The sequence below is a fragment of the Amia ocellicauda genome, chromosome 8 (genome assembly GCF_036373705.1).
Source record: "Amia ocellicauda isolate fAmiCal2 chromosome 8, fAmiCal2.hap1, whole genome shotgun sequence".
Lineage (NCBI taxonomy): Eukaryota > Metazoa > Chordata > Actinopteri > Amiiformes > Amiidae > Amia > Amia ocellicauda.
Window position 1 is genome coordinate 27,325,879 of NC_089857.1, and position 257,560 is coordinate 27,583,438.

Genomic DNA, 257,560 nt, shown 5'->3' on the forward strand with positions numbered 1-257,560 from the left:
ATGGAATTATTTTGGTCCCAAGTATGACTCTAATGTACGGTATATTTTCTTCATACAAATTTCTAAAAGTCAATCCAATAGAGAAGAACACTTTACTGTGATTCATGCTCTTGCAATACATAATAAACGAGTGAATTGCAAATGTTATTTGAACTGCAAGAATATCGTCCCTGGATGCACACCTTGTTAATTTTTAAATAACAAACAAACTGGTTTTGAGAACAAATGCTTCGGACTATCTTGACAGAGGGGTCAGAACAAAGCATGCAGTTCTCAGTGCTTACCATGCTCGCAATATAGGAAAGGACTGTATACAAAGCTACACAAACCAGGTTTCATAAATTCACACAGATTTGCATTACATGTAATTTGAGAGATAAAATGGTGCTTTCTAGTGTCAGAAGGGTCCCTCCTGAGGGGAAAGAGGGGCAGGATGTTCGTAGCAGGGCTGTGATAAAGCCGTTTTTGTATATGTGTGGCTGTACTGTAATTTTGCGCCTGACATATGGGCTAAATTGAGATCTCTAAAGTACATTTGATTTCTAATGCTGCTTGCTAGCATTTATCGGAGCACCTGACTAATATTAACACAATGTGAGGAACTCTTATTTCTGATACAGCTGTGAAGATAGTAAATTAAAAGTGATACCATTGCTGTATTAATACCTCACCTTTGCACCTATTGAACTGCATTTCTTTCCCTATGTGTCTGTGTGAGCAAGGTCATTGTCTCACTGTCTTACTGTGCTATAGTTCAACCCTGATACCCAGAACAGCACCAGTATATGCAGATGCAGGTGTGGGTGAAGGTGTTGACACCCTTCTTTTTAACCCTATTGACTATTGTATTTAGTTTCAAAATAATATTTATGAAATATTAATTATTTAACATGTTTTATTTTCAAAGATTGTTGAACACTTATTCAAGCTAACCAGTAAGAAGGAGGTTCCAGTTCTTCTGTCTGCAACTCCATTGGAAGTTGTTTATCAATACTATCTCAGATGAATGGGTGCTTACCAAATCACCTTTGAGTGGGATAGAAGAGTGGAGAAGTACTGAGTTAGTGTGTCTGTGAAATTTTCAATCTAAAACTGCAAACATAAATTAAATTTTGTAGTAAAAACCAGCACAATCTCCAAAAAGTTTGTTTAAAAAACAAAATATTTATTGTCAGCTGACATTGGAACAGGGGTTGAGTACAAGGGAGCTCCTGTGAAAATATGAATGTGATGCATTTTCCCACACAGCACTTCTTGCTAAGTATCACTACGGCATTGCTATCTTCTCATTCTGGATGCCTCTTTTCATGCCAGCATGCTAAAGGGATCCTTCTTCATTCAGAATCTGTGTGTGAAATCACCTTAGCAAGCCCCTGTAAGAAAGTCAAGAGAGAAAGCAGACAGGACAAACGGTGAGTGTAAAGTTGTCTTTTCCAAACTTGAGTCATCCTTAACATTTTGAAGTCTATATGCTAAACAAAACTATTAAATGTAATACTCATGTAGCTTTATGTAATTAAGATGTTTTTCACTTACTGATTGGATCTCAGAGTTTTTTAAGGTTTTCGGGAATATGATTTACCATACCCTTATTATCTAGTAACTTAAACACCACAAGAAAACAGCAGTTTGGAGGGAAGGACAGGATAGGAACATGAATGAGAAGAGAGCACATATGTTTATGAAATAAGCGGTAGCTACAATCTGGTACTAAATGTATCATTTCACTGTGTGCTTGCAGAGGCTGTACACTCACCTGACTGCAGCACAGGCTCAAACTGGCCGGCCATGCAGATCTCCTCCTGCTTCTGGCGGACGATGCGCTGGATAGCGGGGGGTAGGCCACGAGGGTTACGGGAGAAGATCAGAGAGTACCCGTCCTCACAGGTGCCATCTTCCTTCAGAGAGCGGCAGGCGTAAGTAATGGCATAGTGGTCATAGTCGGTGTCAATAATCCAGTAGTTGTCACCTAAGAAATGAGCAGTTTTGTCAATCTGAACACATGGTGTTAAAGGCTAGACAATCTAAGCATTTTCTGGGGAAGATTGCTGACATTATTTCTTTGAATTTTCGATTGAAGATAAAATATCTGGCAATGAGAAAATAATTTATTTTTTTATGTTATTTTGAAGGGATTCTATGACCTGGTTTTCTTTAACAGAATAAACATTCAAAAATCACATTTATTAAATTACAAAATTATGTTTTTCTGATATCAAATATACATTTTCATTTTATTAGTGCTGTATATCAACTTCTGTATACAGGATAGTATCAAGGTAGGAGTGTACAGAAACCACATTGTTTCAAATAAAATCTGTTTACCACTGCTGTCAGAAATCAGTTTAGGTTTGTGCAATAAATTAACATAACATAACTAAACTGAATTGGGATTGATATTGATAGTAATCTCTTTTACAAACACCCTCAGAATCCCCACTTGCCACAAACTCAGAATGCCACTAATCATTTAAAGAGGACTTCTTTTAAAAGAAAGCATACATTGAATCTGTCTACAGTGTGATTACCCATAAGACCTGCAATCTTTTAAGCTCACTGTAATGGTATGATTCCACTGGAACTATGGAACCTCAAACTTACAGACCGCTAGTTACATCAGATAATGTAATCTCCCAAACTCTTAATCAAAGTGAAACTGAAAAACATAAATGACAATGACTGAAAGAATGGCTTTTTCTTTTTACAGTTATAAAAAGGTTCATAACAATGCTATTGTTTGTGATTTTAATTGTTCTGTTTCTTTTGCATAAGATGCCCCCAGATTGGATACATCTGATTTTAGTTAAATGCTTCTTCTTTCTGCTCTGGTATTGATCTGTGGTTTAAAAGTGAGATTATTCACACTGTGCTATAATGTGTGGTGGCAGTGGAACACTTATTTTGGGGCAATGTAAATCTGGTCATTGTTTCAATATCCCAAATAGTAGACACAAATCAATTTGTAGCCCTATGTTTCTAATAAAAACTTATTGTCATACATTGAATCTGTTTTTTTTTTTAAAATATATATGAAATGCACTTTATTTTAAATAAAAATTATAATATTTAATACAAATATAAAACATGAGAAAAAAATTAAGGCTGCAAATGAAGCTTTTTTATTCAGTCCTAAATTGACCCAAATGTGTATGTTTGGACTCACCTCCGCTGGACAGATAGCTAGCCAGGCCCTGGTAGTTCATGAACATTTTTCCAGGAGTGGTAGGGTCAGGCACACTGTACTGGGCAGCCATGTCAGCACAGACAACCCAGAACCTGAATAAATACCAGAAGGAGAATATTATTTTCAGAATCTATTGTGAAAGTAATTCTAATTGATTTTACATTTTAATACAGTTTAAATAGTTCATGGAGTGTCTTGCATCAGGCCTCATATGTAATGACGCCTTGGCTTTTCTGAACTTTGACATAATTGGACCATGTTAATATAAATAAAATGTTGGAGTAAAAAATATGCTGGCCCAGTAGCATTATGGTATATTTCTTTTCTTTTTAGTTGTGTTGAGGTTTCTATTTGAATGCAGGTAAACAGGTTAATTTACATGGATAAACATGGAAACAAACTTTCCATTGTATTAAACAGTTAGTACAGGCCAGTTTAGGATTTTGAGAGTGCCATGCCAAAGGTACCAACACATCTTAAAAAGGGTATTTTGTAAAATAAATCCTCTTGGCTGAGTTTTGTCTCATGATTTGCACCAAAATGCATTTAGTGCTCAGGTTACAGCTGCAGTAAAATATATATGTGCAGGCCAGTTGATCAAACTAATAGGACAATTAGCCATTCAAAACTCATGGTCTGGTCATCATAATGTGTACAGATGGACAAAGAACACCTTCAAAAGACTAAAATCGCCCCAAAATAACTAATGCATCATAATACATAGTTTACTATAAATTGTATTAATTAATTGGTAGCCATCATTTGAAATAAACAACCTTGTAGGAATCATAAGCTGTACTATGTACCACACTTTGCCATCGTTATGATAGAAGTGATAAGTACTATAAGGAGAATCAAAGTCAGCATAATTATTAAAGATTGTACTGTATACAGAGGGAAAAAGTATATAACAATTATTTACTGCATTGCACTGCAGGCACAACTAAACTAAAACTAAAACACTTCAGTGAAAAAAGCAACCCAGTTCAATATGTCCAAGGTATCAGCCTATATTAATCCTATCCCCTATAAAGTTATCTCTGCCTTTTGTCCAAAGTGAAGCTTGACCATCTAGTTGCCTGTTGAGTATCAGCTCACCCAAAAAGCTTGACCCTGCCTTTGGAGGAAGCTGTCATGACACCCTCATCATCGATCGTGTACTCGGCAGAGATGTTGTCTTGAAGGAAGAGGCCTTCTGGGTCTTTCTTCTGCAGAGCGTACCATTTTCCTGCATACTGTGACACACAGGGAGAGGATGTTATTGCGCTATAACAGGAGCACCACAGTCCAGAGGGTGAGGTTTTTATGTTTTGTAAAGTATAATAGTTAATTCAATAATTGGTCCAGTAAAGTCATTCAGAGCTCAGCTGGAACCAAGAATAGGAAGATCCTGTGGCTCACTAGGAACAAGGCTGCAGGTCCCATGACAATGTTTAGACTATTGTACATAAAGCATATTGTACATTTCCACCACTGCAGGGTGCTTTTTTTTTTTAGCAATTGTAATTGCTAAAATAATTCTGATAATTACACCATTAATGGTTTTATTCTATGGTTTACTTCAGGATAAACATCTTGATAGCAACCTGATTTCTGTATAACATACATACGTACATTAGTGTTTACATATAGAAGAGACCACTTAACATTGATTTCTGAACTTGGAGTGGTCTCTTATTTTTTTTCCAGAGCTGTATAAGTAACTCAGCTGGCACAATTCCCTTGAAGTCTACTTCTCTGCCTTGCGTCTGCTCTTATAATTTTTGGCTTGGTAGAAATGTACAAGGGTAGGGTGTTTTCAATGTAAACCTACCCTCTTTGGATCAAAATCCTGTTTTACTGTGAAGCTGTCCACCACACAGGAGGCAGACCAGCACTCCTCGATGTAGCAGAGAATGACGACCAGAAGGGAAAGCTTGGAGTAGTCCATTTTGCTAAACACAGGGAATGCACAACCAGCATCGCTTTGTCAGAGATGAACACAGGCAGTAAATCACACAGGCAGCAGCTGCCTCAGGGACTGATTCAGTGGCTACAGTTCCCCAAGTTCAAAATGTGTAGCTTCCTAAATATATTCAGATTCTCAATTTTTAGTGGTTGGCTGGCTCAATATTTAGTTTTCTATGTAAGTCAATCTGCTCTGATTATACACTAGAGATGGTGTATAAGAGTGGCCAGAGTGCAGTACTCTGGCCAAAGATATTAATTCATTGTGGTTAGAAGTGTTGTAAAGTAAGCCAGTGTGTTTTATAGATATATGTACTTAAATATCTAGAGCCAATACAAAGCCCCTGCAAATCATAACTAAAGGTTAAAAGGAAATACACTTGTATACACATGGCTTCTCCTCAGTTTAAGGATGAGAATGATCTTTCTCTCTCTCTCTCTCTCTCTCTCTGGAGATAGAGATAAATCTCCATGCTGTCTTTTAAGACAAAAAATATCTGTAGTTCTAATATCTATATTACAATTACTGTTAATTATTGCTCACTTTCTAAGTCCCTACATTTCCTAAAGTGCTCCAAATAATGAAATACAAAGTCTTACCTTTGTGTTGGTTGTGAGGGAAGTTTGAAAATTTCTATAGCTTGATGATTCCCGCACTGAAGCTTTCTCTTATGTTCCTCCGTTTGATTTGAATGCCTCTTTAGCTTGACAGAGCCTTTATATAGTCAAGATACAGACGGGTTTATTGATTATATTCACTTCTTGTAACTAAATAAGGTGCTTAAATCTGCCGCTAATCCAGTTAGAGGAATACCAAAGTAATCTCCCCTTGTGAAACCCACGCTTGCAGTAAAAACCTTTAGAGGTTTATGTAACAGCAAAGAGGCCTACTACAAATAAATAGTTTTGGAAATGCTACAAGGACACAAGGGTCAAATGGATTAGACAAAATATATTTCTAAGCACATGGCACAACATTTATACAAATGTATAACTCTGCACTGCCAGTTACATGAGTGGCTGAGACTATGCAGATATTACGTATCTGAAACAAACTAACAAAAATATTGATAAAATGTTGAGTGCCTTTTTCACATTTTGGTTTATAGATTTAGTGGAATCCACTTCATTTTGAAAATACAAAGCAATTGCAATGTAGACCAATTTTTGTCAAAGAAAGCTTAATGGGCCCAATGTATGTGTATTATTTAAATATGTACCCATATTTATTTATGATAAATTTAGTCCTTCAGGTTTCCATCCAGCCTTTAGCAATTCAGGTGTTTGTTGTAAAATCGAATCCCTTTATAAAGTGACTGATGTTCATAAGTAGTTACTGTTAAACCCCAAGTGATTAGGAAGACGTGTGCACTGACTACACGTTTAATTTGACAAAATGCCTTCCTCTTGTTAAATGGAGTATATTTTATTCTATGGTTGAAAAACAAGACATTTTAAATTACTTTAATTTGTCATTCGTGCTGAAATCTGTAGTATGCAAAATGTTTCTAAGTTTCTAAAGAAATATCTACTAATATCTACTTTTTTCAACAAAAAGCTCTCCCCGAGAAACTTCATTGCTGGTTTACGCTCTATATTTGATGCCTTATGCAACAAGATGAGATGAGTGAAGTATCCCTTTATGTCAGCAAAGCTTCAAGATTTAGACTGTGTGCTTAGACAGGTGCGAACGGTCAAAATGATTTGGTCACGTGGAAAGCTGTTTACAGTCCTGCTAAAAACTGAAATTTTACACACAGAATGACTTGCATGAATTATGAAGTATGAATGACAAGTAAATTTCCCATGCCAATAGAGAAATGACACTGGATGCATTTTACTGGGATTTTATCTGTTATTCCCATGAAACTTATTTTAAGATTTTATAGGGGTTAACATCTCAAAAGAAGAAGATTAAATGAAGAAGTGGAGTCCATGTCAAAACCTGCAAGCTGTTGTCTTACTAATTATTGTACAGCAAACATTAACAGATAGAGATCAATGCAAATACAGGTGGTCAATGCAGACAGGTAAACAACTCAACTGACTGATTTCTATTCCACATCAAATCTCCCCATATCAAAGGAAGCCATAGAAAGGTATTGTAAAGCTGGTATGATGTGGAGAGTTTGTTCAGATGAGAATGAGAAAATATGTTTAAAAATCTTTTGATCTCCAAAGAAGAAATATTACATGGCATGAAATACCTGAAACAAGATTGTCAAATGCCAGTAGTAAAACATAAAGTTGGTCAAATTAAAGTTCTGCACAGGTTTGAATAGGCACAAACAAAAGATTATGTAAAAATGTCAGGAACAATAGACTTCCATTGATGAGCATCATGAAATACCCTTAGAAAGGCCTTTTGCAGATGAAGTTTGTTAATATCATTGTCTCACATATAATACTGTATACAAATGTTTCAAGTGAGTAAATGAGTTAAAAGTCCTGTAAAACATAGACCCTGATATATATATATATATATAATATATATATTGCAAAATTATATATATAACAAACTTTTGTTTAGTCCACAGGTTTAATGTGTAGTTTGTGTAACATTTCCTGTAGTGTATGGTCTCTATATACTATTTAATAATTTCAGTTACTATGGTTCATTATCTCCGTTACTGTAGCTTTTATTTAGCATCATTTCATAATGACAAAATAGTACATCAACATTCACAAACTACATTAGTCTGCTACATTTGTCTGTAGTGTGTTGACCACCTGATTTATTGAAATATGTTTTTTTTTAATGACCAATCAAGATGATTTGATTCCTAATACCTGAAAATATTGAATAAGCAGACTATCTCTATTGCTATTTTTTGCTACACCTTCACATGTCCATTCTAAAACTCTATCAATTTTTTTTTTTTTATTTCATTGTTTTTCTTGACCTGTAATAGTTATTATTTCCTGTGCAACAGGATCTTCAGGACAAGTGACAGACTGGGGCTAAGAACTCAAGCCCGTGAGTTCAGTTTTCCTGTTATTTGTGACACTGTAATCACCACAGTGATTGTGACATGCCGCATGTGTGGACTCAGTCTGCAGCTCTCCCTCAAATCCATCGCCTGTCCTGGACTGCCAAACAAAAGGACAGCTTGCCTATTACTTTCCTGTTAGCCCCTCTTCTTAGGCTCCCTTTTATTTCATGTGGGAAAGTATGTTTTTATAGAAGAAGGAGCCCTGACACTTTTTAATCAGATCCATTTGGTTACTTTTTCTTGTTATTATTGTTATCAGGGTATTGTTTTCTGGATAACTGGTTGTAAGGTCAACCATTTGTTGTTTAGCGAACACTGATGCAGCCTAGAGAAAACCGTAAAGATAGAGGGGTGTGTAAATGAGTAATTGATTTCTAATGGATGGCAGTCCAAAGTATAAACACTGGTCCTTAAGTCAGCAGCTAAAACAAAAAAATATTTACAGTTCTCTCTTTTCTGGATCAGTGATCAACAGACGTATGACTGTAAACCCTGTAAAGACCCTTGTGCAATGCAAATGATTTGTAATATTTTTTTTAGTAGTAGATAGTTTATAGTATATCTCCTTTGTGCCACTTAGTGTATTGAACTGTACAATACTATTAGGATTTTAAAATGTCCCAAAGAATGGATAAAGAGTGATTCTCGGTCAGTCAATGACTCTTGATTCCCTTTTCAGTAATTATTACAATTTTCTGGTTTCTCTTTCTCTAATCAGGTGCTTTAAATACATTTTTGTTTTGTAAAGGTTAGAAGCTTTCATTCTTAACCTTATCATCCACCCTGACTGAAGCCAGTGAAAACTGTTATGTAAAAAATACTCAGCTTTAGCCGAGGCTCTATTTAGGAGTTACTGTTGTGCTACAGGTTCTGAAGAACCATGCAGTGTCACAATGCTAGCATATGGTATTTAAATAGTCAGTGTACTTCAAAGAGTTCAATATTTATTGTCAGTAAGTTGAGGAAAAACAATTTCACCATGCTTCTTACACTAAGGTTATTTATAGTAGACTGTTATGTTGTCCCTTATCCTATTATGTCTAAAAGCTGTTTGGAACAGTGTGGCCAGGTGGTCAAGCCAGTACAGACAGATGATTCATGGGGTTTGCAAGGGTCAGGGTTATTTTCTGCATGTCATGATTAAATCACTGTAATAGATCACTGCGATTCCAGCCCTTTTGAATAGGCCTTAGGGAAAGATTACTGCCATTTCATTTAAACATATGTTGTTGTTATTTTTAACATTATCACTGCTCTTCACAAAATAGAAGCTAGAAATTGTGAGATATAAATTGTAAATGTTTTGAAAATATCAGTGACAATATATCGTTGACAATATATCTCAGGCATATTTGTCCCCAGCTGGGTGATATCATGGTCCACTATAGCAGAGCAGTAGCAGTGTCCTGGACTTCTCTTAGGGCACCTGATCTGTTCTAGGGTAGCTGGGCTGCACCACACACTGTCATGTGGTTCTACAGGCTTTCCCTATCTGAGACTCCCTGAGTTATTCACACTTCAGAGTATATTACGGTCTCTGACACTATGGCACAGTGTGGTCTGTACTTTTCTGTGAGGTAAGCACATCGGTCTGGAATAAAATTCCCTGAATAGTTGAGTGCCTGGCCTCCAGCCCCTGTACTTCCTCCCTCATTGCAGTTTGGGTACACTGTTCCCATACTGATGATTGCTTTTCAAATTGAAAGTGAACTTTCAGAAGGTTGCAGTGAAACCCTGGTTTTCTGAAGAAAGAAAAAGGGGTGTGCTTCTACTTCCCCACCTGAAGGACAGATTGGTTTAGACATAAAGTCTCAGAACCTTCCTCATGTGTGGCAAATATACAGCTCTGGAAAAAATTAAGAGACCACTCCAAGTTCAGAAATCAATGTTAAGTGGTCTCTTAATTTTTTCCAGAGCTGTATATACATGCTGTTTACATAAAATGTCAGTTTACTGAAAGTACAAAGTTAAATCTAAACAGATTTAATCCACACATTTCAACTACTTTGGTTGGAGATGAAGTCAAGTTTTTCATTAACATCAGTTTTACACAATAAATGTATTTTATTTTTAAATGTGTTATTCTAGGTTCTGTTAAAACAAATCTACAAAACATAGTCCCAGTTAATACGAGGTATGTGGAATAATTTGTTGGTTTATACATTTGAACACTATGGCTAGAGATGCTTCTGCTTCTTTAGCATGCCATCTGCATATAAACTGATTTTGTAATTTGCAGAATTTGCACACTTACTCAATTGTCTTCTGCATCGCAGCTGTGGAGGGCTCAGTAAATAAAGTGAACAGTAAAGGGTATAATGAGAATCCTTGTGCTGTACCTCAGAGATGTGTAAAGGCCTGGCTATAATATAAGATCTTAATCCAATTAACAAATGTGCTACCATACCAAACATGTTGATTCCACTGATCTGTAACTGTTATTTATAGTGAAAAAATAGGCTTGTATATGAACAACACAGTCTGTTCAATGTCTGCATACTGGCGATATTTTCTGAGAGATCACTGCAAGATTGTTTTCTGTCATTTTACTGCGCCTAGCTACCTCCAGACTCATTTACTCCTACACTCACCCCAGACCACCCCAGTGTTCCTGTGCCAGAGGACTAGCTGTACCCCCTCTCTGCTCCTCTTCCACATTTCCACCACAATATACCACTCTTTTTTTACACTGCTTGAGTTGCCTACGTTTTGCCTACATTTTGAGTCTTACCTCCATTAAAAAATAGTAGCATAAAACTTATGTAGACTCATATTTATGATGATATGGAAGCCTCTAAAATACTTGTCTCTATGAGGCCACAAGAAGAAGGTGGCCTGTTAAGTTTCCATATTGTCATTTTTTCTGTCAACCTAGTAAAATAATTATTTTGGTTGTATTTTTGGTTTGATTTCTGCTCGAATAATGAAAAGCTGTTCTCGGGGAACAACTGAGCAATTCTCTGAAATGGACCATCATTTATATTATATTTATGGTAAAATCTTGTTGAATACTTGTTTACTTCATATTGTAGAATAAACATTACTTTTTTATTTTAAGATGTTTGTATTATTTATGATAAGCCTACATGATACAGGAACATTCATGTAAAATCTTTTTCATCAATGAGTGAGGTGTTTTTTATTACTAAACTGAATTTCTGTGTGACTGTCTCAGTGATGGGATGTGACAGTTATGTGGGTTATCTCAATCCCCACTGTGCACCACTAGGAGTGCTGTCTAGTGGTGTTCCTTACATTCCTACAGCAATCCAATTCTTATTTACATACCAAAGTATGGGGAAGCATAGAATATATACCACCACTAGAAATATGATTATTTGAAGTATTCTTTTGTTATGGATATCAATAGCACACCAGCTAACTTCACTACTCCTGGGGAGGTGTTTATGGTGGAGGGGGTGGGGGGATATTTAACAAAATACTCTTTTAAACTTTGTTTGTTTGTTTTTGTAGATAAGAAATGCATCACCTTGCCAATCCAATACACCTTGGTAAATGCTGAAGAGTTCACTCACACCCTAATGCTTGTACTTGACTGGTCTTATGAAGAACTCCTTCCAAGACTCCAGGTGCATTACTTAAAGCACTGTAATGTGTCATAGTTTAGCCACTGGCCCATTGATGATCAATATGGCTGCTGCCAACCTTGACATGTGCAGCACTGTACAGCAGCATACAGAGAAGACAAGCACCCAATCAGTATCAGCATTTCACTTGACTGTGCCTCACACCTCAGCCCTCCACTTACTCTCTCCTTTGTGAACACTGCCATCTAGTGAGCATGAATGACCAAAACATCACTGTCACTTGAGTTCATTTGTCTCAGTATACCAGTGACAATTGAGCCATTTGGTCATTTGGTTAACAAAAAACCTTAAACATGAAAAGTAACCTCTATGACATAAATCTTTAATTGCTAATCTCTCCTCAGTCAGCAACTATGTCCTACAAATTCTATTCCGTATATATTGTAATCAATATAGAATATGCAGAATTTACGTGAACAGGTTCTATTTCTAATGCTGTAAAATAATGAGCTATTCAGTCAATATTAATTTGTTCAGGGACTGTAATAACAACAACAACAATGATAAGAAGAATGTTTTTTTTAGAGACTCTGATGTCACAGACACGGATATGGTTAGAATATGCAGCACCTAAATGTCAGAACATTACATAAAAAGAGCAATTTATATCAGTTGCCCAGTAAACACATAACCAGATTCATTCTTCTTTCTGTATCTTGCAGCCACAGCAGAAATGCCAACATGCACTTCTATCAGATCAAGGTTTAGTGGTAGGCCTGCGAGTGATGAGAACGCACCCTAACACCAATGGAAGCTGACATCGTGGGAATGATTGCATTCCACTTACACCTTAAGATGGTTTCAGTACCCAGAGACAAAGTGAATGTGATCACACATACATCTCAGAGGTAATGAAGATGTCACAATGTAGTGGCAACGCATCTTTCTACTAAATATGTATTAATCTAATATAATACATGACTGCAAGCAACCCTAAAGGCAGTATTGTAACCATCCCCAGGGCCAAGTTAAGATAATGGTGGGGCTTTCATTCTGTTTGAGGTGCTATTAAAGCCAATACTATATATCCCTGTGCAGTATTACAAACTCTCTATATCTTTATCTGGGCTTTGTTTGACTCACGGGAGTTAAATCCATCACTTCATTTATTGTATATGTATGAGCTTCTTAATATCCATCTTATCCATCTGACCTTTTGGTTAAGATGGTTATTAGACCTTATTTTAGACTGCACAACTCTATTGGGCTGTACTAAATATAAGGATTATTATTGTATTATCCCACAACACTCATATTTTAACTTCCCAAATTCAGTGTGTATCTGTCTATCTGTCTGTCTATCTATCTATCTATCTATAGCTATCTGTCTGCATATATTTTTCTAACAAACAACTCCTAACACTCTCATGCCTGTATACCTAGTTTGGCCATCAGTGCAGTTGAAGGACTGAAACATGCACATTCTTAGTTTTGTTTACTGGTAGGGTTTTTATTGCTTTGGTATTCTTCAATGATGTGCTGGAATGATTGCTGGTATAAAAAGCAATTATGCTTTTTGCTAGTTAGAAATAAATAATGATAGTATTCAGTATAACAGGAAAGACATTTTTTATAAAGAGTACAGACATGTGGACACATCCTATTAAAAAACAAAAAATCTTCTTCTATATTCTAAGACACAGAGAACAAGGTTCCTATGAAGAGATAGTAACAACACCAAAGAACTTTGAAGTGAAGATGATTTACACACAGTAATTCCATCAGCATACAGGCAAACTCCCATCTGTGCACATCAGCCTCTATGGCAATGTTGACTGTACAAGAGAATACTAAATTAGATTATCCAGCATTTGCTTACACTTTTGCTAATAGGTGCAGACAGGATTTTCCGTGTCTGACTAACCCAGAACATCTGCTGAATGTAAGAGACACTGTATGCAACCCAGCAGCAAATAATTGATTAAAAATAAACTGTTAGCACTAAATTGTGAATTAACGGATGTTAAATTAATTTACCTTGCAGGCAGCCTGTATTATATCTGAACCGGGAGTGTCCAACTCTGTCCTGGAGAGCCCCAATTCAGTTACTTTTATAGGTCTTCTTGTGTAACCAGTTTCTAAAGACATTAGTTGTTGATCAATTAGACAAATTGGATGTTTATGTCAGGACAATTTGCTCCTTGAGACTGGGAGGGTAGTCCGGTATTTGTTGCAAATTATCTGTAAAGTACAGAACCGCCTGATTCAATGGCTCAAAATCTTTTGAAGTTTGAACCCTTACAGTTGAAATTTAAAACATTTGTGCAGAATAAGAAAACATAAGACAAACATGTATTTTTCCCCACTATCTTATCCTGTTTGCCATTTAAACTGTAAAGCTTTACCATCTCAATCAAAATGTGGTTAAGTGGTTTGGGTGTGCAAAATCATAAAGGGAGTAGGGCTACTTTACAGAAAAGAATAGCCTTGAATTTACATGTTTTTATTTCATACTTGTGATTTATTCATGGTTTATAAAATATTCTGTGCTCTTAATTAAATTAAAAAGAATTGTGCGGAATAAAAAAGACAAACCTTTATTTTTCTCCACTGTCTTATCCTGTTGGCTGTTTTAACTGTCAAACTTTATCACAGTGAACATATATGTTCTTAATTACATTCATGCTCAAAACAAATGTGTGTAAAATTTTAAATTGTGTGCTTTCCTCAAGGTTAAGGAGCATCCAGAATTGAACTATATTGATATCCTGAGTACACTTCTAGCATTGTGTAGTAAAATATGATTTTTACAATCCACGTGAGAATGAAAAAAATAAAATGAAATCAGAAGCCAACTATTCTATGTGCTACAATATAATCAGGCTTTTCTAATTTAAGTACAATTCCAATAACTTCACAAAATACTTTTCAATAAAACAATGTAAACAATGTTTTAATTGTAACAATGTAAAGGAAAATAACAATTCTCAATTTATTGCAAACAGAAGAAGTGACTCAAAAAGAAGTTTCAGGCTCTGAAATAATCAGAGAGTAGCTTGGCTAAATAGGGATTAGCAATAAGGAGTGTGATTTTAAGTAAGAACATAAAGAGCTTGCAAGCTGTGCTGGGACAGCTAGGAGAGTGGGCTGTGATAGCAAGCCAAAGTGTGGACCTGCTGTAAGCACATCTTAGTGTGGGTTTGTTATATACACTCTGGAATATAATATGAATTCACTCAACTAGCAGGTAATTTAAAGGAGAAGAAGCCACTATTGTCGCAGGATTGGCCATCAGCTTTGAGACAGGTCACCTGATCAGTTTTGCATGAGGAAATCTGCTCCAGCTAGAGTTCACCTTCAGCACTATTAAGAACATACCTTGCTGATGACAGTAAGATTGGTCTGTGCTTGCTCCTGCTACTGCAGGTGCTGGGTTTTAGAATTGGGTGCCCTGTAACCTTTTGCATTTAATTAGGAATTAGATTTTTCAATATATATATATGTATTTATTTCTGTTAAGAAAGGCAAATCAAAGGTTTTAATAATAATAATAATAATAATAATAATAATAATAATAAACAACTAGAGGACTGGGGCTGAAGATCCTGAATCCAAGATGAGTGTCACTAAGGAAGACGTGGAGAAGTTTCTCGATGGGAACCCACAATTTGCCAAGGGCTACTTTGACAAAAAGCTGAGACCAGGGGCGATCGCCGCTGTTCTGGGGCGCCAGGAGCCCTTGGTGGATTTTGCTTCTTTTAGGGAACTCAGCCAGGTAGAGGAAAGCGAAATTCTGTTTGAGCTCATCAGAGACATGCAGGAGAGCATCAACATGGAGAAAGTGGTCTTCAAGACACTCAAGAGGATCAGCTTCCTCATCCACGCCGACCGCTGCAGTCTCTTCATGTACCGCCAAAGGAATGGAGTAGCAGAACTGGCCACACGGCTGTTTAACGTCAATAAGGACGCCATCATGGAAGATTGTCTCGTATCCCCGGACTGTGAGATTGTCTTCCCTTTGGACATGGGGGTGGTGGGATATGTCGCCCAAACCAAGAAAACCATCAACATCAAGGATGTTAAAGAGGTAGGTTTTCGTGAGTTTTTTCTTTTAATTTTAGTTCAAGGTCTAATTGTATATGTAATCCCATTGGTCTTTACAAATTAGTTTGAGTATAAGGAGAGTTGCTTTGTAAGTGATTTTTTTGTATTGAGAAATGAATTTATGGCTGTGTCACAGGGTATCTTATACTTTGGTACTAAAACTCTGCTAAGAATTAAAAACTCTCTTGAGTGGAAATGATGGTGGATCTCAGTGATGCAAATAACTTATATAGCCATAAATATGTGCATATCTGTAAACTACAGTCATGAAGGTAGGCCAATAATCTAATAGTGAAGAGCTTCTCGTGTTCTAGAACACAAGACCCTATTTTATTCTGTTTTTTTTAACGTATTCTTAATTGAAGTGATGAATTGCCACATTAGATATTTCTAATTGATTGCAACTCATTCAAAGTTTTAAGACTTCATGTTTTGTAAACACGTTTTTCAGATGTTGTTACCTCCAACAGTTTAAGGGCCGCAAACAATTCATTAAGTAAAGTATGATTTCACTTAAGTTTTCAGTAAAGCAATTGGGAGTTGAACAGGAATGAAAACCAGGGGAGGGCATCCAGAAACAGAATGTAGGATGATTTCTTTTCACACTATATGTATTTGTTTTCTTTCATTACTCTTTAAAGAAAACACCCCCTAAACCTTGGAATATAATGAATAATCCTATTCCTGTTCTAATATTTAAATTTATGTTTTATAGATTCACCACCTTACATTGAAATTCATAGTTAGTTTTGATTAAGGGATAAAGACACACCTTTCAAACCTGTGAAGCATCAAACCAGGGTACCTTTAAACTCTGCTCATTATAGTTTTAATCTACTCATCATGCTCAGCACATTCAAGTTCTTATCATTCCCAGATTAAACAGCCAACATGGTGTATGTATGGTAACCATGTGATAAGGGTTTAAAAATTCAGTATACCACCAATACATATGAATATCAGTTATAAGTAGTACAGTACAGTTGTATTTGGATTTTGGTTTTGGCACAGGTAGTTTGGTGTTTTGGTAGTTTTAGTTTTTTTTTTTAACCTTGATAGAATCTGCTGTCGGAGTAGAGTTGAATACTGCATAATGTCATCTTCAAAGCAAACATAAAATAATCTCATACGTGAGTGTGTTACAAATGAAGAAGCAAGGATTAAATGTTACAAACGTCATCACTTCAAAATCTTCAGACAGTGCTAATAGCCAATGTTTCAAATGCAAAATCTACTTTACAGACAATTTGATAACCAGTCCTGCTGAATAAATATAAGAAAATATCAAATCCAGTATTTTTACTTGCCTATACAATGGGATACATATATTGTAAAAAATAATATGAATCATGTTTAGTTATATAAGGCTTAAGTATTAGCAACATTATATTGGTTTTAAAAATATATGGAGTTCATTGCAATCCTATTGGTATAATCCCATTTATATCTGCCATGTCCTCCAACCCTGATATAATATCTGGGATTACAAGTGCTGCTTCAAATTATATTCCAAGTTTCCAATGGGTCTGTACAGGTCATCCATGTGTATTATTTATGAAATTTCTGGATCTTTGTATAATATGTCTGGTTTTGTCAGCATACAAATTCAAGGACCAGCATTGTGATTGGTGTAGATGGTGTGGAAAAAATGTTTCCCTCATGGATGTGGTGGCACAAAAGCGATTGCACAACTTTTTCTGTACAGCAAATGATTATAGTCGATCAACTTCCTGTTATCGTGCAATGTGTTTTTGGGGTGTGGCATGACCTTGTGTACCATTTACCCCTTCCAGAAGAATGGATGACAAAAAAAAGATAAAATCCTGTTTCTTATCTTCTGTGTTTAGTTTAGTATTTTAGAGATTAAACCATTAATCATACATCAAAAGATTTGTTTAATTGTATGATTTACCCATGTGTGTTTGTTTTTGTTTGTTGTTTTGAGATGGCAGCAAGGTGATCCTCTTCCATAGTCTTAAACATTAAAATCAGAGTGAGTTGTACCTCAACCATTTGGTATAAAGCTGGGGTATTAATGGTGAACAGAACCATTTAAGATATTTTACTTTATAAATTATATTTTTCTGAACTGCTGTAATTTTGCCATCCTGAGACATTTAACTACCATTGTACAAGATCATTGTATGACTTTTTAAGAGGTGTTAAATATGATAAATATGGTTCCCAGTTTTGGAAAAAGCATCCTAGTGGGTATTCTCAGATATTTTAATTTATCTAGTTGGATCAGGGTGGTGGAGTGGAACAAATATATATATATATATACACTCACCTAAAGGATTATTAGGAACACCTGTTCAATTTCTCATTAATGAAATTATCTAACCAACCAATCACATGGCAGTTGCTTCAATGCATTTAGGGGTGTGGTCCTGGTCAAGACAATCTCCTGAACTCCAAATGAATGTCTGAATGGGAAAGAAAGGTGATTTAAGCAATTTTGAGCGTGGCATGGTTGTTGGTGCCAGACGGGCCAGTCTGAGTATTTCACAATCTGCTCAGTTACTGGGATTTTCACGCACAACCATTTCTAGGGTTTACAAAGAATGGTGTGAAAAGGGAAAAACATCCAGTATGCGGCAGTCCTGTGGGCGAAAATGCCTTGTTGATGCTAGAGGTCAGAGGAGAATGGGCCGACTGATTCAAGCTGATAGAAGAGCAACTTTGACTGAAATAACCACTCGTTACAACCGAGGTATGCAGCAAAGCATTTGTGAAGCCACAACACGTACAACCTTGAGGCAGATGGGCTACAACAGCAGAAGACCCCACCGGGTACCACTCATCTCCACTACAAATAGGAAAAAGAGGCTACAATTTGCACAAGCTCACCAAAATTGGACAGTTGAAGACTGGAAAAATGTTGCCTGGTCTGATGAGTCTCTAATTTCTGTTGAGACATTCAGATGGTAGAGTCAGAATTTGGCGTAAACAGAATGAGAACATGGATCCATCATGCCTTGTTACCACTGTGCAGGCTGGTGGTGGTGGTGTAATGGTGTGGGGGATGTTTTCTTGGCACACTTTAGGCCCCTTAGTGCCAATTGGGCATCGTTTAAATGCCACGGCCTACCTGAGCATTGTTTCTGACCATGTCCATCCCTTTATGACCACCATGTACCCATCCTCTGATGGCTACTTCCAGCAGGATAATGCACCATGTCACAAAGGTCGAATCATTTCAAATTGGTTTCTTGAACATGACAATGAGTTCACTGTACTAAACTGGCCCCCACAGTCACCAGATCTCAACCCAATAGAGCATCTTTGGGATGTGGTGGAACGGGAGCGTCGTGCCCTGGATGTGCATCCCACAAATCTCCATCAACTGCAAGATGCTATCCTATCAATATGTGCCAACATTTCTAAAGAATGCTTTCAGCGCCTTGTTGAATCAATGCCACGTAGAATTAAGGCAGTTCTGAAGGCGAAAGGGGGTCAAATACAGTATTAGTATGGTGTTCCTAATAATCCTTTAGGTGAGTGTATGTATGTATATATATATATATATATATATATATATATATATATATATATATATATATATATATATATATAATTATTTTTTTCTCTCCTCACTGATTGTCTCTTAGTTATTCCATCTTAAATATCTATAACCTATAACCAGCAAGATCTCCCCACCACCTCATGCAAAAACAGTCATGTTAAATATCATTACTTTTGCCTCAGTTTCCTCATTTGGTGTCAGATACCACATACTGTAGTTTATTTATATTGTAATATGCAGATAAATCTATTTCAAACATCCATAGGGAAATATCTTGCTTGTTTATTCTACAAGTGAACAATGCTGTTGGTGGGTATTTGTTGGGGGTGTCAAGTCCTAGTAGCTATCATAATTCATAAAATGAACAGCAGGTATACAAGGGGGCCCCACCTACAAATACCTAGTATTTGTATAGTTATAGATTGTGCTACTCACCTCAAATATAACTAACCTTTCTCCTCAATGAGAGTAATTATGATATATTAATTATCCCAAAATGATCTCCGGATAAAGCCTCTTTTCTCATAGTGAAAACTATAAGTAAGATACAGAATTGTTCCTTCTGATTTTAGAGATTTAAATTAATTATAAAAATTTGTAACCTTTGAGATTTGTTTTTGAAGACTTTGTTTTTTTTGTATAATGCCTTTTTGGTTACTGCTTCTTGCTTCTGATTTTTGACAGATGAACCTGTAATCCAAAAACACATATACTTAGCAAAAAACGTACTTACCAGTGCTTACTAGTATTTATTTTTTTATTGTATTGAAGCATAATGGTGTTTTTTTACTGTAACACTTCATGCTGCTAGAAAATTGTTTTTTTTTTTATTATTATATTTGTATTATTTGAGACTTGTAATACTAATTTGCATTTAATTACCTGTCTGTCTGTCCATTTTCATTTTAGCATTACACTTTTTTTATTCATATTTTGCTACAGTATTGCAGTACTCTTGAGCTACTCTATTGCATGGTAGTCTTGTTTCCCCAAATCTTGGTCTCTACACCAAGTCATTGTATCAGAAGCTTCACAAGTTACATGAGATATAGAACTTGGTGCTATGACGGCTATGAATACCAGCATCAGTGGACAACCAGTCAGGAAATCCAAATTGACATTCAGAATGTTTTTTATTAGCTTTAATTGGATGTAAAAATCTGAATGTCATTGTTATGCTGCTGTTTTCTTTCTTATGAGAGAGTTGACCACAATCACAGAGCATCGAAAGAATGTAATGTCCCCACCTCTCTAGTCTTGTAGTATGTTCAAGATGAATTTGAAGAGACCACAGAGACCGACTCCTCTGCTCTTGTACTAGAAATTGATGGAATGGTACAAAATCCTGGTCAATCAAGAGAACTGCAGTCCTGAGTGTCTCAGCAGTTAAAGGATGCTGGTCTCCAATCCCTGCTTTGCTATTTCTATTCCACAGCACGATATACAAATAGGTAACTGCCAGTGTATTGGGATAAATGGATAAGCAATCTTAAGTTTATCCCAGGTCTTTTTACAAATATTTTTTTATCTTAGAGAAAGAAAAAAAAAAAGATGATTAACTGTGGAATACAGCATGATTTTGTTAATAATATGCATGCCTACAATTGTATTTTTTTCTGAAATTTCAAATTATTATTTGACAAAATTCAACATGATTGGCATTTGTATAGGAAGTGCACACTTTCGTCCAGCTACTTTGTTATTAATACTGCCATGCATGATAATGCACTAAAATCTATAAAAAAACACATTGCACACCATGCTGAAAAGGATAGTGCACATCTGTCCAAATGGGCAGAGAGCTTCAGCTGTAATTTTCAGAACATTTTTATAACTGAATTCTGTTCCATAGATTATTCCATAACGTGATATATGGCAGCAGTATTCTATGAGGACATTCTTACTTACATGTTGGCATGGAAAGTATACACAGACACATATGTTGACTATTTACAGAAAATATTATAATTTTCTGATGTTTTTTTATTTTTTAGATTCCAATGCAGTGTAATAAAAGTAGGTGTAGAATGGGGATTTGTGCGTAAGTCACTGTTTCTCTTTGTTTTTGAAAACCAGAGCAGCCACTTCAGTTCATTTGTGGATGATTTGACGGAATACAAAACCAACAATATCCTTGCAACACCCATCATGAACGGCAAAGACGTGGTGGCAGTGATCATGGCGTTGAACAAAATTGACGCACCTCACTTCACAGATGAGGATGAGGATGTGAGTACAAAGTCAAATCAGCAACAAGCTGTGGTTTTCAACCACTTTACCAATTATTTATGCATTCTTCTGTGTCCTGTACAGCAAAGGCCTCTAAATGGGGCCTGCTAAATTAAAATAACCACAGGTCAAATAATGGCAATCACTTTAACTGTTGGGCTGGTTGCTTTTTAATGCCAATTCTCAAGCATGCCCCAGAGTGTATTTTTCTGTTAACTGAAAGGGCACCTACAGGAGTCTGACACTACAAAATGAGTAGCCTTCTAAAGACAGGAATTGTCTAATTTCTACATGCTGGATATTCACAATCATAATTACATATTTCTTCTTTGTTGTAGCTTTTTTTGAAATATTTGAATTTTGCTTCTTTAAACCTGAAGATATACCATCTGAGTTACCTGCACAACTGTGAGACACGCAGAGGACAAGTAAGGACTGCAGAACACTTTCCAATTCTAAAACTCTTTATTTAATCTATTGTGGCACAAGGGGATTACTGTCAGATGTGTATACAGACCAAGCAAACTGCTTCGAATCAGCTTAACTCCAATACAACCAAACATTTTTGCACAAATTAAAGTCTAACTTCAAGGTCCCCCATGATTTCATGATCAGAGAAATTGATATCAGGTTATTGGACATATTTGTTCTATTTTTCTAAGTTTTACTTTTCAACATGGAAACATTTAGTGCAGAGGTATAGTACATATACGTTCATATTATACAGTTGTATTGCCTATAAAACCAAACTACTGTATCTGAAAATGTTGATGGTTTGATCACATTTTATATGAAGGGGCATTTATTTTAATATTGTTCACTAATTATTTAGCAGATCGTAACCATTTATGAATGGTTATTATATAGTTATAAATGGTATGTACTAATGATAACACTTGTATTAACTGAGAATTCACAACAAAATAAATCTTTGTACATCTATGCATTACCTGGTTGTCAGTCTAATCCTAATCGTAACCTAATCCATCTGGAGCCAAATAAATAACTTACTGTTCAAAATCTTGAATAAATTAACAACAAAATACATATGCGCATTAACAAATGTAATACCTGATTCTTAAAAATGAAGACACACATTTCATATTCCAAGATGATAATCAGCCTAAATGCTATTTTAGGAATGGCAAACTTTTTTTTATTTTTTATTATTATTGAATGAATTATATATAAGATAATAACACTACAGTAGATTCAACATACTTTTATTAATTAATTAATTTGACAAAAGTTCTATACATTCTAATAGTTTTCATGACCTGATTAATTTACTAATTTGAATTATTTCTTGGAAGGTTTTGTTGTGGTCTGCGAACAAGGTGTTTGAGGAGCTGACCGATATTGAGAGACAGTTTCACAAAGCCTTGTACACAGTGAGAGCGTACCTGAACTGTGACAGATACTCAGTGGGGCTTCTAGACATGACAAAAGAAAAGGTAAGTCACCATGAAGTCATTTGCGGTTTCTCGCTATATAAATGCATCAATACACCTAAGATAGATACACTTATTGTTGTTGTATTTTCCTTTAAACAGATACTGAAGGCATCAACAACCATCCCAAACTCAACACAGGGAAACAATCTCATTGATTGTTATTAATATTGACAAAAAAAAAAAGACCAATTCTATCATTTTAACATTTTTTTAAAAAATTCCACATAGTTTGATGTGATATTATGATACCTTTATTAGACTGGACAATAATACTTGGAATATTCTGCTTCTCCTCTGACTGCACAGTGAAACTGGTAGGCACAATCTCCCTCGCATTTCTTTAGTGCTATCTCATGTAATATGTTACAACCTGGCAATGTCATATTAAGGAATGCATTTTGGTTTGCAACGTACAATGTAATAAAACCATTGCAGAAACACATTGACTACAAAGAGGTGGTTGAATATTGTTTGCATGAATTACAATGTTTTTGTCTTTTTAATGTTGACAAATGTCATTCTGTAATGTTCTCTGAATATATTTAATTCTAATTCCAAATAGATGCACGGTTTAATTGATTCACAAACTGACCATTTTTTGCAGCACTGAGGAAACTTATCCTAACTGTGGTAAAGCCATACATATTCTTCGTTTGATTTCTTTTAATATAAAAATGCAAAGATGTGGTTGCATATGAGTCTTTCGTACAATGTTATTTTTACAAATGTATTCAACATATAAATGTTCTGTTACAATGTTGCTATAACACTATTTTGTTATCTGGGATATAGGGCCAGATTAAATCAAAACTTTGACCCACCCGCTAATAGCAAACTACAAACTTATACATCATAGCGGTTACATTTATGATTAGACGAAAGTGGCATCTTACTAAAAATGCAGCCACAACTGAATATAGTTCTGTAGTTTTCTATTAGCGGGTGGGTCAATGTTTTGATTTAATCTGGCCCATAGTCTAAAAGAAGGGCCTGACAAGGCCTAAAAGGCAATGCTTAAAACAAAGTGTCACCAATATATTTAAGGGGGGCTGCTTGATGACACATTCCAAGCATAATCTCCCAGAGCAATATTTGAGATGTGCACAGTTTTAAAGTGAAACTGATTGCACTTGCAATTATTTTCTGTAATTTCCTCCCAATTAGTATTTGCTCTGTCTTGTGTTTTACAGGAGTTCTTCGATGTATGGCCTGTCCTCATGGGAGAAGTGCCACCTTATACTGGGCCTGTTACGCCAGATGGAAGGGTAGGTGTGCAGCCACTGCATGTTATAGGGTAGGCCTGAGAGGCATTCACTACTGGGGGGATTTCAAGCTTCTCTCTCAGGAGTCTTCTCCTGACCTTATTATTTGCAATACTTTGGTCCAGCTTTACGGAGGGACACTGCTAATATGGAAATATATTTCATGAAATTATTTATGGCATTTGTTTTTTTGTTTTTGTTTTTTTACTTCAGATGAGATTTAAAAAATAATCTGGTAATTGTTTAGACATAGGAAACATAGTTCTGAATACATTTTATTAATATAAATTTTATTTTAATTTATGAATGTTTTAAAGTATTTATGTTTACCAAGAATTAACAATAAATATCATATGATATACCTGGTCTTCCACTAGGCTACAATAATTGGTTTTAACTACTTTTTGTTTTTTCTTTCCATTTTGTTATAGGAAATAATTTTTTACAAAGTCATTGACTACATTCTTCATGGGAAAGAAGACATTAAAGTTATTCCGTAGGTGCCTTTTGAAAAGATTTTTCGTATTCATTCAAAATTATTACAGTTCTTTATAGGGTTTTGAAATAGAACCCTCACCCTAATACAGAGCACTCACTTAGTAAGGTCTGACCATAAGGCTTCAATCTGAATGAGCTGTCCATGAGTGCTATGGCATGTATGTATAAGCCCATGTAATTATGTCTTTGTTCACTTCTTCTCAGGAGTCCACCAGCCGACCATTGGGCTTTAGCTAGTGGTCTGCCAACATATGTAGCTGAAAGTGGTTTTGTAAGTGAATTATTTGTTTTACAAAAAAAAACATTTGATATGGCATGCTTTGTTAGGAATATTTATGTTTTCAAAACAATAATTTGTGCCCGATTACAGAGTAATGTTTGGTGTGTAACATAATTAACCATTTTTATGTTAATCTTATTTAAGATACATTTGCTTGAACTGTGACTAACATGATGTATTTGTAGTAAACTTGACCTTCCTGTGTACTTCCTGTGTACCTTATTAATATGTTAGTACAATTAGCATGCATTTAAGACATTAATACATTTAGTGCATTTGTCATGTATGATGAATGTAGTGCAGCATTTTAGTAATTATAGAACCTGAACTTTACAAAGTTTTTATCTTTAATCACAAATCCATCCGGGCTGGCTGGGGCACACTAAGACATGCAGATTGTGAATATTTTCCCCACTGGTCTTACATATCCTTGACACATCTGCTGTCTTCCAGATTTGCAACATCATGAATGCAGCCTCGGATGAGATGTTCAAGTTTCAGGTAAAGAAATAAACAAACAACCAAAGCCAACATCATTCATTACCTCAAATCTTAGTTGTGTGAGGTCCTATAAATATTTCACATGTATTGAGTATAGGTAGTAGTAGTAGAAGTAGAAGTAATATGAGTCAACATAGTAGAACAGTAGTAGCTGTAGTAGTTATATTCTCTAAAAGTCACCACATATTTCAAAGTCCGGCACCAGCATAAAGTAAAATTTCTAAGAGGCTTTCTGATTTTTATGAACTGCAACATTGAGCTCTTAAAGTAATGATGTGTTTTAAGTGTTTAAATGTATTTTAAGTGTTTAGATGATTTCTGTCTGGGATAGACATTAATTCAGACAGGTTTTCTGCAGAAAGAGCCTCTGGACAGCAGTGGCTGGACGATCAAAAACGTCCTGTCAATGCCCATTGTGAACAAAAAAGAAGAGATAGTTGGAGTTGCCACTTTCTACAACAGAAAAGATGGCAAGCCTTTCGATGAGCAGGACGAGACCATTATGGAGGTACCATTCCCATGAATAAATTACTGCTCTTTCACTTTTGACCTCGTTGGCATCTATAACAACACTAGGAGTTGACCAGCAGGACTGTAGTAAGTGTACTGAGATCTCCATTTAAGAATGTCTAAGGCCCTGTCTACATTACATAACAGATCTTGAGAACCATACTTGCATATGATCTGATTAATCCAGCTCTAAGCGCCACACAGAGGAACAATTGTACATTCAGTTGGGATTATTGCATCCACATGTAGTTCAGTTGCAGTTCCTCACAGCGCAATGCTTCATAGTACAGTATCCCTCCATGCACTTATATTTAATAACACAATATTTGCAGTGCCTATGCACCAAACATAAGCTGCTGTTGTTCCTGATCAAACACATACCTTAATTGACCTCTCACACATAATAAAGGTAGAGAATGCAGTGTTCTAGAGAGCAGTACCTCTGTTGAGATAATTGAGATAACACTGTTTAATCCCTACATTCCCTGTGTGCCTGTCTGTGTAGTCTCTAACACAGTTTCTTGGCTGGTCAGTTCTGAACACTGACACCTATGACAAAATGAACAAGTTGGAAAACCGAAAGGATATCGCTCAGGACATGGTACTCTACCATGTCAAATGTCGCAATGACGAAATTCAGAATATTCTGGTGAGTAACTTTATGTTTGTTTTTGGTGATGGCATATTTGTAGGCTTTTACCTGACCTGAGGTGAGTACTGCTCTGTGTTGAAAAGAGGGACCTGCAAACCTCCCTTTAAGGGATTTGTATTTTCCTGCAGCTGAAGCTTTTATTTTTTAATATTTGGTGGCTTGTGCATTCTTGGCAAAAGCTTTGTTTTCTCAACAGTAGTCAAATGATCATTGCAATACAGTGCAGATTTGAAGGATTAACAGATATGTAATATGTCTCTCTTCAATTGCCTTTGGGAATATACATTGTGAAGTAAAGAGGGTTATTATTACACATGATCTCTGCCCTCTCTCTTCCCTCTAGACAGGGATGTGGTATTATGTGGAGAAATGCATGAGAAACAAATATTTTGAAGGGTTCATACTTCTATTTTGAGTTAGGGGACAATGTGACTGCCTAAGACACCTTTAATGTCTGTTTCCAAGATAACTAACATATTCTATAAAATAAAAGCTGATGGGATGGTTTGTTTAAGTTTAAAGAAATGAATAATGCATTGCAGTGTGCTTCAATATGTAATATATTCTTTTCCCCAGAAAACACGGGAATACTTTGGGAAGGAGCCTGCAGAATGTGAAGAGGAGGAGCTTGGCGAGATTCTGGTAGGAACTATCTCTGGAAGTGGACATGTTATGTAGCACAAATCAAGTCTTGTTTTAGTTTATAGTTAAGGAAACAGATAGTTATGATGGGTTCTAATAGGTGTTTATTTCCTTAGTAAAACATAAAGAACATAAAATTTAAAAATAAAACAAATTTCAGAAAATTTCAGAGATGTGTATTGTGGTACTGAAGTCAGAACATGGATTGATGCATCAATGTGGTATTTGAATTAGAATTTCCAGAATTTGTGGTAGGTTTCTGGTGGCACAGTCTGAAACTATTTTACAGAAGAACTTGCAATGGCAATGCTTCATTTATGTGTCTGCAGAAAAAAGAGCTACCTGGGAAAACCAAATTTGAAATCTACGAGTTCCGGTTCTCAGACTTTGACTGCACAGAACTGGAGCTGGTAAAATGTGGGATTCAGATGTACTATGAGGTTGGGGTGGTCAAAAAATTCCAGATTCCACAAGAGGTAAATGGTTTTATGTGCTATACGATGATGCAATGATATTGTAACTGACAATGAAATATTGTCTAATGTTCTAATCAGTAATTTGTACAGAGTGGTATATATTCATTAGACAGAAAAAATACATTTTGCCCATTTTTAGTGTAATGACAGTATTTATCAATGTCAAAGATATGTCTGCATGCTGAAAAATGTGCATTCCTTTGGTATAATTAACGTTTTCCACCATTACAATTTTAAAAGAGAGTCATGTTTCTTGGCATATAGATCTACCCCTTGATTCCCTTTTAAACTTATGTCAATCTCTTCATTAAATCTCTGCTCCAGGTCTTGGTAAGATTCATGTATTCAGTCAGTAAAGGATACCGGAAGATTACCTACCACAATTGGCGCCATGGCTTCAATGTTGGCCAAACAATGTTCACATTGCTGACGGTAAGACTAACACATGACAATTTGAATTAAAAAATATATTTATAATAATTTAGGCCATAGTCAAGCCAACCCGAGAGTGTAATCAAGGCACCCCACAGAGGACGGACTAGGGGACAGACTTGATTTCAATAAAAATTACTTCTATGATCTTCATGTAAAATCATATGTACAGGTTATATTGCCTGGAGGGGAAGCAACCTTTGCCTTATACTGTGGAACCACAATGATTTATTTAGTTTTTGCTTGTCAGGTGAATTAAAAAAAATGATTTTTTTCTCTGCTAAAGAAAACTGTTTTTCATTCATTAAAATGTGAAATAAGTGAGGAAAGGGTGACCTTCTCTAAATCAAATTGTCTTGTCCAGTACCAATTCACTGTTTTTCAGATTTATTCTGCCTTGTTATTCAGTACGTAACTAAATATTTTGAGAATCAAAGCTACATTTTCTAGACTACAAGTATAGTGATACTAGTAGCTCATAATTTACATAAGTTGACGTCAATACTTAAGAACACTTTAGACTTTATTAATACCAAGGTCATAGACATTTTGTCTACGCCTATCTAACAGTATAAATATAGGTCCCAAAATATAAAATACGAAATAAATATCCCTTTACTTCATGTGTTCTGTTGTGCGCTTGTGTGTCTCTTGTGGCAGACGGGGAAGCTAAAGAGGTATTACACAGATCTGGAGGTACTGGCAATGATTACAGCTGCTTTCCTACATGATATAGACCACAGAGGAACGAATAACCTGTACCAGATGAAGTGAGTATGTCTTTGAAGTTTATTTTCACGCTGACAAGAACATTAGAATACTTACTCATACATCTTCACAGCTTCTGTGTCAGAATGTAGTATCTGACATTCTTGGTTGATGAGTTGTTTAAGATTTTGTGTCTAATTAATTCTTCAGTGTTGCATTACTTTGTATTTTACTGACAGATCACAAAATCCACTGGCTAAGCTCCATGGCTCATCCATTCTAGAGAGGCACCATTTAGAATTTGGCAAGTTTTTGCTCTCGGAAGAGGTCTGTATTATACTATTGTGTTTGCTTTCTTGTCACTCGGCCCTGTGGCCTAGACTTTGTCACATTCATTTTATTTTGTTGGGTATAATAATCTTGATAATCTTGTTGGCCTCTTACATAGTGCAAATATGATCTACAAGCATCTGTTTCACAGTCGTATTTGAATGTTTTCCTTTGACACAATGTTAATTGGTGATTCATTTTGTATAATAAAGTTGTTCATTAAGCTTGCATGCATTTATCAATAATATATATTTCAAGAGTTTGTTGAACACCAATTAAGCCTAGGGAAAACTAGCAATTCCAGTTGATTTAACTGAATTAAGAATTTAAGAATTTGGTGTAAACCTTTGACTGCCACTCCATACAAATCAAGGAGAGAGACCTCCTGATTTAGCTACAAACAGGATACATATTTCAAAATTACTTTATACCTAACAGAAAATCATGAGAGAATCTCTAAAAATGCATTAAGCACTATTCAATTAACCATGCCTGCTTTTTTTTGTACAGTCTTTAAACATTTATCAAAACCTAAACAGAAGACAGATCGATCATGTCATTCATCTCATGGATATCGCCATTATTGCCACAGATTTAGCACTTTATTTCAAGTAAGTACTATCAGTGGTCTAATGGTTATATTATGCTTATCATTATTTTGTGTGATTGTTTTGTTCTAATAGATAATAGTTACTTCATGACAATTAAAATGACTTTTTCTTCAAGAGACAAAAGTATAAACCTGAATTTTGCTTACATTTACATTTTTCTCAAGTGAGAGGCAATAAGCAATTTGATTCTTCCCTGTTAAACCCATGGCATAAATTAGCAATGGGTGAGCAGCAGATGCAATTTTATAGTACATAATATAAAGAAAATAAAGGAAAAAAGCATGACTTCAAAATGTACACAATGAGATATATAACATTTTTGGTATTGTTTGGAACATTTGTAAATAGACTCAGATTCATCTTTACATTGAATTGTCAAATTTCATAATCATTATCATGGATTTTTTTTTATTTACCTCACTAACTGGAAAGCATTTGAGGAAGTGACAGTACAATTCTCAGATAAGAACAACAACACTGGCCGAAACACCAACAGCCTGCTTCTAAAACCACATAATTTTAAATTAATTGAGATAAACACAGATAACCACCTGTAAACTGTAAATTGCAAACCAGTACTTCTGTTTGCCTGCGTCATCTCACTTCTACCCTAATGGTAAAGTTGAGTTTTAAAATTATGATTTACAATGGATGATCAGTGTTGGTCACTGAAAGATGAATGATCGTTTACTTTTGCTTATCGCAACAGAAAGAGGACAATGTTCCAGAAAATCGTCGACTTGTCAAAAACCTATGAAGATGAGAAGAAATGGGTAGATTACCTGTCACTAGAGACAACAAGGAAAGAGATTGTGATGTGAGTGAGAAAGAATCATCTGTAATATGTTCAGTAGATTATGCGTTTTCAGTAACCTAGAGACATTTAATCCTTGGGGATCGTATTACTGAAGAAAACAAAAAATTAAAGATGATGCAGATGCAGTTGCTCACATAAATAAGATTAATAGAAATGTTGATATAACTGTACTGAACTAATTTTCCATTGTTTTAAAGGTTAAATAATGGGCAATACATACTTGACAATGTACAGGAGTGGCATTGTATCCTGTGAGTTTGTTTCCACAGACAGAGCAGAAGTGATATATACCTGACAGTAGTTCTACAGAAACAATTATTTCAAGAATTATAAATTCTTCCAAATTGTAACCTTGAAGACAAAAGTGCAAGGCTTTTATTAAAAATATAAAGCAAAGTACCAATGTCTAAATGTTTTCTATCAGGGTGCCATTTTGAAGAAAAATATTTCTGTTGTGCTGTAGGGCCATGATGATGACTGCATGTGACTTATCTGCTATTACCAAACCTTGGGAAGTACAAAGCAAGGTAAAATAAACATTTCAGTTCTTAAAATAAGAGGTGAACAAAGAGGTGCTTTGTGCAAACTACCTATAAAATTATGTATTGGTTCTGTGTTTACATGGTATGTCAGGAATAATTCAATATCAGAAGCCTATTATATTTTTCTCACCCCCCTACATTTTTTTAATTGTTGTTTTTACAATTATATAATTATAGCAATTAGTATACTCCACATGCCCCCTGACCTTCTGAACTGTTGTTTGCCAGGTGGCTCTGTCTGTAGCAGCTGAGTTCTGGGAGCAAGGTGACTTGGAAAGGACTGTGCTCCAACAGAACCCCATTGTGAGTGCCTGCCAGTGTATTCACATCACACTCACTTCATGAACAGCATCATATCGATCAGCACAGTAGTTTTCAGTCCCTTTCTGTCCCCGCGTTGCTGTAGCTTTATATAGTTGTCAATCTCTGTTTCTATACAGCTAGTTGTGGATTCATTTCTGAAATTAAAGCATATTTTTTTAATTACTCCATCTGCATAGTCCAGTTATGTTGACACACTGTTATCTAAGATTAAATGATTGTATTAGTTTAATCATTGTACTGGGCAAGGGGGTTCATGGCACACATTCTCATTTCCTGAATGTCAGTGATTTCATTGAATTACCAACATGATTAATGTGATCCAGCATATGTGAATTAGCATACCAAAATAATCATGAATTATGCTGGGCATGATATTTCAGGTATACGTCTTTGTGATGCTCTGTAACTGTGTTCGGTGTAATGTTTCATGCATTTCATTATACTCTCTGTTCTTTGGTGATTTCAGCCCATGATGGACAGGAACAAATCAGCTGAACTCCCAAAACTCCAGTGTGGTTTCATTGACTTTGTCTGCGCCTTTGTCTACAAGGTACTGTACTATACTGTATTATACTTGATCCTGTTTTTTTTTTTTTTTTTCTACCACATACTGGTACAGACCAGCACTTCGAGGAGGAGTTCTTAGCTTATATAGTGAATTTGGGAACACAATCTCCTTATGGATCAAAAGGAAAACTTGGACCTTCTGTTACATCTAGCCCATAATAAGGTGATAAAGGACAGCTCTGAGTGACTTCTATGGTTATTCCAGTCACATGGGATTGTGCCAAGTTAGTTTAATACACCAACACAGTTATCCCTTGAGATACACAAATTCAAGTTACACGATTTACGCGTTAACACAAATTATAAATTAACATCCAAACAGGAGAAGCAATTCCAAAATGCATGACATTCTCATATATAGGCGACCACACGTTTGTTCTCAGTCTTTACATAAATCCAAGCACAGGGTGCTGGCAAGAAATTATTCTAGTAAAGCCTTGTAATAAATCTAAAATTAAACAATAAATATGCTTAAATTAATAATATGCTACAATAAATAAATTTGAACAATTTAATGCAAAGAGTAAAGTTGATTAAATAAGTTATAACATTTAGACTACTAAAATATGACGTATCATCACCATGCGTTCTGTCTCTCATAGGCAAAACACCTATAAAAAATAACAAAAATGTATATAAATAAATGCTTGCATCTCTTGGAAATCTTTTATCTGAGTGAAGATTCATCCAGAGCATTTCTCCTCTGCAGGAGTTTTCTCGTTTCCATGAAGCGATCACGCCCATGCTCGATGGCCTGATGAACAACAGGAAGGAGTGGAAAGCCAGGGCTGACGAGTATGATGCCAAAATGAAGGCTATTGAAGAGGAGAAGAAGAAAAAGGAGGAGGCTGCAGCTGCAGCCATGCAAGGTCAGACCCATTCTGTCCATCTTCCTGTTCACCATGTCCCTCACCAGCCACTGCTCAGTCATATCTGGTTCTATCCGGTCTACATTCTCTCTCTATGTATATCCAAACGTTTCCACAAACCTCTTGTTTGTGAATGTGCAATTTAGCCAATGGTCAGACATTGACCTTTCTCAGCCTAACTCATGTCACACTATAATGTAGAGCTTTGTACCCCAATCCTGGTCCTGAGAACCTACTTCAGATTCAGTGGGAATTTTGTATAAATGTAGTTGAAGAACAAGTTATTCTAGACTGACAAGGCCTACATAAATTGTTTCAACTAGTAAACAGTATAGCTTATTGAAATGAGAACCAGAATACATGTTGGCTATATCCAAGACCAAGGCTGTAGACCCCTGATTTAGATTGAAAAATGTGTTCCAAAAGGAAGAGAATTAAACTGAAATGATATTTACATCTACCAGCACATGATTTGAGATGCAATAAGCAACATGCAGATTTTTGGCAACTTTTGTTTTATGGCGTTCTGAAGGTGAGAGAGAGATGGAGAGAGATTAAGAGAATGCACTATTTTTTATAATGGCAGACAATTTTTGTTTCTGAGTGGAAGCATGTGAAAATCTTGTTAACAATTATGCAATACCCTTTACATAACCCAAAATCACACGACTCAGGCACGAAGGTTGTTTTTGTTGCGTCTGATTGTCAACTAAGCAAACTAAAGCACTTTCTAAAGTAAATTTTATTCAGTGACATTGAAAAGCTGTCCAGCCAAACCCTGTTTTTTCTTACCTAGACTTATAATTTAAAGTTGTTGTTTTTTTTCTTATTTTTACCTGTATCAGCTAATGCAAATGCTAAAGGAGCTTCTCAGTCCAAGACCTGCTCTATCAGTTAAGCCCAGGGGCTTCTGGGTGTGCAAGAACTTCCTCAGCCTGAAAGAAAGCCGTTCACTGACTGCCAGCGGGAGACTTTTCTAACCTGAGAAAAGCCAGAAGGTTTTATTCCCCGGACAACACACAGTTCAGATAACAAATGTACTACAAACTAATTTTATACATTATTTTATCTATTGAACACAGAGTGACTATTGCCGGTGATGTTTTTGTTTAGTTTATTTGTCCTTAGGATCTAAGTCCTTGTTTTCTTTTGCTCACCATGAAAACACGGAAATGTATTTCATTAGCTACTGCAAACTCATTGTTTGAAATTAGACCCTCCCCAAAATTAAACAGTTGATAGTGTGGATCATTTGGATCATTAAAAAATTATAACAAGGAATTATTTAATTGAATATTATTTGATTTGGGGGAGTCTTTGTGGTATTCTGTGTGCTTTAAATATGCAATACGAATGCAAATATGTTACTGTACCTGATCTGTGTGGAAATGTTAAGTGTGCACAGTGAGAATAATTACAGAATTGAATTGATGAGGCTGTCCTATGTGTGTGACCTTTTAATACTGATTAATGTCAGTTTTCTATAGCCAGTGAATTAATCTGGTGGTCATAATTGTGGGGACCTCCACTTTACTTTCTATAGAGGTCTAGCTGAAGCACAATTTTTTTTTCAGCAGAGACTCTCATGGCATCACCATGTATTGCGATAATTTCTGAAGTAACATGCCTGTGCTTTTTTGTCTTTGCATTGTTCACTTTCTGACAGGTTTGTTGTATTTTTATAAACCCACTCACTACCAAGATTTGAACTTACACTGATTGTATCCCTTCAGTTGTCAAGGCCATAGGCACCTTAAGCTGCCCTTACAACACACCACTGCTGCACTACACCTAAGATGACATCTTATCAATGTGTACAGTGGACTATTAAATGAGTTAAAAGGAATATGAGGTTGCAAGAAAATGATACTTAATACAGTTGTAGCTACATATGTTGACATAGAAAGCTATAACTGCTTGCTGTGCTGAGCTGAGGGCTATTTTTATAACCCTGAACATCCCCGAGCAAAACAACTTCTGTGCTGTTCTCAAAATAGGTTACAGTTTGACATTTTCCTTCCAGTGTTCAAAAATGTACATTAATTGAGGGACATTTTACAAATAGGGCAAGAACTCTTCTGGTCATTAAATAAATCCAGGGTCTGCTAATGTCTATTCCTTAGTTTTTAGTTTATTGTCTACTAGGCTCTTTATGTACAGTACTGCATGACCTTTCAGCAGATATCTACTAAATGTCTTTTGTCTAACTTGCGTAAAGGTAGAACTTCAGAATCTAAAATATGTACTTTTTGTCATCCCCTTCTATATAGAAGTATCTCAATACAGTGAATAACAGAATTTAATTACTAAACCCTATTTAGGCAGTAGTCACTATTTTGTGCTACAACTAACTCCTTTATTATGCGTGTGTATTGTCTGTAAATATACCGTGTGAGTATGCTTCTAACAACAATTGGCTTTTAAAGTCATTTAAAATAGGCTACTCCAGAAGATTCTTCTGAGCTGTTTCTTATCGTCTTTACTCCAGAAAATTTCACATTCGGGACTGTATTGTCCTTTTTATACATCAACAGGTTGTTTCTCCAGTAGTGGCACACCTGGCATTAGACAAATAAATGCATGTGTAATACTAGTGTTTCTGAAAGGATGTATTTGGATTGTGTATTTACATTTGTACACAGGCCTGCTATGCAAATGTATTACAATTTTGAAACTTTGATATCACACTAAGGGCTAGACCAAATCAAAACATTGACCTACCTGTGAATCGCTAAGTACAAACCTGCCGCGTTTTCATTTATTGACAGAAGACACTTTCTACTACTTATAAAACAAAACGCGATAGAGTACAAGTCTGTAGTTTGCATTTTGTGGGTAGGTCAAATTTTGATTTGGTCTCACACTAAGTTTCTCTCTGTTGCCTTGATACTCCTGGTAAATAACCATTCTGCATGCAAAATAATGACTGTTTTGCATTTGTAGCCTACATGTCTAATGCTAGAACCTTATACTTAACGATTCTGTGATTTCCATCATTATTGCTATTTATTTTTTGAAAGGATTAATTAAACAACAGCACATTCCACACGTCCATGCTGATTCTATCAAATTTATATATATAATCTTTGACATATATTCATATTCATTTATATGCACTGTAAATATACTCAAATTGTATATATGTAATAGACTGATAATGTATAATTTTGTAGAATATATTTTTATTTTTATTATATTTCGCATAATAATAATTCAGTTTCATTGAAATGCAATCTATATTTAATTTAGTACATGTTTGCAACTAAGCTTTCATTTAGGTTTTGCTTTTTTTTTTTATAATTTCTCACTTCAGAAAATTGGTTTCATTTAAGCACTGACATGAAGTTCTCTAGAAATGTGTCTCTTAGTCCCTGCAACATTTACTAGTGTAGGTTTCATTTAAAAGCACATACAGTGAACATTGATCTTTACTGACAAACCAGGTATTCATGTTATGCTGCTTTCATACAAGGATAGAAAACTGATAAGAAGATATTAACTGCTGCAATCATACAGTTATCCTAATGAAACAGTATGCAAATTAAAAACATTTTACATTGAATGAAATCCAAGATCAAACCACCCAACTGTGTGAATTTGGCATACAAAAATGTATTATTTGTAAAAGTACAGTGTATTTGTGTGTGGGGTTTTCAGAGATTGTGCAAACTTATTTTTATTTTATTAAGCTGATCCATTGCATAGGTCTTAAGAGTCTTTCTACGCATGAAAAATTAATTTCCACTTCACTCACAACACTGCTGAATCAAGTAGGACATTGTTACCTAGACTTATTCCTCTTGTGTATTTGTTATGTAAAATGAACATGTCAAAGAAAAATAAAATGAAACACATGGGGAGAAAAAATACTTGCAAGACTATCTGTCCCAGTAGTTTACCTTATTATTGGAAGCAGTGTCTTAAATCAGATGGCTCCTGATGAGAAAGACTGAAAGGTATACATGTGAAAATGCCTGTGTAAATATGTTCCTTTCTTACCTATACATTTCCTCTGACTTCTGCAGCCAGGTAACCAGCTCTGAGAAAGTGAATTGGTGATTCACCTGCTCATAAATCTTCTTAGCCAGCAGAAACAATCAGCACTTTCCAAGCATCTGCGGCTAAATATGTTCATATTTAATCTGCCAAGGTCAACCTCGAAAACCACAGTCTAAGTTTACTCCCATTATCCTGAGGAATCCCAGTATTGAGCTCTATTGCAGCGTCATTTGGAGTAAGTCTTGGAGCAGAGCGTAGTCTGGATTACAGTGGAAACTACTGCACTGCACTTAGACTGTGAAACCCCTGTATTTATTGTAATTTTTTAATCCGACTTATAGGGCTACCCTGGTCGACAGCTTTCAGAAAGGAACTAAACCACTAACCCAATGTTAATGATTATCCAGCTGAGCAGAAGAACATGAAAGCACATATCAATCTTTAGAATTCCTAGTGATTTTATGTAAGTATTGCTCAAAAACGGAGGAGTATTTCCACTGTAAGAGCTCTTTACATGGTATGAACACAAGTTACCTGTTAACAGACTATAATAACAGCAACCCTATAGTATTCTCCCACCCTATCACAACATGCCCTTAATTTGGTAAAAGGGTTGTTCAGCATCAATCAGTTCTTGGCCTGTTCTTTAAAATAATCTGAAAGGACAGTAAATGAGAGCTAACTGTGAGGTAAGATTTCACAGTGCATTCAAGACAATCAGCAGTCCTGAGGTCTAAATTGGCTAAAGCCTGCTGTTTATCCCTGTTTAATAACATTTTGTTGCATTTACTTTAAGACTTGAATAAAATGTATACCGATATAATTCACAATAAAATAAGGAAAGGTGCCCCAGTCTCCTGAGGGACTGAAATATGTGCATTTACAATGTGAAGCCATTCTAGTCACTGCAGCACATCTCGCCAGCCCTCGCACCCGCACGCAGAATGCCCTGTTCACTCAGCACTTTCTTATATTGGACAGTGACCTGAATCCTTGGATTTATAGTAAACCACAAAGGGATTATACCTCCTTCACTTTATTAATCTGGACGCTCTCTATTGCTGAAGGACAGGGGTGACATGTTGTAACACATTACAGTTGTATGATTAAATGCATTACAAGATTAGAGTGACAGTATCCAAACCAATGAGTTTTAAATAATGAATAACATCCAAGACAAAGAAAAAGCTCCTTGAGAAACCTAGGATCTGATTTCATTTGATTCTATTAGCACACAATCCACTGTCAAGATAAAAGGCTCAGATTAAATATCTGCCATTTAAATAAATTCTGTGGTATATGGAAAATGCATTTTTAGTGTGTGTGTGTGTGTGTGTGAGACATTATATATATATATATATATATATATATATAATACACACATGTAGTAAAGTAAGACAAAATGAAAAGGTTAATACTGCCATTCAATATAACAGTGCCTTGAAATGTAAACCACCAAAAATTAAAATTAAACTAGTATTGTTATATAGTATTAATAAATTACATGTTAAACTTCTCTAAACATACATTTAGAAATGTTGTATTATCTATGCTGTCAGCCTATACCATATGCCTCGGGGAGAATGACAAAGTTGACACCCTGCCAGTCTGCTAAGAAATCTGCAGAAGTTTTGTTTTTTTTGGCGTTTGTTTTTTCAGTTTAATATTCCACCCATTATATACACCGATCAGCCATAACATTATGACCAATGACAGGTGAAGTGAATAACACTGATAATCTCTTTATCATGGCACCTGTCAGTGGGTGGGATATATTAGGCAGCAAGTGAACATTTTGTCCTCAAAGTTGATGGGCAAGCATAAGGATCTGAGCGACTTTGACGAGGGCCAAATTGTGATGGCTAGACGACTGGGTCAGAGCATCTCCAAAACTGCAGCTCAGTACCTATCAAAAGTGGTCCAAGGAAGGAAAAGCACTGAACCGGTGACAGGGTCATGGGCGGCCAAGGCTCATTGATGCACGTGGGGAGCGAAGGCTGGCCCGTGTGATCCGATCCAACAGACGAGCTACTGTAGCTCAAATTGCTGAAAAAGTATATGCTGGTTCTGATAGAAAGGTGTCAGAACACACAGTGCATCGCAGTTTGTTGCGTATGGGGCTGCGTAGCCGCAGACCAGTCAGGGTGCCCATGCTGACCCCTGTCCACTGCCGAAAGCGCCTACAATGGGCACGTGAGCATCAGAACTGGACCACGGAGCAATGGAAGAAGGTGGCCTGGTCCACGAGTTCAAGGTGTTGACCTGGCCTCCAAATTCCCCAGATCTCAATCCAATCGAGCATCTGTGGGATGTGCTGGACAAGTCCGATCCATGGAGGTCCCACCTCGCAACTTACAGGACTTAAAGGATCTACTGCTAACGTATTGGTGCCAGATTCCACAGCACACCTTCAGAGGTCTAGTGGAGTCCATGCCTCGACGGGTCAGGGCTGTTTTGGCGGGAAAAGGGGAACCTACACAATATTAGGCAGGTGGTCATAATGTTATGGCTGATCGGTGTATACAAAAACAGAGTTTAATAATATGCTCACATTATTTTTGTATACCTAGTGAGAACAATTGACACAATCCATGAAATTACACAGAATAAACCAAGAAGCTGAGTTGTAATAGGCACTATGAGAATCCTCTATTCAGGAAAAAAAAAAAAAAAAAAGCTCATTGTCCATTTAGGTACACGGACTGGACTGAGCTTTCAGGAACCCGCTTCCCTGAGATTTCACAACATGTGATACTTATACCAACCTGAATATTGGCCACACTGAAGACATCCAGAAACACACAAAGGGATCTGATGGTTATGGCTAAGTTGATGTTAAATTGGCATTCATTTATTAAATTATGCCTACTAACACATTAAATCCTGGTATTCATAAATGATGATGTGCCTCTGTTCCACAGACATACGTCTGAAAAGCACAACAGCTCCCTCTACTGCACACTGTGGAGCAGTTATTGAAGCTAAAACCAAGATTTCTGATGACTACAAAGCATGCCGAGATTGTTCCTCATTTATAAACAAAACAGACCACAATACCAGACTTTGAAGATGATCCAGATCTATGGACTTACTACTAAACCAAATCTCATAGATCAGTTTTATTTTTAAGTCTTATTTTACAAATAAAGAACATTTAAGAAATACAAGCATTTCTACAAAGACAGATGTACAGAGCCAATTTCTTCATTGAAAGAAACATTTCTAAGCACAGTTCATTTCAGGATGGAGTCATCACTGGCTGTTGAAAAAGTAGAAGAAAACAGACTGAATTAAAACTATAAGGTAAGCAAAGATACATTCCTATCTTCCCTCCCAACAGAACACAATTCATATATGGATCCCAAACAAGTGCCCAGAATACAAGATCCTGATTGTTTTCTACCACCAATACAGAACAGAATGGTGACCTATCAATATATAAAAAAAAAAAATCTGAATCCAAAATTACCTTGCATCAAATATATTACAAACATTTAAACATGAAACCATTTATGGTTTCCAAATGGTTTCTGGGAAATATTGCCCTGCTTCATCCAAACTGCAATCATACCAATTACATGTATGCAATCAATCACATAGATAGGCGCCTAACAAAGGTCAGAGTGTGTGCATTTATATGTATAGATCACTGAGCTATGTGGAGAAAAGGAAAAAGTGAGAGATCTCGACGACACTTACCTTCTGCCAGCTGTCTCGCGATGCGCTCTGCCTCTTCACGGGCCACTTTCTCCTCCGCCTCAACCCTCCTCTCCTCCTCTGCAATGGGCTTCAGATAGTCTGAAAGATTGAGCACAAGGCAATTCAAATAGATAAACACTCTGCACATTAGTAGTTATACTGCAATTGCCATACCATTTAAACAATCTACATGCTACTGAAAATCATAGCAAGAGACTGTAGTAGATTAGAAATAGCACATGGGAGGTACTGAACGGCAAGAGGCAATTTAAGGAGAAAGAATGAAAGTCTATGCTGATTCTCAACCTTGGTCCCAGAGTACCCTTGTCTCTTCAATTTTGTGTTCCAGCAGACATCTTTAAATTAGGGCATTTACGAAAACCATGAGCTGGGTGATTTGTTTAGCAACTGACAAATGAAACAGGTTAAATTATGTAAATTTATTTCAGGCTGTGCATCAGCTGGAACAAAAAGTGAAAACTCCCCATGACCAAGGGTGAGAACAACTTCTTTAGGCAACAACTGAACAGAGAGATATACTTTAAGTCCATCAGGGGGTGGTAAATATATGTAATGCACTTTTAATGCAACTACATTTAGAATAGGTTCTCAGTTTTGGTCACTGCAGTGTTTAAAAAGTATTGCATCAATAGACAACCAAGAGTGGCAAAACATTTGAATTCCCAGATAATCTTTAAAAACACATTACACATATTTGGGACTGAAGTCCACTACACACAAGCATATAAGAGGTACAGATAAAACTACACAATTCACTACAATCATTAATTGGGTAATTGAGTACAGTCCAGTTCCAGTTTCATATAAGGCCAGTAAGCATGTCTGTCAAGTAAGCAGGTTGAATATATAAATTGGACATTATTCTTGGAATGTGTTGCAATTTAATAAATAACAGGTAGTGGAACTAAGACTCAATTCGCAAACAACCCACATTTGCACCTGCCATTCCTATACTGTTGGTTCTAATTGTTCTACATCCAGGCTTTCAAAGCAGAGCTGTGAGAAAGCTAATAAGACACTTTTCAGAATTACATAACCAATTTAAGAGGGGGTGGTAGACACTGAACTGTATTCTACTTATGAAAATATACATTTCATTTGAGTGACTGCGTTACAGAAAACGAATGTACTTTGTCATGTTTATAAACTTTTTCTTCACAGTGGAAAAGTCTACCGTGTTTATTGCTCTCACCTCTATCCTTCGTAAAAAATTATAGGTCATGTAGCCTATTTTGTTGCATCACCAATCAGAAAATGTATGCACCAAATTCAGACCAGTCCAAGATTCAAAAGGGTGACAGTGTTGAATATACAATACCAAAAAATAAGACAACTTATGCTGTTCACTAAAAATGGGAATCAAGAGAGCAGAGCTTTCATATCTAAGGTTTCATAATACTGGACTCACCATATCTCTTCTTGCCATAGATCATTCCAACAAGCAAAGCTGACCACCTGGCCGTCTGCAAACAGAAAAGAAACACGAAACTCATTTTATAGTAAATATGTGTTTGTCGTTAGCATCTGGGATTCAAGTTTGATATGATTCTGATTTTTATATTACACTACCTATCAATCTACCTAAATCATATGACCTACAGGTACAAAACAAAAAAGGCAACACTGGATTGCTACAATATGTAACTTTAAACCACAATGATCTCAGCATGTACAACTTACCTTTATATTTATTTAGTGTTGTATTTAAACGCTTTAAATAATCAATTGATTACTTGTACATAAGGTTTGAAGCTAGTTTTCTACGAAAATCGTGAATTAGGATAAATATACAATAAATATATTACACAGCAAGTGACGTATTGAAACACAGAGCTCAATTAGCAAATTGAAATGTGTTCAGTTCTGCAAAGATGCAGTACACTGCAGATGCCAAGCAGTGCAGGCATTAGAGCTCAGTTTTAATAAGGTCATCTCAAAAACTAAAATTTGTTTCTAAAATACATTGCATATTCACAAAAAGTAAAATTCCCTCGAAGTAATAACCTGAGACATTAACAACAACAAAAATAAGACAGGTTATTTCAAATTGACCTTCCTGCTGTATTAAGACAAGTGTATCTGACGCAAAAAAAAATACCTAATCACTTCAAATACAGAGCTCAATAAGAAGCAGTATTAACTCGTATAACAATATTGAAGGGAAACTGATATTGGGTTTAAATCTACTTAACTGACCTTGGTATAACGATCTCTCACTGCAGACTCGGGGCCTACACTACCCCGCAAATGACATTGGCGTAAAGCCCTGCTTAAAGTAAGTACCAATAATTAACGCACATTTAAATCAGAATTAACTTCATTTCTAAAATATAATTAGGTCTGATAAATATCCAAGTGGCAGCATTCACTCTTGAAACCGACCTTAATGAGCGGCGAGACCTGCACTGGAGGAACCATCTTGATGCTTTCCGGCAGCGAACGGTGCGCGAGGATTGTAGGAATGATGGGATTGAAAACGCGCTGACGTAATGACGTCCAAAAGCGTCTGTTTTTAAGCCAATGGCCTCCGAGAATACGTTCCCAGTGAGGAGGGTGCTAAGAGCCATTGAACATGAACGTAAATACGACATGCATATACATACACACAAACACACTAACTTTAAAAAGCATCACATCTCCGCATGTCGATCACATTAACATAGTAATTATTTGTGTTTATGAATATCACTTAAAACTTGCATGTAGCCTAATGTAATAGGCTACCATTTTTGTTAAAATGGTAGAATAAAAATACTATTGACGATGAAGGAGGGCACAGGGCAGTAAAAATAGAAAGTTCCTTATTTTGGAAGATATTTTGTCACTTCTTTCGGCTGACTTTAAATTGAATACTTATATGTTTGGATCTCTGTGATCAATTGGAGGTGGAAAGTATTCCTTACTTTCTAAATACTCAATGGGGTTTAATTATTCCCTAGGTGCTCAAGACACTCCTTGTAATTATTTAAGATAATAAGATATGTAACATTTCCCCTAACTTTGTAATCATTATTTTATATAAAATGTATCTAATGTATGTATGAATAGCACTTGAAACTATATTTGAGGACTGTAATGTATGAATAATATATTATCTAAATAGTGAATGTGTAGGATTACATCTGAAACTTTTTAATGCAGTACAGTATTCAAATGAGAATTTAATACTATGAAACCAAAAGCACAGATATTTTGAACTACACTACTGCAGGTAACCTTAGCTTGAAATAAAGTTGCTTCATTTCTGTTTCAGTCCTTCAGTTAATTGTTGCTATGTTCACTTTCAATAAAACAAAACCAAGAGCCAGAGGCATTTGGTGGTCACACTTCAATACTCTAAGCATCCCGTTTTAGAACATGACTGAACTGACATAATCATTTAATTTAATCCTGACATACATTAGAAACAACTAACAGTGGAATGTTCATGAAGCTTCTGTAATAATAATAATAATAATAATAATAATAATAATAATAATAATAATAATAATAAAAGTAACTATTAATAGATTAAAAATATTTTAAACAAAAAGCATAATTTTAATAATGTGTGTAGATTACCTTCTTCTTGTGCATGTATCAAAGCAATGCATTAACACAAGACAATTCCTCAGGTCACTGTATATAAAACAAGTGTGTGCCAGAAGCATTTCACAGTCACCCAACAATTCTCTGTGCTTCCTGTTTTAGAACATGACTCCCCACTCTTCAGAATGTACCTGGGACCAGGGGCGGTCTGGGACCAAAAAACAGACCAAAAATGCTTCTGCCTATGCCTGGGACTGATTGTATTTACTGTACATTGTAATGCTTTGAAAAGTTTTCTTATGAAAAGGGTAATTCTCCCTGTGTAAGGGTATCTGCTAATAAATAAATACATGCCTTAATAATAATAATAAAAATAACTATTAATAGATTAAAAATATTTTAAACAAAAAGCATACTTTTAAGAAATGTGTGTACATTACATTCTTCTTGTGCATGTATCAAAGCAATGCATTAACACAAGACAATTCCTCAGGTCACTGTATATAAAACAAGTGTGTGCAGGAGCATTTCACAGTCACCCAACAGTTCTCTGTGCTTCCTGTTTTAGAACATGACTCAGCTGACGTCATCACTTCCCTCCAGCCTGACACACACTAGAGAGCGCTGGCACTGAGAGGAATGTTCAAGATGCCTCTGGAACACCCAGTGGGAGGATATAAAAGCTGGGAGCACTGACTGCTGAGGGATAAATACTCAGAGCAGACACTGACAACTGCAATCCCAGAGCAAGAAGAGACCAGACTGTCTGGACATTCACTGAAGATGCTGTGCTCCCGTGTATTCCAGCCTGCCTTCAGCCCATTGATGGATTTCCACTGGCCGGTACGCAGCCTCTGGCCAGAGACCAGACCCTTCCACATTCAGCTGGAACAGGAAATGCTGAAACATATGCAGGAGATGAGGAGCAGCCTGAACATCATGGGACAGCTTCATGAAAGGATCTTTCGGGAGATGGAGGGTGCTGACCAAGGTCCAGCTTCACTGGCTGTCAATCCCGTTTCCTACAAGATAGAGAAGGAGGGAGAGCGCTTTGCTGTGACACTGGACACTAAGGACTTCTCCCCAGAGGAGCTGTCTGTCAAGCAGGTGGGCAGGAAGCTGCGGGTGAGCGGGAAGCAGGAGAAGAGGCAGGAGGATGGGAAAGGCTCCTACTCTTATAAATGCCAGGAGTTCAGACAGGAGTTTGAGCTGCCTGAGGATGTGAAGCCCGACGCCGTGACCTGCTCTCTGTCTGACGGGCAGCTGCAGATACAGGCTGCCAGGGTGGCGCTGCCCAGGGAGGTGGAGAGAGACCTGCCCATCGACAGCAGCCCTGCTGTGAAGACCCCGATGTCCCAGAGCTCAGAGGCAGAGGGCAGCAGTGCAGAGAAACTGAGTGACCAGGAGAGGGCAGGCTCTGCCAAGGCCTGAACTTTTTGTTCTGGGCTTTGAAAACTAAGCATTCAAAATTATACTAATTTTCATGCTGGAATTTAAAAAGCTGAAATAATCATAGATAATGCAAATAATCAGTTTCCTATAAATGTCTCTTCAATATTTTCAATATTATTTTCAAAGGACGGAACTTATCACTGAACATCATTGATATATTGATATTGCCAACAAATGTAATATAAAAATGTTTACTTAAAGATGTTTTGTAATAAAAATTGAATGTTTAATTTATATTGTTTCTCTCTGACTTTCCAGAATTAAAAGACAGTGTTTGTTATATGTACATGTACCAAATAAAAAATATTTTTTGTACAGTTTTGGTGTCATTGATGTTTTTATATGTGCTTTAAAATGAAGAAAAAAATGTACAAAGGCGTTCTATTTATTTTTATTTTTAAATGTGTCTACCTTGTACGAAAGTAATGCATTGACATAAGAAAATGCCTCCAGTCACTGTAAACCAAATACCACAAGTATTCTTTAATTAGTCTTAAACTAATACAGCCCTACAGAACTTCTATTGTTCAAAACTTCATGACGTGGACAGAAGTAGAGTAGTTTCATAAAGGATTTATTTCCAACTTACTCTGAAACATATTACACTTTCAATTCTTTAATTATTATTATTATTATTATTATTATTATTATTATTATTATTATTATTCTTGGCACACGCCCTTATCCAGGGCGACTTACAACATAAGTGCAAAAATACAGAGAAGTACAAGGCATCAATCATTACAAGTTCAACTTAGCTAAAACATAACAATTCAAAATACATTTTACAGATTACAATTTACAATTTACACAAGTACAGTAAGAGACTTCCTACATCCTGGACAGTGAAAGCTAAGTGCTGTCAAGATGTAGGGTTACAGGCGAGGGCTACGGGAAAGGGAGCAAGGAGGAAAACAATCAAGAACGCGAGGAGCATAATAAAGCTGAAGTGCTATCTAGCAGGGATAGAGGACTAATATTACAAGTGCTGTCGGAAGAGATGCGTCTTGAGTAAGCGCCAGAATGAGGTCAAGGACTCTGCTGTTTTGACTTCGGTGGGCAGGTCGTTCCACCACTTAGGGGCCAGGGATGAGAAGGAGCGGCTCTGGAGGAAGGGGAGTGGAGAGGAGGCAGAGTTAGTCTTCTGGCACTGGAGGAGCGCAGTGGTCTGGAGGGGATGTATGGAGAGACGAGTGTCTGAAGGTAGCTTGGTGCAGTGTGGTCGAGACAGCGGTAGGTGAGGGTCAATGTCTTGAACTGAATGTGTGCCGGTATCGGGAGCCAGTGGAGGGAGCGGAGCTGTGGAGTAGCGTGTGTGAATCGGGGCAGAGAGACACCAGACGAGCCGCAGAGTTCTGGATGAGCTGGAGCGGCGGGTAGTAGTTGCAGGCAGGCCGGCCAGGAGGGAGTTGCAGTTGTCCAGGCGGGAGAGGACCAGGGATTGGACGAGTAGCTGAGTCGAGTAGTCAGTGAGGAAGGGACGGATCCGGCGTATGTTGCTCAATACAATACAAAACATTTTGAATATAAATTGTATGTAAGCGTCACATGTTAGATTTAATCTCATTTCGTATTATTTGAATGTTTATTTTCTGTGAAAATGTGCCTTTAATTGTTGGTGAGAGAAAATATGAGGGTTAAGCCTTCAAAACCTTGGCCTTTGATTTGTTTTTGTTTTTCATGATTTCACACTCTTGATTTGTTTGTGTGTGTGAAACATTGAATTTTGAGCAGTATTACAATCATTGTTGTTTCTGTCTGATGGGCAGCTGCAGATACAGGCTGCCAGGGTGGCGCTGCCCAGGGAGGTGGAGAGAGACCTGCCCATCGACAGCAGCCCTGCTGTGAAGACCCCGATGTCCCAGAGCTCACAGGGCCACCAGGAGGGAGCAGCCTCCTCCAGGGACTGAATTTATATATCATAATCTCTCTGAATCATGAGATTTGATATGAAAACAAAACATTTAAAATTATATGAGCTTTAATTATCTTTTCTAAATATGTAACCTTACACAAACAGTGCAATTGAAATTTTACATACACATGTTTTTCTAAGGTAATTTTAATCAATAAAGTTTTAAATGTTTACTAAAGGCATATGCTGTATAAAAATAAATTATTGATAACGTAGTATTTCATATATTTTGCTCTTGTTAAAAAGAGTTGTTTTGTAAGTACTTAAACCAATAAAATATACATTTCCTATATTTTTGTTGTCTGACATTTTAATGTTTAAATAGTTAAACACAGTAATAGTAACCATTTATAGAGCACTGGAAATATTAAAATGAAAACACTGCAAAGTTAATGAAGCACTTCACCAAGATGGTTAAATAAACAGTACTTTAGATTGTCCTGGCATTGAGCTCTGTTACTATATTGACATCCTTTTGTCATTGACATACAGACATGGCCAAAAGTATTGGTACCCTTCCACTTTAAAAAAAAATCACAATTTTCGATAACAACGTAGAAATTGAGAAAAGTATTTGGTATCCACCATTCTTTATTTCACATTCAATAGAACAGAAACTTTGCTTTTGATTTATGAAGTAATATATTACTTTAAATAATAAAACAAATGGCATGGACAAAAATATTGGGACCCTTAACCTTATATTTCGTTGCACAGCCTTTAGAGACAATAACTGCAATCAAGCACTGTCTGAAGCTCTGAATGAGATTTCTACACTTCTCAACTGGTAGTTTGTCCCACTCTTCTTGAGCGAACTGCTCCAGTTCTCTCAGGTTTGATGGGTGCCTTTTCCCATCTGTGGGTTACAGCTCTTTCCACAGATGTTCAATGGGATTATCCTGCTGGAGGACCCATGACATGCGACTGAGACACAGCTTTCTGACACTGGGCTGTACGTTTCGCTCCAGTCTTTTGATTTAACTTTTTTCTGCCATGGAGCCCATTTTCATTCAGACACCAATGGATGGTGCGACTTGAAACTGTTGCACCTTGAGCTTGAACGTTGGCTTGGATCTGTTTTGAGGTTTTCCTTGGTTCTTTCTCCACCATCGTAACAATCCTTCTCTTCATTCTTTGGTCAATTTTCCTCTTGCGGCCACGTCCAGGGATGTTGGCTACAGTCCCATGGGCCTTAAACTTCTTAATAATATTGGCAACAGTGCTCACAGGAACATCAAGCACTTTAGAGATGGTCTTGTAGGACCATGCTTGGCTATTACCTTCTTTCTAATCAGATCAGATAACTCTCTGGTTTTCCTTCTCTTTTCCATGTTCAGTGTGATACATGCAGTGACAAAACAGCAGAGTGAGTACTTTTCTGCATTTAAACTGGCTGAATGAGTGATGACACCTGTGATACTAATTAAAAGAGAATGGTCTGCTTGAGGTGTCACTACAATACAATTATTTCATATAACTTCTAAAGGGTATCAATAATATTGTCCAGACCATTTTAGAATGTCTTTATAGAATAAGCAAGAATTCAGTTATTTCACCTTCAGTCTTTTACCTGTCAACATTACAAATAAATGGGGCACTTTCCTATTCATTTTGTGATATAACAAGAATAATTAAATCAATCACCTGTTACTTTGAAGAGGTACATAATATATATATACACTACCATTCAAAAGCTTGGGGTCACTTATAAATGTCCTTGTATTCCATGAAAACATACATGAAATTAAGTTAGAATAGGAAATATAGCAAAGTTAATAGGAACTATAGTGATTTTTAATTGAAATCGTAATTGTGTCCTTCAAACTTTGCTTTCATCAAAGAATCCTCCATTTGCAGCAATTACAGCCTTGCAGACCTTTGGCATTCTAGTTGTCAATTTGTTGATGTAATCTGAAGAGATATCACCCCATGCTTCCTGAAGCACCTCCCACAATTTGGATCGGCTTGATGGGTACTTCTTATGTACCACATGGCCAAGAAGAAGACGAGCTGCTTGGTCTGCGCCTCACGAACCCCTCAAACTTAGTTTCGTCTGTCCATAACACTTTTTTCCAGTCTTCCTCTGTCCAGTGTCTGTGTTATTTTGCCCATCTTAAGCTTTTCTATTTATTGGCCAGTCTGAGATATGGCTTTGTCTTTGCAACTCTGCCTAGAAGGCCAGCATCCCGGAGTCACCTCTTCACTGTTTATGTTGAGATTGGTGTTTTGCGGGTAGTATTTAATGAAGCTGCCAGTTGAGGATCTGTGAGGTGTCTGTTTCTCAAACTAGACACTCCAATGCATTTGTCCTCTTGCTCAGTTGTGCACCGGGGCCTCCCACTCCTCTTTCTATTCTGGTTAGAGCCAGTTTGCACTGTTCTGAGAAGGGAGAAGTACACAGCGTTGTACGAGATCTTCAGTTTCTTGGCAATTCCTCACATGGAATAGCCTTCATTTCTCAGAACAAGAATAGACTTATGAGTTTCAGAAGAAAGTTCTTTGTTTCTGACCATTTTGAGCCTGTAATTGAACTCACAATTGCTGATGCTCCAGATACTCAACTAGTCTAAAGAAGGCCAGTTTTATTGCTTCTTTAATCAGCACAACTGTTTTCAGCTGTGCTAGCATAATTGCAAAAAGGTTTTCTAATAGCCTTTTAAAATGATAAACTTGGATTAGCAAACACAACGTGCCATTGGAACACAGGACTGATGGTTGCTGATAATGGGCCTCTGTATGTCTATGTAGATATTTGTAATGTGTCAGACACTAACAGGGGTGGATTCAAGTGCGTACTCAACCAGAAGGAAGGCAAAGGCAAAAGTACAAAGAGGACATCCAACAATTGTAGTCAAGAACAGTCCTGAGATAAATTGATTGGGCAGACAGGCAAAACAAGTAGATCCAAAGAGGGGGATCATGAGTAGAAAGTGAGAGGTCAGAAACACTAATGGTCAGGCAATATGGGAATGCTTAGGAGTGACTCTGGTAAGTCAACAAAACTTAGCAGTGACTGAAGCACAAACAGGGGTGCACGGCAGAGTGGAGACAGAGGAGCTGGTAGGGAGAGGTAGAACCAATGAGTGCAGAGGGTTATTGGTACAAGTGCACAGGGAGATGAGGAATGTTAATTGGATGATTGCTAATTTGGAGAGGGAGACTGGGTTTTATTTGGGTGATGAGGATGACCTCAAGTGGTGAACAGGGGAAGTGCAGAGAGCAGGCCGTACAATATTCCATTACAAATCAGCCGTTTCCAGCTACAGTAGTAATTTACAACATTAACAATGTCTACACTGTATTTCTGATCAGTCTGATGTTATTTTAATGGACAAAAAAAAAGCTTTTCTTTCAAAAACAAGGCAATTTCTAAGTGACCTCAAACTTTTGAATGGTAGTGTATATGTATATATATATATATATATATATATATATATATATATATATATATATATATGTAGAAATACATGTCTTAAGTAAACCTTTTGTTACTTTTCTGCAGACCTGTCTTGAATGTTTAATAAAAAAGAGCTTAAATCATAATCACCCAAAACAGAGTATAGATATGTGTAAATTAAATGTCACAGAGAAAACTGGCACAACAGGTTATGATGGATGGCACCAGCTGTGCTCAGCAACAGGATAAAACACGTACTCCAGAACCAACAGTTACAATTGGAATAAAACTTTGTGAAGAGAAGACTTGAAGAGAGACTTGTTGGTTTAATTGTATTTCCATATTTTGCTCTTTGTATTTGTGTGTGTTGGACTGAGCTTCCTTTTATATATATGTCACAAGCTGCAGGTGGTCAGCAAAATGTGAAATACAAATGATTACGCCACCCCGTTTAACAAGGGCGGGGAGCTCGTACCACCCAGATTTAGCCCAGCACAGGCACAGACCTGGATCCCAGAACACCACAAAAGGCACAGGTAAGGTTTGACAATTTATTTTATACAGTAAGTGCTACGAGGTTGTTAGTAAGAAACAAGAATCACAGTTCAGTTGCCTAATTGATAAGTGGTTTCTTTTCCTCAACAGACAGCCGTCTCAGTGGACACTGCACAAAGGAGGGGCAAGGACAGTCTCTTTTGGAGGCAGCACAAAAATGGGAGTTATAGCACATATACTGTATCTTAATTGACTTTATCTTTGCTTCACTAATCTGTAACAATGCATGGGTTACTTACCTTCACCCTGGAGAGCCCGCCTCCCCCATCTGCCGTTCGCCAAGTCTACCATCATCCACCAGGCAATGTCGCTGTCCTCTGGTATCAAAACTGTCATTCTTTAGGATCTTCGCTGCTGTCCCACACTGTCCTCCCCTCTAGCCCAAGTTCTTAACCCGGATTGTGGCAGCTGCACTGGTTGTTCCACGTCGACTGACTGCTCTCTGACTCCAGCTGTTAGCCTACATAGCCCTGCACTGCAGGTGAGGGACGCAGGTGATAACAATTAGTATAGGAATGTGGGTAAGTCCAGGTAGGAATGTCTATCAGGAGCGTGCTCGGCCAAGAAGAAATATAATAATAATAATAATAATAATAATAATAATAATAATAATAATAATAATAATAATAATAATGTAGCATAAGGTACACTTATAAATTTCAGTTAAGGAAGTGAATTTAAGTATCACCTTATCAAGAATCCTAGAATCTTGTAGAACTCAATTTCTGCAATGATTGGACACAGACACCAATTCCAAAGATATAAATTCTCAAATATTATTAAAAACAAAGATAAAATGTAACACGACACTAGTTATACATAAAGGGAAAAACTAATTAAAATTCACTCAAGATCAACAAATCAAAGACAAATCACTTCTGTGACCAAATCAAAGACCATGGAATCGCATATGATAACACACAAATCGTTACACAAAATTACAAACACATTGACAACAATACCGGTTAGTAAGACGAAGGTGAGTCTCTCATTAGTATTGTTACTCGGACATTAAATAACTAATGCAGGTTAGTATTTATGTCAAATAACTTCTCGTTATATATATCAGTCTCATTTACGTTTGGGTGCCGAGAAAGATTCTATCATTTCTTGTAACCACAATTCTCCCTAACTAATTACTGTTCAATGATTAAGGATAGGCAGGGCCACCTATAATCTAGTGTCTATTAACATGTGTCAATTTCAGACTAAACAGTTAAACAGGAATGAGAAGATATTTCTCGGCGTTGACAGATTTTATTTCTAAAATTGTCAAACAAAACAGTTTAATGCAACACACATTTATATTTAAGAAAATACTAAATGATATTACACATTCTAAAGTGTATGACTCACAGAATAACGTTTCTAATTGATTTCTCAAAATGTCATGAATGATAAACTCCAAACTGTTAAACTTATCTGAACTTCATTGCAGAGAGGCCTCTCTGGCTTCGGGCTCAGATAACAGCACACGGCACGAGGTCCGTGTGGTTGGGAACAAAGGCAGTCCGGTTCGGCTTTGTCCAATAACTCCACTTCAGTTGATGCACCTAGAAGTTGGGGTTTCGCGAAACAGAGTCTTTTCCAAACAGATTTTCCACTGGTTTGAAGGCTCCAAGGTTGTGCACAAAATCTTCTTTGCAAGCAGGGTTTCCACCGTAGTTACTTGAAGACAAAGTCTTTGAGGAAAGCAGGGCCCTGTTCGTTTCCAAGGGTCAAGTTTCTTAAGACTCAATAGCTATTTAAATGACTGAACACTTTCGTATTGCAGTCGACTTAGTCAATTGTCCAGCTGTAAAACTCCACTGATCAGGTGGGTAGAGGCGGGCATGCGCAGGTTCTAAAGTTCTTTAACTGAATAAAGTTCTTTAAAGAATTCTTCGTACGGCTCAATCTCCTTCTCCCAGTTTGTCTCTTCTGTTGCCGGCAAAGACTTAATTGGTTTCTGGTTCCGGTTCTGGCAACAGAGCTACAGGTTGAGCTGTGGCAGCGAGTTACTGGTTCAGGTGAGAGATAGAGAGAAAGTTGCCGTGCGCTAGCTTTTATGCCCGTTAGATCAATAGACTATTGGTTCTTGAGTTTGTGAGATTGGATTTTGGTTTCAGCCCCCAGTGTCCTATTGGAGGAGCCTCTATTTATGACTGATGTCAATCCATGCCATCTTTCGGAAATGCCAGTTGGCCTGGGTTCGTAGCTCTGTTTCAGGATTTCGGCTCTCGTCCACTTCAAAGAGTTTTATGACCTCCAGGCCCTATTCCCCAGACATTTCACAGCAGGGATTCCAAGCCATTTGGCCCATTCTTGGTGCCATCCTCCCAAGACTACCACTTTGATATAGAACAGTTCATGTGCCGATGAGCTCAGGAAATTTGATAACTTTGGGGGAGAGGTCTTTTTTAGATCAGAGCTTCAGCTCAGAGCTAAAATGCTCTATCAAAATACCCCCCCCCCCCTTAACGCTACAATAATAATAATAATAATAATAATAATAATAATAATTAAACCCAATCCAATCAACACAGCAATATTACTGCAACCAAGTAATAAGTATGTAATATATAAATTAGGAAAGTAATAAACACATAAAAAGGAATAAAGTGAAAATAACATCAATGAAATACTAATAATGTGATTAGTGTGCCAAGTTGTGGCACCGTCCATGACATTCTCCCCCACCAGACCAGTCATCGTCCCCAACAATCCCCTTACTAATCTAAGATTCACCCCCTTCCCTATAACACAAGTTTAACCCACAAGTTTGGTCACTGTGACCTATGGACTGGTTCTCCATCTCCCTCTGGGCCTACAGGAGAAGGCCTCCATCTCTACCTACCTCTAGGTCTTGGGGTGCCACTGTACTCTTCCATCGGCACAAGAATAAACAGCACTCAGATGCTGGTGGTGACTGACCACCCACCCCTCCAAAGTCTGCAGCACTGCTGGCAGAAAAGCCCCCATGGCCATATCCACCGGGCACAATGCCTATCCACCAAACATCAAAAAGATGTGTGCATTAACTCAGGAAGCTTCTCTGGCAATTTGTCATGCTCGGCCTCACCCAGAGCCCCCAACAAAAATCTGCAGGAACTGCATGATGATTTTAAGTCAGGAAGGACCAAAATCCATAAGGAATGTTTCCATCACCTTGAATCCATGTTGTGAAGAATTCAAGCTGTTCTGGAGGTAAAAGTAGGGTTCCTACCCGGCACCTAATTAAGTGGACACTGAGTGTATATGGATAATTGTTAGGCCTCTATAGTGACAAGAGGTCAATAGCAACAACCTCCTGAGGGTACGAGGTAGCTATATGACCATGGGGGCTCCCTTCTACGGCCACTCCTTTACCCAGGAACACTGAGGGCATTCCACTGTCCAGCACTTTGAATTCTCCCCTATACCATGCCTTCAATATTGCATCACTAACTTCAATTGAATTGGCTGTTGCACTATCAATCACTATCAATCAATGACATTATTAAGACAATTAAAGGAGCTGAATGCGGTGATGATTTCTTATGGTGCATTGCCATTTCACTTTGTCACTCTAGTTTGTCCATTCTCAGTAGATTTTCATTTTCAGAATTTCCTGACACCCTACAGTTACTCCAGTTTCCATTCTGCTATATTAAATAGATAAGCCTTGATAGACATATGTGTATATGATACAGCACCATGTATTGTTTGTAGACAGACTACACAAATAGTAGTTTGGCTTGTGCATCATGCAGGGCTTGAGACTAATGTTTATGAAGACAGAAAGACAGAGAAATGTACCATGTTTGGGGCAGGGCTCTTTAGTTAAAGTTCTGGTTAGAGTCCAAGAATCTGATACACTGTAGTTTTGAGCTCTGGAACTGATGGCTCCCTGTTTTTCTAGGTGACTGAATTCCCTGAGGCCAGGTGCCAGTCCTTCAGCTGCGCCATGAACTGCCTGAGCAAGTTTCCTTGAGTCAGAGCCAGTGCAGCCATCTTTATAGGTGAGGAGATCAGAAAAACCTGGCAGGATATAGGGTCATAATTGAGCTCACAGGGGACATAGTAGCATGAATTTGTATAAATAAGGTGTACTTCACTGTAAGGTGAACTACAGCTCTGGAAAAAATTAAAAGACCACTGCAATTTTTTTTCTTTTTTATCAGCATCTCTATGTGTATGGCAGACATTCCATTCCAGTGTCTGTTGAATTCCAACACAGGCACACCTCATTCTACTGAATGAGGTACTGATTAGGTGATCATCTGAAACAAATCTTATTTAACAAAGTATACAGTGAGGGAAAAAAGTATTTGATCCCCTGCTGATTTTGTACGTTTGCCCACTGACAAAGAAATGATCAGTCTATAATTTTAATGGTAGGTGTATTTTAACAGTGAGAGCCAGAATAACAACAACAAAAAAGTTATAAATTGATTTGCATGTTAATGAGGGAAATAAGTATTTGATCCCCTATCAATCAGCAAGATTTCTGGCTCCCAGGTGTCTTTTATACAGGTAACGAGCAGAGATTAGGAGCACTCTCTTAAAGGGAGTGCTCCTAATCTCAGCTCGTTACCTGTATAAGAGACACCTGTCCACAGAAGCAATCGATCAATCAGATTCCAAACTCTCCACCATGGCCAAGACAAAAGAGCTGTCAAAGGATGTCAGGGACAAGATTGTAGACCCACACAAGGCTGGAATGGGCTACAAGACCATCGCCAAGCAGCTTGGTGAGAAGGTGACAACAGTTGGTGCGATTATTCGCAAATGGAAGAAACACAAAATAACTGTCAGTCTCCCTCGGTTTGGGGCTCCATGCAAGATCTCACCTCGTGGCATTTCAATGATCATGAGAACGGTGAGGAATCAACCCAGAACTACACGGGAGGATCTTGTTAATGATCTCAAGGCAGCTGGGACCATAGTCACCAAGAAAACAATTGGTAACACACTATGCCGTGAAGGACTGAAATCCTGCAGCGCCCGCAAGGTCCCCCTGCTCAAGAAAGCAAATGTACAGGCCCGTCTGAAGTTTGCCATTGAACATCTGAATGATTCAGAGGAGAACTAGGTGAAAGTGTTGTGGTCAGATGAGACCAAAATCGAGCTCTTTGGCATCAACTCAACTCGCCGTGTTTGGAGGAGGAGGAATGCTTCCTATGACCCCAAGAACACCATCCCCACCGTCAAACATGGAGGTGGAAACATTATGCTTTGGGGGTGTTTTCCTGCTAAGGGGTCAGGACAACTGCACCGCATCAAAGGGAAGATGGATGGGGCCATGTACCTTAAAATCTTGGGTGAGAACCTCCTTCCCTCAGCCAGGGCATTGAAAATGGGTCGTGGATGAGTATTCCAGCATGACTATGACCCAAAACACACAGCCAAGGCAACAAAGGAGTGGCTCAAGAAGAAGCACATTAAGGTACTGGAGTGGCTTAGCCAGCCTCCAGACCATAATCCCATAGAAAATCTGTGGAGGGAGCTGAAGGTTCGAGTTGCCAAATGTCAGCCTCGAAACCTTAATGACTTGGAGAGGATCTGCAAAGAGGAGTGGGACAAAATCCCTCCTGAGATGTGTGCAAACCTGGTGGCCAACTACAAGAAACGTCTGACCTCTGTGATTGCCAACAAGGGTTTTGCCACCAAGTACTAAGTCGAAGGGGTCAAATACTTATTTCACTCATTAACATGCAAATCAATTTATAACATTTTTGAAATCCGTTTTTCTGGATTTTTTTGTTGTTATTCTGTCTCTCACTGTTAAAATACACCTACCATTAAAATTATAGACTGATCATTTCTTTGTCAGTAGGCAAACGTACAAAATCAGCAGGGGATCAAATACTTTTTTCCCTCACTGTAAAAACCACTGCTGTGGTCATCACAATGCTATTGCAATAGGACCAGCTCAATGGCAAAAACAGTGCTAGTAGTACCTCAAAAGTAATTGGAATCAAAAAATAACTATTGACTATGCCAAAAGAGTTGAAATGGAAAGTTTTGAGTGAGGAAAAGAAGGGTTAAATTCTGGCTTTACTGGCAGAGAAACCTGACCTCGAGGCAACACTTCTTGGAAACATGTGACTGACCCTGCCCACAGAACCACATGTCATGCTTCCTATAAAAGCTGTTAACTTTTGCTCTTCAGAGAGACTCCACTCAGGTGGAGAGCTTCTATGTCAGGGCTTTCCAGGCCGGGCATGTCAAATAAATACATTATCCTCTGGGCTTGAAGACTTCAATTCTTTACCTGGATTCAATACAAGTGTAGGTCAGAAATTAAATTGGTTTTTGATATGGGTACCATGAAGAAACCCCTATTTGCATGTCTGGTAAATTATGTATGTCTGTTTGAAGTATATGCAAGCAATGTATATAGACAATCTGAATTTTGTAACACACAAATGTTTCTAATAAAGATTAGAAGAGAAGCAATTCATCTTTCCTCCACTCGTAACCAGGAAAGACTGGCATGCATGCTGAGAGCTCTACTGTAGTAGGCGACCACCCTGAGAGCTCTACTGTAGTAGACGACCACCCGCTCCCCCGCCGGTCCGTTTTAGGAAAGGACCACCCCCACCCCGGTGTTGCTGGCATCGGTGTCCAGGATGAAAGGCGAAAGGAGCTTTGGACAGGGCGTTGTGGAGTTGGGAGAATTGCAGGCATCATCCCACTGAAATCGTCGGCCCTTCTCTGTGAGGCGATGGAAAGGCCTGGCGATGTGGGCAAAGTCCTGGACAAAGCAGTGGTAGTAGGAAGCCAGCCCCATGAAGCTGCGGAGGCCAGTGACGGAGGTGGGGGTGGGCCATTCCCGTACCGTGGCTACTTTGGCTGGGTCTGTGGCAACTCCCTCCGGCCCAACAACATGTTCTAGGAAGGCGACTCACCTCTGCAGCAGCTCACACTTTCGGGGGTTCAGACACAGACTTGCCCGGCGGATGTTCTTCAGGACACGGCGGAGGTTGGCCATGGCTTCAGTGAAGTCGGGGCATGCACCAGGAGGTCGTCAAGGTAGAGGACACACTGGGACCGCAGAATGGAGGACAGCACACATTCCATTAGGCACTCGAAGGTGGCAAGCGCGTTTCACAGACCGAAGGGCATGACTGTGAACTGCCATAAACCCTGCCCTATGGAGAAGGCAGTCTTTGGGGCGGGCTTCCGGTGCCATCTCTACCTGCCAGATGTTCCCTCAGCCGTGGATCTCCGATTTCTGTGACGAGGCGTTGGGGCTCCCTGGGCCGCCCGACTCCCCAGAGGTCGTGCTGTCTGGAATCCGACCTCTCCTCGCCAGCTGGCCTCGGGGGGTTACTCGGGTCCCCAGAGTCGCCTGTCGCTGGCCCTCCCAGGAGAAGGGTAGCATTGTACCCGATGTAGCTGGAGACTAAGCCTTGCAATTTCCCTCTCAAGCTCCTCTAACCTGGCTTCCAGTAAATTCTTCAGCTCCGTCTTCTCCTGTTTAGCCGAGTCCGCTAGATTCTGCATGTAACCTTCCATGCTTCCTGTGAGTAAGCAAGGAAGGCTCCTTATTTCTCACGTGCTCTTATGGCAGTGGAAAGAACTGCCACAATAGAGAGGAATAAGGGGGGGTTACTCTGACACAAGCAGATGCACTCATAGGAGAGAAGGAGATCAACATTAAAGTGAATACAACACCAAGGGAAATGGACAGATAAACTTATGACAGAACACAAAAAGGGGTGAACTCACATTTGAACAGTAAAAGAACAAGTAGTTACAGTTCAGGTCCATTTCCCACCAGACCCTGCGGGGCTTCTGCATATTGATGAGCCTGGGTGGTTCCGACTGTCCGTGACTGTCACTGTATGATAGGGCAAAATGCCCACATTAGGTCTTTTGCCCCTGATGCCATATGGGTGGTTTGCCCCATTTGAGCTTCAGAACAAACATTTCCCACAGTGGTGTATAAAGCTTTTATCAAACACTACCATCATGTTAAGCACAAACTCTTTTGATGCTGCCAACAGTACCAATGAGTTGCCAGGTTGAATTGAAAAAAGAATATAGAAACCAGGAGAGTGTTTCATGCTGAGTCAAAGGGACGGGCTGTGAAGAGGAACTATTGATGTTAAGCATTGTGTTAGTGAATGGCTGAAGAGCCTGCTTGGCCGGTACAAGACTGGTTGAATTAAAAGAAGTAAAGAGGCAAGAAGTAATGATGAGTTATTTTATTGTATGAGTAATTGCATTACCATGTGTTACTGTTTCTCATCTCTTTCTTTTTAATTATTCCTTGCAATCGGAATACCTGAAAGTGAAGAAGAAAAGTTTATTGCACATTGTTTTTGTGTTGTAAAAATATTAATTATAGCACTTACCTGCAGACCCTGGAATCAGCTCCTTGTCCTAGCGGTGAGGTCCCATTTGGAAGGGTTTGGTGCAGAGTTGGGCACAGATACCTGAGGGGCAAATGAAATGTGTATATAGTGATTGCAGTATCAGGTGATTGGGAAAAACAAATTGCCCTTGAAAGGCACGTGTGCATTTTCTTACACCTCCTGATCGGAAGCGGAGTGCCCTGGTGCCACTAGAGGGAAGAAGAGCTACAGTTTAAAGCCTGTGAAGAAGGGCTTTCACTTGCAGGTGGTGACACTTACCTGGACTGAAGTATTGGACTCTTTTGTGTACTTGAAATTGAGAGATTCACAGTAAGCAAATACTTTTTCTGTAGCTTGATTGCTGTCCAACAGTGCTCACCAAACAACTTGACAGAGCTTGAACAGTTTTGTAAATTGAAATATTGCTAAATTCGTGGAGTATGGTGTGTAGATAAGTGAAAAAAATCCTAATTTAAATGCATGAAACACTATCACAATAAAATGTGAAAACGGTTCAAAGGGGTTTAGGCTTTCTAATATATATTCTCATATTCTCTGCATCTTTCCAATACTTATTGGACAACTTGTATTTGATTGTGTTATCAAACTCCCTAAAATTCCTAAACTATTAAAATATCAATCAAGATGAACAAAGCCAATTTACAGGTGCTATACTACAACAATGATAGAGGTTACTGCTGTAATTTGAAAGTTAATTTGACATGGTTAAAATCTTTTTGACAGTTGAAAGTTTAAGTAATCACTGGAAATGACAACATTGTTTACCTTTACTGTTCAGGATTGGTAAAGCTAGGGTGTGTAATCCAGAGAGGCTAGCCGTTAGCCAGCTTGTTTTGAAAGCACAGAGCCCGCCCTCGCCCCAGGGGTGTCTCCAAAGCCACGCCCCCTCTATCACACATGAACACAGAGCACAGTCTCAGCGCCAGGAGAGACGTGTTGGTGCAATCGATCGCAATGGTTTCTGATCCCCTCATGTCTCATTCGCAGGTTAGACATTACAATAATAACGAACGTAAACAACGTATTTACGGTTATTATGTTTTTTAAAAAAAGAAAGAAGGAGCATAAGGAGCTACGGCTCGCGCTCGCTCTGCACAGCGTCAAGGTTCCCGCGCTGATGACGTGTGATTGTCTGCGCGAACAAGTTGCGCGGCGGTATGCAAATATAGATTGACAGACAGGAAGGACATCCGGACCGAATGCAATGATTGGTCGATCATTTTTTAGTCCTGTCCCTTCCACAGAAGATTATATATATATATATATATATATATATATATATATATATATATATATATATATATACACACTCACCTAAAGGATTATTAGGAACACCTGTTCAATTTCTCATTAATGCAATTATCTAACCAACCAATCACATGGCAGTTGCTTCAATGCATTTAGGGGTGTGGTCCTGGTCAAGACAATCTCCTGAACTCCAAACTGAATGTCTGAATGGGAAAGAAAGGTGATTTAAGCAATTTTGAGCGTGGCATGGTTGTTGGTGCCAGATGGGCCGGTCTGAGTATTTCACAATCTGCTCAGTTACTGGGATTTTCACGCACAACCATTTCTAGGGTTTACAAAGAATGGTGTGAAAAGGGAAAAACATCCAGTATGCGGCAGTCCTGTGGGCGAAAATGCCTTGTTGATGCTAGAGGTCAGAGGAGAATGGGCCGACTGATTCAAGCTGATAGAAGAGCAACTTTGACTGAAATAACCACTCGTTACAACCGAGGTATGCAGCAAAGCATTTGTGAAGCCACAACACGTACAACCTTGAGGCGGATGGGCTACAACAGCAGAAGACCCCACCGGGTACCACTCATCTCCACTACAAATAGGAAAAAGAGGCTACAATTTGCACAAGCTCACCAAAATTGGACAGTTGAAGACTGGAAAAATGTTGCCTGGTCTGATGAGTCTCGATTTCTGTAGAGACATTCAGATGGTAGAGTCAGAATTTGGCGTAAACAGAATGAGAACATGGATCCATCATGCCTTGTTACCACTGTGCAGGCTGGTGGTGGTGGTGTAATGGTGTGGGGGATGTTTTCTTGGCACACTTTAGGCCCCTTAGTGCCAATTGGGCATTGTTTAAATGCCACGGCCTACCTGAGCATTGTTTATGACCATGTCCATCCCTTTATGACCACCATGTACCCATCCTCTGATGGCCCCCACAGTCACCAGATCTCACCCCAATAGAGCATCTTTGGGATGTGGTGGAACGGGAGCTTCGTGCCCTGGATGTGCATCCCACAAATCTCCATCAACTGCAAGATGCTATCCTATCAATATGGGCCAACATTTCTAAAGAATGCTTTCAGCACCTTGTTGAATCAATGCCACGTAGAATTAAGGCAGTTCTGAAGGCAAAAGGGGGTCAAACACAGTATTAGTATGGTGTTCCTAATAATCCTTTAGGTGAGTGTATATATATATATATATATATATATATATATATATATATATATATATATATATATATATATAATTTTACATTTAGACCACTTAAAGTATTGATTGCTATCAGGATGTGAAGAGACTTTCAACCAGTATAACAAAAAATGTTGCTGGAAAAGATTGCACACCCTACCTATAAAATAGAATTCAAAACACACAGGGTTGGGGAGCAACGGAATACAAGTAGCATCGTTATGTAATCAGATTACAGAATTTATATACTTGTATTCTCATTACAGTTCCTCCTGTCAGACGAGTATTGATTACTGATACTTTTTAAAAAGAGCAAGAGATTACTGATTACTTCTAGATCACTTACATGAAAGTGTGCAAGTGTACGGAAATTGTCCGAATCTGAAGGGACTCACGGATAGTATTTTTGCAACATAGTTTTTATTTATGTGTCTCTAGACAAAGAGCGGCTGATTCGACACCATTGAACAACAGGCAGCAGAATGGAAGTAACACACAGTTCTACCACATTGTGCCAACATAAATTAGGTTTCTATAATGCTGTGGCAACACTGTGTGTTAACAGGGATTTAACTTGTTGAAGTACAGGCAATTGTTCACTTTCAAAGAAGGAAAATGGAACAAAGTGCAAAATGTGTCCACCACGGGACAATGTACGGTCTCTAAAGGAATCAACTTAAAAAAAAAAAAAAAAAAAAAACATCTGGAGGTAAGATTTTATTTTTTAAATGTGTGCAGCCTTAATAGAATTATACTTGACATGATAATAAATACGATGCAATAATTACATATTTTTATGAAAGCATAATAAGCAAAACTGCAACACGGGCATAACCAAAGTGTTGTCAATAGTTTGGAATTGCAGTACGTTATCCTATCCAAATTTAAGATAAATCCATGTAAATTACAAATAGTTCCTGTGCATCCTAGCTGGTTCTGTGATCTTAACAATAAAATACTTAATATAATACCAAAATAACAACATACAACATGTTAATAATCTAAAACAAAATAAATCGCATAAACTGAATAAACTCGTCCTAACCCATGCGGTTCTCTTTAACTGGGGATCCTAACATGTCAAACCTTTAAACTTTTACAAATCAATAGATATCACTTAAAAGAAGGTAAGACATCAATAATGTGTTAATTGCAGAAACAAGATGCATAACATTCATTGATACTTAAAAAATACCGCCTTAATTGCATTGAGTTCAATGTGTGTTTTTGGTGCCGGGTAATTTGAAACTTGTGACTGCCTTTCTCATGGATAGAAAAATGCAATGCATTTAAATCCCCTTTGTTGTAGCAAGTTGCTTGATCCGTGTATCTTCACAGATAGAACAAAATAAACTGTAGACTTTGTACGCATTTAAAGTACTTACAATTTAGAGAAGACACCTGTTTAAGTTTTCAAGAAAATGCGTTTCACATATCACTGATTAGCAGAAAACAAACCATGCGCCTGCATTAAAATGACATTGAATGAGATACACCTATTACAAATGAGATACATTATTGATATGTCTGATTTATGTCGGTTTGTAAAAATGTAAAGGGTATCAAAATGCAGTTTCACTTGTTTAAAAATGCATATGCTACAAAATGCAAAGTACAATATGCAAGACAATTAAACAAATCTTAATTACCATTTTAATTGTCTGTACTGTGGATAAAAATTAACTATTTCAATACGTCATCCATATTAGAATGTCTAGTACATTTTGTTTCAGTTGTTGAATTTATATGCTTTTGGGGAAAATAAATATTCCAAAAGTAATCTAAAAGTATTCTGATTACGTTACTGACTTGCATTAATGTACTGGAGTAGGTTACAGATTATTTTCAAAACAAGGTAATCAGTATTCTGTAACAGAATACTTTTTAAAAGTAACCCTCCCAACCCTGATTACACACAATCTTACCCATTTCTGTTTTTTTATTATTACATCAGAACCCGACCTGAAGATGATCAAGTACTTCAAGAAACACATACATGAACACCTGGAAGAATGTCGGATCAGGAGGACCAGACTGGTGTCTAAGGATGGGCACTGCAACATAGAGTTCAGCAGTGGGGAGTACCACATACTCTTCGCCTTCTTAATGGATTTCTGGAACACGTTCGTGGAGATCCGCTGGCGCTACGTTCTCTTCATCTTTTCTGCCTGCTCGATGGGCAGCTGGTTCACCTTCGGGCTGCTCTGGTACTCTGTTGCGAAGAACAACGGTGACCTTCTAGAGCAAAACCCCCCTGATAATCATACCCCTTGTGTGTACAATGTCCATGGACTCACCTCCGCTTTCCTTTTCTCTCTGGAAACACAGACAACCATTGGATATGGTTACAGGAGTCTGACAGAAATTTGTGGGACAGCAGTCACCCTACTCATTACCCAGTCCATCATAGGGGCTGTCATCAACTGCTTCATGTGTGGAATAATTTTGTCCAAAATGTCCCTGCCCATGAAAAGAGCCAAGACTGTCTCCTTCAGCCGGACTGCAGTCATCAACAAGCAGGGAAATAAGCTGTGCCTGCTCCTGCGGGTGGCCAACCTACGCAAAAGTCTTCTCATTGGGAGCCAGATTTATGGAAAGCTCCTGACGACCTCTTTGATTCCTGATGGGGAAACGATCATCTTGGACCAAGTGAACATCGACTTCACGGTAGATGCTGGTAAGGACAACCTATTCTTCATTTGTCCTCTGACGCTGTGCCACGTCATTGACAAGACTAGTCCCTTCTTTGAGATGTCTGTGGACACACTCCACATGCAGGACTTCGAACTGGTGGTTTTCTTAGATGGTACGGCCGAACCCACCAGCTGCAGCTGCCAAGTACGGACTTCCTTCCTCCCGAGGGAGATCCAGTGGGGCTACACCTTCCTGCCCATAATTTCTCGAACCAAGGAAGGCAAATACAGGGTGGACTTCTTCAACTTCAACAAGACCAAGCAGGTGACCACTCCACACTGTGCCAAGTGCTTCTACAATGAGCATGAACAGAAAGGAAAGGACAACCTGGGTTTTGAGGAGATTGAACCCAATGATGCAGCTGATAATACAAACCTGTGAAGCCCAGGATCTAAAAGGGAAGAACAGGTATGATTGGAGGAATATGTGCATTTATACGTAATTACAACAGGCATGGGGGATAGTCTGCAAGAACATTAGAGCATGTGTTTTGTCACTAGTTATACCAAGCTAAAGTTAAACCACTGACTTTGAAGGGGATGCTAAATTATTTACAATGTCTAGACACCCTAAACAAGACAATACATTGGAACTTTTTAATTATCTAACTCATACACTACCGGTCAAACGTTTTAGAACACCTCCATGTTTCCAATTGTTATTGAAATGTATGCAGTTTAATGTCTCAATGTACTCAATAAAACAAAACAAATAAACAATTGGAGATAAAAAAGAAATCATGGAATAATTTTATTTGACAAAATGTAACCCCTTAAGCTGACAAACCCCTCTGGTAGCCTTAAAAGGGCACCAAATCCTGTGATATTTGCCAAGTGTTTGGTATGTTTGGTATAACGATGTGAAGCATTCTCTGATGTGAAAAAATAGTTTTTTATACCCCCACCGCATTACGACGCCCCCCCTCCCCCCCGCATTCTGAAATGGGGGGTGGGGGGATACTTAGTCTGAGCAGGAATTTAAAATCTCAGAAAATATTGACAATTATGACATACTCTGGAACCAGACAGTCTACTGATCAAAACAAGATCATCCACGTTTTGGTAGATGCAACACACACCCTTAGAGAACTCAAAATGTCAAGATGGAAAACTCTCAGTGTACTAATACACAATGATTTTACATAATTGGATCTGAACTTCTCTGTGTTTGATATAATATCAAATAATATATACTGGATTCATTGTTAGGTTGTTCTGAACAAAACAAGCCTATTTGTAAAGAAATCTGAACGAATCTGAGTGATCTGTGACCGTTCAAATGATGTGTGCATTGTAGGAATACAGTGTAACTTCTATGCACAGGAGCTGCGTGATACACTGCCAAATAATGCTTAAGAGGGTGTAGTAACACAGTATATAACTCTGAAATGTACACTGTGGTGTTCTAAAACTTTTGACCGGTAGTGTACGTATTTTTATTTTTGTCAATTATATATCATAGCAGCACAACTTGATTTTCTACCTCTGTGCAGGAAAAGGCGGTTTATTGAATTATTCATGTTTTGTCAACAAAAAGAAAAAAAAGGAAAGCATCCCATTCATTCGGAATATGGACAGGTCTACCTGCTGCCATTGCTCTTCTGTGCTCCCTTTTAAAGTAACAGTATTTATTGACTCAAATCAATATTGTGGAGTACAAATAAAAAGCAAATGTTTATTTTGGGTCATGATCTGTGGTGCACATCAAAAATGGCTATAGTGGTTGAAATCTTACAATGCTATTACTGAACCAAGACAACCACCTCATCAATCAAGATATGTCAGCACAGTAACAGAGATCAGTGCCAGGACAATCTAAAGTACTGCTTTTTACCCATGTTGGTGAAGTGCTTCATTAACTTTGCAGTGCTTTCATTTTAATATTTACAGTGCTCTATAGATTTTTCAGTATGACTGTACAAAGGATAGGGAACTGTGCAGTGTTTATATTATAATGGGTCTTACTTTTTGAGAACCAAACAAATCAAGAGTGTGAAATCATGAAAAACAAAAACAAATCAAAGGCCAAGGTTTGAAGGTTTAACCCTCATATTTTCTCTCACCAACATTAAAGGCACATTTTCACAGAAAACAAACATTCAAATAATACGAAATGAGATTAAATCTAACATGTGACGCTTACATACAATTTATATTCAAAATGTTTTGTATTAAAGAATTGAAAGTGTAATTGTTTCAGAGTAAGTTGATCACAGGTCACTGCTCTGGAAATAAATCCTTTATGAAACTACTCTACTTCTGTCCACGTCATGAAGTTTTGAACAATAGAAGTTCTGTAGGGCTGTATTAGTTTAAGACTAATTAAAGAATACTTGTGGTATTTGGTTTACAGTGACTGGAGGCATTGTCTTATGTCAATGCTTTACTTTCATACAAGGTAGACACATTTAAAAATAAAAATAAATAGAACGCCTTTGTACATTTTTTTCTTCATTTTAAAGCACATATAAAAACATCAATGACACCAAAACTGTACAAAAAATATTTTTTATTTGGTACATGTACATATAACAAACACTGTCTTTTAATTCTGGAAAGTCAGAGAGAAACAATATAAATTAAACATTCAATTTTTATTACAAAACATCTTTAAGTAAACATTTTTATATTACATTTGTTGGCAATATTCAATCTGCACTGTCTATGTTTGGTTACATATTCTTGATGTTCAATGATGTTCAGTGATAAGTTCCGTCCTTTGAAAATAATATTGAAAATATTGAAGAGACATTTATAGGAAACTGATTATTTGCATTATCTATGATTATTTCAGCTTTTTAAATTCCAGCATGAAAATTAGTATAATTTTGAATGCTTAGTTTTCAAAGCCCAGAACAAAAAGTTCAGGCCTTGGCAGAGCCTGCCCTCTCCTGGTCACTCAGTTTTTCTGCACTGCTGCCCTCTGCCTCTGAGCTCTGGGACATCGGGGTCTTCACAGCAGGGCTGCTGTCGATGGGCAGGTCTCTCTCCACCTCCCTGGGCAGCGCCACCCTGGCAGCCTGTATCTGCAGCTGCCCGTCAGACAGAGAGCAGGTCACGGCGTCGGGCTTCACATCCTCAGGCAGCTCAAACTCCTGTCTGAACTCCTGGCATTTATAAGAGTAGGAGCCTTTCCCATCCTCCTGCCTCTTCTCCTGCTTCCCGCTCACCCGCAGCTTCCTGCCCACCTGCTTGACAGACAGCTCCTCTGGGGAGAAGTCCTTAGTGTCCAGTGTCACAGCAAAGCGCTCTCCCTCCTTCTCTATCTTGTAGGAAACGGGATTGACAGCCAGTGAAGCTGGACCTTGGTCAGCACCCTCCATCTCCCGAAAGATCCTTTCATGAAGCTGTCCCATGATGTTCAGGCTGCTCCTCATCTCCTGCATATGTTTCAGCATTTCCTGTTCCAGCTGAATGTGGAAGGGTCTGGTCTCTGGCCAGAGGCTGCGTACCGGCCAGTGGAAATCCATCAATGGGCTGAAGGCAGGCTGGAATACACGGGAGCACAGCATCTTCAGTGAATGTCCAGACAGTCTGGTCTCTTCTTGCTCTGGGATTGCAGTTGTCAGTGTCTGCTCTGAGTATTTATCCCTCAGCAGTCAGTGCTCCCAGCTTTTATATCCTCCCACTGGGTGTTCCAGAGGCATCTTGAACATTCCTCTCAGTGCCAGCGCTCTCTAGTGTGTGTCAGGCTGGAGGGAAGTGATGACGTCAGCTGAGTCATGTTCTAAAACAGGAAGCACAGAGAACTGTTGGGTGACTGTGAAATGCTCCTGCACACACTTGTTTTATATACAGTGACCTGAGGAATTGTCTTGTGTTAATGCATTGCTTTGATACATGCACAAGAAGAATGTAATGTACACACATTTCTTAAAAGTATGCTTTTTGTTTAAAATATTTTTAATCTATTAATAGTTATTTTTATTATTATTATTAAGGCATGTATTTATTTATTAGCAGATACCCTTACACAGGGAGAATTACCCTTTTCATAAGAAAACTTTTCAAAGCATTACAATGTACAGTAAATACAATCAGTCCCAGGCATAGGCAGAAGCATTTTTGGTCTGTTTTTTGGTCCCAGACCGCCCCTGGTCCCAGGTACATTCTGAAGAGTGGGGAGTCATGTTCTAAAACAGGAAGCACAGAGAATTGTTGGGTGACTGTGAAATGCTTCTGGCATGCAAACACACTCTATTTACAGTGAATGGAAGAAATTGTCCATTACTGTATAACTTAAAAATACACACAACGTTAAGATACTTATTTTAAAGGATTTCATGTGTGAGACACAGCTTTCTCTATTTACAGTGGATGGAAAACCTATCCAATGATACTGTGTAACTTCATTCAAAGCATGCAAACCCCTAATTAAAAGTGATTTTAAACCTTTTTGTAAGATATGGTTTTGTAAGTGTTTGTTACACATGGAAAGCAATGTTTCATGATTACACTCACCAAATTAAAGGGAAAAGGCAGTTAATTAGAAAGACAATAGAAAGAATAAGAAGGTAGAAAATTCTATTTACATTGAAAAATATCTAAATATACTCTAGATGTAAATAGACAAACTAACTATACATGTATTAGCTTGTCTCGGTTAATTTTTTACAATACTTAATAAAAATAAAATGGAAGGTAGAAAACTGATCTGAGCTTTTTGACTATATCATAACATTACGTTATGAGTTGAGCAATTAAGTTCATTGGCATACTTGTATTTTATTTCTTTAATATTTTTCATGAAAATTATATTTTGTGATCTGTGTCTTTATCTGGGTAGAACATATTGCACGTTTCTATTGAAATAATGTTGAATAAAAAATTCTTGCTTTTCCATAGACTATGTAGTCAAATATCCATCCATCCATCCAGCTTCGAAAACCGCATATTCTGGTGAGGGTCGCGGGTAGTCAAATATGTTTTCTCAAAATATTCCACAAATAAACACATAAAAAGCTGTATCTCTCACACAAAAAATAATCCTTTAAAATAATTATCTTAAGATTGTATGTATTCTTAAGTTATACAGTAATTGTCAATTTATTCCATTCACTGTAAATAGAGTGTGTTTGCATGCCAGAAGCATTTCACAGTCACCCAACAGTTCTCTGTGCTTCCTGTTTTAGAACATGACTCAGCTGACGTCATCACTTCCCTCCAGCCTGACACACACTAGAGAGCGCTGGCACTGAGAGGAATGTTCAAGATGCCTCTGGAACACCCAGTGGGAGGATATAAAAGCTGGGAGCACTGACTGCTGAGGGATAAATACTCAGAGCAGACACTGACAACTGCAATCCCAGAGCAAGAAGAGACCAGACTGTCTGGACATTCACTGAAGATGCTGTGCTCCCGTGTATTCCAGCCTGCCTTCAGCCCATTGATGGATTTCCACTGGCCGGTACGCAGCCTCTGGCCAGAGACCAGACCCTTCCACATTCAGCTGGAACAGGAAATGCTGAAACATATGCAGGAGATGAGGAGCAGCCTGAACATCATGGGACAGCTTCATGAAAGGATCTTTCGGGAGATGGAGGGTGCTGACCAAGGTCCAGCTTCACTGGCTGTCAATCCCGTTTCCTACAAGATAGAGAAGGAGGGAGAGCGCTTTGCTGTGACACTGGACACTAAGGACTTCTCCCCAGAGGAGCTGTCTGTCAAGCAGGTGGGCAGGAAGCTGCGGGTGAGCGGGAAGCAGGAGAAGAGGCAGGAGGATGGGAAAGGCTCCTACTCTTATAAATGCCAGGAGTTCAGACAGGAGTTTGAGCTGCCTGAGGATGTGAAGCCCGACGCCGTGACCTGCTCTCTGTCTGACGGGCAGCTGCAGATACAGGCTGCCAGGGTGGCGCTGCCCAGGGAGGTGGAGAGAGACCTGCCCATCGACAGCAGCCCTGCTGTGAAGACCCCGATGTCCCAGAGCTCAGAGGCAGAGGGCAGCAGTGCAGAGAAACTGAGTGACCAGGAGAGGGCAGGCTCTGCCAAGGCCTGAACTTTTTGTTCTGGGCTTTGAAAACTAAGCATTCAAAATTATACTAATTTTCATGCTGGAATTTAAAAAGCTGAAATAATCATAGATAATGCAAATAGTACATTTCCTATTAATGTAGTTTGAAAATGTATTTACTATGTGCTTAAATGTTTTCCAACTGCTTAACATTTTTTATAAGCAATGCATATTAACATTTTTACATATTGTACTCATCTTTGAATTTCTAAAATGAAATTTATTTTTCTTAATATTTTCTATTATCAGTAATAAAAAAATAATAATCCTATGTGTTGTCTTGGGATTTTTATTTGAATACATATCATTTTTTTGTAAACTGGCAATTTCAACCAAATGAATATTAAACAATCTGCTTTATGGCTAGATTTTTATATCCTATGGTATTGTATATTTTTTTAAGGTTTATTTTAAATTAAAAATAGCATGTGTAACACAGTCTGAATGGAGCTTTGTATAATCTGATAGATCAACGCTTACAAAAGGTCGTACCCCCATGCGTCCAAACTGTAACAATTTATGTGAGTGTTTCAAATTATGATCTGGTATAGTACTGACACTTCAGAAGCTATTAATACTATTTTAAATCAGTAGTACGTTATAAGTATCTTAGAAAGAAAACGTTTTAGGACAGTAGAATAATGCCTAGGACATTTAGAGTGTGATTTAAAAAAAATGTGAAATATTGTGTATATGATTTATATCTTTAAATGTACAGGTCGACACCTTTAATTTATTTATTTTTTTACTAGATTTTCCCAATCTGAAAAACAGTAATTGCTCTGTAAACCCTTAGACATTCATTTGTAATACAAAAAGAAATATTTGTATAACACATTCCTCTTCTTTAATATATTCTACCAATATTCAATCCTGTTTTATTATGCTGGTGTTTTTAAGCATTATACATTATTACTGATCCTTAGCTATTCATTTAATTTACTGTTATATCCAACAATGATTGTTTATTGATGTTTTTATTCGAGAACACCTATAAAGAGTTTTAAAATAATGAGGGTAATGAAAGTGACATCTTTCTCTTCCATGCTCCACTAATGAGTGAAAATGTTCTTAAACATGACTAGAACCACCCAGTAGGAGTCGCTGTTTCGCCACGAAGCTTTTCTAGCATGCCTTCAGCAGTGTGTCCAAGTAGGGGGAATTTCCCCAGAATATGGGGGATGTATAAGTGCCCGGTGGAAAATTTGCATGGGAAGAATCTCAGCGGGAAATGTTTTAACTTGGGGGGATTTAGGGAAGTGCACAACGCATCTGCAACTTACACTGCTCTCTGGGAAGCTGACGACACTGTCACTGTCTCCGGATTGGTGGAATTCAGGTCTGTGGGCGGGTCTTGTGTACGAAAGCACAACACACTCCCTCCGGTCTATTTACGTGCCCGCTCCCCCAAAAAACGAAATTCAGCGGCATCCCCGCGGTCGAGCCTCTGCCCTCTGAATGGGGGGAAATGGGGGGATGTTGAGCGAAGTGTCTGGCGGCCCTGGGCGATGGCCGGCGCTTGAGACCTAGGCGGAGGTGTGTTGCTTTGGGGAGTGCGGTGAGAGCAGATGCCCGCTACCTGGGCTGGGAAACGACAGCTGCGCTGCACATACATGTGCGCTGAGAGCCGAGCCTGGCGATACAATGGACGCTGCTGTGCCGAGCGACTGTTTCGCGGTCAGACTGCGCTTTCTCAGTGAAGATGCGGGAAAGGGAGACATCCAGCTGTCGGACCAGCACCGGCACCAGAACCTCACCCTGCAGGTGGGCGGAGAGGAGGGGGAGACGGAGCTGACGGTGACGGACGGTAAGCCGGGGCCGCTGCGGGACTCGGCTGCTCTCCGCGTCCGAGCAGGGCAGCCTCACATACCGCACAGACTGCACAGACACTGACGACTAAACATTGACTTCACACCCATAGGTCTTCGGTCTTTTAAAATTCTGAAATAATATATAATTATGCATGCCATTAAACATATTGGTCTATTAATGACAAACGCTGTCTTTTATGTCACACTATAAATGTCAATCTTATATTAAATATTATCTTTACATAAATACTTATTTTCCCGAAATAGCACTGAGCCAAGGAATGCACAGTATATCGAGTGTGGATACCTATAAATACTGTGTTTGTGATTATTACACAACCAAGTCTAAACACATGACATGATCTGTGTCTTTACTTTCTTTATCATTAAGGGTTATATGAAGTAACGCCACATTATTAGTAGTGATAATATAACAATGTGTCCCAGATGCATCTAATATTAACTCACGTTTCTCTTTTTGTCTATAGGCCTATAGCTAAATGACTTGTCAGCAATGCCTTTATAATACAATTTTGTCATTTCATATTCAATCATAATCTTTCTACATGTTATTGTATGTTCATTTGTGTAAAAGCCTGTGGACAGTGTTGAAAACAAACCAAAAACAACTAACTGCACATATGTCAAGTTTGTGTTCAGTTTCCTTATTTATTCTTTTTGGGAATCCACAACAGTCCAAATCCTAGTATTATAACAATCAAAAATCTAGGCTACACATTTTATAAACTAGACTTCTGTATAGATGAATGCATGTGTTGCAGTAAGTATAACATCATCCTAGAATAATTGTGTCCACCTGTATTAGATAACCTCAGAAGATCAGCATAGGTTGAGGTCTTCTTACTGAGATTAATCAGAGAGGGATGTTCAATAGAAACTTTCCCAAGATAGCAGAGGATAACAGTATACCTCTGTATTGCACTAGATCACCCAGAGTTTCTAGTGGATGCAACTTTTCTACAACTCTCCTATTCCCAATAGCATTTCTGCTCCTTTTCTTTTATTCATTACTTTCACTGGCTGCATATTTTTCTCTGCAAAGATTGTTGTCATTTTTTTCTCAGAGACAGACTGCTTGTTTTTAGTATTTATGGTCTTACAAAAAAGATCCCAAATACATCAATCTTTTCTTACCTTTTTTTACTATATTTTCCTGTCAATTGTTTGATATAACTTTTGGGCAGGAGCACAACACTTTTTTTGAAACCCGCTCCGTATTGCACTCACATGGACCGTGCGTCTCCAATTGAGGTGCATACCATACTTCAATTCTTCCGTGAGATCATTTTGTGCTGTGTGTCTTTGATGCTATAAAATGTGCCATGCACTGTAGAGTATATAGAAAATAAACCGATCTTCACTGTAAATAAATTCACAGTCATGCCCATACACAGTTTGGCCTCTTGACTTTTAACCATAAAGTTACGATGTTTCTTGCATTTATAGAACAATATCACCTACTCCTTCAAAATAATGTAATTATTAGGTACTGTTAAATGGAGAGATGGGTCAGTTTAATCATCCACTCCTTCTTGTTTTTACTTGTTTTGTGACAACTAGGTTGGGATGATGTTAAACATTTACTGCCAGGGTCTTCATCATAATGTGTGACTGACAGCACCAGAATAATCAGTGATTCTGATGAGGGAACTGTGATAGTGATTGTAGTGCTACTTGTGGTAAGGGACTGGATGTGGAGGGAATGCTTAATATTACCCAGCTAACGTAATAACATTGTTGAAACTTTGCAACACATACTTGTCGACTCCACAGGGTGTTCTCAAAACACTATTAAATGTCAATTATTGTCAAATAACACTATAAAATTAGATTTAAATGCATAAAAACATTCCCAAGAGAATTACAAGTTTTATTTAAGGGAATCATTTCAATGACATTGTATAGTCAGTGTAATAGATTTCAGGAAAAATGTTTCTCAAATCATATTGGTCAAAACCGAAATACAACCAAACTACAGCCTCACACAATGCCACCAGAATGTCAGCTGTTTGCTACTCCAAAAAGCAGAAATTGCTATGAAGACTTATTCGTCTTAGCAAGGGTAGCATTTGTATTTGGAAAAATATATTGAATGTGGTAGATAGCTCAGAGTAACTTGGCAAATTCACATTTCTGGTGATCCCAGGCTACAATTCAAGTATTGTAAAGGTTTCCTCTTAATACAAAACAGGAACATTGGAGAGCAGCACTCCAAAATAATTCCAGATGGGATTAGTGGACAGCAAACACATCACATTGCATCCATATTCATTAGGTATATCCCAAATCACGCAAAACAGTCTGTGCTGACTCCAGTTCCTTCCCTAAACTTTGCAGTTTGAACTACTTCTTGGTCTATTGCATTGTCATGCACAAATTCAGTGACAGCTGTAATCCACTTTATTTTTAGCTTAGTCCCTTGACCGGGATTCATGTTACAGTGGTGTAACTGACACTGGCTGTCCATGAATCACATCAGCTGAAAAAAAACAAACAAAAAAAACAAACAATGGGATACCTCATGGCTTTGAAAAACAAATAAAACGAAACTCTGAGGTTCCACATTGGACGTAATTGATCCCTGCTTGACACATACATTGTATACTGAAATGCTATAGTGAAACCCATATACTGCATTCTCACAATCATTGATTTCAGAAAAATTCGCAGACATGTTGATTATCTATAGATTAAGCAAGTCCTTTGTTCTATTAAGGGAACCATGGTCCTTGATGACTGGACAGTTTTCACGTGAATATTCCGGAAGATTACCTGATACCTAAATCGATCACATCAAAATTAAAATGTTTCCAAATCTGTGTAAATATGTTATTTTGGGCTTACCTATAAAACTGGCTAAATCCAATGGAGACCTTCTTTCAAGTATTTTAAATTCAGAATATAGTGTGTGCATTTATATATAGGGTGAAGGCTTTCAGTATATAGTGTGTACGATTTCAGTTTATACTGTACTAGGTATCATCTATGTCAGGGGTTCCCTACGCTGTTGGTTTTTGTTCCAACCAAGCTCTCAATTACGTAATTGAACCTTAATTGAAGTAACACTCTCCTTAGATTTGACTTTTTAAATTTTGTAATAATATTTGGTTCTTTAATTAACCTAGTTATTTATACAATTATATACTTAACTTAAAACCCCTAGTATTTAAAGTAATTAAAAGACTGATTTAGGAAATTATTAGTTCAATTAAGTGTTCAATTAAGTAATTGAGAGCACGGTTGGAACAAAAAATGGCAGGGAACCACTGTGTTATAGAATTCTTATGGACATTTTGCCTAATTAAGACCCACAATTAGTTCAGTGAAGCAGTTAACGATATGGATAGAACAAAAACCTGTAGACCCTGCGGCTCTCCGGGACCAGAGTTAGCCACCCCTGTCCTAACTCATTCCTTTCAAGAAAATAACTGACTGACTCTTTTAATACCAATTCCAATTCTTCCTGTTTATTGTGCTCGGCTGCAAGGGGTAAGAGTATCACCCTTATCATCAGATTGTCAGATGTGTGAAACACGCAAAGCAAGCACTGACCCAGACTGACTCTTTTGCTGGGTGAGAAGCACGGACACAGTCATCCTCCAGACCTGTGTGCAGTGAAAAAATAAGGAAAACATTACATTTGAGAGAGAGAGAGAAGGATAGGTTTAGGGGCAAGAGCTATTTTTCAAAAAGTGGATAAAACAGACCAATGAACCTGGCTCAGCCGGCTTGTACTAACACTAGAACAGACAGATACAAACATCAACCGAAATGAACACCGCTCAGTCTGAGTACATCCACGCATGAACACTATAGCTAATGCACGGTAGGGAGGCCTTCTCACTGTTAACACTGCAGGCTCCCAGTGAGCCACAGTAGGCAAGGTGGACTCCAGCTCAGTACTAGCCCACCCAATCCCAGGCCAACTCCATGTCACCCCTGGGTGCATTCCAGTCAGAGACCTGAGATAGTTATGGTTACACTGTGTTGCCCAACCTGTACACCAGCTAAATGAAATCCTGTGTAACTGTTGAAGTCGAAGTCTACAGAAATTAGGTCTAAATGTTTTCTATCATTTTAATCGCACATTTAAATAAATACACTTCCAATGAGTATGGGTGGTATGGTCCCAACCCTTTCTCTGTAAGTATGTTCCTTACATGCAGGTGTTCTGCACATCTGGCCTAGTTTGTGTGGGCCTGAAAGGAACGTGTTGACGGATAAACGATTTATGGTCTTGTTGTTTATGTTTAGCGAAATCTAGGTTGCCTAATCAGAGATTCCTTCATATGAACCCAACACGGTCTGTTCCAGAAATTGTTTTTCTTCATATGGTACACTGAACCTGACTGCCAGCAGTTTCTGTGTTTGGCTCACAGCATCAGATAACAGTGCAGTTCATTCAGCGCTCCTTGCCAGAATACACTGGAGGCTTCGAGGTATACTAAGCCACCACCATGCCTGTTTTGAAAATGCAGCTTAAATTGTGACAAATATCAGAACATAGAGCCCTGGCCAAAATTATGATTTCTCCCCAGACAGTTTTTATGCAGGGATATTTTATATGGTTAGAAATCAGTGGAAACATTCAGAAAGTAATTACATTGCAAATTAAAAAGATTGATATTTTTTTTTATAAATTCCATGTGTTGTAATTACTTGTGAAACTCTTTGGGGAGCAAGTCATGGTTTGAATAGCTCAAACTTATCTCAAATTATTATTTAGATTTGTTTTTGTGGAAAGAGCTGCGGTATCACTCTCCTTGATACAAGTACAGAATGCCCTAAAAAAGGATTAAGCCAAAATCATTTTTAAAGAAACTCTCCATATGACACAGTCAAACGTAATCTGCAGAACTCACTAGGAACTGCTTATAGAAACTGGAATTGCATCCCCAGCTAACATGTTTGGGACGGGCAGTGTTTTGTAGTTTGTATTCTGGTTTATAAATTGGTTTATAAATGTAATTTTATTACATTGTTTTACAATTTTTTGACAACACACCCCATGGTCTAAAAAAATATGTTGCTGCCATTTTACATTGTTCATTGTTCACTATATTGCAGTGTTGCTACAATGGTATGTGGTTCGCTAAGATAAACCTCTATCATAAATTTTATACTAATACCCAAATGACCGAAAAGACTATTCTGGTTTCTACCCCCTTATGTTTTTGTGCAGAATAGGTAAACAAAAATATGTTAACATGAAAAAAGCACTTTTGTTCCTAACCGGGTTTGTATTTTTATTCCACATTCTGAAGCCACTGAAGGATGTCTGTCTTTTTCCTGCAGGCGACGGTGTGTGTGTATTTAAGTACTCCGTGGGTAAGGACACCGAATGTTGCCGCGCTGGAACGCAGTCTTTTCTGATCACATTGGGCTACATCAGTGTGCTGGTGCAGTTTAAATCCCGGAGTGGTAAGTCTTTCTTTTCCTTCATTGTGTTTCAGCACTTTACTTTCCCAGGTTCACATGTCCCTTTAGTATTACTGCACTCTGTACTCATTGCTCTATTCGCATTTTAGCCTGCTTTGCGGAATTTACCGAAAAAGAGGCACAATTATGAAAGATTACGGATTGCAGAGTCATTTCTTCAGAACTTGGAACCAACTCCTTGTCTTGCTCCTTTTTGAAAATCATGACAAATATATCATGATATGACTAAATTCATATATATATGTGAGTGTGTGTTTTTTTTCCTAAAGAAGTCAAACAGTGCATGATCTTTACCAGAACATGTGCTGAACATCTGAGAGCGAGCACATGCCTGTTGTAGACGGAAAATAACCCCTGGCTTTATTAAGAAAACACTGTTTATTTTATTCCAACTATAATACCAAACGTGCAGCAATAATAAACCTTTCTCATATAATACCAAATTTGAGTCCAGGGATTCCTGTGGCTCCTCTGTTTCACTTCTGTGAAAAGCATCTCCCGTCCTTTTGTTATACCACATTATTATTCAGTGTGACCTGTGGCTCCCAAGCTAACAAACCAGAAATGCCAGAATTGCTTAATCTGAAATACACTGGGTGTGTTCATGATTCCCATCCTTACCTTATTCTGCTGGAGGCATTTAGTGATCTGGTCTGCAGATTCTGTGCAGAATTCACAGTTTATGTCTGTGATCATGTGGGCATTGATCTCAGTGGCCACAGAGATCAGGTGGCAGATGGTGCAGCAGAGCAGTTATTTTTTCAGAGCAAACAAGGATTACTGAAAGACTAGAAGAGTCAATGACAAGCACATGTAGGTACTATAGCACAGCTACAGCCTACACTGACTACATGCACAAACAGTTTATCACTGCAAGTACAAAATTACATTATTGCTAATATACACTCACCTAAAGGATTATTAGGAACATCTGTTCAATTTCTCATTAATGCAATTATCTAACCAACCAATCACATGGCAGTTGCTTCAATGCATTTAGGGGTGTGGTCCTGGTCAAGACAATCTCCTGAACTCCAAACTGAATGTCTGAATGGGAAAGAAAGGTGATTTAAGCAATTTTGAGCGTGGCATGGTTGTTGGTGCCAGATGGGCCGGTCTGAGTATTTCACAATCTGCTCAGTTACTGGTATTTTCACGCACAACCATTTCTAGGGTTTACAAAGAATGGTGTGAAAAGGGAAAAACATCCAGTATGCGGCAGTCCTGTGGGTGAAAATGCCTTGTTGATGCTAGAGGTCAGAGGAGAATGGGCCGACTGATTCAAGCTGATAGAAGAGCAACTTTGACTGAAATAACCACTCGTTACAACCGAGGTATGCAGCAAAGCATTTGTGAAGCCACAACACGTACAACCTTGAGGCGGATGGGCTACAACAGCAGAAGACCCCACCGGGTACCACTCATCTCCACTACAAATAGGAAAAAGAGGCTACAATTTGCACAAGCTCACCAAAATTGGACAGTTGAAGACTGGAAAAATGTTGCCTGGTCTGATGAGTCTCGATTTCTGTTGAGACATTCAGATGGTAGAGTCAGAATTTGGCGTAAACAGAATGAGAACATGGATCCATCATGCCTTGTTACCACTGTGCAGGCTGGTGGTGGTGGTGTAATGGTGTGGGGGATGTTTTCTTGGCACACTTTAGGCCCCTTAGTGCCAATTGGGCATCGTTTAAATGCCACGGCCTACCTGAGCATTGTTTCTGACCATGTCCATCCCTTTATGACCACCGTGTACCCATCCTCTGATGGCTACTTCCAGCAGGATAATGCACCATGTCACAAAGGTCGAATCATTTCAAAATGGTTTCTTGAACATGACAATGAGTTCACTGTACTAAACTGGCCCCCACAGTCACCAGATCTCAACCCAATAGAGCATCTTTGGGATGTGGTGGAACGGGAGCTTCGTGCCCTGGATGTGCATCCCACAAATCTCCATCAACTGCAAGATGCTATCCTATCAATATGGGCCAACATTACTAAAGAATGCTTTCAGCACATTGTTGAATCACTGCCACGTAGAATTAAGGCAGTTCTGAAGGTGAAAGGTGGTCAAACACAGTATAAGTATGGTGTTCATAATAATCCTTTAGGTGAGTGTATATGTATATATTTTAAATTACAGTGGTTTTTACATTATAGAATGGTTTTAGTTTTTTTTACATTAAAATTATTATAATGGAATATAATATTTGGCATTCAATTGTGTATATGGGTCTATACAAAACCATACAAAGTAGTAATTGTGCCGGATTAAATCAAAAGTTTGACCCACCCGCTAATAGAAAACTACAGAACTGTACTCAGTTGCGGCTTCATTTTTAGTAAGATGCTACTTTCTTCTAATCATGAATGTAACCGCTATGATGAACAGGTTTGTAGTTTGCTATTAGCGGATGGGTCAAAGTGTAAATGTAATCCGTCCCACTTTTTTTCTTTATTTCAGTCATATCAATTTCTTCTGCTGTTAGAAAGAGAAACAGTTCTGTCTGTCTTGTTTGTTAAGACTCCACTGCCTCAAATTAGCACCAGATCATCATCATGAGATATAAGCATGCATTCAGTTTTTATGAATTTGATGTTTCATGAATGCTGCTACAGTGACACGGAATTAGAACTGAGAAAGTGTGGCTCTTGGCTACCTAGTGGACATTATTGTTTTGATACTATCTAGTGCAAGAGGTACCTTATTAGCTATGGGAATCTACTGGATAAATAAACCTGCTTTATCAAGTCTGCCCGATCCCCACGGTGCCCAGTCCACACAGTGACACAACCAGGGACTGCACTCTCTTATTTCTCACAGGCAACTTGAGGCTCCCCAGTTAAATTTAGAGGCCCAGACACTGTCAGGAATGCATTCTTATTGCCTATATATATATATATATATATATGTATAATATGCTTATTGCTTATTACTTATTTGTGAATGAGTTTTAATGCCTTATAAGAAATGTAAAAGTTCACCCCAGCAACTACTTCACTCAAAAGGGACCAGGGACATAAATGCCAACAGATCGGTGAAACTGAAAGCCCCCATTTTCCATCCATGGCAAACTGTTCACTCCCTGGTAATTGTATGAAAATGTCAGTTTGTTAACAGTAGGAGACATTTCTTGCTTGGAGCATGTAATGGGATTTCTGAGGTCTCATAGCCAAGTGACTTTAAAGGTGAATTTTCCAAGAATTGGAACCTTAATTCTGATCAATTCAACAGGTGTTTTGGTACATCCAGTCATTTATCAATCCTTTGGGTGGGAATAATACCTTTCTGTGCTCAATGATCAATGGTCTCACAATTGATCGATATCTGGCATGATTTCATGCCAACATTATTCTATTGGGCTATACTTATTAATAACAAATTATTCATTTGAAAAGATTGAGAGAAAACATTCTTGTTCTGTGTCAACAGCAGAGGAGGTGGTCTGTGAAAAAATATGGGCAAAAAAAACATTTTATGTGAAGAAGCTTGAAAGGCCTACACATCACTCTCCTGTGGACTGAAAAGCTCTTCATAGTAATGCTGTAAATGCATATTGACCAGTAGCGGCATTTAGTCACCCAACACGGTCAGCCAATAATACTTAGCTGCATGGGCTTGTTTGTTTCCCCCCCCAAAAAAAATACTTTTATTTTTCTACTTTTGGGAACCCCTGTGCATCAAAAATCTGCCTCTTATTATATATGGGAAAGTTTCCACTTTCTTGTTCAGTCCATGAGATTAAACTCGGAGAGATGGCTTTTCTAGTTTTAGGGGAAGGGGGAAGGCAAATGTATGTCTGTTTGGGGAAACATAGTATGTGTGATGAGAAACATTGGTCTCACAGAGCTTTTCCTGTTGTTTAGGTTTTTGAGAAAAAACCAGGCATGTCTTCCATGTATTTTAATTTTGAGTGTTCTAGGTCCAAACTATGTGCAGGCCCGGATGTAATTGTCTTCACATATTAGGCATCTTTTGTTTTCATTGTGTGAAGCACTCTGTGGCAACTTATTGTGAAGTGCGCTATGCTAAATAAAGATTGCTTAATTGATATCCAACGGAAGCACAGTGGGTTATAAGTACCACATTTCAGACAGCATCCTGTACCTTAATTTCTATATATGCTCTGCACAACTGAGATCTCTACGGTGTCCTTATAGTGTTCGGGGCAGATTTCTGTTCGAAATTATTACAAAATAAATTGTGAGTCATTGAGGAATCTTTTAGATGACAATACATTGGATACATGTTACAGAATGTAATTATGTTTTTAATATAGATAAATATAACCCGTTTACACCAATTGTGAAGCATTTGGATAGTACTTGTAAGTAATAGTATTTTGTGAATTTGGAAAGAATCTGTAATTTAGTGATTGATCAGCTTATCCTCAATTTGTGTTATAAATCATTGCTTTCCCAGAGCTGACTAAACTCTCTACAGATCACCTATGATGGACAGAGGTGGGAATACCATATTACAAAACACTCTGATTTAAAATAAACCACTTGGTACTGGGTTCATGTTCATGCCTACTCCCAGCAAATTTTCTAAAAACTAAAACATTGAAAACCTCAACTAAAGGATTCAATAAGCCTAAGGAATTAAGATCTCTGTAGAAATGTAAATTAGAGGACAAAGAGATCCAGAGGACCATGGTTGAGGAACCCTGTGCTTGGATTACTAATAACTGGCCTCCTCTAAATATCTAGTGTTAAATCATTTGACTTTACATGACACAGGCGATTCTTGTATACTTTCAGAATTCACTGCTTTCTACAGTGCTTTGAAGAAACGCAGAGACCCTCGGAAGGAACTGTCTGTATTCCAGCAGCGCACTGATGACTCCTCTGCACTGCAGTATTTTCAGGTAAACGTTGAGCTTTCTCTCTACATTCAATTGTAAAAGTCTCATTATACTTTACTACGTGGAATTAATTGGATTGGAATATATTATTCAGTCTTTTGACTAGTAAATGATAGTGAAGATGACAGCTGACTGCTGACTGGCAGGTACTGAGGATGCATATGTAAGCAACTCCATAGAAATCTAGATAGATAGGCTCCCCCTGTTTGGGTACAAATACAACCTCAGTGAGTTTTTGGTATTGATTTATGTCTCACCTAGCACACAACCTGGGTTTCTGCATAACCAAAGTATTAGTAGAGAAAGGTGTTGGTATCCAATTTGTATAACAGTCAATTCTATGTGGGGTGGAGAGTGATGCCAAGCAAGAGTGAACTTAGAAGGACTGGTGGAGATAATAACAGATAGACATTGTCTGGGTGTCCGTGTGTGTATTTGTGTGTGTGTGTGTGTGTGTGTGTGTGTGTGTGTGTGTGTGTGTAGTAGAATTATATTTATTTACCATCACCTCATAATGTATTTGGTTTGTGATTTTTTTTGTCCTTATGTTTTAGTTTTACGGCTGTTTGTCACAGCAGCAAAACATGCTCCAGGACTTTCTCCGAACTGCCACATACCATAAAGCAATACTGCAGAACGAAGTTGACTTCAGGAACAAGGTGAATACTTTCCGTCTTTCATTAGGTCTGGGTTTGTGTATGTATTTCTTCAGCAGACTCAGCAAATGGCAGGGACAGTAAAGAGGATTTTATTTATTGAAGAACTGAAGGTGTTTAAGTGAGGAAATAACATACAACAAGAAGAAATGTGACTGAAATACAATACAATAGGCACGGACCTCACCCACCCAGACAAAAATCAACGCTGTGGCATGAATCCCTGTATCTATTCTGAAATGTGTGAGATTGGTGTTCAGTCAGAATTTATAAAAGGTTAAAAAGAGTCACGAATGAGGGGAAGAACATTCAGTTTATCCTGCTCTTTTGGTTGGTAGTAGTTTAATGATCCAAGAATCTCAAAAATAATGTTAAAATTTTCCTAGCCATCAGCTTCTAAAAAGTGGTTGGGAGCTTTGTTCCAGACCCCAACAGCTCTCTGTGTGTTTCTACTTGACAAATATAACTGGCTCTAAATAAAGGGAATTTGGGTATTTGAGCTTATTCTACAAATTTTCCTACTGTATTTTTTAGAAAATACACTTGATTAGACATCTCAAATGCATGTTTTTTTACTTCAATCTCATTGTCCAGATTTCAGTAGACTACTCATAATGTTTTTTGGAAGTTTTCATCTGGTCAGGAGTTCACTTCACACCCATCCTGTTGAGACCTCAAACACAATGACCATCTTTTCCCTCAGGTTGTTTTAGATGTTGGCTGTGGATCCGGGATTCTTTCATTCTTTGCTATACAAGCAGGAGCAAAAAGGGTTTATGCTGTTGAAGCCAGTTCTGTGGCAAAGTATGCTGAGGTAGGTTATAATTTCTTACAAACACTTACAGCTTGATTTTCATAAAGGGGCAATATCTGAATTTGGTTGCCAAGTAATATCACTTTCTACTATTTTGAAACTTAAAATAATTCAGTGACCAACTTCTAATCATGCCATCCCACCCACCAATTGAAAGCAAACCCATTACTTTTTTGTTGTTGACCAGAGGCATCTTTCTTTTGTAATTTGGGATTGGCAGGTGGGTCAAAGATTTGATGTAATCAAAGCTTTAGTGTGATGGTTCTAAAGAATAATTTACAATTCAGTAATTTATAACCAGTTCAGGTTTCATACGTGCAGTCAGAAGAAAATAAAGTTCTATCTCAATCATTCCTACAAAGCTGGAGGTTAAACTTGTGTCCCTTGCTTGACTTCAGACTTGGAAATTCCTGGAACTTAATGGTTTAAAGGAAATGTTGGCGAATTCGGACTGTTTCAGGCAAGGCAAATGTATGTTTTTATGGACTGATGGATCTGTGCTTTACAATTAGGTTCATTTTTTCTTTCCTTTCATTTTTCTCCCTTATTTTGGTAAAATCAAAATATCAGTTTATGAGATTAAGAACAGATGTGTCCCTATCGTGGCTTTTGGTTTTCTCTTCTTCTGCCAACAGCCATACTACACTTGACATCTGCTTATAAATCTTACCTTTTTTTGTCCAGAAAGACCATTGCTTCTGTAATATCCTGGTTTCAGGTCATTAGTTGCACACAGGGAGGCCAGTGCTGTGACATTAATCACTCATTACAGGCTATATTTAGACAGAATCCCAGCCTTTGTTTCTCTTTTGCCAGCACATTCACATCGTGTGCTGCATGAGTACCATCCTCGGCCTTATGACTCATTTCATAACACATGGGAGACCGTGCGCCTGAGCGGAGAGTGAGCAAAAAACATTGATGAAAAGCAGTTGAATAAACAAGAAGCCAGCTCTACCACACACCAGGAAAAAAAAGTCTAAACAAAACAACACAACAGAACAAAAAGAAAACAAAATGGAGAGTGTGTTTCAGAGAACCTAATTAGAAGTGGCTCATTAAGCACAACAAAATACCCTCACGAATGTAGCAGTGAAGCATGTGTAAGTGCTAATACGATGTTATGGCGAGTTCCAGGAAGGGGGTCTGCTTGGAGTGAAGACCAAAAGCAGATTCCTTGCTCTGCTGACTGCAACTCACTCTTAATGTTTTGAAAGCTGGAAGACACATCAGAGACTGTAGTTGTGGAGGGTTGGGGGTAGTCCCTGAAACTTCAACCCAGTGTGTCCACTTTAAAATTATTATATGAGTCGTTTTCTTCCATCATAAGACGACCACAGCTGCAAGAAAGTCCCAGCTGTTGATATAACCCTCTGTGAAGTGACAGAGCTCAGATGGCACCAGACCATCACATTTCTTATGTTGTTTCATTACAAGATGTCATTATTCAGATGAAATTATTTCCACGGTTTTTGTAGCAGAATTCAGAGAGACTTGCGATCAGATTGTGGCAAATTTCTTCAAATTGTCAGATACATACATTCATACATACATTTTTTTTATTTTTGTTTTCGCATCATGTTGTAGTTAATCAAGGTTTTCTTGTGTAGAGACCGCACAAAACAATATTCAACTAGTGTTCTGTACACCAATGTGTATAATTTATTTGACACAACTGACAAATCTACAAATGCGCAATTTGAGGTTTACTGCCAAATTCAGTAAATTTGATTTGTATTGCCCATATAAAATAGCCCTTACACTGGACAAGTAGAAAACTAAATTTTAAAAACCAACATACAGAAGCAAAAAAAAAAGATTTCGGTATTTCATATTAATTGTTCTGTTTTTTTTTTTTTTTTTACTTCTTTGATGACAAATTATGTATTTCTAATAGTAAACTGAAACATTACAATTATTAATTTATACATTGTAATAAATGATATTGAAAAATACAAATTAGTAAGAAAGGGATGCATGATTAAATAAATGTCCAAAGCTGTTACCACTTAATGAACGTGCCAGTGCACATTAATAGCATAACATGATTAAAGGAATCAGGAGATTATTTATCAATAACTGGTTAAATTATGCAGACCAACCACCTTGTGGTGGGAGGAATTAAGTGCAGCCTAAGAAACCAGGCTCAAAATCCCAGCTACATCACTGAATTCTTTCATGAGTATTTTCTTGTGCCTAATCTACTCTCTGGGTCCTCTTTGGGTTCATTCACAAAGAGAGAAAAAGAAAGGCTTATCTTCACATTTGTATGTAGTTGTATGTAAATGTGTTGTTTTATATATGCTTCTCGTTATTTTACTGCTGTTATAAATGGCAAAGCACTTTGAGTAGCTCAGACTTTAAACGCTATATAAAATAAAAATTTGTTTATTGTTATTGTTTTGTTATTATTCTTTTTATATTATAGCATTTGAGAGACTTATACCATTGAATGTGGAATGTGTTGCACATACGAATCTGGTTATAAGGCCTAATTTCTTTTCATAATAAACTTTACCTGCATGTTAAAATTTAGGTTCAGTCACACCAGCATCTCATATTGAAAAAGCAATTATGTGGCTAAGCAGGAAGAAGCAATTTCCTAACAGCATGATCCAAACCAAGTAAACCCTTTCAATGACATTCAGCTTAACAACAGAGACCTTCTGTATAACAGGCCAAATCTAAAGGTAATTTTTTTAGCACAGTCAACACATTAGATTTTTATATTTGTAAACTCAATTTAATCTCTCTTGGGGTCTGTTTAAATGGAAGCAGGAATACTGCAGCATCAAGAGGACTTTGTATATTCTAGGATTAAAAGTGAACTCTTGTGTTAATTTATCCATACGGTTGTCTAAATTTACAAACTATTTAGTTTTTAACATTTGCTCCACCAATATGATTTTGCAGTCTGATAGAAAAAGTCATTTATAAGGAGACCTTGCACTGATGCATGTGGATTGGCATTAGCATTATAATCACGGTTAATCCATTAAAATGTAGTTTGAAAACAGAAAGTGTGACTCAGATGGCAGTAACAATGTTATAGCTATTGAACAGCTTGCCTGGAGTTCCTCTGGGACTGTTTTTAAAGAGTTCTCTGCTCTACCTTGATTCTTTCAGCTCCTAAATGTATCTGCTATGAATTTGTATTCATGCATTCTTCTTTCCTTTTGTCTGTGTGCACTACCGGGTGCATATGTGGTGGGAACAAATCAAATTATATATCGTATTTTAAATGGAAGAGCAATATCATTGAGTGCATTGGTACTACTTTGTAGTTTTTGCATTTTGCTATTCCTTGGCTATGGGACTGATTGTCTTGTTATGTAACACATGGTTCATTGATAATGATATCCCACAACTTTGAATATTACTGTTTAAAATGAACATCATCCAAACATGTACTTGTCAAGAAATATTTAAGCTAAATCACCTTTCAAAACACAAAAACAAGGTGTAGGACTTTAACATACACAGTAGGGAGAACACAGAAGACAGTGCTTTGAATGAGGCTAATGAGCCAATTTAAAAAACTGAACATACCCAGTTACTGCATGTTTTGTATGTAGATTTATTTAAGTGCAGAAATATCCAGGTTCAGTTTACGAATGGAGATTATGGAGATTTAAGTTAATCTGCTAACTGATGCCGCAGATGTAGCGTTAAGAACACAGAAATGAAAAATTGCCCTTAACTATCTAGGAGGACCATTCTTTTAAAATTGTAACTGGAGTATTTCTTTTTCTTTTAGATCCTTGTAAAGAGCAACCACCTCTCTGAAAAAATTATCGTTTTGGCCGGGAAGATCGAAGAAGTTTCTTTTCCAGAAAATGTGGATATCATTATTTCTGAGCCCATAGGGTACATGTTGCTGAATGAAAGAATGCTGGAAAGCTATCTTCACTCTAAAAAGTGGCTGAAACCCAAGGGTATGTATAAGAATTGGAGTCATGTTTATGTTTTTTCCTTTCCATTATTAAAAGGTAAAATAACACTGGGTATGGTTTGGATCATTGAAAATTAATTTGGGATGTTTTAGCCTGTGGAGTGACTTGCATTGGGTTTCCTCCCAGGTCTGTAATTCCAGATGACTTTAAGGCCATTCAGGTCTGTTGAATACATCTTTTGATCTCAAAATCCTTTCCAACTCTCAAAAATGTGTAATTTCTGTAGCCAGCCCGATCAAGTCACTCAGTTTGCTTTCCTCTGTGTCGGGTTGCACTATTACGATTCCTTCCAAGAATTAAACCTTATAGCACCTGGTTAGCTCAACCTTTTTCATTGAGTCTCCCTGTTACAGCAGTATTGTGTGCATAACAGAAATAAACTAAAAACAAATATGATAAATTGAAAGAAAAAGGGAAAATGCAATGCGTAAGGGGTTCCAGGCTCCCCCTTACTTATATTGTGTGCATAACAGAAATAAACTAAAAACAAATATGATAAATTGAAAGAAAAGGGAAAACGCAATGTGTAAGGGGTTCCAGGCTCCCACCACCCTTTGTATAAAGAAGTGCTTCCTGTTTTCAGTCTTACAATCACTCCTTTTTGAGTTTTACTTGTGTTCTCTTCTCTGTGGGTCATGTAACAATGTTTCCTCCTGCTTATGAGTTTTTTGGACTAAAAATAATTATTTCTGCCCTCGTTGTACAGCCTTACTACAAGGTGATGGAGAGCTGAGGGACATTTGAAAACCTTCTTTGCAATCCATTTGCCCATTATTCATTAAAGGAAAGATTTAATTTCTTATGTATACATGATTCAAACTCGTACTTTACAACAATGGCAAAACTACACAAGCTAAACCATATACAGTATGTGTGCAGATGAGGAAGCTCAGATGTGAGTCACATTTTTCTTGGGTGGAAAATACCTCTAATTTTAATGTGTAGCTTTATAGTAAAATTGATTGATTATTTCAGTCTGATGCAAATGCCAGAAAATACAGATAAGCATAAAAAATCCCTTTAATAAAATTTGATATGTAAATTTCTGTTGCTGCTGAAGGGTTAAAAAGAACAGTTGAACTCAATTAACAATTCATAGTTAACAAACTGTCATACAAGTTAGACATAAAAAAAAAACATACAAAATTAAGAAAACAAAAGAAGACTATAAAATGACTTTGCCAGCTTGGATTTCAAATACAATCAGAACAACTGTGTTATGGCACATAAGCTTTGGCAGCTGCATAGCCGAAGACCAGACATTCAGACCACATATAGTTAGAGTTTAATACCATTGTTCACCAGATGTGCTCTCGAGCACTGGTGACTGAGGGCAATGTCTGTGTTGTCACCCTCCGCAGGAATGATGTTTCCGACCTTCAGTGACATCCATTTGGCACCTTTCACAGACGAGCAGCTCTACTTGGAACACTACTCTCGCTCCAATTTCTGGTAAGACGTGTGTGACTTCAAACATGACCTCTGTTTGGAATTAAAATATCACTCTCCTTTACCATTGGCAGTTCTGTAGTCCTGCATCTGAAAAAAGACTTCCATTCCCAAATTTAAAAAAACGTTATTTACTTATTACTATTTACTGTTATGTTTTTATTTATGAATACCCAGCTAACCATATAACATTGTGGTAACATTGCAATAAAGTGAAGACTGAACAAAGTGATGTTGTGGCATCTGTAGACTCCAGGGGGTGTTGCCAAAGAAAAAAATATAAATTGACATTACACAAAACAAAATCAATTACACAGAATACACAGTTGAAGTTAAATTAAAAAATAATCTAACAAACTATATATGCCTGCAAAATAATACTATTGTGCTTGATATGTATTGTTCCAGAGAGGGATCTATTATATGTGCAGATAACGTTACTGCAACAAACCGAGTACATTAATGGTGTTCCCGAGGATAACAAAACTATTGCCATGGAGACAGAAATGAGGCCACGGAGATTCTTGAAATAGAACATACATGGAAACAAACCCATTGCAACCTTTAGCTATTCTGTAATGCACAAATTTTATATCTGCTAGAAAAAAAGGGTGGAAATTTGCAAGGTAAGAGATTTGACCCTCTACAATGATGCCAGCTTCCATGTATATATTATCATGTTGCTACAAGGCAGCATATCCTTCACAAGCCTTGTAGCTCATAGATATAGATTTCATCCAAGATATCTGTTGCTTTAAGCCAACTGTGTTGACATTGGATGGAATACTAGTCTTTCATAAATCAAGTTGATTTGTTTTTTTTATATGGGTGAATTCGCTGTAGCAGGGTAAAGGAAACGGTAGCATTAGGTGCTTGAGCCAAGAATCTTCTGGTCACTGTCCTAGAGGCTTAACTGTTTCTTCTGAATTTCCCCTTCTAAACAGTATGCACAATAAAAAAAACACTTGGCACAGACACCAAAGAGTTACGTAAGCAAAACAGTGCTGTGTAAAAGCCCTGTTAAAATAATCAAATGAGTCATTGACAATTTGGTGTTACTGGCAATGCATGCACATTCCTCCTGCTATATTATCTTACCTACCTTACCTCTCTTCACAGCCTTTAGTGCTGGTGTTGACAGCTAACTGGTGAAGCCTGCGTTTCTTCTAAGCTCGGCGTAACTTAGAACTTTATCACTGGAAATAATCAGTGTTTTTTTTTTTTTTTTTAATTATTGACTTAAAACCAAAAGATATGTTAAATGAAAGGTGAAAGAAGAGGCTTGACCTTTTACTAAATAAAATAAATGATCTTCTGAAGATGCAGAGGTTTACGAAGAGATGTAGTGTGTAAAACTTGCAGTAAAAAGTCTGGTACAACCTGTGTTGTTCATGACTAATGCACAACTAAAAGTTTATGGTATAGAACACTAACAGGATTAAAACAGCATTATTTGCACAAATGTTTGGAGTCCTGTGTCCAGATATTTAGATGTTGTATTATTGTGAAGTATGTATGTGTGACATAGCCTGCCACAGATGCTAATTAACAGACCTTTGGATTTAAGCAGAAAAAGGGAATGTGAACTGTAATTTGCCTCACCATATTGAGGGGTAATTTTATCAAGTATGCAAAAGAAGACTAAATCATTACAAAAAGACAAACACCCATCAAATGGAGAATGGGAACAAGATGGAATAACAATTGTACTGCAGTGACAGTTTGCAGTTGATATGGTGATGCAATCTATTAATGTATCCTCTAGTTGCCATAATGTTTCAATATGTATCATAATCGCATAACCCGTTAAGCCAAACATGGTAAGTCTGAGTAATTGATATAGTATAGACCATAGCTAACAGATCTCTCATTCCCTTTAGGCATCAGACTTGTTTCTATGGGATTAATTTGAGTGGTCTGCACAATGCTGCTGTTGATGAGTATTTCCGGCAGCCAGTAGTTGTAAGTGTTTTCTGTTTTTGGAAATTATTTGCTCTATTTCAAGCAGGACATCTGAAAGCATAGCAGTTGCACACAACAGCCTTTTACTTCAGTTGTCTAGGAAACGTGCAAGTAATTGATTTTGTTTTTCATTGTTCACATCCAGGTGAGCTTTTAAATTAGATATGCTCAATCTTGTGCAACTACATTTGTACAGCTTGTCCTGAGCTCTGCTAATGCCCGTTTTGTATGGTTTTAATTTATTTAGGTGTAACCTCTGTCTTACTGTCAATTACATTTATATATCCTATATAAGGCTGTAAAGCACTTTCACATAAAGTAAAGGTATCAGGCATACTATATGAGGTACAGATTATAAAGTATGCAGAAAAGAAGGGTTGCTTTTCCAGATATGGTTTGTAACCATATGTTGCTCAGAAAACAAAGCACTGTACCAACAATCTTCGAAAGGATATTAACCAGGGAGAATAAAATAAGTTGTATAGCACCCAACTGCTTTGTTGACATTTTTTGTCTTACCTGTAGTTCCTAGCTTTGGAGCTCTTCCCAGGCACTCAAACTGGTTTTGCTCTACGTTTCAGGACACGTTTGACATGCGGATTCTCATGGCAAAGTCTGTCAAATACACAATCAATTTCCTTGAAGCAAAAGAAGAGGATCTACACAGGTGCCTTTTAGCCTTTGAAATATAAATGGAAATATGACATTCTGTATGCAGCTTTTCAGGGTTGCTTAGAAACATTTTGATCATAGCAGATTTAAAAGTTGTGCCAAATTCAGAGTCTGGCCTATAGTCTCTTCTAGATTTTGATTGAGCTCTCAGCTAATTACTTGGTCCAGTTACACAATTAACTGAATGATTGCAATACGTATGTTCAATGCTCCATCATGTTCAGTGGTTGCTGTATCTTATATTCACTGTATTAGTTAAACTATCCACTGTAATCTAAAGCATATTTTTTTAAGTATGACTCATTGTGAAAATTATTACCATGTACTCCAGTTCTTCAGCTGGAACAAAAGCTAGAAGACTCTATGGCCCTCCAGGCACTGAATTTTGACAGCCTGTTTTAAATATATAACACTTGATACTGTATGCAAGATTTTGTTTTTCTTAATATTACACAGTCTCTGGAGCTCTTATCTTTTATTGTGAGATTATAACTGTAATCATTGCTGAATCTCATCGTTACAGTGTATTTTCCCCCTGGTTTTGCAGGATGGAAATTCCCTTTGTTTTCCAGTTGCTTCAGTCTGGTTTGATCCATGGTTTAGCATTCTGGTTTGATGTTGCATTTGTTGGGTCTCGGTAAGTGACTTACCTGGTTTAATAAAAAGGAGCATTCACACTACTGTGGTTGTAGTACTTTTGTTTCATTGTGTTTGAGTGTGTGGCTTTGTGTTTAAAGCCTCTGATCTTTTTCCTGGACAGAGTAACCGTGTGGCTGTCGACGTCTCCAAGCGAGCCCCTGACGCACTGGTATCAGGTGCGCTGTCTCCTGCAGACCCCTCTCTTTGCTAAAGCTGGAGAGACTTTGTCAGGGAAGGTCCTGCTTGTTGCTAATAAGAGGTGAGACATGAAATGCTATTATATGGTTAAAAATAGAGTATGGTTAAACAAAGTATGAAGATCGTTCAAGCAAGAAATGATATGATTGAATGTCCTGAATGAGATTTTAGGAATTACTTTGCAAGCCAACTTCTTCTTTTGCCCCTAAAAATATCCACCCAACTGTAACTGAGCTGTAATGTAACTTAGTATGTACCATTAATAAACAAGTTATTACAAAAAGGTTCCCTACCTGCTAGCTAGCAATTAATTTAAATAGTTTGTATTAACATATTTATAACCATGTCGTTATCTGTTAATACATCCAAACAATTCTCCCTTAAAAGAAAGCCTGATTCTTTTTTTTTCTAGAGCCACTTAAGAGGCTTCAAAACCTATGTTTTGTTATGCTACCCCTACAAACTGTAATCATCTGCATTGAGAACCACTCCTTTGCTTCAGGGACCATGCCTCCTAATCCTGCCCTCTTGACTCAATTAGTGCTTACTAAAAGTCATAACATTGCAAATGGTGTGCTCTGGGTACTCAACCTCTTATCCATTGAAATCTTGCCTGTTGTTTCTGACCTTTTTCCCCATATAGACAACATGTTTCAGCTTGCTATTTGGATCTCATTGTTTCATATTACAGCTGTTATCCACACATGTTTAGCACACATGTTTTTGCTGTGCAGTTTGTGTCCACATTCGTAGAATGTAGAAGATGGTAGAAGCCCTGCCACCCATCACAGAAAGTTAAAGATTTGGATTAGGGTCTAGATTGACGTGACATGGTAACCTGCACCTAGTCTTTCGCTGTTTACTGGAAATGTGTTGCTTAAGGACCACAGGTTTAATAGGTCATTTTAAAAAATAATAAAAAGCTCCAGAAGACCTAGTGTTACAAGCAGTTTGATTGTTACATTGCATTCGGTAGCTCAACTGTGAATGATTTAGAACTATAAAGTGCCTGACACTTGAAGTGATCTCATTCAATTGCTTTCATTAGTTTATACAGGGATTTCTTAGGAAAGTTTTATGGAAGGAAAAAGTTTTTATTTGTTCTAGGCCAAAGCAAACAAATGACACAATCGATAAGAAAAGTGAGTTGTTTATGTTCTATATATATATATATATATTTATATGTGTGTGTGTATAAATATACTGGACAAAAGTTAGAACAATGTATATGTACGATGTACACAAGGTTACACACAAACTTGTTATAATAGTGTTTTTTGTATGGTGCAGTTTAATGCTTTCTGAAACCTATTTATGTGTATATATTATGAAATACTGCTCAGTAGACCTATGTGAACAAATTTATTGCCTCATCTATATTGACCACTGTCAGGCAGTGGTCTAAACATGTTTTCGTCTTTGTACTTCACAGGCAGAGCTATGACATTCACATTGCAGCTGTTGTGGAGCAGTCGGGATTCAAGTCAGGCAACATGCTTGATTTAAAAAACCCTTTCTTTAGGTAAGCTGTTTGAAAGAGCCCTTATTATAAAAAATATTATTTCCTATTTCTCCTTTTTTATGGGTAATTGTAAAAGTATACTGCTGGCAGCTAGTGATTCAAAGTCTTTCTTTAAATTTATCTGCAGCCTGTCAGTCACTCCTGGTACTTTACCAAGTGAGACTGATTAACTGTCATTTTTTGTCTCCTTTTTAATTTTCTGACACCCACCTCTATCCGTGCAGAGACTTTTAAATGCCTGTTTCTAGTGGCATGAAGATAATACAGCCCCAGCTCAGAAGGCCCAAAACGGCTGGTGAATTAAGCACATGCGCCACCTAGTGCTCCTGGCTAACATAAGAATTTATTTGTATTTTTCGTTGCTGCTTGCCTCCTTTGCATCCTATCCTCAGCAGTTTTTAATTTCAGCCCTGAGGACCCACTAACAGACCATGAAATTTTACATGAAATAAAAAAAGTAATTGAGGATTCATATATATATATATATATATATATATATATATATATATATATATATATATACACCGATCAGCAATAACATTATGACCACCTGCCTAATATTGTGTAGGTCCCCCTTTTGCCGCCAAAACAGCCCTGACCTGTCGAGGCATGGACTCCACTAGACCTCTAAAGGTGTGCTGTGGTATCTGGCACCAAGACGTTAGCAGCAGATCCTTTAAGTCCTGTAAGTTGCGAGGTGGGGCCTCCATGGATCGGACTAGTTTGTCCAGCACATCCCACAGATGCTCGATTGGATTGAGATCTGGGGAATTTGGAGGCCAAGTCAATACCTTGAACTCGTGATTCATCAGACCAGGCCACCTTCTTCCATTGCTCCGTGGTCCAGTTTTGATGCTCACGTGCCCATTGTAGGCGCTTTCGGCAGTGGACAGGGGTCAGCATGGGCACCCTGACTGGTCTGCGGCTACGCAGCCCCATACGCAACAAACTGCGATGCACTGTGTGTTCTGACACCTTTCTATCAGAACCAGAATTCACTTTTTCAGCAATTTGAGTTACAGTAGCTCGTCTGTTGGATCAGACCACACGGGCCAGCCTTCGCTCCCCACGTCCATCAGTGAGCCTTGGCCACCCTTGACCCTGACGCAGGTTCACCACTTTTCCTTCCTTGGACCACTTTTGATAGGTACTGACCACTGCAGACCGGGAACACCCCACAAGAGCTACAGTTTTGGAGATGCTCTGACCCAGTCGTCTAGCCATCACAATTTGGCCCTTGTCAAAGTCATTCAGATCCTTACGCTTGCCCATTTTTCCAGCTTCTAACACATCAGCTTCGAGGACAAAATGTTCACTTGCTGCCTAATATATCACACCCACTGACAGGTGCCATGATAACGAGGTTATCAGTGTTATTCACTCACCTGTCAGTGGTCATAATGTTTTGGCTGATCGATGTATATATATATTAACTAAACTAAACTTAGAATCTTACATGACACAATAGATGAGCTATAATAATAATAAATGACACGTTTGAAATATTTAAACAATTGAAAAAGGGATGTTCTGTAGTGGTGTTAATGGGTTGAATTAAGAAAATGAACTAACACAGCTGTTTGTTTGTATGTTCAGCATAGTGACGTGAGCTTTGCCATTATATGTCCGTCTATACATCTATCTGTCTACCTATCTAGGGCTCCTGAGTGGCTCATCTGGTAAAAAGCCTCCGTGTGGAGTGCATGGTGAGACCTACAACCTGGAAAGGGCAGGTTTGACTCCATGCTGCATTGGCGGCACTGAAATGGCCTGAGCACAGTCAGGACTGGGCTGGGTACAGTACGTCAGTGCACAGGGGATCCTCATCTCTTGGGAAAGCAGCAGCTGCTATTTCTGGCCCAAACTGCCTGTAGGACTCGGGAGTGTAAGTCTGAGCTGTGTCTGTCCTCCAGTTGGCACTAAAGCCCCACTGTTTACATTCCAGTTCACAGTGTGTGAAGATAGATAACAGTGTAAGAGGACTTTGTATCTGTCTGTGGTTTCTTCAGATTTTTATGGGAAAGAAGTGCCACTTCCTTGACAACTGAAACAACCCTTAAGTAATAACATATCTTGGAGAGAAATGTAAGAGGGTGCGGGAGATTATTTCTCTCTTTCAAGACTTGGGATTTGGAAGTGTGGATCGCTTTTTTTCTAAAAAGTGCCACAATGTGATTTACATATGTCCTTAAAGTATGTAGTATGAAGTGAGTTCTTATTCATAGTGCAGTAGTTACTCTCCAAAACCACAGACAGAATTTACAGATAGGTCAAACCATTTAAAAGATATTGGCTATAGGTCAATATTACTGCATTAGCTCCTTTTAAATGGTATTGATTATTAGAAGTGCATATTATAATGTACCACTCAACCAGACCTTACTGTAAGTGCGAGAATATGAGAATTACACAGGGAGGAGGCTGATCAATCCAAAACTTTTTATCGGTTGTGTCATTAACTACATTTACTCAGGTTTGAACAAAAAGCATAAGCATTCCAAGTTATGTAGAAGGATTAACTCAAATCCAAAGTCAAAGCAGATGGCGTAAAGAAAGGTGATGTCCTCTAAAATAAATGCAGAATTGCTCAAATTTAAAAATTATATCAAATTGTGTTCTTCCATGCCTTATTAACTCCTGTACTTGATTGCATTTATTTTTATTATACTCTGGTAAACTCACACATATCACCAACTGAATTATTAATATAGTTCTTGTATCATCAATAGGACACACTTAGTGATTGTACTATAAACACAGTGACTTTCTTTCAGAATGCTTGGTTTTTACTAATAAAATATTCACATACTTCAGATGTAGGAGTGTGATAATATGCCTAGCAGAATGGGTTTCGTTTGAGAAAAAGATTTGCTTTGTGAGGCTGTCACTTTATTGTACCATTTACAGTAAAGATTCACACCTGTCTGTCTGTCCCATTTTCCATGTTCCTTATGCTGCTACACTATCATGTCAGTTTTTTCCTGCTTTTGTGAATTTTATGTTAACTCTAAACCTTAACCATATTTTTGTAATTAAAATGGGGTTTATCAATTTGTCAATTAACTCAAAATCAGTCCTCATTTATGATTTACATCCATTGTGTTCTAGCTGTTTTTTTTTTTTGTTTCCTTTTTTTGGTAGATATGCATAGGAGTGGCATTATGGAGCTCAGAGAATTGGTAAACTGTGAGGAACTTGGTCTGATTTCCTGGATGCCATCTGAGTTTCTCCTCAATGAACATGGAAATGTTGTATTCATCTGACTGTACAGAATGCGGCTTTAGAGTTGAATATAGACTGGAAAAATATTCTTTGATGAGCTGCTGGAGGCATATGACACTTTCTTGCTTCCCCTTGATTACAGTGCCTTTCTGTATCCGTTATTCGCTTATCCAGGGTACCACTTTTCAAACCTGGGCTTACATGTATTACTCAAAATGCGCATAAACCAATTTTATGCACAGTCAAATGAAGTATGACATGTATTAAGACAGAAATCAACACACACATGACATTTAGTTTCTATGTGGTAAAATACAAATAAAACCAATTATTGACAACGGATAGATACAAGTATTGCAGATGTGTAATGTTTGGTCACATATTATTATTTACTAAATAACTGCCACACAGATTAGTTGTTAACAGATACATATTTTCATGTTTTTAAGTTAAAGATGAAAATGCATGGTTAATGAGTTGATGAACAAGTTATTATAATGGATATAGCAATACTTCAGACTGTTATTTCAGTTTTGTTCTTGGTACATTTTCTTCTTTTTTTTATCTTGCGTTTATTGCTGTGTCATCATTAGCCATCATTTATATGGTTATGTTATGCATATATGGCTATATTGGGGCATTTTTCCTTATGTACATGTTCATGTGGAAATAAATGTGGTAACTCTGGGATTTATCAGCATCTTTTACTCAGAAAAATGCAGGCTAGTTTGATAAATAGATTTAATTATGCGTGCAACAATTCTGAAATATGTGCGTCTGAAGAAATCAAGTGGCTTATATACACACAATTGATACATATGTTTTCTTCCTGGAGTAAATTTGTTTCTGCTGTTTTTTGTTCCAGCTGAGTTGTTTTTTACCTTCTTTACTTGAACTAGTTGATTAATTATATCTTTGTTGACTGTTCTTTTGAATTATTATTATTATTATTATTATTATTATTATTATTATTATTATTATTATTATTAAGCAGACAGGGGTAGAATTTACTCTGTAACCAGTTTACCCAGAACTCACCCCCTATAATTACATTGAAATCAATGACCACATGTCTGAGAATAAAATTATCAGACCAATTCACAGCTACAAATTATTATGGTGGTATAATGTAGTGTGGTGGGGTTCTAGAAAATATAATCGCTACAGTAATTTAGATTAAATGAAAAATGAAGAGAAAGAGGAACAAATTATGGAATTACATGAATCTAGAACTAGGGGTATTTTTTTTAATTTAATTTAATTTAAAAACACTTACCTACAGCATTGATTTGGTACTCCAAAATTACTCTGACTAACAAGCAGTAATGAGACAAATAAAGCCATATTGTTTTAAAGTGATTGATGTTACAAGGTGAATGAACATTAATTATGATATGTTGAAACACATTTGCATTTGCAATCAACCTTCCCTTTAAAATACAGCTAGTTCTCTTAATGTCAGATACTTGCGTATTTCACATTTTATGCAGTCCTGTATGTTAAGTTATGAGGTTGTCAGTTCCACTCTGCTGCTCTCCCATTGTTCCCCTGGGGGTTACAGTAAGCACAGCACAGCCTGATGGATCAAATCATGCTTTACATAGTCATTACAGATACCTTGACAATTCAGAACCATTTATTTTGATACCTAAACTTGACATCAGACCATGGGGAATAGGTTTCTGTGAAAATGCATAGTCCTTGGCATGTCCTTTATCTTGGTCACCACTTAAACCAGCAGAGTGCCTCAGGGAACTGGTCATATTATAAACCAGTGACCAAATTCATTATGGACAGTACATTTTCTATATGTTGATTGTTGATTAAAAAACAAACAAAAAAACAGATGGCTAAATGTTGCTTTCCTGCAAATATCTATAGCAAAGGTTAAAGATCGCAAATGTGCCCCACCCCCCACTCCTATTTAGAATGTATTATTGATTTGAAATACTATTCCCTTTTGCTTTCTGTTGACTCAAGGAGACAATGTCGCTATACAGCAGAGTTTGGGATTGTTAAATGTTATTTTTTTATATGCCATCAAATTATTGTTGTTGTCTTTGGGTGTATTAATTACTGCTTTGTGTAACTAATGGATCCAGTAAAATTATATTTATCTCATGGAGACTGTTTAACTTGTTGTATTTACTCCAATGTGGTTTTATTAGTTAATTCATGTACCTTTAAACCAACTTTGCTCTTTTTATTTGTTGACATTTAGTATTGAAGCCTGGGAAAAACTGTTTTTTAAAAATAAAAATACTTATTTTTAAAATGTCATGTTTTTATTTGACTCTGTCAGTGTGTGTGAAAAACATCCAGAATTTGAATCTGAAACAGGCACAGGCTTATAGTGAAGGACACATGAATAAATAAATAAATAACAGTTCTACCTTGCTACATGGAGTGTATGTCTCATTACGTTGGATAAGAATTCTCCAAATATCCTTACAATACCAATGTATCAAATCGGGCTGCTCATTTGGTGCAGTTTCGTAGGAGACCGGAAAGTAGTCATGATATCCTCGGAAATGGTGTCCTGAGGTTTACTGACACACCCCGAAAGTAGTGTTGTGTATGAAGTGAAAATATTCCCTTTCCCATAAATTTTATCAAGCTCCAGACTGGGAAAAGAAAGTTTGTGCAAACCGCAAATGGTTTTTGGATGAAGAGCCATTCCCTTCGTCAGCAGTGATCATGATGTACAGTGAGGGAAAAAAGTATTTGATCCCCTGCTGATTTTGTACGTTTGCCCACTGACAAAGAAATGATCAGTCTATAATTTTAATGGTAGGTGTATTTTAACAGTGAGACACAGAATAACAACAAAAATATCCAGAAAAATGCATTTCAAAAAAGTTATAAATTGATTTGCATGTTAATGAGGGAAATAAGTATTTGACCCCTTCGACTTAGTACTTGGTGGCAAAACCCTTGCTGGCAATCACAGAGGTCAGACGTTTCTTGTAGTTGGCCACCAGGTTTGCACACATCTCAGGAGGGATTTTGTCCCACTCCTCTTTGCAGATCCTCTCCAAGTCATTAAGGTTTCGAAGCTGACATTTGGCAACTCGAACCTTCAGCTCCCTCCACAGATTTTCTATGGGATTAAGGTCTGGAGACTGGCTAGGCCACTCCAGGACCTTAATTTGCTTCTTCTTGAGCCACTCCTTTGTTGCCTTGGCTGTGTGTTTTGGGTCATTGTCATGCTGGAATACCCATCCACGACCCATTTTCAATGCCCTGGCTGAGGGAAGGAGGTTCTCACCCAAGATTTGACAGTACATGGCCCCGTCCATCGTCCCTTTGATGTGGTGCAGTTGTCCTGTCCCCTTAGCAGAAAAACACCCCCAAAGCATAATGTTTCCACCTCCATGTTTGACGGTGGGGATGGTGTTCTTGGGGTCATTCCTCCTCCTCCAAACATGGCAAGTTGAGATGATGCCAAAGAGCTCGATTTTGGTCTCATCTGACCACAACACTTTCACCCAGTTCTCCTCTGAATCATTCAGATGTTGGCAAACGTCAGACGGGCCTGTACATGTGCTCTCTTGAGCAGGGGGACCTTGTGGGCGCTGCAGGATTTCAGTCCTTCACAGCGTAGTGTGTTACCAATTGTTTTCTTGGTGACTATGGTCCCAGCTGCCTTGAGATCATTAACAAGATCCTCCCGTGTAGTTCTGGGTTGATTCCTCACCGTTCTCATGATCATTGAAACTCCACGAGGTGAGATCTTGCATGGAGCCCCAGACCGAGAGAGACTGACAGTTATTTTGTGTTTCTTCCATTTGCGAATAATCGCACCAACTGTTGTCACCTTCTCACCAAGCTGCTTGGCGATGGTCTTGTAGCCCATTCCAGCCTTGTGTACGTCTACAATCTTGTCCCTGACATCCTTGGACAGCTCTTTGGTCTTGGCCATGGTGGAGAGTTTGGAATCTGATTGATTGATTGCTTCTGTGGACAGGTGTCTTTTATACAGGTAACGAGCTGAGATTAGGAGCTCTCCCTTTAAGAGAGTGCTCCTAATCTCAGCTTGTTACCTGTATAAAAGACACCTGGGAGCCAGAAATCTTGCTGATAGGGGATCAAATACTTATTTCACTCATTAACATGCAAATCAATTTATAAGTTTTTTGAAATGCGTGTTTCTGGATTTTTTTGCTGTTATTCTGTCTCTCACTGTTAAAATACACCTACCATTAAAAATATAGACTGATCATTTCTTTGTCAGTGGGCAAACGTACAAAATCAGCAGGGGATCAAATACTTTTTTCCCTCACTGTATGTGCCAGGGGGACAGTTTAGTAAACCTAAAGTCGGTGATATTAGGATTTTGATATTGCTCCATAATCCCTGGCACACTCTGAGAAATTTAAAGGGATGGGTTTTAAGTCTTCCCTTCCATTTCATTAAATTAATGTGTACAATGTTACACTTTTGCCAAGGTGAACTGATGTAATAATAATTAATAATTTCCTCTTCCAGTTTTTGGATCTGTACTCTTGGGAGACTGTTTTCCCATATAAAGTTGAATGGTGAGTTGTCATGACTGTAAATGAGATTAAAGACAGACAGTCCGAGGAGATCTGAGAACAAATGCTGCCTGAAGGCGTAAAGCTAAGCCTTACTCAGTCAGCAATCAACTCAGTATTGATTTACATCTCTGTATCAAAGGAGTATCACGATATCTTCAATAATATTTTAATGAGAGTTGCAGCTTGCATAGTTTATTCTGATTCTTGTTTTCTTAGTGAGGTTTTAGCTGTCATTTTCACATGTATACAATTAAATTCGATATAAATGTATGACCTCAAACCCTCAGTGTAATACAGCAAATTACCAGTGTGTGGCATTACAAAGCCTGACATGCTAGTGAAATACTTTATTTGGCCACTGGAGATAAACCAATGTCGCACAGTTATTTTCTTGTGGTAAACTAGTTTTTTGCGACAGTAAGACAACTTCTCATTGGCTATGACGATCTACCGTAAATTGTCGCGGAACGGGAACACATGGGAAGGTATGTAAACGTGTTTTCTGTATTTTCAGTTCTAACAGCTTAAATGTAAAACAAAATAACTAGCAGTTTTACATTTGACTCTGCTGTATATATTTATATTAATTTAGATTAGTTAGAACTCTCCGTGAAAAAAATAGTATAACATTTCAATTATAATCAAAATTACGTAAAAAAAAACATGAACACAAGATGTGATTCAAAGCAAACTCTTTTTTGTGAGTTTAGCGTTTTCTCATAGTTACATTTATGTTCCCCTCAGCATTATTTTAAAGCCCTTAAACCAATTAGTTGTTCACAAACATTTATTACGAGCTTAAGGCATTTACTCTAACACAACGATGGGTTTGCTGACTTCACATTTAAAGGGAGATATACATGTCACTTTCAGATTGTGTATTGCTGCGTCCGAGGTGGGTTGTTAAATTGCCAGTAGGACAGAAAAAGGCAATTTATTATTTCTCATTTGTCTTTTCTTTGTGGTTTGATTTTTAAAATAACTGATGCGTGATTCAATGCAATTAACGAGTTGCCTGATGAAACCTAATTTCACATTACTTCTAAGGCTGAAACCACCAGTAGACACTGTCTGAAGCAGATACACGTTTCCAATGCACCTTGTCCTGTATAAACTAATGTTAACAGAAACCGACGGGAGTTTTGTATTGTACCAGTACATTTTGTAACAACTGTCAGTCGCCCTGTGTAAGGACATTTGTTAGAAAGTATTCCTAAAATTGTTACATTTCCCCCCCACCCAGTCGAGATGGAGGGAAAAAACAAGAGAAACTTTTCTGCCAAAGTTGGACCGAAGACAGCACAGAAAGGAAAGAGGAAACCGTTTAAAGGTATAGGGCCCAGGTTTTATAAAGATATCAATCTTCTTCACCATACATTTTTTTCATTCTTACCCCTAATTTGAAATACAGAAGAAAATAACTTACCGTTCTGCTTTTATTATGCTAACGTTTTATTTAACCTTTTTTTAAAAAAAATATAGGGCTTTAAATGTCAGTATGCATTTTAATTTGGCAATTCGGAATATACTGTAACACAGAAAATATTTTTTTTTGTTTATGCCAAGGTCCCTTTAAACCAGGGGTTCCCAATATCTGGTGATGGAGGGCCAATTTCTGGAGGTTGCATGGGATGGGGGGGCCGCAGTACAAAATGAACCACTGATGAAAACGAAATATGTCCCAAGCATCCATTTCTGTTAGGGAACATTTATGACCTTGATTGTTGTTTTAATATTTTCCCTCAAATTAAATGTGCAATTTGTAACAGAACGTTTTCAGAAATTGTAAAAATATAGTAAAGGTTCAGAAAAGGGGTGTTGAAGGTTGGGCTTGGGGGGCAGCACCAGACATCCTCAAGGGCTGCACTTTGTGAACCCCTGCTTTAAACTGTGTTCAATCATTCTGAAAATAAGTTAAATAAAATGCAAAAATATTTTGGACCTCCACCTCCAGTCTTATGAGTATTTCAAATGAAAGCCAATGTGTTTTCCTCCAGAGAATGATTTTCAAGTCTGTTTGCCCATTTAATTACTTTTGGGCTTATCTGGTTATTTTTATGCAGGTTCAGAATCAACAGGTAAGCCAGCAGGGAAATGGAAGCCGAAGACAAATGCATCAGAGAACGGAAGAAAATTTGAGAGGACGGGAGGAAAGGGAGGTGCGCAGAAGTTTCCGAGGAAGAAACCGACAGATGGGAAGTTTGCGATGAAACGTAAACTACCACATGGAAAACAAGGAGAAGGTGAGTGGAAAAGATTCTTCATGTACTGATTGAGTTATATATAGAAGACGAAATAATTCAGACCCTTCCTATGGTATCCTATTTTGTGAAGTTACAAAATGATTTTTACTTAATCCTTTATTCAAAAAGTAAATGTTAGCAAAAACTTGAGAGAAAAAAATGAAAGATGTTGATTGTATTCACATCCCTCAAGCTAATAATTGGTGGAAGGCACCTTTAGGAGGAATTTCAGACTTCATGGGTCTCTACCAACTTGGCACACCAGATTTGTGCAATTTTTGCACATTCTTCTTGGCAGATCTGCTAAAGCTCTTTCAAGTTCCTTGGGGATCACTTATGGACTGTAGTTTAGGGCCACTCACTTTCTTATTAAGTCACTCCGGTGTGGTTTTGGCCTTGTGCTTTGGATCATTGTCCTGCTGAATGGTGAATTGACACCATAGTTATAAGACTTTAGCAGAATGAAGAAGGTTTTTCTCTAGTATTTGCCTGTACTTTGCTCCATCAATTTTTCCTTCAGTCCTAACCTGCTTTCCAGTCCCTGCTGAGAAGTGTCCGCACAGCATAATGCTGCTACTACCAGGTTTACTGGGAGATGTGCTGTGTTGGGTCTGTGCCAAATATAAGGCTTGGCATTTAGACCACAAAATTCAACTTTTTTGCAGGATCACTCGGTGCTTTGTTGCAAACTCCATGCAGGCTTTGAGGTGGCATATTTTTAGTAATTGTGACAGTTTTGTGAAGTGTTCTGGATATAATTGACATATACACATTTTCTCCCATCTCAGCCACTGAGCTCTAGCTCTTTCAGAGTTGTCTTTGAACTCACAGTGGCATCTCTCACCAGTTTCCTCCTTGTTTGGGTGTTGATTTTGGAGGGAAGGATTGATTTAGGCAGTCTATGGGTGGTACAGTACATTTCGTGATTATTGACATTGCTCACAGAGATACTCACAGAGACAGGTGTTTTATTCAGAAATCATGAAAACTTATTGCACACAGACAGGCCATTCAACTGTTTGTACGCCTGAATTAATTTAGGTGTGCAGCACAAAAGGGTTTGAATCATGACTTTTCCATGTTTATTTCGTATTAATTCTCTATTTACTATTCTTTTTGTTTTTGCTTTGAATGTGTGGAGTAGTGTATGTTTGTGTATGTAACGTATTTTCTGCTTTAAAGTGTCGCGACTGCAAGTAAAACATATTCTTAGCCTTTATAATATTGAGTGTCTAAAATAATAAATAAAATACAAAATATAAAAATAAATATATGGATGAATAAACAGGAAATCAAAATATATAGGCTAGGCTATATTTATTTATTATTAGTATTTGTATGTTTATTTTGTTGTTATTGTGCTCATTACAGCGAAAAAAAATAAAAAATCTGCATTGGCTGGCAATCGAACCTGCCTCCACTGCACAGGGGACAGTTATACTGACCACTATACCACCAACGCTCACTATAGAACTAGAAGAAGAAAAAAAAGTTATATATTGTAATTTGTGGAGCTGCGCGGCTCCACCAATTGGATCGTGGGATTCTGCAGAGTCTGCGCCACACGGTCACAGTTTGATTTGTTTGTATGGAGGATAATCCATGCCAGAATGAAAAATAAATACAGATTTTACAGAAAATAATAAATGATTGATAAATGTTGAAATAAATAATTATATTTATTGTTTTCTCTGCGTATTTATTTTAAATTTTGCCATGGATTATCCTCCATATAGGTCAACCTTTGGAATTAAATTACATTTTTCTCACTTTACTGTGTAAAATTCAAATTCAGAAAATGAATCAATAGTCTTGGAAATAAATAGGTGAAATGATAAGTAATATCCAAATGCCTATTACCATTTATAAAGAACTGCAGAACTGTGTGAAATCCTAAACACAGAGAACACAACCCAAAGAGATGGAACACAGGAGCTTTTTTAAATCCAAGTTGCGAATGGAGTATGTAGACAAGAAAGATTTAATTAACCTTTCTAGGATTTGGCTATGACCCCCCAGTAGGAATCTGGATTAGCATGCCATTTCATTTGACAGCTCAATTCTTAGGGCATAGTGCAAGCCTTTAATTTAACCTGTGCATTCTTGTCAGACAATTTTCACACCAAAAGATTTAGCTTACCACTACTTCTAGTAACACACAAGTCCTCTCCTCAAAATGTTCTTAATTCTGAGATCTCGAAAGATCACATTCTACAATTGCTGTCATGAAAGAAAGGTTTCCCAGAATCTCACTAGTTTGAGATTGTGTGTTATCTTCATATCTCTGAGGAGAAAACGGTTCAGCACTTTTTAAAGCAGCTTTTTTTTTTCAGTGCTATACCACTTAATTTTGCCTAATCTTTATGATAAATCATCCCATCTCTGTGTTGTAGTTTCACCTCCATAAATGTAATCTCTTTGTTGTCCTTGTACAGACCCGGCAGCAAAGAAGCCCAAGTGGGATGAGTTTAAACAGCAGAAGAAGGAATTGAAGCTAAATCGTCAGCAGACTGAAAAAAAGGACAGCTATTATATCGTTAGCAGAGCCAAGCAAGTGTGGGAAACTGTTAGGAGGTAAATCAACTTTTAATTCAAACCTATAAACTTAAACCACAATTGTCTTCTGAAAGGGGGGTGTGACAGATTCCTCATAGTGCAATAAAGAAGGAATTGCGTCACAGATCTGTTTGTGTAAAGGTAAAATAAATTTGCTAACTGATTTTGTGCAATATTTATTTTGGATCCTTGGTTATTTGTCCCTGGAGCATAGTTAGTAATTCTGGGTGTACTTTCACAAACGCCAGTTTTAAATCCTCACTTACTGGTTTCAAAGTTGATGGAGCTTGGCAGATTTACATTCACATTGCTCTCTCCATCCACATAGAACTAGGTTCCCTGTTCATGACCCAGTTTTCCTTCCCCTAAATGCAGCTTCCTCTAGGGAGGAAACGGCAAGGACAGTAAGACTTAAAACCGGCCAAATAATGTGATCTGCATTAGTTGTAGCATTGAATCCGATTTCAAGAGTTTGGATAGCACCCTATGGAATAAAATTAATAGTAGCTATACAGTATTAGTAATTTATGTGGTCCTACACAGGCTTGATTGAGGAAACGTTTAAGCTTCTAACGCAATGGTCCAACAAAGGTATGGCAGGGAATAATTACATTTGTATGAGTTTATTAAATGTGTAGCTTTAATTAAAACCAAATACTTAAACTGTCTACCTGAAAGAGACCAAAGGAATACTAAATTTAAGGATATCAACTTACAAATCCCATTGTGAGTTGTAATCAATGTCCATTATATGAATGGCTTTCTAAATAGAGCTCATTGTAACAATCCACTGGCACAAAATGCATCTTGAATATGTTGCATGATTAAACAAGTGCTGCAACTAATAGTGAGTAAAATTAATTATTTTTAACATTTGTTTATTCACTTGAAATTCTACAACATTCTCATTTACCTTGAGTTGATGTAAGTGCAAGTAAGAATTTAACTTTAGCTTAATGTATTTTGAACTGCTAGTAAGTGACTGTTCACAATACAGTTTGTTGGCAAGTATCCAAACATCAACCAAGATACAGATTTAAATTTACATTTGACATACTTGAGGTTTTCAAAACATTAAGTGAAGTTAACTTGTGGGGGGACTGTACATATACTGTCTCTGTCAACTTATGCTTGAAGTTTGTGAGCATGTCCCATTTTTAAAATTTTTGAAACTGATTAACTATTTGATTAAGTGCCTTTCTCAAGTAATCCCATGCTAATATATATGTATTTGGTGCTGTAGAAAATGCAACATCCACTTCCAGTCTCCACTATTTTATCAACCAAAGAATTCTCCAATAGTTACAATTTTATTTTAAAAAGGTAATTTATTCTGATTCTTGAACAAAATATTGCAGCTCTAGATTAAACTTGTTTTTACAGGAAAGATTGTGACAAGGAAAAGCGGACAAAACTCATGAATGAACTACAAGAGCTTATCAATGGCAAAATCAAGAGTGTAAGTGTGTTAAATAACTGAATGTGTTCAGACTGCACATGAAAGTGAAATATTTCTAAATAATCATTTACAATAAATTTTACTTGTAAACAGTGCTGTAATTAGGAAAACTGTGTTAGCATTCCCCAGGTATAATGGTTTAAGGCATAGGAGACAAAGACTTTCCATGTAGTTAGTATATGATGTCATCTAAAAGAGAAGTAACATTTTAATATTTAATATTTAGGTGATATGTATTTGTGTCCCAAACTAACTAGTTGTAATTAGTTTATAGCTTAATTTCCTCACATCAGCTTTCTGAGAAATGATCTAGCAAGTCAATAGCATAATGAATAAATAAATAAATGCTTGTTTTTTTACTGCTGAATTCAATTAACTTTGTATAGGGTAAAACTGAATCATTAGAAGTGAACCATGTGTACATTTTAAATCATCATCTTATTAATAATGCCTTTTCTTGCTGTTTTTGGAGACTCGTGGTTCAGTTTACTGTGGTTTTAAGAAGCATCATTATTTTAATCCCCCCCACAGATTGCTTTTGCTCACGATTCAACCAGAGTACTTCAGTGCTTCATTCAGTTTGGCAATGACAAACAGAGGCAAGAAGTCTTTGAAGAATTAAAAGGTTGGTTTGCGTTATGGCACAAGAGGTTTAAAAGATAAAAATACCTGAATTTCAGGGGAACCTAGATTAATTGTGGTCTTCATTTTGATTAGACCAGCAGTTTCCAATGTCTGGTGATGGAGGGCCAATTTCCGGAGGTTGCATGGGATGGGGGGCCCCAGTAAAAAAAAATGAACCACTGATGAAAACAAAATATTTCCCAAATCATACCTATACGTTTCTGTTAGGCAACATTTATGAACTTTAATTGTTTTATTATTTTCCCCCAAATTACATGTGAAATATGTAACAGCATTTTTTCAGAAAGTGTAAAAATATAGTAATGGTTCAGAAAAGGGGTTGTTGAAGGTTGGCTTTGGGGGGCCGCACCAAACATCTTCAAGGGCCACACTTTGGGAACCCCTGGTTTCGACAGTTACAAATACAGTATCAGGAGTGTCTGATGTTGTTTTTAATTTTTATTTACTCTCCTAATTTTTTATCTGACTTTCATTGTAGATCACATAGTTGAACTAAGTAAATCAAAATATGCCAGAAATATTGTGAAGAAATTCTTAATGTATGGGTAAGTAAAAGTAATTTTTAATTCTCATTTTTATTGTATTTATTTATATTTATGATGAACAATACAAATATATGTACAGAATATACAGATATACTTTCATCATACCAGGATAGGTGGGTCCTATAGAGTTTGCAGGCTGTGGAATTCTTAACCAAATGGACTGTAAAATTCAGATTGCATTTCATTAACAGTAACAAGCAGCAAGTGGCAGAGGTTATGAAGGCATTCAAAGGGAAGGTGAGGCAAATGCTGCGACACTCTGAGGCATCATCCGTGGTGGAGTTCGCCTACAATGACAAAGCCATCCTCCAGCAGAGGTTGATGCTGACCGAGGAGCTCTACGGCACCACGTTCCAAGTCTGCAAGGTAGGTTTAGATACTGGAGAAGAGTCCACAAGAGGAAAATGATCTGTAACCACAGTGAAGAAGAAGGAAGAGATGGCAAACTAATATTCTCATATTAAAGGACTCCTGAAGACCTGTCCATCTGACCAACCACTAATTTCCATGTTAGCAAAAGGTCCTGTATTGTTTGTAATGTCTTAATCACATTTTGGAGTCCTATTTAGAGTCGCTGGAAATTATTAATGCTAATCAGTATCGTAACTATGTTTAAGCATCCCAAAAATACATGGAATTGTTGTTCTAAAGAGCTAACAATATTATGACCTTAAAAATATTTTCAGGTAATGAGTTTTTTTTTAGTTTGTTTTAGAGCAGCTGCTTATACATGGTTAATTACAGTATCTTCAGGTTCTGGAAAGCTAGTTTCTCTGGACAGGTCATGCCTTTGCGTGTTGCTCACTCTTAACACACTTATCCCCTAAATACATGTACTTTCAAGGGCGGGTGGTTTAACCCAACAAAACAGCTTTCCAATTGGTGATCCTGTGTAGATAACAATTGCTGTTAAGGGTATGAAGCAAAAGCATTTAGAGGATGGACAATTTTCCATGGGAATAGGGGATGCCTGGATGGAATTCTTGCTTTGTTCCATTAACTTGTATTTAACTGCGTGTGTGTCATATATATAATATACACATACATTTATATATATATGAAACGTGTTTGTAATGTAATGAGGTGTGCACTTTGACCTCTGCCACTCTAGATTTCTGTGAATATGTAAGTGTGCCTTCTCTCCTCAGTCGGTGGTCTGCCCTACACTTGAGAAGGTGCTAGAGGCCAACCCAGACAAACAGACAGGCATCATGGAGGAAATGAAGCAGATTCTCACTCCAATGGCCCAGAAGTAAGTGAAAGACCCCAGCGCCAGTCCCAGCTGACCTATTCTTCCATTTTGCAGACTCAGGATTGGCAGACGATCTCCTTGTAATTCTGTTCCAGTAGAATCAGGATTATGTGGAAACAAAAATATAATTTGTGAAGTCCTCTGAACCATAAATCCTCTTGTAGGGAAAGCAGATTGTTTCTCTTCCTGTGTGGCTTGCTTTTTAATTGGGATGCATACGTGCTTGCAGACATGTCCACAGCCTTGAGAGGTCAAGACACTGCAATGAAACAGAACTAAAGAATAATTGTCATCCACACATCAGCTACTTAAAATATAATCTTTTTAATGCTGGGAAATTATCGTAAAAAATGTTCTACTAAATATATCCACACCATATTTTTGAGCAGTACTACTATGTGCCGGTTCCTGATGAAATTATCTTATCCTTCTCACATGCATACTCATAGAAGGTAACTATGCTTCTTTAAAAAAAATGTAAATTTGTTTGCCAATAAAGCAAGCCTTCCCACAAGCTTGACTTAAGAACTGAACAAAAGATAGTCTAAACTGCATCATTCAGTATTACACATTTCGATTAATGTTGTGGTGGTTATTCTGTTCTGCAGGCTAAGTGTTTTTGTGTACTCTCTTGAACTGTGGTCAAAATCTAAATAAGCCCTGCTTTCTCATGTGCATGCGTGCGGTGTGGCTTCTAAAGTATCACAGAGTGCACATTGGTTGGAAAAATTGATATTTTCTGCTTTGGCGCCCATCAGGATAATATGATGCTTTGTTCAGTGTAGTTTTACTCTCCATCAAGTGTAATTCTGGTAACCCTGATAACAAATCACAATATGTGCCAGTCCAAAAATGTGATTCAAAAGAAGGATTTATGTATGTATAGATAAGTTGTTTATCACAGTATTCTTACGCATGTAGGAAATATCACATTTTGCACTCTGATTTTCTCTTTAGAAGCCACATTGCACATGCACTTGAGAGAGCAGTTTATTTGTATCTTTTCCTTCTTCCACACCGGTGTCAGCACAACTATAATCATGATTTCCCGTAAAAGTGGTTTGTGTGTACAGAAGCAGACATAAGAATGCATACCAGCTTAAGATCACAAGTTAAGAGGTTCAGAAGAACTTGGTACAACCAAAACTAATCACTCCCACACCTCTCACACATGAATCAAAGATGTGTAATACTCAACAGTACAATACAGTTTATTTTTTCATGTGAGAAGGCTTGCTTTAATGACAAACAGATTTAAAGATGGAAAAAAGGAACCACAACAGTTACTTTCTACGATTATGCATGTGAAATCCTTTAGGTAGAAACGATATGAACCCCTAGCTATAAGTGCAAGATGTTCCCCTTAGCTGTGTAACTGGCAGCAGCACTCCATTACAATCTTTCAAATATTGACATGGGAAAAGGCCAATACAGACACATGGTTGGATATTCCATTCAGTGCTATTCCTACTACTTGCTGAATACCAGGTTCAGTGTTGCACACAGTTTGTGAAAGACTTGAAAGTGCATGGTGGATGTACTTGAAATTCACTATAACAGGGCAGATTTTTTCTTTCCATCTCATTACACATTTCTGCATAATGATTTGCAGCATTAAAAAAAATACTGATTAAGATGTAACTTTTTTTTTTTTTTTACAGAGAGACAGTTGTCAAGCATTCATTGGTCCACAAGGTTTACCTGGACTTCTTCCTTCATGCGCCTGCAAAATTAAGAACTGTGAGTTTATCTGTCATTATTTGTTTTAGATTCTCTGAAACCAAGTGTAAATTGATTGTAATTTTATGATTATTACAAAACATTTAAGAAAACAATCTTACAATTTAAACTGAATAATAATCCAAAAACAAACAAACTGCATCTTGATCTAGGACTTCAGTTCCTAGAAAGTTATACAAGTGTATGTAAATGTTGAATTTCATGTCCTTTTTGTATTTTTCTTTAAAGGAAATGATTGAATCCGTACGTGAAGCTGTTATATACATGGCACATACGCATGATGGTGCCCGGGTAGCGATGCACTGTTTCTGGCATGGAACCCCAAAAGTAAGCTCTATATTGTTCACTACAGTTAAATAATTCATATGCTGCTTGTGAGCAGTGGTGCCGAAATGCAATTCAGTTCAGCTAATCAAGCTTGACGATTAAACTGGTACGGACAGACTTTGCAAACTGATGTTGTCGTTATGTCATCGTTCTAAATCATTCCCCATGAGATTACAGAAAGCATGGCAACAGCTTCATTCCACTTAAATAGGAAATAAAATGTTGTAGACAGGCAATTGAAATCCTATAAAGAAGAATTGGACATGACTACAGCCATCAGCCTGGAAAAACAAACTAAATAAACATCAGTTTGAAATCAGACATGGAAAGTGCAGCAGACAGGCCTAATGATGTTGTCTCTGATTTGTTATTCACACTCGTAACTTGGAGAAAGCAATAGAAATGTTTGCTGCCAAATTGACAAGCCTTCTGCCTAAATATATCATGTAAAATGCTTATTTGTCATTTGATATATGTATCTTGTTCGTGACAACAAACGTCTGACTACAACCATTTAATACATTTGCAAATAGTTGTTTATTTTTTCTTTCACATCTTGACACATTTTAAGTTTATCAGCTAAATCAAGTGCACTCAGGTGTTTTCTGTTTGTCTGTCTCACTCATACTTCAGGCACTAAATAAATGCCTACCTCTAATACAGCTTGTAGTTACTGGGATTGTGGGTAGTGGCATACATGTCTAGGTGTTTTTTCAGTAGAGGCTGCCAAGTCATGTCAGACAGCACCCAACATGCCCCAGTACAGACATTAGAAGCTGACCTCTCAAGATTGAATCTAGTGGACCTTAAACCGCTACCATTAAAACTTTTTGGGATGTGAAACGATTTGACAAAAATGACACATTCGTATTTCTTATTCAAACATCCTTGGAAACAATGGATCAGTTAGGGATCAGAAAAATGTTAACCTCAGTCCCTTTAAGTAATCCAGGGTTTTGTATAATCACATGCTATTTTAAATTGTATATCTATCTTCTTTTAGGACAGGAAAGTTATGGTAAAAACAATGAAGACCTATGTTGAAAAGATTGCTACAGTAAGTTTTTGAATCCTTTATTACAATTTATTTATTGAAGTAACAACTATTCTGTTTGTTGTAATGAATATACAGTTTCCTCATAATTTATAAATGTGTGCTTAACACACCCTGTAGAAAACAGGGGAATAATAAGGGTTTAGTGCTATTTTTTTTATGTATGTCCATGTTATTCTTTATTGCTTCTAAACACAATGCTAAATTGTGCTAATAACTTATTATATTTCATAATTGTAATACTGTTACAGCTCACTAAAAATCTATTCCTAACACTACCTGGTCATTCTGTCCTTAAGTAGTAAACTGAATCCAAAATAATCATTATTTTAAAGCACTATAAAAGCTTTTTGGGGATTTAATATGCAGGAATAACAATATATCCTGAACTCCTCTGAGAAATATGTTTAATTATTTAAAGACAAAGGCTATTACATTAAAACTAGGCTTGACAGTTTTGTTATTTTCATTGTCTTTTCAGGGAGAGTTTTCTCATTTGGTCCTTCTGGCAGCATTTGATTGCATTGATGATACCAAGCTTGTGAAACAGTTGATCATTTCAGTGAGTATTCAGATTGGGGTGAAAGAGATTGTCTGTTGAGAGATGTTCACCTAAACACTAATAAACAACACTTTGTCATGTATGTTACTAACCCTGCTTGCTGCCTTAAAGTGTTTTCTCAATTTTCATGTCTTATATTGTATGTTCCTTTATACTGCTTTGTTAATGTGGTTTGTAATGTCTAAGGCAATGATCACAACCTATTGTCTCTTTGTAGGAAATTGTCAGTTCCCTACCTAACATAATCAGCAATAAATATGGGAAAAAGGTGCTGCTGTATTTGCTGAGTCCCAGAGATCCTGCACATTTCCTGCCAGAGATTACCCAGGTCTTGGAGAAGGGAGACGTTAATGCCCACAGGTGAGAATCAGTGTACATACAAAACCACAGGCTGCAAGTTAAAAAGTCCCAGTTGTATATGGACTAGTGCAAAGACACACTGGTAGATTTACATCATGCATAACAAATGCTGGAATTGCAGACCAGGCCAGGACAATCATCATATAGACTCAGGGTCTAGCCCAGAATGAGAAGCTTAGTGTATAAATCTGAATTCACTGAAGGGCTGCTGCAAGTACAGCATTAGGAAATTCAGCTGCAAATATAAATAACAAATAAACAATCCAAACTCATTAGAGGCTACATGGAATCTCTCATTGTTCTGTTTTGTCTTATACCCCTTTATCATCCCTGCTTCCATAGTAAATAAAGTAGAGAAATTAAATTAGCTTCCTATGTCATATTAAGTGACACTCCTGAGTCTAACTAGTCTGCAGTTCTAATAATTTCCTCTGCCTGGTGTCTTGTCTGTCTGCAGTAAGAAGGATGTGGAGATTCGGCGACGGGAGCTGCTAGAGGCCATCTCCCCCCCGCTGCTGGAGCACCTGTGTGAGAACGCCAAGGCCCTGGTGATGGACAAGGCCAGCAGCGTGCTGGTCACCGACATCCTGGGAGCAGCGCTGGGCGACAGGACGCCAGCCATGGAGTCTGTGGCCGACCTTGCCACAGAGGACTTTGTCCCAGGTGGAACGGAGGGCGAGGTGAGCACAGCATAAGAAATTCACAGGTCTCTTTGAAAATATCATCTTGGTTGTGAATTTCAACCATAGGCTGTTTACACAAATACATTTTCTTTACTAATTGATTTGATGACTGCTGCCATTTTGTTTTTTATATATAAAGTGCAGTTGCTGCTTTATTTGATTAAGTTTTGAAATGTTCAGTTACATTTGATCTCGGGTGAAAATTCCCCAAAGACCTCCTCTAGGTGCGAGTTTGCAATGTAAACAACCCACAAGTGAACAAGTGAAAGCAGTTACAGTAACGAACAAGATAACTGTGTCCAACCACAATTGTAAATATGTATAACCTGAGATACAGATGGATTCAAAGCTTGATAAATACATGAACTTTTCCAATTGCTTTTCTTTAGCTGCACATGGCTGAGCACCCTGCGGGCCACCTTGTCCTGAAGTGGTTAATCGAACAAGATGCAAAGATGAAGGAGACTGGAAGAGAAGGTAATGTTGTGGTTGTTTCCATCCAGCAGTTAGTAATCCTACTGAGTTCTCTAGGGCAGATCATCCAGGATTAGAAATGCAGAAATAATGCCCAGATGCTAAGAAATAACAATAACTATACATCTACCATCAGTATGGTGATATTCAACAGTGACAACATTTTGGACAGAATTCGCTTGGTTTTGTCATCCGTACCAAAGCTAAGATTGATGCCAGTCCAATAATGCTACCATGTACAGTGGTTTACTTTTGATGGAAATGGGAAATCACCAAGATCTCTTGTGTATTTTCAGAAATCGAAACACTGTCGCATACCACTTTCTCAGCAGAAGTCTGTTCTAATCTAATCTAATCTAATCTGTATAGTTGTTGTTTTTCTTCCATGCTTAACAATATCAGTTGTATACAATTGTAACTACATTAAGATGTTCGTATGGCTCCCGTGTCCCTGTCCTGTCTAACCGCTCTGAATGTCCCCCGACAGAATCCTTCTCGAGGACCTTGTTGGTGCGGGTAGGAGTTGAGAAGCTCAAGACCTGGGCTCTTGTGAACCGTGGTGCAATGGTTCTCTGTTGGTAAGCTGATGCAGAAGCGACTGCAAGATTCACTTTTTATTTGTTCATTTAATGTACGTGGTGAGAAACAAAAGCGCAACATTGATTTCCAATATCCTTTTCAATTTCCTGGTAGTGTACGTTTCACTAGTATTTACAGAATTCAGAGTTACAAAAACGTTTTTAAATTGTATTAATTTCCTCTTTGTCCTTTGAATTTATTTCCAAATAATACTAAGTTTTTATGTTTTCTGCTTTTATGCCTGTTGAAAAGTTAAAATAGATATTTTTGACTGTACACCTCTGTTAATTTTACAATACTAATAGGTGTTGGTAGGACTGGATTAAAAGCAGCCAAACCAAATGTCTGTCTTTTCCAAAAGAAGATAACACATTATTTTGTATTGTTAAATTATTAATTGGCAAGGATTTGTTATTTGTATTGTTTCTTGCCTTTTTTAAATTTATTTTTTATCCTTGCTAATTAAAAATACAAAAGTCAATGGACGAGTTCTCGTACTTATCTGGATAGTGCTCCCACTTTTTTGAAATGCACTGTTACATGAGTGTATTTCAGGTCAGACTCTGTTGCTGCTCTAGGGAGTGACAGATTTTAATCGGGCTGCAAGCTACAGATTAATTCTCTTCTTTTCCCTGAGTCTTTGTGCTTGACCTCCTATAATCCCGAGTAAGACCTTAAGTAGCGAGAGAGATTCATAAGGTTACTATTACTGGCACAAATCTAATAACACAAACACTTTTTAAAATTATTAATGTTTATTTATTTTAATATATATATTTGTTTATACATATTGGTTTATTTTTTGGTTTTTTGGTAGTTCATGCAAATAAATATCAGAATTGTGATCAAGACTTAATGTTAAAGGGAATATTTATATACAAATGAAATGGATTTCTTTATTTTAACTTTCCAATTGTAATTATATAAATTATCTTTCTCTTAATTTGTTCATCATACATTACAAATCCTATATTGTAGACATGAATTATTGACAGCTGAAAACTGAAAAGGTTTTTTTCACAGTTTCTCAGCCCCAAAGCAGTTACGATATTTACACTTTTGAAAGACACTGTTGTGCATTGCAAGCATTAATGATTTACAGATTTCCTTTTCTTCCCCCAACTTCAATCAGAAATATAATGTTATTTTTCTAGAATGTGTTCAGTTTGATCTATGTTTCAACAGTTTATTCAGTACTTTGAATATTGCCTTTTATAGTGGTGTGCCTCTAAAAGGTGTCTTTTAAAGAAAGTAAACCGAGATACCATTTGCCCAACTGTGTGACGGAGAAAGAAGTTCTGAATTTTGGGCGATGTCTTATGTGCTTTCTTTTTCTTCCAGTCTTCTTCAGAGTGCTGATGAAGGAGTTGCAGAGGAGATCAAGAAAGCATTGAAGTCCATAGCACCAAAACTAAAGAAAATTGAGAACTCAAAGGGTGTTGAAGCCCTGCTTGAAAAGCTAAAGAAATAAAATGTATTTAAGTTCCTGTTGGTGGGCACAAATGGGAACTAGACACAACTTTTAATGCCATCTTTTCAAAGTTGCTGGACAGATTTGAAGTATTTTATACCCTTATCAAACGATGCATATTTAATTCCTGTATACATGATACATGAGTTTACATGATGCATGAGTTTCCGAAGTCCAAAATATTTCCTATATAAATTTAGCTAATATTTTTGTGACTTTGGAAGTATGCTTGTGGTGTATATTACACATCTTTGCTGGAGCTAAATATCTAAAGAGTCCTGAAAGGTGTCAACATTATCTTCTGTATGGGCATAATTGTAGTCTGAGCTGGTGTTTGTAGCTAAATAGCCTGTACTTAGAAAACATAACGATGAGTACATCATTTCATAAGTACCTAAGGATTTGGAGAAAAAGAATGCTAAAAAATTGATCACGTTTTTGCTGAAACAGTTTCCCATACATAAGCCATGATCAAATCAAAACTTTGATCTATCTATTATACATAAAATAAAAACAGACCAACCAACCAACTTTCTTGATCAAAGAAAGAATTCTTTCAAAAAGCTACCAACAAATACTGGAAATTGAATGTGGCATTTGGTCCGAGTCTCATGTAGTGTATTTGTGTGTGTGTTTATATGAATACCACTGCACAAATTGGAAATAACAGATGTTGTCCAAACATTCTATCCTGCAGTTTGACCAATCTAATTATCTTTACAAATGTCATATTTATAGTTTGTCAGAAAATACATTTTTCATTTTCACTTTTTTCTTGAGAATTCTACAAAGCTGATTGTAAAGAAAAATCAAAGTTGTAAAGATTCTGTCAATTTAAAGGTATTGGTATTAATAATGACAAAAAAAGTTTGTTTTTCAATTGTTTCTATTAAAATACATTTAAAATACTTGTTTTAAAGAAAAATCTTTGCTTTTCGGGATCTTGATCATGCAGGTACAGTGAGGGGGAAAAAGTATTTGATCCCCTGCTGATTTTGTACGTTTGTCCACTGACAAAGAAATGATCAGTCTATAATTTTAATGGTAGGTGTATTTTAACAGTGAGAGACAGAATAACAACAAAAAAATGCAGAAAAACACATTTCAAAAAAGTTATACATTGATTTGCATGTTAATGAGGGAAATAAGTATTTGATCCCCTATCAATCAGCAAGATTTCTGGCTCCCAGGTGTCTTTTATACAGGTAACGAGCTGAGATTAGGAGCACTCTCTTAAAGGGATTGCCAAACGTCAGCCTCGAAACCTTAATGACTTTGGAGAGCATCTGCAAAGAGGAGTGGGACAAAATCCCTCCTGAGATGTGTGCAAACCTGGTGGCCAACTACAAGAAACGTCTGACCTCTGTGATTGCCAACAAGGGTTTTGTCACCAAGTACTAAGTCGAAGGGGTCAAATACTTATTTCACTCATTAACATACAAATCAATATATAACTTTTTTGAAATGCGTTTTTCTGGATTTTTTTGTTGTTATTCTGTCTCTCACTGTTAAAATACACCTACCATTAAAATTATAGACTGATCATTTCTTTGTCAGTGGGCAAACGTACAAAATCAGCAGGGGATCAAATACTTTTTTCCCTCACTGTACATTTTTGTTATTTACTTTCCGATAGATTTGTAGACCACCTACTTGACTCCACTGAGAGAGGTTAAGCTGTCTGGTTATTACTGTAAATACAGCAATGCCTGAAAGGTTACAATTAGAGGCCATTTTTCCCATCTTGTTTGTTTTAGATGAGCTAATTAATGCTTTCTTTAGCACAGCTACAGTTATAGGAATAGAGCCCAGCTTATATTTATCAATATAATGTAATATTAATACTTGAATCAAACCACCTAATCTCCGAAGTCTTTATTGTATTGTGGTGACCAACATTAATTGAGTACTCTATTCATAACACATTTAGAGTACTGCTTTCTTTAACTTTTCACTTTATATCTACACTTTGATTTAAAAAAAAAATGTGTGTGTGTATATATATATATATATATATATATATATATATACACTCACCTAAAGGATTATTAGGAACACCTGTTCAATTTCTCATTAATGCAATTATCTAACCAACCAATCACATGGCAGTTGCTTCAATGCATTTAGGGGTGTGGTCCTGGTCAAGACAATCTCCTGAACTCCAAACTGAATGTCTGAATGGGAAAGAAAGGTGATTTAAGCAATTTTGAGCGTGGCATGGTTGTTGCTGCCAGATGGGCCGGTCTGAGTATTTCACAATCTGCTCAGTTACTGGGATTTTCACGCTGAACCATTTCTAGGGTTTACAAAGAATGGTGTGAAAAGGGAAAAACATCCAGTATGCGGCAGTCCTGTGGGCGAAAATGCCTTGTTGATGCTAGAGGTCAGAGGAGAATGGGCCGACTGATTCAAGCTGATAGAAGAGCAACTTTGACTGAAATAACCACTCGTTACAACCGAGGTATGCAGCAAAGCATTTGTGAAGCCACAACACGTACAACCTTGAGGCGGATAGGCTACAACAGCAGAAGACCCCACCGTGTACCACTCATCTCCACTACAAATAGGAAAAAGAGGCTACAATTTGCACAAGCTCACCAAAATTGGACAGTTGAAGACTGGAAAAATGTTGCCTGGTCTGATGAGTCTCGATTTCTGTTGAGACATTCAGATGGTAGAGTCAGAATTTGGCGTAAACAGAATGAGAACATGGATCCATCATGCCTTGTTACCACTGTGCAGGCTGGTGGTGGTGGTGTAATGGTGTGGGCGATGTTTTCTTGGCACACTATAGGCCCCTTAGTGCCAATTGGGCATCGTTTAAATGCCACGGCCTACCTGAGCATTGTTTCTGACCATGTCCATCCCTTTATGACCACCATGTACCCATCCTCTGATGGCTACTTCCAGCAGGATAATGCACCATGTCACAAAGGTCAAATCATTTCAAATTGGTTTCTTGAACATGACAATGAGTTCACTGTACTAAACTGGCCCCCACAGTCACCAGATCTCAACCCAATAGAGCATCTTTGGGATGTGGTGGAACGGGAGCTTCGTGCCCTGGATGTGCATCCCACAAATCTCCATCAACTGCAAGATGCTATCCTATCAATATGGGCCAACATTTCTAAAGAATGCTTTCAGCACCTTGTTGAATCAATGCCACGTAGAATTAAGGCAGTTCTGAAGGCGAAAGGGGGTCAAACACAGTATTAGTATGGTGTTCCTAATAATCCTTTAGGTGAGTGTGTATATATATATATATATATATATATATATATATATATATATATATATATATATATATATATATATATACTCCTTCAACGTTACTGTTAACAATACATTTCTTTTTACCAAGCGTCTGCAGATTAAAATAGTCTTAACCGTTCTGTATTTCCTTTGATCCTGCACTTTTGTTAATAGTTTCCCCTACTTCGTCTTCAAATTGAGTAACTTTATTAACTCTAAAACAATATGTACTGTGCTAATGGGAATTAAAAAGATCTTTGCCTTAAAAAACGATTCCAGAATTCACTAATTACCTCAACCCAGTTTTAGGATTCTCCCATTTTCAGTAATTTCTGTATTGTAACATTACACTCCAAAACTGTCCAGGGCTTGCTGGTGGCTTTGACTGCATACATATTGTACCACGCATTTTTGTCTTTGTGTCATCCCTTCAGCTGCAGCACAGCCAAGATCACTAATTGAGCATTTTGAATTGGGCGATATACGGGGAAATGTATTTGCCAGGAAAATAGACGAGCTGAGGTATGAGGTGTCACTGTCTGCTGTCTAGTTGCTACAGTCAATTTGGGAGTCAGTGCACACAAATGTGAGCTCAAATACTTACTAGCGAATTATTTAATTTATGATTCAATAGCCATCTGTCATGGTATTTGTGTGATTTAATCTGCCAAGAAGCAGGGCTTATTTGTCTGTAGTTCTCTAGAGATAGAAAAGTCTTTTAAATCTTTCTTGAGGATTATCAGTGGCAATTTGACCTTAAGTTTCAGATTAGTTTTTATTCAATACTCCCTTCTCAGTTTTAACAGTCTCTGTGGCTCTCCCATAACCACCACAAAAACACTTTCCTTTCTTTCTTGAACTATAAATGAGATTTAAAAAATGTAATCCTAGGTCCCTGAATTTTTCCCATTGTTTGATTTCCTGTCTTTAGTTCCAAATACATAAGAAATCTTGAAATAAGAAACCTGTCTTTACAATGGGACATCAACATTGTATGTTATATAAGTTTTTAATGCTGACCATGTTGATAAAATTACTGAATTAATATATAAGAACTGCCTGCTGTAGTTGTAGTTCTGTGTTTATTCTGCATGGGAACGTAACATGAAACGTCAGCATTTTTCTGAGAACGATAAAATGAAATAATTCCTTTTAACCTCAAAGCTAATCCTTTGTATCAAAGATCAAACCTCCATATGTTCTCAATAAGTGTGTATAATAAACAGATCCAGCTGTAAAACGTTTGTTAAGAAGAGGAAACAGTAATCATGAAGCTCAAAACAGCATTGGATTGAAGAGTTATGAATGTGTAACAGGAGTCATTGTATACACAAGCCTCTTATGGGGACAATTACTCCTTTAGATTTTGGAAAACAACATTCAAAACCCCCACATCAGAGAATCAGTAATAGTCTTGGCATAGTAGGGATTTTGGGGCTGTCAATCTGGGGGTGCCTTGAAATGCTAGTTTGAATCTGAGTGGGGTCTGATGATCTACAACAATTTAACAGTTTTACTCCCCAAAAGCAGACAAGCCTTTGTCAAAATATTGTGCCTAATGTATCTACAGTAAAATATGGAAACAAAAGGGTTTGGGCCTGATTAACCAGGGGGTGGGATGCAATAAGACAATCATAATGCTTAGAAAATCGCCACTTGAAATGAACACCATGAAGAGATGCTACAAAAGCTTTTAAAAGGTGTTTCTCAATGTGTTCCACATTGCATACTGTGAGTAAATTCATAAATCGGCTTACAGAACATCTATCTTGCCAAGATGCTCAAAGATTAATTTAACTTAAATATGTGTATGTATATTCAATTCAACCAGCTGCTGTGCCTTAGACTAGGATTACCCAGAACAGTTCCTAGCTGCAGGAGAGCTATTATCTGTTCAATTAAATACATTACAGCCAAAAAAAAATTGAAAAGAAAAAACAGTTATGTTCTGTTCTGATGACTTGTGTAAATTTAAGTAACATCTAACAGGTTTAGCACCCCCTTAAAAAAACATAACTATATTTAACACCCTAGAAGATGTATGTGACACTAATTCACTACTTAGGTTTTTCAGATTAGGAAAAGCTTGTGTTTATGTTTTCTGAATATAGTCCTATGTATGCATGCAAGGGGATAGTGTCGAACTATGAGTGAAAAGAGCACTAATATTCCACTCTGCAATACTTTACTACTCCAGGCACATACATTTGCCAATGTAAGTGGTACTGTACTGCCTTTTAAAATGTATACTCAGTTCATAGCTGGCATTTTGTGTGTTGAAACTAAATGAATATGAGTATGAAAAGACTATTCATGAAGACTTAGTTAGTTTCAGTCCCCATGTATCAGGGTTAGGCTTCCCTGTCTAGATGGTATTGATTTTTAAAACTAATTCTTAAGACAAAATGTGTGTTACATAATAGTAATGGCTTTTAAAAATATAATTCAACACTGGTTTGTAACCCCTCTGACTGTCTAGTAATCATCCACTCTCCTCCATTTCTCTGATATCTTATCCCTACCTTAAAATACACACTGCTGAAATGTCCTCAATCCTTTGTAAAGCTGTGGTGAAAAGGTAATTTACAATGCTATTGGGGATGCCAAACGTTCGGAAAGAAGGAAGGATGCTGTAAATATGACTCAAAATAAGCAAGCATATCAATTTATTTAAAATGTGAATGTTTTGCAATATATACATACTTCATATATGCATAAACATAGACTTTTACAGTCCAACACTGTATTGGAAGGAATGGATATATTTTTTGTGATACGACTACATGCATTTCAAAAACATGATCCATCATCACATATGATTAGTTTTACTTTCATCCCTGTGCTTTATATACACATCACACACCGCAACAACAAATGTGTGCATTTATTAGAGATCCAAATTGTTTGTGTGATATATTATTTTACGCACACACAAAAAGAACAACCATTTATAATTTCTTGGAACACTGTTTGGGGTCACTTTTGTTAAAAAATTAAATTTAACCCAAACAACTGGTACAGCATGACAGACCAAACAATTGTGGTAATTATGCAAATGCTTGATTTCAGTTGATTTCTGAAAGATGACAAACCTCTGTAAAGTAAATGCCTTGTGCATTTGACTGTTTCCCGTCAAGCATGTCTTCTACCTTAAATAGCTGCATATATGGTATGTTAAAGTTATTAATAAAAGCAGACAGTATGTTGCCAGTTATGACAATTTACCAGGTTGCAATGGGGTGTTCTAATACATAATATAATTTTTCTGGAAGTCAAACAGCAGTTACCTTCTTACTTCCTAATACAGCTTTCATCCCTTGCATCTGTCATTTACATTTAAGCCTTCACACGGTACTGGTCAACATGTCAGTACTTACAGACAACTGGATACTGGTACCAGAAATGATTACAAAATACATAAACTGTCAGATATGCACTGTTAAACCAAAGAATTTACACAGGACATTTTACACATCACCTGAATGTTTTACACCTGTACACTTCACAGTTGCTCACACATCTGTAAAAACATATCTGAGTTGGACCAACAGTACAGATTTATAGTGCAGTATGTCCTCTGTTGCTGGTAAAATATTCCACCCACATCATTATTCTGGATTTATTAAAACACAGCATTATATTTCACAACCTTCTGTGGATGTAATGTGATACATTTTTGTTTAGTTTGTCTATAAGTTTGGTTGGATGGTTTGGTTTGGTTTGGTTTTCGTCATGTTATTGAAGAGGTCAGCTTGCATTCCTACACACAACAAAGACAACCTCAAAGCTGATGTGTGTCTGATGGCACTGGGAGATGTTGCAGAGACAGTATGTAGAACTGCCCTATGTAGAAGTTTCTTCTGGATGCTGCCATTTTGAAAGTCAGTGCACCAGGCATCCTCACGTCAGCATTTAATAATCAGACTAAAGAATTAAAAGGAAGTTTACAGGCACTCGGCTTATACAATTGTAGCAGGACATGATGTGGCATAGCACCAAAAATCCCCCCCCAGGAATGCTTTAGAGTATCTGTTAGTTTTGTTTTTCTTCCTCCATTTCAGTACCTTTTGTTTTGTATTTTATCTTTGTCTCTTCATATCAGCCTCACGTCTAACCTCTTCTCTTTAACCCTCTGCCCCAGCCAGAGATACATTCTTACAATGTTCTCTAAGATGCTTTCCATTTAAAGCAATTTGTTTTGTTTGTTTGCAGCATTTTCTTACCCTTTTACAGGAAAATCTACTATGCAGATGCATGTTAGCATTCCATGTTATGTACCTTTCTGATACTCATTAGCATTAGAAAGATCTTGCAAAAGCATATTTCACTGCATTAAAAAAAAGCATTTTCATAAGTTACATTCAAGCAGTTACATTAATACATCCTCAGTAATTGCTAAGCTCTTAATAGAGAATGAGCTGATTGTCAGTTTCCTCCTTTAAGTATTTTAAAATTCTCTTCAATGCTTATGCAGTTCTGTAGTTCCTGTTTGACCGCCTCTCTCAGTCATGTCTGTGCGATTTCTTGTGCCAAAGAAAACCTTAAAAGGCCAAACATTATTGGTCTTGTTCCCCACAGCATTCGGTGATCTTTCTGGTGGCTCTTTCTTTAAATTTGATCTTTCCTCTGTTCTTTAGACTGGAGGTGTATTCATGAGCCTTCAGCTTTGTGTAGTAGTCTGAGAATTTGTTGTACAGAATGGAGATTGGCATTCCGTTGAGGATGATCCCGAAGGAGATGCAGGCAAATGCAAAGAGCCGGCCAAGGTGCGTCTCTGGAAACATGTCTCCATAGCCGACTGTAGAAATGCTCACCTTGAAGGAAGGAAACAAAATACATGTTTATCCATTCATTCCCATTTTGGATACCACTAAAAAGATATGCCTTGCAGAAATATCCACTGCCAAAAAATTTTAGGAAAATAATTTGTCCAAAAAGTATTAGATTCGTAGATTTTTTTTTTTCTGGTAATGGTCCCATTTAAAATGAATGAATAAGCAGAGTGCTATAATGTGTTGATATATTCACTTTGTTACACCTGGTATCACCGCACGGATGAGAAATTCTCTTCATTATTATGACTGTAAATCAGCAATAAGGAAAAGACATTGATTGGGGGTGGGGAGCGAACAAAGTTCTTGACTTTTAGTATACACATTTAAGAAGTGGTATCAGTTTTTCATAGTGCTGTAGTATTTTGACTCTTCTGCAGAATGATTTGCCAAACTGTGCCCATGGTCAAATAGGTTTCACTGTCTGAACTGGACAGAAGTAATTACATGGGGCCTGGTATATTGAACAACTCAAAATTGGTTGCTAAAAAGTATATTACCTTTAACTGTTCATTTTTTTCACAGAAAGTGTGAAGTAAAACACACCCTGAGCGAATTTTAACAGGATATATTGAGTCTCAGGGTTATTCTGACATAAATATAAACTATTTGATATTTGTTATCATGCACTGCCAGGAAAGGAGTACTAGATACTATTTTTTTTTTCATATATATATTAAAATAGGTCTATAAAATATTATTAATATTGAGTATAATATTGTAGTTTATACATTTTAAACATTTTAATGTTTTTTTATGAAGAAGAAGTTTTGATTTTGCTTTTTAATAGAAGGCAAATGATAAATACCATTAGGTCACAAAAACTGTCTTTGAGTCTCTGTGTAATAATGGCTATGATGTTTTTAAAGATAAGAATACAGAAGTAAACTGCACCAGACTGAATGTATGTGACTACACTTAAAAACCAAGGCAACTTATTTCATATTGATTTATATTTCTGGACTTTTCCTACATTAATTTCTATTTGGTATATTTGGCCAAACAATGAACCCTCATGATTAGACAAGGCATATTTTCCTCCACCCATAGCATAAAACATAGTAATCAAGTAGATACATGTGTATGAACTGTTAAGTTAAAAGTTGTAATGCCTCATTCATAAAAGAATAATCACTACTCCCACTGATTTAAAAGGATTTTTGTGTGTGTCTGTTTTATATATAGTGCCAAGTGTAGTGTAAAACACATTTGTAAAAGAATGCTGGACTTAAGAGAGCTTTGATTTTGTTTCTTTATATAGATCAGAACTAACAGCTGGCTTTGCTACACATGAAGAGACAACTGGATCAAAGTGGCATTGATAAACCCTTCTCCACATGCTTGCTTCAAAGGTTTGTTTTTAACGTTATATTTATTATAAAAGATGACTGAAAATGTCCCAAATGGCACCACCCTTATGAAACAATGATTTTAATATATGTTAGATCATGTATGACCTTTTTTATTTTTATGCATGTACCAAAATTGCTCTGTTTTTGTATATTTAAAATATATGTAAAATATATTTTAGTCTGCAATCCATTTATTTATTTTATACATTCAAAATGTTGTAAAGCTAATTTCTATAGAAAGCTAATATAATTTCTGAATTTATAAATGTATGGGTTACAGCCTAAAATATATTTTCACTTTTCACTTGTTACAATCCATATGGTCATCTGGTGTGCTATCATGCATAAGCAAGGGGTTCAACCACAAGATAACACATCATTGATAATGGGGTGGCTTCTTTCATAGCAGTTTCGGTATATAAATGTACTTGTGGTGGTGGAATATTTATTAATATAATATGAGAAGAAATATGATACATTTTTTCAAGTTTTACTTTTGTCATTATGGTTTATTAACTAGAGTATGCTTTATGATATTAAAAGTACAGACAGTGCACTTTCTCTCAATGGGTAGAAGCAGCATTGTTTAATGTAATCTTTAACATCAACACCTACAGAGTGTAGTAATTGTAGTTCCCATACTGTCCATGCCAGCCAGACTTAAAGAATATATATATATATAATTTTTTGTTTGTTTGTTTTTACAATTTAGTAATCATTTGGCTTGGGCAGACTTTGTCATTATAGGTGAATGAAGAGTAAATGACAATAGCACTCCAACAAAAGCATGGTACTTACAGCGGCCCACCACCACGAGTGTGGGATGCTGGTGAAGTTGGTCTCATGAACATCATGCTCCACAGAATAGACCATGGCAGAGAAGGTAAAGATCCCCATGGCAATGAAGAGGAAGAGACATCCCACTTGTTGGTAGCACTGTCTTAAAGTGAAACCAAAAGCTCTCAGACCTGTGGAATGCCTTGCCAACTTCAAAATCCTGAAGATCCTCATAAGCCTCATGATTCTCAAGCTTTGGCCAACTTTTCCCACCCTCCCCACCGTCTCGATGTCATGCTTCCCATAGTCCTCACTTATGAAGCATTCCAGCAAAATCTGCAGGTAAAAAGGGAGGATGGCAATTAAGTCCACAGCGTTCAAAACACTCTTTGTGAACCGTAACAAGTCTGGGGTGGACACCAGCCTCAGCAGGTACTCTATAGTGAAGAAGGCTATGCAGAAAGTCTCCATATACTCCATATAGCTTTTGCCACTCAACTGCCCCGTGTGGGTCTTGTATTGCATTTCCTCTACTGTGTTTAATGTCATGGCAACGAGAGAAACCAAGACGAAAAAGCTGGAGGCCACAGCCATCAACTTTGCAGTGATCGAAGAAAAGGGTTTCTCCATTAGGTTCCATATGCGTCTCCTGAGATGACCTAACGCCATGTCTCGGAAGAGCTCCATGTTTTCCTCCATCTCGACTTCTGCCTGAAGTTCCCTCTGTACTTTGAGTTGCTCGTTCAGCTCGTCCTGCCGCTCCTCAAACGAGATGCGGCAACATCTGTGTGTGTTCTTAATCCTCACCCCCCAGTAGTTGATCTCTTCCAGGAAGTTTCGGGGGCACAGTTCATCTTTTATCCAGAGCACTCCAGTCCTGTAAAAATTAAACACATGGTGGAAAATGTCAGGATCGCGGTCGAAGAAATACTCATTGTTCTGAACGACGTAGTCATCGCAAAGGTCTAGTTTCCTGTTGTGATCTGTGTAGGTAGCCAGCCTACCTATCCTGGTCTTTGGATACTTAGCAGCCACTCGGTAAGCTATCTTGTACGTCTTGCCACCGACGTTGATGTTAAGCATGTAGTTCTTCACAGGTGAGCTGAGCTTTGAGAAGGGTGGTATGGGCTTCTCATCATCTCCAGAGTCTTCATAGTCTGTGTAGATATCATACATATCCCGACTTAATTCTTGCATGGAGTTCCATTGCTTCATGCTGCTCTCTTTGGCAAAGGGTACGCTTTGGTCACCTCTGCAAGCAACTTCGACAGGTGCAGTAATGACACCCAGTTTGTAATTTGGGAAGAGACTTTGCCTCCTGTGCTTCAGCTTCAGCATTTTACTTTCTTCTGTTTTTCACTGAAGATCCCACAGGTTACAGAGCAGACGGTGCATCTAAATCTGGAAGCATTACTTCTCTCTAATACTCCCTGGTCAGTGGAGATCGTGTGTATGGGAAGTAATGCTGACCCCATTAATGTTGCTGACTGAGAGGATCTGTGCGCTTACTGGACGTTTTAAATATTATTATCCTCTTCAGCCTTTCCTCCTGACGTCTTTCATTTGTTTGGCATTCAGAAAGCTCCTGTTTGCAGTGGACACATATAATACCCTACCCAGACCCCAGTATGTATGAATTTATATTATTATTATTATTATTATTATTATTATTATTATGCAAACTTTGAATTACATAACAGTAGTGCGTCTTACAAAGCAGGGACTTATTTGTGTATTTCTTTATTACGTTTAAATTGATCTTAGTGACTAAATTGTCATTTTTTTGTACAATGAAAATGCTGAAATACACTTTTGCATTGAAGACACTGAATTAATTGAGATGCTGCAATTACCCACTGTCAAAACTGGATTTATAGAAGCGTAGAGTAGTGTACTGCCAAAAGTATTTTTGGTGTAAGATGATGGAAGGAGAAGCTACTTAATTCAAGCCGGTCTGCAGAAATAGTAGTCCAAGCTTAAGTAACCAGTGTTAGTGTCATTAGAGGACAGAAACAAATTGCCCAACTAAATCGGCTAATCAGTCATCTGCTCATGTTTAAATTCCCAGACGCTTAAATGGATTGTAGAGGTTTAGAGGTTGTATTATGAAAATGGCTTTTATGCACAGGTTGTTATATGTGAGGCAAAATATGGTAGCTGCCTGTTTTATGTTGCTTGTAGTAATGCACCGTAAGTGACACAAGCTTCATTATCTCATTCAAGTAATGTACTACCCTGAAAGTGGAGGGAACTTCATATTGATAAATTGAAGGCAATTTACGTACAGCCAAATGCAAAATTGTACTGTGAATGTAATAGGGGATTTCACATTATTCAAAGATTTGACCAATATATAATTTTACAAAATATCATCCTTGACCTTTCTTGTGTAAATTACTACACTGTGACAGACTGCTGACCAAAATACTCCAACAACCCCTTCAAAATAGTCCATACCCCAAACAGCTTCTGACTGTATGTAGTGAATGTAAGAAGAGGGTTAAAAAAATACATATTTTCAACATTAAACATTTCAAACATTTTAGATACTTCCCAAGCATTACATTGTTAAATAAATATTTTAATTTAAATACATTAAACATAAAAACGTAGAATTTGTGTTATATTTATTAAAAAATAATAAATACAGACCTCTATTTTACTGTGTGAAATGTATTTCTTATCTGACACAGCTTTTAAAGATTCAGACATTTGTGCTAGGATACCAGATACCAGATCAACAGTTTGGAAGATTATTCATTTGCACTCAGAAAGGTGTATCTGAAATTGCAATTGGGATATACAGATAACAAACCTGCCAGTAAACAAAGAGCTTTATTAAGTGGAGTGAAAATAAGGTTATTGGTCATCTCAATGATAATGTATTGGTATTGCCTGCACAAGAGATGCCTAGTAAAATGAGAAAAGAAGGTAAATAGTTCTATGTGGTATGAAAGTGTTATAGAATGCTGCTTTCTTGTACTTATTTTATTATTATATTTTGTTTAATTTTATACATATACGTATTCTATTCTATTATTTTTTAATATTATAAAATGCGTGCATTTAAATCCATGCCTTCTGTTACTCTCAACATATCTGAGATCCTGCTCGTTTCTCCCCCAGAAAAGTCCAATTTGTTTGATTTACCTAAAATATAACCAACATATAAGCTTACTAATGAAATGGTTATCAATTTACAACTGTTTAAATTCTTCCATTCCTATAAAACAATATTTATAAATATTGCAGACAGGTAAGCTAGTGTTGTACCCTTCATGTTTATATATATATTTCAATTTACCCAGAACCACACTTCAGCTTCATCTTATTTGATTGTTGACCAACACGATTTTGAGATCATTAAAAGTCAAACTATTCCAGACATGCAAGAAGCAAATACAGTCATAATCAGTATGAAACCTATACAACATTGGACAAAAGAAACTTTGCATTTCAATGTGGAATGCTTAAATACATACATACATACATTAAATACCCCCTGATACAACAAATGCAACTGGGCCAATTCCAACAACCGTCATTGGGCCAGAAATTCTATATTTCAGAATGTCCTTTTCTTTAAAGCTAATGTTACTGGTTACGTTCTGTATGGAATACAAGAGGCACAGGCTGGCAGCAATGTTAATAATGAACTAGACATTTTCATATAATAAACCGATATCGGTGCTTTCTGACAAACATTCTCATTACATCTTCAACATGCATATTCCAAACAAGGAATCATCATACATACAGGACCTGAGTTAGGGTTAGGGTTGAGGTTATGTTTAGGGGTTGGGGTTGAGGTTGTTTTGGTGTAATTTCTTCTGTTCCTTGTCAGGATATTTCCTGTAGGGTGAAACAGACAGCCAAGTCCCCTCTTTAGTTTCAATCCTTAATGTATCTGTCCCACTGTCCCTCGGTTGCCTAAAATACTTTTTGGGTTTGGTTCCAGTTGAACTTTGTATGATTTAAGTAAGCCAATTATTGTTGACTTAAATAATAAAGAGCAAATATAATTTCCAGAACTCTACTTAATATCTATTTAAAATTACCTATTAAATGTACATGACTATGGGTCTCCACTACAGGGTTACATTTGTGTTTAATTTGTAGTTTAAATGGGCAGCAATCACTTTGACGCTGGCTTGCTTTGGAGCAGGGTGCAAGATCAGTCATGAGATGTCAACTAATCCTTTGTGCCTAATTAGGCAGTGACAAATCACATTAGTCTTTGGTGAAATAAAATAAAAATATCAATCTATGTAATTTAATTTAAAATAATGTAAAAGCTGCCATCTTGCAGGTTACCGGTTTAGATATAGAAATGCCCTAGGATGAATTCGGACACACTGACCACCTGGTTTTCAGTCTGAAACATCAAGCTCTTAATAAAGCTACACCACTAGAACCAGTTCATAAATACATCACATACAGATGCTGTTAACTATAAAACGTACTTTCTAATGGGAAATTATAGTCTTTCTAAAACTTGGGAAAAGCTGAGATATAAAAAATAAAATTGAAAGCTTCTCTTTACATTGGAAAGTTTACAAACAAAGATGCAGAAAGACCCATACTAGTTATAGCATATATATATATATATATATATATATATATATATATATATATATATAGTATCTAGTATAGCTTATGTCTCGGTTCCACTGCCTTAAGCGCCGTGTCTGCCGTGTCGCGCCGGAGTCCCAGAGCTTTTACTGCAGAACCAGCCGCTGAGATCCGTCCTCTTACAGAGCAGCAGCGGCTGTGGGTCTGGTTTGTGTTCGTGTTAAAAACAGACAGAGATCAACACTGCGGGCGACAGCCTGACGAGAGAGGACTTTGTGTCGGTTTTATTCTTTCTGCTTTACATGGCTGTAAACAGTGTAATAAATACACGTGTCTGTTCAGAGATGTTAGGAAGAGCTGAACGTGTAGAGACACATTATATTCAGACAAGCACGTCCCCATGTGCAACAATAATACTAAATAGCGAATATGTATTATTATTATCGTCATTATTTGTGCTAGTATATATGTATTTTAAACGTCACAGCGTGACCCCCTTAATGTATTACTCTTTCTGCTGATTTGTAACTGCAAACGATACTATTTGCCGTATTATTTATAATGTACTTATCAGACGTCCTTAACCAGGGCAAGTCACAGTTGAAACAAAATACACACGTTTCACATTAATCATCCGGATACAATACAGCCGGTTATAACTGAACTGAAGTGCGCGTCTCAGTCATGGCGTTTATGGACGCATTTATTAAACCAGTCCTTAATGTTTTAGAGGGAAACCCAGATCTGCTGTATTTATTGATTCATTCATGTATCTTGTAAATGGACACGTTAATGAATCGTGTTCCTTCACACTGACTGTGTCTGATTGTCCTGCACACATTCAACACACAGCCTGAACACGGCCGGCTGTCATTCAGTATTAATACCACCGGCTGCTGATGCGATTATTATCCTTCAGTTTATTGTAACTAGTCTGTGAATCACAGTGTTTAATGCGCTGATATTAACTGTAAGCAGTAAAACATTTCATTGTCTCTGTACGTGGATTTGACTCCATGCTGCTAATAAACTTGTACTTTCTTCGTGATCGCTCGGCTCTTGAGATTATATCCTCCGACACAGTGTGTCTGCTGTCCTGCTGTGTCAGTCAGACTCACTCCTCTGATAGAGACTCGTGTCCTCAGTGGACGGACGTCACACTTAACCGGCTGTGAACGGGCGCGTCCGGACGCTCCGCCAGTGGAAACGCGGCATTAGTGATCTAAGAGTCTCATGCATTTATTTCTGAAGGATTTTACAACTCTGTGTGAGGAAGTGTGTTCTGATTGCATTGAGACTGTTTCCAATTTGTGTGCCTATGTCCTTGTATCAAGGGTGATACCGGAATTGAAATGGACAATACCTTTCATGAATTTAAAAACATGAATTAAGTCTCCATGTAATCTTCTCTGTTCCAGGACCCCCCAAAATACATTCCCCTAATCGGTCTGAATGCAAAATTCCCTTCATGCCTAGAATTAGTCTTAAATCTGCTTTGAACTGCCTCTAGAGCAGTGATATATTTCTAGTAGTGTGATGTCCAGAATTCCAATTGAGGTCTAAGTAGTGCATTGTTGAGTTGTATCATTAATTCCTATGTGTTTAATTATACACCTCTAGGACTATTTAATTGCTTCCCCCTCACTGTCTACATTAAAAAAAGTGATGTGTCCAGATTAACTCTTTATCAGATGTCACTCGTTCTAGTTCTACACCTCCCATTTTATGTGTATAGTTGACATTTATATTGCCTATATGTAATCTCACACTTACCCACATTTAATTGTATGTGCCTGCTGTCAACCCCGTCACTGAATATTGTCTATACCCTCCTGTACAGCCTGTGTTGCCAAGACTGTATAAGCAAAAAGCACTGATTGTGGAGTCATCTGGGAATTTGGCAGTTTACAAATTCTGATCATTCATACAAATTGGGAAACAGAGGCTCCAATACCACAACAACCCCTTCAAATTAGTTTTAACCCACAGAGCTATAACTTTGTCTCTCATTCTGTCGTTACATATTTCTCCTGGCCATTCTATACACTACTTAGTCCCTTTGGTTTTCTATATAACATTATTTTGGTATACTCAATTACACCATTTAAGTCAGTGTTTTTTGGACCTTGATTGTGTTATTACATAAATGATGCATATATAATTACATACAATATATTAAAGCAATGAAAGATATTTTGTAATAACCGATTAGACTTTTTACACATCCTGGAATCATTCACCAAATAAAAGGAAAACCTATTAAACACACTTTTTATGTAGTTATTAGTATTAATACCCTAAACACAGTTGTCTTTCATTACTGGAGGTTATATAATAAAAATGCATGATTTACCTTGTATTTGAATGTCTTGATTGATAATATGAATGGCATTTACTTTTTTTGTGCATGTGACATGGTGTATGTATTTGTTGGCCATTTATACTACAGAAGAGGGCTGAGCAATTACAATTTTTAAATTCTGGGATCCTTTATTTCTGCAGGGATCTTACAATGTGCAGCTGTGTAAAAAAACATTTTAAAAACACAATCTATGGTTCACGTTGATCACAGAGCTCTTTGCCCTTTACCCAGACAACCAGGTTTCTTTCACCTTCTGTTCTAGACTGCTTATTTCTGAGAGAGCCTTATGTGCAGCTCATTTCTAGGTAACAGAATTGAGAAATATTTAATACTTGCCTTCTTTTAAAGCACAGATTACTGACAAGCACTAGGATTCTGAAGGAAAACTATTAAAGTGAAGCTTAATCCATAGAGGCACCTGGTTCTGTAATTCTAATGTGCTGCTATTTATAAAATCAGCAATACATCCGTGTATATACTAAAAATATATTTAGTTTTTTTTTTTTCCCCACCCAAGTGTTGTAGCTGTAACTGAACTTTTTCCAGTTGAAAGCAGCAATGGACGGTCATTCCTTTAAGAAAAAGGGACAGAATTTGACTGCTTTTGAAGTTTAGACTTCCAATCAATCACAGGTTAAGTTCCTGGAAAATATTTTATGCATCTGAATTTCATTGGTCTGATCACTTGTTTTTAGGAGTTAATTTGAATTGCTTTTAAGTGTTACACATGTAAAACTATCCAAACAAAATAAAATTAAAGATGCTCACTCCAAAATGTATCATCTAAGATGTCAGGGAAATTAAGTAATTTAGAATTATAGCTTGTAGTTTCTGCAAGACAATCATGGTTGTATAATTAAGCTAGGTGTTCACTCCATTTGAATGGAAATGCATTATGTGGTTAATACATTTTTAAAATTAACTTTTGCAAGTAAACTATGGTCTAAACTGGTAGAGAAATTAGTCTCACAAATATAGCTTTTACAAGAGCAGTTGATCGTGCTTTTTTTTTTTTATCCATTCAGAGCAGTAAAACTTAAGACTATAGCTTCCCTCTTCAAGTGAGGACCTGGTCAAGTACTGAAGAGTAGTACAATTACACATGGTTTTCCCCTATTAGGGAGGCTAGGCTTGACAAAAAAAAAAACTTGCAAAATGTAAATCAGCCTTGTAAAGATCTTAACGATCATGTGGGCACACTGAGCCAGATTGTCACGCATACATTGCTCATTGCGGTCAACATCCCCTTTGCATGCAATAGAAATGCTAAGTGACTTTGTACGACAAGTATACAATTAATGTACCAGCATTTGATCTAATAGTTGCTGCATGGCATCAGTGATTTAAATCTTGTGCAGTTTGCCAACTTTTAATCTATGTACAAGTACCAGAGGAAGCAGACTTGGCTATACATTAATCCAATACAGTCACACCAGCACAACATCCTAGGTTACAAACCATGTGGCTTCAGAAACCCAGGTTATAATGTTAGTGTAAAATTACATGCATGGAGTTGGGTCAGCCAGCACTGACCTGGGCAGAACCATCTGAAATGCATGGATGTGGTGCATGCTAGTGGAGCACAGTGTACTTCCTTCATTAACTAGATCTAACCCTCTTGAAATTCTAGCATGAAAGTTTATCCCTGCCCTGCCCTGCCCTTGTGAAAGGGACTTGTGACCAGACAAGGCAAGTCTATGCTTATAGATCTAAATATCAAGCAGCATTAAAAGTGGAAATACTCAAGGAAGAGATTTTTTTTTTTTTTTATGGTTTTTTTTTTATTTGAAGTGATTGCAAATTTTATTCTTCACAGTACAGAGCTTCCATTCCTCTGTACACCGCTATAAAAGATCACAGGAACAGCACACAAACATACAAAATATTTTTAACAAATTTTCCAGTTTTAAATACATTTCTCTACCCTGGTACTATGCCCAACCATAGCAAAAAAGTGATTTCAGTCAAATGTATACAATCTTATTTACAGAGGAACATTTGATCAAAGTGCTTAAGAATCCTGATTTACTCTTGGGAATATTTACAATTAGTTTATTTTTTCCCCCCTGCTGTCTTTATAGCACTTTGTTATAGAGCTATTTTTCAAGATCAGGAAAAAAAGCTTTATAAGAATGTGCTTCAGGAGGTAACCATTTATACCAAGAGCTATAAAGCTAGCATCTTTGACAAGATTGCCTAAAATATGCATTTTAAATATTCACAAACTGAAGGGAGTCTTTGATATGGCCTCCAAGCAAATTAACCTTGGACTCTCAAGCTCCTGTAACTAGACCTAGACTGCATTACAGCTGGGATAATTCATTGCCAAGCCTAAGTTCAATGTAAAAAGACTGCATGCCCTCAAATGGCATTTCACTTTGGACATGCTCTGAATGGGCTTCAAGGACGCAATGCATTATTGTATACATAAACAATGACAACCCCCCACTCTCCCACCCATCCCCCCAACCCCTTAAATCCAATGTAATGCACTTCAGAAGGCATCTGGTTGTGGCTCTGCTACTTAGCAGCCATTGGCATTGTTATCAAAGTGAACTGAGGAAGACTTGTTGAAGAGGTTATGATAAGTCATCATCTGTGTTCACCACCGATATCTAAAGAAAACAAATTGGACAGATTAGACGTTTAGATTTTGGTGAAGATCCCATATAAAAAATAAGTTCAACCCATATTGGGAAGAGGTCTGTGCCACATGTGGTTAGAAGGCTATGAGTTTCATTTTCTCAAGAATAGCTTCCAAGAAATGACTATGGTTAGGCAAGTTCTAGATGAATGCATACAAAATCACAGCCCTGTGGCCAATCTGTAGCATGTTCCATTCTGCACCCCATCACATGAATCTCAAATCCAGTGTTCTGTACTGGTATATAATTCCCACATCAATCCCCCTTGTGCAAGTGTGCAGGTCTAAAAAAAAAAAAAAAAATGTTGGCTGCATAGTTCAGTGGTAGTCCATGACCCCAATACCACAAATAGAGTAACGCTTGTAGTACATAGTTCAGTTATACAATTTGACATTCAAGGAGTCGATGCAGAGGAACCAACAACCACATGCAGAACCGTATATTGCAGCATCGGTAAAGAGAATAACTGGAAGGGACGCGAGTGGTTACAGTCAACACTGCAGGGATGCATTACCATTTTAACAAGGCAGTTCATTGGATTTGGACAATTTCATTTAAAAATGTAATCCCTATTCACTATTTGGGAGAATGACTATATGGTTCATGTAGCAGAACTGCAAATTGTAAACCAGTCTGTGGGAATTACAACCAGACCAATGTTAAATCACTTAGTGAGGATAGGGGAAAAAGTTGGTCATTACAAAACTGAATTTAACTGGCAGATGGACAAGGCAAAAATGGTCTACAGACTATCCTTGGAGGACTGCCAATAGAAGGGAAAAACAAGAACAAACTCACTGCTGGGTACGTGTGTCCTACAGATGATGCGTGTCTGCTGATGTCTATGTTGAGGTCTTCTTCGGTCGTCTTTAGATACACAGGATTGTCAAAATTCATGCTTTTCTTGTTCTTGTGCTGCCAGTTCCGCCACATTAGGTAGCCACCTGCAGCTGCCATTGCCAACAGCACTGTGGATAAAAAAAAAAAAAAAAAACGCAGTTTCAAAAAATTGTGAATGCTTAGTTTCACGGGCATTTAGGAAGGTGTGTAAAGTATGGAAACAATACACGTTTGAGAGAGCAATGAGTGTTCAGTAGTTAAGGTATCCATTTAAAAAGTTATTTCAATAACCAAGTACTGGGGCACATGCAGACTCATGCACTTTATGAAAGTGCCCGATCCCATTGATATTAGGGCACCTTGATGATCAGCAGTGGTCTTCATTGTCTAATAGTTCTACATTAGAATTCCCTTCATGAGTTTCTCTACCCGAAGTGTGATCAAATGCTAAAAGTGAAAGGCTATGGTGGTCTAGATCTAGCATGATTACACTGTAGTGGTGGACTGCATTATACACCAGGCTCACATCTGTTCATGCAGTAGGTGGTGGTGCAGTCCTTTAAATGCAAGGCCATGCAGACCACTGGAGAGGAACAGGCTTTAGTGTGCTGTATAGTCTACTCACACACAGGAAGGATGGCCCACGCTGCTGCCGATCCCTTTGCAGAGGAGTTCACCTCATGGATGGACGTGCTCACATTCCCCTCTTAAAATGCAAAAGGAAAGACCAACCTTAGTGCTTCTGTAAACATCACATACTAGTTTATGGATTGTGACAGCCATCAAGATGCTTTTAAATGACCTTAAATTAAAAAGCTGATCTTGGATTAAAAGATGGTTAAAATCTTTGATCAATTTCTTCCAATAGGATTTTGGTTTTATAGGCCAACTGCCCAGTTTACAAGGGTTCTTGCATAAAGTACAAAAGGAATCTTGAATGCAAAAAAAACAAAAAACAAAAAAAAAAACCTGAAGGCTTGCTTCAATACCATTTTAGAATTTCACTCGTTAGAGTTTGCAAAAAAACATTCTGGGGAAACAAGTGGGAGGGGGCAATACAATACTAGGTTACCTTTGTGTAGTTGAATGCATTCAGATTCACATCCCTATTAAACCTTTGTTGATCACACAAAAGTGATCTTTGGAAGCACCAAGGAGCTGGCCATGAGAAACTAAACCGATTGAACTGGGGTTTTAAGATTAGGATTTCTCAGGGTAGTAAAGTACCAGACCCTCAAATCCATTCCTCTGTAGGATTCTAGCACAAACGGCTGCGTGGTAATTAAAATACATTAGAGCTAGTAGTCTGATCCTTGACTAACCATGCTTTGTCAACACTCCCTTGAATCAAATGCATGACAGTTTGCCACTTAGCCTAAAGGCCTGTAAATTTGAATTTGCCATCCAACATACATGTGCACAATTTTATCCACCACCTCTGCCAAGTCAGAGAGAGAAAAGTGTCCTGGGTGACCCTACATCCAGTCAACCTACGATTAGACAACTTACCAGAAGGAACAGGCAAGATGCTCGTTTTTGGCAATGCAGACGCTTTAAATAAAAAGTAACATGTTAGATCATTAGAACAATGGAAAAGGCTTCCCCAGATGAAATTCAGTAAGATTTAAAAAGGGGGTAAACTTACAAAAGCCATTTGGTTTAAACCTTAATAGCATTAAGATATTGCAAGACTTCAAAAGTGACTTTACAAATAAAGTGATGTTTAGTTGTGGACTCTTTAGCACCTTGTTTAATTACCTCCATGAACAGCTAGGAGTGTGATTATAGATGGCAAATTAATGCAGGGGTTAACAGTCATCCACAAAATTTACTCAAGAGCATAATCCTCATTAACGAGAGAGTAAAACCTGTATTTCCCTGGAGAAACCCTGCTTCTATTTCCATTTACAATCATTTAAAGTGTAGCTGGGAGAATAGTTTACCAGGTTTCCACAAACATTCAGATTACACAATGCATGGTAGAGCCAAGAATTGTAGGCAGGGATAATTAACTTTTGGAAGTTCTACAGCTACATTTGAGGTGTGAAGTCGGTGTGAAGAGCAGATGCCTACACCTACCCCTCATACCAATGCAAGGGAGAAGGAGAGCATTGGGAAGCTAAAATGTATCCCTTGGATAGGAAATTAAACCAAAAAGTTAAATTTATATTAACCCCCCACCCACCACAATACCCGCTTGCTTTGTTACCCTCAAAATAAAATACACCAGGCACTGCTCAATGCTTTACCGTAGAATGTTGAACACAAGCTGCATTAAATTAACATTCAAATGGCTAAAGCCAAGATGAGGGACTGCAATTTGCCCAATCTAGTGTAAATCTTAAGGTTTGGATGTGTACAGAAATGCTCAACTCATTCCTTACAATGGAAAGGAATGAAGGGCATTTTACCCCTCTAACAAACATGACCTTTGAAAAAGCTACATTTCAATTGAAAGTCTGTACTATGCTTGACTGCCCAACTTAAATCCATTGCAAAATGTGCAGCCATCTTCAGAGATCACTGACCAGTAGCACAGCCATTCATTGCTACTGACCTTTACAGCTCTAAAGGGTATTCCTCTGGATACAGTGTGGAACCACCCTCCATAAATGTTATGGGTTTATGGAACATTTAGGGACAAGCAGTGTGGTGATATAACTTGCCAAATCTTGTACACATCTTAACTAAACTGGTGCTTTGTTTCACCAACCTTAACATTTCTAATGCTAAACTCATTAACCTGGCCTACAAGAAAAGTTACTCTGATTAGACATTAACTGGGGAGCCAATTAAATGCAAGAACACCACACACACATTACCTTTAGGATGAAAGGTAGATTTTTGCTCTTTGCCAGCAGCCTTTGTAGGGTCTGTGGAAATTGTTGCTGCCATGGAAGAAAGGAGTAAAACTTGTGGCAGGGGGAAATAAAAGGTCACTATTCAATGGCTATAAGAACTACAGAAACCTTAAAGCCACCAAAAGCACCTTGACTACATGTTTAAAGGATTTAACTAGCTAGAATTATGCCCTGCTTTAAGAGTTGAAGCCACCTTTTGGAGTTCAGAGCACTACATGGGTTTGAACATGCAGACCAGCCAGCTCTACATGAGGAGGAAAACAAATTCATGCAATGAAGGGATATACAGGTTGACTAACCATCAACTTGTTAACCCCATCCATCATTTAGTAGAGGTACTACAGCTTAGTCCACAAGCAGCCCCAAGAGTTCATAAATTGAGATTTGCATGCAAAGCAAGCCTATGGTATGGTGTTAGTCACCTTAAATCTGCATTTCTACAGAAAAACCAAAATGAAAAGCACACTTCTCCAATTCAGCACTGTTTTAAAATAAAAGTATAAACTACAGGAAACCTGAAGAGCATAGCCTTGGATTGAGGAGAGGGGACGAGTCTAGATGCATTTATTTAGTGGAAAGGCTGCAATAAAAAGTCAAGATTTAAACTCATTCCATCCATTACTTTCATAATTGTAAACATGTCTTGGAAATGCAGGTACATCACCACCACCTGCTGGCCAGCTTAGGTAGATGTATATAGGAACAAGGCACCAGACAAGTTTCTCTATACGGTTTGAGTTGGAGCATCAAACCCAAATTTCAGACTAGAGATTCTTGAGCAAACTTATCAAATTGGCAGTTTTTTTCCCCCCAGAGCCAAGCCTCTATCAAGTCATTCCACAGTCTTGTTTAAATTGATGGCTCCAAAGCTTGGTAGCACTAATCTTAGCCTTTGCCCCCGAGCTGCATTAAATGGTCCACAATATGGCTAAATATGCCTTCTCGTATGGTGGGGGGGGTGGGGGGGTAGTCTTGTTCCCTCTACCTGAATTGAAACAGGCAATCCATTTTAAATGAAGAAATTTGGATCAGTGAAGGAATCCAATTACCGAAAAGTTGCTTCTCCCTAGATTTGTCCAAACCTCATTGAGTTCTCTATACAACTAGTTTTCAGATGTCTGGTGACCCTAATTTTAACACTTAGGGAATTAATGCAGAAGGGGGAGGGTGAATTACACTTGCATTAATTAGAAAGGGGCTCCATTTAAAATTGCAGTCATGTGATTAACAGCAACAAACTAGTCAGTGAGTCAAAAGGTTTATTGAAGTCAGTCTTCATTGATTTGCATTTGACATGAGCCATTCAGAAGGGTAGGAATAAGAAGTCAAGTTGGCAGCTCTACAAAGAGACAAAGGCTTCTGTAGCAAAAAGCAATGCAGTAATTACAGGCCTCTAAGAGCAGGCTCCCCCCCCTAGTGTCTCCTGCCTTTTAACTTTGAGCCTATGTAGTTTTAGAATTACATTACAATCTGTAACTTGGCGATTCCAATTGGTTTTCAGTAAATAGATTAAAATAAAACCGGTTCAAGATTCCTTTTGGTAATTTGAAACCAGACCCTTTGTGGAAGTCTCCAAACAGGACTTCATTTTACACTGGTTTTGCATATTGGGTTAACCAAGACATTTGTACAGGCACTACACCAAGTACTTGGTGTTTATGCTATACACCTTAAAGGTGTTGCACTTTATGATCAGTATCCAACTTTTAAACCGGACTGTAGATGGCTTAATGGCATTTAAAAGGCAGGTACACCAGCAAGAAAATTAATGCAGAAAGCTACACAAGGTGGAGTTATAACTTGACAAATGCCCATCTCACTTAAAGCAAAAATCAAGGAGATGCCAAAAGAGCGAAGTTAAACTTCAAGAAAAGGCCTTGACATGCAAAAATCAGAATAGGAAAAGGAAGTTTAACCACTTCCTAGAAAGAGAGGGTCTACATATTAAAAGTTTGTGTGAAGCCAAGGATAATTTCCAAGTTTCTTCCAAGTTCCACACAGCCCGAGAAACTGCTGGCATGCGTTGAAGTACTTGCCTGGTTTACATTGCCGACCATCAGACTCCAACTCCATGCCAGCTGGGCAAACACAGGTGAACTTTGGGGAATGCTTGTTTATCTGAGGAGCAGGCAGACACAGGTACGCACAGCCTCCATTAGGCACCTTGTCATTGCACCAGTTTGTACCTGCAGGAATGAACAAAAACTCCAGTTGTTGCTCATCAGAACATTTTGAATGCAATTGGTTACTGCACAAAATAAAGATCTGATTGGAAGGCATGCAATCCGTTCCAGTTTTGAGTTTACATTTACATTTTGTATTTTATGAATTTGGCTTGTGGTGAAAGATGATGGTTAAAAAAAAAAAAGTATGTTCTTGGCAATATGAATTTTGTAGATGTGGAATTTAAAGAATGCATTTTGTTACCAGGTGGATAGGTGGTCCATAAGCCCAAAAACTGCACACTATAAGAGTATATTGCTGAATAAAGCAAAATATTGCTGCAACTCTAAAAAGTGTTGCAAGTCAGGTGTCTATTTCATTGGTTTACAGTTCAGTCAACCGTCTAGTAACAGACTAGATTCTTGGTGCAAATTGTCATCCAATGGTAGGAAAAATAAATTAACCTAGTGACCAGGCATCCAATGAAGCGATGTAGGAAATACTCTGAACTACAAATGAACTCAAGATAACAGCATGTGGGCAAGAATTTGAAATCCATTTCAGCTTTGTCCAATATCAATATTTGTCATACATGCCAGTCACTTGGGGGGAAGGGGGGCAAGCACATACCACTGACTACAACTAAGGGTTTCCCCATTTCCTTTAAAAACATTGAACTAACCAGACAGCTGAATGAGCTCATGGTAAACAATGATGTCCTGGGGTTCATTAAGATTATTAGCCAATGTAATAACATCAGATCCTGTGAACTTATTCGCTCCATAGATGGCCTCCTTCTCTCCATCTGTCCAGAAAACTCTATCCTGCAGGCAGAAATGAGTTCAATACATTAACATCAAGTATTTATAGAAGAAAAAAAATCTTTTGACAAGCCACTAGTGTGAAGTTACACATACAAGTATCAAATGGGGGAAATTACTGAATACCTTATTGAATTCAGTCATTTTAGGTCAATTGTCCTCTAGGCTAGAGGAAACTGCTGTATATAGTCTTAAGCCAGACTACCCAAATATCCCAAACCCATTACTATTCCCAACATACATGCAAACAAGGATGTGTCACCATTGTTTTGAAGCATGAGGATTTTACAACCTGACAATACACCTAAAACACACAACTGAGTGGTGCAAGAATAAGTTGGTCAGTGTAGGCGTAAAATAGGAATTTTAAATCCCATAAGCGATACACCAGAAAAACTAAAGCTTACCTCGAATACTGTAAGAGCAAAAGGATGGGCAAGGTATTCTTGAGATTGTAATATTTTTCGGCGGTTTTCACCATTCAAGTCCACACTGGAAAGCATGTGTAATTTGGAGTCTACCCAGTAGAGTCTGCTTTTTACCAGGTCTGAAATTGAATACAAAGAAATTAAACCTAGTAGGGGTGGAAGGTAATTCTGTCTATAAATGTACACTTGTAATACAGATTTGCAGTGGTCCGTTGCAAAAATACCTTGCATTTCCCCTTCCTTATTCAATCTTGAGAATTCCATTATCAATTATCAGAACAAGGATGTTGTGCAGCTGGCACCCATCTTGAGGCAATTATAGAATTCAATAGGGAATCATTATCCATTCTTTCAATCACAGCACTTATTAGGCTGTTCAGAAGTTCCTTTAAAAAACTGGGACCGGTTTCTGTGAAGACATGGGCTATACTAGGAAGAGTTTTAAAGGCATCTTGACCATGCCCAAGTGTAAATCGCATTACAGCAGCACATCTATGGAAAATGTATAGCAAACATACCAAGTGTGATTCCATTAGGCCACTGGATGTCACTCTGCACAAGGATCTGCCTATCAATCCCATTCATCCCAGCTTTCTCAATCTTGGCTGGTTCACCCCAGTCTGACCAATACAGAAACCTAGCCAGAAAAGGACAAGAATTATAAAAACCAAGCTCATGCAGAAAGTGTTCCATTTGTCTACTACAAATGTGTAAAAAATAGATTAAGTGAAATTGGGCTTAAAGAATGTATTGATTGGTAGGATTTTGAAAGTCACTAGTTTTTGCCGAGGAACAAACCCAAGCTTAAGAATGGAATTACCCAGAGGTTGGATCAACTGCTATAGATGCTGGCTCTTTCAGACTACCATCAAAAAGGATTCTCTTTTTGGTTCCATTGAAGTTTGCCACCGAGATTGTTTTGGTTCCCAGATCAGTCCAATAAAGGTTTTTATAAATCCAATCCACTGCAATTCCAACTGGTGTTTGGACATTGTCAATCACTTTCACATGAGGGTTGACATCCTCTCTTCGGTCTAATGAAGTGCTGAAATGATAAACCATGCATAAAACAGTCAGTATGGGGGGAGGGGAGTTCTTGCATGAACCTTTTGTAAGTGGCCAACTGCTCCATAACATGTTAGGGTCAGAAGGAAAAGGTTGTGAAATCACTTTAGATTAAAAGTTCAGTTTAAACTTTGTAGATTGCAAAGTTCAAGTCAGTGAAAACCAGCAAACTCAGTTGTCAGTTTAAATGGTTTCTACACAGCCAAAGTAGAGAAATTCGGGATTTACTACAGTTAAATGTCGCTCTTATTTAGGGTTAACAATTAAGTTATTTTTTATTTTATTTTTATTTAAACAAGAGTTTTCAGTGCAGGTTCACTTCATTGAACAAAGTATTTCCAAGCTTAGACCTTGGGACTATTTCCATTAAAAATAAGCTAATTTGATCTCCATGCATTGTTAATTTTATAGTTTGAAATGGGTTGCATCTATGTAACAATTTTATACACAACCCCCAACTGTAGTAAGGTCCGATTAGTTAGGGCAACTGGGAGCACAATGACAATACAAAAGATAATGGTACTAGGAGAGATCTCTGAAGTGTACAAAGTCCATATTGAAAAGTTTATATAAACAATGGTTCAAATATGAGAAGAATTTTATAAAATAAATTACCTATAGATTGCCTTTTGGCCAAGATCTGCCCAGAATATTTTCTGTTGGGAAAAATCTGCATCCAATGCTACAGTGTTCCTCAGTTGCTCCACAATCTGCGTATACTCCTTCCTCTCCAGCCCAATCTTCCTTATGTCCCGTCGATTGGTAAAGATGAGACAGGGCTCTTTTCCTGCAGAATTTGTTTTCCAAGATTTGAATCACATCTCATCTTAAGGGCATGTTTTCATTAGCAAGAAAATCCATTTTAAAATGGGTCAGACTTTAAATTAATAAGCCTTAAAAGGTTTGTAGTAGGGTCAGGAATTGACATTTCCTGATACTTCATATTAAATCTCTGCTTCAATACATGTCATTGTAGTCCTAAAATGGAAATTCTGCCTTAGGGTAAAAGCATCACCTTTAACCCTTCAGCTTTAAAACAGCTCTAGATGCATTTTCAAGTTGTACTTGCCTACAGCTTTGCACACTCCTGTAGCTGCATCCATCTGGTAGCCAATGTGACATTCACACTTGTAGCCCCCTTTCAAATTGATGCATATTTGACTACAGATTCCAGGATTTTGGCATTCATCAATATCTGTGAGGAAGGAGACCAAAATTGTTGAGATGGTTCAAAAACCCCAAACTCACCCCACTACAGCCTCCCCACCCCCAACTTCCTCTACCAATTTTTATAACCAAATTTCCCAAATGGCCCGACTCCACCACCACATACAAAGCTTCCATTATATAAAATGTTATTCAACTCACAGTACTGCTTCTTACCTAGCATAAAAGGAAAGCCCTTTAATTATATGAAAGGCCATTAGGGTTCAAGAGTAAATCCAAATAAATGGAGCAGAGCAACATTTGAGTCCTTTTTGGAAGTTGAAATATTAAGATTCAGTTCTATAGATTTTAACATCCCTCTCTGAAGAAAGCAAGGGTCTTGAAGCATTCAATGCAACTCCAGGACATTTGCTTTCAACAAAAGTGGCAAATCGAGTACCAACACCAACTACACATTCCTCCACTAGACCATGCGAAACCTTCCATGTATAGGCAAAGTAGTGCTCAGGGTACAGGGCTACACCATCTCACAATTCACTTAAGATTTAGATCAAATTACAGTCTGGATGTGTACAAGAAAAAGATCTCCAAGAGAAATCTCTAATTTGTTGCAATAGTTCCCCCACTGAATAACAAAACTCTTACCTCCACAGGTTTTACGGTCAATAAGTTGCAGTCCAGGGGTGCAGTCACATTCATAACCAATAACGAGATCTCTGCAGATGTGGGAGCAGCCACCATTGTTCAGTAAACACTCATTCAAATCTGGAAGAAGCCAGGACAAGTTTTGAATTGCCAACATCAGAATTTACAGAACACTGGTTGAGTAGGGAATTCCATAAGGAGCCTTAGTACAGAGAGGACTCTTACTTGCAGGCAGTGTCCTCAGTTGTTAATGTTAAAATGTATTGAAGTTTGTGTTAAAGACTGCTTAACAGATTGAATGCTGGACCCAAAAAACAGTACTTGACATTTCATGGATGGTTGAAGGCTATGTAGCATATTTAGTGTGCTAAATATACCCTCACCCTTTTACAGTTAGGCAAAAGGTTACAGTGCATAGGAAAGACAAGCAACTTGAAGTAAATCTGGCCAAGCTATTATAGGAAGTTTATTTTGTTGGTGCCCACATGACAGACCTGCTAAACATAACCGAGTTTGTCCAGGGAAAAACTCCCAGAATGTTTTTGAACCATGTTACGAGTCCAGCTTAAGCTACTGGAAGTCCTTGACAGGCAATAGCTGAATATGTACATTGTTGCAATTGAGTCCAATATATAAGCCACATCCTCCATGGGGGATTCAGCATTGTGCAAAAACTAACATCAAGGCAGCAAATCAAAAGCTAGATGTATCCCCCCATGGTTTACTTACTGCATTCCTTTAGGGGCTCATCACTCCAGTCAGGGCAGTCTCGGTTCTTGTTGCACACTTTGTTCATTTCTATACACTCTCCACTCCTGCACTTAAATTTATCAGGACCAGTACACTGGGCCACTGAGACAAAAACAAAAGTTTAACATTAGTTTTTTCCATGACAAGCCCAAAAACAAGAAATCTCTACCAACATCCACACTAACAGCCAGACTTGTAGATCTGGAATGTTAAGGTCACTTAGTCTAATAAAAAATAAAAATTCCAACTGGCATGTCTAAAATTCAGTTGACCCAAAGTTACCATTACCATAGCTTGTTCATTTTGAGCACTCTAGTGGTTTTTATACATACACTTTACATTCCACACTTAAGCTTCATTGGTCAAATTGGAAAAATCTAAAGGCTGGTTGCAGTTCTAGCAGTCGCTTTCAGGTACAAGTAATCCAGTATAAATTAATGTTTCATGACACTTGAGATACTTGCGGTTTTTGCAGCTGATTTCATCACTGCCATCTGCACAGTCCCTTATACCATTACATTGCCGGCTCCCATGAATACAGTTCCCATCATCACACTTAAACTGGTCTGGCCGACAGGTCCGCACAGCTGAGGGGCGGAAAAAAAAATGCCCGTTAAACCACAAAATCGGCATATCCACAGAACTCTGATGTACAAGGCATTTCATACACTTAAATTACAAATTGATGCCTATTAAAGTGACTGAAGTTTGAAACCAAAGCCTGGTAAAGGTCCAAGGCTATAGGTATACATTGGCCTCCAGGCCATTTCATAAGAAACTTTGCCAAAGGAACCCCATTGAAAGTCATTCCCAATTTAGAACTCCTCTGGATCAATAACTTCCATACCATTAAGTGATGCAGTGCTTTGAGGAGAGAATTCGATGGAAATGCACAAATATAAAAATGACGATTCATTTGGTAAGAATTGGTAGCAATTTACTAGTCACTACTTAGATAGCATTTTCAGGCTTCTACACGGCATGTAGCATTTACTGTAGAATTACCATCTCAGTCACTAAAGACTACAATAAATGCTTGCAAATCAAACCCAAAAAGACAAAAGTGCTGCCAGTTTTGCTCAAGCATTGCTGGTAAACTAGGTCACTCCCACTTTCTCCCCATCCATTAGTTTTTACTCACGACAGTTAGCCTCATCGCTCCCATCCCTGCAGTCAGGATCTCCGTCACAGCGCCACTTTCGATGAATGCATTCCCCGGAGCCACACTGAGTCTCACTGGAAGGGCATTTTGCCGGGGGGGTAGGTTGGCGGCCACAGCGCTGCGGAGACTCGTCCGACTGGTCCTGACAGTCCACGTCGTTATCACACACCCAACTGCCAGGGATGCAGGACGCGTTGCCGCACTGGAATTCACTCGGCCCGCAGGACGAGGGTGCACAGCCCTGCTCGTCACTGCTGTCCCCACAGTCGTCCTCCCCGTTGCAGACAAAACTGCGGGAGATGCAGCGGCCACTGGCACAGGTGAATTCAAGAGGAGCACAAGTGATGTTGCCTGTCAAAAACGGAGGATTAAAAGGACATTGTCTCCGCTTATTAAAACAAATCAACTAGTTCTTAAAGATTTGTTAAAGCATTATGAGAGGCTTAATTGTTAAACAATTTTTTTTTTTTTTTTTTTTTTAAAGCATAAAGGCTTAATTTCAAACCCTACCATTTAGGAAATGTTAAATATTTCTGGTAGGAACTGAAAGCTTTCATATGGTGAAAGAAGCACAATGTTAAAAAAAAAAAACCTCAAGGACTGGGTATTGGCCACAATTGGAGGTCAGTCACTTTATATAGACTACAAACATAGTAAACCATCAAAAGGGGAGGGAAAAAAAAAAAAAAAAAAAACAAAAAAACCTATAGCTGAATGGAGGAAGGGCAAAAAAGCCCCCTCCATCTCCATTGTTTCACACAATGTTATGTTCACTTTGGAATTGGAAGCAAATGCTTTACCATAGCGAGACTGAAAAATAAATATTGCTTGCATAACACTTGCCATTGTCATTCAAACCGTTTTGGGGGCCACATGTGACATTTGTAATTATGCAACTGTAGAAGCACAATGAGCTGGGTCACTGTGGCAGCTATATTCTCTATGGGCCTATATTGTCTTCACTGGCAACTCGCCAAGAATGTATACAGATCTAGGTAATACTCATTGTAGTTGGAGACCAATCTGAATGTATAAATCACTCCAAAAGCAATTTGATTACACCAGGGTTTTTACAAAAACCATGTGGGGAAACAAATTGAGAAGTCCAATTTTCTTGCCAGGAAAGAAAATTCAATGTAAAGGCCTTCCTAAAACATAGTAAAGCAAAGAGCAGCCCATTGGGAGAATTTTTTTTTTTTTTTTACCACAATTGATCTCATCATCCCCATTATCACAGTCTTTTTCACCATCGCACTTCCATGACACAGGGATGCACTGCGTTGACCCAATACCACAACTGAACTCGTTCACTCGACAGGTCCTCATATCTGAAAAGAAATCCCACAAAAAAAATTCTTAAAATACAATCGTAACTATTCAATGTCAATTGCAGCACAACTTCTTCCTTAAGGTGGATTCAAAAACAGCGCGTTGCACGTCTCTGCAGTCCTGTGCGTCAGGCCAGCACTTATTGGTTGAGCAGGACAGGGAGAGCCTCGGCCAAGTGCTCAGTGCTGAGGTGAGCAGTGTATTTAAATGTATTTGTCCACATTGTCACACAAACTGCACATTTCATTAATACAACTCACATTTTATCCCACAAAATGCCCACGTATTTCATGCTTGGCAATTTTGGACAAAAGGTAAAACGTTCATTCAGTCCACGGAAAGGGAAGTCCAATTAGCATCATGATCAAACCGGTGACTAATCAAGACATTGATCCAGAGACCCGGGTTTGCAACGAGATCAAGATTGAATTCCAAAGTTAGAAACTTGCCGAGCCAATCAGACAAGAGCTAGATCAGGTGCAAATCTAATACAATAAATTAATGGTGTATAAAATCACATTGAGATTTATAATCCTGTTGATTTGGTTCAATTACTAATTTGATTACAAAGAGGATATTGGTTGGCTATATTTATTATATTCAGTAGCCTTCACAAACTGCGGGTCTGGCGGTTGGAGAATGCATTTATAGCTCATTTTGAGGCGTTTAACAGCTGAAACGCAATTTGTCTCGTTTCTGTACCATGTCATTAATATTACGCGTTTATTTACATCCATACAATCCTAGGTGCACCATAGAAAATGGGTTTAGTTTTCTGTAAATTGTGATGTGGATGGGGGGGGGGGGGAGAAGTGGCGCATCTACCACAGGTCAATATTTCATGCCTGTATGCTGGCAGACACCTATGCGACCGCCTGCATGCGACGCCCACGCATGTACGCAAAGACAAGTATAACAGCCTTAATGCCAGCTAGTAGGCGATTGGATATCGAGCCTAATTAACCGCTGCAACCCTGGGGCATTAACGTAATTCACGGGACTTGTAGTTTTCATTGCCTTCTCGGTTAATTAGGATAATCCACAACCAAGCTACATTTCCCACATTTGATACAGTTATGATAAAGACATTTTATACAAATCATTTAAAAATGTAGAATTTCCTTAGTTAAAATTGTGTTTGCACTGTGCACCCAAATTGTATTTGCATTTGCTTGCACTGTAGAGCCCTGCATTTGATCTGCTTGATTGGATTAAAGGTCAGGAAGCATCATGGTTTCCAATCTTTGCGGATACCAATGTGAATCAACCTTTGGGATTCAGTTAACTAGATTGAACTATTAATTGTTTAAGTGGCAGCATGGACTTGTTGAAAAAAGATTTGCAATACATTGATTTAAGCAATCCTATAACATTAAAGACTACTGTAGTTTACTTCTATGGAGGGTGTCTGCTAGGTGATGCCACTTGGATTACTAAATTTCTAAATTACTAAAGTATTTTTTGCCATGGTTTGAATTGGCAGCAATTTTTACCATTTGCCTCGAGTGCTTTCATTCTCCACTACAAGCAACAAAACAAGTCAATTGCTCGGTTACCCGGAATGGATTTTAGAATGGCACCCTTTTACACAATTCTCCAAATGAAGCCTTATGATTGAAATTAAAATCAGTTAAACACATTTAAAAGTATTTTAAATTTATTAAAGCAGATGTGGAAGATCAGTACATCTTGTACTGAGCAAGGTAGATTAATAGCCTTGCTCAAGCTTTTCAAGTTAAAAAAAAAAAAAGTTTAGGTAAACCATAAAGACGTAGCTGTATTGATGGGTCTGATAAATATGAACCAGTCAGGGTAAGTATACTATAGTGAAATTTGTACAAGTTAACTTCCATTCTATTTGTCAGTTTCTGACAAACCAATCCTATAGATTAGAAGCAACAATTAGTCCCCTTAAAAATCACTTCTAAAACAGGTGTGCAGCAACCGAGCCAACACATCCATCAAATCAAGGTTTACCAACATTCAGAATTCAGTAGTAGATCAATGACTGGACCAAAAATAGTCATGTACTATAGAAGGAAAAAAGTTAAACTATATAATGGAAGGTCAGTGCAACCCACCACTGCTGTTCACAGTAGTTGATGGGAGGCCTTACAACAGCTTTTCAAATGGCCAAGGGGAAACTTTGGTTATACGGTTCCTCATCTATTTTGGTTTTTAAATTTTAAGATGTTTTACTATGCAAGAATGATTTTGACATCAAAACATTATGGAGGGGTCCCAGTTAGAGAATGCATCTTAATTTCACAATGTCAGTTGCATCGTTTAAAAGGGGATGGGGAGGAGGGGAAGGACGGCAATGTTCAGATCTTGAAAACAGCATTAAACAGCAGCTTTGCTTGAAATACAAATTTACAGGTATAACCTTGGGGAAATTGAGTCCCATTTGCATTACAGAGAACTAAATTAAAATTCCTACAAGTATTGTTACTGCCGTCTTGAAAAGAAGACCTTTCAAAATGATTGCTTTAGCCTGGGGAAGCAACATTAAAAGAGGGGCGGAAATGAACACTTACGACAGATGTCTCGACTCTCATCAGATCCATCTTCACAGTCTGGTTCCCCATCACAGTGCCATCTCTTGGGGACGCACTGGCCATTGTTGCACACAAAATCCACCTCAGCACAGGTCTTCCTCACTGCAAGAGGACTCTGGATCAGGAGTTGTTCTCCAATTTGCCAACATAGCCTTTATCCAGCAGATGTATTAATATTCAAAAAGTGGTTTCCTTTTGTAAAGCATTTGAAATTTATGAATCAAGGTCAACACAGAAACTTGATATTGATATTGTCATGGACAGAACTGGGTACTAAATAAATCCATGCACTTAATTGTTCAAAACCAATGCTCACAGTTTCCACTACCATACCAGTAATGCCTCTCCTCAAAAAGGTCTCAAGGCGGCCAAATCCATTCCTGAAGGTAAGGGGACGAAGACCCCGTTCACACTTATTAGGCCGGCCCTGGGCCACTTCAAATGTAGTCCGGCTTTTCGGACCCTGTTCACAGTTGAGGTTTTAGGAGGCCTAAGTGCACTCACATGTGGCTAAAAAGGAGGCCTAAACAAAATGCATTTCGGGAATTAAATCTGCTCAAACAAACCAGTTATGCATATTAGATCAGCTTACAGTTGTATGCAATACATCTCAACTTAAGAGATTTATATATTGATCACTTCTATATTTTCTTTGAAAGTAATCTTAACCCTTTGCAGCCAAAGCTTCCTAAAAAAAAGCTGGTTCAATGGGGAATTGAATGAATACCTTTCCCTTTTCAAATGTAGAACTGAAGATAGACAAGTGAAGCACACTTAGTAGGACATTAAATCACAAGTCATATGCATTAGTTATCAATAGCCTACTGAGATTTATAATCTGAAATGTGTATTACACACACATCTATAAATAGATTATGGTATTAGCATGTCAAAAGTGTTGGGGTCTTCAGTGCTCTGCTTCAGTCCCAGATGTCCATGGAAAAACCTCTCTGGACTCCACTTAGTTTGTAGTCATCCACTCTCCCCCCCCCCCTCTTTCTTTTTGAATCTTTGCATTTGGATTTTCCTTTTAACTTGGTCAGGCAAGCGACTGATTCCCATCAAATGAAGCCTTCCGTGATCGCTTCTATAGTTATATCCTCATAGACAGCAGTGCTCATACACTTCCTTCAGTTTCTTTTTTTAAACTATAAATCTTCCATCTACACTGTAAACAGTGCTTTAATTTCTGGAAAGTCCAGTATTTTGAATTGTACTACTCGGCTCAATATAATTGCATGTCGGATTGCATATTAAACAGCTGGTTCCATTTTAAAATTCATTGATTTGAATGGAAACCTGCCAAGGTTAAATTCAGTGAATAGTTACCTGGTCCCGTTCACAATCTCAATGAATTTTACACCTGAAAATTGCATATGGTTAAAATTTCACACTTCAAATCATACGTCAAAGATATAGTAGCAAGTTTACCAGCTACACACGTTCACTGACAACTCATTACTTAGCCTATTCTTTACTTTATATACAGCTCTGGAACAAAAAAACACTCCAAGTTCAGAAATCAATGTTAAGTGGTCTCAATTTTTTCCAGAGCTGCGCGTGTATACAAGATATGAACCTGCGAAATGCATCTGTATATTTAAGGCTAGATCGATATGACTGAAATTCAAACTAGAGAAAATACAGTTTGTCTTGTTAAGTCGTGAAAGCTTTTTTGGTGCCTGCATTTACATTTGCACTGGCGAGAAGTGGGGTGTCCTTAAACACTCAAATTTCTGGGTGTGTGGTTTAAGTTGCATCACACACTGACACTTTTCACCCGGCCCAGGGCCCAGCACGTTCATATTCAGGTCGCCTCAAAAGATTTAGGCCGGGTCAAAAAACTGGACTAGTTTTCACTCGGCCCAGTGCCGCCTTAAAACTATGACCCCGTTCACACGGGTTAAGGAGCCCTGGGCCAGCCTAAATCTCAAATGTGAAGGGGGTCTAAGCTTCTTCCAACTCATTCAGTGTTCTAGATGCATTTAATAAAAAGGTGTATGTGCAATCCAACCCTCCAATAGTTAAAATTCCCCATCTTAACTCAAGTCTCAGATTCTTAAAGGTTGTTTCTTCAGTCTAAGGAATCCGCTTGGTCCAGATTCATAACTGATTCTCACCTTTGATTTAAATGCATTTGAGAGGATATGGTTAGTAAAGTATGACAAGACAAATTGCAATAACACACCCAAAGGGTTACTATGGTGCTCAGATATTTACACTTTAGCCATCATGGATTTACTGGAAACCCCATGCAAACTATCAACACATCAGTTACTGCACAATTTACATCTCTACTACAACCTCCCTTCTGCTGTAGATGTGGATTATGGCGCTCCAATTATGGTTTATGGGTCAAGGTTGCTTAATTTTGCAGTCTGGAACACTTTAAACCAGGATGAGAGACTTTAAAGTGTGCTGCCTTAAAAACCAAAAGGGGAGAATACAACCCCCCCCTCTCCATAATCTGGCATACTAGCTTTTATCTTAAATTCCTATTAACACAATTGACCTCTCCATTTAAAAAAAATGGTCAACACTTTTGACACTGGAATTGCATAAGTATGCTGCGCATTTGAACACTATACTGGAAGCATTCAAGTCTCATTTAACTACAACACCATTTCTAATTACTCTCCCATTTTGAGTAAATAGGCCTAGCACATGCCTATCAAGCATTTGAAGTATAGAACAGGATTGGATTACATTGAATAAATGGTTGCTACATCTTCCCCCTCATGACACATGATCTGAACCAATTCTCCATCTAATGGGCTTCTTACTATACAAACTTTCCCCAAGCTTTTATTTTACATACCTCAGGCTTCTCTCATGGCCCAGCTCTAACGGATTTGCAAAAATGTCCCAGTGGGGCACAGAGACAACCTCCTTCCGTCTTTGAAGAGTTGCACCTGAGTGCATCACCTGGCTTTGCTCAGTGTCACATCATCCATATGCACTAAATTACACTTATCTAGGAAGGCAGTCACTTCTTTTCTGCAAGGTCCTTCATCTTCACACCATTGAGAAACAAGGTTCTTAATAAATGCAGTGAAAACATACACATTTGAAACACTGCATTTGGAATAGTTACCGCTCATTTCCATTCCTGGACAAGCATTTTCAAGGTTCAGTGGGACCAGAACTGGCAGACATTGGCAATAGATTTTCAACTGACATGGTGCTTTATACTACAGTTGGTTGCCACCATTTAATTAACAAATTGAGGAAATGTATTCAGAACATAAACCCAAGCTTCCACAGTTTCTCACCACAGGAATTCTCATCACTCCCATCAGAGCAGTCCTCATCTCCATCACATTTCCACACGGAGGGGATACAGCGCCCATTTCCACACTGGAACTGAGAGGTCTCACATTTTGATCTTGAACCTGCAAGAAGGAATTTTACACTTTACATGGGGCAATGGGGGGGGGGGGGGGGGGAGTTGCTGCGGAAAGATACATTTTCAAATGTTTTTGTAGTCAAGTTCTGCTCCCTTTGGAGTTTGGACACTCCAACATAACCCAGTCTCAGACTGCCTTTCAATATCCCACTCAATCCCACTCCCAATACAGGAATGTTTCAGTTTAAAGGACTGAAAATACAGAGCCACTCAAATGAGCAAAACTGAACTTTATTGGACAAATCCAAATCACTAAGTTCTTTAAATTGTGATAACCATGCAGAACAATTTAATGGCTAAAAGAAATTGCATCAAAACAGATGGGACAGCATCTTAGTTAATTTCATACAACCAGACCCAGAGCTCTTCCCCTCTAGGCTCATATGGGTTAAAACCATAATTTAAGAAACTTCAGATTCCATTCATTTTTTCCAATCCTCTGCTTATTCTGTACAAAAGACATGTACATGATCTCACAATATGCAACTATCCAATGAAAATTGACTTTTAAAGAGTTTTTAAATCAACTCAAAAGATTGCTTTATTCCAGCTAGGCTAGACTTCAATCTCGCATGGCAAATCAGACAAAAGGAAACCACGGTTTGTAATCTGATGTAAATATGGCCCATTTCTCCTTTTTACAGAACATCCGAATCAATTAAAAGCATCACGTTTCAGACCAGCTATTTGAGAGGTCTTGTGTAAGGAGTTTAAATTTTATAAAATAAAATCTGGAATTAGAGCAAAACTGTCACACTTACAAGAGTACAAATCAAAATGTCCTTGCTGCCCTAGAAATTGCATGTTTAAGACCAGTACAATCTACAGCAAATTAAGCTATTTTACACTAGCAATTACAGACCTCTCTAAAAATGAATACAGCATCCAAACCAATAATTGAATCTAGGTTTTAAAAAGTAGTTTTGTAAAAAAACTTTAATCACAAGGCCTAATGAGACACATGGGCTACCATGTTGCATTGCAGCTTCTCCAAATCTGGCAGGGTGGTTGATAATGCACAACTAATCCATGTGCCATCTAGGGCGGATTAATATGGAGACTTGATACAAACATGTGCGAAAGCCACACACACACACTAATTTTTGACACCAAACCAGAATACGGATAAATTAACACGTTTCTTGCAGAAATCCATCTTGTGAAATTTCAATACAATTGTTAAAATCTGTGGAATCCATGGCATCCCTGACATCGAAAGGTGGTGTGAACCCAAACGGTTTAAATCATAGGGAAAATTATACACCTCCAGGTGGCGGAGTTGGGTTGGTCAGCACCTAAATGGGACCGATAGATTTCGTTGCAAGAGAAATTGGGTATTTAAAAAAATAAATGAATTTGCAGCATTTATGATTTATGACCAATGATTCAGTCACCACAGTTGGGTGGGAATTCAACAACCAGCAAGTCCAAACAGATCAAGCAAACCTGCTTCATGGTGGGGCACCACGAGTACCAAAAACAATGTGACAACACTGAAGGTCTTGGTTTTCAGTGTAACAATACAACTGTTCAGGAAGTGGAGATTGAACAAGGTCATAGAGTAAAGCAAAGATCGTGGTAGAAATTCAGTGATAATTAAATCACCCCCCCCCCACACACAGGTTGTGTAGGCGTAACATTCCATTCAACAGGATTTCTCACTTGGCTGAATGGCAATAGAAAATGCAATCTCCAAATCAATGCACAGAACACATGGTCAAGGTTATCTACAAGAGATCATACAGCTGTAGGATTGGTGGAGACCTGTTATACTTTCCTCCCACTGTTAACACTGGCCTACTAGGCATGTTTAAGATGTATACAGTAAGGTGTAGCACATCACCATTAGGCCGCAAGCTCAGGTTAACAGGATTTTATCCTCGGATATTGTGATCCAGTTTAGGAACCAGTGGAGAAGTAGTCAGGGCCCTGATCTCCAAATAGGGTCTCGAGTGTCAATTCCAGGTTAGGGACTACTGTGGAGCAAGGTACTTTCAGGTTTTTACCGCCATTAGGTGGCTGGTGGTGGAAGTTGGATAAAACCACCTGCCAAATTAAATTCATAATTAATACATCTTATTCCCATGACAAGTCACCTACCAGGGCAAAAGCCTATAATACTTCTAGTATTAATGGCAAGGTTGTCTGGGCTTCCTAAAGCCGGTTGGAACATACTACCATCTGGTTTTTGTTCCAGCTGACCTCTCCGTTGCTTAGCATAACTATTGGTTTATGCAAGTTAATATTGTAATTTGCTCAACTGCAGATAAACGTTACCCACAGAAAATAAGTGCATTACCTCTGCTTAAAGCCATCTTTTCTGAGCATGCTCCATTAGTTTTGACTAATAACTCTGGTCAGTTTCCCCTCTTAGCCTAATAGGAGGCAAGACAACTATACCTTATCAAGTGGCCCTGAAAAATAGACAATGCATACCAAAGAAAAAAAAAAAAAAAGGCAGAAAGGTTTAAGATTTGTATTCAAATACTAGTTTCACTAGGAGATAAAACCACTTGATATCATCCTGCTAACATTCCAATTACGCAAAGATCCTGAAGGAACAAATCAAAGGATAAAAAAAAAAAAAAAAAAAAAACGTTAAATAGTAACAGGCTCATTTATACTAAGTGATAACCTGTGTGGGAACCTGAAGACCCAGTAAATCTCCAGAATCCCAAATGGATACAACTTCAAACCCAGTAAGCCCCTTTAAAATTCCTTTGCCAAAAAACAAAAAACAAAACAGGAAATAAAAAAAATAAAAAAGCTACACAAATTAAATGGACCTGGAAAATAGGGTAAATCAACAGATCAGCTACTGGCCAATTATTGCAATTACAACCATGCCAACTTATGGCCATTTCAAATAAAGGCAGAAGATTCCACAGAAGATTGTCACATCTTATTCAACACTCATCTATACATTTAAAATTCCCCAAATGCAATCCACCCCACGGTAGCTACTCTGCTCAAAACAATTGCAACTATTTGTATTGATCTGCAGATATTGATTTACTGCAGGAATATAACCACGTTTGGTACATGCATTGTGAATAAAAAAAAAGTAGATTCAGTGGATATTTTCAGGAACAGATTTTCTGGGGCTCTTTTATACCTGTAGCCTGAGTTATTTACTGCAGATAACTCAAAGCTTTTTTTTTTTTAAATTTAGTTTTAAAATCAGAAGTCTTGTACTTGATCTGTAAGGGTCAAAGCAACACCTTATTATATTAAGGTTAATAGCTGAAGGGTTTATTACTTCCACGGTACAATGCTATTCAAGTAGCGGTATTGATATATTGAGGTTGCAAAACCAGACCAGTCAATTCAGAGGACGCAAGCTATGAGTTACAGTCCCTTTTCATTCCTTGCCAGTTTCCTTAAAGCATGCTTAACATTACAACCAAGTTAAAGGACCCGATGTCTCGGCCCAATTAACCCTACACAGACGATTGTCCCATTCTGAAGTTAGGGGCAGTGCATCCTTAAAGGAGTTGAATTGAATAGCCATTATGCTCATAATGTCAGCAAGGGACAATGCACGTCGCATGTCACAGAGGGACATCTTTACCATGGGATCCCAGCAGACCTAAAAAGCCAACGTGCGATCACGTACAGGTATAGCCACTGCTGTGTACCACTACGACGCATTGCAATACCTTAGAGGCAAAACTGTGGTATTGCAAACGTGATCTGCAGATCGTGCCCATACACACGCTTCTGGGTTTGTGTTCAGCGCACACAGGTAAGCAGGCGCACACCGTCCCTGTCCCGACGGCGTGTTTATAATGCACAGCCTCGTTGTGGCATCGGGTTCTCTCGCAGGCAAGTCGCTCTCCATTCCCCGCCCCCATAACACACGCAGGTCGGCTTGCCTTTAAACCTTGATCACAATTTCGGGGTTTCCAAACAAAGATTAAAGCCTTTAATAGAGGGACGGACACAAGTCTTCAAATGTACGGTTACATTTCTATTGGCATGATCTGAAGTTGCTCTCCAGCGAGGTTTGGTTACAAACAGCATTAGCTACTGTAACCGAAGGCGCTCTTGCACGGTGACAAAGTGGAGAGCTGCTCAGTGACAGCTGCGGGGAATCCACACTACACACGCAAGCCATTCAAATGCAACCAGTTTATTCAATTGGACGGTTTTAGGCGGCTGTGGTTGCAATTATTGCGGATATTAACGGTTGGCATTTTTACAAGGTACGCCATTAACGTGTTAAAATCAGATTTTAAACAGTATTTTTACATGCCAACCCTTAGGGGCTCGGCCCAGTTTAAATGCACCCTTGCTTTCTTCCCCGTATACGTCTTTAGGTTCACAGCGTCCTTGTAAAGGAATCTTCTTGCAAAATATTTCTAGTATCCCTCCCTCCCCCCAAAATAAAAATAAAACTGCTAGATTACATACAGCGCTCGGTTTATGCCTTTAAAAATGAACCGACAACTCAAAGTAGTGTCTATACTCCTCACCCTCTGCTGCCTAGAAACCAGCAAAATTGCATTAACAGAGAAAGGTAAAGGAATGTAACGTATAGGCCTCCCACTTGTAAATAAATACGGATTATACATCAAAGGAACTGGCAACTTTGAAACCCCTTCCAGCCAACATCCCCATTCATTCTTCCCCTATAAATCCCATGCATAGCATTTGCATAATGCCAATGTATTTTTCTAATAACTGTAGCCTACTTTCACATAGGCCTTTCATAATGCAGACAAAAACAGTACACAATATTTGGTTAGCGGAATGCTTCGATCATCTCAGGCCACATTCAGCAATGCTAATCATTCCCCAGCCTGGGAGAACAAGTCGGATTTCTCCAACGCGCATTTCGGCTATTGTGAAATAACCACCGCCGTTTACACCATGTAGGACCAGCCACCATTCCCATAGAGTTCACCTTACTGTACTCACCCTTAACATGAGCACAGCGCTGTAGACATATTGCCAGGATTAAAAACCCCAGAATAGACGTGACCATTTCGTGGTATAGCGTTACAGTGAGCGCTGGCCTCTTCTTCCTGAGCTGGAAAGAAAAAAATATGCCCGTGCGGGACAAACAAACAAAACCCCGCTCCAATGGTGCGCTTTTATCGCCCTTTGGTCGGCGTGTTTCAGTGTCTGCCGTTTCGCCAGGTGGTTATAGCGAAGCTGCAATCCATGTCCTAATTCACTGATAGAGAGAACCTGCTGCAAATAACCGCGCCAGTCAAGCCAAGGCTTTTTTCTCCAACATGTCATTTACACATATTTAACCCTTTCTATGCCCAGCACTGGGTAGTACCAATTATAGGTGGTTTCTGAAGTCCAGATTTGCATTTGTAAACGTGCCTTTCTGTCTCCCAAGATTACCACAATTCAAATGTTTTGAAAAGTAATGCACACACAAGTGCACTGGCATTATTTATAGCTATATTTGTGTTTTTTTTTTTGTTTTGTTTTTTTAATTATAGCACAAATCGATGTAATCAATGTTAACGTTTTTATTTGTAGTTTTCTGGTTTCTCAACAGGATGTTTTTAATTTAATTATGTTGATTTTGATATTTTTATTGACGCTATCAATTAAAGCGCATCTTACTTGAATTACTTAGTTAAAAAAAAATAATTAACGAGCTGCAGCCAAGAACTACTAAACTTAAGGAGTCTGTGTCATTAACTACAAATAGATTAGTCAAAATTAAGTCTCGGCCAACCTGCAAGACAGGTTTTCGGTATGGCGGAACCTTGCATCTGAGTTCAGCTGAAGATTTATTTAACAAGGCGAGGCTTTGTTTGACAATTGTAATATTAAAACATTCACTCGACAGCTCACACGAACCTCTCTTTATACTATCTATTAAATAACACCGAGGCCAGCTTCTCCCTGCACTACAAAATGCACATTGGGAGGAATAACACAGGTTTTGTATTGTATCCCCATATATTTGGTAAAGTAATATTTGTGTTTATAACAGTAGTTTCCCAATATTTCATAGCAAAAATTATATATATATATATATATATATATATATATATATATATATATATATATATATATATATATATATATATATGTATGTGTGTGTGTGTGTGTGTGCATGGTTTTATAGACAGTGAACTCTGCCTTATTATGAATACCTAGAAATATATATACATATGTTGTTGTTGTTGTTGTTGTTGTTGTTTTTTGAGGGGGGGGGTGCAATGCTACAGATCAACAATGTTTATCTGGGTCACAGTGTTCTGCTTTTAATTCCACCTTAGCTCTTAATTACATCTATTCACCTCATTGAATCAATGGTGCTCTTTCTGCAGGTATTTATGGGGTCACAATTTAAAGCAGTGGTCTCCAACACAAGTCATGGAATACACCATTCATTAGGTTTTATAGGTTTCTTCTATCAGTGGCTAAAGACATACACTATGTGTAGTGTAACAATGCAGTTCACCACAAACAGGGGTGGAGACATCTGTCTTGAAGAGTCTCATACAAACTGCTGAACTATGTCCATTGTAAGCTTTTTAATTTACAATTTGATCTATGTATCTTGCCATGTTCAAATTAAGTATGTATGATGCCACATGAAAATACATATTTTGATTTCTTACAAGAGCGTGAATGGATGCAGTTGAACAAGGGTTGTTTGCTCTGTCTCACTTTGTTAAATTTGCTACTGTAGTTACTCTCGACATTTAAAATGATGTTGTGTATTTTACTCGTACTCAAACAATTCAGAAGAAGATTTCCCTGTTATGGAGAACAAGGGGAGCAAGCTGTTAAAACTTGACACTTCTGAGTTTGAATTAGTCTCTGTTGTGCTTAATGTGTCAGCTGTTTCATCTACCTTTTTTATACTTTATTTTAATGCAGCATGTGTCCTACTTTATGAGGAGCTGATACCAGGGGGGGCAGGGGGCTCTGACAATGGGAGATGTTCTACTAAGGAAAGCTGCTAGTAGGAAAGTCCTGAAATGTTTGTGCCTCAATGTCAGGAGTATAAGGAACAAAATGTTAGACCTAGAAGCCACATTGCTGGCATGTGATGTGAAGTACTATGATGTTGTAGGAGTGACAGAAACATGGCTTACAGGAATTTAAAATTTTAAAGGATACACACAGTTTAGGAAAGACAGGCATAATCGAAGAGGTGGTGGGGTAGCATTATATGTCAGAAATGACACTGAAGCAGAAGAACTCAAATTAGATCCTTTTGAGTAAAACATCCGGAGGATAAGTGGTAGGAGTGTGTTATAGACCACGTGATTCAGAAATTCAAAAAGACATTGCATTGTACAATGTAATCAGGACTGCATGTAGCAAGGATGTGGCTGTTATGATGGGGGATTTCAATTTCCCGAACATAGACTGGGAAAGCCCAGTCAGGACTACAGAAGCAGAAATAGAAATGGTTGAGATGGCAAACAACTGCTTTCTAACTAAATTTGTCAGGGAACCAACCAGAGAGAGTGCATGCATTGACTTGATGTTTTCAAATGACCAAGATAGTCAGGGGGACACTAGTTAGAGAACCAATGACAAACTGTGATCACAATATGGTTAGCTTTGAGGCATTCTTTCAAAAAACAAGGACCAATTGCAAAACAATGATCTACAACTTTAGAAAAGCAAACCTTGGAAGTATGAGGCAGCACTTGGAAGAGTTAGACTGGAGTACACTGGATACAGATTCAGCCGAAAATGGATGGTTATATTTCAATAATATACTATTATTATTATTATTATTATTATTATTATTATTATTATTATTATTATTATTATTATTATTATTATTATTTATTTATTTATTTATTTATTTCCCTTATCCAGGGTGACTTACAAAATATAAGCGCAATACAAAGTGCAAAAATACAGTGCAGTTCAAGGCATAAAACATATTACAAATTCCAGTTGACATAATACAGTGCAATTCAAAGCATAATACATTTTACAAATTCCAATTTACACAAGTGTATACAATATATGGGGTCTTACATCCTGGATTGTAAAAGCCGAGTGCAGACAGGATGTTAGGTCACAGTCAAGGGCCAAGGGAAAGAGAGCATAAGGGAAATCAAAAGAACAATATGAGTACTAGTAACGCAAGGCAAGTAGTATGATAAAACAGTGTAAAGTGCTATCTTACATGAAAGTAAATGGCTAAATTACCAGTACTGTCTGAAAAGATGTGTTTTGAGTAAGTGCTGGAAGGAGGTCAAGGACTCTGCTGTTTTGACTTCAGTGGGCAGGTCATTCCACCATTTAGGTGCCAGGATGAGAAGGAGAGGCTCTGGAGGAAGGGGAGTGGAGAGGAGGCAGAGTTAGTCTTCTGGCACCGGAAGAGCGCAGTGGTCTGGAGGGGATGTATGGAGAGACGAGGGACTGAAGGTAGCTTGGTGCAGTGTGGTTGAGACAGCGGTAGGTGAGGGTCAATGTCTTGAACTGAATGTGTGCCGGTATTAGGAGCCAGTGGAGGGAGCGGAGCAGTGGAGTAGCGTGTGCAAATCGGGGGAGAGAGTTTACCAGACGAGCCACAGAGTTCTGGATGAGCTGGAGCGGACAGGTAGTAGTTGCAGGCAGGCCGGCCAGGAGAGAGTTGCAATAGTCCAGGTGGGAGAGGACCAGGGACTGAACGAGCAGCTGAGGCGAGCACTTGGTGAGGAAGGGTCAGGAGAACTACTAGAGGCCCAGGAGAAATTTGTACCAAAACTTTGCAAATTGAGGACCAAAAATCATTGGCCAAAATGGTTTAATAGAAGTATGCAAACAAAATATCAAGAGAAAGAAAATGTTGTATAGTGCATACAAAAGTGATAGAGATTAATCTAAATACAAATAATATATAGAACTGCAAAAAGAGATCAGGATACATGAGGAGGAGGTACTAAAGGGACTAGCAGAATTAATAACAAACAAATCACCTGGGCCAGATGGTATATTTCAAACAGTACTTAAAGAAATGAGGGACATTGTTTCCAGACCGCTAATTAAAATATTCCAAATGACACTTAGAACAGGGGATGTGCCAACTGATTGGAAAACTGCTAATGTCATACCAATCCACAAGAAAGGGTATAAAACTGAGCCAGGAAATTACTGACCAATCAGTCTCACCTGTATTACTTGTAAAATGTTAGAAAAAAGTGTTAGACAGAAAATAGAGGAGCATCTTAATAAAAAATATATTCATGGTAATATTTTTTTTTCTTTTCTTTTTTTGAACATACAGCTGCAGCTGCATACTTGTGTTGTACAAAGCTTCTCCAACAGGACAAATTGGGCTTTGCCACAGTACATTTTAGTGAATTGTGACTATACATAGAGCTGTCAGCCTTTATTTCTGCCCTCCCGACCTGCTTACAAAGCTAGAATTAGAATGATTAAATCATGTTAATATACTCATTGTATCACAGTTATTGGAAATTCTGTTATCTTACCTTATTAGCATTGTAAGGGGGACATTGTAGACACAGACAAATTATACATATGTAGCCTGAAGAAAACCATTGTTAATTTTGGCAAATAAATGCATAATTAGTAAAGAAACAAATTAAAGGATTAAGCATGCATTTGTTCAAGTAATGACATTTTTTCTTCTTTTTTCCCATTTTTTGCCGAGTGAAAAGAGGTTCATGGAAGTCAATTTTGCTATTGGTTTGTTTTGTCGACACTAGAGACCTTTAAAGCAGTGTTTCTCAGTCCTGGTCCTGGACCCCCTTGTGTTTTCTGGTTTTCATTCCAACTGAACTCTTAATTACTTAGGCTTATAGAATCCTTAATTAAATTAATGTCTTAATTAGTTCTAGTTAAACTGGCCTTTTAAAATACACTGCTCTAGGTGTACTGTTGCCAAAGACAACATAATTATCAGCAGTCTGTCCTTAGCTTGCTTTATACTTTATTTTTTATCTTTATTAGCTCTAAATTAATCTAACTAGGTTACCAATCAATGACAGGTACATGTCTGAAATGTATTGCTTAAAATCCTTTTTTAGTTTTGCATGCGCTCAGTTCCTTAAATTCCAGACAACAGATAATTAGAAATATAGCTCAAAATACCATCTGCATAATGGTTTAACTGAAACTCATCTCTGTAGGATTCTTTTCTGAGGGAAAACGCAGCAAGGTATAAATGTGCAGTGATCTTTTATATGGGACAGATTTAATGTGAATATAATTTGATTTTAGCCATAAAATATGAAATCTTCTCTTGGGTTACAGAAAATAAAATGTGTATTCTCTGCTCTTCTCTCAGCAGGCAGCCTGGTGTGTCTTAAGCAGTCTTCGTCTGGTCTTCTTCCTTTGTCTTCTCCTTCTGGTTTATTTGCTCAGTTGTAGACAAACCTGACCAATCATTTTCTAATAAATCTATATAATGAGCTCAAAACATGATCCAATCACGTGTAACCATGGGCCCCATTTTGTCTAGTTATTTTGTAAAGATGGCCAAGAACCTCAAGGCCCCTTTCTGCCTAGGCCTAAGAAGATAAGATAACACATGAATCCAATCAACTTTGATCTTTTTACGTGGGTGCATACCACAGATGAACATATAATGGTTAAGCTACAGGCTTTCAGGAAACACAGGCTAGCATGGAGAAAGGATCTTCTGTAGTAGACAAAATATGATTTTCTCTAGTATATCTTACACTATACTTTAGTGGGAAGAGAGTATTTGTTAATGATCACTTTGGTTTTCTTTAAGCTCATTTTGAGGCCTGCTCTGTAGCTCTTGAATTGGAGATGCACACAGGGAAAGTTAATATGCTTCTGGGATCCTGTAGTGATTGGTAAAGTGAAGCATTGATGCTTATTTTGTTTTATTTTTTTATATCTTCCTGGTGAGTTAAATAGAGGCATATCAAGCTTGTATTCACAGCTCTGAGGTGATAATAGGTTATTGATTAAACATCCTTCTGTTGTTTAGAGAGAATGATGATTTAGGAGAATTTAATGGTGAATATAATATCTATTGAACTATGATAGCAGGCCATTCATAGGAATTTGCCAGCTAGTGTTCCAGTGCTATGAATGGAAGTAGCATTCCTAGAAGCTGCTTTTGACCTAGATTCATTCAGCCCAAGGAAAAAACTTTTTTTTTTTTTTAAATATTGTTTTGTTCCTGGTAGTAACAACATATGAATCCAAATTAACATGTATTTATTCTACAAAATATTTAGAACTGAGTAGTTCTTCGAGATTTACGATTATACTGTAAAGTATAAGTTGTTTTTTTCTGACTTTATGTTAATGAAAGACACAAATTCACCCGTTTTCTCATTGGAAATAGTTAAATTTCAAAATATCACTCTCCTGGTCACAAAAGCAAAGTTTGTGGGGAATAATAGCCATTTTCTATTCTTTTGAGGCATAAGCAATTAGGATATAACACTTACTACCCAGGAACAAAAATTGTGTTACATGGTGTTATATATCAATAAGGAAAGAAAGAAAGAATTAAATAAAGAAAAGCAAATTACAAAAATAACATTAACATACATTAATACTATATACTGTACATAAATCATACATACATATGTAAAACTGATCTTTATTTATTATACACAATAATCAGTTTAGAGGAGGAGTGATCTGATCATTGGTATTGTCCACACCATCTCTAATACAACTCCTTATTGGCTTAACTGTACCAACTTTTTTGCCTTTTAATTGATTAACAGACACCTATGAAAACTACTGGACTGCTGGAATAAACAAATCAAATCCCATTTAACCCCGCTGTTTTGAGATATCACACATATTTAAACAAATCATTGCTTTTAATCTGTCATTGTGCATGTCATTGCGTTGAGGCCAACAGTCACTTTAGAATTGTATCCCTGTCAAGGGAAGCCGTGTCAAATGTGTAGCACTGTTGTTTTGTTCCACTATTCACCTGGATGTAAATTCTATCCTTTTCAATATATTATATTTTTTTCTACATTTTGTTTCAATGCTTCTCTATATTGCGAAGCGCCCTTGATCTGCATTTTGATCTGGTTTTCATTCCATCTGAGCTCTGACTGATTCAATCCAGCCAATAATCACATGTGCTCCAAACCCACTACTCCGTGATCGTAAAAGACTATTGCTCTCTTGGACCAGGGTTACAGACCCTAGTCTAAACAAAGATGTTAACTAATCAACAAAAAACACTAAAATGCTTTTCATATAGTGTAAACAAAGTAAATGTATGTTAAATGCAGAGGATAAACATGGTACTAGGGAAAACATAACCTTAAATATTTACCCTGCTAAACTTTTGTAAGGGACCATCTGGGATAGGTGAGTCATGAGTAGGTGACTACCCCACATGATTAAGAAATTGAGTTTTTGATGTTCAGTTGTGGAGAACATTTGTCTTGATTTTGAGTCTAACTCATCAGTCCTTCTTGCACTACAGTTTTCTTAGGGGCAGAGTTATCTCGAGAAACATGTATCATTGACATCAAACACGCTTTCCCCCTGCTTTCTGAATTGATGTCTCTGTGAAAGAAAATGTTCTCCTTCCTCTTTGCCAAGGCACTTTGTCTGCTGCTAAGATGCTAAAAACCTGTTCAGTGTTAATTAATTCACTCATCTGAGTCCTCACCAGCGAGATCAGCGGGAACACAATATGCCCTGTTAATGTATTCACACAAATGACATCTTTGTCACATAATATCTCTATAAACTCTTGTTAAAAGGATAATTACTGTTCAGTCTCATCCTAACCACTGACACATTTGACTAATACTTATTCAGTGCTGTGATATGCATCGGATTGGCTGATCTGACAGGGAAAGTCTTGAAATATACAAAGTGTAAGGTACCATGTGGCTTTTTCCTTTATCCCAGCTTTGTTGTAAAATGGAGCTGCCCAAAATGGGGCCAATTTGTTCATATGCATAAATGTTAGAGTCGTTATATGCATTATTAATTTGTATTAACCAATTCTCAGTAAGGCATTTCATTAAAAAAGTGTTTGAATTTCATACATTCCCAAGTTACTAGAATATTACTGGAATATTGGCGCAGCTGCAGTTGACCTACGATAATGATTTTTCATGACATTCATATACATTCATATCTCCGTTGACGTATTCTGTGTTAATGAAGCTGCTTTAGAAGAACTTTTCCTTTCTTTCTAAAAATAAATAACTAAATAAATAACGAGATGTATTTCAAAATGTCCGCTTGTCATTGTTCAACTTCCTCTTGATACATTTACCGTATTTTGGGTAGTGATCTAATTATTGCATCAACCCCCGCTATGTCAACGACCATAATGTAAAGTTACTATTCAAAAAATTGCAGCACAACCCATCTCCAAACGAGCAGCACGCTAACTTACGGGCCCGGCATAGTTCGTGTTTTCGGACATATTTTTAATTCGTTTTTAATTATATTTTTCTACTGTAGCAATATCTCCAGTTACCCAGAAGGCTAGACGGTTATCGTGCTATTTCCACCTCTGGAAACAACGTTTCTGATAACGAAGTGACGTCATGGAACGCATCAACTCGTTGAACAAGGTATACTGTATTTGTCTATTCATGTTCAATTGAAAAAGCAATGATTTACTAAACAATTATTGTGATAAACTCCACATTTGATGAGTATTTGTCCTGTATATTTACTGCAGAATTTAATCATCTATATATAACCCGCAGAACCGCAGTCACCCCCCACTATCTAGCACTACCATCATTATAACATGAAGAAAATATTGCATGTATGATTGACATGCATATAAGTTTACTTCTCACTCAGCCTTACGAGTCGATCTAATGTTTCATTTTTGAATTTGCACGGGTAAGCAGGGGAGTAAATACGATTTATAAATATAGGCCCTGGTTCTTGAGGCCCTTCTGTCTTTGGAGTTCACAATGAATTACTTTATGTAACCAATATTGTGCTTAATTGCCTGAATATAACAATATTCAGCTCTTAAAAGGTGCACATGGTGGATTAAATACAGATAATACAGATTTTGACACACTCTCTAATTGCAGATTCCTATCACAAGTGGCCATTTTAAAGATGAAAATAATGAATGGGGTGCTCATTACAGATGTGGTATGTGTGTAAATGTATTATTTATTGCATTGTATTAATGTCTATTGAGTCAGTGTATTGCAGGCTGCTACACCAACTGGAGAGGTTTGAATCTGGACTGTGTGTTCAGTAGAGGGGAGATAAAATGTACATGTGTTTCTGAATATTTGATACTCTCATCAGGGGTAAAATAATTCAAAAGTGATGTTAGCTGTTAGTTACGGGAAATAAATCATGTCTTTCTGTGGGTTGCGGGCAATTCTTTTTTCTATGGTCGACAGTGAATTAGTCCGGTATGTGTTAAAGGAAAGATGGGACAGTGTGTATATGTTTTATTCAAATCAATGGAGCAGAATAGAAAACCATGTTAGTTGAATGCACTGATGGAGAATTTAAAGTATTAAAGAGTTTTGGATTACTATTATTTAAATATCTATCTAATGCTTTGTCTGTTTTTGAAACACTGGGTGTTGAGGGTTTTCCTTTACTGGAAGAAGTAGTCATGGGTATTTGGGAGAAATCAGGGAATGGAGGCCCAGATGTGTGTGTTCAGTTCAATGCTCCAGCCACCTGAGTCAAGCCCACAGCAAAGCTGTGCGGGTCGCATGGGTGCAGCATCTGCCACATGGTGGCGCTGTGTGTTCATATGAATGAAAGTTCACACTAATAGCTGCAACCAGACATTGTTTGTTGCAGCATTATTTGCCTAGAAAAATACTATCTAATCACATTTTTAATCACCGTGGCACACTTATCAAAGCCCCAGTATTAATCTTTAATGAACAAGTTTATTCTATATTTCAGCTATTGGCCTGAGAGAACAACATTGCAATTGACTGAACAATAAACCCAAGGAGATACAGTAAGTCTCTCAATATTTAAATTAGTCCAGACACGATCTTGTAACGTGTGACAAATATTCTGTTTTAAATATGTTTTGTTATGAGTGTTGTGACAACCTAACTGAAGTCAATACTGGGGAAACAAAAATCAATATTGTGTTATGAAACGTCTCATCAGCATCATATTATTAATTAAATACAAGATAAATCCATATATCAAAGGTTCAGTTTGATTATTTATTCATCAGGGAGTTAGAATGTGTACTGTTTCGTATGAAGCTCAGTTTGGGTGAACTGCACTGGGATTTCTGTTATTAATACTTTGAACAGCTTCTGAGTGGAGAGGTTTCTCACCCTTCCCAAGTGAAATGGAGTTTGTGATCTCCCACTAGCAAAACAAATGCCTCACACTTCACACTTACACACAGAATTAAAATTTGCCTTTACCAACATTTAAAAAAACACAAACAACCAAAATAGACTTGACAATAAACAACACATAAACAAAATGTTTTCAAATTAATATTTAAGTATTGCTTGTGGTTTTAAGCCATGTAAATACATTTCTACATACATAAATGCATACATTGGTAGAAAACATTCATCACTTTTGATCAAAATAATAGTTTAGTCTTTCAACCAAGGCCAATTTCGCAACAAACTTGCACCTTAGTGTGTTTTGATTGAAAATAGTATAGAATTCCTGAGTCATATTAATATCAATTTTTAAATAATTTTACCTGAAGGATTAAATGTGCTTATCTTTCAAATACCTATTATGAAGTAGTACAGACTCGTTTTTTGCTGATGCAGTATGTAAACTAATTTGGGAAAATTACACCATCTGTAAAAAATAATTAAATAAATGATACCAATACAAAATGTTTTCAAGAACAGATGAGACAACACATTGTCTTAATAGTGTAATTCAGTTGGATTATTATTGTGATTTGTACATGCATCTATGACTATATTTTATTTTTCAGGGTCATGAAATAACAGATGAAATTCTATAAAATTGATTTGCTTTTACTGTGTTTTGCTTTGGTTTCACCCTACTCTGACTTTGTGTTACTACATTAGCCAGCTACCACTAACTATCATAATAAAGGTTCATAGGTTTTGTTCTGCATGTACCGTATAAGCAATTTCTATGGTAGATCGTGTTATCCAAACCTGTGAGTAAAGAAGTACACAGTTTAGCATTAAAGCAATGTAGGCACAACACAGAGGAAATTCCTGCTTAACCCTGGATAATTCATCAGGGCCACCACTGGGAATGCATAGCAAATTCTGACATATTGTAATGAGATCATTTTGTGATGAATGCCAACTTTGTATTTCCAAACTAGTTGAGGACGACAAATTTCCTCCTAAGGGCAACCTGTCATGAAACATGTGTCAGAGCCCTTCATTATTGTATTGGCTGGAGTACAGTTGCCTGTGTGCACTCTGGTGCAGTGAAATTCCTCATTGCTTTACCTGTGTGTCAGATGCCTGAGGTAGGCTCCTTCAGCTATATCATGCTGAGCAGATTAGTTTTTAGTTCAGTTTTGGAATACACAGGCTATACTTTGATGTTTTCAAGTTTTCAGTATACGTGGATGTGGTTTCTCTCTTTTTGTGTTGTGTTTTGGTTGTGGATCCAGGTTAACTACACACTGTTTTGTTTAATTCAGTCTTTATTACTTAATTCTTTATCTCCACAACCTTTTGGAACATCACAATTCCTATGCTACCAGCTTTTTTGTTCTGACTTAACATTTTAAGTCAAGAAGGAAGAAGTTCCTAGTTTAAGAAACCATTAAACAGAGCCTGTATCTATTTTTTTAAGTTAAAGTTTTCATTTATTGAAAATAATCCATTGTCTGTTTTTTTAAGTTTCAGATTGGTCTCACCAGGCATTACTGTTAATAATCCTATTTTAAGAATATAATAATTCAGTTGTACCTACAATTTTCAACCTTAGATTGAATGATTCAAACTGTGTTCATGCCCTTCTAGTGAGAAAAATAAACTAGTCAAAGACTCTTCTATAAAGACTTTTCTATAAGGCTTAAATGATTCATGGAATGATTGCATCCTCTTAGACTAGTACTACCTGGACACAACATTTTCAGTGTAGACTAAGAAGGGATACATATTTCATATTGTTGATGGAATTATTATTATTATAATTAATATTATTTTTTTAAACCGTTGCTCTAGTTCAAATTGAACAATACTTGTTCTTATATGAAGATCAGCATTCATATGTTAATCTCACATATTTATGATATATGATGAATTAACCATATGGTCACTGTGTCCAACAGGTAATAGAAAAACATAACTTACAATATAATAAAAAACCTTAAGAATTTAATTTAGATATTTGCTAGATTTTAGTAGGGTATCAACATAACAGAAACAAGTTAATATACAATGTTTAACCCTGCTTAAAGCTCTCTTCTCTCTCTAAAAAAACAACAGTAACATACATAAATATACTGACAGACAAAATCATACAGTTTTAGACAAGTTCCATGAGAAAATCAAAAGCATTGTATTTAATATTTGTGTCCATTTTATATAAATTCTTTACAAAATATAACAAATCTGTACACTCTGGAAATACAAATATGATTTTATTTACATTACTCTGTAGGTATCACAATACAATAAATAACACAATATTTGGGTCATGGGTGTAATACTTACTTATAATACTTAATAATTTTGACCATAACAAAATACACTGGACTCGCAATGAAAAACATATATAGAAGGTATCAGATAACAAAAGTATTACTTTCATTAGCACCATTCCTGGTCTTACTTTTGTAATCAGTTTCTGGGAGAACCATACTCAAGCAAAGAAAAACTCAGAGCCTTTCTTATGAAAGTTTACCCCAATAATTTTACATAGTAATTCTGTATTATTTGGTTTTACCCATATATATACCACTGTGGACTTGAATAAACATTGTATGCCCCAAGACCAGGAGTGGGAATCACAGGGCTAGGCAACCTTGGTACTCCCATTACATTTCAGTCCTGGATTCGAATCAAACCAATACACGACTCCCTTAATTTACCCTACTATAGGCAAGCAAATAAATTAGGATTTGTGATGGAATAAAATATAAAAAAGTGTGTTATCTTTCCCTAGAAGACACTGCATTTATACATTAAAAAAACAAATAAAGCATAGTCTCTTGTCTTAATACCAGTTTTTTCACAATTTCCTCTTGAATGGGAGACACAAGGTATTGCAATCATTCATTCATGTAATTCCATTTTAACCCTTTCCACATATTTTTCTTTTTTCTGGTACATCAGTATGAAATTGCTGTAAGATTGTTTTCATACCATAATTATATTACTGAGCTTGATGCAAAGCAGTACTATGTCATCCACTACCACAGATATTAGAGATTTGTGGGGTTTCAGATTTTTATTTTTTTATTTTGTAGTCTATGAAACAGTAAACATATTTGGTGTAAGTTATAGCAAAAAAAATTAAGTTTTAAGTGTACCTTGTGATAAAACAACAAATTCTACATTGTGACTGTGCTCACAGTAAGCAGGGCTACAGATTGTCTATGGTTTAAAAGGAAATACATATAGCGCCCACAAACAATTTCAGTCAACCACATTTCCTTCTTCTGTTTTGATACAATATTCTCAACAGTCCTAAACAGGAATCATGATTAATATCCTGTCAACAGCTTCAGCTTGGTACAAAGGAAAACCTCTGAAATCCTGTCAACAGCTCAAAGTTCAAATAATATAAAAATATATACAATATAGCAACTTATGACAATAATAACAGATGCTGTATAAATCTTCATGCAGCATTGCATGATACACCTATCCATTTCACACTTCCTAATCTATTCTCTCCTGCTTATACTTTTATATGTGAAGATTCCTCTTGGAGACATTGTGGAGAATACCTTCACATAGTTAGTGTGTTTACGTCAGTCTTTTCCCAGTGCTTTAGTAATGGCCAGAATCTTTGTCAATAGAAGATAATGGAGATTACACTCTCTTGCAAGCTGCATTTTTCACAGCCTGAGCAAGTGTTTCCCAGTTCTCATGCTGGGTATACTATTGTCTCCTGGCTTCAATTGCACTTGAGTTCCTAGTCAGGTAATACAAACCCTTGGATGAACTACTTATTTGTTTAATTACACTGTTTGAATGTTTTTCCAGCTCAGAAATGGTAGGTGATCTGAGACTACTTGGGGTCAGCAACTTGTCAGGAGAAAATTAAATGAGTTCATTGGGTTTAACTAAGTAACTTATTAGTTAAACAATGGGTGCAACAGAGTCTTCGAGAGCTGAGTTGGGATCAAAACAGTCCCAAGGACCAGGATTGAGAAACCTGGTCTCAATCATGGCGTGATGCCAATTGAAGAAGACTGGTTTCAGTCATCGTAATCAGTACTGGGGTTTACCACTTGTGGGCGCTGTGTAAAGATTAACTTTCGGGCCCTATACTACTATACTATACTACTATACTTCACTATAATGCACCACCTTACTGTACGTATGGTCTACCCAATTGCAATTGCACAGTTTGCATTTCCCACACACAGACACTTGAGTGTGTGCGTACTAGGCACAGGGCAAAGTGTGTAGTAAAGCGTTTTATCCCATTTGTTTTTATCCCTAGCATTGGGAAATCCACAAATGACATGAAGATCCAAGGCAGCTGAAATGAATTTAAATTAACTACATTTCTGTATATTAAAAAATACTTTGAATGTTCATTTTTGCTGTGCATTATCAAACATATTTTGGTTCTCAGTTCTGAGGGGACTATGTTACATATACAACAGATCCATTCACAGGAACCATAAAGGTTCGAAAAGTGATACATGATTTGACATCTGTTAGATGAAGTGAAAACAGCCAACACAGCTGTGAAAGAAACAACTTGATGATTCTGAGTAGAACTGCCCATGTTATAACCCCTTCATAACATTATAAAAGTCAGATAAAAAACATTGTTTTTCTTATAAAGTAAATAAGAAGAAGTTATGATCTGGGCTGTGCAATGTCTGTGGGGACAGCCGAGTATTGGGCAATCAACTTGTTCAAACACCGTCTGTATCTCGATGCCAAAAAGCAAGTGACGCCTTCCCATGAAGAGTATTGGCATTGTTACAAAATGCCAATTTTCTCCTTTTTGGACCTAAGAGATTGCTCACATGTAGGGCACCTTTAGTTCTGTGCAAACATGAAGCTTGATTGTCAGCCAGCATCCAAAAGCAGCACGATCACCTCGGTGGAGTATAGCCAAATGGCTTTTGCAGAACCAGTGTGTTGTGGTTTGGAAGGGGGTGGAGGTAGTAGTGCTCGACCAAAGCTGCCAATGAGGGAAATGTCAAATAGGTTTCGAGATAGAATCTGGAGTCCTGCAAAAACAACAAAGGAAGGAACAATTGGTTACTAGTTAGACACACACCACATGTGCACTTCAGGAATGCATATGCTGATGTGACAGTAAGGATATGAGGGATTTCAGAACAAGGGAAGACACTTCACCGTCCACCAGTAACATCTACATTTGGGAACTGTCAAACTGCCTGTCATTAGCAGTGATGACGGGAAAACTATATATTGTGTACAGAGTAAGTTAGTTCTGCTGTTAAACAGACATTTTGAGAAAGCTTTTGGTGCCAGTGCTAAGTGTGTAGAAAGTGTGTAGTTAAGCAGACACTGCCAGGTCCTGCAAGAGAGTTTACAGTATATGAGATAGAACAGCAGATAGAAGTTTCAATGTTGATGAGGAGAATGTACTGTTCATTTAATTAGACTAGAGATAATTTTCTGTTATGTTTGAGTTTTAGTCCTCCTTTGATGAGAATACAGGGAGTGTTTTTCTCTCATGTATGGCTAGAGTGTCAGCTTTCAAGGATACCTAAAGTCTGTAGAAACAGAAAGACACCGTCAAAAGGGGAATAGAAACCAGCTCGGACTGGATCTGAATCCTTCTGAGGATGTGAAAACTCCAGGTGATTCTTTACATGATGACGTCACTGACAATGCTAACTGCAGCATGCCTTTGTAAGTATCTTGTCTGAACAAAGGAGCTTTGAGTTTTGCCTGGCAACTATTGAGCTGGGGTGAGACTCCCTTTTGCACATCAAATAGAAAAGGATTTCCTTTTCTGTATCTGTGTCTCCTGGACTGATTGACAGAAAACCACAAGCATGCCTTATCACATTGCTGATGGCTACATTATAAGCAGCCTCATGCAGAGCCACACAGCAAACTGCTTTGACAGTACTCTTGCGGCAAACCTTGGCCAAAAGCATTCAAGTGTCCTTCAGAGCTAGAGCTGCTTTGTCTATAGGAGTCATAGAGTGTTATGCTCATCTGTGGTGCAATTACATTTAAAAATGTTTAATAAAGATCCAGGAGAATGGATGAACTGGAGTGCTGGGGGAAGAGAAGACGGCCTGTTTAGGGAGCATTGTAACCTAAGGTGTTGTGGCAGTTAAGAAAACAGTGCACAGCACCCTTTCGGAGGATTTATTGGCATATTAGAGATGAGCAGATTGGTGTAAAACTTACTTCTTGGAAAATTCTGTAGTTCCTGGCTTTGTCTAAACCTGCATCCCACACAACTAGGACCTGGGTTCAAGAAGACAGACACACGAATGAGCCATCTTAAATAACAAGGCTTTGAAAATCATTCAGATTATTTGTATACAGTATATTGTGTATGCACTATTGCTCATATCTGCAATAGCAAAACTCATTAAATAACATAATGTGTCCTTGTATCACAAGATTCATTTACTATAGGATCTGTTGGAAAAAAAACAACAGTTGAATCTGTCAATATAACAAATTCAATCAGAGTGCTGGTGAGATTCAGAACATATATATAATGCACAGGTTACAATTAGAAAACCTGAGAAATCCTTAATTGATGTTAAAGTAAATTAAAGTATTCAGGCAGAAAGGTCAGATAATCGTATTATCTTTTAATATAGTTCACTAGAAGATACAAAATGATTTTCTGTTGCAATCTAAATTAATTTGTACACCATGCAGTTCTGTTGCTGATAATGTATTTGTACTTTTTGCGGGTAGTGCAGCTATTACAATGACAGTACATATACCATAAACGTACCTTTGTTGTCTTTGTTCCTGAATTCCTAATACAGTAAAGACCATCTTGAGGAGAGCCACCTTTATTTGTATCTTTAAATAGTCTGTAATCATACACAGAAAAGGAGAACATAAGATTTAAATAAAAGGAGTTATGTTCAAGAAAAGGAAATGCAGAAGCAAGGTTCATTCATATATCATTGATTAATCTGACATTAGGGGGCAGTGAACACAAGGAATCTTTGATAACAAGTAACAGAAAGTGCTATGTTTATGTTTTTATTTTTTTGCCAACATAATATGAAAATCTTGTAAACCATTATAGTAATTTTATAGAACATGGAGATAAAAATCCTCTGGTGGCATATGTTCATTAAGTATATTTTGTTTGTTTTGTTGTAACAATAAGTGAAAACAAAATAGAAGCACTGGATATTTGAAGTAAGATTCATGTGTACTGAATTTTAATATTTAAATCCATATTGAGAAATATTATGAACAATCACCTCCAATTATTTTGCCAGGTATCCATATGTTCTAATTATCTATGTGTCTACTGTGTATTAACATACATTTTTATTTTTGTATACTACATTTGTGTATATGCATGCAGTAGACAATCAGAACTGCAGGATAATTGTTTTGTTTCATTAGGTTTGGAAAACACATATTCCCATGTCTGTGGTGGGGAAAGAGGATTTAAAAGATTGTGGTTCTTACTTTTCAGCATCGCTCGTTTCCTTTGAATTGATAAACACTGAATCTGGCAGCTGTACCTGATGGGAAAACAATATGAGCATTGATCGATTACATAAGAAAAAACAACATAAATGTATGTTATTGAATGCCACCCTGCAGAAAAAGTACAACGGTAATTACCATTAAAAAAACATGGTAATAGTGTAACTAATACTACAGGATGATGGAAATGATTGTAGTACATTTTCTGTCAGGGTAGTTACTGTGATTCAGCACATGCATACACTAAAATTAGCAGATTGCAGATATTAGCTGTGACTATTATCACACTTATACTAGAGTGGATATATTAGCACTGTCCTTTGATAAGGCATAGTTGAGACTACCTGTAAGCTGTACACATTCCTTTGAGATTGGTTAATGTAAAAGTTTCAATTGTGTAAACCAAATGTAGGCTTTTGAAAATATGTTTTCCTTATAATGCAGTTTCATTACCATCAAACCAAAATAGACCGGATCGTGCTAAGATTAATTGTGCTGCCTCTTCAATTTCACAGTGCAGTACGTGGTATTGCCACACAGCTGCTCTGGAGGAAGCAGGGAGAAGGCAGGCTCATATCTATATTTAGACATTTAGCACAGCAACCGAGACTGTTAAAAGAGTGTGACCAACAATGCATGCTGCAAATGCTAATGGTCAACGCATACACATGACTGTCTTCCTGTGAGATCAGGAACTGTGCGGCTCACAGTTAAAGATAAGCCTATGGACTTTGTAGCTTATTTTTGTTTTAATTATATTTAATTAATTTATGACAAGTAACCTGAAATATACTTCAGGGTATCTCTAACTAAACTGTAATGAATGCATATTTGTTTTTTTCTGATACTGCTCATTAACCAATATGGGTTTTGTGTGTTTGAAAACAACAACAAATGATTTAACTAACATGCAGCCGTTTAATTGTGGGGTAAAAATATGATTTGCAGAAGCACTGTCGTCTAGTAATTAAGACCCGAATTCAATCAAACTTTGTTCCACCTGTAAATCCGAAAGGTAGAGACTTCTTAGTACTACCGAATGGAAACCGTTATCCTTTCAGTCACTTAAAACCCTGTCGGTAGGAGTTGTTTTCTATTTTACACCACCCAGTGGTTATCCTAACGCATTCAGCAGCCTTACATTTTCATAGTCTTCATCAGAGTCTTCCTCTTTCGCTTGGGATAGTTTCCGCAGGTGGGTTGGGGCCTCATCCACTGATGATCGGAAACTTTGTCCTTCGGGTGATGACCTTCTGAAGAAGAAGAAAGAGTAGGTGTGTAACTTCTTCTTATCATGTTCTGGTATACATTCACAGATTCCTGCCAATTACAGTCTATTGTAGTAATATTTTTTCCAATAAGGTAAAACAAGGTAAATACAAATAATGGAGGAGAAAATGCTGTTGAATTCACCTTGTTCTACATTGAGTGCATGCTGTATATAAGCATACAGGTTTGGATTAACATCAGTTGAACTTTGATAACTTGACCAGCCTGTGTGAAATAATCACTTGAGTTCACTAGGTCATGGCTTGTGTAAAGCAATTGTTTTACACTTACTCTTGAGCTATATGGACATATTGATTATTATTTTTTATCACTGACCATAGCATGCTTTAAACAGAACATGAATGACTTACTGAATGGACTGTCCAGGACATTTGGGTTTTAACTTGGTGGATGGGGCAGGAGGCTTCGGAACAATTGGCGGCTTGTATAGCCCAGGTTTCTGAGTAGTTAGTGATCCTTGGGTCTCACTTTCTGGAGGCTGGATGTTGTATTTGTGAATGGGTATATTAGGCTTATTGGCAGACCGCAGGGCAAGCTTTGCCTGGAGGTCACTGCAAATGGGCAAAGTCGCTGAGAACTGTCCAACACCGATGGGCGGTTTCTTTTCAGAGCTAGGGCAAACAGGCATAGTGGCTGACATCTGTTTGGAGGCCAAAGTTTTGTCGATACAAGCAGGGGATGGAGGCTTAGGTATCATTTGGGGTTTGGGGCCTTTGGGGGGCGGGGGTAAGTGAGGAGCAAAAGGCAAAGGCGGGGGAGGGAGCTTGCTGTGGCCCTGGGTGGAGACCTTGTCGCTTTCAAATCTCTTTGGTGGTGGGCTAGGTGGAGGGGCTTTCTTTTGAAGAACAGGCTTCGGCAGAACTTTAGTGGGAACTGGTGGTAACAGTAGAGGTGGCTGTGCTCTGACTTGTAGAGATGATACACTTTCTTGCCGGGACTGTGGCTTATGGTATGGGACAGGAGGAGGAGGATAGGCAGGTGGAGGTACAGTAGGCTGGCCTGAAATAATACAAAATATAATTAATAACCAAAAACATTCTATTTCTATACCAGTATTAAGATAATGCAACGCTTGTTTGCTATATTGCATACCGGGCCTTTACTTTTAATGATTAATAAATCAATAACGGTCCGCTATGCTGAATTTCACTGAAGACTTGAATCTCTCTGTGTGACTTACGTCACATGGTAGGGATCCTCTCCCCACTGAAACAATTAGCTCTCTACCTCTCTGAATAGTATAGATGCCATTGTCTGTTTCTGCACATTCCCATTTGTCTTTCTAATTACAGACACTAACCTAGTATCATCATCTAATAATCTTTTCATAATCTGCAACAGAGAAACTATATAAGGTTGGTACAACGATTTGAATACAAGAGAACTATCACTTGCTGCAGAGATGTTATAGAGTGACTATTCTAGAAGCCTATGTGGATTAAGCTATTACTTCAATATCAAAAGATTTCAAATGCAGCTATCAGATCAAATTGCTACTGTAAGTGTCTGTCATTAACAATTTGTTTTAATGGTTCCCATTATAATTGTGTGCTTATTACACAATAATATATAGGGAAAGTATAATGTGACAGTTTACAGATAATGTACAGTTACAGTTAATGGGCAGCAGCGTGTAGTAGTGCTCAGGGCTCTGGACTTGGGCTCTGGGTTGTGGGTTCAATCCCAGGTGGGGGACACTGTTGCTGTACTCTTGAGAATGGTATTTTACAGAGATTGCTCCAGTAAAAACGCATCTGTATAAATGGGTCATTGTATGTATAAATAATGTGATATATTGTTACAATTGTCACCATCGACAATTGTCTGTTGTCTCTGGATAAGGGTGACAGCTAAGAAATATAATGTAGAATGAGTGTTGAACTTTTGTCTACCTGGAGAAGTTGGTGACCCATCGGGCTTTAAATAGTCTTCCTCATCATCATCATCTTCATCCTCAATTGTGTACTCTAAATAAAGGATAAACTGTTTATTGAGTTATGCACTTATTTGTTTAAAAAAGATTTGTGTTCCTGACAGGTAGTGGTGGAGGGAGACTAATTAGATTTATGAATGGTTACCTGTTTATACTGATAAGCTGTTAAAAGTGCATTTGTTGATACAAATCTGTGTGCTTCCTTTACAGGAAATAGAAAATGACTAAAGCCTGCCAGAACCATACAAAGCACGGCTGATATTTAATGTATTTTTCTCTTTATATTTGTTGTGCTTGTATATTGCAAATGCATGTTATCCTCTATTGAAGCAAAAGAGGATCATATCATTTGATATACACTCACCTAAAGGATTATTAGGAACACCATACTAATACTGTGTTTGACCCCCTTTCGCCTTCAGAACTGCCTTAATTCTACGTGGCATTGATTCAACAAGGTGCTGAAAGCATTCTTTAGAAATGTTGGCCCATATTGATAGGATAGCATCTTGCAGTTGATGGAGATTTGTGGGATGCACATCCAGGGCACGAAGCTCCCGTTCCACCACATCCCAAAGATGCTCTATTGGGTTGAGATCTGGTGACTGTGGGGGCCAGTTTAGTACAGTGAACTCATTGTCATGTTCAAGAAACCAATTTGAAATGATTCGACCTTTGTGACATGGTGCATTATCCTGCTGGAAGTAGCCATCAGAGGATGGGTACATGGTGGTCATAAAGGGATGGACATGGTCAGAAACAATGCTCAGGTAGGCCGTGGCATTTAAACGATGCCCAATTGGCACTAAGGGGCCTAAAGTGTGCCAAGAAAACATCCCCCACACCATTACACCACCACCACCAGCCTGCACAGTGGTAACAAGGCATGATGGATCCATGTTCTCATTCTGTTTACGCCAAATTCTGACTCTACCATCTGAATGTCTCAACAGAAATCGAGACTCATCAGACCAGGCAACATTTTTCCAGTCTTCAACTGTCCAATTTTGGTGAGCTTGTGCAAATTGTAGCCTCTTTTTCCTATTTGTAGTGGAGATGAGTGGTACCCGGTGGGGTCTTCTGCTGTTGTAGCCCATCCGCCTCAAGGTTGTACGTGTTGTGGCTTCACAAATGCTTTGCTGCATACCTCGGTTGTAACGAGTGGTTATTTCAGTCAAAGTTGCTCTTCTATCAGCTTGAATCAGTCGGCCCATTCTCCTCTGACCTCTAGCATCAACAAGGCATTTTCGCCCACAGGACTGCCGCATACTGGATGTTTTTCCCTTTTCACACCATTCTTTGTAAACCCTAGAAATGGTTGTGCGTGAAAATCCCAGTAACTGAGCAGATTGTGAAATACTCAGACCGGCCCGTCTGGCACCAACAACCATGCCACGCTCAAAATTGCTTAAATCACCTTTCTTTCCCATTCAGACATTCAGTTTGGAGTTCAGGAGATTGTCTTGACCAGGACCACACCCCTAAATGCATTGAAGCAACTGCCATGTGATTGGTTGGTTAGATAATTGCATTAATGAGAAATTGAACAGGTGTTCCTAATAATCCTTTAGGTGAGTGTATGCTGTGCATATTCTGTACAGTACTTTAATAGGTTTTTATAAAACTAGAACTCAGACCTACAAAGGGCCCAAAAGCATGGGACAGTTTGAATGTATTATTTATTATATATACTATTTAATGACACTCTATATTAATAAAAAACTAAATTTGGAAATAGATAGTAGGTGGAATTTTTATATAACTTCTATATAAATTATGCATTTGTGTTATTTGAAAAATGCCAGAAATCTTCATAATTCATATGACTAATGTGCATTAGTCCCTGTTGTAGAATTCTGATGCTAGACAGTTTCTCATTAACACATACTTTCATTGGTTCTTTAAATATATGCCACTGATTTTCACCACTAGAAATGTAATGACATTTGGTCATTCTTATAAACTGCTGCAGCAGGACTGAGGCTGGCCAGGGCTGACATTGCAGACTGACATTATAATGTGTCTTGACCAAAACATTTAAATTTAGTCAGCTTTACCATCATTATCTGTTGCCTCTGGGGAATATTTGATATCAACAGGGCGTTCGATAGAACCGTAAAAGCTGTCCGCATCAGAATCAGAGTCACTGGAACAAAAAGGTATGCATTAGAAACATCATCACAACAAGTACTTCCTCAAATTTATAAATGGTTCAACTTTCACTAAACAGTAGTACATATATTACAGTGTTCTTAGACTACAGAACCTTATCGTCATACTTAATGGAAATTATATATATTGTTCATACACTGTTTACAGAAAGAAATATTACAAACATATTTTTCTTTGCATTAGTTAAGCAAAATATCTGTATGTAACTTATGTGATATACCATTACTCAATAACACATTTATCAAACAGTTAATTAATCAATTCATTTAGATATAGTATTTCATTTGCACCACATCAGAATCACTGTTGTATTTTTAAAAATATTTTGAATCTGAAGTGCTCTACAGTCAGTCTCATTTCAGATATATTACTGATAAGCCTTGGTTTTAAATTACGTATACTATTTTAGTCACAGTTTCACCCTTAAGCAAAAGATAATCAGTGACAACACCTTTACATGAATGTTTAACTCAACATTAAACTGAAAAATGCTCTAATGGGAGCTACCAATCTCTAACAGAATAGCCTAAAGGTTTTTCATTTGAACTGAAACTTTATTCACCTAAAATAACTTTCTAGTAGTTTAATATGACTTTCTGGGCATTTCTGCTCAGACTAGGGACTTTACAAGATGAATACAATTAGAATATGCATAAGAGGAACCTAAATAACCAAACCAAAAGACAACAAAGTTGCTTTCTCCAGGAATATCCTACCTTGGAACATGTATTTCCCTTTTTTCATGGTAATAGTCAATTTCTTTCCTCAAACAAAGCATCCATTTCTGTGCATTGAAAATAAGAAAAAAAGAGAGGATTAATTGAATTTTGGACTGACCATGTATTTCCTGCTTACCAAACATGAACCTATTTTCTGCAAGACTGACTTACAGCTGAGAAGTGAGTATTTGAAATACATAGTATTTTGGCTTTTGCTTTAATGTATTTTTCTTTTTGAACCTGTCACCTTGGAAACTGTCTCATTTTTCTGTCTCGCAAATATGTTTTTATGCATCGCTGTACAAGCATGTGGAGGACTCCATACTTCTGCTGTGACCTGGCCAGTCACAGGACATGAACCCAATTAAATACACAGGATCTCTCATCAACTGATCCCCATGAGAGCATCCTGGCTACATGGTATGCTACCAGAAATAGCGTTGGTTTGAGCAATATATGAGTCGTTCAATCGGTTACATACCAGAAAATACATAAGTATACAGTTTTGACAAAAACTAAGATATAGGTATCTGACTTAATTGACTTGGGGATAGACCAAATCAAAACTCTACCCACAAATCACAAAGTAAAAAACTGTTTCCTATTGCGTTTTTAATTTATTCTCAAGCCACTTTCTACTACTTATAAATCAAAACACGATAGGGTGTATTTAATTTACATTTCATGGGTAGGTCAAAGTTTTGATTTGGCCTAGCCCTCGTTCTTTTCAATTGGGATTGGGACAAACGTGATATTTTCTGCTCACCTTCCGCTCCTCCTCTGAGGCAGCTGAAAAGTACCACGTGCGGTGTTTCTTGCTGAAGTGAACAATTTTGAAAGGAAACACATTGCTAGAAGTCGTCTCTTCAGCAGCTCTCATAATCCTGCCGAATGAGAAACAAGTAAAAGGAGACATCAGAAAGACCACATATTGGCAACTTCAGCTGACAGGCAGTCTGAAAACATTTATGGTTGTAACAGTTTAAAAGACTACAATCAGCATAGTTTTAGTATCCCTTTGTCTACAGAATAATGGAGAAAGCAATATTGCTCCCTGAAGTGGTAACTACAGTGCTCTGTATTAGTCATTGTTAGCTAAGCTATATAAAATATACAGTTATTTTGTTTACTGCAAATTATATTTCAGGTTTTCTTTTCTTACATTTCTACAATTATTGTAAAATGACCCCCACACCTACACCTACAGCATTACAGAACTTATTATTATCATGATATTTGTCATTAGTACTACCATGGGGATCTATACACTAGAAATACTTTAACAGTACTGAAGCTAATTCTAAAGTAAAATCATTTATTGTTTAATATGCTACAGTGTACCACATCCTTGTTTGTAATTTAAAATGCATTTTATTAATGAAACTGATCATCTGTAATTATAACATGCACATGAATCATTAAAGCTATGGTTCAAAGAAGTCATAAGAAACTGTATTTGTTCTGTTAAAGAGCAATCATAACCTTGCTTAAGTCGACATGGTATGAAGGCAGAAAAGTATATCATGGACAGTGGTAAAACCACAAAGTTCTTGTAAATGAAATGGAGTGAAATGAGCTAAAAAGTAAAACATTAAAAAAGTATAAGCAGCCTTTAGAGTGGTTTGACATTTAACAGCTCTAAGTGCACATATGAAAAAGTAGCAGCAGACGTTTTGTAGCATAAAAGACACCCATGATGTACAGAATCCTGTAGATGTAACTTCTTTATCCATACAATGTTAGTAGAGTAACAGATACCACTCTTGGCCTCCACTATCTGGGAAGAGTCATATGACTTTCTCAATAAAGTTATGGCATTCATCTCATATAGTGCAGTAGAATTTCATCATCATCATAATCATAATAATTTTATTTAATGTATTTGTTTTTCTGACGAATATTCTGGGTACATTTACTGTGCTTTATATACAGTTGTTAATGCAAAATACTACACTAACCTAAAAATAAAAAGGATTACATGTATGTTTGAACCTAATGAAGCTAATAATGAACCCATGCAGCTGTATCCTTGTATAATTAGCTTTTTGCTAAGTTAGATGGGTTTTGAATAAACTGTTGCTTCCTTCCTGAGTAGGATTGGGTAAGAGTAACAGCATTCGTAGAATCATGTCTCTTTTGTGTGTGTGTGTGAATTGTGCATGTTAAATATGCTCAGTACTTTACAACATTTACTTTTCAAAATTGTTGCCTTTAATTAGCAGGCTGTTAAAATATTTAGATTTATTTAAAAAGAAAAATAATAATCAGCAAGCAAGATTTGTTCTGAACAAGTTTTTTCACTTGAATAATGACGTGATGACACTGACCGACAAGATAGATACTTGAACAGGAAGCATTGCTCTGCATCACTTGATTGCAGTTAAACGACTCTCCTTTAAAGGAGTTATAAATAAAGGTCATCAATTGAGACATAGATCAACAATGCTAATTAAAGCGTTAAAGGCAGGGAGGGACAACAGAAATAAACATTGAAAGGCACTTAGGATAATGAAACATGATTTGTGTCAAAGCCATGGAAATCACAGTCACTGCAGTCATGCAGAACATCCAGTTAAACTGTCTGCATCCAATATCCATCTCTCAGTTAAAAGGCTGTAGGCAGTGTTCAGAGTGAAATCCCTGAATATGTTTCCATCAGATAGTTCTATCTTAGTTCTGACCATGTACCCACAAAGCATTACTGCAAGGCACAGATATACTATTGCGATTCAAGCAAAGCAGTATGAATTTTACAGTAAATGGAAGAAAGTGGTGACTGAAGACTTTCTATAAGACACACAAATGGAAACTATGCCCCTATGGAAACATCCACATGTTACTGTTACAAAACCATTTTTTATTTCTGGGTTCCTGCTAAAGTTTTTAACAACAAGCAATATGGGACCTGTGATGAAAACACAACAGAAAACAGACTATATCAGGGCTCACCAACCCGGGCTCTGGAGAATCTAATCCAGCAGGGCACCCTCAATTTCTAAAGACATGGAAAGATTGAATTGTGATCAGTCAAAGAAGCTGTTTTGGTGAATGCAGTAATTTGGAATTTGGAAGAATCACGTCAGTACTATTCAGACCTCAAGGAAGAGAGTTTCCTTAATTGAAACAGTGATATGTTTCCTTAAACTGTTTAAGTAACAGAAAAATTGGATTGAAAGGAATTCTATTTTGCCCGGAATATTACATTATATACCTCTGTTGCCCTTATACTGATGAAACATCTTCAATAGAAACTTTTCCAGTAGCGTGATTCACATCCAAAACCTAAATAAATGCAAGACTTGTGGTCAAGAGAGTCATAACATTCTGAATTGAAGTTTGCGTAAATGTTTATGCATGATGTTCATCTGCAAACATAATGTGGTCTGAACAATGTATATTAATAATGCTGTGTAGCTTTTCAAATCATGTGTGATTTACCTCAATCACATGTGTTTCCTCTTAAGTATAAAGTGTGAATAAATATAAAATTAGTTGTATATGTGTAAACATTTCTCAACAATAGTAGAAACCTTTGGAGTTGAAATGTGGAAATTTCTTCCACAAAATGCATTACTGTAATTGTTTTACTATTGCAAATTACCTTAGCTTGTACAATACATAATCTGGAATTATATTCTTGAAACATATAACATACAATTCACATATCTGATTCTGATAAGAAGATCCATTTTACTTATCTTTTGTTGCTTGATTACCCCTTTAGCTCTGTTGTAAGGACTTTACTCTGTAAGATTCTCTATATTTGATAAATGGTTTGGCCTGCTTTCAATTTTCCTTTCTCTTTTGCTCAGCTAGTCTCTTTAGGACATTAGAGTACAGTATTAGAGGTCTATTTTTACTGCACTGCAAAATAAGCAACTGACTGTACCCAGTAATTTAAGAATTCATGGAAAGCCATGTGGCAATGGCATTTAATTCTTTTTTTTTTCCTTTCAGACATTTTTAACCGTATATTTACAAAATCTGATTTCTTTTGTAAACTCTGTAAAATTCCTTCAAAAGTTAATTTAGCTTATTTGATTAATTGAATTACATTATAAATTAGGTTTATTTAAGATGTTCAGACCAGTTAATAGCTTCAATAGGCTATTGAGACCAGATACAGTACCCACATAACTTGGAGCATGGAGAAATGTATAGTCCCATCCAGTTAATCATGTTATTACACCAGTTAAATAGCTCTGAGCCGGGCTGGAACAAAATCTGGAAGACACCAGTGCTCCAGGAACAAGGTGTGACACCCCTCTTTTATAGATTATGATGTTACAATGTGACATTTACAGTCAGTGAAAGGACATTTATTGTAGCCCATGTTCCTTTCTCTGGGACCCAAACCTTATAAAAAAATATATATATATATAAATTCCAGTTAAACAACTGTATTTTCCAAAATAGACAAGAAATGACCAACACAAGCACCAAGTATTTTTAAATTCTTGCTGTGGCGAGTGCCAAATCTATGATCAATAAGGCATTTTTAGATACCTGAAGTGGAAAAAATGAAGCTCAGAAACGTAGGCATCTTATGTGCTTGGTAACTCTTGTGAGGTCGGAGTACAAACAGCTAACCTACAGCGCTGGGGGAGGACTCAGGCGGGTCTCACTGATAACACTGCAGACTCACAGGCAAGTTTCACGATTCAGCGTTCACTGAGGAAACCCTGGTTGACTTCAAGATAACTGAGCCCTAGCAAAACCTGGTCAATTGCAAAACACCTTGAATGAGCAGCGATGTCTGCACACTTATTGGTGGCCACATTGACCATAGTCCTAATTGTTCACTGAAACGAAACAGCTAAACCTCTTTCCTAAGTCATATGCAGGTGATGATTTAATCAGACCTATAAAAAGCTGCAGGATTGTGGCTCATGAGGACTGTATTTGCGGAACACTGTTTTAGACCTTTAAAACATCAAAATACCTCCTGCAGGCCTACAGCTAGTTGAGCATAAATAAGCAACAACAACAAGCAAAGGCAGAGCAATCCAAATACAGAAAGCGAAACACAAATAGGCAATTGTAATAAATTTACTAAAATAAATAAATAAATCCCAACCTAAACTCCACACATTTAGGGTGAGGCCTAAATAGGTTTCTCCTGCACTGAATGTAGAAAGATAAATTCCTGATAACTTCTCAGTATAATTGGTTTGTCTGATGTTCTGAAAATGCAGAGATTGCTTGAGATTGGCACCCTTCCTTTACATCCTGTAATTTAAAAACCCCAGAGAATGCTAGAGCTATCAAACGCTTATCCTTAAATTTCTGTTTGATGGTTATCATGACATGAAAGAGACGATCACAGAACGCAAGCGGGCACTCTACACATTGTGCAGTTCTGGGTTATATTCAGCACGGGCTGGTGAAAATGTGTCTTCCTCATTGGTATATCATGGGGGTGGCTGAGCTCTACACGACCAACACCTCCACTGGAGCCTTAAGGTCTATTCATGCTGGACGTGACGCGTTTTGTTGTGCAGCAAAGTGATTTTCATAGCCTTTCACACCGGTAGCGACAGATGCAAGCTATGCGAAAATGCTATATATATATATATATATATATATATAAATCTTATAAGGAAGATGAAGTAATGTTAATGCTGGCTATATGTTTCAGGCAGATCATGTGATTCAGAATATCATATATGCAGCATATAATTAGCTTTATGGGAATATAAAGTAATATACGGTATATACGTTAAAGTTGCATTATCCAATATGGTAGTAGTATTTCCTATTATATGGTATTAATCATTCATAATAATAATAATAATAATAATAATAATAATAATAAAACATATTATTATTATTATTATTATTATTATTATTAATATTATTATTATTATTAACTTTAGACTGAACAACAAGCAGAAATAAAAGTATTTTTCTGTCATATGCAGGGCGTTGAGGCTCTGAAACTACTTTCAGTACAATAATAAATGTTTTTGTGGAACAATATGGATTCAATACAGTACAGTACTAGAGAATTCTTGATTATTATCCGGTGCTAATTCAGAAGGCTATAGCTGGCAGAGTGCGGCAGAGACTGACCTGTTGTACCCGTTCAGAGAGAAGGCACCTTGTGGAGCTGCAGAGGTACTCGTCTTAAAGTAGTAAACGCAGCCTTTGTGAATGATGACAAACCGCAAGGGCCCTAAAAGACACACATACAGTTAAATATCCATTTATTTTCCTGTATTTTATAAGGCCTTATACAGATTAATGCTATGACACATTGGAAAAACAAACAAACAAAGTAGCAGATTGTTTGATGAAGTCCTAGATTATTAAACATTTGAAATCATTATTTCAATACAACAGAGAAGTGGGTAACATTGGTGAATGTACAGTGTAAATGAGCATTTTAACAGTACACAGTACTTACATTTCAAGAGGTTGATCTGTGTGCCTCCCTTCTTGTGGAGATAACCAGACTGTGTGACCCCTCCAGGCATTGTCAGTAGATTTTGTGCCCCAATGGCTTTCATGGGAATGGGCCAGGATACCTCTGAACAGGCCATGTTTCTGTGAAGAACAGAGTATTTGAGGAGTTTAGTTCCATTTGTCAAATACCCTCGATGATATGAACTCCTATGTTTGCTCTTGCAGTCTCTCTCATATCCCTCTCTTTTGTCATTGTGACTTCAGTTTGAATGTACAATCAGACAACTGAGGAAGATACTGACAAAAGCCCTGAATACATTTATTCTGTGACCCAGCAGGTAATAGAAAATTAGCTGCCCAGTACTTCAGTTTCCAGTGAGTAGAAACTAGCCTCTGGCAAACAAGGTATTTATAGTTTGTGATTGGTGGGGAAGTCAGAGTTGTGGCTTAATTCAGTTCATATAGCACATTCAGATCCATTTAATGAATACCAAATATAGTCTGTCCTCTTCTGCCCATTTCTTTTCACATTTAGGACCTATCAGTTTGGAAAAAATATGGGAACCAAGGAAATTGCTGCTGAGATTAATTTGAGGTTATTTTCACAATGCATCAATGGAAAAAAAAATCTCTGCATTGGGGTACACAATAAAGACAAATAATACAAAGCTGCACAGGTCAGTTCTTGCCGTTCAGGATTTGTGCAAGACTAGCTGGTTAATTATTGGATTGAGAAGTAATTAATTACATTATATAACTAACTGCATTGAAAGTGATTGGAAGTGGGGCTATTTAACTATCCTTGTAATCTGGATTTGAGTGGCAGATATATACATTTGCAAAAGACAAATATCAATGTATTATGCTTTAATGAGTAGATTATGAATATTGGGATTTTAAAAGTTCAACTGATTTATCTTTTTTTCTCCAGGTTTCTAGTATAATTTGAAGGGAAAATTACTGCCAAATGGTGTCTCAGATTGAGCTCTTTGCTGTGCTAACTTCCTGGGTTTACCCCCAAGGCTCCAGAACACTCTCCTCAATTCCCCTCACCTAGCAAATAACATATCACACTACACAGTGATAATAACAGTAATAGTGAGAGACAGAATGATGAATCCACTATTTGGATTAAATATTATTTTGGGAAGAATATACAATGACTGAGAAGACTGATGATCAGCTGCCGGAGGCTGTATTGTTTAATCAACAATGTGGGGAGACATGTAGGAAACAAAACCCCCAGCAAGATAGGAGAGGAGTTTATCACTTGACTATGTTTCCAGGGTTTATCTGCCTGTCTTGCCAGATTAATCAGTTTCCCCTCATTTCTTTACCACAACGCTGATTATTCAACACAAACTCACAGCTGTTCTTCAGTTACAAGAGTCAGTGTTGTTCTGTGCCCTACCATAAAATTCCCCCTGAATACCATAGAATAATAATCATAATATTATAATTATAATAATTCATGGATATTAATTTCACAAGACCATTCATAAGGGTACTGAATTTGTAGGTCAAATGTCTTCCCTCATTCAGTGTGCACAGTGTGTCTTTAACAGCAATAATAACAGAAAAGGTAATCACATGTCAAATGAGAAGTCCTTTGAGCTATAAGGTATAACATTATTGCTTCAGGATCATGGATGATGACGTGGGTGCCATAAAAATATGCTTTAAACACACCTTTCTGTGCTTGTAATGTTTCTTTGTGCTAACGGTATAATGCATAGAGGGAAACACACCTTGAATCCAAAAAGATTCCATTTACATATTTGGAAGAATTAACAAATACTTTTGTGTGATTCCACATTTTCTAGTGAAGAACATTGTACAGGACTCTGAGACCACATTTTGTCTTATTTATAAAGTAAAAGAGTAAGCAAAGGAAATGACTAAATTGATAGACAACACTTAGCCTTGTTGTGTGCACTAAAATAAATAGTTGTCTCCAAAACCCATGTGTTTATATTAAAATGTGAAAAGTAACTATGAAAAGAATATGACTGCTTGGAAAATTGTAATGTTGGTATATTACTATTTTTTTGTGCCTACTACTTCCATCTACTTAAAGGATCAAAATGACAATTAACACACAATTTGGTGGTTATACAGAGAACAACTACTTGCTAAATTTAAGTTCCCAAAAATGATCTTCAGTTTTGTTTTCTGTTGTTTTCTTAATTAATTAAGCCTGATTGTTGTTAAACCACAATTGTACACAGCCATCAACTTACAGCACATATGCAATTCATTGGTTCAACTTCAAACAAGGACCAAACATTGTCTCGGGCACTTATGCAATATCAGCAAAAACTCCTAAAGAATGCAGGAAGAGAAGCAGCAAATTCCTCTCAAGTGAAAACAAATTGCAGAGTAGTCATTTACCTTTTACTTATTTTCCTCATGATTGCCTTACTTGCGAGATTCCCCCTAAACTTGTCGAGAGCTGAAGCAAGGACTGGAAAGATATCCATGAATAATTAAAAAAACACAAAAAACTCCAGCAACGTGCACTCCTCTAAATCCTCTGACAACGCAAACTCAACAGAATTTCTACAGAATTTTAAGCTGAACAGGACATAAAGGAAACAACAGCTTCCTGCCGAGTTTCCATTTCCTTCAGATTCTGTTCAGGACATTCTGTTAAACTCCTTCCTGAATGGTTTTACCTACAGATAGTTGGAATCTGTTTAGAAAGGACAGAAAAAGAAACCTGACTAGCCGGGGTGGAAATGTAAATGGAAAAAGATTATTATAATCACTGGTCTACAAAAGCTGGGTGGAGCACTGGGGTAATTTAGTGCCAAGGGATGTAAGCAAAAAGGGAAGAGAAAGGGAATGAAAATGAGGGACATTAGGAGCAATCTTTTAGCTCCCAGGAGGGAACTGGGTAATTCTATTTTTGGTTAAAAATGAAAATAAAAGAAAAAGGAAATATATACCAGACCCTATACATTAAATATTTCATAATTGTTTTACTTAATTATATAGTTAATTGCTTAACCAGGCTTAAATTCATTTTTACTTTTAATGCACTATGAATACACTTGTGCAGTTCAAATGAAGGCATCATGAAATCAAGTTACTCCCAGAAGAAAAATACTATTTTAAAAATAGTCACCACACCAATATTGATGCACAAACTGAGTCCACAAACTTAAGATGTATTCCTTTTTACTGTTATTTTTTTCCGATACAGATTACTGTAGATTATTTATTTACGATCTTTCTTGTTTACTGCTTCTAACTGAAGGACCCCTCTTAAAAAATTGAATCAATCAAGAAAAATGTGATTCCTGACAAAAATGATAATTGACACTACATTGGCAATAAAGCCATAAGAAAACATTGAAGTGCTACTTTAATTCCCATAACCACCCTTTATGTTTAAAACAAAACAATTATTTTGAGTCCACATTAAGCCTGATAGTTGTGAGAAACTGTGAAGTACTGTATCACAAGTTTTAAGACACATAAACAGCTGCACATTGAAGTAAATTTGCAGCAAATGTATAGATCATTTAATGTAAATTTTCAGGAATGTTTTAGTAATATCAGCCAATGTCCTTTTAATTTATATTTGCTTCTGCTCTTACTTTATATGCCAAGGTTCTCTGCAAGCACTAAATTAAAAGACTAATGATACAATATTGTCAGAAACAAAGCAGGGCAGTTGAAAGTAATTCAATCTGACCTCTTCCTAGATTTTATTATGAAACACATGATAATCCTAAATAGAAAGTGTTCCTTCTTGCCCTCTTTTGAACCACCCCCACAATTTCAAGTGAGCAAGATGTTTAGGGATTTACTGCTCAAATGCTCTTGTACTATTCAGTCAGATATGGCCTGGGCCCAATCCAAACTTCGATTAAACCATTAACTGCAAATTACAGCTCCAATATTTAACGGTTCATTTCATCTACAAACCCTTCAGGCACAGTGTTTTGAATCTGCATTAGGTGCATGCGTGGAAGTTATGATTTGTGGGCCTCAAGCTCACAAAATCATGTATTTTTCCTTTCTGCAGAAGTCTACTTTGTGAGATCATGGTTGTACTAAAAGTGGGCTGGAGTAGACGATAGTTAGTTACATAACAGTGAACACCATCACTAGCTCTGGCATTTAGGGATGGGACAGCAGCAATCTTCAAATTGTCTGTTTTGCTCAACTGTTTTCTAGGTGAGAAACAGAAGTCAACAGAAATATAAAGAATATTAGCCCTTCCTGGGGAACATTTTTGTACCTATATGCTTTACACAATCACTTTTTTGTGTGCTGCTGAGAATTGACGGTTTCTAGGATTAATGTAATATATTGTGTGTATGTGTTGGGGTATACAATTAAAGCTTTAATAAGAAACATATTAGGACAATCCATTGGAAAGTCTGTGTTTTTGTCTGTGTCGTTGCGAAACTGCCACCCTTAAAACTCATGTCATACATCCTACATTTAGTACCATTGTATCTGTCTGTACCCTTTCTGTCACTTTATTCTGCAAAACTTCACAGCCTCAGCACTAACTTAAACAGTCATAGGTGATGCTCAAGTTATTCTCAGTGACATTCAAAACCTTGCTTGTGTTTTTATTTTTTGTATTCTCAAGACACAGCTTTGTTCCTAGCAATGCTGCATTTCCCCAGAGAGCCCACATTTTCACAACTCACAGTCACAGTTGTACATCTGGCTGCTTCTTTAACTACCTCATACTTGCCAATACATGTTACTGGGAGAATTTGTTTTTAAGACCTCATTTCTGTTTAAAATAATCTCTCCAGAATTTTTCAATCTTCAGGAGAGAATGTTCAGCAAACTTCAGAATATAAAAATAAACTTTATTTCTTGATTTTTGTTCCAAACTGTTACATTGTACATGTTGCATAGTTTCACTGGTCATCCAGAGCTATCCACTTTTTGTTTTAGCAATTCTGATTGGTCTACCCATTTGGGAACTGACCATAGTTATTTGTCTGTTTACCATTGGTTTTCCAATACTTTTCTTTACCATTGATTTACATGGTGTACTACACCTCCCCATAATTTACTACGATTGCACTTTGCTATACTTTACTGTGGTTTTACCATGATATATATCAGTAAACTACATATGGCAGTAGATACACTCTTTATGGGCTGATTGTATCAATACAAGATTAAAAAAGCAGACAAAATTACAATGTGTGACTGGTAACAAATTGTAGGATGACAACTCAGACACATCTCAGTTTTTAAAACATAATGATTTCAGTGTTTCAATGTTTGCAACCTTGGCTATGAACAGGACAAAAATAGGTCAAATATTTTTAAAGCAATAATAAACAATACATTCTAGGGACTGATTTCTAAAAACCAAGATACATACTGAAATAGGACAAACAATAGACTAATGTAATCTGCTTCTTTTGACTTTGACATTATCAGTGAAAAGAGGCCTATATGTGTTTGAAGCACGAACGTGGTAGAATATTCTCACTCTTTAAATAACCACATTTCCTGCTAGCTTAAACACTACATTAAATGTATTTTATGTTCTGGGTTGTTCGAAGCGGATGGAACTTAGCCTAGACTTGACTCAGACTGATATGTTGCACTCATGAGTCACCCAACCAGTATTTTTAATCTTTATATAGTAACATAAGTGTGCTCTATAAATTACAAGAGTAACGAAAAATATTGAAAAGCAGTGCCTACTCTCACCTCCCTTTCCACCTTGTCTTCAGCATGTCCAACCAGTGCTCTTCGGGATAGACCAAACAATAAGGAAGGCTACTTTAACTTCACGACACAACATTCTTTAAACAGTGAACATATTAAGAGACAGCCCCAAAGTACCAGGACAACATTACACAGTTCACTTAATAAAAAAGAGAAAAAATAAACTACATGGTAAGATATTTTTGCTGTCATCCATTTTCCTATGAGGAAGTTACTGTTGCTTCTATGGAAATGTGAGAGGTAAACGAAACACGGTACCTTGTTCCAACAATTTCCTGGAACACTCCTGATAATCCTAGTAAACAATAATTTAAATACACCGGCCTTTGTTTTATCAGCAGTTGGAAAGGTACTTCCTTTTCAGAAAAAAATCCTATGTGGTGTGGGTTTATTCATTGTCCTTTATTTAATCATTTATAGGAATTCTGGCAGCTTGCCTGTTCCTCACTTTCAATGACTGTGTTGTTTTAAACAGATTTAGTTAATATAAACATTATTTGCATGTGACATCCTTAACCAGGAAAACACAATGGTGGGATAACAGAACAAAATACATGTTTTTAAAGCAAATGCTACTGTTTATGATGTTCTGATCCAATATGAAAGAAATATACCAAATCTGTACACGTCTCACATATCTTTCTGGTTATATCCACAGGTACTTTTAAGTTGTTTTCTTTCAATCAATCAAAATGAATTGATTGATTTAGGAAATTATACAAAGTGTGGTCATGTGGTGACAAATGACAGGGAGAGTGGCTGCAAAAATGATGAGATCAAGAAATTGTTTTATATGATATTCTGTGAGCTGTCTTTATGTATCAGTGAAGGGACTAGACTGCTCACATTGTTTAGGCTTCAGCAAAGCAGACTCTCATCACAACATTAATGTTTTTGTCAGGATCGGCACATGATTAAAACACAACAGAGTTTTGTTTTCTCTGGGCATAAAACCCACTCACACACTCATAGGTGAGTAGGGTAATAATCTGTTATATTATATTCCATTCATTGCCATACATATATTGATTTAGAAATGGTTAGAAAATACAGCGCTGGAAAAAGTAAGAGACTACTGCATTTTTTTTCTTAAATCAGCATCTCTACATGTATGGCAGCCATTCCATTCCATTCAAATTTTTATTTGTAATTTGGGGAGAAATGTTGTCAGTAGTTTATAGAATAAAACAAAAATGTTCATTTTACCCAAACACATACCTATAAATAGTAAAACCAGAGAAACTGATCATTTTGCAGTGGTCTCTCTTTTTCCAGAGCTGATATAAACAATATAAATAAAACATTATGGAATTACACAAATGCTGACTGTCCTAAGAAATAATTCTGCCATTTGGTAACATCTATTAAAATACCCTTCAATATTAATTTAATTTAATGTATAGTGTACACCTGCTGTATCACCTTAAAACAATTGGGCAGACAGAATTTAAGGAAGGCAGGTTTCACGCTTCCTTTTTTAACATATGTTCAGTTCAGCAAGGCTATAAAAAGAATTCCATTCAGATATGGATTACAGATCAACAAAACTAACAAATAAACAAGACAATATCACAATAATTTTGCACAGTTGTTAAACACATCTTAATTTAGGAATTTCATCAATGTATTTTCCTATTGTGGTATATTGTGATTAGCTGCACTTGAATGAATAAATATACAAATATATAAATATACATATTGCTACTTGGGATATAAAAGCAATTCATGCAACTAAAATTAATATAAATTGACTGACCACAAATATATAGAACAATCAGCTGAGTCAATATATTGTTAGTGAGAACAGGTGTCCTTGAAGAGAAGCAGGGTCTGATGTGCAGCCAGGTCTGAAGTGTGTCTGTTCTTTCTCAGTATGTTTGTATTACACCTTGTTCTACACCCCAGTATTGATGCAATGCATAAATTAACTTTTTCTACACTGAGAAACTGTAAGACTTACATTGTTCATGCTCAGCCCATCATTTCTCAAGATAGAATGGAAGATAACGTATTGGAGCAGATGATAAAGCATCACATCACCACAGTTTTGGAGTCACCACATGTATTTCCTGTTTGCTCCACAAGTGCGATTTTCCAATCAAGATGCACACCTTACATGTTTTTGTCTTTTGTGGGTCACTTTACGTATTGGACTGTTGTGCAGAGTAAAGAGGAGGAGTGTGTTATTCATAACAAAATTATGAAGCAAAACTTACATGTATTCACAGTAAAATGCTATCCAAAACTGGCTTAGACTTTCAAAGCAGGAGGTCAATCAACTTTAAGATAACAAGCCTATTTCTCACACAGGGACTTCAGAGTTCATAGCTGGCTTTCATTTTTGGCATTTAATCTGCTATTTCAATCTGTCATAACAGTATTCCTTCGAGAAAATGTGTTATTAGCTGATGTATCTTAGATGAACGTAATCTATTTAAGCCTTTGGGTTGTAGCAGGCTTGTAGGAATGCTGCAGTGTTCTCTCGGGACAGGTTGGGTGGCAATTGCCAAAATGAAGCATTGATGGGATTATGTATTTAGAATTGCGATGGATATCCATATAGATGGATCTCAGAGACCTCAGAGATAGTGTATTTCCCCCCACCCCAGGAGATTTTAGTTTCTGTATATGAACAGTTATTGCTAATATTTACCTGTGAGTAGGCCCCACAAACAGTGGGATATCAGTGAAAAAAAACTTTAAATATAATACCAACAAACAACCAACCCCCCCTTCAAATTACAATCAAAGACCAAAAGTGGAAATATAAATTTTAACAGCCAAGTGGATAAGAAAGGATTAAGTCAGCATCACTTTTACACTGTTTGCTGGGCATGATAACCAGTGGTATTTGAAAGTGCAATTCTGACCTACTGGTTGAGTGGCTACATTTTCTGGCAAGTAGAGTCAGACCATGGACTCTGACAATGGAAGTAGCTGCCTCTTCCCCCGAAGCTCAGCATGGGGCAATGTTTCTTGTCAGGGTGACTATCTAAGAGAGCTGATCAGTCACTATGAACAGGTTCAAGCAGCAGCTACTCACATACTAGCAACAGTACATGAGTATAATGTGCAAATGTTAATTTGAGTATAATGCAGGGGATTAAAACTATAATGTAACATTGAGACTTTGCTCCTGATGCACTTTCTCCAGGAGACCAGGACTCTTTGAAACAGGTGTGATTTTTAAGTTGTCTTTGGCCTTAAATACGTGAATATGTAATATTTAGCTTTACATCCCATAGGAGATGCAGATGGACACTTAGATTCTGTGCACAGCACACTGACCAGCTCAAGTGATAATCTGATTAATGTTATTAATTTGATTAGGAGGGAATGTACTTATGGGCATTTAACAGCCATTACTGAATTAACCAAAGATGAAATGGTGACTTTATTCCATTAGTAACTGTAAACAATAAAAACATATTATAAATTAATAATTATTAATTATGAATTAATATAATTAATATTTAATTATGAAAATATTAATTAATAAATTAATATTATATTAACATATAATACAAATGTTATAAGCCTTTCCTTATTTTTTGTTTATTTGTTTTTGTAATCTTTTTTTATGTTTTGCATTTATCTGTATACTGTAGTGCTTTTATCAACGGTGTAATGTTTGATTTAAATCTTAGAGTGTTTTCATTTAAAGGCCATTTAAAAGACCCATCCCATTTCAAAAGTGTCCCTGTGTGTCTATTGAGCCATATGGTCCCCTTATGAAAAAAAACTCAGCTATAACCTTCCCACAAAATAATATGCCCGCGCCGGCATGCACACACCAGTGCATGTTTTTGTGTCACTTCTCGGCTATGCAGGAGGGGACTCTGTAGTTCACTGTAGTGAACATCTTGCTTGTTAAAGAAAAGCATCACTTACACTTGAAAAACAACTCAAGCTACTGTCAGGCACTTCATAGATCATAAGTGTGCTTCACTTCCAACAGGGGAGATACTTTAAAGCTTCAAATAAGCCTCTCTCCCGAGCAGTAGCTTTCAGTCAGTCATTCATTACCAGAGAATGGGTTAAGTCTGTTTTCTGATGAGTATTCTGATGAGTATTATGAGTATATATGTGTCATAATTAGCTTGAAATGTAACAGGATACTTCAAGAGCATTTTAAATAGCATGCTCCAGGTTATTTTATACTGGTGGCTTGATTTATATGCCTTTGATCTGTGGCTGTGTTGCCTCATGATTAAATCATTGCATTAGGTAATGTGTAAATGTATGGTGACACTTTCTTGTCACTTCACAAAAAAGCTTGGGTTATTTAAATAAGTTGTTTCTAAATTTCTTATGTCTTCTAATACGTGCTCTCCATGCTTCCCTTTTGTCATTTGTCATGGGAACTATTTAAGTAAAAACAGCATCTCAACAACTTTTCCAAAGCCTACTGGTAGACAGTGTAAAAAAGGAGTTTATTAATATCAAGTCAATGTGGGAAATGCACAGGAACAGGGGCAGTCAGGGGAACTTGTGCAATTAGTAGACTGCACAGTAGTAAATGTTATAAGTTAGTCCTGGCCTTTGTTGGCTTCACCTGCTAAGGTTACATTGTCTACACAGGATCTTTCCAAGGCCTAGTGATTAGTTCTCTTGTTCAAAGAGGCCCAGGGATGGTCCCTCAGAGAAAGACCATATGTGGAGGCATTCAGAAATGCACAGCAAGAACAGCATTTAATCTCTAAAACTCCTTCCTTTCCTTCACCTGAATGTCATTCTCTATAATTTCTCCTAGCTATTGAAACTGACAAGATGTGTGACCTATATAGTAATTATAACTAAGAAGTAACAGGGCCAGAAGCACGTAGACCATTTATTATATGATGCCAGGTAATATGGTGACAACTTCAGTTTCACAAACGTTTCAGCATCAGTTAATTCATTAATACATTTCAGTTGAGTGGAATCTTTGAACACAACATATGGGGTTTTTACCCATAGTCCCAAAAAATCAGGGTCTTCTGTTCTTCAAGATAAATAGACACCCATACATGTTTATAATAAAACATCTCAGCCTTCTTCTAACTTCATCTCATATTTTTCTCAGGCTGTAATACTGTAATACTGAAGCAATCTCCAAGCAAATGATGTAATGTTTTGGAAATTGAATGAGTTATATGACTTAATTTACTAGCACTGTGAGAAAATTTAATTATTAGAATTCTGTCACTATGACGTCAGCCATAAAAGGAAGTTTGATGATTTAGAGTTTGGAAAGCAGTTACTATTCGGGGAAGTCCTTTGATCAGCCTGAAACTCTCTACATTTCATGTTGTCCTTATACCCAGTCTCCTTTGTCAGTTGTTCTTGTAATGTATGATAGCGCATTAATTTCACCATAATGTTTATTACAATGCTTCTTCCTTCTGTGACTTCCACAGTCCCACCCTTAAAAAAGATATTGTTTCCATTCATGCAGTAGAAAATGGCAAATCATTTAGGACATTTTGTTTTTCCATCATCCCATTCTGGTTGGTTATTTAATTAAGGTCCCTTGGCAGGGCAGTCTTAAATCTTATTACATCCTCAAACTAAGAGTGTGCAACACTTACAAGATTATGCTGCTAGACAATCAATTGCTTGTCTTATATTCACAAACAATTATAGTATGGTGATAAAACATCTATTTTCATCTAACTGCATATAATTGCATTGGGGTGCAGTTACAAAGCTCCCAATTAAAACAAACTTAACAGCATATATATATATATATATATATATTTATATACAATGATCAGCCATAACATTATGACCACTGACAGGTGAAGGGAATAACACTGATAATCTCGTTATCATGGCACCAGTCATTGGGTGGGCAAGTGAACATTTTGTCCTCAAAGTTGATGTGTTAGAAGCAGGAAAAATGGGCAAGCGTAAGGATCTGAGCGACTTTGACAAGGCCCAAATTGTGATGGCTAGACAACTAGGTCAGAGCATCTCCAAAACTGCAGCCCTTGTGGGGTTATCCCGGTCTGCAGTGGTCAGTACCTATCAAAAGTGGTCCAAGGAAGGAAAAGCGGTGTAGCGGCGACAGGATCATGGGCGGCCAAGGCTCACCGATGCACGTGGGGAGCGAAGGCTGGCCCGTGTGGTCCAATCCAACAGACGAGCTACTGTAGCTCAAATTGCTGAAAAAGTTAATGCTGGTTCTGATAGAAAGGTGTCAGAACACACAGTGCATCGCAGTTTGTTGGATATGGGGCTGCATAGCCGCAGACCAGTCAGGGTGCCCATGCTGACCCCTGTCCACTGCCGAAAGCACCTACAATGGGCACGTGAGCATCAGAACTGGACCACGGAGCAATGGAAGAAGGTGGCCTGGTCTGATGAATCACGAGTTCAAGGTGTTGACTTGGCCTCCAAATTCCCCAGATCTCAATCCATTCGAGCATCTGTGGGATGTGCTGGACAAACAAGTCCGATCCATGGAGGCCCCACCTCGCAACTTACAGGACTTAAAGGATCTGCTGCTAACGTCTTGGTGCCAGATACCACAGCACACCTTCAGAGCTCTAGTGGAGCCCATGCTTCGATGGTTCAGGGCTGTTTTGACGGCAAAAGCGGGACCTACACAATATTAGGCAGGTGGTCATAATGTTATGGCTGATCGGTGTATATATATAGTGGCATATATATATATATATACAGTGTGGAAAAAAAGTATTTGATCCCCTGCTGATTTTGTATGTTTGCCCACTGATAAAGAAATGATCAGTCTATAACTTTAATTGTAGGTGTATTTTAACAGTGAGAGACAGAATAACAGCAAAAAAATCCAGAAAAACGCATTTAAAAAAAGTTATACATTGATTTGCATGTTAATGAGGGAAATAAGTATTTGATCCCCTGTCAATCAACAAGATTTCTGGCTCCCAGGTGTCTTTTATACAGGTAACGAGCTGAGATTAGGAGCACTCTCTTAAAGGGAGTGCTCCTAATCTCAGCTCATTACCTGTATAAAAGACACCTGTCCACAGAAGCAATCAATCAATCAGATTCCAAACTCTCCACCATGGCCAAGACCAAAGAGCTGTCCAAGGATGTCAGGGACAAGATTGTAGACCTACACAAGGCTGGAATGGGCTACAAGACCATCGCCAAGCAGCTTGGTAAGAAGGTGACAACAGCTGGTGCGATTATTCGCAAATGGAAGAAACACAAAATAACTGTCAGTCTCCCTCGATCTGGGGCTCCATGCAAGATCTCACCTCGTGGAGTTTCAATTATCATGAGAACGGTGAGGAATCAGCCCAGAACTACACGGGAGGATCTTGTTAATGATCTCAAGGCAGCTGGGACCATTGTCACCAAGAAAACAATTGGTTACACACTATGCCGTGAAGCACTGAAATCCTGCAGCGCCCGCAAGGCCCCCCTGTTCAAGAAAGCACATGTACAGGCCCGTCTGAAGTTTGCCAATGAACATCTGAATGATTCAGAGGAGAACTAGGTGAAAGTGTTGTGGTTAGATGAGACCAAAATCGAGCTCTTTGGCATCAACTCAACTCGCCGTGTTTGGAGGAGGAGGAATGACCCCAAGAACACCATCCCCACCGTCAAACATGGAGGTGGAAACATTATGTTTTGGGGGGGTTTTCTGCTAAGGGGACAGGACAACTGCACCGCATCAAAGGGACGATGGACGGGGCCATGTACCATCAAATCTTGGGTGAGAACCTCCTTCCCTCAGCCAGGGCATTGAAAATGGGTCGTGGATGGTATTCCAGCATGACAATGACCCAAAACACACAGCCAAGGCAACAAAGGAGTGGCTCAAGAAGAAGCACATTAAGGTCCTGGAGTGGCCTAGCCCGCCTCCAGACCTTAATCCCATAGAAAATCTGTGGAGGGAGCTGAAGGTTCGAGTTGCCAAACATCAGCCTCGAAACCTCAATGACTTGGAGAGGATCTGCAAAGAGGAGTGGGACAAAATCCCTCCTGAGATGTGTGCAAACCTGGTGGCCAACTAAAAGAAACATCTGACCCTCTGTGATTGCCAACAAGGGTTTTGCCACCAAGTACTAAGTCGAAGGGGTCAAATACTTATTTCCCTCATTAACATGCAAATCAATGTATAACTTTTTTGAAATGCATTTTTCTGGATTTTGTTGTTGTTATTCTGTCTCTCACTGTTAAAATACACCTACCATTAAAATTATAGACTGATCATTTCTTTGTCAGTGGGCAAACATACAAAATCAGCAGGGGATCAAATACTTTTTTCCCCCACTGTACCATGCACATTCCCTAGTTCAGATATTGTATTTAAGGAGTTGTGCTCATAGGAGTTTACTCATTGTATATTTTTTAATATACATTAATGAGCAAGCATGGGTACTTTTCTGTTTTGTTTGTTTCTACTGTTACGCAGACATTGTTTGCATCCTTTCTAGAGTTAGTGTTACATTGCTGGAGATTTTTCACCCTTGGACTTTATTTTCTGACAAGTAGGAGAGTAATGAACACAGTGATAACTATGTAGAGTTCTCTGTAATGAGCAGAGAAATATAACTTTTGCCACTTTTGTCTTATTTGTATCTCTTTATCTGTACAACAGCAACTTTCCATTGTCCTTCTGTCTGTGATTTTACATTATTGAGAATCATTCAGAAGAATAGGTGAAGGCATACTCAGGAAATGAGAACCAATACCTTACATTTGGCCAAAAGTCCTGTTCAGTTTAGCGACATACAATGTTACCATATTCACTGTATTACTGGATGAACACATTAAGGGAATTATATAAATTGATGAATAAGCAAATGCACAGCAGATTATTATTATTTATTTATTTTGTAATGTATACTGTTGATTCCATTGGTATCCATGAATCACATCTATTTCTGTGCACACCCTCAAATAAGTGGAGACCCTCAACAAGTGCACAAAACTCTGACTTTTGTTTTAGACAAGCTGTTTCTATATCTATGCATAATTCTGAATACTGACAATATCTTAATGAGGAAAAAAATGATGAATAAATACATTTCAGTGCACAACCATACACACAACACTACATTTATCTTTGTCTCGTGACTCTTTGATTGCCTTGTAAGAGAAACCAAGGGTTAACTTTAAGCTTACATCATACAGAGCTCCATAACAACATAACTGCAAAACGAAGCTCTAACTCTTCTACCAGAGTTTCTTAATCCAGATTCTTATAAAAAAGTGAAGGGGGAACTTACATAATTCCCAGTTCCTTAAAACACATTTTCGAGCTGCTTTGGTGTAGAGCCCCAAAAGATTTCTTTTTCTTCAAAGACGTAGCCATGAATGCAAAATAGTCCCATGCACACAAATAAACATGTTATCTCGATTAGCCACACAAAATACTCTAGCACTTTTTTCTGAAGCAGTAGAGATACTATTCCGAAAGAACTAGTGGAGGAGTGTCCTGTGGTGTGAGGAAAGAATTAAGATTAGTCATTTCCGCCAGGGCTTTTTTGTGCTCTTTGTTTCTCTTTGGCCATTGCCATTGCAACTGCAACTTCCTGAGTTCTCAGTGTATCGCGGTGCTTATTGGTGGCCATGACACAATACTAGACTAAATTGTCAGACCAGCCAGAATGGGACTTTCCAATGCCGTATGGGCATGAATTACAAGAACTGTCAAAATTTTTTTAAAGGTTTGTGAAAGGAATGAAGAACGCACTATAGCAACTATGGCACATGCCTATTTCTGTGGCAATTTCTAAGACCAGCGCACTTTAAGAATCCTCCAGTAGTAATAGCTATGCTTCTTCATTTATGAACAGTGGAAACAATGATAAAGTTTGTTACCATTGCTGTGGCTTTATGTCTCCACTACTGCACCATCCTAATCTGATCTAGTGCGTTCACTCATATCTCAGTTTTGCAAGTCCGATATTGGGAGGGTACATGGTGATACATGGTGACTGATGTACACTATGATCCTAAACCACAGGTTAAAATAAAACATGAGCTGATTGGCCATTTGTTTATAGATGTAAATAGATCTATAGATATTTGTACATGATCACCACTGTCATTGAAAATGAAGATTGAAATAAAAGTAATTGTAAATGATCTGGCTTATTAGTCTTGATAAGTTATTTAGTTATCATAGTATAGTATTGTATAGAATAGAATTGTTGAATTGTAGCTACATTTGATGCTAGAAAATACATTTTAAAAAGTGTCAGTATTTATGCCTTGACTTCATGGTTTGTAGATAAAATCAGTACTCAGTGGTAGATATGTCTGCAAATACTCAGATCATCCTTGGAACTAATTCCTTAAAATGCCAGATAAGGAAATTGATGTTGCAGAGCTTCCTGCCACTGCATCGTATTTAGAGTCTGTAGTACTGTGGCTCCAAACTGTACATAACTGTGCTTCACGCGTGAGGTTTTGACATGTCTTCCGTATCACACATTGCTGCTGTTTTATCAATGAAACCAGCAGTGTGTTGATAACACAAGATGTTTTTTTTAAACAATAGCTCCTTTCTTGTAAACTCTTTGAATAAAGGAAGATGGCTTCACAGCGACATTAGTCATCCATCTGAAATTGGCTTATAGATCAGATGTGTGGAGATATTAATCACTGTTGCTGTGGTTATTATTGATATATGCATGCCAATCTACATTACCTGATATAAGAAAACCATTCTTTGGTTTTTTCTTTAGTTGTTTCAAAACAAAAGTTAATATCTGAAATAAACCGGGTTGTATAAAATATTTTGAAAGGAATTAAAAAAAAAAAAATCTAGAATAATGGCCAATATTAAATTAACTTAGAAGAAAATAGTCATAGATGCTGCAAAGATTTCTGTCAGTGTTTCTCAGCTTTGACTTAACTGTAATTTGTCTGGTGCTCATTTTTCATATAGAAATGTGCTTAACCAGTGCAGTTTTTTTTTTTTTTCACATTTCTGCACTGAGAAAAACATGAGGCATAAAACAACTTCAAAAGGATGTACACCTTTCAGTCCAACACATTTCAAGTTTGTATGTCACTGTTACTGAGGAAGGGAAAATACTGCAGAACTACTAAGTGAGAGGATATTTGCATACCAGCTTGGCGTGAGCGTCTGCAAAGTATCTATCCCGCCTTCACAGTGAAACATGTGGGTACGTTTTGCTGAATATGCGATAGTCATCAGTTTGCCTTAGCTGTGTCTGAAAAGGCACAGGACTATTTTTCTTTCACCCTCTATGTTCTGCTACTAGTTGTTTTTTCTTTTGTATTGTTGTTGTTATGGTACAGAGACCTTTGTGTCTAACTTGTTTCAAAAGCAGTTTGTAACATTGGACACAGGCCCATCTCCATATTTACACGGCACACCAGGAGACACATAATCAGTCATGTCTGCCTATGTGCAAACTGTAACGCTGTCATGTACACTGCTCTAGCTAAAAATACAGAAATGGAACTGGGAGTGACATCATCATATTGCATCAGTGTTGGTAGCACTGGATTGTTAAAGTTGTTGGATACACAGGCTTTAAAACAGAGTGCCAGACAGCTGAGGGATGACACCAAGAATTAATACATTGAACCAACCAAATAGAACATCTTCAAAACAGGACAATTCTTTTCTACCTTAGCCAAATAAATGTATATGCTACAAATATATTTAACTGAAATTAGTAAGAGAAAAGCATCACAAAGCCACACATTTCAAAATGCATGGGACTTTCACAGACGTTCAGTGTTGGGAATCTTCAGAAAATCGATAGATTCAAGATACCACAGAAATGCTACAGTATTTTAGTCCTTTGTGCTATTCAGTCTGGAAATAATGCAATATTCCACGAATATAATGACCCTAAAGACATTTCAACACAATGTCAAACTATTTGTTTTTGTATTAGTTGAAAGAGTTTGCTAAAACATTAACGCTTTTAGATGACGGTTCATACATTTAGAAATTTTAGTATTAACAGACTGATAACTGCGCGCTACAAATTATTAATTTCATGTCCTTAAGGTGTGTTCTCATATATATATAACCCCTTTGTGAGCCAATAATCCAATAGTAATAGCTGGATTATCATACATTTATAAACTGCAAATCTGTGTATCACTAAGGGTAAATTATACAAAATCAGTAAATAACAAGTACTTCATTGCTATACATGACAGCACCTGAGATGTTAAGTACACCATAATAAAACAAGAACTCACTGCCCAGAGTCTGGATCGTGCACTTCCATTGGCATCTCGCAGACAAGTCCAAGTTACAGTTTGACAAGTTTCAACACAAGGGCACAGTGTGCTTCTGTTCTGTCACATAGCAACCACAGCATACATATATATCCACAGCTAATTAATGTATGCATATAGACTGTAGTAGGTGTATACCGTAAATCCCGAGTTGTGCAGTGCTATTAAAAAAAAACTAAAAAAACTAAAACAATCTTGCTCTACAGTATATTGCCAACAGATTTAATTATTTGTATTATTTATGTACTCTACAGGTCAAACGTTTTAGAACACCTACATTCTTCCAGTTTTTATTACAATTTAAGCAGAATAACCTGAAATTGTACAAAGGTGAGCAGTAAATTGCCAGAGGTTAAAACAAAAAAGTTTATGTTACCAAAAACTGAAAAATAATGTACATTTCAGAGTTATATTCCGTGTTACTACACCCTCTTAAGCATTATTTGGCAGTGTTACGCACAGCTCCTGTACATACAAGTTACACTGTATTCCTACAATGCACACATCGTTTGAAAGCTTATTCTCTTGGCTACCAGCGCATTTCATTCTCAGAAACATCCGATTTACAGTTTCCATGTCGCCCACCGTCATTCAGAGCCCGGGGGGGGGGTGTCTCATTCAGACGGTCACTGATCTCTCAGTTTCGATTTAGATTTCTTTGCAAATAGGCTTGTTTTGTTCAGAAAAACCTAACTATTAACCCAGTATATATTATGTGACAACACAGAGATGTTCAGATCCATTAAATCATTGTGTATTAGTACACTGTAAACAGAGTTTTCCATCTTGACATTTTTAGATCATTGAGACATTAAACTGTGTACATTTCAATAAAAACTGGAAATATTGAGGTGTTCTAAAACTTTTGACCAATAGTGTATGTATTTATATATTATTATTAGAAGTAGTAGTAGAAGTGGTAGTAGAAATATATTAACTGTATATAAAGGACAAAACAATATGGATAAGTATTTGATTTTCATGCCTAACCCACTTTGTAATAGATCTAGCAAACCCTGAGCATTCTGTATCCCTCAGAAATATGCAGCTTGCATCCTGACAGAATTGCAGAAATACAGTGACATGACTCCTTACATTTAAGCCTGAACCTGAACCTGAACCTGCTCTCAACTCCCCCCTGTTGGCAGACTATGTTCAACTGATGCAAGCTTATTTTGTGTCTCGCAAGATTAATCCATGTCATCTGGCAGAGCATTCTTTTGTTCTTACACCTTACCTCACTAGATTCAATACTGGTACTCCCAACCGATTAAATCTTTTGTATCCTGGTTTTTGACTTATAATAACAATAACTAATATAATAATATAGTATATATGCAGTACAATACAGTATAGTACATTATTATTATTAATATTTTATTTTATATCCAGTTCTGTATCTTTGTATTTATTGGTTCAGATATGTGCAAAAGCCTTCCTGCTGCTGACAATGGCAGATAGCATTTCATTTTCATGTTAAACTTTTATATCCCATGTTATGTATTTATTTATGTATTTAGGTGACCGTTCAGACAAAAGCATGAACGCAGGCATTTGCACATGCCTATTATTTGTTTGTTATTTTTAGGTTGTACTCCAGAAAAAAATAATATCACAATCTTGCAAATAAATACAAATATATTGAAAAGCTAGTGATTAATACTGTAATATGATTTAATAGAAAATGTAATGTAATGTAGTAATTAAACAAAATGTATATTACTAGGTAATTGAAAGACCTTAAAACACATATTTGCAATTATGGGTGTGCCTCTGTAAACAGTTAGGCATGTTTGTATGTTTTACCCCATAATTTTTAAGATATTTTAGAATTCATTCATGTTATTCTAAAATCTGTGAATTGTCAAAACCATGATGCAATGCAAATTCCAGAGAACACACTGACCATCACTCAGGGTCAACAGAAACTACAAGACTTAGTTCAGTCAATCATAGTTACTTACCAGTGCAATCTGACCCACGAGCCAGCCTTCGTAAGGGTTTCTAGCTGTCACCTACCCCCTGCAAAGCATTAAAATGGTTAATACTCATTAAATAAATTACTGAACCTACTCAGCTTGCTTTGCAATTGTGTGAAAATAATAGTCATAATAATAATAATAATAATAATAATAATAATAATAATATAAAGCATTGCCTTAATTTAAAGCTATTCATTTGTTGTTGTTTTTTGTTTGAATTGCATCAAGCACATCTTTTTTTAGGCTGCATTTTGACAGTAAACCCACAACTTACTTTTGTAAATATTGGAGTAGCTTTTTAAAAGTGTACTAGGTCATGAACTAGCCCAAAGTAATGAGAATGCTAGATCTGTAGAGATAGATGTTTGTCACTTTCTTATTCTATTAAAAGAAAACAAACTCACCCATTGTGAAAAAATGCTTACTCTCTGAAAAACAGCGTATCAAAGTTCTGCGCTGCACTTCCTTACAGTTATATTTTAACACAACTCCAGTCTAAGACACTCCCATTAACAGTTTGAGTAAACAGTGGACTGCAGTGGTCTACAGCTGTTTGCTGGAGAGAATATTTGTTGTCATGTCTTCTTTAAAAAACAAACTCCAAGGTCAGTAGGTAACCATGCATATTCCAGTAGTGCATTCTAAGTAAAGGACAGCTGAAAAGCGATGACACACATTACATATTCCATTTGCTTTCCACAAAAGCTAGTTCCAGTGAGCAGATATCCAGCACCTTTACTTCGATAAATATGATTCATGTCTTGAAGGATTTCCCCCCACTGGTTTTGTATCATCCAGGAGCGTAAATTGTCATACATAGATGTGCTTCCTCTGTGGTTACAAACAAGAGCAAGCTGCCATATTCTATATCTCATGTGTTTAAAAAAATAATGCTTTGCCATGACATTAGAATACAGGAACTTCATTCTTTGGTAACACTTTAGATTGCGAGACCCAAAATAATATTAAATTGATATTAAATTGATAATCTATTAACATTCAACTACTTGATGAATAAAGTTAAATCGAATAAAGGAATATCTATCTATGCCAAAAACGTTCTAAAAGTTACAACATTAATCTAAAGTAAGAGGTATCAAACCCATAAGCCAAGTTACAAGAAACTATAAATTCTTTGATATTTACACATTAGTTGGCTGGGCCATTTTATAACTTGTTGTTTTTTCCACATTGACAAAGTTTAACATTCTATTGAACCTACATGATCAGTTAATTAATTTATTATCAATTGAATATCTATTTAATATTCAAATCGGCCATGCAGTCTAAAGCGTTACTCATTCTTTTAGGTGACACCTTTCACCTGTTCTTTTTTTCTATTTCAAATCTGACACTCCTCTACTCTAATGTAGTGTGCAGCAGTAGTCACAGTCTGCTGAATGCATGTGACTAAGACATGACTCATGTTTTTCCTTACTCTGAATTGTGTTGTTATCAGAGAAACATTTTCCAAACGTTATTTAAAAAAAAAAAACGTTATAATCTGTAATATAAGGGAGAGGTTGGTCAGCAGAGCCTAAGTGAATGATCTCAGGCACACAAGAAAGCTGATTGCTGGAGGCATTGTTCAGCAAGCTTTTAAAGCGACCTCATGCAGCTGAATTGGCTGTGTACAGAACAGAACAATAAAAGGGAGAACAGGTGAAAGAAATTAGTATCCCCCAAGATAAGATGGCAGTGCGCTGCAGATATAGCACAGTGGGTGTTTACTAGGGAAGCAGTCACATGACATTTTGAGTTGCATTTCTGGAACCACTAGACATTCTTGCTCTTAGTTAAATAATTAACTGCAGTGGCTATAGGAAGTATTCCTTTGCACTTTGTATTGCTCTTATATTTTGTAAGTCGCCCTGGACAACCTGATAAAACCTGATATCTTGGTGCATTTCAATTCAATTTTTTTTCCCATTGATTTACACAATCAACTCAACACCATAACGCTTTACATTTAGGCTAAATAGTTCAATTTTTGTTTTATCAAACCATAGAATCTTTTGACACACCTTTTGGCATCCCAAGTGAGATTTTACATGAGCTTTTTTCCTTCTTGCCATTCTTCTATACAGGCCAGATTTGTGGAGTATCTGAGATATGGTTGACACATGCACAGTTTTTTCCATCTCAGCCGTGCAACACTGCAGGGCTTTCAGAGTTGTCATTGGCCTCTTGATGGCTTCTTTGACCAACACCCTTCTTACCTGGTTGCTGAGTTTGGGAGGACAACCTGTTCTTAGCAGATTCTGGGTGGTGCTGTATACCTTCCACTTTCTACTGTGTAACTTGACTGTGACTTTAAAATATTTGTATACCCCTCCCCTGATCTGTGCCTTTCCACAACTTTATCCAAGAGTTGTTTTGAAATCTCATTGGTTTTCATAGTAGTGAACCACTTTTATTACACACAGAGGGATGGCATTTGACTTATTGTGTGAATTCTGAAGGCAATTGGTTGCACCTGAGTGTATTTAGTAGTGTCATAATAAAGGGCATGAATACAGATCTAATGAAGACTTTTCAGGTTGTAATTTTTTATAGATGTTTCCCCCCCGCCCCCACCCCCATTTTTCACCCATTGAAAGTGTGGAGTAAGTTGTGTATGTCAGAGGAGGAAACAATCCCATTTAAATGCATGAAGATTTGTGAAAAAAGCCAAGGGGGGCACATAATTCCTATAGGCACTGTATTTTTCACCATTTTGTCTTGCTATCAGTTTAATTCTGTTCCCAGTTCCTACATACCATATCAATTTAGAATAATCAGGTCACAATACTGTGCTGTTCCCTACATATATGTACTCCATCTCTGAAGCCTGGCAGAGAGTGTGTCTATAGAGAAAATATGTCCTCTGTATTTGAATGGCATTCAAATATGTTATCCTGAAAGTCCTGTCATATACTCCTAAAAACGTAATGTCCTGGACTTCCAACACTATAGAGACACATGTTTCACCCACTGAGTATTCATTATTCTGTGTTAACCTGTCTTTACGAAAGGATGTGATATACCTGTAGAAAATCAACTTCTGTTCCATTCCTGCTCTCTTCATTGCAAGGGGGAACACATGCTTTTTCCATTGTCATACAGATGAGACTGAGGAAATTTATTTGAACCCTTATCTAGATGTTCCAGTTGTTTTTCATGATATCAAAGAGTGCCTGAAATAGAATTGTATTCGCTTGTTTGGTTCAAAGAACACTTTTGCTTCAATCTTTCAAATCAGATCAAACTGATTGCAATGATTTTAGTTTGAAGTCCCAAATTAAAATATTCTATCTATGTCTAAGAAACAAATCAGTCCTGAAACTCAGAACTCCTGATTTATAGATCTATATTAATATGTTATGTTGTCAAATCAACAATGATTAACTTGGCAGCCAAAGCATGGAATCACACTAAATTAACATAACATGTCACTTCTGCACGTCTTCTCTCTTTTACAGTCTTTTACTGGCATTCAGTTCAATCGTATAATCTTAACTTGTTTCTGAGCTCAACCCTGACCCCAAAGCTCTCAGTCTTACTGAAGCTTGGACATTAATATCATTTAAAACTCATCTGAAGACAATACGAAATCGTGCTTTAGTGCACAGGGTTTTCTATTTGTGGAACTGAGCTTTTAATTAGTGGTTATAATTGACAAATTCACTGTGCCTTTGTACAGCGATTTGAAGTGATCTCCACCACAAGTACATTCAAACCCAGTACTATATGTACTGTATCGCTTTTTTTTAAAGTACCTTGTAATGTGAGAACAGCATGTATAAGTACATTATCTATCTATCTATCTATCTATCTATCTATCTATCTATCTATCTATCTATATATATATATATATATATATATATATATATAGTTCACAATAAAGTTGTTGAGCAGATCTTTTTGTTTCTGCCAATTACATTTAATAAGGCAGAGAATAATGACAGACTTTATTCATCAAAAGCTGGGTGAATGCAAATGTATTAACTTTTTTCTTGCTTTTTTATTTTTATTAAATTAAGTATATAATTAAAATCTTTTCATTTTCAGGGTTTAATAAAACACATAAAAGTAGAAAGCACCATGGCACATATAAATCAGGTTTGGAGAAGAAATAAAAATATAATTTAATGATAGAGGAAACTGTACAAATTACAGGAGTAAGCTGGTGAATTTGAAATTTGAATTTGAAATTCAAGTGAATTTGAACATTTGATCAAATAGACTTACTTTGAAAAATATGGATGCAGTGGAATGAGTGGAGAATGTTTTTTCAGGCTTATTAGGTTCCTGAAACACAGATTTGACTGGGTTCCTTTGTTGACACACCTCTATTTACCATTTATTTAATTCTGCCTGCTGTGTTACCAGTGACAGCTCCATTTGTCCCCACTAATTGGCACAGAGGTCTTGCTGTGTGAAGGGAACCAAGTGGCTTGACAGTGAAGATTAGGAGAAATTGGAAACCTGTATACATCTCTCCTGTATTAATATCAGGGATCACAACAGTAAACTACATGTTGATAAACATGTGTCAATTCCAAAATGTAAAAGGGAAGGGGATAAAATAGATATGGTGATGATTTTTCTTATTAAATTACATGTAAAACTTAAATTGATTACACATCACATCTTGTGAGGGCTGGGACAAATTCAGCATTACTTAAGTCCAAGGAAGCCTTGTGTGTTTTGTTTTTTCTCTCCAGATGATTCAACTGTAATCAAACCTTCAATGATTCAACCTGTATGTGCATTTTCAAATCAGGAAATAGACATTATAATTAACTCCTGAATGCAGAACTAAACATTTAGTTTATTGAAAAGTAAGAAACAGCCATCTGTGTGGGTATGGTGGATATCCTATTGATAGCTTTTTTGACATATTTTCTGTGCCTTGGCGTCAATGCACTTTAATCAGGGTATTTCGGAAAACAAGGATTGAGCTCAGAGAAATATGAAAAGTTATCTACTTAAGAACTTAGAAAAAAACGTAGGGTTCCACAAGCCAAAGTAGTTAAACATGGGTGGAAGAAAAAAAGATAAGGGTAAATAATGGTATCATGCAGAATAAAGTACAAGGAATGCTTTTGAAAAATTATTACTGCGTGTGAAATGCCTTATTACAGGTCATATGTACAATACAGTCATAGTGGTTGAACTAATCTCTGGATGCATGAGCAATGTGATTGTCATCAGCAATGACACAGACAATGTAATCTGAGTAGTTAAATTGTTTCATTTTTCCCCCGAAGCATGTGTGCACATGCATGCATGCAAAAAACTAAACAACAACAACAACAAAAATACAGCACTGCACGCTCATGTAAACATGTGCACAACCACATGCAACCAAAATCCTCTAGTTTTGCGCAGTGTTAGAGAACAACAGAGCAAAGTGTAATATCTTTTTATTTTTTTAAATAACAATGCAAGACCAATTTTAACTTCTGATCAGATCAGAAGAGCAAAATCTGTATGTTATCTGGTCCGATTTTAGATTTTGCAGAAGTACAATGAAACATAATATTGAAAGTTACTTTGTGTGTTTAGTGAAGTGCCCGAAAAAGAAAGAATGAATATTCCATTGGAAAACAAGGGAAATACCATCCTAACCCCCAACCTGCTCTTGTCTGGGTTACATAAATCTGTTACCATGGATATTTTCACTAAATATTTTTATATATGGCAGATTATGCATGATCCATATGTTCTTTATGCCAGATGTGCCCCCTTTATGTATATTTAAAATATATGGGATGTATTTAAAATATATTTTTGTCATTAATTCATATTTATTTATATGTTCAGAATATAAGACAAAGTTACTTTTTACCATCTGTTTTCAACAAATAAAATGAATGTTTGAATTTTGGATTCTTTTAGTTTCAATACTACCTTCAAGTGTGTTATAAACCTGCTGCTTTAGAGCACATAAACAACTAGATGATTTACCCCATACACCATAATTCTGTCTATAAAGTAAAGTCCACCAACAAATTTAGTGAACAACAAATTCATAAACATTAACTGAGCAGCATGCACAAATGCGAAGATGGTAAGATTAGGTTTATAGAATTGAACATCCTGAATCTGGTTGTAGTTGTTTAATGCTAATGACACCATGGATTCTTAGTTGAATCGAGAAGTATCGTGACAGTAAATAGTGCCAGAGTGCATTGTTCTTTGTGAACATAAGCATTTCACTATAGTTTGAAAGGAGTCTACTTATAACACAGGAATTCCCCAGCTCTGTCCCCTTGATCTAAACCCATTAAAACACATGTGTCAGAGGTTGAATGCAAAGCTTAATGCATTAATGCTTAATGTCTCTTAGTGACCAGCCACTAATATGGCTGAATTGAAATATAGCTCTTCCTTCCTCATTATACAAACATTTATGCCTTTTTAAATGCTTGCAAATACAATCAGTTAAAACAGTAAACAGTTCACAAGGTGCAGATCTATACATGTTTGCAACCAAACCACACTGAAGTCTTTTTTCCTGTTTGGGGTCTCAATCATTTTGTAAAGTCTAAGAATGTTTCAAAAGGGCCCTCAACATTTCAACAAAATCATTTGAGAGGAGAAGGCTTTTTTCCAGTTTCTCTCACTGTCCAGCGGTCTGTTGAGATTACTTTAAACTTTTTGAAGCAGCTTTTAAAGTAATCCGGAGAATGACCATGATACGAGTACAGTCTGTTGTGCAGGATTAATTGTGAGATATACAAGTGATGATAAAGTTGAAGATCAGTTTCCACAAATATCATAAGAATATCAATATGAAACAAGAGACTGAGCTGCTTGATCAGACTGTGTATCTTGCACTGATATTGTGCAAATTTGCATGAAAACAATATTATAAGTAGCGTTCTTAAGGTTTTCCTTCAATGTAATGGATAATTTCTATAATAGAGAAAGGCATGTGCATGATGTATATTGTAACAATGCAATATCACAATGGAAACATCACAGCAGATGATACCCCCTGATAGTGCTAACAAAGTCAGATATTAGACTTTCGTTTTCACAAATAACCATAACTTCAAAACATGCATGGGCAGGTTGGTTGGCTTGTCTGCCAATAAGCACAAGGGTTTTCCAGATCTTCTCTAACATGTTTCACAGTGATGTGGCAAAACAACATGTTAAGACATAAAGCATTCGTCAGATGTTTTTTGCTAGGTTTTAAATATCAGCATTTTTCACAGCCTTCACAAAATACGAGACAATTACAATTCCTGTAGTAAAGGATTTAAGAAAAGTGTTCATTCTGTTACATGAAAATTGTGAAGAAACGAAAACAAAAAGGAAAACTTACCAGTGTGATTCATGCTCAGTTATAATTATAGTCTGCATGCTGTGTACATACTGCTCTAGAGGAAGTCATCAGACCACTTTTCTGTATTGTGTAACATAAACACTAGAAGTTCTTTCTCACCACAAAAAGGGCATGAAAAAAGGTGTGTGTAGAGTGTTTGCTTTGCTTTGCAAACTAACGCTTTTCTTTCTTTTTTTTTTTTACTTCACCCACCGTCCCCAGTCAGTCTCTCACCCCACTCATGGAACTTTAGAGGCTGTTGAAGCCAGTGAATATGAAAAAGTAAAAAAAGTAAAATAAAAGTAGCAGATACCACACAATTGTGGAAAGTGAATCACCTTTCTTTCTTTATCATTACAAAAAAGAATGACTACAAAGGGTCACACTATATTGATATATTACATGTGCCAGACATGGACGCTGTCAGAAAAGACCCTCATGATATTTGTTTTTGGGGTGATTATCATTCATTTGAATAATGTTTTTTAATAGATCAGGGACAGCAAGATACTATCAGTCTGCCACATTTTTGTTGTATATATAAACTGTTTTGAATTTGAATGGATTAGCAGGTGCATTATCACAAAATGCACCTCAACACTGAAGAAATACATCTACCCTCATTCATGCTGCTAAAACTGTCATTTGCATGTCTTTTGCACTGCTTCAAGTCAAATTACAGTTTCACCTCCTTTAACCTTGGTTGGTTTTGCTATTTTTTTCAGTCCATTCAACGCCTTTTCAATCTATGAGTGAGTAAGCTGTTACCTGATCTCAAAGATTTCAAATGACCAATTATTTCCCCACTGAAGTACCAAAGAAACACTTCTGTATAGTCAACCACTCATTAGTAACATACCATGATGTTTTGATACAGATTTCTGAGTTGCACAGCAAGCAGAAGAGCTGCAGTGTCTCCTGCCCTTTTTCATTCCAGCTGCATCTCGCTGTTACTTTATTGATCATATTCTGTGCTCAGCAGGGCGTATTTGTCAACAACGTTTCTTCAAGGTGGATAATATAAAGTACAAAGTACTGTACCTGTCAGGTTTGCAGAGGAATAAAATGATAGGTTTGTTCAATCAATCTGAAAATTAGTTCAATTCAGAAATCTTGAGAATAACAGTCAGAAATTTGTGAGAAGTACTGAGTTTAACAACCTGGATGAAAATAAGATGAAATTATATCATGCATGCGCTTGCATTTAAAAGCCTCGCCTTTACATTTTTAATAACATTTAAAAACACATGAATGTTTGATACATGTTGACTCATAGAAGATTGTGAAAGTATGTGGTATGATTTCCCATTTTTACTCAATTGGGTTTCTGTTAAATCTAACCATCCATTTTAACTTAGTAGTTCACCCTTTTTCCAGTCAGTCAGTTTCCATAAATAAGATTAACATAGATTGCTGTTAGTAAGCAATTATTTATCCAATCATGACCATATGAATGTTATTTGTTTAAAACCATTTCTGTATTGGGGAAATTTATATAATTCTGAGAAGGAAGGGAAATATGTTTGTTACTTCTCTTTCTCTCTTCAACACACTTCTTCTGTTTTTCTCACAGAGGGGTTATTCTACAAAAAACTGTGCAATTTACCTTTCAGTTCTCCATTTTATCTTTTTTTTTAGCTTGCAGTCACAATTGGATGAGTTTTTTTAGGGCTAGAAATGCAGAGCCAATCAACAACATCTGATCCGTCACTCTTTCACTTTCACAATGGGTTCTCACTATGACAGATCAGAGAACAAGACAGCTATGATTTACTGACTTCCTGGTATGTGTTTTTATTTCATTCCAGAGTTCTTTCTTTAAGACAGAATTTATTATTTTAGACTGACCAAATAAATAACACATGTGTATGTATTTCTAAAAAAACAGACACCTACAGGTACCAAGAACACAGTGATCAGTGAGTTAAGCACAAAAACATAACACAAACAAACAAACAAAAGAATAAACATGTTGTGTTCTGGAAGAGCTGCACTTTTAGAATGAATCCTGATTTGGATTGGTCTTCACAGATTGTGTGAGTGTTTGATAGCAGCAGTGAGTTTCACTCTCTTCTAGAAAAATAAGCACATTACAATAATTGGTAGTGCAAATGTCATCAATGTTTCTAACTCTGGCCAGGATTATAAAATAGAAATCCTAGATGTTGTCTACCTTTTGTATGGCAGCTACATGCACCCTGAGTGATCTGATTTGTTTGTTTGTTTCAATTGCTGCCTGTGACCAGGATGCTGGTTATTCACTTGCTAGGGAATACAGTCACGCCACAAACACTTAACACATTTTATTGCATACGAACTGTCAGTGACTTAACTGACCTGTGTATTAGAGAAACATTAGGATACTAAGAATTTAAAATGAAAGCTATAAATGAGCACAGCCCACACTAATCAAGTTGTTAGTGATCTAGTTCAATGATCTAAGAGTCTCATTAAGCAATTCCTGGAAACGTCTTTGTGAATCTATATCTACTTCAATCTCTTCGTGAAAGGTCATCCTTGGGACTTAGGACTGTACATTGTTAAGCCTTATTAAGCCAGGACACTCTTGAGTTCAGCTGTCAACTCTCACCTACTCTAATACTTCCAATGGAGGGAGCAGGAAGGTGACTTCAACTGTTGTGTCCTTATAAAATCAAAATGTTTATTTTTTTTAACTGTTATCAATCCCAACAGGGATTGTGAGACACAAACCAGATTTATTTATTATGGGAAGCAGCCATAAGATGTCTAAGAATCAATTAATATATTTTGTATTTAAAGAGTGAAAAAACATAAGCAGTACATATTTACTGCTTGCCCTCCATTATGATGTTAATTCTTCTATTAAATATGACTTAAATTGAACTGCTTGCTGTCTATTATTATCAACAGAATGCCAGCCTGCAGTGGCCAGGTACTGTATCATTCCAGATAATGAGATTCGAATGATTATTGGCTGATTATTCAAAAAATTCTCTATACACATTTTTCCCAATTTCTTAGACATTTCATTTGAACCTACTGATGGAGTTGTTTTGAAAATACAACAAAAAACAGTTATATTTGTAAAGACTCCATTTATTATTTAATAAGTCTGCAACATTGATTGCACCATGTAATATATATATTTTTTTGTTCTTGGGTAGTAAGTGTTATTTCCTAATTGCTTATGCCTCAAAAGTATAGAAAATGTCTATTATTCCCCACAAACCTTGCTTTTGTAACTAGGACAGTGATATTTTGAAATGTAACTATTTCCAATGAGGAAATGGCTGACTCTATGTCTTTTGGTTCACATAAAGTCAGAAAAAAATGAATCCAAATTAACATTCGTTTTTCAAGATTTATGGAATTACGGAATCGGAAGCCTATAACTTTTTTAGATTAAGTCACAGAAGTATTCATCCTAGGATCTTTAGGCAGGTGTGAAAAAATGCTGTAAAGTAAGAATGCTTTCAAAAATACACATGTTAATATTATATTTATCAAGTAACTAAATGCAAAGTGGGTGAACAGAAGAAAAATATTTGGTGTGACCACCCTTTGCCTTCAAATCAGCATCAATTCTTCTAGGTACACTTGCACACAGTTTGTGAAGGAACTCGGCAGGTAGGCTGGCCCAAACATCTTGGAGAACTAAACTAACTAACTCCTTTTTTTTTGCGTTAAGGAAAATCATGTATTTAACATTAAAAGTATATATCAAATGTTAAATACATGATTTTTCTATAATAACTATGTAAACATTATGCATACATGGTGATTTATCCAGAGCAGTTTGCTCTCCATTTCCTGCACAGTAGCTTTAATAGTTACAGCCACGAGGTGTGGAATGGAGTTAGTTTGAGCATTTTAAGTTTAATTGAAAGAAAAAAATGGGAACACATTATTCACTGAACCAATTTTTTTTTAAAGATATCCAATCTTTTTGTTGTACAAGGTAACTGGCCATTCTGCATAAACCTCTTATCCAATATGAATGGATTCTGATGGCCTATCCAAAATGCAATTGCTATACAGCAGAGTACAGACAAAATAAGCAGAAAAGCAGACTTTTTTTTTTTTAAGAAATGTCTAGCAGCATCTCACTCCTGAACTTGAAACTACACGCTCCATAGGAAGAAGAGGTCTGACATGAGTCATGGCTGAGTATCATCCTACTGAACACACCTCTGCAAACTTTCAGTCCATTCAGAAATAGAGAAGTGAAAATGCTCACTGTGGTTGGCTGCTTGAATCATCAATAGCATTATGGTACCACTATGTAAAAGATAGGTACACATGCAGCATGCTAAATAGGTCACTGCAAGGGCTAAGCAAGGTCAAAGGAGTATTTAGAAATAATTATAATATATTATAGACAGCAAAGGCAGGATATCACCCAAATAAATATATTTTAAAGCACTCTTAAAGTTAAAATTGTATTGAGTTTTATTTTATTGAGTTAAATAAAAAAACATAGACAGAGGTACATTTAATATACTACATACATAATATATATAGTTTTTTTAGTCTGGTTTGATATATATGATGCCATTTGTGACAACAAACGGTTGAGTGTACTCTGCTGTAGTTTCCACATGCTGTCATACCTTCATGGAGCAATGTTGATGAACTTGTCTATGCATCCGATTTTTGCCAAGATCATCCACGGGTCTTCATGACTGACTGTATTGAATGTCTTTGTCAGATCTGCTCATGTTATATACATCATGTTTTTGCTCCCTGCACTTCTCTGGAAGCTGGCACACTGTGAAGATCATATTGGCCATGTCATGTCCTGCAAGAACACCACACTGACTCTGAGGGGGGATGTGGTCAACAATGTGCTTTTGGATCCTGTTGAGCAGTACACGTGCTAAAATGTCCTCTGTTGTTCACAGCAAAGAGATGCCTCAATGACTGTCGCAGCAGGCATGTTTTCCTTTCCTCTTATAGACATGTGCAATATTTATGTCCTTGAACTCCTGAGGTACAGTGTTTTCTTCCAAAATTATAGAGTTGTTGAAAGTTGATTTCGCCATACATGAAAACCTCAGCAGGGATGCCATCTGGCCCAGGAGTATTTGCATTTCACGGATGTGTATGTTCAATCATTACAGTAATGAAATACACTTTTATTTTGGGATATGACTAATCATATTGTATGTTAAATATGTTCCTATGTTGAGATTTATTTAGACCTCAGCAATCAGTATTTTGTGCATCCCCTTTGTTTTTGCTAACATAGGAAAGATCATTCCTGTAGCCTTTTAATAGGTTCATCAGCTTCTCAGGAGGAACTTTCAACAACTCATCCGTGCAGAACATCTTTAGCTCCTGCAGGCTGTGTGGCTTGCACTAATAGGACTTATTTTTTTAGTTCACAATACTAAGTTTCTATTGAATTGAGGCCTGGAGATTGTGATGGCCAATTTTGTGCTGCCTTGGATGTGTATTGTGAAATGTTATCGTACTAGAAATTCCATTTGCAACCAAGCTTCAGTTTCTGGACAGAGGGCAACAGATTTATTGGCAAACAGCATGATATATTTTAGAATGCATCCATCCCACCCATCCATTCTAACTATTGCGCCAGGACCAGCAAATGCAAAACAGACCCAAAGCAGAACAGATCTGCCTCTTTGCTTCACAGGGGGCATAACGTTTTTCTCAACCTTAGCTGTCATTTTTGGGGGCCAATATGCTGTCAGTCTTTGAGCATAAAAAGCTAGAACAAGAAGTTTGCCAAATTGGGACCATGAAATGAAACTTTATACATTTCTAACCTACCAATGTTTTATCTTAACTCCAGTGGAAACAACTGAAGCCTCCTGCAATAGAATAAAACAAGGAAGAGAAAGTACTCTTGTCCAATGGAGAGACAAACGAAAGCAACAAAACCAAAATGAAAAAGTATGAAAATGAAAATCTATATGTTTGTGAAAACAAAAAAATACCCTGTACATTTTCTCATTTTGCAACCCTTCAGAACCATATCCTGTAGCCTGAATTGTTTATTTTCTCACTGTAGTTGTCATCAGGGACTTTCCCTTCTATTCTCATCTCTCTGTCTCATCCTACTCGTCTCATTTGGTCTATTCTATTCACTTAGGAACATTGAAATATACACATTTACATATGAGCGTGTGTTTCATTAGCCGGAAAAACTATACTCGGAGACATAATTAGAACAAATATTCTAGTTGTTGGATATTTTCAAATTTTAACACTCAACTGAATTGCTTCAGTTTAAGGAAACTGGTGTTTGGATATAGTCAGTATACTTTTCTATATATAATGCTATTTTGCCTTGTAACAGATAAACAATGCTGTTGATATGTCTCAGTATTGTGTTCTCACCTCATAGGAATCTGGAATAGTTCATAAGAAGTAGGAAGCAGAAGCAAGGCAGGAGTGTGCTGACCCATACAGTTTTGCCTGAAAATTTTTAAAAATGACTAGGGAACTTCGAAGTAAATGAGAGTAGGAACATCAAAAAACAAATAACTGTGTTGACCACTGTAACAGAACCTCCAAGAGTAACGAAACCAGATCCCTGAAATGCAACTATATAGAATCAATAAATGGAAAATTGCTGATAAGACACACTCCCTATTACTAATGGACAAAGCCATTACTTAAAAAACACCCCCCCTAAAAAAACATGTTACCCCAAGCAATGAACTTGAGATTTGGATGAGTTTTTAAAGAGAAAAGAGGTTTATAATATGTTTTATCATCTGATAAATACTTCCCAGCATTAGAAGCATAGTTATAGAGACACATTTCACAGCTTGGATTTTGAAACTCTCTCTGAACACTTCATTTAACGGTAGCCATATTTACATACAAGCTTCAGTTGTTGTGCTGTGCTGTGCTTTAAATGACCATTGGGTGAATTACCACATTGGTGATACATAGGAAAATCCTAAACATCTGTGTCCAGGTGGCCTTGCTCTATTTTGTAGGGACTGCCTGGTTATGCAAGCTCTTTCATTGCCAGACAGGTTTGTATTAAGAACAGAAATAGAAAACACTTCAAAGTCAAGTGTCATTACCAAACCACAGAAAACAAAGCTGCTCAAAACCCATGCATACAGACACAAATTTAGCAAAGAAACTTGTTGTCTATTATAACTATTATATTTTTTAGCAGACACCCATATCCAGGGTGACTTCAACATTTCACATTCATTTTATATACAATGACCCATTTGTACAGATCTTTTATTCCTGGAGCAATCTAGGCAAGGGTAAAACAGCAGTGTCCCCCACCTGCGATTGAACCCACAACCCTCCACTCTGGAGTCCAAAGCAGAGGGTAGTGTACATGAAGGTGGCCTGATGTATCTCTGAATTGCCTAATGTATCCCTTCCTACACCCACAGTGGGTAGGTTCATAGCATGACTGTGATGCTATGCAAGGGTGTGGTTTCCTTCCTCCAGCCCCAGTCTAAAAGTTTTGGAGACTTGGGCCTGAGAGTTAAGGTCCATTTCCAGCAGTCATCTTGGTTTCTGACCTGTTTGATGTGCTGCTTCAGTGCATTTATGTTGGTGGTATGTGCTCCAAGGATAATTAGCTGTTTGCATGAATAGCTGCTTCTGGCGTTATTAACCTCCATGGTAACACTCATGTGATGTGTTTGCAGAGCAACACTACTAACAGCTCCAGTACTGACATTGTTGAGTCACTGATGTGCATGAGTAGGAGGTCTTCTTATGAACAAGAATCTTTTGTAAAACCTTTTTTATGTGTCCCAGGTAGTCTTCTGGCCTCTCAGAGAATGCAGAAACTGCGTCACATCCTCCAAATGCATGGAAGAAGGGGATAAGCAGAAGGGGTAAATCAGGAAGCTGCCATTACACAGACCAGATTCTCTTGCTAGCAGCTGAACTGTGGGATGAAAGGCACAGTATTCCTGCAGTCTTCTGTCATAAGGTGATGGAATGTGTCCCCTCCAGGTTGGCACAAGCAATTAAGGCCAAGTGTGGGTACATTGCTAGCAGCTGAATATATTATGACAGATATTATATGTATTGCCTGAGTGCATTGGGTAAAATGCTACAAAACGAATAAGAAAACTAACTCAGAAATGACTGTCCTTATTTTTTTTAAATCATGGATCCAACATAAATAAAATCCTCATTTAAGCAGGGCAATACAGTGTTATTGCTGGATCACCTAATGGTTTTTACGTACACAAAATCATCCAATCATCCCTTTAAGAAGAGGATTATCTTTATAAAAGAACATTATAGAAAGATAATCTCCAGGATCCACCACTTTGCAAATCGCAATCTGATTACTGTTGCAGACAGACAAAAGGACATGTTTGTGCATGGGTGTCAGTATGCTGTACATTCCCTATTCATTGTGATGGAAAAATAACTTTTGACATCCCCACCCACGCAACTGACATTTCAACATGTGCATATAATAATAGAACAGGTTACGAAATAGCAGATTAAAAATAAATCAAGGACTTTCAGTTCGTGGGTGTTAGACCGACAAAAAATACACCCAGTAGCAGTCTGAGGGGGCAGACACATGGCACATGAATATATGAGCTCTTACAATATAGATCACAGCAAGAACTGAACTTCCTATCTATTTTGTGGCACTTCACCTTTCACTTGTAGACACATTGTGAGGAGGGGCTTCTGTGGTTTACTCTTACATCAAATTCATTATTGAAGGATTTATTTAAACAGCCAATATTTTAATTACATCAATACAGTAGTCTTTTGGAAAACAGTTTGTTAAATATAATCAACAAGCACATCATTTTAACATCCCTTGTTTTGACTTCAACATTAAGGAAAATAATACATGCAAACATCTTGCTGGTTTTCTCTTTTCTCAGTAAAATTACTTTTGCATTATGTTATAAAACCTGGTGTACGAGCGCCCAACAGAATATCATAGAACTAAAAATTACGCTGGATGTCCACTCTACACCCACACAATCACAAGCCCACCCCGACCACTGCTTTTTGCATTCTTCCTTTCAAGGTGTTGTTTCTATTATTAAGTGCATACAGCAGAAGGAGGTGATGTATCTATAGCAATTATTCAAACCATACTACAATTAATGCATTCACTGGACTTTCAGCATCATAATCAGATGCTGAGAGGCCAGTTCGTTTTAATGACCTCCGATTGAACTTTCTGCAATACTTTGTGGTGTGGCCAACAAGGTTCTCAGAAAATTAACGGATGACTGTGTTTTATATTCAAAGTTTGTAACTATGACCCCTTCATAACATGTGGCTGAATGTTTTCGCACATCTTGACTCATTGATTTGAATAAATATTGTACATAAAACTATACATTTTTTTCCAATTTGATCTCTTTAGCCTTAAGTAAACTGTCAGGTTATTTCAGGTTTTTGGCCTTAAGTTAAATACTGTCTTAACTCTGTTCAAACCACATTCTGTTGATTTTTATATTTTTAACTCCCATTGTGAAAGCCTACATTCTGAGTATAGCTTTTTAAATTAATTGTAGCTCTTTGAAATATTTGTTTATGGAAGGCACTATGTTAAAGAAAGGATGTTTTTGCTGGACTACTGATCTTTCTTAAGTCTCACAATATATTAAGAACAAAACAAAACACAACAACAACAATAATGTGCTTCAGGTGATGAAGGAGCTAATTGAATATGTTTTTAACTACATCCAGTAAGAACAGTACAAACAGTAAGAACAGAAAGATAAACAATTCAGTGGTGAGATTGGTGAGAAGCCCTCAATCAGCATGCTTATAAAAAGAAGATTATGTAACCATCTCAGAAGCTTTTTTTCCTTCATCAAATGTGTTCAGTCAGATTATTCCAAGTGTCTTTGTTCCCCCCAGTTTCACTGCAACATAATTGTAAAGGAAACACAGCTCACAATGTTTATGTATGAGATGTTGTATTCCAACACGATTTGGAGCCCAAACACATTGCTACAATGTCTGTTGCAGCCTGGATATGAAATGATGCAAAATGAATCCTATAGCCTGTGACACCTCCACTAGGTCTATCTGTGAGTACTAAATGATTCTTGACGGTCACTATGATCTGTTTATCAAGAGTTGTGCTGTATCACTGTATTGAAAGGCAAATCTTTGGCCTATGATATTATTTAGGTTTTAGTACAAAAGTCCCCAGCTTTTTCACTTTTACCTTGTTTATTATTAATATTAACATCTGATACAAAATATATGAATTTAGGTCTTAGATTAAAAGCCTTAATTAATACATTTATTTTCAATATTTGTGTATTTACATAATACGTATTAGCTTGTGTAGTATAAGCCTCAATGCCGTACTAAAATAATCACTATTTAAGTCAATGAAATGTATGATATTTCTTCCAAGACAGATCTCCCTCTCGGGACACAAACGATTCATTATACTTCAGTTATTTTAGGTCAGGACCTTTAATTGACTTCCAAAAAACTGGTTATTCATTGTGGTTCTTTCAAGTTATCAAGAAAATGTATGTTATATTTATGACTGTAGAGCTTGTGTGATCAGGAGGTAGGATTATCTGCCACATTTCAGAAAAAAACAACATTTATTTTGGCTTTTTCTTATGTACAGAATATATTACCCAGACCAGATGAACGCTCGGGACACAGATTAGATAATCAGTTTTAAAAACAATTCCATTAAAGGGCAGATAAGGCTCAGTCAAGGGCAAATGTGAAAGTGAAGTTTACACTGCAACCTTTGCAAGATAAAGTTAGCTTCCTGTGGGTGAATACTGACCTCTAGTGTATTTCAATGATCATGAAAGTCATGCAAAATTTTAAAATACAATGTAGTTAATCTAGTCCCAGAATTCACAGGTGGTCAACATAATGCGGTCCTAATGACTATTTAACTGATATACAACTCAGAAAGGAAAAATCTATTGATTGATTAACAGAAGACATTTTATTGCACATTTTCCTTGTTAGATTTTCACCTCTTATTACCAATCCATGTATTGGTGTCTATTTGATTCCTCCTCACCTTGCAGAGTATATTTTTGTATTAGAATCAGTTTTTGTAGGATAACAGACAATTTGGGAGATCTACATGTAGTGATCGATAAATCAATAGAAATCTGCTCTGCTGAAACCCCACTGAAGACTTGCCTTTCTACCTGCCGGAACTTCGCTGTCTTAGTTGCCCTATTTAGTTGCAGGAACTTTAAAAACTAAATTAAAAGCATGTACTAGGGACATAGGATTTGATCGGCATTTGGTGTGTCTTGCACAGTTAAGAATGTTGTCCTTGCCTTTTGTATCAGGACCACAGAAACTGCAGTCTTCTCTTTTTTAGTGAAATTGTTGTACTTGCAAAATTAACCTCAGCCTTGCACCCACAAGCAGAACCACTAGAGCAAGACACTCTGTCCTCTATGAAGTCTCTGTGAACAAAGACAGGGGGAAAGATATGCTTGACAAACAGCAAAGAAACTGAAATAAGCCACCAAATAGAGAAACACAAATACACACACACACACACACACACACACACACACACACACGGGAGAGCGGGTGAACAACAGGAGGGACCAATTATTATGAATCTGAATAACATAATGCTTCCCAAATGCACAGTGCCATTGCGCTCGGTGTCTTTTAACACTCTAAGGATTTGCTCAGCCCGTCCAAGTTCAGCAAACGACATGACACAAGAGCTCATTCTGATTATTAGTTTAATGTGCTGGGCTTGAGTCACCTGCTGTGCGCACCTGTAGCTGGAGTGGGGTGTTGCCTAGTAACAGGCTTCACAACCCTTCTCCCCGCCTGAGCCATCTTGTCAGTAATTAGATTGTAAGGTTCAAAAGAGGAGACCACTGTCTGGCAAAAGAGAGCGCAACTGATGGTGAAATTAGTCCATCCTGTGGGGGGTGTCCTGAGACTTAAGAGCCACGGGGCTGGTAGTTTATAAGGGGTGATGATGAGGCTGCCCATTCTTGAAATAAACATGGACTGGTGTTGTTGGTTTGTTCTGGGGACAAAGTGTCACCGTTACATGACAACCAGCTGGCAAAAAAATATATTTTATTAAGTAACAACAGAATAGTGTCCAGAAGAAAGACAAGGCATCCTGTCCTGCCTTGTGAAACGTAACAGAGTTTTTGTTTTTATAATTCCGAATCAATTCTTCAGCTTTACCCCTTCACCCAATTTTTTTTTTTTTTCAGTTCGGATTGTAACCCTTGTACTAGTTCCTTGAAGAATGTTGGAGACTAACATGTGACCCAGATCACAGCTTGTTAGACCATATGCTTTGTGTGACACAGATGAGGAAGCAGATGAGCGAGGACTAATGCAACTCTCGCTGAAATCACCTCAGGCTCACAGTTGCTCAACAAACCATTAGGTTACTGTTGTGGAACAAATCAAGGACGACGTGACTGACGAGGCACCCACCCAAGCCGAACATCCAGCTGTATGCCGCCACGTCATCGAAGAAAAAGCCTAGATTTGAACAAGTGGTGCCTAGACTAGAGGACTCAGTTTCCAAAATGTGTGAAGAAAAGTAAATAAATAACATGTTGAGAATGTATGACTGACACAGAAAATCTGCAAATCTGTAAGACACCTGAAATTGATATGGTACCTTTAAGGATATAGGCTTACTTTGGCGAACAAGCAGTCACAAGTCGGTGTTAATTACACACCTGTGATTTGGCATAGTAGTTGTCTGCAAAGCCACGAAAACCAATCTTCCTCTGAAAGATGAGCAATTACATTATTATGCAGGGCTGTTGTACATACACCAAAATAACTGTATTTCCAACACACTCATTAAAGACTGTTATTTGTAAGTTTTATATAATTAAATGCCTTAAGGAGTTGTGTAATTACAGGTTTAACCCTTAGAATAATAAAGTATGTTTCAGGTATTTGACTGTCTCTTACCTTCCAGACACTGAGGCATACATAAAAGCGGCATTGTGTATCAGATGCAGAAACTATTTTATGGTATATAGGTATATAGACATATAGAGGTAAGAAAATACTTATTAATTCACACAGTGTTTTTCTCTTGGGTGTTTTGCTTTATGAAGTGCCTCCATCTTCAACTGCCATTCCAGGAAGTCCATTCTACCACGTAAACCATATGCAAGCATTGCTCCCTTCTCTATGGTGGGAAACGTGGTTGCCTGCCTGTAGCTCTGCCATGTGCTCCTCTGCAGCCCGAGTGTTTATTTTCGTTATGGTATGTGCAGACTCTGACTCTGTGGCTACAATCTTCACCTTTTGCCCGATCTCTCCAGCTGTGCAACATTTGCAGACTGTGGTTCTGTTTCTGTTTCTGGCACTGCTTAAGCAAGACAGACATAAAAGGAGGTGAAGGCCTGATGCAAGTCATTATATACCAGTGAATATGGCAAGCCAAATGATCATTTAGAGATATCTCTAAATGCATTTCAAGATATCTTCAAATATTTCAAGATATGTCAAAATGATTTAAAGATGTCTCTAAATCATTTAAAGATATCTGCAAATAATTTTGAGATATCTCTAAATGTACTTTTAAATTAGATATATTTAAATGATTTGCAGATATCTCTAATTGATTTGCAGATATCTTTAAATGATTTAGAGATATCTTGAAATATTTGAATATATCTGGAATTATTTGAAGATATCTTAAAATATTTGCAGATATCTTTCAATGAATTTAAGATATCTCTAAATGATCATTTGGGTTATCATAGGTGTATGGAATGAAGCAGATGTACTGTTTAACCACAATATACTGTAAAGAAGAAGCACCCCTCCCCCCCCATTCACTTTATAGAGGCTCACGTTGCATAGAATCCAGTGTCAGACAATTCTAATCATCAGGGTTCACAGTCCTGCAACCTTTCTGGTTATCTTGGATGCTTTAGTTGTTTGAGAACAAATTAAGAGAGACGGACAATTAATTGACTTTATTAAGGACCAGCCAAGATCCCAGATGAGAAGAAAGACCGAAGAAGGTTTCACAAAGCAGTTTTTGGTGGCAGCCGACTAACTAGATCTTTGCAGTACTGATGAACATAAAGAGAGAAAACAATTATTCATCCATTTTTAAGTCATTAAATAGCTGAACTGATTCCTACAAAACTATTGTTGGACTATTATTGTTTGTGACTACAGTAGAAGGCATGCAGCTCAGACAGCCTGCTTAGTGATTGAAGGCCTTGAGGTCCCAAAGGTTATGGCTTTGGCAACTGACCAGAATGAAAATCCTCAGAATCCTCGCTTTTGGGTCAATCAGTCAAGTGGAAACCTCAGACAGACATCCCCAGTTTGAAGAAGAGTCAAAAAAAATTATTCACTATGCTCCTCTCACGGTCACACATAGAGACTTATGTATGTAGATGGGTTATGAACTGGTTGATATATAGGAAACAGAGGGTGTCGATTAGAGGAGTTGCTTCTAACTGGAGTGAGGTTGTTAGTGGAGTTCCACAGGGATCAGTACTAGGGCCTGTGCTTTTTCTAATCTGTATTAATGATCTGGACTCTGGGATAGTTAGCAAACTTGTCAAATTTGCAGATGATACTAAAATAGGTGGCTCAGCAGATACAATCTCGGCAGCACAGGTTATTCAAAGGGACTTGGATAATATTCATTTGTGGGCCGACACCTGGCAGATGAAATTCAATGTGGACAAGTGCAAGGTCATACATGCAGGTAACAAAAATGTCCACTATAATTACACTATGCAAGGAATAGAATTAGATGAAGTAACACATGAGAAAGATCTAGGAGTCTACATGGACTCCTCACTTTCTCCATCCAAACAATGTGGGGAAACAATAAAAAAAGGCAAACACAATGTTAGGGTATATTGTCAAAAGTGTAGAATTGAGAACAAGGGCAGTAATGTTCAGACTGTACAATGCACTAGTTAGAGCTCATCTGGATACTGTGGACAGTTCTGGGCTCCACACTTCAAGAAAGATATTGCTGCTCTAGAGGCAGTTCAGAGGAGAGCAACCAGACTTATTCCAGGTCTGAAGGGAATGTCCTACTGAGAGACTGAGGGAACTGAACCTTTTCACCCTGGAACAGAGGAGACTACATGGGGACTTGATTCAAGTCTTCAAAATCATGAAGGCATCGACCACATCAAACCAGAAGAGCTTTTCCAGATCATCAGAGGGACACGCACCCGGAGACACAAATGGAAATTGGGCTTCAAGGCATTCGAGACTGAAAACAGGAGACACTTCTTCACACAGAGAGTCGTCACAATCTGGAACAAACTCCCCAGCGATGTGGTTGAAGCTGAATATCTGGGAATATTTAAAAATAGCCTGGATAGGATCCTTGGATCACTTAGTTATTAATGGACACCAAATGAGCACGATGGGTCAAATGGCCTCCTCACGTTTGTAAACTTTCTTATGTTCTTATGTTCTTATTTTAACAGCCTGGACCTCGAGACATGGTTACTAAGTCAGCCCTGACCTCTTATTTTCGACCCAAGTCAGTAAAGGAAAAGCCCTAAAAAACAGTCTGAAATGAGCTGCTGTCAACAAGACTTGAATACATTTATATGCATCTTAATTTGATCAAACGTTACAAATGTAAAGTAAAGCTTTGTGTTTTTGTACTCATGTGTCACAGATAAAGCAACCATTGTGTATTGGAATAGTACATTTCAGATGTTTTAGGTGGTGAAATAGTAATAGTAAATGAAATAACATCCCATTCCAATGCAGGCCTTTGATACTACCAGTAGGCCTATCTCAGTTCTGTAAGTTAATAAATTAGAAAATAATCAATGAGTTTTGCAACAAAATGCAGAAATGCAAAGGTTAGGAAGGTCCAGTACTTGACCTGCAGTAGCACTCAAACCACAACCTGGCAGTGATGCCTCACTGCCAGATTCCAGAACAATTATTTTTTGCCAATTGTGACTAAAGGAGAAGATAATAATAATACAATAAATTATATATTTTTTAAGTGTGACACACTTAAGTGAAATTAATGCAAATAATGGCACCATGTTGTACTTAGCCACGTTTGATTGTGTAATAGTTCCATGGTTCTTCCTGGCTTGCTCCCATCTTGTAAACACTCCTCAACAGACATTTTATGAGATTTGCAAACATTTCAGTAAATGGAAAATATCTGTCAGAAAGTTTTACCATTGTGACCACTCAAAATAGTTACTTAATATATAAATAGAAACATATAAAATATATAAACCAATTCAAATCTCCTGGAAAATAAAAATAAAGTAAAACCTTAGTCCACAATAATTGAATCCCTACAATAGATTGCACTGCTATATTGGAATAAACTATACTTTATACCCATAGGACATTTATTACATATCATTTTTCAATGTATATGTAAATCATAACAATCTTGGGAATCTGAATATTTCTGAAAGATTATAATGGCTAAAAGAGGACAAGTTTTAATTAACTTTGATATAACTAACAATTCAGTCTTTCATAAACTATCAAAACTTGACATACTAACTCAAAACTGTAAACATTTCAAAATAACTGAAATGCTGGCAACCAAAAATACCCTACGATCATATAATTTGCAAAACATTTATAATTGGAGTGTTGGCAATCTATGGAAAGCAAATAAAAAGAATAACATTTTTTTATACTAAAGCCAAAACACATATCCCAGTGGCAAGAAAATAACACAGAAAAAATCCACATTTTTGGCACCAAGTGCCAAGCCCATCAGCTACTTTAGGTTCCTATTGTAAAAAGGAAAAAATGTGACCAATTTAGAAGCATTATAGCAAAGCTGGTATGAACAACATATATTTTATTGTTATTTCATAATATGTTTTAATATTTTCCTCTCATAGTCAGATGTTTATTTTCTTTCTATTTCCAAAACAAGCTTAACTTAAGATAAAAGTATCTTGCCAGAATCAACAAGATATTGAGAAAAGAAAAAAAAAACATTTATCAATAGTACTACTACTGCTACTACTACTACTACTACTACTACTACTACTACTACTACTAATAATAATAATAATAATAATAATATGCTGTTATTAGCTGACACATTTTCATAGCAATACATTATTATATGTGTTAATTATACATGTCCAGTTACACACCCCACCCATATTTATTGTATTATATATTACAAAGTTTCTCAATGGCAAATATTAGTGCAATATTTCTTCAGAAACCTAATTATTTACTCCTTAATTTCAGATTCACAGCAGAAAGCAAGGTTGGCAGTAATCAACGTCATGATCAGGAAATCACAATTGAAAACGGGCTTCCACCTTGCAGCCTTCGCACTGGGAAATTGCTTTTTATTTAGAAAAAACAACTATTTAGAAAAACAATAACTCTCACCAAGGCTGTTAATATCGGAGCACGTCTTTTCTCTGACAGTCAAGTAGCACAGGACAGGATGTTACTTTGAGTAGGATAGACAAAGGGACAAAGCTGATTCAAGCGGTGATAGCAGTGTCCTGTCCTTTTGGCTCTGACTGAGACATTTCAGCTATGCAGTGAGGACTAGTCACAACATGCACTGTTTAACACTCACTCATTTCACTCAGGCACTTTTATTCAGTGCAATGTACAGAGATTAGGCAGAAATGCATCAGCAACTGATGAAGTCATTGACAATAGCCCAAGGCAGAAATAAATATCCCATTCAGAGTAACATATACAAACTGGTTTTACAGACCTTGGTTTAGCACTGACTTTGGACTACCCCATCTAAAATAACATAGATCAAAATGGGACTGGGATGAGTTTTTGTGGTACTTAGAAAAACATCACACCTTCTAGAAGAGAGAAGGGAGGGAGCATAAATTGTGTTTAGACAGCATCATGTGCTATCTGATTGCTCCCTAAGGGTTTTTGCACAAGGTCTGGGCAAAACAAAATCTAGCTACTGCCACTGCTGTGATGACAGGCGTGTGTCTCAGTTAAATGCAAGAGTTTTCCATTGTGTTCTTTTAAGTGTAAACCAAGAGAGGGTGTCTCTCCCCGCAGAATGAAGACATTATTATATTACAATTCCATCTTTCACAAATGTCTTCCACATTCTTAGACACTGCTAGTAATTACATATGCCATATTTGAAATATGTTTCAAATCCATTTACTACAGTCATAAAATGTACATTCAGTGTACATCACCTTGAATAAGAAGAAACAAAACTAAAATAAATGTATTTGTGGTATAAACAATAAGCTTTTCTGTATGGCCTGCTTCAATACAAGTGTCTAGCTTGTAGTAAAACCTCAGACATTGCTTCCATCTTTCAACAGTGTTATCTTAAAAGGCTCCTGGAAATCCTGCAATTGGGAATACCAAGAGTGTTCTGCGTTGCCCAGTTATGGTCATTTCCTCCCGAGTGTTCCCAGTTTCCAACTACTTTTAAAGAACTTCGCTGCAAACAGACAGTCATCCTAAAACGAGACAAACATGTAATTACTGGGAGGGAGGCATAGACAGTATATGTTAGTGTTTACAATGACAGACCTAGGCTGCGTTCTGTTTAGCTTTCCCCTCAGCCGCATCCTGCTTTGTGGTCGCTGCAAGTTCTATTTTTCAGCACTCCTCTGAGAGACGTCTTCTGATCCTCTCAGACTGAACTACTTTCACAGCCCACTTTCATGTCCCACCATTCCTGTGCTGTATGGTGCTTTCATACAGAGGAAGTGAAAGGCCCTTGCTTGCAGTGGTGGCATACTAGTCACCACAGGATTCAAATCCAAACTTGTGTGTCACACCAGTCTGTTATTTAGTAACCTCTCTACGCTGGGTTGAGTTGTAGTTGTCGCTCCATGATTTAATCCATAGAAAGGCTCTGACCACATCCTGAAAAGGTTAACTGTCCTACACACTTCCTTTCCTGATTATTTATATTTCAAAACACTGTTTTTTGTCTGTCTTTGTGCTGTTAAAAGACGGTTTGGTTTAATCGTTCTCAGTAGAGCAGCTGAAAACAAATTCAAGTCAACATAAAGGGCACTGACATTAAGGATGTGTGAAGAACTGAAATGTATTTAGGCTACAGTGGTTTTGTGAAGTTGTATTGGTCAAGTTTTAATGTGATTGCCACACATTCCTATTTAATTAATGTATGAATTTGAAGGGAAAAGCCAGAATATCTCATGCACTTCTGAATTCTGATGTTGGTGACATGTAGAACAGTTGAAAGTAGGGTTAGGGTCAGGGTTACAGACTGGGGCTAGGGTTAATTATTATTATTATTATTATTGGCAGATGCCCTTATCCAGGGTGACTTACAACATAAGTGCAATACAAAGTGCAAAAATACAGTTAAGTACAAGGCATCAAACTTTACAAATTCAATTTGCATTAAACATAGCAATTCAAACTATAATGCATTTTACAACTTCAATTCATCCTACAGACATGTTAGAGGCCCTGCCAGTCAGATAATTGCTGAAATTTGAGAGATGTACTTGTGGTTGACACCCAGAATCCTGTCTGTTGAAGTTGTTTTTGACTTCAAGACAGTCAACTTGACAATGAACCAATGTTGTTTACATGTGTACCAGGCATACTTTTATTTATCTATTTATTTATTTATTTATTTATTTATTTATTTATTTAACTCTAATGTGTTAAATATCAGAGATCAGAGGAAGTGGATGCAATATTCAGGTGTTATTCCTGTGGTGTTCATACATTCATTTATTAGGAATGTTTGGATAATATTGTAACAGGTTACACTTTACAATAATTGGCACCAATTCTTAATGCATTGATGTATGAACACCACAGGAATAACACATGAATACCTTATGCACTTCATCTGAGTTCTGCACATGTCTAACAAGGTAAGGGTCAGGATCGGGGTTAGGGATAGGGTTTAGGGTTGGGGCATATACAGGTAATACTCATCAGAACTCAGTGGCATTCAAATGTTATTCCTGTGGGATTCGTAGTGTTAACAGTACAGGAGTTAATTTGAGCAAGTTAGGTGATATTGCTTTGTTTCAAACACTGAGCTTTGTTTTAAATAAAGCTTTTAATGGGGAACAGTGGAATAATTAATTACTTAATTACTTCTTAATTCATTAACAAATGAATTACTTAACACACTCAATTACATATAACTTCCACATCCTCATAACACATATTCTATCAGCATTAAGGATGCATACACACTAAGACCTCGGCTAAGACTAAATCAAAAGTTCGACCCACCCACCAATTGCAAATTACAAACCTGTACTCAGTAGTGGCTTTTGTTTTCTTCTACACATAACCCCCCCACCATTAAGTGCAGTTATAATTTGCAGTTTGTGGGTGGATCCACTTTTTTAGAATCAAATTAGGTAGAATCAAAAAGTCTCCAGCAAACAAACAGCCACTTTTAAGTTCAGATTTGTTATTTTCAATTGATGGGTGGGGTGAAGTTTTTAATTTGGGCCTAAGTAATGACAAACATAATCACCACACTTTGCCGATTTTGTCATGGAAAGAAGTAAATAAATATTGTCAGAGATCTATACTTGTTTGTGGCTGCATTTGATTACATTGGTTTTGTAATGTTTTCTAATGTTTGCAATAAGAAACAGAAGCAGACATGCCATATTTTACATATTTTAGCAATGAAATGGAAAATTGTTTCTTAACATCATCATACATTTGATGTGAAACACGTGAAACTAAAATTAATATGTAGTCAAGTGCATAGCAATGGGAGAATTGGCTATAAGCATTATACAGCTCTGGAAAAAATTAAAAGGCCACTTAACATTGATTTCTGAACTTGGAGTGGTCTCTTAATTTTTTCCAGAGCTGTATACACATTATTCTCCTGAAACTAATACAACAAAACTCTGTGGTGTGGATTGCATGTCACATATAATAAGAATATAATACATGTGTTATTATATTCTGGTAAAATAGATACAATTACATAAGACACAGAGAATCTACAGAGTATTATTACCAATTCTGAAGTCAGATCTTCACTACGTTTCTGTTATAACACATAGTTGTTTGCCATAACTTTGACAGTCTAATACTTCAACTGATTAATTGGTAGTGTTGTTTCCCAAACTATCTTATGTTGTTTAAGGCAAGTGTAGTTAAAACTTCATTGCGAGCATATAGTAGGTGACTGGAGATCCCTGAATTCCCCAGGAAGACACTCTTTGCCTAATCAAGAACTTCCTGAGAGATTAAGTCTGTTCAGTAGGTGTCACTCTAGGGCAGTAAGGTTAACCAGTACAACTCCATTCAAACCAATGGCATATTAACTACAGCTCATTTTATACATCAAGGATGTATAGGTCTGTCTGTAGACACAATAATGCCAGTTATTAAAGTAATTCCAGTGGACCTCTGCATGTCTTTTTAGAAATTACTAAAAAAAATTATCACTTAATTATCTTTAAATCTGTCTGTAATGCTAATAGCAACCTACATTTAGTTACATAAAGCTACTGTTACTACTACTACTACTACTACTACTACTACTACTACTACTACTAATAATAATAATAATAATAATAATAATAATAATAATGCCAAAATGCATCTCAGTAAATGAGATAGGTGACGAGGGATGTTTATTGTGAAGTGTCCCATATGGCAAAGAAAATAAAAATAAACAAAACCTGAAATTATATATTTTTATGTGTTGGTTGCATGTGCACACATGTCTGTGTGTCTGTGAGAAAGTGTACTATGAACTATGTAATTTTATGCCTAAAATATTAATGTATTTTGTGTTTTTCTGCTAGATAAAAGGAGAGAGAAACCCTTGAAGATTAAACAAATCTCAGTGGGAGATATAGGGCTAAAAGAGGGCTAAAGGGCATTGATGTTGCATTGTGGTTAATGTTGCCCACGTTACCCAAGACTGCCCATGATACCCTGCTCCGGATGCAATTTATTTTTCCTGTGGTGGCTGTCATGTTTGTATTTCTGTACTTCCTGCAGACAGTAACCTACTACTCCTTTAAAAACAAAAAACACTATGGCAAAGCAAGGGACACCAAAAGAATACATTGGGCAATTTGTAAGGAATGTTTCCAGTCTGAAATTTGTTGTAAGACATATTAGTACTTTTGTTCATAAACTGTGTTTTCTTTATCACCACAAAACAGTGTCCAAATGCTGCTCTGCTGGTTTATATCAATAAAGGTTTAAAAGATCATCCAAATACAAAAAGGGACATGAAAAATAAATATATGGAGGGGGGGATACAAGCAGAACTTAGTGCTCAATATCAACAAATGACTAAAGTCTACAAAATATAATTGAAACCTACAGAGAATTATAGACCACAATTGTATGTGCATGTACGTATGTATGTATATAGGTAGGTATGTAGATATGTACAGTGCCTTGGACGTATTCACCCCCTTGGACTTGGTAATAATACACCTGTCTCTGCAAGATCCCACTGTTGGGTAGTGCATTCAAAGCAAAGATATAACCATGAAGATCAAGGAGCTTTCAAAACAACTCTGGGATAATGTTATGAAAAGCCACAGATCAGGAGAGGGGTATAACAAGATTTCGGTAACACTTTACAATATGTCTCCCAAATTACATAGTAGGTACTCAGTAACTACATGTTAGTTACTCATAATAACAGTTTAATTATGTATTTAGTAACATGTACTTAATGTGTGGAAGGGGATTAGGTTTCATTTCAGAACTGGGGCGGACACTGTCATTATTGGGGGGATGCTGTCAGTATTGGGGGGATGCGTCCCCTATGCCTATGGAACCAGGCATACAATTTTGGGGCTATATGTCTTTTCATTTATCCATACAGAAGACATTTTATTCAGATTGTATTGCATCATTGGGCCATAGTATCTGTTTGGTCAATTTGACAACACCAAGTCCTAGTATTTAAAATCAAATTGTGACATGTGATAATAAAATTAAAACAAAAAACAAAACAAAAAACTAAATATGACAGGAATGCCTAGCAGGACCTGGGGAGAAAATTTTAAGAGGTTGTTTACTTGCTTAAAATATGTATAGATTACACTGAAAAGAGGAGCTCAGTAACATCACAATATGGCAAACCTTAATGACATAATGAAAACTTGCATGTGCAGTAATTAAATGCATAAATCTTTATTTATTGGGTCGTGAAACATTGGGATTATGTTTGATGTTGTATTCATAACATAGTTTAATAATTCATATGTATTGAAGGCTGCTTTCCCTTCAGTTGAATCTCAGTGTTTTTTAGAGGTAATGTTATGATGTTCTTTTTTCCTCAGGTTGTGCCTGCGATGTACACTTTGGAGCATGCATGGCTACTGCACAATGCATAAAGCAGTGATGCTTGTTTCTATGGTGTAGGCACACCAAACAGGGCAATGTGGTGAGTTTTATAGTTGACCACAATAGACTTCCCTAACTGTACACCCATAACCCACTCACAACTTGGATGGCAAGCGGCTGGAGACTTGAATGTTTCCAAACCCTAACTGGAATCAATGACCTTATACTAAGCTGCCCACGATTCCAACCACTAAGTTATTCCTGAAAGGGGGCTGCTCAATAAATGGTAAAATAATGTTTTAATTATCTTCCGAATTAAAATAACAAAAGTCATGGTTTCTTTAAGTGGCGTCCTCTCATCTCCACCCCTGGCCATAATGTAATTTTATTGTCATTTAAACATTACTTAATATTCCTTCCTTATTAATGTTATTTCTGGCTTAGGTAGTTGCCAATGCTGCAGTCCACTATGTCCAAGCTTCAAGTCAAGGCCAGGCTAGGACTGTCCAAGCCTGAGTTTGACCAAGACCAAGTCTGGGAAAAATCATTGAGACCTACAAAAGGTTGACTATAAATTCCAGAGTGACTCATAGATAATACTATGTATTGTTACAAACACTTCAGATGTTTCTCTTGAAGTCAGCAATACAGGTGCAAAGGACTTACAATATGTGAAGTGTGTGAAAATACAGATGTCTGCACCAAAATTACCAGTTCAGAATATCAGAAAGTCAGTAACTTGTGGTCAAAACACGTTTGACTACTGTAAAGGGAATTTCCAATATTCCCCACGTTTTAATCTGACAGATACACTTCAAAAGATGCAGAATACATGAAAGATTTGTTGACCATCATTTGCAAACTACAGGAATATTAAGAAATTCACTTGGGCGAGACTCACATGGGTGAGTTCATAGAAATTCATTTGGTGGAGAAAATTGCAATTTTAATATGTTTCAGTATAACAGGATGCCATTAATATACACAGAACATAGATTTTTATGGATTTATTTCCTTAAAGTTTAGTTTCTATAGAACATGATTAAGCTTATGGTTCACAAATTGTGAAACACAAGCATATGTATTTATGTTCATATACAAAATTAGAATTTGGACACAGTGATGACAGGATTTCTGCAGAATTATGTTTTGTTATACTGTATTTGTGCTAGGTTGGTTTATGTGAAAAGTGGGATCAATTAAAGTTTTATTATCTGTTTGCAGCACTTTAGTATAAAGTGTCACAACACTAACTCACAGATTACAGGCAGTGTAGTGTACTGTAGGTACCTTTGTGACTTAACAGCAGGGAGATTGGTTTACACTGAAAGCTAGTATGTTTAACATAGAGTAGAGCACACAGTCAACTACTACATATAAGCAGAGATCTTAATTTAATACAACTCACTAAAGGATAGTAATTTGAAATGGGGGCTGCAATAAACAGTAGTGCAGTTGTAGCAGCCACTCCCCCGTAGACAAACTAAAGAAGTAGGTGGAGGCTGAGAAAATACACAAATAAACAATAAGACATGAATGGTGAGGTAACTTTAAATATCCCTTCCTTGCTGTTCCTTGGATGTTGTTGTTCAATATCAAAATGGTCCTCAAAATGTTGAAGTGCTATATTTAGGCAAGTGCAAATTGTTATCTTAAGCCCCATTCACACCGAAATGCCGGAAAATTGCCGGCAACGTTTGACTGCTTTTTCCCGTTGCCCACATTCACACTGGCTTTGAATGCGGGAAAATTGCCGGCAAGGACCCATTCACACAGAAAACAGAGCGCTGTGGCCCTGGGGATGAGACGCTACAGAAGCCCGTGGATCTGGAGAGCAGACCTTTACCGACATTCTGGACGTGTCTGTACAAGTGTGATCATTTCACCATTTTGCCAGTTTCTTTCTATTTTGTTTACTGGGCTATTGGTTCTAACCAGAGCGCTGATTTGGTTCGGACTCACTACCAAGAACTAGTCAGGAGGGAAAGGCAAATGATACGTCAATCTAGGTGCGTTTCGCGCTGTGAGCATTTGAACAACAAATTTTGATTGGCAAATGAACTGAAACGAAACGAACTGAGATAACGCAAGAGGTGGTCTCGGTCTGTTTGGCTAAATTACTGAGTTCAGTTCCATTGGAAAGCTTGAATGTAACACAGGAGGGTCTCGGTTCTTTTTCATAAAGAAAATGAGCTATAAATTTCACACAAAAATGTGAACAGTACCAGTTAAGATAACATGCACATTTGTATTTGTTCATTTACTTATTGTTAACAGTAACATCAGTAATCGGACAACAATTGTATATTGGGCTGTATTCATCAAGGGTGTTACAAATGTATTTCTCTCGTTTTTTAAAGTAGCACTACAGTGAGGGAAAAAAGTATTTGATCCCCTGCTGATTTTGTACGTTTGCCCACTGACAAAGAAATGATCAGTCTATAATTTTAATGGTAGGTGTATTTTAACAGTGAGAGACAGAATAACAACAAAAAAATCCACAAAAAAGGCATTTCAAAAAAGTTATAAATTGATTTGCATGTTAATGAGTGAAATAAGTATTTGACCCCTTCGACTTAGTACTTTGTGGCAAAACCCTTGTTGGCAATCACAGAGGTCAGACGTTTCCTGTAGTTAGCCACCAGGTTTGCACACATCTCAGGAGGGATTTTGTCCCACTCCTCTTTGCAGATCCTCTCCAAGTCATTAAGGTTTTGAGGCTGACGTTTGGCAGCTCGAACCTTCAGCTCCCTCTACAGATTTTCTATGGGATTAAGGTCTGGAGACTGGCTAGGCCACTCCAGGACCTTAATGTGCTTCTTCTTGAGCCACTCCTTTGTTGCCTTGGCTGTGTGTTTTGGGTCATTGTCATGCTGGAATACCATCCACGACCCATTTTCAATGCCCTGGCTGAGGGAAGGAGGTTCTCACCCAAGATTTGACGGTACATGGCCCCGTCCATCGTCCCTTTGATGCGGTGCAGTTGTCCTGTCCCCTTAGCAGAAAAACCCCCCCAAAACATAATGTTTCCACCTCCATGTTTGACGGTGGGGATGGTGTTCTTGGGGTCATTCCTCCTCCTCCAAACACGGCGAGTTGAGTTGATGCCAAAGAGCTCGATTTTGGTCTCATCTGACCACAACACTTTCACCCAGTTCTCCTCTGAATCATTCAGATGTTCATTGGCAAACTTCATACGGGCCTGTACATGTGCTTTCTTGAGCAGGGGGATCTTGCGGGCACTGCAGGATTTCAGTCCTTCACGGCGTATTGTGTTACCAGTTGTTTTCTTGGTGACTATGGTCCCAGCTGCATTGAGATCATTAACAAGATCCTCCCGTGTAGTTCTGGGCTGATTCCTCACCGTTCTCATGATCATTGAAACTCCACGAGGTGAGATCTTGCATGGAGCCCCAGACCGAGGGAGACTGACAGTTATTTTGTGTTTCTTCCATTTGCGAATAATCGCACCAACTGTTGTCACCTTCTCACCAAGCTGCTTGGCGATGGTCTTGTAGCCCATTCCAGCCTTATGTAGGTCTACAATCTTGTCCCTGACATCCTTGGACAGCTCTTTGGTCTTGGCCATGGTGGAGAGTTTGGAATCTAATTGATTGATTGCTTCTGTGGCCAGGTGTCTTTTATACAGGTAACGAGTTGAGATTAGGAGCACTCCCTTTAAGAGAGTGCTCCTAATCTCAGCTCGTTACCTGTATAAAAGACACCTGGGAGCCAGAAATCTTTCTGATTGATAGGGGATCAAATACTTATTTCCCTCATTAACATGCAAATCAATTTATAACTTTTTTGAAATGGGTTTTTCTGGATTTTTTTGTTGTTATTCTGTCTCTCACTGTTAAAATACACCTACCATTAAAATTATAGACTGGGCAAGCTACCTTTGGACAATGGATATAACTCTTGCATGTGCTGGGCGAGGAGCATGCCCAGAGCGCACTGATAGGAGAAGGGGGCTGCTTGCACTGCGCGCCATTTACGGAGGCCATACGCCGTAAGAGGGCCAGGAACTCCCCATCGGCCAGCTGCCGCAGAGGAAGCTCTGACCGCCGCTCTTCTGTGGGCTCGGCTCTGCAACGGACCCCCAGCGAGTGTCTCTCCAAGGAGAGTCTTCCTCCAGAGCTTCACCAGCAAGCAGTCTGTCTCCCCCTGTCCGCCTCCTCATAGGTGCTCCCCCAGGAGGAAAGCGCAATCCCCCAGATGAAGGTCCCCGAGAGCGAGGTGCTCCCGCTCCAGATCTGCCAGATGCTCTGCTCCGTGAACTCCTCCAAGGCGCAGGAGACAGGAATCGGACAGGATTGCGTCTCTGATTAAAACAGTGAAGGAACTATTGCACAGGCTGGACTCCCAGCAACAGATGCTGCACTCTATGGCGAGGGGGAAAAACAGGTTCTCCAGCTGGAAGCGTAATTGCAAGACAGATGCCCGACAGCCCCTGCGAAGCTGCAGGATCGTCTCCGAAGGGACGCGTCCACCATCGCCAACCCCACCCCCCCACCAGCAGACCGACCGGACTTGACAAATGGCAAGCCTGCACCCAGGACTCCTGGGTGCAAATGACGATGACCCGCGGATACGCCCTTCAGAGGGGTGCTGCCCACTACTGTCGGATGTCCCGAAAGGGCTCAAGCTCTCTCTCAGGATGCACTTCTTGAAGTGCATGGACGCAGCCTTGGCCCCCCTCAGGACAAAGGGGATAAGGATTCTGAACTACCTTGATGACTGGCTGGGCTGAGTGTGCAGACTCCAGGCTTCAAGTGGAGGAACACACAGCGGAGGTCATACATCACGTCACTGCACTGGGTCTCGCAGTTCACACAGGCTTCTTGGGAATGAAGCTGGACTCTCAAAAAATGCTTGCCTACCTGTCCAGAGACAGAATGAAGTCATTGGAGAAATGCCTGGCGTCATTCAGAAGGGCATTGACTCTCCAGCTGGTAAAATTTCAAAAACTGTTGGGGCTGATGGCAGTCACCTCAAATATTTGGCCCTTGGGCCTTCTGTGCATGCGCCCATTGCAATGCTGGGTAAACGCCCACAATCTACACCCAGCAAGACACAAACACCGCCACTGACAGTGACCGCGGCATGTGGGCAGGCACTGCCCTGGTGGAGAAACCGGAAAACAATCTGCGCCTCGGCTCCCACCTTGGATGCCCGTGCAGATGGGAAGTCATCACCACAGACTCCTCTGGAACAGACTGGGGCGCTGTCTGGAATGGGATGTGAGTCAAATGGAGTGTGGAGCGGTCTCTGATCAGCTGCACACATCAACATACAGGAGCTGTAAGCGGTGCGACTGGCGCTGCGCCACTTTTGCCACGGTCTGGCAGACACGGACTGGTTCGGACGGACAACACGTCGGTGGTGGCTTATATCAGCCACCAGGGTGGCCTACACTCCCCCAGACTACATTGTGTGGTGTGTGGCATGCAGACTTCTCCTGTGGGCGCAAGAAAATCTCTGCTCCATACGGGTGATACACCTGCCGGGTGTGTCCAATACAGCAGGGAGGTCTGGACAGCTTGGAGTGGAGACTGAATCCTCAGGTGGTGGAGCAGATCTGGAAGAGGCTGGGACGAGCTCGGGTCGACCTCTTTGCTACACAGGCGACGACCCACTGTCCTCTGTGGTTCTCCCTGGAGACGGGAGGCGGGGAGGCCCCATATCGACAATCCTGTGCTTCCTGCAACAGCTACTTGAAGATGGAAAATCTGCATCCACGCTGAAAGTTTATCTGGCTGCCATTTCGGCATGTCATGATAAAATTGACAATGTCTCACCAGGAGCGCATTTCCTGGTGATCCAGTTTCTGAAAGGTGTGAGACACTTAAGACCACCGATAAAGGACACAATTACAGCCTGGGACTTGGAATTAGTGCTGAAAGGACTAATGCAATGCTGCGACCTGGTCCGGTCAACAGACCTTCACAAGGTTCTACCGCCTCAATGTGGTGGACCGGCTGCGCCCAAGCCTGGGCTCCCAGGTACTTAAAACTGCTAGCCCTCAGGCACCATGAGGCTCTGCTATCCTTGTCATTGTGGGTTTAGGCTTAGTCATGTGTCGGGACTCGCGACAGCTCTGGAATAGTCTTCCCATTAGGTAATGGTTGTCTTTCGATTTGAAAGGGAACGATAGGTTATTATCATAACCCCGGTTTCCTGAAAAAGAAAGACAGCCATTACCTTTCAGGGGTCGCTCGGCCAGACGACCCTCCTGATGAAGAAATGGCAGGGAGCTGCAGTCAGGAGGAGACTTCGGGTTTCCCTCCTGTGTTCAATAACTGCATACGGTATGTTTAAATATCATATGCGTTCATGATACAGACAATCGTCACACACTAACCGTGTTTTATTAATAAAAAAAAGAACCGAGCTCACTTGATTATTGCAGTATGATCTGAGTCCTGAGAAAACACGGAAGTGAATCAGGAAAATTAACCCGAGTTACAAACTGAGCGTGTTTGTACACAAGGCAAGTGTGAATGGCGAGCACACTGACTGATACATTGTTTCACAGCAAACAAACCGAACTGATTTCGTTTAAGGAACTCAGTGTGACGGGGTAACACATTTGCCTGTATAGAGCTAATATATTTTGCATGATTTATTCATATATAACATCTGACATGTGTGACAAAAGTTAGTATTACATATGTCAACCTGTTGGTTCATCAATAACACTCAGAATTGCTGCGACTATATTATTTTCAACCTCGACCATTTCTAACGACCCGGTCCGTTTCTCATTACAGTCACAAGTTCTTGTTCAAAGGTGGCTTAACCTTTGTGTTGTGGTCTCAAAAATGCACCCCTATTCTGATTGGTTACAGCAGTTAGCTGATGCATTACGGACACGCAAGGACTTGACGCTGAATTTACTGGCAATCATTTTCCTGCTCCATTCACAAAGACCTGCTACCGGCCAATTGCCAGCAATTAGACTAGTACCCTTGCCAGAAAATTGCCGGCAACGATTTGCCTGCAATAACCCATTCACACATATGGTGGCTCATTGAGGACATGAAAAAAAAATAGACCCTCTGGTTATCTCGTGATCACCACATCAATTTCCGTTAGCTCATGATCACAAAATAACGTCATCTCGCTATGAGAGAAAACGTAAATGTCAAGGGAAAGGGAGCATAGGGGAAATCAAAAGAACAATATGAGTACTAGTAACGCAAGGCAAGTAGTATGATAAAACAGTGTATAAGTGCTATCTTACAGGAGAGTAAATGACTAAATTACAAGTACTGTCTGAAAAGATGTGTTTTGAGTAAGGAGGTTAAGGACTCTGCTGTTTTGACTTCAGTGGGAAGGTTGTTCCACCGCTTAGGGGCCAGGGATGAGAAGGAGCAGCTCTGGAGGAAGGGTAGTGGAGAGGAGGCAGAGTTAGTCTTCTGGCACCGGAAGACCACAGTGGTCTGGAGGGGATGTATGGAGAGACAAGGGTTTGGAGGTAACTTGGTGCAGTGTGGTCGAGATAGGTGATGGTCAAAGTCTTGAACCGAATGTGTGCCGGTATTAGGATCCAGTGGAGGGAGTGGAGCAGTGGAGTAGCGTGTGCGAATCGGGGCAGAGAGAATACCAGACGAGCTGCAGAGTTCTGGATGAGCTGGAGCAGGCGGGTAGTAGATGCAGGCAGGCCGGCCAGGAGGGAGTTGCAGTAGTCCAGGCGGGAGAGGACCAGTGACTGGACGAGTAGCTGAGTCGAGTAGTTGGTGAGGAATGGTCAGATTCAGCATATGTTGCTCAGGAAGAATCTGCAGGTGCGTGTCAGCGTGGTGATGTGCTGAGTGTAGGAGAGCACAGGATCGAGGGTGACTGTTAGGTTCTTAGCGGAAGAAGAGGGAGTGTTATAGATTCTAAGGGGATTGAGATGGAGAGGTCAGCAGAAGTTGAGGAAGAGGGGGAAGAAAAGAGGAGATCAGATTTGGAGAGGTTGAGCTTGAGGTGGTTTGAGTGCATCCAGGCGGAGATAGCAGACAAACAGGAAGAGATGCGAGAGGGGATGAGAGTGTCAGAAGAGGGAGAAGACAGGAAGATCAGGGCATCATCAGCATAGAGGTGGTAGGAGAGCCATGGTATGCGATAAGGGGGCCCAGGGAGCGAATGTAGAGAGAGAACAGGAGTGGGCCCAGGACGGAGCCTTGGGGTACGCCTGTGAAGAGAGGTTGGGGGGTGGATGGGGAACCTCGCCATGTCACTTGATAGGTCCGGTCATTGAGGTAGGAGGAGAACCAGGTGAGCAAGGCAGGAGTGGAGGATGGAGTGATCGACGGTGTCAAATGCTGCGGAGAGATCAAGGAGGATGAGGACTGAGGAGAGGGAGGCCGTCCGAGCACACCTAGGTGACTGCCAGGAGAGCCGTCTCAGTGGAGTGAGCTGTGCGGAAGCCGGATTGCAGAGGATCCAGGAATGAGTGATACAAAAAAGTTCATGTCTGGATAAGGGCGTCTGCTAAGAAATAAATAATAAATAAAAAAGATAACAATAGCACTTTCAGTGCTTAGCCCTTGCTCTCTCAACAGCATATACTGATCTGCCTTTACTTACCTTAGGGAGTTGCCAGACGGATATGATGTGTGTGGTGTGTTCATGACTGATCCTATAGATTACATAGATAAGAACATAAGACAAGTCGGTAACTTAGGTGGTGTGATTCCTCATGAATGAATATATGAATACCACAGGATTAAGACATCAATACCTCATGCACATCATCTGAATTCTGAAGTTGAGCACATGCACTCTAACACTAACCCTTACCTTATTATACATGTGATTAACATAAGAACTCAGATTAAGTGCATGACACATGACACTGTATCGTGTCACATGCAAGGTACAGTCCATATACAAATCCAAAGTCCAAGTCCAAATATACATTTTTATTATATGTCAGAAACGTGTGATGCTTATATTTTTTATTTGCCAAAAGTGGCCCATTTATATTTAAAATATTTGGGATGTATTTTAAATATATTTTAGTCTATAATGGTGAGCTCACAAAAAGGGGTCAGTTTTAGTATATAAAAAATATAAGGATCATACATTTCTACAATATATTAAAAATGTATATTGTTCCATATGGAAGCCTGATAACAATAAGTAATGTAACCAGTCCTAAGTGGTTTATACGCTTCACTGTTGTTTAAGAGCCAGATACATTTTTCAATTTGGCTTGCTATAGTGAATTTGCAGGATTATTCTCTTTGAACTTTGAGAAAAAAATACTCAAAAACAAAAACACACACACAAACCATTTTTTCTTCTAATACAGCAAAGTGTTTGTTCAGAATTTCTGAAAAAAAATCTAACCTTAATCCCCCTTGTGAAACACATAACACAGTTGAATGCTTAGCCCTCAACCTGTCATCATAACCTAATATCCCTGAGCTGGGGAATTTCTGAAGTTACACTTCTTCTGACCCCCTCAAAGGCATCTTTATCAGTATAATGACATGAAAGCCCAGTAAAGAAAGCGGTATTACGAACATAAGAAGAACATAAGATGTGTTCTAACTGTGGCAGTTTACTATTTTACCAAAACAAATACAAATTCTCTTGCCTCTTCAAAGTATTGAGTAGGATGTGTAAACCAAAAGAAAGAAAATCCAATTTAAATGCATCAAAATGTCAGGTTGAAAAATAGCATAATGTGAAAAAGTCCAATGAGGGTGAATACATCATATACCCTTTATGTGGATAACGCTCTCTATTACAACTTTTGTTGGCATGTAGGAAAATATAAAGTTTGCATATTCCTGGTGTATACTGTAACAGGAACAAGATAGAGAAAGCACAGAAATTAGACATCCCATGAAACCCTGCAGTTCATTGTGCAACATTACTAAACACTTTAAATGGGCGTAGGTAATGCTTTAGTATGTGATAAGACAGCAGAAGTAAATTTCAACAGTTGTGGGTAAAATGTATAATTAGATCAGAGCTTATTTTCTGTACTACTTTCTTTTCCTTCATTTCTCTTTAGTCAGTGTAAACAGAGTGTTTCCATTGATGAGACATATAAGGGAGTGTTTTCCTTTCACGAAGGTAAACTGTCAAGGATACCTGAGGTCTGAAAAGAAAGATACAGCTAAAGATAGAATAATGGGAACCACCTCAGACAGGATCCGAATCCTACTGAGGATGTTAAAATTACAGGTGTCTCTTAATAAGATTACATTACTAACAATGTTGACTGCACCAAGACTGAATAAGTATCTTGTTTAAACAAAGCATCTTTGAGTTTTTCCTGAGTTAGAGTGAGACTCCCTTTGTGCATATTGAATAAAGAGGATTTATTGCTTGTATCTGACTGACTTGATTGACTGAAACCCCACAACAGACTGCACTGACAAACTACATATCAATTTATTTTATTTTGGGAAAGAAGACAGAAAGAGAGATATGTCCTGCTTGCAATGTGATTGATTAAGATTAAAATTGATATTGATAATGATATCCTGCTAAATGTGTTTGAATGAATGTGCAGCTTTGCAGTTTTGTGCACAATATAGCTTCCCTTTGCCTTTTAATATATACATTCTGATATAATCCAGCAGTTTATGACAATGTGTCTGTTCATAGCTGTATTTCATAAAGATTTCAAGGTTTCGCTATTATTATTGACCTGTATATACATGCGGTGTAAAACATGTTGCCCCTTGCAATAAAAAAAAAGAGTGACATTGTGAGAGTTAAGGAGTTAGGATCTTCCATTTTAACTTTTGTTTCTCAAGAACATTTGCACACACTTACCCAATTTTTAAAGGTCTTACTCTGCTTCCTCAATATTTCACAGCACAGACTGATTCCCATAATGTTGTTTGGGTGTGGAGGCTATTCATAATACCCTTATGGCTCCTCTTTGACTGGACAATAACCCTATTAACAACATAACGCACAATATCCAGTGTGTGGGAGTCTTCCTGTTGGCTTCTACCAATATTCAAAATATACAAAACAGATCATTGGCATGTATTTTCTGTAGAATATATTTGTAAGCATGCATGTTGTCTCCTTCCCCCACAGATCAAATGCATATACAATTTTAATATAATATTCGTATTGAGCAACTACTTCTTATAATAAGCTGATTTATCATGGCAGTGTAGCTGGGCTGAGCACCAGAGAAAAATACATTCCACACAATTAAAAGGAATTGACAGAATGTTGTTGAATTTTTTTTAAGCTATGTAGTTATTAATTATTTTTTTGCCCCTGCTACACAGGTATTAAATTATACATTAATTGTTAAACAAATAATATGAATATGGAACTTGGAACCACAAATATGAATACATTTTGTTTTACATAAACTGTCAGCTAACTTAACAAAAGTAAATACATAGATCATGGCAGTAGCTGCTGTTTTTGTACACATTTCCCTTCTGAGATCATAAATGTGTGATGATTATGGTCTGGAAATGTTTTTCCATCTCTTTTCTGAGAAGGTTTAAGATTAATGTTACCACCTGCCTTATGTACTGCAGTTTCTCCAGAAAACATACTGAATTGTTTTGAGTAGCAAGTTCAATTTGAAAACTCTTTGCTACTAAAGCTTTAATGGTTATACTAAATTCTTTCTACAATAAAAAAAGTACTTTTGGATAGCAGGGTGATTGGAGACATAAAATTCAACCTCTTTGAACTTGGAATAAACTTTTACTCGTCTTGACTGCTTATTTTTGTTGACAATTTTTGTGGTCAGTCTTCTAGAAAGATATTGTAATTACCAAAGCACAACAGCTTCATTTCATGAAGTCTAGGCTGTCATTCATTATACTGGAGAAAGTCTGACCACAATGATAACATGCCTGACTGTAAGACAGAAATACCCTGGGGACGTCTACTGGAATTATGGCATTTAATCATCTCGAAACAATAAAGCAAATGTATAGAATGTATAGAAGTTGACTCCTTGTCAACTGTTTATCCAGCAGTTAAACTTTGATCCATTTTATATTCACTGGCTTTGACCTGCACATAAAAATGTATAATAATTACACAGTGAAAGTTTTATAGACCCCTTAAAAAGGAAATTTAGCACTACATAATTCAAAACAGTCATGCTGGTAAGTTTGCCCCTAGCTATACTGATACTATATTATATGTAATTATAAAACTCACTCTGCAGGTCTTTTATTGCTCCTTTTCACATACATCAAATACAAGCCTTCTGTTAAATTCAACAAATCGCCACCCAGTACAGTCCAGTCCAGGTATTATTATTTTTGCTATTTTGTTTGATCCCAGCAACATTTTTGATTCCCTACTAATAACATCTGTTTACGAAACTGTTGAATAAAGATCAAATTACTAAATAAAACTAATATATTTAATATAATTTACCTTTTCACTTGTTAAACATTTTTGATTATTTCTTTATATGTTGAATAGACTTTTAATATATGCAAAGGTTTATGCTATTTTAGACAAGCACACTAAGCATACCATTAGGTTAGAGGACATTAGGTTAGAGGACGTTACAAACCCAGTTCTCAGGACTCAAGTGTTTCTGCTGTTGTTGTTCTGACTGGCTATGGTTTTCCCCTTAAAACCCCTTTCAGAGCTGCAAAAAAGCATACTTTATCTCATCATTCATTCCAAATCTGTATAATCTCAGTTAGAATATAATGGATTACTAATCATTTTGATAACTGCATTTGGTGCTTCCAATTTGATCCCGATTAGTCATGTTTTATTTCACTTACAGTTTCACAAAATAAGATCACCAAGAACTTTATCCTGATTTACCTCATCTACACAGGAAGACAAGGGTGTTTAATCTTTGTGAACTCCAGTTATGTAAGGAGTACCTGAAAGTTTCTTGAAAACAGCCTTAATCTAGGGAGCTCTCCCAAAACACCAGACAGGAAGTCTCAGATTTATTAACCAATCTGCCTATGAATAGATTCTACAAATAGAGACATGCAAGGTTATTAAAATCAAAAGTATTTATGTTTAAGACATAGGGATACATTTCAGTATCTTAAATAGTCAGAGGTAACTTAAGTTTAAAAAATAGAAGTAAAAAGAAGTAGACAGTATATAATATAATTAAACTTTGGGTTTAATTGTGAAATACACAGATGTAACAATGCTTTTCTTTACAAACATTTGCAATAGAAGTGGAGATTGGTTGTCATTTAATTTTCTTACTATATAAAGATTTGTAACTACTTTCACCTCACTTTTCACCTCTCCAAAAAACAATATTAAGGATAATGCATAAGTAAGCACACTATGTGTCCCATCTTTTTCAAGCTAAGAAATATGTTGTGGTCATATAATAGCTTCTAAGCTTATAGCACAGTGACTCAGGAGAAAAACCTAAACTGGACCCCATCAGTTAAATAAAGAATTTAACCAGACACAGGATATATGGCAGTCAACTCATAATGACCCTGTGAAAACCTATGATACTGCCTGCATAAACAGTTTTACCAGAACGAAAAAATAGAGGCCTGTTTGTGACAAATGCACGCACTAAGTATAACAAAAAATAACTTGGAATATGATAACCTGTGAAAACCTACAAAACTGCCGGGATAAACAGTTTTATCAGAACTAAAAAATAAAGGCCTGTTCGTGACAAATGCAAGCATTAAATGAATAACAACAAATAACTTGAAATATGATCACGAAAAATGGTGATATGCTTACCCTGAGGACACTATACTAGCTGGTTGGAGAATCTCATCCCTAGAAGCATCCTGTACAAAGTTATTGCTATGATCGTTAAAGTTGTTTAGTTTGAAGATTCAGCTTGTAGGTCACTCAAATTGTGTGATGCATTCTGTTCACTGCTTTGTTGGATTGACTGCGTCAGCAAGATAAAATATGATCGAGCCGATCCTATAAAGAAAACATTTCACCAAAGGTCACAAGTCATTATCGTTGGCCTGGCTTTAGATTTTCTTATCAGAGGAATTGTGGAAATTGTGGGAATGGATTTTCAGAGCTTCACCCAACAAATGATTAATCCGAGTTACATTAAATTATCCAGAAAGTGATATACATAATTTAATCTTTTTTTTTAAATATAATTATTATGTAAGTCACGTAATAGTGCTTTTTTCTAATGTC

At 37.4% G+C, this 257,560-nt stretch overlaps 11 protein-coding genes and 2 long non-coding RNA genes across 19 annotated transcripts; 7 read left to right on the forward strand and 6 right to left on the reverse strand.

The window, feature by feature from the left end:
* Nucleotides 1–1,144: 1,144 nt before the first annotated feature.
* Nucleotides 1,145–5,841, reverse strand: rbp4l (retinol binding protein 4, like). Its single transcript, XM_066710874.1, has 6 exons — nt 5,732–5,841; nt 4,998–5,118; nt 4,283–4,419; nt 3,164–3,276; nt 1,757–1,969; nt 1,145–1,373 (listed from the first exon to the last, which is right to left on the reverse strand). The coding sequence occupies exons 2-6, from the start codon at nt 5,112–5,114 to the stop codon at nt 1,363–1,365; spliced, it is 591 nt and encodes a 196-aa protein (XP_066566971.1). The 5' UTR covers nt 5,115–5,118; nt 5,732–5,841; the 3' UTR covers nt 1,145–1,362.
* An 8,667-nt stretch (nt 5,842–14,508) lies between these two features.
* pde6b (phosphodiesterase 6B, cGMP-specific, rod, beta) lies at nt 14,509–36,862 on the forward strand. Its single transcript, XM_066710875.1, has 22 exons — nt 14,509–15,759; nt 21,379–21,531; nt 21,870–21,959; nt 22,845–22,985; nt 24,176–24,250; nt 24,679–24,743; nt 24,950–25,016; nt 25,479–25,526; nt 25,885–26,034; nt 26,542–26,685; nt 27,265–27,330; nt 27,660–27,806; nt 28,131–28,238; nt 28,899–29,008; nt 29,186–29,273; nt 29,787–29,887; nt 30,597–30,704; nt 31,168–31,231; nt 31,475–31,549; nt 32,037–32,120; nt 32,847–33,006; nt 33,852–36,862. Exons 1-22 carry the CDS (start codon nt 15,289–15,291, stop codon nt 33,902–33,904), a joined length of 2,568 nt encoding a protein of 855 aa, XP_066566972.1. The 5' UTR covers nt 14,509–15,288; the 3' UTR covers nt 33,905–36,862.
* Nucleotides 36,863–40,067: 3,205 nt separating this feature from the next.
* Nucleotides 40,068–43,219, reverse strand: LOC136754758 (uncharacterized). Its single transcript, XR_010817589.1, has 4 exons — nt 43,108–43,219; nt 42,134–42,188; nt 40,705–40,803; nt 40,068–40,264 (listed from the first exon to the last, which is right to left on the reverse strand). It is a non-coding gene; the product is annotated as an uncharacterized LOC136754758 (long non-coding RNA).
* A 1,653-nt stretch (nt 43,220–44,872) lies between these two features.
* hspb9l (heat shock protein, alpha-crystallin-related, b9-like) lies at nt 44,873–45,952 on the forward strand. Its single transcript, XM_066710876.1, has one exon. The coding sequence runs from the start codon at nt 45,037–45,039 to the stop codon at nt 45,682–45,684; it is 648 nt and encodes a 215-aa protein (XP_066566973.1). The 5' UTR covers nt 44,873–45,036; the 3' UTR covers nt 45,685–45,952.
* Nucleotides 45,953–64,318: 18,366 nt separating this feature from the next.
* Nucleotides 64,319–65,655, forward strand: LOC136755247 (ATP-sensitive inward rectifier potassium channel 1-like). The gene has a single exon (XM_066711723.1). The coding sequence runs from the start codon at nt 64,325–64,327 to the stop codon at nt 65,429–65,431; it is 1,107 nt and encodes a 368-aa protein (XP_066567820.1). The 5' UTR covers nt 64,319–64,324; the 3' UTR covers nt 65,432–65,655.
* Nucleotides 65,656–67,541: 1,886 nt separating this feature from the next.
* On the reverse strand, nt 67,542–68,729 carry LOC136754763 (heat shock protein beta-11-like). Its single transcript, XM_066710881.1, has one exon. The coding sequence runs from the start codon at nt 68,559–68,561 to the stop codon at nt 67,914–67,916; it is 648 nt and encodes a 215-aa protein (XP_066566978.1). The 5' UTR covers nt 68,562–68,729; the 3' UTR covers nt 67,542–67,913.
* Nucleotides 68,730–70,237: 1,508 nt separating this feature from the next.
* LOC136754762 (heat shock protein beta-11) lies at nt 70,238–71,280 on the forward strand. Its single transcript, XM_066710879.1, has one exon. The coding sequence runs from the start codon at nt 70,397–70,399 to the stop codon at nt 71,042–71,044; it is 648 nt and encodes a 215-aa protein (XP_066566976.1). The 5' UTR covers nt 70,238–70,396; the 3' UTR covers nt 71,045–71,280.
* A 1,148-nt stretch (nt 71,281–72,428) lies between these two features.
* carm1l (coactivator-associated arginine methyltransferase 1, like) lies at nt 72,429–98,978 on the forward strand. Of its 4 annotated transcripts, none has more exons than XR_010817591.1 (14): nt 72,429–72,866; nt 78,187–78,312; nt 83,101–83,207; nt 83,759–83,863; nt 84,564–84,674; nt 88,432–88,609; nt 89,989–90,079; nt 91,957–92,038; nt 92,620–92,705; nt 93,258–93,347; nt 93,471–93,608; nt 94,980–95,069; nt 95,294–95,364; nt 98,211–98,978. XR_010817591.1 is itself a non-coding variant. In XM_066710877.1 (13 exons), the coding sequence occupies exons 1-13, from the start codon at nt 72,704–72,706 to the stop codon at nt 98,218–98,220; spliced, it is 1,377 nt and encodes a 458-aa protein (XP_066566974.1). In that variant the 5' UTR covers nt 72,429–72,703; the 3' UTR covers nt 98,221–98,978. The 4 variants fall into 4 exon arrangements, 2 of the variants coding, with proteins under 2 accessions (XP_066566974.1, XP_066566975.1); XR_010817590.1 differs by lacking the exon at nt 95,294–95,364 and adding an exon at nt 96,728–96,954; XM_066710877.1 differs by lacking the exon at nt 95,294–95,364.
* A 4,251-nt stretch (nt 98,979–103,229) lies between these two features.
* On the forward strand, nt 103,230–119,687 carry pum3 (pumilio RNA-binding family member 3). The gene is made up of 18 exons (XM_066710882.1): nt 103,230–103,314; nt 104,073–104,159; nt 104,893–105,072; nt 107,508–107,646; nt 109,012–109,087; nt 109,619–109,712; nt 110,211–110,277; nt 110,469–110,643; nt 111,426–111,529; nt 113,191–113,269; nt 113,498–113,596; nt 114,600–114,653; nt 115,132–115,212; nt 115,430–115,572; nt 116,030–116,252; nt 116,645–116,732; nt 117,217–117,307; nt 118,650–119,687. The coding sequence occupies exons 1-18, from the start codon at nt 103,269–103,271 to the stop codon at nt 118,777–118,779; spliced, it is 1,956 nt and encodes a 651-aa protein (XP_066566979.1). The 5' UTR covers nt 103,230–103,268; the 3' UTR covers nt 118,780–119,687.
* Nucleotides 119,688–124,671: 4,984 nt separating this feature from the next.
* Nucleotides 124,672–130,452, reverse strand: kcnv2a (potassium channel, subfamily V, member 2a). The gene is made up of 2 exons (XM_066710883.1): nt 129,017–130,452; nt 124,672–126,848 (listed from the first exon to the last, which is right to left on the reverse strand). The coding sequence occupies exons 1-2, from the start codon at nt 130,331–130,333 to the stop codon at nt 126,591–126,593; spliced, it is 1,575 nt and encodes a 524-aa protein (XP_066566980.1). The 5' UTR covers nt 130,334–130,452; the 3' UTR covers nt 124,672–126,590.
* A 7,231-nt stretch (nt 130,453–137,683) lies between these two features.
* vldlr (very low density lipoprotein receptor) lies at nt 137,684–163,006 on the reverse strand. 3 transcript variants are annotated; one of them, XM_066710886.1, is made up of 20 exons: nt 162,690–163,006; nt 157,636–157,755; nt 154,343–154,465; nt 151,682–151,804; nt 150,456–150,827; nt 149,779–149,901; nt 149,294–149,416; nt 148,565–148,684; nt 147,822–147,947; nt 147,368–147,539; nt 146,508–146,732; nt 146,206–146,324; nt 145,667–145,806; nt 145,121–145,262; nt 144,312–144,461; nt 142,237–142,302; nt 140,924–140,965; nt 140,040–140,120; nt 139,373–139,542; nt 137,684–138,544 (listed from the first exon to the last, which is right to left on the reverse strand). In XM_066710886.1, exons 1-20 carry the CDS (start codon nt 162,754–162,756, stop codon nt 138,509–138,511), a joined length of 2,640 nt encoding a protein of 879 aa, XP_066566983.1. In that variant the 5' UTR covers nt 162,757–163,006; the 3' UTR covers nt 137,684–138,508. The 3 variants fall into 3 exon arrangements, with proteins under 3 accessions (XP_066566983.1, XP_066566984.1, XP_066566985.1); XM_066710887.1 differs by lacking the exon at nt 142,237–142,302; XM_066710888.1 differs by lacking the exons at nt 140,924–140,965; nt 142,237–142,302.
* Nucleotides 163,007–166,345: 3,339 nt separating this feature from the next.
* Nucleotides 166,346–228,956, forward strand: LOC136754768 (uncharacterized). Its single transcript, XR_010817592.1, has 4 exons — nt 166,346–166,410; nt 171,156–171,268; nt 172,596–172,653; nt 227,975–228,956. It is a non-coding gene; the product is annotated as an uncharacterized LOC136754768 (long non-coding RNA).
* Nucleotides 176,220–212,954, reverse strand: sh3bp2 (SH3-domain binding protein 2). 2 transcript variants are annotated; one of them, XM_066710885.1, is made up of 13 exons: nt 212,896–212,954; nt 193,005–193,144; nt 192,671–192,773; nt 187,365–187,482; nt 186,596–186,663; nt 185,765–185,853; nt 183,667–183,741; nt 182,125–182,773; nt 181,626–181,737; nt 180,464–180,519; nt 179,766–179,847; nt 179,201–179,260; nt 176,220–178,038 (listed from the first exon to the last, which is right to left on the reverse strand). In XM_066710885.1, exons 2-13 carry the CDS (start codon nt 193,138–193,140, stop codon nt 177,901–177,903), a joined length of 1,686 nt encoding a protein of 561 aa, XP_066566982.1. In that variant the 5' UTR covers nt 193,141–193,144; nt 212,896–212,954; the 3' UTR covers nt 176,220–177,900. The 2 variants fall into 2 exon arrangements, with proteins under 2 accessions (XP_066566982.1, XP_066566981.1); XM_066710884.1 differs by lacking the exon at nt 212,896–212,954 and adding an exon at nt 207,928–208,163.
* Nucleotides 228,957–257,560: the final 28,604 nt, after the last annotated feature.

What these genes read in the sequence shown, in the direction of transcription:
- rbp4l (XM_066710874.1), bottom strand. Translation starts at nt 5,114, where the DNA reads ATGGACTACTCCAAGCTTTCCCTTCTGGTCGTCATTCTCTGCTACATC. An exon ending in AGGATTTTGATCCAAAGAGG is followed by an intron (nt 4,420 to 4,997) that starts GTAGGTTTACAT and finishes TGTGTGTCACAG; the next exon opens with TATGCAGGAAAATGGTACGC. An exon ending in TAGCTATCTGTCCAGCGGAG is followed by an intron (nt 1,970 to 3,163) that starts GTGAGTCCAAAC and finishes CTCATTTCTTAG; the next exon opens with GTGACAACTACTGGATTATT.
- pde6b (XM_066710875.1), top strand. Translation starts at nt 15,289, where the DNA reads ATGAGTGTCACTAAGGAAGACGTGGAGAAGTTTCTCGATGGGAACCCA. An exon ending in CTGTTACGCCAGATGGAAGG is followed by an intron (nt 24,251 to 24,678) that starts GTAGGTGTGCAG and finishes ATTTTGTTATAG; the next exon opens with GAAATAATTTTTTACAAAGT. An exon ending in CAATGTTCACATTGCTGACG is followed by an intron (nt 28,239 to 28,898) that starts GTAAGACTAACA and finishes CTCTTGTGGCAG; the next exon opens with ACGGGGAAGCTAAAGAGGTA.
- hspb9l (XM_066710876.1), top strand. Translation starts at nt 45,037, where the DNA reads ATGCTGTGCTCCCGTGTATTCCAGCCTGCCTTCAGCCCATTGATGGAT.
- LOC136755247 (XM_066711723.1), top strand. Translation starts at nt 64,325, where the DNA reads ATGATCAAGTACTTCAAGAAACACATACATGAACACCTGGAAGAATGT.
- LOC136754763 (XM_066710881.1), bottom strand. Translation starts at nt 68,561, where the DNA reads ATGCTGTGCTCCCGTGTATTCCAGCCTGCCTTCAGCCCATTGATGGAT.
- LOC136754762 (XM_066710879.1), top strand. Translation starts at nt 70,397, where the DNA reads ATGCTGTGCTCCCGTGTATTCCAGCCTGCCTTCAGCCCATTGATGGAT.
- carm1l (XM_066710877.1), top strand. Translation starts at nt 72,704, where the DNA reads ATGGACGCTGCTGTGCCGAGCGACTGTTTCGCGGTCAGACTGCGCTTT. An exon ending in GCAGTTTAAATCCCGGAGTG is followed by an intron (nt 78,313 to 83,100) that starts GTAAGTCTTTCT and finishes GTATACTTTCAG; the next exon opens with AATTCACTGCTTTCTACAGT. An exon ending in CTGCTTGTTGCTAATAAGAG is followed by an intron (nt 93,609 to 94,979) that starts GTGAGACATGAA and finishes TGTACTTCACAG; the next exon opens with GCAGAGCTATGACATTCACA.
- pum3 (XM_066710882.1), top strand. Translation starts at nt 103,269, where the DNA reads ATGACGATCTACCGTAAATTGTCGCGGAACGGGAACACATGGGAAG. An exon ending in AGTCTTTGAAGAATTAAAAG is followed by an intron (nt 109,713 to 110,210) that starts GTTGGTTTGCGT and finishes CTTTCATTGTAG; the next exon opens with ATCACATAGTTGAACTAAGT. An exon ending in GAAGGAGACTGGAAGAGAAG is followed by an intron (nt 116,733 to 117,216) that starts GTAATGTTGTGG and finishes GTCCCCCGACAG; the next exon opens with AATCCTTCTCGAGGACCTTG.
- kcnv2a (XM_066710883.1), bottom strand. Translation starts at nt 130,333, where the DNA reads ATGCTGAAGCTGAAGCACAGGAGGCAAAGTCTCTTCCCAAATTACAAA. An exon ending in ACTCGTGGTGGTGGGCCGCT is followed by an intron (nt 126,849 to 129,016) that starts GTAAGTACCATG and finishes CCTTCCTTCAAG; the next exon opens with GTGAGCATTTCTACAGTCGG.
- vldlr (XM_066710886.1), bottom strand. Translation starts at nt 162,756, where the DNA reads ATGGTCACGTCTATTCTGGGGTTTTTAATCCTGGCAATATGTCTACAG. An exon ending in GCGCTGTGCTCATGTTAAGG is followed by an intron (nt 157,756 to 162,689) that starts GTGAGTACAGTA and finishes TCCTTCTTGCAG; the next exon opens with GTTCAAGATCAAAATGTGAG. An exon ending in TAGGACACACGTACCCAGCA is followed by an intron (nt 138,545 to 139,372) that starts GTGAGTTTGTTC and finishes TGTTTTCTTTAG; the next exon opens with ATATCGGTGGTGAACACAGA.
- sh3bp2 (XM_066710884.1), bottom strand. Translation starts at nt 208,013, where the DNA reads ATGGCTACGTCTTTGAAGAAAAAGAAATCTTTTGGGGCTCTACACCAA. An exon ending in TGGGTCACCAACTTCTCCAG is followed by an intron (nt 182,774 to 183,666) that starts GTAGACAAAAGT and finishes GTATTATTTCAG; the next exon opens with GCCAGCCTACTGTACCTCCA. An exon ending in CTGATGAAGACTATGAAAAT is followed by an intron (nt 180,520 to 181,625) that starts GTAAGGCTGCTG and finishes TTTTCCCATCAG; the next exon opens with GTACAGCTGCCAGATTCAGT.